This window comes from Phacochoerus africanus, chromosome 13 (assembly GCF_016906955.1).
Source record: "Phacochoerus africanus isolate WHEZ1 chromosome 13, ROS_Pafr_v1, whole genome shotgun sequence".
NCBI classification, from domain to species: Eukaryota; Metazoa; Chordata; class Mammalia; order Artiodactyla; family Suidae; genus Phacochoerus; species Phacochoerus africanus.
In genome coordinates, this window is record NC_062556.1 from 18,557,484 (window position 1) to 18,845,841 (window position 288,358).

General features: G+C 38.7%; 1 protein-coding gene across 3 annotated transcripts; it reads right to left on the reverse strand.

Moving 5' to 3' along the window:
* Positions 1 to 19,470: 19,470 nt before the first annotated feature.
* Positions 19,471 to 212,352, reverse strand: FNDC3A (fibronectin type III domain containing 3A). 3 transcript variants are annotated; one of them, XM_047756488.1, is made up of 26 exons: positions 212,230 to 212,352; positions 171,092 to 171,229; positions 119,419 to 119,494; positions 82,534 to 82,610; positions 68,433 to 68,670; positions 64,024 to 64,293; positions 62,814 to 62,872; positions 59,228 to 59,388; positions 56,571 to 56,630; positions 55,377 to 55,515; positions 53,667 to 53,720; positions 50,775 to 50,899; positions 49,744 to 49,918; positions 47,281 to 47,367; positions 40,057 to 40,195; positions 39,451 to 39,519; positions 38,491 to 38,609; positions 36,079 to 36,184; positions 35,815 to 35,990; positions 34,047 to 34,160; positions 33,183 to 33,332; positions 32,797 to 33,080; positions 32,475 to 32,687; positions 28,643 to 28,809; positions 27,062 to 27,189; positions 19,471 to 21,999 (listed from the first exon to the last, which is right to left on the reverse strand). In XM_047756488.1, exons 2-26 carry the CDS (start codon positions 171,188 to 171,190, stop codon positions 21,685 to 21,687), a joined length of 3,600 nt encoding a protein of 1,199 aa, XP_047612444.1. In that variant the 5' UTR covers positions 171,191 to 171,229; positions 212,230 to 212,352; the 3' UTR covers positions 19,471 to 21,684. The 3 variants fall into 3 exon arrangements, with proteins under 3 accessions (XP_047612444.1, XP_047612445.1, XP_047612446.1); XM_047756489.1 differs by lacking the exon at positions 212,230 to 212,352 and adding an exon at positions 211,512 to 211,613; XM_047756490.1 differs by lacking the exons at positions 119,419 to 119,494; positions 171,092 to 171,229; positions 212,230 to 212,352 and adding an exon at positions 87,011 to 87,122.
* Between the last annotated feature and the right edge of the window lie 76,006 nt (positions 212,353 to 288,358).

Below are 288,358 nucleotides of genomic sequence, written 5' to 3' on the forward strand. Positions count from 1 at the left end.
TCATGTTAAAGAACAAGGCCTAAGTATTTGAGTTTACATCCGAGTACTTGAACATCTGCTCTATTGTTCGTTATGTACAAAATATGCTATAAACTTAATAAAGCAGAGTATTGGCCAACACCAGAAAGAGCTAAAATTCTGGGAAAAAGACGAAAACCGATTTATGAGTCAGTTCGTTATAGTCCTAATGACAACAGCGGATGCCGAGTGCCCGGGCTGTGTGTGATGTTTGCTTTCCCTTTAATCCTCATGTCCTTGGAACTGAGTTCCTTCTCTCTTTGCGAAGGTTTTCCCATCCCTTCTACAGAGGTTTAAATCCTCTACTTCTTTTTCCAAGTTTCCCTTCCTCCTTCTGGAACTGAAACCGGGCTTTGCCCTGGAGACTCGCTTTACTGCGGTCCTCTCTCAAAGGCGGAGCCGCGGGCTTGGAGTGGGGCTGCCTGTCACCTTCCTGTCATTGCTGTTCCCAGCCATACTAACCCCTCGCTGAGAATCCAACTTCCTCGCATTCTGCCCTCTCCAGCCTCTTCCCAGTCCCTCCTCCTCGTTCTTGACACTCTTGGTGCCTGACCCCCACTCTCTCAAGCACTCCTCCTGAAAACATTCACATCCCGGCACAATTCCTTTGACTCTCTATCAGTGAGCTTGTCCTCCACCCACCTCAGGCAGCAGCTCCTGGGGACATCCCTTAGGCCATGTCATTACCAGGACCTGGAAGCCCTCCTTCATCTCAGTTGCAGCCATCCCAACTTCTGCCCTTCCAACCCCTGTCTTCCTTCCTTCCTTCCTTCCTTCCTTCCTTCCTTCCTTCCTTCCTTTTTCTTTTTCGTTTTCGGGCTGTATCCCTGGCATATGGAGGTTCCCAGTCTAGGGGTCCAATCAGAGCTGCAGCTGCCACCTATACCACAGCTCACAGCCACGCCAGATCCCCCACCCACTGAGCGAGGCCAGCAATCAACCCCGTGTCCTCATGGATACTAGTCAGATTTGTTTCTGCTGCACCAAGACAGGAATTCCAGGCCCCTATCTTTTTTTTTTTTTTTTTTTTTAATGATTTTTATTTTTCCCATTAGAGTTGGTTTTCACTGGGCCACCTTTCTAGCTCTCTTTCTCTAATACCTCAACCCCTGGCAACTCCAATTGGCTTCTCTTCCTACTTTGCCCCTCACCTGCTTCAAATGCTCATTTCCTTACTTTAACCAACTGAAGCTCCCCGGAGCCATCCTAATTGCTCCCAGGAAAGTGCCCTCAACCCTCGTGCTCTTTTCTCTCTTGTCTTACTTGTCTCCTTGACCAGAGCACAAGCACAACCCTGGTTGAGTTGAACCCTCTGCTGGCTCTGTTCAGGCTTCCAAGTAGCTTGAGTTGAGTTGTTTCACTTGAAATTCACACACTCTCACTGGGTGCTTCCTTGTCCCCCCCCCCAACCCTCACAGTGACCCTGTTGAATTCACTCTCCCGCCCCCCAGCCCACCATGTACATCCATCCCTCTCCTTGATCCCCATCCCCTCCTCCCCATCCTCACTCTCAGCTGGTGACCTTGCCACTTCTGTTATTTTCTGGAAAGAACAGGAACAGTTGGAAGGCAACTGCAATAGCATCGCACCCCCTCTTCAACGGGAGAGGAGAGGGTGTGATCCAAGAGACTGAGCGCTGCCTGACAGATGAATGAGTGGCCAGTGCTTGTACCTGAAGTCAGCTCTGCCTCTCAGCTCTTCGGTCACTTCTTCAAGGATGACATGGCTCTAGAAACCCCCCCCCCCATCATCAGCATCTCATTGTCTCCCTCTTCTGCCTCATTTTCACAGTGTCAGCAAAACTCAAGACTCTGCATTCATCATCTCCACTTTTCTGGCCATCCTTTTTCTCTGAAGTAGCAGAAATGTCGTTTCCCCACCTCTAGTGGATCGAATCTTCCCTTGGACTCTCACCTCCTGCGTAGCCAGAGACAGTTATCCAGCCAGCGTAAAGCCTTGGCCACTTGGCTGAATGAAACAGCCCCTCTGGTTAGCGGTCTGTCCCTGGGGTAACATCCTCTCCTCTCTGATGGCTTCCTTTCCCCGCCCTATCTTTCCTTAAAGGGGCCCAGGTGGATGGGGAGGGAAGGTCAGGTGGCTTATGGGCCCTTAGGAAACTAGGAGGGAGAGGGTTACCTAGCTTTGTGCTGGTTCTGGGAGGTGGCGGGCGGAGGCTGGCCTGGCATTTGCTGGACTCCAGTTCAGTGTCCCCTTCCTGCTTGGCCATCAGGTGCTCTGCTGACCTGAATGCAGAGGTCTGTCGTTAGTGAATTTGTGGTCTCTTTCTTTGACTCAAGTCATGCTCCCAGAAGCACTTTGTACCTTCCTATGGGCTCTCAGGGCTGCAGCCTCCCAAGTGTCTTTCCTTTCGTCCATTGTGCCCCATGGCGTGGTGGTCTGCCCACCCTGGCTGAAGGCCCCCTCGCCCTCTCCACCACCTTGGCAGCTCTGAGAAGGGCTAACTGGAGCTCAGACAGGGTCTGCACCATCAGGCTCACAAACGCCACCTGTACCCTCTGTGGCCACTCTGTCCCACACACCCTCCATTTAGACGCTCCCCCGCACTGCTGTGTTTTCTCTGTAGAGCTCATTACCAACTGACCTACCGTTTTCTTAGCTATTTACTTGTTATCTTCCCCGCTCCATCTCCCGACATCATGTGCTCCAGAAGGCAAGCTTTCATCTTTCCCTAGTGCCTGGTACAAAGTGAGAATTTAATAAATATTTGTTAACTCGGGGAAAAGAATAAGCTTCTGCAGAACCAGATACCGTTATTTTCTTTACAATTCCCAGCAGTTGAGAACAGTACTCTATTTATAGTGGGTGCTTAGCAAGTGTTCCTTGATCATCTGGTTGCAGATAGAATACTGATATGGAGACAGATTCCCGGCCAGCTTTGTGTGACATGTTGGCCCGTAGGGCAGATCTGAGCCCTCCACAGCTTGGCCTTCCGTGTTTTTGTTTTTCATTTAAATTTTTTTTTCTTTTTTCGTTTTTGGCCACCCTGAGGCATATGGAGTTCCCGGGCTCCGAGCTGCAGTTGAGACCTAAGCTGCAGCTGTGACCTAAGCTGCAGCTGCAATAGCAGCAGATCCTTAACCCACTGTTCCAGGGCAGGGATCAAACCTGCATCCCAGAGATCCCAAAACAATGAGGATCCCATTGTGCCACAGCAGAAGCGCCTGGCCTTCCATGTTCTAGGATGAAATGGGACCAGATATCTGAAGAATGACTAAATCCTGTTTCTACTTGGTATTTCTAAGTCATCCACCAGCTCATGACTTTATACGTCATCCGAGGAGAGCAAGAGGGAATGCCCAGGAGCCCAGGTGTGTGGAGAGCTTTCTCCTCTACCTTACCAGTAGCCCCCTCCCCACTTGGTGCCTGGGCGGGTCAAAATCGAGTCTGGATCTGGCCCCACTGTCCCTCTGTTCCCCTGGAAGCAAAGGCTTTTTGTCCTCCCTAGGCCCTTGGCCCCTGACTAGAAGCCTCACAGGTTGGAATGGAGAAGAATACATTTAGCATATGCTGTGTGCCAGGCACTGTTTCCAGTACCTCACATGCTAACTCAGTGAATCTTTAACAGCAGCCTTTTGAGTGGCTGCTCTCCGTGTGTCTGGGCCTCTTGCTGTGTACGCCTCGGCATGACCAGCCTTAGGAGTGGTTGCTCTGATGAGCTTCTGCTAGGAAGTGTCTTTCCGCTCTTATTCCAGAAACTAGATTTTGTGGATAAATGGAAGGTTTGGTTTTTTTTTTTTTTTTATTTGAAGTATAGCTGACTTACCATGTTGTGTTAGTTTCAGGTATACAGCAAAGCGATTCAGCCATATGTATATAATATATATATATTATATATATACACACATATATATTCTTTTTCAGATTCTTTTCCTTTATAGGTTATTACAAAATACTGAGTATAGTACCCTGTGCTGTGCACTAGGTCCTTATTGGTTACCTATTTATATCTCTATTAGCGTGTTTATATTCATCCCAAACTCCTCATTAATCCCAAGCTTTTCCCCTTTGGTAACCATAAGTTTGTTTTCTATGTCTGTGGGTCTACTTGTGTTTTGTATATACATTCATTTGCATCATTTTTTTAGATTTAACATATAAAAATATCATGACATTTATCTTTGTCTAGCTCACTTCATTTAGTGTGATAATCTGTAGGTCCATTCGTGTTTCTGCAAATGGCATTATTTCATTCTTCTTTATGGCTGAGTAACATTCCATTGTGTATATAAACCACACCTTCTTTATCCATTCACCTGTGGATGGACATTTAGGTTGCTTCCAAGTCTTGGCTATTGTAAATAGTGCTGCAGAAAACACTGGAACGCGTGTATCTTTTCAAGTTATGGTTTTCTCCAGATATATGCCCAGGCATAGGATGGGAAGAAAAAGGAACCCACCTACACTGTTGGTGGGAATGTAAATTTGTGCAGCCACCATAGAGAAGCGTTTGGAGTTTTCTCAAAAAGCTAAAACTAGAACGACCAGGTGATTCTTCAACCCTACTCCTGGGCATGTATCCAGAGACAATATAATTCAAAAAGATACCGAAGGTTTTAAAGGGCATTAGGATACATTCATGACTTGCAATGTACCTGTTGAAACTTGCAAAAACCCCATTGATTTTACATTCTTTTCTCCATGGAAGAGCAGGACAGGAGGCACAGGCTGAAAAGTGTGTTTGCACGGCAATTGCACTTTGAGCCAACTTTATAAAGTTGGGAAATATGGCGTGAAGTCCAGATTTCCAGCTTGTTTTGCAAAAGGGGAAGGCCTGGCAGCTCTGCCACACTGCCCACAGGCCGTGGAATCCAGGCTGAGTAGTGGTGGCCCCCTCGCGTGCTCCCCTCAGCCCTCCTCACTTGCACGGTGGTTGCGTGGGCTTCGCGCCCAGCCCCTCCTTCCTTGGCTGGATCTGCTGGCGCCTCTAGACTCCAGGTGCCAGAAATAGCATCTTATTTAATCCAATGTACCGACGGCAAAGCTGGCCCTGGCGGGGACCCTCTGGCAGAAAAAACCTGGGCCAGCTTTTGCCAAACCTCACCTCCAGGGCCCGATGGCTGTGTGGACCTGGGGCCTCAGGCTTTCCTAGGTTTCCCTTTGCACAGCAGGGACATGGCAGGGCAAATTCAGGCAAGACTTTGGGGGCCTACTAGTCTGTGCTTGTCACTTTAGTGATTTTCTGTTGGCCCCTGTTTCTCCTAAGAGACAGGCTCACCATGGCCATGAAAGCTGGTGGTGGAGAGGGAGCAGGTCCCTGTGAGGGGGTGCTGGGAAGAGGGTAGAGGACCTGCCAAAACCCTCCTGGAGATTCTAGTACCCTCTTCTGGGCCCTCGTCGACAGCCCGTGGTCAAGAATGACCACCCTCCTACCACGATCCAGCAGCTCAGCTGGGCCCAGTTTAAGCTTCCTCCCACAGCCTCTCTGCCACAGACAGGCTCTGTGGCCTCTTCTGCAGCCATCAGGCACAGGGACACTTAGCTGTCTCAATGCCACCACATCTAGGTTTAGAGAACTAAGCCACCACTGCTTGAAGTGTGGCACCCGCTCAAAGTTAGGGAGATGGGGGGGGTGTAAGCCACACATCTGTCTGCTCAGAAATCTCAACCTGGGGGTTCCTGTTGTGGCTCAGTGGAAATGAATTTGACTAGAGCATCCATGAGGATGCAGGTTTGATCCCTGGCCTCGCTCAGTGGGTGGTGGATCCGTGAGCTGTGGTGTAGGTTGCAGATGCGGCTCAGATCTGGCATTGCTGTGGCTGTGGTGTAGGCCAGCAGCTGTAGCACCGATTCGACCCCTAGCCTGTGAACCTCCATATGCCTCGGTGTGGCCCTGAAAAAGACAAAAAGAAAAAAAAAAGAAAACGCCCAAAACTAGAGATATGAGCATTCTCAGTCCACTTCTGGGGAGCAAGTGGGGATAGAAGGGTGTTTGTCCTCGGGGAGTCCCTCCATTTTCCGTGCAGGGGCCAGTGTGGGAATTTCCTCCAGGAAACCTGAACAGAGGGACCAAGACTGTAGATGCTAGAGTTCCCTCTGTGGCGCAGTGTGTTACTGATCAGCTTGTCCCTGTGGCTTTGCAGGTTCAATTCCTGGCCCAGTGCGGTGAGTTAAAGACCGCGTTGCCACAGCTGTGGGGTAGGCGGCAGATGTAGCTCAGATTCGATTCCTAGCCTGGGGATTTCCATGTGCCGTGGGCACAGCCAAAAACAGGGGCACAAAGGTGTGTCGATGCTGAAGTCCTCCCGGGGGCAGGGAGTACCACTCAGTGTGTGAACTCGGGCGGTTACTTAATGTCTCTGAGCCTCCTACTCCTCACCTGGAAGTGGGCGTGCTAAGACCAGGACTCCCTTCACTGGATCGTTTCAACGAGAAAACATGAAATCCTTAGCCTGGTGCCTGGCATATCGTGAGCCCTCTATGACTATTTGTTCTTATTACTCAGTGATAACAATGAAAGGGGCTGGCCTTGGGTCCAAACTAGCTCCCATCTAGTTCTTTGGCCAAATCTTATGCTTTCTGGCCCCTATGCTTTCACCCGTGCCGTTGGCTCTCCTTCCATCTCTTTCTGTCAAGAATGCAACCCAGCCCTTCAAGAGCATCCAAAAATGTCACCCTTTTCAGGTCAAGTTTCCCAAGCCCCTCAGCTGCAGCTCCTGGAGCCCTTGTTACCTGCTGACACCACTGATGTGTAGGGTTGAGGCATCATTGAGCAGATTCTTGCCGCTCGCCTTTACATCCCTAGGGAGCGGCCTCAGGCTACAGCCTCTCACACCTGCACAGGTGTGGGGGGGGGTGCAGAGTAACCCAACCAGGTCTGCAGGTGGATCATATGGTCAGCACGGACAAGAGAAGCGGTTCTGTGGCATAAGGGCGATAGGGAAGAACCTTCCTATGCTATTAAACGTTAATGACGAAAGGGATTTGCTGATAAGCTTAAATGAATTGTAATGGCCCATCTCTGGGAACCCTGCCTCCCAGGTAATGGGACTTAAGATAAAACACCTTTGTTAGCTCTCAGGAAGCATCCTGACCAGGCCCACCTGGGAATGACTCCAAGGAGGAAGGAATGAACCCATCCTCTCTGGGGGCTGACCGGAAGCAGGAAATGTTTGACGGCCCCCTCCCCTTCTAGGATAGAAGCCTGACTTCTAACTCAGGCAAGATGGTTCTCTGGGACAGGAGTCCACCGTCTTCTCAGTTTGCTGGCTTTCTGAATAAAGTCACCGTTCGTGCCCCAGCAAGTCATCTCTTGATTTGTTGGCCTGTCTCTTGGGGAGCACAACCACTTGGCCTGAGGATCTTCCCTTCAAAATGCCCCAGAGTGGCATCGGCTGCCCCAGTGCTTGGCAGTTAGAGCAAGGAATTGACATTTGGGAGCAGATGGGGATCCGTGCAAGTGGGTAAGTCAGTCCAGTGTGTAAAGCTGGAAACTATTTCTTTTGCTTTTGGAGCTTTCTCTCTGGAATAAAGCTTTTTTTTTTTTCGGATTTGAGTGGAGTTACTCTGTTGGATAGAGAAAAGAATGATTGGATTTTATTGGATTTGTGAACTGGTTCATTTGCTTCTTGGGAGGGTAGCATTTTTGTGTGCAGTTGGTTTCCTTTGTCCTGAAATTGTCTTTTAAAATGGACTATGTGGGAGTTCCTGTTGTGGCTCAGCAGAAACGAATCTGACTAGCATCCCTGAGGACGCAGGTTCCATACCTGGCCTTGCTCAGTGGGTTAAGGATCTGGCATGGCTGTGGCTGTGGTGTAGGCCGGCAGCTACAGCTCCAATTCGCCCCCTAGCCTGGGAACCTCCATATGCTGGGGTGGGGCCCTAAAAATAAAAAAAATAAAAACAATGTTTCAACCGTCCCTAAAGAAAGTCCTCGGAGGCGCAGTTTGCATGAGTGATGTGATCACAGCTGTGAACCCGAGAGAGGAGCACGACTGTGACAATGGGAGGCCCCAGGACCCGGTGGAACCTCCACGGGGGCTTTGGGCAGGGCTGTCCTGGGACCTTGTGCCCCAGGTATTGCTCCGCTTGCTGTTAATTAAGGTCATTTCTGGTCTTCTGTGTGCCACGGGTACATGTAAAACCCCGAGACCAAACTCGAAGTTTTATTGAGGCGCTTCTGTTTGTCCTTTGGGCTTTTCAGTTCATTTTGCTTGGTACTGTTTCTTCATTTATAGACAAATCGGCTTTGTGATGTTTAAAATTGTACTGATGTCTACTGGAGGAAAGGAACAGAAAAACAAACAAACGAACCAACCCAAACTGGGACATTCCCAGGAGGAAGAGTCCCACTCAGTTCCTAAAATCACCAGAAGCTATGAGGAGAAATAGAAGCATCTAAACCACTGCCGGTAGCAGGTTGAAGATCTGGCATTGCCAACGCTGTGGCTTAGGTTACAGATGAGACCTTGATTTGTCCAAATCTGCCAGAAACCCCATTTGAATCCAACCTGTTTTGTAGATGAAGTGTTTTTCATTGCTTGTCCTTGATTCATGGCTGAAACGTGGGAATGGGAATCATGAGCTCCCTGTGTGTGTGGTAGATCTCGTGTGGCATTGCCAGAATTAATTTGTAAAAGAGCATTATTTAATTGGCTTAAAGGAAATTAAGTGCTTATGTGAATATGCAAATATAAAAGAAACTGACTAGAAACTGACTAAGAAATATTCAGTATCGAATTAATATCTGGTATTCAAGCTAGCTGAGGCTTGTTGATTTGATTGATACAAACATGTCTTTAGAGCCGTCGACATTAAGTAAAATACTTTTATTGTGCCTAGCTTGACTAGAAATCAAATAAGACCTTATTATTCCTGTTACAAAATTTGTCAGCCAAAAAAAAAAAATGAACAACATGACAAAACTTTTAAAATGAGATAGGAATTTTAGGTAAAGGCTATAAGGAATAATTATGTTTTGAGAATGTCTGTCTAAAATAGTTTCATTGCAAGTTACGATCATCTGGAGAGACTAAGTTAAATGAGAATTCACTGGCTATCTGGGTCATTTCAAATAGGATAAAATATTAGAACATTAATTGCTGAACAAATCTAAGTTTACCTACGTTTGCCCGCTTAAGAGAGGATATGCTGGTATGACAAAAGAGTTTATTTGCTTCTTGGTTTTTCAGAAGAGATTAAGGTTTTACAATTGAGAACATTTATAAGGGATTAAGGAATGATACGGGACATATGCGTATGCAAAGATGTGGGATGTGGGTTTTCAGCAAAGACGCTATGAGGAATGGAAATGCGTTTCCTTAAAGGGGAAAAGGTGGTTTTTGTCCTGGAGCTGGTTCTTTGAGAATGGAAAAAAAAGGGGGGGACAGATTAATACAGAAACAAAATCGTGGAAAGTTTGTGGAGGAGGGGTACCGAAAAGAGTTTCGTGCCTGGTCGAGATTGGCGAAGATCAGATTGAACTCAATTAAGAAAATGCATTTTAAAGGTAAAATGGTACAAAACGGGCACTCGGTTCTCAAAGAGGACAAAGTGTGCTTAAAACAGTGAACTGCTTTGGTCATTGTGAGTATCTTGGGGTCACCTGCATTGGCCAGGGAGCTGTTTTAGTATCGCTGGTAAAACTTATTGCTATTTTTGACAAGTGTCCTAAAAATCAAAGTCTAAACGAAGTTCACTTGCCCTCTGGCTAACTTTGAGGTTTTCCAAAGGGTCCCTGGAATACGTCAAATTATTTATTTTCTCTCTTAAAGGGATAGTAAGCTCACTAGGTTTATTTGGTATGTTAACTACATGGGAAGCATTATCAAATAAGAAGTGATAAAACTTCTTAGATTTGGGAGTTCCTGTCGAGGCGCAGCAGAACCATGAGGATACAGGTTTGATCCCTGGCCTCGCTCAGTGGGTTAAGGAACCGGCGTTGCTGTGAGCTGTGGGGTAGGTCGCAGACGCGGCTTGGATCTGGCATTGCTGTGGCTGTGGTGTAGGCCAGCACCTGTAGCTCCAGTTTGACTCCTAGCCTGGGAACTTCCACTATTTTAGGGCAGCCGTGACCCTAAAAAGACCAAAAAAAAAAAAAGAACTTAGATTGTATCACATGAGTAAACATTAGTAATACACACTCCAGAAGTGACCTGCAACTCCTAAAATTCTGGTTTATCCTGGTAAACAGTATCTGTCATCATTTTGGTGATTGTCTTAAATCGTTTGTCACAGCAGTAACCAAGTGTCTTTTCAATTACATTGTCATCCCGGTTCATTGATGCCAAAGCAAAAAGGCCTCCTTTCAATGGTTAGAGATGATCAGTTCCCGCTCGTGATTTGAGAGTGGCCTTTGAGCGACTGAAGTCATTCATGTGGAGCAGAAGCAGGGAGGAATGACCCATAAATCCTTGACGTGCAAGTGTTTGTGCTGTTAGCAGGGAAAGTAAGACTGAAGGGAGTGAGTGTGAAGATACATTGTTTCAAATCCTAACTCCTCCCCCGGAGCTGGGCTGTCCCAGCTCCTCCGACCTTAGGTCAATGTATCCACCTCTTCCCACCACCGTCTGATCCTTTCCAGCCCCAATTCCTGACACTGGGGCTCAGGTCTTCCCCTTCTTCTAGGGATCGGGTAGAAAACCCTGGGTTACTTTCTGGGACACAGGGACTTGGTCCACTTTCACCATCTAAGACCTGACAGGGCACCCAGTTTGGGCCGGGAGCCACTTCAGGGCAGGGCAGTGTCTACTGCTGTCCTTGTATATAGGGGCTAAATGCAAATGACCAGCCGGCTGGGTTTCTCAGACTTGTTCAGTTGGGAAGATGGCAACCCCCTTTGTAGGGAGGGTGCTCTACACCCGAAGCCCCCCTGGCAGCACCCACAGCTGAATGAGACTGGGATCCCAGTGAGGGAGGAAGGCCCTTACTGGAGCACTCATCACTAGTGCATCTTGGCAGGGCTTTGAAAAGGGAACCAAAGCAAGTTTGAACAGAATTCAAGAAATTCAGGAAAAAAAAAAAGACCCTCTGAATTTTTGGAAAGGATTTATCAGGTCTATAGACGTCATACTAATGCTGATCCCAAGGCCCCTGAAATATCAGAATGGTCATTTAGACCTTTTCTGGGGGGCAAAGTGCCTCAGATATCGGGAGAAAGTTGTAAAAATTAGGTGATGCATTTGGAATGACCCCTTCTCAGTCAGTAGATGTTGCTTTGAAAGTGGGGGGCCCAAGGGCACCCTTAAATTCTTTCCCTTGTATTCCCATCTTAGGATCTAAAGATCATTGTCTTGCTGGACTCAACAGGCAGGATGCAGGCCTCATTGTTCCTTTAATGGCCTGGGGCATATCCTGTGTTTCTATTGATGCCTTTATCGTTAAGGCTGCTTCATTTCACCTGTTCTGAAAACTTTCTTGAGTGATCATTAGCTTACAGCGGGTGCCCCAAAGTTCCCTCTCTATCCATGGTCCCCTATTGGGCTTTCTAAAACTACCTGTGTAACTATTCTGCTCTATCCCTGTCATTCTTCCTTCAAGGGGTTTTACCCTTTTATGCTTGGGTAGGGGTGGGGGGGTTGCTGGGTACAGGACAGTGACCTTCATTAACTACTTCCTGCTGAGACAGCCAATGTCGTTCTTGTTAATGTCACTTGCCCAGCCGTCACAGAGGTTAAACAGTGTAAAATGAGTCTAAAAAACACGGGCCAAGAGAAATGGAACAATGAATGATCATCAAAAGGGTTATTAAGAGGGGTGACAGCCATGATCCTGGGGACCCAAGCCGTTTTCCCAGAATAGTTCCTACATCTGGAAGAGAGTCACTTAGGCCTCTCTTTGTGCCTGTGACTCAGTAATTGGGGTACCTTAGCAGATTCACCTGGAATAAAAGCACAACATCCTGTCTTAGTGATGGCACAGGTTTCCCGCCGTGAGGCTGTGGTCATGTCTGAGGCCATTCTGTTTGTAAGACAGCCTCCTTCGTTAGAGTTGCTTCACTGTCGAGGAGGAACGTGGCGTGATTATTGTCATTCAGGGCATCCTGCGTAAATTTGGTCAAAGCCTCAATGTGAACCACATGTTCAAGACCTAACCCTGGTATAAAAACATTTAACAGGTGATCATGCCAATGAAAGGTGGACTGAGTCCATCTAGTTCTTACCATAGGAAGGTTGGTGGGGAGGGGGCATGGTTCCAAGAAGGCAGGCGGCACCTGCCGCCAAGAGTACATCGGCCCCGCCATCCTGGTGGAAGGCGTGGCCAGAGATTTGTGCCCCATTTCCACTGGGTACCATTAGGGGCTCTCCAGTATATTCCTCGTCTCCTTTTCCAGTCCATCCCAATCCAGTGAGTTAGCTGTGGGGACCATAAGGTGGTGACAAGTGTTCCTAGATAACCACCCCATGTCTCTAGCCCCATTTTCCTAGGGCATCCAGGAATGGGTCTTCTGTTCCCAGCACAAGGGAGTTGTGTCTTTTAGGCTACGATCCTGGAGGGAGCCAAATGAATCCATCGCAGACTTGAACCATATTCCCTGCCCACAGTCTTGAGTTCTTACGCTTGACTGTGGGATGTGCTGTCTGTTGAGCCTGAGAGACTGTTTTATTATATAAAAATTTCAAAGACTGCCCAGGATTTTGTGAGGTAGAGGCTATAGGCCAATTGGCGGGGGGGCAGGGGGGGTGTCCACATAGTAATGGACCCCCCCTTTAAAGCCATGCTTGCCCTCCTCTCTTTTATAACCAAACCCCTTAATGCCAGCCAGTCGGCCCCCTGGAAGGGGGAGACCCGCCATGGTAATCCGGAAGTGCTGGAGAGGGGACGCTGACCCCATAGCCAACAAGTAGAAGTACTGGTAGAATCTGTGTAAGACCTGGCCCCAGTTAGGAAAGCACTGGAACTTGCCTCAGCTGTTGCCAGAGGAACATTGTGGAACCAGATGATCATCAAGCACTATAGTAGAATTTTGGTATGGGAATTCTTGCCAACACTTAGCCTCTTCTTAAGGTGGTCGTGTGTTCTCTTCTGGTGCCTGTCCAGCAGTTGTCTTGGATCGGCATCCGGGTGAGGGATCCGAGCAAGGAGCAGGAGAAGCACCCCCATCCACACTGGTGCCCCAGAGGTAGTCTGCACGTCTTGTCTAAGGCTGTGTCTTGAACGGAAGTTTGAGATCGTCAGCAGGTTCACAAGAGTCGTCAGGTTCATTTTGTTTCATAGAGTTACGTGGCTTAACCCTTGAGATACGGATCAAAAGGGGATGCCTGTCTATTTTATTGCAGTGGGAGTGGCTAAGATCACCTTGGAAGGACCCTTCCATCTCGGTTCTAATTGATCATCCGGTGACCCCTCTTTCCAGCTTTTGGTTAAAATCTAGTCTTCAGGGTTGACGCTAACAGTATTTTGTTGAGTCTCTTGACTGTCTGGTAGTATTTTATCCCCATAATCTCTTTACCGTATTTAATTGAGGAATTTTTTGAGGTCAGCATACCTTTTTCCTTCCAGACAGAGGCATGAGCATGGAGGATCAAGGAAACATAGTTGGGAGTTCCCGCTGTGGTGCAGCGGAATCTGTGGCATCTTGGGGACGCAGGTTCGAACCCCTTCTCGGATTCTGCAAACTGCTTTTTGCCCATCGTTAGGCTTGTCAGTGGGGCTGCTGGAGGGTGGAGGGTGGAGGCCGAGGGGAAGCATGTGCTCCTTCTGTCTGCCGTCTCTGTTCAGCGATGTTGGCTTCAGCCTCCAGCTCCTTGAGGCACAAACGACACCCCACCAGCAGCAGCCAGGAAGCAGCCCCTTCTCAGGCAGTCTCAGCCCCAGTGTTCAGGGCTCTTCCAGCCTTTTCGGCTTGAAACCCTTAACGTTGTCCCTTTGCTCCCAACCCCCAAAGCGGCAGCTTCTCACTGTGGTTATTGGTTCTCTGTCACCTCAGTGCCCCCTGCTTGTTTTTCTTCTCACACTTGGAACTGATGCCCAGTGTTCAATGATCCACATTAACTACCTACGGTTCAGTCAGGAAAACAGCCCACGAAGGACTCCCCGGCGGCCTTTTCTGCTCACGTTTCATCGGCTGGAAGCCGTCACTCGGCCACTTCCTGCCTGGTGTGATGGGGGTGGGGTGGGTGGGGAGTGCCCTGGAGGAGAACCAGGATTTGGTCAAGGACTCTGTATTTTAGAATTTGAATTATGTGTTCCAGTAACTAGCACTGCATAACAGCATTTGTGACTACTTTGTGGCTTGAAACAACCATTTTATCCACTTGTGCTGAGGGATGGCGCCTTTTGGCTCCGTGATGTCTGAGAACTCAGCTACAAACACCCAAAGGCTGGAAGACAGCTGGGCCGGGTATCATCCGAAAACTCATTCACCCACCCATCGGGCCTAGACCCAGGCGATTTGAATACCAGGGCATCTGACCAGAGTGCCTGCATTCTTCTCCACTTTTGTTTTTTAACTTACTCATCTATCCTGTTCTTTCCAAATGAGCAAGTAGAAAGAAGGCTACTCTAATCTTTTTGCTACAGCTGCATAGTATTCTACTGCCTTGGGTATACGGGTTGTTCACCTAGTTTCCCGCTGTTGCTCATTTAGGTAATTGCCATTCTTTTGCTGTTACAATAGGTCTGCAATGAACAGTGTTGCCCAACATGTCACAGTGGGTGGTGATTAGATCTGTAGATAAATGTGTTTCACTGGATTTGCCCCACCTGAGTACAAGCAATGTGTAATTTTCCTTCATCAGGACAGCACAGCTTAGGCTCCACCAGTAATGTGTCTTGTTTTTCTACAGTGTTACCAATATAGCCTGTAATCAAAGGTTTGCATTTTTGCCAGTGAGAATGAAAAACGGTTTTTCTGTTTTGTTTTGCATCTCTTCTGTGTGAGATTGAACATCTTATCATAGGTTCTAATTCTTTGTATTTCATTTTCTATGTACTGCCTGTTTGTATTTTATTTTCTGTGAACTGCCTGTATCTTTTGCCTGTTTTTATATTGGGTTATTAGTCATTTCATCTCCATATTTCAGATGTTTCTCTGTATTAGATTAGATTGTGTCTCTTCTGAGATGTGAATGCAATTTTTTTTTTTTGTCTTTTTGTCATTTCTTGGGCTGCTCCCTTGGCAGGTGGAGGTTCCCAGGCTAGGGGTCGAATCGGAGCTATAGCCGCCGGCCTACACCAGAGCCACAGCAACGCTGGATCCGAGCCGCGTCTGCAACCTACACCACAGCTCATGGCAACGCCGGATCATTAACCCACTGAGCAAGGGCAGGGACCGAACCCGCAACCTCGTGGTTCCTAGTCGGATTCATTAACCACTGCGCCATGATGGGAACTCCTGAATGCAAATTTTTTTTCCTGGTTTGCTATTTGCTTTAACTTTTTTTTTTTTTTACTGTTATGTGGAAGTTTTTTGTCTTTTTAGGACCGGACTGGTGGTATATAGAGGTTCCTAGGCTAGGGGTCCAACTGGAGCTGTAGCCACCAGCCTACGCCACAGCCACGGCAACGTGGGATTTGAGCTGCGTCTGTGACCTGCACCACAGCTCATGGCAACTCCAGATCCTTAACCCACTGAGCAAGGCCAGGGATCAAACCTGTGTCCTCATGGATGCTAGTCGGGTTCCTTAACCACTGAGCCAAGACAGAAACTCCTAGACTTTTGGTTTTGTTTTATTTATTTTTTTTATGGCATTAAAATGATCAATCTACCCTTTTGTGGCTTCTGTATTTTGAGCCATGATTAGAATGGCCATCACCATGCCAGTATTAGGAAGAAACTTCTCCACATCTTCTAGTTTATTTAGTTTCATTGTTCATATGTAAATGTTTGATTCGTTTGCAATTCATCCTGGTGTAAGGTGTGTGAGATATGGATCCAACTTTAATTTCTAGGTGGTTATCCAGTTGTACCAATATCGTTAATTGAACTATTTTTATTCCACTGACTTGAGGTGCCTGCTTCATCAAGTACTGAATTCCTCTATGTACTTGGGATTACGAGCTTTCTCTTCTGTTCTTTTAATTTTTTTGTGCTAGCATTATGTTATTGAGGCTTTATAAATTAGTGCAGCTAAGTTTTCTCTCATTTTTGTTTTTCAGGGACTTTCTATTTTTCCCAAATAAATGGCAGTATTATACTTATTTACTTACAATGGATTTGTAGTATCAAAATTTGGTGCCTTGTATTTTTTTTAAATTGGACATATTGACATAAACTGTGTACTTTCTGGAAACATGCATAGGTCCCTGAACCCTCTGCAGTATTATACTCGTCACCCCTCTGAAGTCATTTTGAGCTGGATTGACTTTTTTTTTTTTTTTTTTCGGTCTTTTTTGTAGGGCTGCACCCAAGGCATATGGAGGTTTCCAGGCTAGGGGTTGAATCGGAGCCATAGCTGCTGGCCTACACCACAGCCACAGCAACTCGGGATCTGAGCCACATCTATGACCTACACCACAGCTCACGGCAATGCTGGATCCTTAACCCACTGAGAGAGGCCAGGGATCGAACCTGGATCCTATGGATATTAGTTGGGTTTGTTACCGCTGAGCCATGATAGGAACTCCTGAACTGGATTTATAATGAATAGGCGCCAAGTTTGTCATAGCATGACTGGATACTGGACTTGATGCTGGTTTCAGTCATCTGAATCAAATCCAGAGAATCATAAATTAATTCTATTCGTATTAGTACTTGAAACCTAATACATGAATCTTCAAGTGTTTTTTTAGGATGCTTCTCAGAATATAGGCTAGAATAGGTTATGAGGAAAAAAGTCCTATGCTATCGTACATGAACATTCTTACTGCATAGCTGCTGTCACTGGTAAACTGTGAAATTATAAAACATAATTTCTGCTCCAAGACCATTGGGTTGTCCTAGAAATAGCGTCAAAGAGGGCTGACAGCTTTGGCTGGGGCAGGCCACATCACTACACGTCTACCAGGGGCTTCCATGAGATTCAGCTGTAAACCAGGCACAACCCACGAACTCAAAGGAGTGGGGGCACCCAGGGAGGTCCAGGAAGTTTGGAAAGGAAGGGAGAAGTTGGTCTGTGTCCTTAGAAACATGGACTTAATGACTAGATCAATTTATTTTATTGACTTCATGATGTTTAGGATTCTCTAGTCTTGTGCTATCTGTATATCGGTCTTTAGGTAGTGCCTTTCAGAAACAAAGGTGAAATTCACATAAAATTAACCATTTTAAAGTGAGCATTTCAGTGGCTTTTAGTACATTCAGTGTTGTGCATCCACCACCTACCTCTATCAAAGGGACCTATCAAGGTCCCAAACGTTTCCCAAGTAAAACCCCAGACACATTAGGCAATTACTCCCCATTTCCTCCTCCCTCCAGCTCCTGGCAACCATTCATCTTTTCTGTCTTTAGAGATTTACCTAGTCTAGGTATTTCCCGTGACTAGAATAGCACAATACCTGACCTGCTATGCCTGCATTCTTTCACCTAGCATATTTCTGAGCTTCATCTACATTGTAGCTATTTTGCTTTTTGAACACCGTTAGCTTTGTCTCTTTTGCAGGTGAGTGAATATATTTAAGGGAGTGGGTTATGCCTAGGGCAGGGAATCAAAATGGGAACTCATTGGAGTTCCCGTTGTGGCTCAAGTGTTTAACGAATTTGACTAGGAACCATGAGGTTTCGGGTTCGGTCCCTGCCCTTGCTCAGTGGGTTAACGATCCGGCGTTGCCGTGAGCTGTGGTGTAGGTTGCAGACACGGCTCAGACTCCGCATTGCTGTGACTCTGGTGTAGGCCGGTGGCTACAGCTCCGATTAAACCCCTAGCCTGGGAACCTCCATGTGCCGCGGGAGTGGCCCTAGAAAAGGCAAAAAGACAAAAAAAAAAAAAGGGAATCCATCATAGGATGAAATTTTAGAGGAAGGAAACTAGAGCTTCAGGTTTGGTCTGCTATCTGATAAGGTTCTACCAGATCCTCTGACTTCTTTCTGTTCAATCTTTAGGGGGCTATGGGGTGTTCTGGAAGTGGGGAAATGTTTAGCACAATGCCTGCCATTCAGGAAGTACTTAAACAATGCTGTCATAAATGCAATATTAAAGTCAATTATCACTTCGATTTCCTCCTTAGAATTCAGGACTTGTCCGGGAGACAGGAGAGGATAGTGGTTAATGTGGGGGCATTAGACCAATCGCATAGACTCAAATCTCAGCTCCTTCTTTTACTAGCCATGTGATCTTTGGCAGAAGCTTGTTCTGCTTCAGTTTATACTTAATAGAGCAACTAAGATTATATGAGATAAATAAGGAAAAGCCCTGAGCACAGTACCTAGAACATACTGACTCGTCAACAGATGCTATTATGATTTGAATGAATCACGTGGATTTAAAATCTATCCAGTTTTGAAACTTTTCTCTTGGCAAATTTCCCATAGCATCTTGGTTATTATGTAAAATGGGAAACAGTCCTTATATAGCATCTAAATATTTGAAGGCACCACTTTGGGCACTGAAGGTTTGATGACCACAACTATTAAAATCTTAGTTTTTCTGTCAACTTCCCCTTTAAGAGTATTAGGAAGAAAGTAAGGCACGAATGAATGTATACTCTCAAGAGCATATAGGTAATCCTAAAGCTGTATATGAAAATGGAGTATTTTAAAAACTTTTAAATATGAGGCATGATTATCACCTGTGTTGATGGTAGGTGGTTAGATTGTAGGATGACAGGTTTTAGATTTTGTGGCCCAGTTTCCTTTTACAGTCTGCCTATAAGTGAGCCACCATACTCAGGGGACCCTCCTGCAAAGCATCTGTTCAGGATGGTGAGAAGGTACTTGTGTTAGAAACCAAGCCACACAATGCTCAAGCACAATGTGTGACATTTCCTATTTCCAATCTATAATGAAAAAAATGAGGTGACCTGTAACACTGCAAATCAGTATCATATTCTTCTCAGGGATGGCCTCCAACTCAGCTGCTTCCATGGAGTGATGCTTCTACATCTGAAATATCTCCTCTTGCTCAGCCTAACATTATAAGATTGATTGTGGTGCCTGCCCGTGTGGCAATTAGAGGTCAACTTGGATTTTACGAAGCGCTGCACCCCTGGATGAGGTCTTAACTGATAGGGGATAAGCAAGGGGGAATGTTGAACTTTCTGGCGGAGAGTAGACCTCCTGGGGGCAGATCTCGGGGCCAGTAACAGGAAGGTTCTGGGCCCCTGTAGGTGGGAGAAAGAGGGTACTTAGGTGAAGAATGCAGGCCAGGTGAGGTCAGTGGGAAGTTTCTCTCAGACCCAGCCTTATTCATTAGATAGCTTGTTTCCTTTATACATTGGTGAACTGCACAAATTCAGGTCAGTAGGATGAAACTTGACCTTCTTGAATATGGATCCTCTCTTAATGTTGAAGATTTAAATATTTTGGGAAAATTGTGGTAAGCCACTTCCAAGAGGGGAGACGTTAAAATTTCATTTCCCAAAAGAGGCAGCAAATAATGTTTATGAATACAATAAACATCTCAAAAAAGAATGATACAACTTTTATTTTCCATGGATTTTAAAGATACTTTGCTACACAGTTTATGTACTTTTATGAGATTATATATTTTTTCATCTGTATGAAGTTCAACCTTATACAATTTTTAAAGTGATATGTTTGGTAGTGTATCTATAATCTTTAAAAAGTTTAGAGTTTTTGGAATGTACAGTATATGAGGTAAAATCAAGATTACATTAAAAATTGTTTTCTCTGCTGCACTAATTTTGCAGTGAGGCTCAAATGGCAAGTACACTATTAAATGACATTTACTATCAAAAATAGGAGTTCATTTGATTTACTATGAAAAACATAAGCCACTGTAACTGCCACAGTGACACATTTTACCATTTTAGACATTCAACTATATAGAAATCTCTGGGCTATTACACTCAAACTCATTTGTACTGCCAAATGTGGCGCTTTTAAGAAGTTTCTAGAAAACAATCTCAATCACTGTTGTTTTGGGGGAAATTATCAGCCTATACATAAGAGATTAAATTTAAATAAAAATGTAAACATACAGTATTTTATAGTGACAGATCATTCTTAACACTTGGGAAGGCCAAGTTTATCCATTTCTTTTTTTGAACAAAGGTTAATGTTTTTCTACAGCACAGATCAACTGATGTAAAACAATTACAATATATGTCCATTCTAATATAAGAGAAAGTCTTCAGAGATCTTCAAAGCACAAAACATGTCCTTTTCTCAAAGACTGACAGAAGTGCTTAGTAATCACTAAAATGCTAGCCTCAGCAACTAAAAATTAGTGATTCACTATCCTAAAATTCAAATAATAAATTAAAAAGGCTAGTTACAAGTGTTTTACAGATAACAGATGTGATAGAACAAGAATTTTAGATAGTTTCACTACAAACTGTATTATTACTGGCAGTCATGGACATCTATGCAAGATGTACAATGTGATACTCGACAAAATTCAGTCTGATCATCCAGTAACTCACAAATGCAAGCTCACAAAACATTAATGAATTATGCAATTGCAAAGTGCTCTAATGCAACATTAACCACATGCAATCAACAACTGGAACAGTATCCAAAGAGACATTACATTAAACATTAGTTTTTCAAGAAAGAAAGCAGCTTGAAGTTTACTGGTGCAAATTAATTTTGTCTTCAGATTTGGTGCCCCAAACAAAAAGGTTAGGTTTGATTATGAATTCTGATGGTGATGGCAGTAGTTATGGAAGAAGCAGCAAAACTTACAGGAGTTCTTCAAAATTAGCCTATACTAGATAGAAGGAATGAGAGAGAGTGTGTGTATCTATTTCTACACTTGGTATATATAAAGCCGTGTATGTATGTGCATGCCCATATACACATACATAGAGTTCAAAGGCTCACAAAACCAAATTAAATAGATTTGAAATTCAGAATTGATATGATTACTTTAAAAAAGTAACTATCTAAAAGCCCTCTTTACTTTTCCATGTTCTCAAGACCTGAACATGTGTTTTTTGAGTAAACATTAAAATGTTTTTAGGCCAAGTAAACTGTCTGTGCTTTCTTTAAGTGACTTATCTGTGAATTCATGAATTATACTTGTAATGAAGAACTCCACATTTATCAAACAAGAAGCTTCTTTTTTCCATGCATATTCTTTCATCCAGTTTTCATTTGCTAAGCCCCTCCAGTTATTCATCATAATCCTGCTTACCAAATAATTAAGACAAATGAGGAGGTAGAAATATAGCACTAGATTGCTTTCACAGCATCATACTTTAACATTTTTATATAGCATGTTAGTGTAAATTTTAATCATTCTGAATTTTTCACTAGGTAATAATCTTTAAAACAAACAGGTCAGGTTGTCATTGTTACACTCATGCTGACTGGTCAAAATATCAATTATATATTCTTGCCTCTTAGAAAGTTTCACAAGAAGGCATAAAAAAAAAAAAGAAAAAAAAAAGAAAAAACGAAAAGAAAAAAAAGAAAAAGAAAAAAAGAGAGCCCCAACCAAAAACCCCAAAATTGCTAATTCTGTGGCTTGCATTCTAATAAGGTGCCAGCCTCTACCTAACAATATAAGCATTGAAAATGGCAAAAATGATGAACTATAGTCTCAATGCCAGTGCTAAATGTCACTGTTTTTGTAAAAGCAATACAGAAATAATTTTAGTACATGACAAAATAAAATGTAATACAGTATTAAAAATAAAGTTGTATTTTCACTTGATTACAAAGTACTGAATGATAAAGGCAATTAAAATGGAAAAGAAAGCAAACAGCACAAGGATGACGGCTGCACACTGCTCGTCACTGAGTGCCCGCCGGGTCCTCGTGCTTTCCACAGTGTCTCTGCTGGTGCTGGCTGGTGGCTCAGTCCTCTGAGAGATGAAGAGCACTGTCGTGCTGTAGGGACCTACAAGGTCCTGATGCCCCACAGGGTCTTGGCACTGGCGAATGGCACACACACGGAAACGATATTCACAGTTCAGCTGAAGGCTTGAATACCGGAATGCAGAGTCGGGACCTTTGTAAATCTGACAGACATTAGAAAAAAAAAAATCACATATGAAGGCTGAGCAGAAAAGCTATATGAAATCATTCCATGAAAGGAGCAATAGCACCTAATCTAGCTTTCCCATTATATATGATTTTGTATAATTGGTTTCTGTAAAACTTCAAACAGATCTGTTCAATGAATGAACAAGGGGAACTCTCTAGGTGTCTATGGTAAACCATTTTTATAACCTTTAAAAGAAGAGGGCTGAGTGTAAAGTGAAATGCAGGAATTCCCATTATGGCTCAATGGGTTAGGAACCCGACTAGTATCCACGAGGATGTGGGTTTGATCCCTGGTCTTGCTCAGTGGGTTAAGGATCTGGCGTTGCCATGAGCTGAAAGGAAGAAGCTGTAGTGAATCCAAGAGGCCACGGTCCTGGCACCTATTCTCCTGTGTAGCCCATAGTACCGTGATTTTGGATGGGGGGTCAAGTTCTCTTTCATGTGGTGTAGGTGGCAGATGTGGCTCGGATCCCTTGTTGCTGTGGCTGTGGTGTAGGGAACCCTTAGTCTGGGAACTTCCATATGATGCAACCGCAGCCCTAAAAGGCAAAAAAAAAAAAAGTTCTTTGCAATTTTTCTACTGCGCTGGGGGTCAGGGCCCCTGACCCTTGCGGTGTTCAAAGGTCAACTGTATTCGTTATGGCAAATGACAAGGCATATGATGTCATATAATTTAGTACATATGATCACACAATGTGATCCTTAACTTATGAAATAATTACTTTAATATATTTCTAGTGATCAATACATGAACAGGAAAAACCCTTAAAAATGAAATGAATGTAGACAAATAACCGCATACTTTTGTTTTTACCATTCTTTCCCTTTTTGCTGAGGGAGTTGTTTGTGAACTTGGAGCTCTTGGAGCAGTTCTCACATTTATTGCGCTTAAGCAGAACTTAAAAAGATAACGACCAGAATTGTGGGCCCACTCTCAGACATTCAGGTTCACTACGTCTGCAGGGTACTCTAAGGAACAACTGTTTTTGAGAATCTTAAGTTCAGAAGTTTAAGAAAGGAAGAAGTTGTAGTGAATCCAAGAGGCCATGGTCCTAGCACCCATTCTCCTGTGTAGCCCATAGTACCGTGATTTTGGATGGGGGGTCAAGTTTTCTTTCATGCAGTCTGTGTACTAGAGGCTGGCCTCACTCTTAACTCCATGGGTGGGTCCTGGTTGGCTTAGGTTCTGGCACAGAAATTGTTTCAGGGATGCTTTTGTAACCCAAGTGCTGTCTTTTCTCCGAATGTGAATGAGGAAGAGTTAGTTCCCCATGGCAGGCACTGAACACGGAGAGAAATCATACCCCAGATGACTTCTTAAGCTCCTGGATCCACCTGCCTACCTACAGACTTCTTTCTCCCTAAGAGGATTTATTCTTAATTGTTTATAAGGCAGTTTGAATTAGTTTTCTTGGTACTTGTACCATTAATGAGCTCGGACACAAAAGTTGTCTTAGGCACAGATTTCGAGATGGGCTTGATCTGCTTTGAAGGTGGTTCTACTGTCCCCCAATACTTTCACGTCACCTTGTTACACCATATGAAATGCTGTTTCAGTTAAAACACTTGCTTTTAAAAATGTACATACTTCTGGGAGAGTTAAAAAGGCAGCAGACACGACTTTTGACAGGAATTTTCCCAAGTAAACAGTCAATAAGGTCAGTTAGACTATGCATCTGGGAATTATGATGTATGTGGGAGAAGGGGGCAAGAGTCAGAGGAAGAGTGTAATTTTTAGAGAACAGAGCCGAGCCTTGGTTAGGTGCTATAGAGTGGGGCACAGAGCAGCAAGAAGGCAGCAAGGGCTTGGTCAAAGCTACTGACTGATTAAAGAGGAGAAAATAAAGGGAAGAATGTAAAGAAATCCATGTTTCTAAGTTTGGCCCAGGGTCGTAAGCACTGGTTGCTGCCAGGTTAATTTGCTTCCAGTTCCCCAAATCAGCAACACTATAGGTTAAAGAGGTCTTTATAGGATATCTTATAAAACTCAACCACCAAAGTACAGATGGGGAAAAAAAAGCATTTCTTTTTATCAAGTAGGTTTCATCTTTATTATGACATTTTATTTGGTTACATAAAATGTCATGATTATTATTAGACTTAAGCGAGCAGAAATTTTATAAACAACTTTTTTTTTTCTCTTAAGGAAGAAGGCATTCAATCTTTTGCCATTAAGTACAATGTTAATTGTAGGTTGTTTTTTTTCCCCTCCTCTCTCCAACACACTTGTCATTTCTTTTTTTTTTTTTTTTTGCTTTTTAGGACCGAACCCACGGCACATGGAAGTTCCCAGACTAGGGGTTGAATCGGAGCCACAATTGCTGTCTGATGCCACAGCCACAACAAAATGGGATCTGACCTGCATCTGCAACCTACACCACAGCTCCCAGCAACTCTGGATCCCCGATCCACCAAGTGAGCCAGGGATCGAACCCGTGTCCTCATGGATACTAGTCAGATTCATTTCCACTGCACCACAACGGGAACTCCTTAAACTTTTTTGAAATCAGAATAACTTACTAATAATGTAGCCCCTCTCAAATCTTTGTATGTAGTATTTAATACACGTGTGTTGAATATCAAGTAAACTTCAAGTAAAATATTAAATATCATGAATGAGATTGCACTTAAAAAAAAAAAAAATAACCATCATGGAGTGCCTGCTGGGGCACAATGGGACCAGGGCGTCTCTGGAGTGCTGGGACGCAGGTTCCATGCCCAGCCGGCATGGTGGGACAAGGATGTGGTGTTGCCACAGTGTGGCTCAGATCTGATTCCTGGCCCAGGATCTCCATATGCCACAGGGCCAGCTAAGTACAGAAAAAAAAAAAGACCACTGAAACTTTGGGGATATAACTTGCTAATAAACTGCTAAAATTTTATCAACATTTAAGAGGTCTAGATGAGATGAAGTTCTAAGGGAAGCAGTATTTTAAGTTTTATAATATGCTTACAATCAAAAGAATGATAAATAGGGTTAATTTAGTTTTTAAGTTAGAATTAGCACTGCTGTTTCACATACTGATATGTTTATTAAAATTCATATACTATTTAAATCCGGGGTCCCTATTTCCTTTAAACATGTAATACAATTACATTTTCTTTAATATTAATTTTGCTTCTTCCTTGGAAGGAAACCTGCTTATCTGTAAATTATATTCGAATCTAATTATTATGTCAATGTGCAGATGGCTTAATAAAGAAAAATAATCACATGCCAAATTTAATCTGACTCGTTGGGGCTTTCTGGAATTTTGATTAAGAAATTATACTTCCATATTTAGCAAAACTGAAAGAAAAAAATTATACCTGTATTAAAAAGTATTCTATTATTAATAGTTATAACAGCACAAGAGTGAAATAAAATAGGTGAATTATTTTTCTAGTGGGAAAAGAAAATACAAGATACTAAAATGAAAACAACATGCTTTAAAGCCCTCAAAATCAAGATGGGTGACAGCAAAAAGGGAGAAAGAGATGAAATGCATAGAGAAATAAGGCTTCTGAGTGGCATTAAAAACTTTTTTTAGGGCTGCACCTGTGGCATATGGATGTTCTCAGGCCAGGGTTGAATTGGAGCTGGAGCTGCTGGCCTACACCACAGCCACAGCAAGGCCAGATCCGAGCCACATCTGCAACCTATACCACAACTCACAGCAATGCCGGATCCTTAACCCCCTGAGTGAGTCCAGGGATCGTCGAACCTGTGTCCTCAAGGATGCTAGTCAGATTTGTTTCTGCTGAGCCATGACGGGAATTCCTAAAAACTTTATCAAAGCTAAAATGAACATTGTCAGTTTGCTACTTCAACAGCTATTCACCCTCTACCGGGAACCTATCTTAGAAATTTCTCAGCCAGGAAGGTGATACTTGCTCTAGGCTTCCATAATAATTTTGTCTGTTGTCATATTTACAACACTGCAATATAACTATGACTCCTACTACTATAAAAGCCTCTCCAATGGTCTCTCTGCTTCTGTCCTAGTCTCACTCTAGTTATAATGACCTTGTGTCTCATTGTGTGACTATTCAGGTTAAAATCCTTCACTGATTTCTCACTTTATTTTTGTCTTTTTGCCTTTTCGCCTTTTCTAGGGCCACTTCCCGCGGCATATGGAGGTTCCCAGGCTAGGGGTCGAATCCGAGCTGTAGACGCCAGCCTATGCCAGAGCCACAGCAACGCCAGATCTGAGCCGCATCTGCCACCTACACCATAGCTCACGGCAATGCTGGATTCTTAACCCACTGAGCAAGGCCAGGGATCGAACCCGAAACCTCAAGGTTCCTAGTTGGATTCATTAACCACTGCGCCATGATGGGAACTCCAACTTCTCACTTTAAATGGAGTGAAAATTCAGAGTATGGCCTATAATGCCCTATGCGATCTCTGCCACTCAGAGACCCTCTTTCATTAATTCCCTGGCTTCATCTATGATTCCTCCCCTTGCTCACACTGCCCCAGCCATACTGGCCTTTTTGTTGTCCATTAAATTTAACAAGTGTGCTCTTGCCTCAGGGCCTTTGCACCTCCTGTTCTCTTTCTGGAACACGCTTCTCCCCAGATTCACTTCCTCTGGGTCTTGTTCCAGTGTCACCTGCTGCACTGTATGAAACAGCAATAGCTGTCCCTCACCCTAGTACTCCCAATCTTTTTATTCAGTTTCTTCTCCATTGTGCTTATCACTATCAACATGTGATATGTTTATTTGCTTTTAGTATTTCTTTTTCTGAAAGAATGCAAGCTGCACAGAGGCAAGGACTTTCTGTTCAGTGTTGTATCCTGAGTGCCTGGCACAGAGCTCAATAAATACTTGTCAAATGAATGAATACTCTAAGTGCAGTTCACACCCAAAAGATTTTTGAATCCCAATATACTGACTGTGTAGTTACTTATCTTTGGAACATAGTAAGCACTGAACAAATGCTTCTGAATTAGGAAGATAAGGGTAGTCAAATTTTGCATTGAAAATACTTTTTTTTAAAATGAAAAAGGTAAAAAAAAACTATGTATCTACAGAATTATATCTTGGTACATACCTGTTTGAATTCTGAATCTTTTCCCACCATAACTTGAAGACTGTAAATAACTGGATCACCTTTCATAGGCTGTAAACACTCCCATGTAATTTCACAAGTATGATCATTTACTTTCTCTATTTTGGGGGCTGAAGAGAATAAATATAAATCAAATCTGTTCTACTTGATTTTTAACTTGGCATATCATACAGACACTGTTTAATCAAAATCAACAGACTTTAAAACACAGTTGTAAACTTGAAATAAATATCAGTGAATCTTTGAAATTTGCAGAGAAGTGATCAATGCCTCATTCTTACTATCTCCAGGCCATTTAACCTATAAGTGCTACAATGGGCAGACTGATTAAAAGATCAGTCAAAATAAGCACTCTTTTCCACTAAGCTAGAAAGCCAATAATAGTTCTAAAAAGTCTTTTTATGATAGTTCAAACAGCATAACTAGAACATGAAATTTATAGCTGAAGAAATCTAAGAAAATGAATTTAAAAATACCCTGAGCTGCCTGACCACACATGACTGCCTCACTAAGTAGTGGGGTACAAAGATGTTAACATTAGCAATCTTGTTAAGGCTAAGAGACAGGAAACCAGAGTTAGAGAACAGGAAGTAACTTAATGAAATCCATCAACATTATCAGAAAGACTATTTAAGAAAAGTCTTGCTAGTGATGGATCCGCTTGAGAAATGATACATTCAGGTATATGATCCAGGACACTGTATTAGAAGTCTTTGTGATTTGTCCTCCGAGGGTAAGGAATTTTAGTTTGTTTGGCTAAATGCAAAAAATGCAATACTTGCCAAGGTCATTTTAAAATAAGAACCCTACTGAAATGAATTTTAAGATATATGTATGTACAAGTAAGTGTATGTGTGTGTATGTAAATTTGATTTAAAAATTCAAGTTAACTAAGTACTCATGTTTTGCTAAACAAATGACCTAGCTCTCTTCCTGAAATCCAAATGAATGAAACTCAAAACAACCAGAAATGTGATTTTTTTTCTTTAAGTAACAAGAATGGAAATGGCAATGGCAAATAAATCTTTTAGAAAACCAGCATTCTTTTTTTTTTTGTCTTTTTGTCTTGTTGTTGTTGCTATTTCTTGGGCCGCTCCCGCGGCATATGGAGGTTCCCAGGCTAGGGGTCTAATCGGAGCTGCAGCCACCGGCCTACGCCAGAGCCACAGCAACTCGGGATCTGAGCTGCGTCTGCAACCTACACCACAGCTCACGGCAACGCCGGATCGTTAACCCACTGAGCAAGGGCAGGGACCGAACCCGCAACCTCATGGTTCCTAGTCGGATTCGTTAACCACTGCGCCACGACAGGAACTCCAGAAAACCAGCATTCTTAAAAAGATCAGTGACAAAAACAGCACTTATCTGATTATCAATGTGTCAGATAAAACAGCTTTTAATGAAACTCCCAGTAGGTAGGCTTGTCTTTATAATTTCCTTCTTTTAATTTAAATGTTGGACACATATTGGGTGATACATTTTAATAATACAAGAAGTATTTTATGAAAGTATTTTAAAATTAATTTATTATTAAAGAAAATAACTTGAGAACGTGTAACTTACCTTTCAAGGCAGCGGGGACAGATTTTGGAGTAGTGAAAATATATTCTTGGGAGAGAGGACCTTCCCCTGCTTCATTACAAGCTTGAATACAGAATTTATAGGATGTTGACTCATTAAGTCTTTGTACTTTGTATGTATGACATGGACCTCTGTACAAGGACACAAACCTAAAATGGAAATGGCTCTTATGAAAAATAAACCTTGACTACCTTATGAAAAATGTTAAAAAACTACTAAAAAAGTACAGTTTAGACAACATTATTTACGAGTAATAGTTACTTCTAGAACTTCATGCCAGGAATGGTTTGTCACTCAATAAATTTGTATTTTTTCATCAGATGATGAAAATCCAAGAATTAGTAAATTTTCCAATTTGTCATAGTTTCCTGAAAATGTATAATCAGGCTAAATTTTATATCCAACCATAGCAACTGTTTCTTTTCAGAAACAATAGCATTGTTTCTGATTATTGTCTTTTAATGTTTACATTTTATAAGGTACTCAGAACATCACAATTTTCATTATAAATTATTTCTAATTAGAGTCAGAGGCATACAACTCATCACATAAAAAAGAGAATTCCCTTTGCCAGACACAATTTTAATTTATTTGAAGTTTTCTTAAGATTTATATAACAGTATAATATATAATTTCCCATAAATTATCCACTTGAACTATTTGATGGAAAGTTTAACATTATATATATTATCCAAAAGCTGAATGTTCTCTAATACTGTGACTGGCTGTTTGAAAAGCTTTTGGAAATTGAGGAATGAATACTCATATAGTCCTAATAGTCTGAAAACTATAGATATATCAAAAATGAAGAAAAGAGCTCCTGTCGTGGCACAGTGGAAAGGAATTTAACTAGTATCCATGAGGATGTGAGTTTGATCTCTGGCCTCGCTCAGTGGGTTGGGGACCTGGCGTTGCTGTGAGCTGCGGTGTAGGCCGCAGACTCAGCTCACATCTGGCATGGCTGTGGCTGTGGTGTAGACTCCAGCTGCAGCTCTGATTTGACCCCTAGCCTGGGAACTTCAATATGTCGCAGGTGTAGCCTTAAAAGACAAAAGAAAAAAAAAAAATTTCTGGCTGACATATTTAAAATGACCAATAAATGAATAAATGAAAAAAAAAAGATAGGTGTTGAATCAATGCTGCAGCTACCGGCTTATGCCACAGCCACATGGGATCTGAGCCGTGTCTGCGACCTACACCACAGTTCACGGCAATGCTACATACTTAACCTACTAAGTGAGTCGGGATCAAACCCGCATCCTCATGGATACTAGTCAGGTTTGTTTCCACTGAGCCACAATGGAAACTCTGAAAAAAAGAAGAAATATTTCATCTCTCAGAGAAACAGTATTTCCAAGAAGCAGTAACTGGATAAGCCTCGCCTTTTGAATCTCCTATAAGTATTTATATTTCAATGACAGGAGAAAAAAAAAAAACAAAAAACCAGTGGTAAAACAACTGTTGAATAAAGTTGAACAATGACAAAACCTGTGGTCAGGAATAGCTCAAGTAGCATTCTGACACTATCCCACAGCAAGTGTAAAGAGCTGTGAAAAGTCAAAGGGAAGAAACTAAAGATATTAAATTATTAAATTAATACAGTAAATTTACAGTATCATAAAGGGTTTTTTGTCTTTTCTAAGGCCACACCCGTGGCATATGGAGGATCCCGGGCTAGGGGTCTAATTGGAGCTGTAGCCGCCGGCCTACACCAGAGCCACAGCAATGCCAGATCCAAGCTGCACCTTCAACCTGCATTACAGCTCATGGCAACACCAGATCCTTAACCCACTGATCGAGGCCAGGGATCAAACCTGCAACCTCGTGTTTCCTAGTCGGATTCGTTATCATAAAAGGTTTTAATTTGCTTTCCACAAAGGCCACTAGCCATATCCCATGCCCCACAACAATTCTCTAGACGCTAAGTATTAATTATACTTGAAGTTCTATAATAGAATATAGACTATAATATACTATATTTAGTGAATCTTTCTTATAATTATCATACTAAATTATAATTTATTCTATTATTATAATCTATATTTAATAGTATCTTGTTCTATTATCTTTCAACCAGACACCTATTAAACCTGTTTCCAGTAAGCCTTCTTGTACTACCCCAAATGTAAATGCTAGAAAGGGATTAAAAAACTTAAAATAATTCACCTAACAATAACCACTTATATTAAAGATAAATGGCTATACCAAAAACCTGTGGCAAGGCAAAGAACTTCCTTCTAGAGATAGGGCTACAAATAATACATAAGATTATGCTAAGAACAGAGGCTAACACTTGTAAGAGGCTCAGGTTTCAGGAAATGATCAATACTGTTGACTTTGTGTAGTGCTCTTACTGTAGATAGAGTATATTTATTCCGTACGCTATTTTAAATGTAAGTACTTCTGATACGGAGTACTTACATACAAGCACCTTGGATATTCCATTATTGAATAGTTGGCTAAAATACAAACCAACACAAAAAACAAAGCAACTTTGGAAAAAACTGTCACTAGTACTCTGAATCTATCAGATATACAAATTATTAAACTGAGTGCAAAGTAAAAAAAGGATATATGGCATTATCTATTTTGGATATAATATCAATAAACTGCCCCAGGTTGGAACTTGTATAATTTATACTACAATTTTATTGAGTAACACTGTAATTCAAATGAATGATTTGGTGGGATACAATATGGCATGGATGCAATGGAACTGTAAAGGATGGCAGCACAGATAAGACCTGGAGAAGCAAGGAGATTTGACTAGTTATTCTGAGAGTCTACCTACGATCTGATGGTAAGGAAGTGAACTACTGGATTTACCTAGTGTGTAGGCCTGCAAGCGTGTGGAGGAGGGTGAGACATAATCTCTGCCCTCAGGTATAGCAAAGGCCTCAGGCCCGTCAATCACTTATGGTAAAAACTGCCTCTTGCTGGAAATAAGCACTGAAAAGTTTATTTTGTAGCAAAGATTTTTTTTTTTTAAGCTTGAATGTAAATGGGTTAAAGATGAGAGCCAAAAAATAGCTCACCTGTTTTTCTTTCTTGCATTCTCCTCATAAATATAGATAGGAAGTCTTTTTGTTTTTAATTTTTATTAAATTTTTAAAAATTCAAGTATAGCTGATTGACAGTGTTGTGCCAATTTCTGCTGTACAGCAGAGTGACCCAATTTTATATATATACACACACATTCTTTTTTTGCTTTTTAGGGCTGCACCTGTGGCATATCAAGGTTCCCAGGTAGGGGTTGAATCAGAGCTGCAGATGCTGGCCTACACCACAGCCACAGCAATGCAGGATCCAAGCCATGCCTACAACTTGTACCACAGCTCACGGCAATGCCAGATCCTTAAACCACTGAGCAAGGTCAGGGATCAAACCCACTTCCTCATGGACACTACTTGGGTTCATAACCCACTAAGCCACAATAGGAACTCTTTTTTTTTTTTTTTTGGTCTTTTTGCCTTTTCTAGCACCACACCTGCGGCATATGGAGGTTCCCAGGCTAGGGGTCTAATTGGAGCTGTAGCCACTGACCTATACCACAGCCACAGCAATGCAGGATCTGAGCCGTGTCTGCAACCCACACCACAGCTCACGGCAACGCCGGATCCTTAACCCACTGAGCAAGGCCAGGGATCAAACCTGCAATCTCATGGTTCCTAGTCAGATTCGTTAACCATTGCACCACGACAGGAACTCTCTAACTCTACTTTTGAAAACTTAATTAACTTCTACTGTTAAAAAATTTCTATACTTAATTTCGACACCTAAGAAACTATATAAAGAAGCCATGAGAAACACCTACCTTCCGTTCTTATCTTCCATCTGAAGGTGGTACTGAATAGAATCTGTAGACAATGTCTTTGGGGATCCCTCTCCCCATTTCAGTTTAAGGTTCTGGTGGCTGAAGGCAACACATTCCAGACGAGGAGGATCAGGAGGAAGGGGTTTAGTTTTTAATTTTATCATGTGGCTAAAAGGACCAGCTCCAAGGCCATTCAAGGCTTGAATTCGTATTCTAAGTGCCACATTTAAAAAAAAAAGAACAAAGAAGTTTAGTTTGTGATTATTCTGCTTAAAGTGTGTCTCTGGTCTAGGCAAAAGTCAGCATTTTTATTTCTGCATACCTGTATGTTGTATCTGGTTGCAAATTGTCTATAATATAGCTTGTAACCTTTCCCACTGTCAAGGGCTGTTTATCTCCAAAGTCTATGCTGTAGGCAAGGATTTCTGAACCATGATCACAAGGCTTTCCCCAGCTTATTGCAAGGCATGTTGAAGGTGAAAAACTGGGATTTTCTATATCATCATCACTTATTTCTTGAAGACAAGTCACAATAGCAGGAACTGATGGTGGAGTCACACAGGCTACTACTTCACTGAAAGGGCCTGCACCCACAGTACTCAGAGCCTACGAAAGAACAGGACCCGTAAGTTAAAGATATGACCGTGAAACGCTCACAAAACACACGACTCCAGAGAGAGTAAGTGATAAGGCCCTGAGGGCCTTTACCTGGACTCTGCAATAATAGGTAGTTGCTGGTGAAAGTCCTTTTAATTCACAACTGAGACCAGGCCCACAGTAACATATCTGCATACTTCCTTCGACTCCTCCCCATTCCAATCGATATTCAGTGACATCAGTTCCATTACTCAAAGGGACCTTTCAATTAAGAGAAGGATAAAAAGGCTGTAAGTCTTGACACCAATTAAAGGGCTTTGGGGCAAGAATGCTCCTTACTTGAGCATATGAAAAACTGGACTGTTTTGGATTTTAAAAAATGTTCAAAATTAACTTTTCCATATTACATTTTTATTCATTAAGGCCACCTGGATTTAGGATTTGTCAAAAAATAGAACTATTTACAATTAGAGGTAAATATATGACTGAAACACTTTGAGAAAGAGTATTTTACGGTAAATATACTTCAAAATAATTCTATTAAGTGATATAAAATGTTAAAATCATACAAGGACATTTTCTTTGTTAAATTTCAAAGGAAAGGGAAAATGTAATTAGCATTATTATTACTATATGCAATAAATACACTGGAGATAATAAACATAAGAGAAATAGTATTATACTTACTCTTATGAATGTTTTTTTTCTGAACATTAAGCTCACCAGTGGCTAAATATCTCAGTACTGAGACAAAGCCTTTGATAAAATACAAAGCACATCATGAACAAGAATCTAAATACTTGTAAATATTATTTAGATGCTTTAAAGAGAAAAAAGAATTCACTTTTTACCAAGTGGATTTAACTAGGACTTACTCTTTATGTAATTTATGGAGACAAAATGAATAGTATCTTTTTATTTTATATAAACTATTCTAATCGCTTAAAGTAAATATAAGTCAAGGAATCACAATACCTCCCAATTCACTTGTGCACAAGTTGCAGATCTGCATGTCACTTGTGGGGGCTTGCACTGATCTGGTGGTCCAGGGGCTGTAGTAATATCACATTTTTCTGAAAACGGCCCAAACTAGAAAGACAAATATTAACCAGTGTTTGCATTTTTTACCTACCAATTACATAGCTCTCTATAAATATTCACAAATAATTAAATGCATCATCCTCCTTTAAGACTAAATTAGTCATACTAAAGTTCTAAAAGAAATCACGAAGTAAAGATTTACTAATGATCATGGAAGTAAACATGTGGGGTATTTTAAAGTTTTGTTTATTGTACTTTATTTTCCTGTCTCTTGTTCCTTCGTGAATTAGTTTTTTAAGATTGGCAGAGCATTCAGGAATTAGGTAGGTGGAATAAATCAGAGGGAATTACCTGAGGAGTGAAGAAATGGATACCAATTAAAGGCATGAATGATGTGGGCATAAATTGTATCTTAAAATTTAGAGTAACTCTATAAGGGTCTAAGATGTATATTCTTGAAATACAGACAACAAATATTTACTTAGGATTATTATTATTATTATTATTTTTGTCTTTTAGGGCCACACCCACGACATATGGAGGTTTCCAGGCTAGGGGTCCAAAAAGAACTATAGCTGCCAGCCTACACCACAGCCATAGCAATGTGGGATCTGAGCCGCGTCTGTGACCTACACCACAGCTCATGGCAACACTGGACCCTTAACCCACTGAGCAAGCCCAGGGATCGAACTTGAGTCCTCATGGATACTAGTCGGGTTCACTAACCACTGAGCCACGATGGGAACTCCTACTTAGGATTATTTTGACAAATTATCACAAACCTAAAAATATGAAGACACTAGTATTAAAGATGCTGTAGCAGTGTACTGCAGGCTTGTGGGGCTGATAAGATGAGGACTCCAGACAGGAGGAATGACTTATGTAAGGACTACCAACAAAGTATAAAATGAGACGAATGAAAAATTTAAAAATAAGTTTACAGATATAAATACTGAACTCAGTTGGAGAATGGGACATAAAACAGCCCAGTTTGCTAAAATCTGAAGTAATGGGGAGAAGAGAGACTTGTCAGTTTAATTTTATGAAATTTTAATATAGAGCAGTTGAAAGAAACACAGTGCTACTCAAAGTAAGAAATTAATGCTTTGTCCTTAGAGACCTTTTAATTCAGAGAAATGAGTGGAAAGGACTTTGGCTCTGGAGTCTGACAAAATGCTTTATTCCCCACTATGTCTTAGTTTGTGTGACTGCTGGGGTACCTCAAGGTATTTAGCTTTTCTGAGCCCCAGCTTCCTTAGCTATAAAATGGAGATATCACCTATTTTTGTCCATTTTATGGAGTTACACAAACCCACACAAAACCAGAAATGCTTAGAATAAGTTTTTCCTTAGGCAAAAAATGAATCACAGCTAGTTGCCAAATCAAAGTATATAACTAGCTTCAAAACACTTCAAGTATTTCATCTTATGATCATGTTCTATTCTTAAATTTACTAGTAAACCTTATTAGTACTGCCTGAAAGGCAAACTTCAGCTCAGCTGAAGGCCAAAAATGTCATATAAGTGGGTTTGAAAATACTGAGAGTCTATGGTATACACTGACTTGACTCTTATTTACCAACATAGGTTTATTAAAAACTACAAAACTTAATACAGCAAAATGGTCAAATAATGGGTGCAATGATGTACGTTACATGCAATACCACTGTGATTATAATTCAGTCAAGCTCAGTCTTCCTACCCCCATCTTGTTAGCTGCGCGCAGTCTGAAGCTGTATGTCTTTCCAGGAAGAAGGCTGCTCACTGTACATTCTACTTCAGAACCCTGGTAAACTTCCCTGGGTTCATCTCTTTCTACAGGAGACATTTCCACACCATAGCAAGAAATGGGTGATCCACCATCGACAAGAGGGGGTCCTAAAGGTGGAAGAGATTCATGCAATTTAACAAGAGGAATATATTTAGTACTGACTTAATTATAATTTATTACCAAAATGAAAATTACCCCATCGTAACTGTATTTCTTTTGCTTTGGGTCTACCCTGTAATCTGGGAGGGAGGCATGGGCCCGGAGGCACAGCTGGAGTCTGCACAAGCAAAGATTCAGATACCTGCCAAAACAAAAGCAAAAACAACAAAAATGCCCCAAGCCAAATAATCAGACTGCTTTTATTAAGGAAAATAAGACAAACCAAAGATTGCATCAATAATTTAAAAGTGTGTTTGATCATCAACAGAAAAGGAATAAAGTTTGGAATAAAATCAAACCACAATTAAATTAAAACTCAAATTTTATATAGACAAAGACATGTATTCTACTATATACAAAGAAAGTTATTACCAGAATAAAAATTCTTTCCTTCCTTTTGTAATTAAAAAAAAAAAAAGACCCCCTCCAACATAACCTAGTCAACATTATTTTAAATCACATCCAAGTGGATCTACAAATTTCTTCAAAGGATGTTTTAACATTTTGTAAATGCTGTTTGCTGTTTTTAGGAGGTTAGGACTATTTTGTCTACTTGCTATTTTTAACCAAAACACCAATTTATTTATTTATTTAAAAAAAACTTTCCTTCTTCCTTTCACCCTAAAAATAATTTAAAAATCAGGTAAGTTTTTCCAAGTATTTGGTACCTTGCCAGGTATTTGGCATTACTTTTAGTTTCTATGCTATTAAAAACAATCTTTTAGTTTTATTTTAAAAGACATTCTCTTAAAAACAATGACAAACTCAAGGCCATATTCATTATCTGCACTGTATTAAGACTTTATACTTAACATTTTTCCCAAGCAAATAAAATATTTGGTCATCGTCTTATTCAGAAAGGTATTCACATAAAAATGCTATATGAGAGAAACAGGACTTTTTAAAAATTTTAATTTGATTTTTTAATTTTTTTTTTGTCTTTTTGCCTTTTCTAGGGCTGCACCTGCGGCATGTGGCTGTTTCCAGGCTAGGGGTCTAGTTGGAGCTGTAGCCACCAGCCTATGCCAGAGCCACAGCAGCTCGGGATCTGAGCCACGTCTGCGACCTACACCACAGCTCACGACAATGCCAGATCCTTAACCCACTGAGCAAGGCCAGGGATCGAACCCGCAACCTCATGATTACTAGTTGGATTCCTTAACCACTGTGCCACAATGAGAACTCCTAATTTTTATTTTTTTGGTGATGGGGGAGGGAAGCAGGGGCTTGTTGTTTTAAAAATCTAGTAAGTTTTTTTTGGTCTTTTTAGGGCCACACCCAGGGCATATGGAGGTTCCCAGGCTAGGGGTCGAATTAGAGCTGTAGCCACTGACCTATGCCACAGCAATGTGGGTTCCACACCTCATCTGAGAACTACACCACAGCTCACGGCAATGCCGGATCCTTAATCCATTGAGTGAGGTCAGGGATCGAATCTGTGTCCTCAGGGATACTAATCAGATTCGTTTCCGCTGAGCCACGATGGGAAACTCCTAGGAAGATTTTCTTTTTAGAGAAAATGAAGCAACTGGATCCAAAGCCTTTTGGACAGGACTTGCAGGTCAAGTCAATACTCTAATTTTCAAGAAAATGCTTTTAATTCATTAAAACAGAAAACTTTTGCAGTTCCCGTCATGGCTCAGTGGAAACAAATCTGACTAGTATCCATGAGGATGCAGGTTTGATCCCTGACCTCGATCAGTGGGTTAAGGATCTGGTATTGCCGTGAGCTTCGGTGTAGGTCACAGATGCAGCTTGGATACTGTGTTGCTGTGGCTGTGGCATAGGCCAGCAGCTACAGCTCCAATTCGACCCTAGCCTGGGAACCTCCATATGCCACTGGTGCAGCCCTAAAAAAGCAAAATAACCCTTTCATTGTGTTAAATCCCATTTGAAAAATATTAACAATTACTAATGCTTCAAGAAATACTGTTGAATTCATTAAAAAAAGTCACTCCTATTAAAAAAAATACTTTTCCAGAACATTACAAATGTCTCATATATAAGCAATGGCTCTATATATGGGTCTCTAATAAGTGAAATGATTGCCAAACTTTTCTGAAATAAGTAGCTATTAGAATTTGTGCTTAAATAATAAAGGATATCTATGGTTTGTCCCGATACACATAATTTATGGTGCAGCAAATTAAGTCTACAATTTTTTTTTTTATGTGTTAAGTAGGGTTAGAGCACCACCCTAAAATTTACCTTTATAAAATTTGCTGCAATGTTTTCATATATTTGTTTTTCCAAAGCTAAATAGCAAGCAGACAATAAATATTCACTGAATTCTAACTAAAAGCTAAGTACTATTTTAGAATAATCTGGTTACTATAAATTTAACCACCTGGGTTAAACCTTTATGGATACATTTCAATATCTGAGGTGGCATCTAGTGATCTCATCTCATTTGACAAAACTTGGAAAAAAAAAATCTGTAAGTATTACCGCACTCTGTCCTCCATCACTAATGCAGTAAACTCGAAAACGATAGAAAGAGCCTGGATTCAGTCGATCGCAAAGATGTTCCCTAGTAGCTCCACTGTATATCATATCCCATTTGTTTCCTGTAAGGTGGAGAATTATGTTCAATCAGCTACAAGGTAATGTTTAACATTTTGGTATCATGGACACGGCAGGTATCCTAGCTTCACTAAATAAGTGTTTATGTAATTTGTCAGAAACAACTGAAGCTCATTTTGAGTTTCCTGGAAATGATTTAATTTTCTTTATGTGTGCAGCTTCCTGGACAAATTTGCATGGCTTTGTTGAAAGTGAAATAGCTCTGTAACTGTACAGATTTTTGCTTAGATTGATAATACGCTTTTAATTAAGCATCTTAAAATGTGTTTACTGGTCCAGTAATAACATTATAATATGCAAAGAATAGACAGAACCAATACCATGGGAAGTTTAGTCTTAATTAAAAGACATCCTTATTTTTTGCAAGGAAACAGGCTATTTGATAGAAATACTGTTAAATGTGTGTTTCCAGAATAAAATTCACTCGGCATAGAATTTATTACTAAAATTAATGTAACAGTAAGTTAACTTACTATAATGTAAGTTAAATTTTAGAAGATGACTTTTCTCTGATGCTTCTGGGTATATATCTAATTGAGAAAACTAAGCTTTAAAAGACTTCAGGTATAACAGAATTGAGCAATACAAACAAATGAGGAAAAAAATTAGAAAATGCAAATGTAATAATTAGGTAAACAGCACTCAAATTTCAATCAGTGTATTTCTGGAGATAACAAAGGAGATCATAATAGGTCAAATATTAACTGCTACAAACAAAGGAAAAAATCAAAAGGTAAGAAAAGAGATCATATCAAATTTAAAAATGTGAAGAGTAGAGGTGGACTGACTGGTATATATCTATCAATTTTTAATAGTTATTCTTACCATTAGAACCTTCTGCCATCTCTACCACATATTTAGTGATGGCTGCCCCTCCATTGTCTTTTGGTGGGTCTATCCAAAGAAGCAAAAGTGCTATTAGGCAGAGTATATACAATTAAAAAACGATGTGAACTCATAAATAAAAAGAATACCAAACCCAGGCTTGCTTTAAAAGAAAAAAGAATTACCTACAATGGCTTTTTAAAAATTAATTTCAGCATCTCATTTAGTCTTTTGGTTTTGCTTACGGTAGTATATAAGCAGGTGCTCAACAAATGTTTTAAATGAACAAGTGATTTTAATTTCTCTTGAAAGCTAGGATGAACTGGGAGACTTGAGCTATAAGTTCAATAACCTTTCATTTTACACAGTGCTGCCTCTGCTCAAAGGTCTATGGTGGATCCCAATTCTTCCTGCATCAAATCTGAACTTGTGTGTGAGTACAAAGCTTTCTACAAAAAAACCCTCTCAAACAATGAATGAGTCTCACATTTCTTATTGAACTTAAAGTTAACAAACTTCTTCAAGTATCTTAAAAAATTATCTAAATATTCAAATCACTTTAATGAAATATAAAAGTAATGATTACAAATATGTATATCATCTTACCCCAAGTTATTTTAAAACTATGTGAATGTATTTTTCCTTTAACCGAGGGCTTTACAGGTACTCCTGGCTTATCAGGGCATGTAGTAAATTCTACTACTTCACTTGGATTACTTTTACCTTCTGAGTTGTAAGCAATAACCTATGGTGAGAACATAAAGACATAAAAATAATTAACATTTGGTACCTAATGATACTGGCTTAATGAACAAACTCAGTTAAATGATTCATGTGAGAATTGTTTGTCTTCAAAAGAGACTCAGCATAAAAAAAAGGTGGGGGGAGTTCCCGTCGTGGCTCAGCAGTAATGAACCTGACTAGAATCCATGAGGATCTGTGGGTTAAAGATATGGTGCTGTTGTGAGCTGTGGTGTAGGTTGCAGACGTGGCTCAGATCCCACATTGCTGTGGCTGGGGTGTAGGCAGGCAGCTGCAGCTCCAATATGACCCCTAGCCTGGGAACTTCCATACGCCTCAGGTGTGGCCCTAAAAAGACAAACAAATAAATATAAAAAAGGGACCTGACATATATCAACAAAATTCAGGTATAATCTTCTTTATATAGTCAATCTTAGGAATACAAGTGTAAGTCTAACATTCTGATACTAAACAAGAGTCATCACAGAACAAGCTATAATTTGGTGATACCTGATAGGCTCTTAGGCTTGCTTTAACTTGTTCTTTCTTTTTTTGTCTTTTGTCTTTTGTCTTTGTTGTTGTTGTTGCTATTTCTTGGGCCGCTCCGCGGCATATGGAGGTTCCCAGGCTAGGGGTCTAATCGGAGCTGTAGCCACCGGCCTACGCCAGAGCCACAGCAACGCGGGATCCGAGCCACGTCTGCAACCTACACCACAGCTCACGGCAACGCTGGATCGTTAACCCACTGAGCAAGGGCAGGGACCGAACCCGCAACCTCATGGTTCCTAGTCGGATTTGTTAACCACTGTGCCACGACGGGAACTCCTAACTTGTTCTTTTAATATTCTTCACCGGTTTAAAAAAATGTCCAAAAGATCTCCGAATTTCCTTTCTTCAAAAGATAAAGGTTAGGAAGAGTTCCCTGGTGGCTTAGTGGGTTAAGGATCTGGTGTCACTGCTGTGGCCCAGAAACTTCTGCATACCATGGGTGGTGCCAAAGGTTAATTCCTTTTCTTTTTTTTGGACTGCTCCTATAGCGTACAGAAGTTCCTGGGGCAGCACAGGAGCCACAACCCGAGCCACAGCAGTGACAGTGTTGAGTTCTTAACTGCTAGGCCACCAGGGAACTCCAGTTCTTCTTCCTTTTGAATGTACTTAATGACTTGCTTCTAACAAACAGAATGTAACAAAAGTGATGGTGTGTGTAGCTTCTGTATGGAGAAGCCCATGTAATGAGGAACTGAAACCTCTCACCAAGAGACAGCAAGGAACTGAGGGCTCCTGGCAATAACCACTTGAATGAACTTGGAAGCACATCCTCTAGCCACCACCTTTGGACGATTGTGGTCCCAGCTGACATCTTGATTACAACTTCCTAGAAACCCTATCAGAACCATCCACCCAAGCTGGTCCTGAATTCCTGACCCACAGAAAATGTGAGATAATGTTCATTTTTTTAAAGCTACTAAAGTTGTACAGCAATAGATTAATATAATTCACAGCTAGGTATTATATCTGACTTTAGAAGTTTAATTATATTTATATTTTAACCTATCTCTTCTACTGAACTCAAAGGTCCTCAAATCCAGTATCATAGGTGATATGATTTTCTCTTCTCCAAACTTGTTTCATCTCTGTTCTTCCCCATCAGTAAAAAGTACCACTACCATCCACCCAGTTACTAAAATCAAAACAGTAGGAAGATCTTTGGTCCTTTCTCTAAACCTATACATCAAATCTATTAGTAAATCCTAGCAACTCTACCTCTATGTCTCTGTTATCTACGACCACCACCTTAGTCAAAGCTTCCTTTATCCTATATTTGCTGAAAATGACTATAACATACTACTAATCAGTTTCCCAGATGCCATTCCTTTCAACCAGATCTATTCTCTACATGGCAGCCAGAGAGACTTATCACTTCTCAGCTTAGAACCTCCAATGGCTTCTCATCTTACCCAGAATAAAACCTAAATTCTTACAATGGATAAGAATGGATTCTACCTCTAACTACCTCCAGTTGAAAGGTTTAGGCCTTTTCTATTACCAGGTAGCTCCCCTGCCTGGAATGTTCTTTTTGATTTTTTTTTTTTGGTCTTTTCTAGGGCTGCACCCGAGGCATATAGAGGTTCCCAGGCTAGGGGTCTGATTGGAGCTGTAGCTGCCGGCCTATGCCAGAGCCACAGCAACGCCAGGTCAGAGCCGAGTCTGCGACCACACCATAGCTCACGGCAATGCCAGATCCTTAACCCACTGAGTGAGACCAGATATCAAACCCGAAACCTCATTGTCCCTAGTCAGATTCGTTAATCACTGAGCCGTGACAGGAACTCCCGTCTTCTTCTTCTTTTTTTTTTAGGGCCATACCCGAGACATGTGGAGGTTCCTAGGCTAGGGGTCTAATCAGAGCTGTAGCTGCCGGTCTACACCACACCCAGAGGCATGCCAGATCCGAGCCATGTCTGTGACCTACACCACAGCTCACAGCAATGCCAGATCCTTAACCCACTGAGCGAGGCCAGGGATTGAACCTGCAACCTCATGGTTCCTAGTCGGATTTGTTTCCGCTGCGCCATGACAGGAACGCCCTTTTTGATCTTGACATGCTACCTCCTTACTGATATTCAGATCTGTTTAGATGTCTTTTCCAAGAAGACTTCCTTGAATACCCATTCTGTCAACTCATTCTATTTTAGTTAACTTGCATAACACTTATCACTTTATAGTATTTGCTTGTTTATTGTCTATTCCTTCCACTAGAATAGCTGTTCTGATCACTACTGAATCCTTATTGTTTAGAACAATGCTTATCATAGAATAGGTACTCAATAATTGGTTGAATGAAGGAGCCATAGATGGGGACCACTATGACATGACACTATAGATGAGAATCTAAATAAATCTATTACCCCAAATACGTCATGCAATCCATGAGAACTAAGTAAAATTTAGTCCAATTGTTGAATTTTGCTCAGGCTACGTCAGTCCTCCCATATATTCAGATTTTCATGCTTTCTCACTCTGCTGCTTTATAAATTAGACTACAAAGGGGATCAAAACACTTCTCAACATGGTGCACAGTGTTTACTTAAACCTCATAACTAGAGGAACTTTTTTAAAAAACTGCGGTATTGTTGATATGTAAGTTACAGGTATACAATATAATGGTTCACAGTTTTCTTTTCTTTTTTTCTTTATAGGGCCACATCCACGGCATAGGAAGTTCCCTGGCTAGGGGTTGAATCAGAGCTGCAGCTGCCAGTGTACACCAAAGCAACAGCCAAGCCAGATTGGAGCCGCATCTGCGAACTACACCACAGCTCACAGCAATGCCGGATCTTTAACCCACTGAGTGAGGCCAGGGATTGAACCTGTATCCTCATGGAGCCACTTAGTCACAACAGGAACTCCTGAGTAACAATTTTTAAAGGTTCTACTCCATTTATAGTTATGACAAAATATTTGCTATATTCCCCATATTATACAATATATATCTGTAGCTTATTTTATACCTATTAGCTTGTACCTGTTAGTCTCCTATATTGCCCCTGCCCCCTTCCCTCTCCCCTAGAGGAAGCTATTATTATTATTTTTGGCCATGCCTGTGGAACGTGGAAGTTCCCAGGCCAGGGATCAAACCCAAGCCACAGCAGTGACCCAAGCTGCTGCAGTGACAACACTGGATCCTTAGCCAGGGAGTTCCCATTATGGCTCAGTGGAAACAAATCTGACTAGTATCCATGAGGATGTGGGTTTGATCCCTGGCCTTGCTCAGTGATCAAGGATCTGATGTTGCTATGAGCTGTGGTGTAGGTCACAGATGTGGCTGAGATCCTGCATTGCTGTGGCTGCAGCTTCGATACAACCCCTAGCCTGAGAACCTCCCTATGTTGCTGGTTCAGCCCTAAAAAAAGCTAAAAAAAAAAAGCCAAAAAAAAAAAGGTAATCCAATAACATAAAAGGAAAACTGGAATAAATGTACACAATTCTTAAGGTATTTAAAAAATCCCGCAACATAAAAACTGTATTTTACAATTACAATGGGAGTCCCTGTTGTGGCTCAGCAGGTTAAGAACCAGACACAGTGTCCCTGAGGAGGTGTGTAAGATCTGGCATTGCCACAAGCTGCAGCATATGGTGTTGCTATGTCTGTGGCTGTGGTGTAGGCTGGCAGCTGCAGCTCCAATTTGACTCCTTCGGGGGAACTTCCATATGCCATGGGTGTGGCCAGAAAAATAAAAAGGAAATTAAAATGACCCAGTGTTATCAGAAGTTTTTAAAAAATGAAGCTAATATATAAAACAAAGCATAATATAATTATGTACTACATAATCAAATTTCCTATTACCATTAAAATTTTCTTTCTTAGGTTATTGAAGAGTAATACAATTTATCTTGGCTTTTTTTTGGGTGGGGGAGGCTGTACCTGTGGCATGTGGAAGTTCCCAGCTCAGGAACTGAACCTGTGCCACAGCAGCCACCCAAGTTGCTGCAGTGACAATGCCAGATTCTTAACCTGTTGTCCCACAAGAGACCTATCTTTGCTTTTTAATTGTGAAAACAATTTACAATGGCTTCTATGATTTATTTATAATTATTTGATTAAACAATACTGGTAGGAAAATTCAACTGCTAAAATTTATCAACTAATAAGCATCCTGTTACATTTTTGGGAAAACTTTGGTACAAAAATGTAGGCTGGCTTATATTAACTGTATATTAGCTAATTCAAGTACTGTCTGCCGAGAAATAGCAATGTTTATCACTGGCCAAGTCAGAGCTAAAATATATCCTAGAATGGATGCTATACTAGGAAAGATACAGACTTTCAGAGTTCTCCATAGGAGAAGAATTTTCAGAGCTTGCTACTGCTTCAAGTGAGCAAGAATTTTATGTATTAGTTTCATATATTAGCCTCAAGCAAGCAAAAATGATATGTAGAGTATCTCCACTTTTCCTGAAATATTTCCGTTCAAAGGCCAACAAGTGGGCTAAGAGGCAGGTATGTGTGCTGGGGGATGAAGGTGGCTTGGGTGGAGGCAGCAGCATTTGCCTAGCAGAAACTCAAGCACCCTGAATAGGACTTTAACGAAGGAGGGAAAGAGGAGGAGTTTCATCCAATAAATAACTATTTTGAACATAAAGGGGGCAAAGTTTCTCACTGACGATAAAGGGATTTAAAAATAAAGGGAGAAAATTAGAATTAACCTGTGGAAATGGATTAAATGGAAGTATTTGGTACAAACTCGTGATTTAAAATTATATACAAAGGAGTTCCCACAGTGGCTCAGTGGTAAGGAACCTGAGTAGTATCCATGAGGACTCAGGTTTGTGGGTTAAGGATCCGGTGTTGCTGTTGAGCCATAGTATAGGTCCCAAACGCCCTTGGTTTGGATCTGGCCTTGCTGTTGCTGTGGTGTCGGCTGGCAGCTACTGCTCTGATTCGACTCCTAGCCCGGGAACTTCTATATGTCACAGGTGCAGCCTAAAAAAAAAAAAAAAAGCCATAAAATTATATATGGATATAAAAGTGTTTGTGCATGTAAATTGTGTGTGTCTATACATACAAAACATACACACATCCCCATCCATCCCTCCATCTAGTTCTTTGCTTTGTCCACTGAGAGCATGCCCGGGAATAGCAAAACCTTTATAGTATTAAGTATACTTACTACCTAGATCCTGACTTCTAAATACCATTGTCTACTTAAAGTATCCAGGTGCTTTAAGAAATGGCCAATTCCAAGGTTGAAGAAGAGAAAGTATAAGATGAGAAAAGAATATCATACGCCAGAAAGGGCGGGCTCTAATATCATATGATACGGCGTGGGGTGGGGTGGGGGCAATGTTAATAGCAAGAAGCCAGCTTAACTGAGGCTCCCAAAACTGAGACAATTTGAACCTCGTAACTGATAACCATAGCAACAAAATATAGCCCATTCAGTGAAAAGGAATCCATGAGTTCATACTGGTATAAATAAATGAGAAGAGAAAGCTTTCCTTATAGTATAATGTCATCTAATAAATGTAGAAAAAATAATAAAATTTAATGGTTGCCCAAGTGGTGATTTTTTTCTTTTCTTTTTTGGCTCCCTGCAGATATGGAGTTCCTGGGCCAGGGATCCTATCTGAGCCAAAATTGCAACCTCTGCTGCAGCTGTGTCAACATCAGATCCTTTAACCCACTGTGCTGGGTCAGGGGATCGAACCTGCATGCTAGTGCTACAGAGACATCGCTTATTCTGTTGTGCCACAGCGGGAACTCCAAGTATTGATTTTTTTTTTTTAATCCTACTAATAATTGACTCAGGCAAGAATTAACTGTAGGTGTTAAAACTAGTGGGTGAAAGTTTGATGAGGAACAAGATGTTTACATAGCATTTGTAAGATTATTACAAAAGGAATAAGAACAGCTTTACAGTGAAGAAACATGGTAGGTATCACCATCAAGTTGACTACTAGTATCTGGACAAGAGAAACTTCACCACTTGATAGAGGATTAAAATATCATTACTTATTTCTGATATACCTGCCAAAAAAGCATATTGTATGTTCAATGACATGCACATTTTAAAAGATTTTAAAAGTTCACGTTTTGCAAATGAGAGTCCTATAAAACATTAAGGCTGTTTTGAATTTAAATACATAGAGTTTGAGAAACATTATTATAGTAAGAAAGTAAAATAATAAAGCTCATTAGCAAAAGCCAAATATTGGGAGCTCCCATTGTGGCTAAGCAGAAACGAATCTGACTAGTGTCCATGAGGATATGGGTTCGATCCATGGCTTTGCTTAGTGGGTTAAGGATCCAGCATTGCCCTGAACTGTGGTGTAGGTCGCAGACATGGCTCATATCCCGTGTTGCTGTGGCTCTGGTGTAGGCCGGCAGCTGTAGCTCTGATTAGACCCCTAGCCTGAGAACCTCCATGTACAACAGGTATGGCCCTAAAAAGCAAAAAAAAAAAAAAAAAAAAAAAAGAGCAAAAGCCAAATATTTAAGATTTAAAACCAACGGAGTTAGGCATGTACTTGGCTTTAAAACAGGAACAATAAGAACAAACAAATCTTTCCAGGACTTTCAAAGCTTACCTTAAATTTATACTTTGTACTACGTCGGAGATTTTTCACTGTGTAAGCAAGGTCTTCTCCATCATATTTAGGCTTGAAACCATATCCCTGGAAAGGGAAAAATAAATCTTCATTAGATGTCTAATAGAAATATGGGGAACAAGGAATATGTGAAAAAACGCAGGTCGTCTTCATCTTCTTCTATGTGCAATGTGATTAATGTCTGGTTGAGTGTAATCTTCACCTTGATGCTTCTATCTTGAGTAGATGGATTCAGATATGCTACTGGACACTTTGTATAAGGATGAAGAAGACCACTAATTCTCAGTCAATGCAGTATCCAAGGGAGTTCCCATTGTGGCTCAGTGGTCACGAACCTGACTAGTATCCATGAGGATGCCGGTTCGATTCCTGGCCTTGCTCAGTGGGTTAAGGATCTGGTGTTGCTGTGAGCTGTGGTGTAGGTAGCAGATGTGGCTGAGATCCCACATTGCTATAATTGTGGCGTAGGCCAGCAGCTGTAGCTCTGATTTTGACTTCTAGCCTGGGAACTTCCATATGCTGTGGGTGTGGCCCTAAAAAGACCAACAACAACAAAAAACCCACACACAAAAACCCACATTAGCCAAGAGATCTTTGTGTTGAGGGAAAGTCAGAGACAGTGGTAACTTCACCATCAGTAAGCTTATCCCTATAACTAATAGGAATTTCCCAGACAGATGTTGCAAGATCTAAACAGAACCATAATTATTTAACATATTCAACTTCCCTTGAACACATAGTTATGTCTAGGTGAAGAGATGAATGGCTGGTTGTACTGGTAGGCTGGGATGTCACTTAGGTTTGACACTGTTATTTATAGCCCCAGGGATAATGCTTCACTACTTTCCCAATATTACTTTTAAAATTAAAAAAACCCTGAGATATGTAATTCACAAACCATAAAATTCTCATTTTAAAGTATAAAATTCAATGATTTATAGTATATTTACAAGCTTGTGCAACCATCATTTAATTCCTAATTTCAGAATAAAGCCTGTATTTTACTTTTTGGTCAGCAGTCACTTCCTCTTTTCTCATACACTAATATACTTTCTGTCTCTATGGATTTGCCTATATCCATATAAGTGGAATCACATAATATGTAGTCTTTTGTGACTACATATTTTCTTCTTCTTCTTCTGTTTCATGGCTGCACTCATGGCACATGGAAGTACCTGGGCAAGGGACTGAATCTGAGCTGCAGCTGAGACCTACGCCACAGCTGAGGCAACGATGGATCCTTGAACCCACTGTGTCAGGCTGGGGATCCAACCCGCACCTCTGCAGTGACTCAAGGTGCTGCAATCAGGTTCTTAACCCACTGTGCCATGGTGGGAACTCCTGTGACTGGATTCTTTTATTTAGCATAATGTTTTCAAGGCTCATGTTGTGACATGTATCAGTGCTCCATTCCTTTATGTGGCTGAATGATATTCTAACTGCATGAATTAATTATATTTTGTTTATTCATTCATCAGTTGATGGGTATTTCAGTTCTTACTTTTTGACTATCATGATTAATAATGCAATGAACATTTATATACAGGTTTTTGTACAAAGCATGCCTTTTCAGTTCTTCTGGGCACACAGTTAGGATGGACCAATGCTATTTTTGATTCATTGCTTCAAAGTAACTCTGAAAAGCTATGGAACTATACATAATGGACAGAAGACAGCCTAATGCTTGTTCAGCTCAGTTCTAGCTCACAAGAGATCAGCCACTGGTAACTAGATTGATGCTGCACTGTAGTCTCATGTGAGGCTCCTCCCATTTTCTGTGGCACTTGAGGAAGCAGGGTATGAACATAGTTGAAGAAGGCAGACATACTATTTTGTTATTTCTTGGAGCTGCTTAGTCTAAGGCTGTGGTGAGCCCTCCCTTTCTTTATTTTCCCAAAAAAGGCCAAATTTAAAATATAGTCTATGTTGTCCTCAGGCACAAAATGCCTACAAAACACATAAAAACCAAAACCCCCTCCTACACATCGAGAAGACAGAAGACCAAGTTCTCCCTCGCTTCTAATCTCTCCCAAACAGTAACCAAAGGACCTGGGGAAGGAATTAATTATTGTGGCAGTATATACTGTATCAAGATTAATGTCATAGTGAAATATGTTTTAAATACCCTATTTAGGAGTTCCCGTCGTGGCGCAGTGGTTAACGAATCCGACTAGGAACCATGAGGTTGTGGGTTCGGTCCCTGCCCTTGCTCAGTGGGTTAACGATCCGGCGTTGCCGTGAGCTGTGGTGTAGGTTGCAGACGTGGCTCGGATCCCGCGTTGCTGTGGCTCTGGCGTAGGCCGGTGGCTACAGCTCTGATTAGACCCCTAGCCTGGGAACCTTCATATGCCGAGGGAGCGGCCCAAGAAATAGCAACAACAACAACAACAACAACAACAACAAAAAATAAATACCCTATTTAAAATACATGTTCATACTCACTGAAGTTTCTTCCTCCATCTCTAAAATGTAAGAAATTCCTTCATCTGATGGTGTTCCTGAGGGTTTACTCCATTGTAAGGATAACCAAGTAACTCCAGCTTTAGTTAAGACAGGACTTGCTGGCATAGAAGGGGCACAGCCTGAAGTGTAATATAAGACTTCTTCACTAAAACCACTGTTGAAACAAATGGTTTTTAAGAAGGAATGAAAAAAAGTTATTTTTTTAATAGCCAATGAACTCATTTTTGATAAGTGACATTTTTGGGGAAAATGACAATTTTTGATAACTAATTATAATCCAAATAATGTATCTTGGATTTATTACTATCTTTATGGTAACCAGGTCAGATACCTGGAAATGAATTAGAATTCTTTTAAAACTGCAGTTTATGTAATTAACAAATTCTCTTGCTGCTTTTGCTGGGCTAGTAACACATCTTATTTTTTTTCCCTCCCCTTTTTTGGATGCACTTGAGGCGTTCCTGAGCCAGGGACAGAATCTGAGCTGGAGCTGAGACCTATGCTACAGCTGCAGCAATGCCAGAGCCTCAACCCACTGTGTCAGGCCAGGAATTGAACTGGTGTCTGCACAGAGACAAGCCGGGTCATTAATCCACTGTGCCACAGCTGGAACTCCAACATATCTTAACTATATTAACAAAGTAATAAACTAAAGTAGAATTTTCAGTGGATAATTCGGACTGTGAATAATTTATACAAATGGGTAGTGTAAAATATCTACATTAAAAGGCATCTTGGAGTTCTCGTCGTGGTTCAGTGGTTAACAAATCTGACTAGGAACCATGATGTTGTGTGTTCGATCCCTGGCCTTGCTCAGTGGGTTAAGGATCCAGCATTGCTGGGAGCTGTGGTGTAGGTCGAAGATGCGGCTTGGATCCCACGTTGCTGTGGCCCTGGTGTAGGCCAGCAGCTACAGCTCCGATAAGACCCTTAGCCTGGGAACCTCCATATGCCGCAGGAGCAGCCCAAAAAAATGGCAAAAAGACAAAAAAAAAAAAAAGGTATCTTACCTTGTACCATAGTCATTTTTGGCTGATAGTCTAAATTTACAACCCATTGCTGGCGACAGTTTAGTAATTTTAAATTGCTTCTGTAAGCCCATGTAACACTGGCAAAATTCTCCATTTCCTTTCCCCTAAAAGAAATAGCTGATTATTTTACCATGTATATCACTGTAAAAAGAGAAATCCACATTAATTCCCACTTGACAGAAACATATAAGCTAGTGTACATTAAAAGTCATCTTTGTTACATGCATGTCACGAATCTCAAGAGAAAGTTAACGCACATCTTTTATGTGGTACTCACTGTCCATTAAAGCAGAATTAAAAAACGGAAGAGTAAGTACTTCTGTATGGCTTCTTGAACTAAGCACCCCGTTTTGTAGCTGATGCTAAACCTGTGGCTTTGAGTAAAAAAAGCTTTTTCCCAGAATGGACTCTACAGTCTCTGTGGGGGGACTGGTAGTGGTGGAAATAAGGCATATCAAACAACACCCTAACTGGCAGCTTTCAACCTATTAAAAGTTTCATGCAAACAGTTGTAAGAAAAGGTCCCTACTCATCCCCAAACCACTTAGACAGCTGCTAAGCTTCTTCTTTTTTTCTTTCTTTTTCGGCTGTACCTGCGGCAAATGAAAGTTCCTGTGCCAGGGATCAAATCCAAACTGGAGCTGTGACCTATGCCACAGCTGCAGTAATGGTGGGTCCTTAACCTGCTGTGCCAGGCTGTGGAGTGAACCAGCACCTTCACAGAGACAAGCCAGATCCTTATGCCCCTGAACCACAGCATGAATTCCCTAAGCTTCCTTAAAAATAAAGACTTTGGAGCCACTGCTGCTTAGATTTAACACTGCAAGAGTATAAACAGAGAAAAACCTAATTATAGGCATTAAGACAGAAAAATCTGCAGTTTAGGATAACTAAAGAGTTAGAAATTTAAAGTGCTACATAAAATTGACAAGTTTTTCACTTTCTACCCATTTTTCTTTATTGTGTTGGTAGAAGTAAAGGGCAGTTAGGATGACCTCTGTTTCAAAGAAAATCTTTATCCTGTAACTGGTTGTTTTATTGAACTCTCTTGTCAGTTTTAATAATGTTTATAGTTGATTCTATTGAGTAATCTAAATAGAAAACCCCTGGAGTTCCTGTCGTGGTGCAGTGGCCAACGAATGCAACTAGGAACCATGAGGTTGAGGGTTTGATCCCTGGCCTTGCTCAGTGGGTTAAGGATCCCGCATTGCCGGGAGCTGTGGTGTAGGTCACAGACGAGGCTCAGATCCCACGTTGCCGTAGCTCAGGTGAAGGCTGGTGGCTATAGCTCAGATTCAACCCCTAGCCTGGGAACCTCCATATGCTGTGGGTGTGGCCCTAGAAAAGGCAAAAAGACAAAAAGAAAAAAAGAAAATCCTATCATCTCTAAACAATGATTATTTTTCCCTCTAGCCCAGCCACCACAGCTCTGTTTCTTGTTTTGATTTCAAATCAAACTGTTTTAGTTATAACTTCCTGAATTTGACAAAAACAAGTCAAAGTTGATAGGTGAGGATAACTGCCAACTTTGACTTGCTTTTGCTTTGGCTAGAAATGCTTTTATTGTTTAGTGGTGGTACTTCATTTAATAAAAACAATCAAATAAGGAATTGCCTTTCTATTACTAATTTGTTTTGAGTTTTAAATGAGATGGATGATAAATTTTATCAAATACCTTTCATAATTTATCGAGATAATATTTTTCCTCTCAATTACTATGCTATATAGCAATAGATTTCCAAATCTGAATTTTCTTAGAACTTCTGGAATAAAACCTACTTGGGTTGTCTCATTACTTTTTTTTTTTAAACAGCCACACCCACAGACAAATCTGTGACCTACACTGCAGCTTGCAGCAACCTCAGATCCTTAATCCATTGAACGAGGCCAGGGAGCAAATCCGAATCCTCATAGGCTTATGCTGGATTCTTAACCCACTGAGCCCCAAAGGCAACTCCCTCATTACTCTTTTAATATAATGCTAAATTCCCAAATTACCAATGAAATTTCTCCTACTCCACCTAGCTCCTCCTTTTAGCTGCAGTGTAAGCAGCAGGGCAAAAGAGAACATGATAAATGACAGTAAAACAAAGTACTAAACAATAAAGCCCAGTATGCTTGCTGTGGTGGGCTAAATAACTAATAGCCCCCAAAGAAATCCATATCTTAATCCCTGGAAGCTGTGAATATTATCTTTTATTGGTAGCAGGGATTGTACAAATGTGGTTAAACTAAGATTCTTGAGATGGAGAGATTATTCTTGATTATCTGGGTAGGCCCTAAATGGAGGTATGAATGTCCTGCTTAGAGGGGCAGAGAAGGACCTGAAGACAGAAGAGGAAAAAGGTGATGTGGTAATGGCAAGCAGGGGAAGAAAAGGCAACCTGATGTGGCCATGAACCAAGTAATGAGGACAGCTGGAAAAGGCAAGGAAAGGGATTCTTCTCTAGAGTCCCTGGAGAAAGCATGGCCCTGGTGACACCTTGCTTTTGCCCCAAAGAAAGCCATTTTGGATTTCTGCTTTCATAACTGTAAGAGAATAAAAATGTTGTTTTAAGCTACTCATTTGTAGTAATTTGTTAAAGCAGTTACAGTAAATGAATAGCCTTGCCTTAAGACTGATGTAAAAGAAAATACTCCTTCATCAAGTTAATTAATGAACTGATAGCTTTGAAGGTGGTTTAGTTGAAAAAAACTAAAACATAGGGAGGTGTAGTCAGTCAGTAATGTTTTCTAAGAACACCATCAACTGACTCATATACCACATGAAATCATTCATATTGTTTTTAAAGAGGAAAAATCTATTAAGTTATTTGTGCCCAAGGATATGCATACATTTTAGCCTAATTTACAAACTTGGAATTTACTTACCTCATCCCATTCTAAAATAAAGCTTTGGATTTTAGAACCATTGTCACTAGGTGCCTAAAAAAAAAATACCAAAAAGAAAAAAAAAAAAAGAAAAGATTTTTAAAAAACAACAAATGAGTACAAATTAGTACTTTTATAAAAGATATTGGGATGATCTAATCTAAGGCATCTACTCTGTTGCAGATGTTCTCTGGGATTTAGCTCTGGAAAAATCTGCGCAGAGAATACAGAAATATATGTTATCATATATCCCAAAATCCTTTTACATGCAAGAAAAGAGAACAAAGCAAGAAGTTACTCAAATTTTTATGAATATTCAACAATCTCTTTTATCAAGAACTATCTTAACTTTTACAGTCCTTTAAAAAGAAGTCACTTCTTTTTCTATCAGTAGATTTTATCAGCTTTAAGCTCCTAGGATAAATCCTGTCATTTTCATTAAAACTCAATTTATAATCTGAAAGTAATATTGCATAATGTACCAAAAAATGAAAGAACTAGAGTGCTGAAAGGAACTCCAAGAGGACATACTGTCTGGATCTCTGCTTCTAGATTCCATGTGTCAACTGCCTAAGACTGCTAATGCATTAATATGTTAATTTTCAGTGGTGAAAATTTCAGCCTTCTTTGTCATTTTACTTTAGTATTTAATCACTCTAGAATTAAAGAATTTCACCTTTATTTCAGTACAATGAAGACCTGTTCTTTTCCTCTAGGACTTTTGAGTGCTCCTAGACACCCATGTAGGTGAAAATATCTATTAATAATTATTACAGCCTAGAACTTAATTCCATTTTACAGGGTATTTTTGGTATAGTTTTAATAGTTACTGTATTCCCCTAAATGCAACTACCGTGTCATCTGGGAAAGACTGTACTTAACTTTTTTTCTCTCTTTTTAGGGACTTAGCTGAGGCATATGGAAGTTCCCAGGCTAGGGGTCGAATTGGACCTGTAGCTGCTGGCCATAGCCACAGCCATGCAGACCCAAGCCATGTCTTTGATCTACTCCACAGCTATGGCAATGCTGGATCCTTAACCCACTGAGTGAGGCCAGGAATCAGACCCATGTCCTCATGGATGCTAGTCGGGTTCGTTAACCACTGATCCACAACGGGAACTCCATGATTGTACTTAATTTTGTTCAGAATTTGCCAAGACCTATGTATCATTTCAGAAAATCATGTCACCAATGACAATGATGTCTGGGATATTTGATTACCAATTCTATCTAGTGTCTATCTGCTTCATTACATCTTCTTATGTAGATGGGTTCAAATATTTATATATTAAAAATATATCATTCTAATAAAAATAATTTTATTCCTCCTTTAAGGCATTATATTGATATTTTTAAAACTATGAGTCTAGTTAAGCTATTATGAATCTCATTTTAGGATAAATTCAGGATATAAAGGCATCGTTACAAAATATGAGTAGTAATGAACTTGAGACTCACACACTGCAGTGTCATCACACATTCAGTGTAAGGACTACTAATCAATCTTTTCTGCTACATTTACATACAGTAAGAAAAACTGATAGGAGTGTTATACATAAGAAACAAATGTCTAATTAATATATGCGAAGATCAAGAGCAAGTTAGCTTAAACCTCTTTTTGTGTCCAAAAACAACTGAAGTTTAATATTACATGAAAAAAAAAAAAAGGAAAAAATGTCCAGTTGGAAATAATCTAGAGAATAGTCTTACCTTCCACTGCAAAGTAAGTGAATTTTTGGTCCGATTGGCTATTCTTGGTGGATTAGGTATGTCAGGTTCACAGCTCAAGGTGGTAAAGGTTTCAGCTTCTGAAGGAGTTCCCTTTATAGAATTGTATCCTGCCTGGACTCTACAGTGATAAAATAAGCAGTTTTATCCTGCAGAATCATTGTATCTATCCCGCCATTCTATAGCATCACCTTTAAGTGCCTGCAAGTCAGTGAGGTGCCCTCTAAATAGATGTTCTATTGAGAAAATATGCGTATTAGAAATAAAGGATGACTTAAAAAAAGGAAAAACAGAAAAGACCAGTGGCTTTCATCTTTTTCTGACTGAAAAAGTAAGCAATACAGTTAAACTGTGACTGAGTTTCTATGATATGAATTTGTACACACACAGGCAGACACACACACGCAGGCACGCACAGAGTATCCTGAAACAATATCCTTAACTAGGTATACTGATACTTTCTATTTCATTCAATTATATTTAATTTAAAAATTCTGAATATAACCCACAAAATTAATTTCATGATTCAATAATGGTTGCAATCCACAGTCTGAAAGATAATAGGATGGATAATATTTTGGGTTCATCCAGAGACGTATAGTTGAAGACTTAATTTAATAGTTTAATAGGAATATTCCCAACTACAAGTGTTCTTTTCAAAAACAGAGGTGACTGCCTAAATCATACTGAGTCCTAGCTGGGAAGGCCCTAGAGTCTACAAAATAAATACATTATAATAGAAGATCTGTGCAGAGTAAAACAGCAGTATCTAAGTTACCCCAATTAAATGTTATGAAATTCTAAGAGTTTTAAAACTACATATAAGTAGCAAATATTATGATTCTGGTCTGTGAAAATTTCAAAAGCTGGGATAATTTTACAGTACTAAATTGGATATTAGAGACAAATTATACATATTATCTGTATATCTGTTCTAATTCCTATGTCCTACAAATAGGGTGAGATTAAGTCTTCAATATAACATTTGAGTTACATGCCTTTTTTTTTTGGAAAAATTTTTATAATTATACCAAAAGAAAAAAAATCAAGGTCTACAAAGTCCATGTTTTTAATCCAAAATTAATACTTAACTTATATTCTAGACTTAAGGAAATCATTAAAAACAAACAAACCCTATGCTATATCATATAAAAGCAACATAAAGGAATTCCTTACTTTGCATGGTAATCTGTAGCTGGTTTGAGATCATTTAAAGTGACACTTGTTTCTTCTCCCCTGGGGAAAAAAGGGTAACATTTCATTATCTGATAAATAAAGCATTTTCTGAGGATATGTATTATGTACACTATATTTTGTGGCACTTTATGAAATTGTATTGCTTTTTACTTTTCCAACTGGTAACCACATTCAGATTGCACTAGTATGGACTTTGTGTAATTAGGATACATGCCCAAACTTAAGTATGTAGCTGAATAACCACTTGAAAACAAAAAGGCGTGCTGGGCAAAGCAACTGTGGAAGACAGATTTGTGTGTGTGTGTGTGAAGTTAGGGAAGATATTTACCTTACTGAAGAAATAGAGCCATTTTCAATTATTTAAAAATCCATTTGCATATAGTTAAAATGCTAAATAAAACATGTGTACTACTAGAATCACAATTACCAAGTTTTGACAAGGAGTCTGCATTACTGGATTTTATTTAAAATATAACATGGAAGTTTATTTAAAATTTTACAGTTTAATGAGTAGATAAGGGGAAAAAAAAGTGAATCATAAAGTAAAGCATTTCTCGATCACTATGACATTTTCAAATATAACAGCATATAATTTCTTAAATAATCACTTAATACAACTCTTATTTGGGTATGAAGCAAAAAAAAAAAAAAAGCCTGTTTTTTCTCTCTTTTTTGAATCACTGTTCTCTGTTCCATTTTCTTCAGCCAAGTTTCTCTCCTTTCCACTTTATAGACTTCTTCATCCCACCTGCTTTCCAGCTATCCTGTTTCTTACATCAAAGCTAGTGAATAGTGTGGGAAAGGAAACAGTCTCATTGATGGAAGTACAACTTAATGAACTGGGCAGTTGTACAGCAGCCTCAGAGAGAGACCTTCATTGGTGTAGGGTATACAAGGTGTCTGAGGTTGACTATAATTTCCCTGTTGTGGTCTCTGGTCAGGCTGCAAATGGAGATAAATCTGTCCTCTTATTTAGCAAGGTGCCATATCAAACTAGAACACCCATTAACTCAAAAAGAAACCTTTATTTGATGGTACTTTATCCCCTTCTTACTCCTTATGTCTCTTTTAAGAAAAAGAAATAGAATAAACACAACGAAGTCTCAACAGAGAGGAGACAGGACATTTTATAATCTTATGTTACTGGATGACAGTCATTGGAGCAGTTTCACTTTCCTTTCTTCCCCATACTAGCTATTTTTCTGAAAAAAGATACCAAGAAGGCTGATGTATCCAGTGTTCTGTTTTAATTATGATCATTCAAATGGCTAACCACCTCCTTTACAATCTTCCTGAAGCTGAAATTATAATAGTAATTGACTTTATACTTTTTCATCAGAATAAGAAATTTCAGAGTTCCTGTCGTGGCTTGGCAGAAATGAATCTGACTAGCATCCATGAGGACGCAGGTTTGATCCCTGGCCTCGCTCAGTGGGTTAAGGATCTGACATTGCCGTGAGCTGTGGTGTAGGTTGAAGGTGTGGCTTGGATCTTGTGATGCTGTGGCTGTGGCTGTGGTGTAGGCCAGCAGCTACAGCTCTGATTTGATCCCTAGCCTGGGAACCTCCATATGCTGCAGTTGTGGCACTAAAAAGACAAAAAAAAAAAAAAAAAGAATAAGAAATTTCTACATGAATGAGCACAAAAATAATTTGTTTTACAACTGTCAATCATAAATGTCACAGTTTTAGCCAGTGACATTTTCTAAGGCTTCTTGGTGTAAAATACACATTTGAACCAAGAAAAGAGAACTATGTGATGTTTTCAAAATATGATTATTAACATACTAACACACAAATGAGGAACAACAGTATTAAATTCATTTTACAATAGGACATGAGCTTATACAAGTAAGAATCAAACCCAACTCCTTAGGGGAGGAATATCACATTGCGTGAGTTCACAATATAAGAGTTTTCCATTCCTGGTCCTAGCTTCTATACACTACAATTTATACATATATTAAAAATATAAATATACATAAATATAAAATATATTAATATATATAATATAAATATAAAAATATATTAATATATAAATATATAAAATATAAATATATATATAAAAATATATATTTTTTATATATATGTGAAAAGTAAAATACCTATTAGGGAGCCTATTGAAAAATAAAAAGGCTGAATGTGGCCAATGAAAGTGATTATTCCAAAGGAGCTGCAGATGGAAATGTGAACCTGTAAGTATCTGGACTCTTTATTATTTATTTATTTATTATTATTTTTAAGAGCCACACCTGTGGCATATGGAAGTTCCTAGGCTAGGGGTTGAATCAGAGTTGTAGCCGCTGGTCTACAACCACAGCCACAGCTACGCCAGATCTGAGCAGCCACTGTAACCTACACCACAGCTCATGGCAATGCTGGATCCTTAACCACTGAAATTATGGTTTAAAACCAGGGATCAAATCCACATCCTTATGGATCCTAGTCAGGTTTGTTACTGCTGAGCTACAACAGGAAGTCCTTGGACTCTTTACATTGAAATTACTCTCATTAGTCAACTTAGAGATTCAAAATAAGAGCACAAAAAGGGAAAACATCACAAGAGTAGTAAGAAGCTCTTTATGATAAACCACGAACATATATGATGGGAGGGAGTAAAACAAAACAAATACTTACGCATAGACACTTTTATATTTCCCATCTTTTCCAGTACTTGAGATCAGAATTTCATAGCCATAGAGCTCTGGTACAGTAGTTCTCTCATCTGTTTCGCCATTAAGGAGGCTGGAAGGAGGTGACCAGGTAAGTACCACCGTCCTTGCCTGGATGTCTGAGGCCTGCAAAGACATAATATTCAAAAACTCTTTGAAACAACTATTAAGTGTACAACAAAAAGTGAAAAATCTAATGAGGTTTCAAGATTGAATAAATCTGTAACTACTTACATAAAATGCCTCACAAATAAAAACTGTCTATTTGTAGATGAGATACAATTTGCTGGAAAGAGTTGATGGATTTGACAAAAGTTTAAAGACCATTTTGGGCCATTTAAAACTACCAGTGTTGTGGTTCCCACTGTGCCTCAGCAGGTTAAGAACCTGACTTGCATCCATGAGGGTGCAGGTTCAATCCCTGGCCTCGCTCAGAGGATCAATGATCTTATACTGCTGCAAGCTGTGGTGTAGGTCGCAGATAAGGCTTAGATCTAGGGTTGCTGTGGCTGTGGAGTAGGCTGGCAGCTGCAGCTCAGTTGCAACCCCTAGCGTGGGAACTTATATATGCTGTAGGTGCTGCCCTAAAAAGAAAAAAAAAAAAAAAACTATTAGTGTAGACGTCATATACAGTCAAAAGGAAGAACCACAGAAAAAACCCACTTGTAACATATTTGAAAGAGTTCACTTCCTCACTTTAGAAAGTGTCTAACAATAAAAAAAAATGCCAAAAACTCAAGAGAAAAATGAACAAAGGACATGGTAACTGCTATCTAGTGTGTTGAGGTTTTGGAGAAATGGGTGATCTGGCATTGCTGCAAGGTGTGGCATAGGTTGAAGATGTGGCTTGGACCCAGAGTTGCCTTGGTTGAGGCGTAGGCCTATAGCTGTAGCTCCAATTCAAGCTCTAGCCCAAGAACTTCCATATGCTACAGGTGAAGCCCTAAAAAGAAAGAAAAGGAAAAAAATGGCTTCCCTGATAAAGTTCTAGTTGTTGGCAAAATTTAGAAACTTGGGTATTATTATTATATTGGCTGTACCCCTGGCATGTGGAAGTTCCTGGGAGAGATAGAACCCACGCCACAGCTGAGGCAACGCCAAATCCTTAACGCACTGTGCCACAAGGGAACCTCCTAGACTTGTGCATTCCTTTTTTTTTTTTTTTTTTTTGGTCTTCTCAGGGCTGCACCCATGGCATATGGAGGTTTCTAAGCTAGGGGTCAAATTGGAGCTGTAGCTGCTGGCCTAGGCCAGAGCCACAGCAACCCGAGATCCGAGCTGCATCTGCGACCTACACCACAGCTCATGGCAATGCCAGATCCTTAACCCACTGAGAGAGGCCAGGGATGGAACCTGGGTCCTCATGGATGCTAGTCAGATTCGTTTCCGCTGAGTCACGATGGGAACTCCCTAAACTTGTGTATTCTTTAGGATGTCTTGGGAAATATGGTTCCAGAGGAAGCAGTGAATAAATAAGGGTTAAAAAATACAGATGTGAAAATTATCTGAAATGTCATCTATTTTATACGCTTTTTTAGAAGTAAAATATGCTTTTATATCCATCTCACTTGATACTTACACTCAAAGGAGGCAAAACAGACATAACTATCTTCAATTGTAAAAACAAACTAAGACAATACAAAGCAAAACAAAACCATCAGCATTACTTAAGTTTTATGACACAGGGCGTATTATCTAAGTTATATTTTCCTCATAATACTGAGCAAGAAATTCTTTAAAATAACTCTTTCATGTTTTATGTGTCTGAAAATTTATACTCTTTATTTTTTTGGCTGTGCCTGTGGCATAAAGAAATTCCTGGGCTGGGAATCAAACCTGTGCCACAACAGTGACAATGCTAGATCCTTAACTGTGAGGCTGCCAAGGAATTCCTAAAAAATTATACTTTTAATGTTATTTTCCCTAACAAGTACATGCTACTAGCATTAGCTATTAAGTCATTCAAATATCAATTAAGATTACCAAATTACTTTTCCAGCAAATCTAGTGATATTCATTTGGATATACATAGATATTGGAAGAATACTGCCTGAGTTTCAATCCCAGCTTCAACACTACTTATTGAACCTACTCTTGTTTCAGTTTCCTCATCTGTAAAACAGAGGAAATAGTATACAGAGGCGGTTGTAGGAATTAAAGAAAATAATGTATATAGGTATTCAAAGCACTTTGAACAGAGTCTGACACTAGTAAACTTATGTTACCTATTTCTGTGAAATAATTCTATATGTTTACATTAATTTACATGTATACTCCCAATGCCTAAGAGAAAACAAATTGGATTGAAAATAACTAGAGCATTCAAATCTATTATTTAGAATTGTCAGAAAAAGTAGAACCACTGTAGCATATTATGGGGGACTAGCTTATTAAAACTTCCTAAAATGGGATAAAATTAAAAGGTAAGCCTTTGTGGAAAAGGTATTAAGAGTAATAACCACTTTTCTAATCTGTCTTCATACAAATAATCCAAAAGTATTTTTGGGGTAACTTGAAAATACAAATACTAACTATTTTAGCATGAACTTTTTTTTGGGGGGAGTCATTTTCATACATTAAAACCTTATTTAAAAAAATGAATTCAATGAATAACCTATCTCTCTCCTTATGGCAGATCTGTATTGATCCTTTACTGATCTCACATTTCTTATTAAGTTCTAAGTAAGGCTTGAATATTCCAAAATCCCATATGAATATACTAAATATAAATGTCAAGAAAATATATGAAACTACTATGAGATACCACCTCACACTAGTCAGAATGGCCATCATTAATAAGTCCACAAATAACAAATGCTGGAGGGGGTGTGGAGAAAAGGGAACCCTCCTGCACTGTTGGTGGAAATGTAAACTGGTACAACCACTATGGAGAACAGTATGGAGGTATCTTAGAAAACTATACACAGAACTACCATATGACGCAGCAATCCCACTCTTGGGCATGTATCCGGACAAAACTCTATTTAAAAAAGACACATGCACCTGCATGTTCATTGCAGCACTATTCACAATAGCCAAGACATGGAATCAACCCACATGTCCACTGATACGTGATTGGATTAGGAAGATGTGGTATACATACACAATGGAATACTACTCAGCCATAAAAAAGAATGACATAATGCCATTTGCAGCAACATGGATGGAACTAGAGACTCTCATCCTGAGTGAAGTAAATAAGTCAGAAAGAGAAAGACAAACACCATATGCTATCACTTATAACTGGAATCTAATATACGGCACAAAGGAACCTTTCCAAAGAAAAGAAAATCATGGACTTGGAGAACAGACATGTGGTTGCCAAGGGGGAAGGAGAGGGAGTGAGAAGGACTGGGAGCTTGGGGTAAACAGATGCAGAATGTAGCCTTCAGGATCGATTAGCAATAGAATCCTACTGTGTAGCCCTGGGAACTCTGTGATGGAACACAATGTGAGAAAAAAGAATGTATACATGTATGTGTAACTGGGTCACCATGCTATACAGCAGAAAAAAAAAAATGATAAAAAAAGAAAATATATGAAATACTTACCACTGGTTTTAGAATGGTGGAAAGATGTACTTCAAAAGCTTTAGTTTCTTCATCTTTTTCTTAAAAAAAAATTTTTTTTAAATATTAAAAAGATGAACTTAAATACAGTAATCCTGCTTACAATATGTCTGCTAAATATGTATCAATAGGCTGGTTTTACTCCTTAGTTCATATTCAGCAGTTTGTGGCTCTTTAGAGTTCTTCTGCCTCAATTTCTACTTCCAGTATAATCATGATTACTAATTATAATACCATTATATATTTCTAAAGCAGTCAATAAATTTTACTTACAGAAAGTGTATTTTTTTCATAGCTGTAAAAAATACTCTGGAATATTCTTACATGTGAATCTCCTACCTCTTAATGACAAGTTAACTATCATTTGTTTCAATGACATGCCTTAATTGTGGTTCCCAAAATAGGAATATAATTGACTTGACCATAACTTATAGTCACCACTGACGTATCTGAAACTTTAGCTTAACTCTAATGGAACATTAGTGCTGAAACAGAATGATCAGGAGGTCTCAAAAATATGGGAGAACATTTTTATAAATGTTAATATAAATGTTAATATAAATGTTTATATAAATGTTAAAGCATTAAACTTGATGGCGATTGGAAATTTTAAAGAAAAGGAAACAGTGCTCAGAATACATGTGGTGAAAGACAGATTAGGGGAAGGATTCAAGGGAAACATGGGGGTTTTAAAACAAAAAGAACTTTTGAAGAAAGGAATGGACAATACTCTATCCTAACTTTAGAGTATTATAAATAGATTGGTGAATGACATAATCAGTTGCTATCAGGGACTTGGATATAAAGGAGTTGAGAGAAATAAAGAGTTTTTATTAAAAACCAGCATAGCCTTATTTAGGTCCAGAAAGAGAAGAAAAGGGTTTAGATCCAGAAAGAGAAGAAAAGGGATCTGGATGAACTCTGAGTCTTCCTATTAAACAGAAATTTCTCTTGGTTAGTAAAATTTATGATATAGGTGAATTTATTAATTGAGCTTTCCCAAAACATAAAAGAAGTATCCTAGTAACAATTTAGGTTCTAAAACTTTCCCCTCACATTTAGGAAGTGTTAGGCCATTAATCTACATTTTATGTGAAGCATGATGAAATGTCTAAAACGTTAGAATACATTTTTTGTAGGTTAAATGATGATGAAAAGTACAATTGGAATAAATTTTATTTTAAAAAGTTACCTTCTATTTCTGCATCAATTTGTGCAACACCTTTCCCTTTTCCTGACTTGTTCTTTGCTGATCCTGTGTTCACACCACTAGCACTCTGCCCTTTTATAAGTCCATTATGTTCATTTATGGGAGAAGGGCATTTCTGGGGTGATGACGGTGGACTGCTCATTTTATCCTTCTGTGTCCCTTGGCGATCTTTTAATTTTTTCTGCAAACGTTCATATGTTTTACTAGATCTTTCATCTCTAAAGTTGGACCTTCCATGTGTAGAATGAGCATCTAGGAAATAAAAAATAAGAAACATTTTAGGAGTTCCCGTCGTGGCGCAGTGGTTAACGAATCCGACTAGGAACCATGAGGTTGCGGGTTCAGTCCCTGGCCTTGCTCAGTGGGTTAACGATCCGGCGTTGCCGTGAGCTGTGGTGTAGGTTGCAGACGCGGCTCGGATCCTGCGTTGCTGTGGCTCTGGCGTGGGCCGGTGGCTGCAGCTCCGATTGGACCCCTAGCCTGGGAATCTCCATATGCCGCCGGAGCGGCCCAAGAAATAGCAACAACAACAACAAAGACAAAAAAAAGAAACATTTTAAAAGGTCACTTTCTCCAAACACATTTATGGCATGAGAAAAGCAAAGGAAATAAATCTATCATTATATTATATAAAACTTATAAAATATTTCGAAGAATAATTTTACACAACAAAGCTATTTCTGCATCTTCACCAACTGAGAGAACCAAGCTTTGTAACTGAATTATAATTATAATCTTACAGATGTTTCTTTCCTTCATCTTTTCTCAGCACTAATAATCTCCCTAGCAGCAGCCTGGTGGCATGTTATGACTGTTACAGGTGGGGAATGAGATCTGAACTGAGTTGTGCATAGTTCTTTCTTTTATTCTTTTTCAACTTCAAACGTAAAACATAGTAAACATCACCTATCTAAATTCCCTTATAATTCAAAAAGCAAATCATTGCTAAAAAAAAAAAAAAAAGGTTTAAAGAGTTAGCAAAAATAAATGTGTGGGACTATTTCTAGTAACAGAATCTATGTACAAATTATTACACATCTTCAGATATTGTAAACTCAAGACTGTGACTCAGAAGAATGAATTCACACTAATAAAAATCACACAGCAATCTAAGAGCAATACATTCATAAATATTATTAAATAAATTGTCCTCAGAGTTTATTTTCATTTTAAATTTAAAGTCTGTAGTGAGGAAAATATTTTTTTAAAGAAAAAATTCAAAATCTCAATAAAAAATTTAAATTAGTGCTTTAAGAAAATTAGTATAATATTCTTGAGTATTATAAGGATATGTACAATATTAAAATATTAAAAAAGTGAGTTTAGAGCCTTACCTCACATTATACGTAAGAATTAAATCAAAATGAATCAATGACCTAAATGAAGGAGCTAAAACCATAAAACTTATAGAAATCTGCATGACTTTGGATTAGATAATAGTTTTAGACATAACACCAAAAGCATAGGCAATCAAAGAAAATATAAGGTGGATTTCATCAAAATTCAAAACTTTTCTGCATCAAAAGGATACCGTCAAGGAAGTACGGAGTTCCTTTTGTGGCTCAGTGGGTTAAGAACCCAACTAGAACCCATGAGGATGTGGGTTTGATCCCGGCCTTGCTCACTGGGTTAAGGATCTGGCGTAGGTCAGAGATGCAGCTCAGATCCCAAGTTGCTGTGGCTGTGGCAAAGGCCACAGCTGCCGCTCCAATGTGACTGCTGGCAGGGGAATTTCCATATGCCAGAGGTGTGGTCGTAAAAAGAAAACAAAAAACAAAAAACAAAAAAACCCCCAAAAAACTGCCAATAAGCAAATGAAAAGATGCTCAAAAGATGCTTGCTAGTGCAAGCATATCAAAACTATAATGAGGTAATACTTCACGCTCACTGGAATGGTTAGAATCAAAAGACAGACAATAACAAGCTTTGGCAAGGATAGGGAAAAATTAGAACTCTTGTATATTGCTGATAAAAATTTAAAATAGTAGAGTCATTATGGAAAACAATTTCACAGTTCCTGAAAAAGTTAAACATAGAATTATCATGAATTGGTAATTCCACTCTTAGCTATATACCCAGGGAAAATGAAACCCTACGTCCACACAAAAACTTGTACACAAGTGTCACAGCATCGTTATTCCTAACAGATAAAAAGTAGAAACAACCTACCTAAATGTCTATCAACTAATGAATGGATAAACAAAATTACATCCACATAATGGAATATTTTTCAGCCATAAAAAGGAATGGAGCACTGATCATGCTACAAGCTTGAAGTAAACCATGAAAATAATATGCTAAGTGGAAAATGCTAGATACAAAGGCCATATATTATATGAACATTTACATGACATGTCTAGAGTAGACAAATCCACAGAGATACAAAGTAGATTAGGAGATGGGGGAAAAGACAGAATTGGGACCGACTTTTAATAGACATAGAGTTTGTTTTTGGGATGACAGAAATGTTCTGGAATTAGATAGCAGTAAGGGAATGTAGTATCCAGGGAATGCACTAAAAAATCATTGACCTGTACACTTTAAAATGGTACATTCTGTTATGTGAATTATCTCAATAAAAAACATAGGAACTGTAGTTAATCAGCATATACTTTTAAAATGTAGTTATCCAAATATTTTTATATTTCATTTATGACTGAAATAGGACGATAAATTAACCATGGGGGGAAAATAAAAAATACGTTGCACTAAAAAAGATCAGGAAATTTAGTATCAAACAGACTGAGAGGGTTAAAATCCTTGGCAATGAACTAAGTGTGATTTGCAGAAATTATTTAACATTCCTGACCCTCAGTTTCTTCATCTGTATTTTGTAGGATTTTACTGAGGAATAAGTGAGATAATACATGTATGAGCATAGTGTCTACCAAAGTTAAGCCTTAATAACTGTAGCTGTTGAGAGTGAAATATTGGATTAGGTTCCACTTTGGCAACCCGAACAAAATATACATAGAAAAGGGGTAATGGAGGCAGCTACTGATTATAAAATTACTGTAACTTATTACGATCCAGTGGTAAGTTCTTTGGTTTAAAACTTCAAATACAGTATGACTCTTGTCTTCCACTGTTGGGTATCTAGTTTTTAGATTCATGCTCTTTGTAGATTTACATGCTTTACTTTCCTTTGCATCACTGTGAATCATATTCATTATTTTAATGCTTATTCCCTGTGAGTAACAACAGGTTTTAAAAATGCAAAATAGTACCAATTGTAATATTTAGCCTTTTCTTACAATTTTCTCAAACACATTTTTAAAAACAAAATCATAATTAGTAGTTATAAAATGGAATAGGCCGATTTGAGTACAAACTCTTGCTACAAGTATGTCTACTGGCTCACTGTATGACCCTTACCTGGGAATCTCTCAGAAATGCAGAAAACCAAACCACACTCAGACCTGCAGAATTAATAACGTATTCCTTGGGCAACAGAAAAAGTTTGAAAAAAATATATGACATATATATCTATTGCATACAGGCTGTGACACATAATTTTAATTTTTTATTTAGAGTTATTTCTTCTAGAGATTTACTAAAGATAAATGATAGGTACTGATTAAGTGCCAGGAAAATAGTGAGAATAAAACAGATTCAGTTCTCAGGGGAGGTTAGAGTCAAATAAGGGCAAAAGACATATAAATAAACACAAAAAAAATCAAATTGTACTAAGATCTGGGGAGAAAAAACACATTTCATTGCTAGAGCCACACAGGATCCAAGCCGTGTCTGCGACCTACAACACAGCTCACGGCAACGGTGGATCCCTGACCCACTGAGTGAGGCCAAGAACTGATCCCTAGTCGGATTCATTTCCGCTGAGCCACAATGCGAACTCCCAAGATAACAAATTTGAGAACTGTCAGTATATAGGTGGTATTTAAAGTCATAGGAAAGAATAAAGTGATTATTTTGTGTGTATGTAGTTGCCTATTTTTCCCAACAATTTATTAACTCCCTGAGGGCAAGGGTTATGTCTTACTCTTTTTTTCCAGTCTCTCATAGCAACTTTAGTTACTGGCATCAGAGCCCTCAGGATTCAACAGCAGCACGATTATTCCGGGCCAAAATATTTCCTCAGAGCGAGACAGCAGCAGGACAGAGGAAAAGATCTCTTGTTGGAATGTGTCCCCACTAAATACCACTGTATAAGTTACTTCATCTCTTTGGTTTTCTGTTTATCTGCTTTGAAGGGTGATCATGAGGATGAAACATTTAACACAGCATATGAGTAACAGAAATTGTGATAGTGTAACAGACTGTGATATTGTTACCATTTTTTGTTTCTTTTGTATAACATGATAATAGCATCTATTATATTTAAGCAAAGAATAGCCAACGCCATCAAACAGGAATATTTTTAGATGTCTTACCTACATCTCCATATACTTGGGAAGACTGATACTGTGGCATATACTGTGTTGCCATGTCTCCAGCTCCGGTTACTGGTGAGTACATATGGCGTGGTGGAGGGGGCATCATGGTCGGGACAGGAATGAAACCAGGCAGAGGAGGATGTGGAGAACGGTGGATGACTGTATGACCACCAGGATGAAACTCTGGTGCCTGAGGAACCACAACAACTCTTCTAACACCATTGTCTTCAATAACCTACAAAATGAAAAACAGATTAAAAGTTTCTTCTGTAGAATATAAGCAATTTTTACACTATTAGAAGTTAAAACATTTTACAGAACTGACAGGAAAAAATTTATTAAATGCATTACATGTATGAATTAGCACTGAAAACATGAAGCAGTTTTTAATCATACAATGCAATATAAATATTAACTGATAAGACTAGCTAAATAATATAAACAATGAGCTCTGAAATAGTTGGCATTTATCTTAGGTGTTACATGCATCTAGTGATACAGCAAAAATGAAGGGAGTCTCAAGGGAACTTTTGGTTTGTACATAGTAGGGTCAGGAATTACTTTCCTTTTCCAGATATGGACAATTTTAACAGTTGAAGATTGTTTTAAGGAGGCAAAAATCAAATATATTAACTCTCAGTTAAGAAAAATATCTGTGGTCCTAAGTCTTAGAAATTATACTTTTTTTTTGTTTTTTGGTTGCATCCGAGGCATATGAAGTTCCCAGGCCAGGGATGGTATCTGAGCTGCAACTGCAACCTATGCCATGGCTGCGGCAATGCTAGATCCTTAACGCACTGCACTACAGCAGGAACCCCTACACATTTTTAGAACAGGGGTCACACTGTGGAGAAGGAAGTTTTAAAATAATAGTTTTACTCCCTTTGAACCTCACTGGAACAACAAGGGTATATAGGAAGGTCTAAAAAATATAAGATTTTGTTTCAAAATTAGAAATCCTTTTACTAAAACAGGGCCCTTAACCTTTAATTTTTTAGAGCCGTACCCGCTGCATGTGGAAGTTCCCAGGCAAGGGGTCTAATTGGAGCTACAGCTGCCAGCCTACAGCACAGCCACAGCAATGCAGGATCCCAGCTGTGCCTGAGACCTATACCACAGCTCAGGGCAACATTGGATCCTTAACCCACTGAGCGAGGCCATGGATTAAACCCACATCCTCATGGTTCCTAGTTGGATTTGTTAACCACTGAGCCACAAAGGGAACGCCCCGCCTTTTTTTTTAAATTTTGTCTTCTTCTTTTTTCTTTCTCTGAGTGGCTGCACCTGCAGCATGTGGAAGCTCCCAAACCAGGGGTCAAGCCACAGCCACTGTAGAAGCAACACCGAAGAGTTATGTTGTGAGGGAGTTCCCATCGAGGCGCAGTGGTTAACGAATCTGACTAGGAACCATGAGGTTGTGGGTTCGATCCCTGGCCTTGCTCAGTGGGTTAAGGATCCAATGTTGCCCTGAGCTGTGGTGTAGGTTGCAGACGCGGCTTGGATCCCGAGTTGCTGTGGTTCTGGCAGAGGCCGGTGGCTATAGCTCTGATTGGACCCCTAGCCTGGGAACCTACATATGCCGCAGGAGTGGCCCTAGAAAAGGCAAAAAGACAAAAAAGAGTTATGCTGTGAGCCACACGGGAAGTCCCAGGGTCCTTACCATTTTAGACTTAAATGATTACTACTGAGGTGTAACAAATGGCTAATGATGCTTTTTCTATGGAAACAGAAAATGACTAAAATGTGAAGTGCTAACTTTCAGGCAAATCCTGGTTTTAGGAAGGACACATTTAAAAGAATAGCAAATCTTGTATGTAAGCATATGTGCTTGGTAGCAATATTAGAAAACACACTTATTTGGGTATAGAGAAGCCCAAATTACAAACAAATTACTGCTTTAGAAAGAATGTAGTTTCTACTAAATAGCTTATTAAACTAACTTTCCTGTTGGAGTGTGAGATGAATTACTTCTAAACTGGGACCAGAAGAGCAAATGAATCGCTGCTTTTATACACTGGCTCTAGGACTATAAAGTTTTGCTTCCAGCAAAATGGATGCCTCATATCCCACCTCTCTCCTTATTTAACTCAGTTCTTGATTCAAGCCTCAGACAAGTGTAAATGATTGGTGAAAATTAAATCATATCTGGAATCCTAGCTGAAGATAATCTGGAAACTATTTATAGCTTTTTAGCCTCTTGCCTATGGGAAAAGGACATTAGAAGGAGTTTGGAACGGATTTTGAGTGAGCCAAACCAGTGTGTGTCAGAACATATGACTTTCACTTTTATCAACTCTCTGACTCACAAATCCCAAATGAACCCCCATTTCTGATAGGATTATATAGCCCATACTCTTCACCCTCATACCATGTGGTTCCAACCTATCTAAAGGCCTCACCTACAGCACATGGAGGTTCCCAGGCTAGGGGATGAATGAGAGCCGCAGCTGCTGGCCTATGTCACAGCCATAGCAATGCCAGATTCTAAGCACATTTGTGACCTACACTACAGCTTGCGGCAATGCCAGACCCTTAACCCACTGAATGAGCCCAGGGATCGAACCCTAATCCTCATGGATACTAGTCGGAGGGTTCTTAACCCACTGAGCCACAACAGGAACTCCTCAACCTATCTTTATAGTTTTCTTCCAAACCAAATCCTGAACCTTTAATTCCAGCTAGGCTGGTATACTAAAAAAACTATCTTCAGACTTAACTATACATTTTTTATCTTGTACTTTTGTTTATGCCATTTTTCTCTCTTTGCTTCCTCTTAATTTATAACCATGCAAATCACATCTATTCTTCTAAATAGAGCTCTACTCTCCTCCATTCATTAAAACATTTTTTTTGTTTGTTTGTTTTTGAACAAAACAAAGACACTGGTAATTTAGGAGAGGAAAAAACAGTGATGTATTTGCACAGACACACACACTAACTGGGGCAGACAAACATAAAATAACAAAAGTAGATTATTTAGCATGTTGCACAGTGATAAATACTATGCCGGGGGGGGGGGGGGGGATAAACCAGGTAAGGGGGATTAGAAGTATTGTGGGAGGGTGACAGGATGTAGCATAAGAGTCATCAGGATAAACTTTATTGGCAAAATGAAATTTGAGCAGAGACTTGAAGGAACTGAGGGATGAGCCATGAAAAAATCTGAAAGTGTTCTGGATAGAAGGAAGAGTTAGAATGAAGCCTCTAGAATTGGCTAGAAGGAAGCCAGTGTGACTGGATCAGCATAAAGGATGAGCAAGTACAGAAGCAGGTGAGGTCAAACAGATACAAAATGGAAGGGGAGGTGGCCAGGTCAGGAAAGGCAGTATAGACTATTAAGGACTTGCATTTACTCAGTGAAATGGGGAACCACCACAGAGTTTTAGGCAGAAAAAGTAACACAAACCAGTGGTTCTCATCCAGGGGTGATCCTCTCCTGCCATCCTCCTAAAGTACATTGGACAGCATTGGTTGTAAGACCTGGAGTTGGAGTACTAGTAGCATTTAGTGAGTAGAGGTCAGGGATGCTGCTAAATACCCTTTAACACAGACAACAACCCCCTAAAACAAAAAATGATTGGGCCTAAAATGTCTATAGTGCCGAGGTTGAGAAATCCTGATACACCCTTCCATTTAACAGGATTACTCCGGCTCTGTAGGCAAGGGCAAAGACAGGGAAGCTGTTTAGGAAGTTACTGCAGAGATCTAGGCAAGAGATGGTGGTGGCTTCCATCATGGTGATAGCAGTGGTAAGTGGGTCCATATTCTACATTAAAAAAAATTCTTTTTAAAAAAACTTTTTGCTTTTTAGGGCCACAAACCATAGCATATGGAAGTTCCCAGGCTAGGGGCTGAATCGGCGCTACGGCTGCCAGCCTCTATCACAGCCACAGCAACGCCAGATCTGAGCTGCATCTGCGACCTACACCACAGCTCTCCCCTGACCCACTGAACGAGGCCAGGGATTGAACCCACATTCTCATGGATACTAGCTGGATTCGTTTCTGCTGTGCCACAAAGGGAATTCCGCCCCCCCCCCCCCAGGCGTCTTTAAAGGTAGAACAACAAGATTAGCTAATAGTTCCACCAGAAAAGTGTGAAAAAGACACTGAGGAAGGAAGGTACTTCATTAATAATAAAAGGGAAAGCTGTAGGTTAGGACAAGTTATTTGGGGTGGAGGGTAGACTTGGAGTTTAAGTTGTACACATTTGAGTTTGGTAAGTCTATAATACATAGTGTGGCTAAGTGTATCAGGGAGGAAGGATTAAATTTTTTTTTTTTTTCTTTTGGCTGTACACATGGCATATGTAAGTTCCAGGGTCAGGGATTGAATCTGAGCTGCTGCAGGCTATACCACAGCTATGGCATTGCTGGATCCTTAACCCATTGCACCACAGCGGGAACTCCTTTTTTTGTTTGTTTGTTTTAAGGAAGGATCAACTTTGTTAAATGCTGCTGACAGGTAAATAAGATGAAGACTAAGGACTGACCACTGGATACAGCAACGTAGAAGTCACTGGGACCTCAATAAGAGTAGTTTTACACTTTGCCCCTAGTGTAATTATAGGGGCAAAGCCTGGATTTAAGAGAGTGGATTTAGGAGAGAAGAAGGAAGGAAAATTAGAGAGCTAATAGCATAATTGTGGAGTTTTCCTGCAGAGGGGAGTACAGGAATAGGGTGGTGGCCAACAGTAGTGGAATTAAGAAATTTAAAAAATTCGTCATTTTTAGTGAGTGATTACAACATGCTGATAAACTAATGAACATGATCCATCAGAGAGTAAGAAACTGATGTAGTAGGAGAGAGAAGAAAAATGCTAGAGTAATGTCCTTACTCAGGCAAAAGAGATGAGAGTCAGGACCCCAGTGAGGGCACATGATCTAGATAGGAGCAAGAAAGTTTGTCTTTGTTCTAGATGAAAAAGAAATCTGAATGATGAGCTGAGAAGGTAGAAGGTAGAACATGTAACTCAAGATGCTGGAAAAGATGTGAGCCTAGGAGTCTGTGGAGTGTTTCTCTTAATTGCTCTCTGTGAGCACTTTCCTGGACACCACAATCACAGTGATCTCTGTCAATTCTACTGCATTTATCCTCTATTACTTGCTTTGTATCCCTAACACTGGATTTTATTTGTTAATTTTCCAAATGCATATATCTTACTCCTATTACTTTAAGTTTCTCAAGGGAGAAACAATGCTACAAATAGGTAGTATTATTAGCTCCAGTTTTTTTTTTTTTGGTCTTTTTTGCCTTTTCTAGGGCCACTCCCGTGGCATATGGAGGTTCCCAGGCTAGGGGTCTAATCGGAGCTATAGCCGCCAGCCTAGGTCAGAGCCACAGCAATGCCAGATCTGAGCCACGTCTGCAACCTACATCACAGCTCACAGCAATGCCGGATCCTTAACCCACTGAGCAAGGCCAGGGATCGAATCTGCAACCTCACGGTTCCTAGTCAGATTTGTTAACCACTGCGCCATGATGGGAACTCCAATTAGCTCCATTTTTTAGATGGGGAAACTGAGGCATAGAGATGTTAAATAACTTCTAGGTCATATAAGTAGTAAGTGGAGGCACTAGTAATTGAACTCAGGTAATCTGCTTTAATTCTATCTTACTTTGTGGGCAGAGAATCCATAAAAAACCTGCCTTCTAGTGCCTTTTTAAATTTCACAAACACAAGTGAGATCATCACTGGTTAAAAAAGAAATAGCTAAATTACTAACAGAATAAAAACCACTTTTCCGAAAGAACATTTCAAATATAAAAATAAGCTGAGGGAGCTACTATTTAATAATAGGTTGTGAAAATTAATAAAAGAAATCTAATTTAAAATAGAGTCAAGAAGCCCTGAAGGGGGAGCACTCACATGCTATGGCTTGCTAGCCATTGTGGACACTAGCAAGAAGCACATCTTACATTCCCCAAAGCTAAGAAGTGTCCTTTACCTACCCTAGCAAGGGGAGAAGGAAGATTTTTCTCCTCGCCTAGCAACAGCCCATCGAATGAGAAATCACCACAACTAGCCTAAAGAGAAGCAGCCATAACCCTGAACTCTCTTCCAACGGACTTTGCTCAAAAACCACCCTTTCCTAACTCCAACCCCATCCCCCTTTTCTCTATAAAAGAATGATCCTTTTATTTCCTTTGAGAACCTACCTGTGGTTGCTGTAGTTTGCATGCCTGGAACTGCAATTCATCTGCTATTCCTGGATAGCATTTTGCTGGTAAAATAACTATTTTTTTTCATTTTTAAGGTTGACAAGGTACAGGGTTCAATTGTGCAAGATGAAAAGAGTTCTGTGAATGTATGGCAGTGCAACAGTGTCAATGTACTTATTGCCACTGAACTGTACATTTAAAAGTTAAAATGGTAAATTTTCAATGTGTATTTTTCCACAATTAAAAACAACAACAACCCTAAAATGCAGATTATAAAAAGAAAAAGAGAGAGCCAGACCAGGACCAAGACAGCAGGGGAACTCCATCACTACATGTAACCATGTGAGCAGCCAGTAACTTCAGAGTGAAGCCAGAGACCTCAAAACTATCTATGTCTCCAGCTGCCGAGAAATAGCCAAAACACTGAATCTTACAGCAAGAGGGGATACCAAAGGCGACGATTAAAACAAAATCAAAAAGTTGTAAAAAGAAAAAAAAAGATAAATATAAACCAAATTAGTTTATGTTTATAAAAATTAAAGACAATGAGAAAAAATTAAATGGAACCATCTAACTAAGTGGTTAGTTAGACCACCTAACCCCATATGCCACACAATTTCTAATTAGACAAAGCCCCATCTTCTATTCCTTATTGAGTACAGATATAACTGAGAGTGGCTGCAGAGAAAGGAGGCTGCATTTGCTGTCTGATATTTTATACTGTGCACCAGAATATACACTCCATGATAAATCTATTCTGTATACTGTTTTCTCCCCAGTACGCCTAGCATATGACGGATGCTCAAAAAAATATTTGTTCAGTGAATGATATGACCAGAAATAAATTCTATTGTTCTGTTAGAATGCCCCATTTCCTTCCTCCCTCTTAACAACACTGAACTACTAGGGTTTTTTTGACTTCTTCAATTCCTACAACCTTTGCTTCCCAGCTACTTTTACCAACCTACTTCTACTGCCTTACCCTGAACCCTGAACTACTTCAACTTTAAGCTATTAGACAATAATATAGATATTCCTGGCCATTCATCTAACAGATATTTACTTTACATATCTAATCAAATACATACAACAATGTCGGTAAGCAACTAAACCTTTCTCTTCAGCTCTTATTGTGACTCTTGATCCTCAGCTAAATCTCTTAAGTTCCTCTACCTTGCAGTGTCTTACACTGCTGCCCATCTTTTTTGGCTGTCCTCTCTGGGAGAGACAGAGAAGACTGAGATCAGACTGGTCTGTGAAATCTTTGAAAATTTTACTGACCTTATTGCTGCATGCTGACATAAAGGCACAAAGAAATAACCAGGCCTAGCTCAAAGGAGTAATCTGAAACTTTTCATGAAGTTGTCCCTATATTATGAGATCTACAATCCCCTCCCTGTTAGGTACCCTCTCATCACCAAAACAACCCACATTCCATAAAAAACAAGGAAGCTTAGCATTGAGAACTATGTCTAGATACTCACATTGCATCAGAACAAAGGGTGGGAGAAAAAAAATGTATACATGTAAGGATAACTTGATCCCCTTGCTGTACAGTGGGAAAAAAATAAATAAAAAACAAAACAAAACAAAAAACAAAACAAGGAAGCCATTGCAAGTAAGGCAGAAGGAGGGAACTACCTTTCAGTCGTCCCATTCACACAGTTGATAATATTTTCTTGGTAATTAACATCATCACTAAAATATCAAGAGTTATTCTGTGCTATAATATCCTTAGGGACTATTATTATTATTTGTCAGGAAATAAATTCCATCTACACCTGTCACCTTTTGCTTTGTGTCATTTGCCTTGTGTTTGAGTTTTACATGTAAAGTTTCTGTTTATTTCTCCATTTGATATCTCAGTTTAGCTGGCACATATTTTTGCCTCTATGCAGTATGTCAATCTCTCACAAAACTCTTTTTCTTATTTGTTAACTGCAATACAAAGTTTATTCAGGTTATATTTAAAACCATGTTTATAATTGTGTAATTAGAAAAAAGGCTAAAGGAAAAAAATACTACATGTTTACTGAGAGTATCTCTGTAACATTCAATGCAATTTGTTCCCTAGCCTTTTACATATTTTCCAATTTTGTATATAATAATGATCAGAAAAATAGTTTAAAATATACAGCGATATTTATTCTTTATCACTAGACGTATTTCTCACTGGTATTTTTGCAAAATTAATACTCATATTTAAGCTTATGGTGAACAATTTCATTTTGCTCTATGCATATCATTTTAATTAGCTTTAGGTTTCTCTATCATATTGGAGAGTATCTTTTTTTTTTTTATCTTTTTGCCATTTCTTGGGCTGCTCCCGCGGCCTATGGGAGGTTCCCAGGCTAGGGGTCTAATCGGAGCTGCAGCTGCCAGCCTACGCCAGAGCCACAGCAACTATAAGAGTATCTTATATAGTGTCATGGTTAATAAATTTTTTAAAACATTTATACATGTTTCGAGTAGGTTTGCAAATATTTAAGATGCACAATCCTAAGTGAGGTAACTGTTAATGTCTTCTCATCTACAGTCTGTGTTTGTTTTCTGTATCAAAGTTATAACAGTCATAAAACTGAGAAGACTTCCTTATTTTTCTAAATTCTGTAAAAGTTTATGCAAGATTTGGAAGTGATTATTCCTTAAATATTAATAAAACATGTTTATAAATACTCAAAAGAAATTTAAATAAAGATCCATTTTTCTGATCCAACAATAAAAGTTATATATGTAATTAAAAAATTAAGTCTGACCATTCTCATTACTGCTCAGTAGAATACTTAAGTATCAGAGTAATAAGGTACAAATGTTATAAAATAAACTATACTACAGAACTCTTGAATAAAAATGTAAAGCAAGTATGATGTACTGGCAATTTTAATGGCAAGTTTGGGCTTTGCAAATTGCAAATGAGAAAACAGAACCAATTAATCTTCAAATTACTCAATGTATGATACCCTAGCTGTTATTCTCAAAAATGAAGTTAAAATATGTGAGTTAATGATGAATTCACATTTGAAGTGCTTCTAAACTTAACAGGGGCATGCCTTTGGAACAAACAAAAAATGTGGTTGATTTATCCTGGGTAAATCATGACTTTTTCATGTTTTAATAATAATAAGTACTTTTGTCAAATCTTGATCTTCAGCTTAATATTAAGATATAGCTACTCTTTTGAACCTTTCATTTTTTGGCCTCAATATGCTCTTAGGCATGTAGCATTATTACTTCCTCAGTGGTAGAGCTACATGCACCCAACAATGGATTTTAATTTCTGCAGTCCTTGCTTGCTTGACCAAACTTTTTAGGATACATACATCTGCTGAATCCTAGTAGTATATACAGAATTACATGATAATATAGCAAAAACATGACTTGACTTGGATCACTGGCTTTCAACAATAGCTACATATAAGGCAGGGATGGAGGTGATTAAGCCTGTTGCCATGAGGGGAGACTAGTGTACAAAGGTCTAAAAGGAGCCTAGAGATGATAGCTATTCATAAATTTAGTGTGCATGCTACTTGGTTCCTGCACTTGCACTTTATTATAGCTGTCTGTGTGTCTTAACATTTGGTTCAACTTGCAGCATCTATATTTGCTAATATGTTTGCTTATGTGCTAGGTTTTGGATTATGAAGCTGTTAGCTGTGCCTAGAACTTAGAGTTTTCTGTCATCAGAAATTATGTATGTCAGGCAATGGGGGATGTAGTGCAAAATGTTAGAACCTGTGTGAAGTCAGCCATACAATGAGACACCAACATCAAATGCTTTCACGGACATGTGGAATCTGAAGAAAGGACAGACTGAACTTCTTTTTTTTTTTGGTCTTTTTGCCTTTTTCTAGTGCCGTTCCCGCAGCATATAGAGATTCGCAGGCTAGGGGTCTAATCAGAGCTGTAGCCACTGGTCTATGCCAGAGCCACAGCAACGCAAGATCCAAGCCGCATCTACAACCTACACCACAGCTCACGGCAATGCCGGATCATCGACCCACTGAGCAAGGACATGGATCAAACCCGCAACCTCATGGTTCCTAATTGGATTCGTTAACCACTGCGCCACGATGGGAACTCCATCGTTGTGAGTTGCTGACTCACAGACATTGAAAAACTTATGGTCTCCGGAGGAGACATTTTTGGGGGTGGGGGGATGTGCTTGGGCTGTGAGATGGAAATCCTGTGAAATCAGATTGTTATGGTCATTACACAACTACAGATGTGATAAATTCATTTGAGCAATAAAAAAAAAAAAAAGTTAGAACCCGTTCGTACACAGTGGGTACTTTAAGAACAATGAAACTAAATTTTTGTCTTTGGATTACCTCTGTATGCTTGAAAAGGATATATTTCCTAGAGATAATCTTAAATTAATGTTGATTAACAGTTAATAATTAACCTCACATAATCCTTCCAGTAAGATTATTGTTAAAGTTCATTCACTTATTTGACAAAATTTATGAAACAACTATGATATCTGAGTTACCACATAACAAAGATAATTATTAAAAGGTACCTCTTTATGTTCAAGAAACTTAAAATATCATATGAAAAAGAATATATATATACACACACTTATAATACTAGGTGGTATGTAACACATAGCCAAAGAATGGTACAAAGAACTTGACCTAGGTTCTCAAGGATCAGCAGAATTTCAAAAGGCAGAAATGAGGCAATGAATAATCTTCCTCAGAAAACAGCATTAAGAAAACCATGAAGAAATGGGAGTTTCCTTCATGGCTCAGCAGGTCATGAACCTGACTAGGATCCATGTGGATGCGGGCTCGATCCCTGGCCTTGTTCAGTAGGTTATGGATCTGGCGTTGTCGTGAGCTGTGGTATAGGTCGCAGATGCAGCTCAGATCCCTTGTTGCTGTGGCTGTGGGGTAGGCCAGCAACTATAGCTCCGATTCGACCCCTAGCCTGGGAACTTCTATATGCCGTGGGTGCAGCCTTAAAAAGCAAAGAAAGAGAGAAAGCCATGGAGAAAGGAAAACATCAAGTGACCATGTGTCAAGAGAAAGGTACAAAGACAAACTAGAACAGAACTGTATAAGGCCTTATATGTCAAGAAATCTAGACTTCATTAAGTGGACAAGCCAGCTCAAGGCTCTTTATGAGAACAGAAGTGAAAAACCAAAGTAATAAGAAAGATCAGTGGCCCTTGGCCTAAAGATATAAAACCTCAACTTAGATGACTATTTGATTGGTTTACTAATATTTACTGAGCCTTAGTATATGGCAAGCTCTGTACTCAGCTTTTTTTTTTTTTTTTTTGCCATTTCTTGGGCCACTCCCGCAGCATATGGAGGTTCCCAGGCTAGGGGTCCAATCGGAGCTGTGGCCATCAGCCTACACCAGAGCCACAACGACACGGGATCTGAGCCGCGTCTGTAACCTACACCACAGCTCACAGCAACACGGGATCCTTAACCCACTAAGCAAGGCCAGGGATAGAACCCGTAACCTCATGGTTCCTAGTCGGATTCATTAACAACTGAGCCATGACGGGAACTCCTGTACTCAGCTTTGAGGAAATAAAGATGGCTAAGGATCCTAGTCCCATTATCTCTCCAACCTTCTTACTTACTATTATTCTGCCTTAAGGACTCAATCCAGACAAGATGGCCTCCTTGTTGTTCCCAAGCATGCTTTCATCCTAAGGCATTTTCATTGGCTGTTTCTGTTCCTGAATCTTCTTTCCCTAAATAAATGCATGGCCCATTCCTAATTGTCCTTTAAGACTTGGTTCAAAGGTACCTTTCCAACGAGGCCTGGTCTGGTCACCCTAGTTTTAAAATGTAACCAGCTCTATAACCTTTCTTTCCCCCCCCCCATATTACTCATATGTAATGTATATAATACATTATATACTTTATCCACTTATTACGTTTATTGTTTGCTTTTCCTCATAACAGTATAAACTACAGAAGTTTACAGAGGTCTTTGCCTCTTTTTATTCAAGCACTTAGAAAAGTGCCTGATATATATGAACACTCAACACATATCTGTTGAACACTGTTAAATACAGGAACTATACATAATCTTCTCAGGAAAGTGAATCAATTAAGCAGTGTGGTAAATTCATTAAAAGAGGGATAGACATAACGTGCCATGAGAACCCAAAAGTAGAGGCACCTGAAAATGTTCAAGGAAAGCTAATTCCAGAAGGTGATTCTAGAAGCTAATTCTAGACTGAGTGAAATGAGAAGTGTAGAAATATGCCATTAAAAACAAAATTAAGGGAGTTCCTGTTGTGGCTCACTGGAAATGAATCCAATTAGGATCCACGCGGATGCGGGTGTGATCCCTGGTCTTGCTCACCGGGTTAAAGATCTGGCATTGCTGTGGCTGTAGAGTAGGTCACAGGTGCAGTTTGGATCCAGTGTGGCTGTGGCCGGCAACTGCAGCTCTGATTCACCCCTAGCCTGGGAACTTCCATATGTTGTACCTGTAAGACCTAAAAAGCAAAAAAACAAAAAACAAAAAAAAAGCAAAAACAAAAATAAAAGGTACAGTTAGCTGAGAGAACAATAAGATACCCATAACTGCATAGAAAGATTTTGTCTTAATTATCTTTATGTCACTAGCACCCAATATAGAGTTTAGCACGTGGTGTCATTCAAAATGTTTGGTAAAGGAAGGTAGAGGAAGAGACGAGGTATCAGCTGTATGTAAGTGGAGAGAGGTTGGAGAAGGAACGACCAGAGAAGTAGAAAGGATTAGGACAGTATTACTTCAAGGAAATCTGGGGGAATCTGGGGTGAATCACATGAGCAGGGTCAATTGTTTAGAGGTCAAAGAGGATCGGGATGGGAAAAAGGCCTTTGGTTTGGCATATAACAGGGAACAGATTTAGTAGCATAATAAAGGCAGAATGCAGGCTAAGGAGTCAGTGTGCTAAACAAAAGCAGAAATAGCTGATTATTCTCTTTTGAAAAGTTTACAAAGTACTTTCAAATGTGTCATTTCATATATGTTACGATCTTATTTTACAGTGAAGACAATGAGGCTCAAGCAAGCTGATCTGTCCAAGGCCAATGCAGCCAGTAGAGTTTTAAACAGTACATGGATCTGGCTTTTCTGATTCTAATCCTCATACTACTTCCATTCTCCCCCCAGCATCGTGGTCTTTTTTTGCTGTCATTCATACAGTGGTAGGCTTCACAGAATAGGCAGTGAATCCAGCATGGTTTCCCACCGTATTCTGGCATAATCAGGGAGGAAGGAAGAGAGAGCCTGAAGGAAATTTCAAGCATAAATTCAGTTCGAGGATTAGCAACCGTTAGTATTTCCAAAATGGTTGTGAAGCAATGAGTGCTGACCAAACAGAATCTTAGTAGCAGAAGATATTGAACCCCTACGGGTCTTACAGTTTCATTCTGTTTACCTGTGCAAATAAATTAGCTATACTCTTTAAGTGAGAGCTTTCCAACTGCTTTGCAGGAAAGGGCTACAGGTGTGTAGTAATATAGATCCCCTTAGCCCTTGGGGTTGCAGGTTTACAGGTCGAAATTCTCTTCTACTGACCACAAAGTGCCATACAATTATGGGTATTCGAGAACCACTGTAAGAATAAAGTTGGAAGACCACCTTGGATTACTTTTAAGCAAATGATTAATTTAAAAGAATTAGTGTAGGTATCTTTAAACCTTGAGGTATTACTTACATTATTCACATCTTCAAGAAGATAAAACTCCAAAATTATTTCTTTATTATAATTCAACATTCAAAGACAAGGCCAAATGATGATGAGTGCTAATTTAATTTTTTCCCCTTTCCCAATACACTAAATGTACTAAAGTACCTGAAACAGATTTACCAAGATATACTGTATACTGGGTAAGCTTCAGCACTTAAGTGGTACTTTTTGTCTGAATTAAACAGACAATCACTATTACATAGTTATAAAAAGAAAAATAACAACATACCTGTGGGGCATATCCAGGAGGCACGTAAATAGGAGGCACAGAACCATTTGGGGACATCATTGGAACCTGAGCAGGACCTGAATGGGCCACAAAAATGATGTATTAACCCAGGATTACTTAGCAAGCTAAAACTGAAAACAATCTGAATTACACTTTGAATTCTTCATCTAAACACTCAAACTAATAGTGACTGTGTTATCATGAAATTTTTACATGATTCACCTGTTAGAAAAGTTTATCTTGTAAAGTGCACTGATTGCTCTTTACCTATTGTTGTGTTCCTCAAATTTCCCTGGTTATCGTAACAGCCACTTAGGGAGGTTTTTAAAACACAGAGATTTCTAGGTTCTCCTAAAAATTCTTCTTTAGTATGCTCAGAGGAAAGAGGGGTCTTCAATCAGCACATTTACTTTATAAATATCCCAAGTGATTCTTACAATCTTGCAAGTTAAGAAACACTGACCTAGAGGAAAATCAAACTAACCGTTGCACATAAAATCAATGAAAAATACAAAAGGCAAAAGTACGAAAAACAAAAGGAATAAAAATCAAGAAAAAGTCAAGGAAGAATAGTTGATTTGGAACTTGCTTTGTTAGCATTAAAAACCTCCTGTGTAACGTGTACGTCATATCTGTGGGGGTTTGAGAAACAAGTTAAAGAAATGCTATATGCATGTATATTTACCCAAAGGAAGTTGTTTTTGTTTCTTATAATGAAAATTTCTTTAAAAACCCCCACCTGTTTGTCTTATTCTACATTTCCTGTCATTTTTATAGTGATATACTTTCCAAACAACTTAAAAAAAATATGATCTCTTGTTTACCTTCTCTTAATCAGACACTTTGGAAAGTGTGTTTTATTCTTTCCAGGAACTAAAAAATCTTACTTGCTTTATGTAACTTTAAAAGAGTACCTTACCTTCAGGTCCTTTTTTACCGCTCTAACTTTAGACTGCATTATCCCTTTACCCACTAGTTTTTAACAACTTGAAATAAAACCTCCTTAGAGAGTTTTACTCATTTCTAGAGAAATAAAGGTACTCAAGAATCTGATGAAGAAAGTAATGGAGGAAGAATTCCTTTTACATGCAGATTTCAGCCTGCAGAGTACATATAATGGATCCCAGTCAAAAAAGAAACCAAGGAGGAAAATCTAAGTCATAGGACAGAACAGAAACATATTTCATGGGCAACATAAATACTTCAGAAAAACAGCATGAAAAGCAGGGTGGTTACAGCAAATCCAGATTATAGCCTCTTTCCTCTTTCTAGGGAAGGAGGAGGTTGAGGACCAAACAACAAAGCAGTGGTGAATGTAGGAGAAGGAAGGTGAGAGGTAGGGAAGGAAAGAAAAAGGAAGGTACAGGAGGGGAAATACTAAACATTGGTGAGGAAAGGGGGAGGAGAGAAGGGGGAGGAGAGGAGAGGGAGAGGGGAGAAGGAAGAGAGGATGAAGGCAAGAGGGGAGGTAATAAGAAAAAGGGGAGGATGAGAGAAGACAGGAGGAGAGAGAAGAAGGCTGGAAGGGGGAAGAAAGCAGGGAGGGGAGTGAGGAAAAGGGGTGGAAGACTAGGGGGAGGAGAAGAGAAAAGAAGAGGCAGATGGGGAAGGAAGAAAGTAAGGAAAAAACTCAAGTGGTTAAGTGAAAGTAGGGAGAGATGTGCATATGGGCAGACTGCCCAATTATACTCTATGTGACCGTAACAAAAGTAACTTTTCAACAATACTTTTCCCACTCAAAACAAGCCCACCTAATACATGAAGTTGTTCAGAATATTGTCTTAAAACAGCTAATACTAACTTACTATGTACCAAGGCTTTTATGTACTTTTTTCTCTCCATACTCATTCTATTAGGTCAATGTTAAGATTATTACTCCCATTTTCCAGATGTGGAAATTGAGGCAGAGAGGTTAATACACCCCAAGTGGTAGAACTAGATTCAAACCTAAAAAGTTTTGGAGTTCCCATTGTGGCTCAGTGGAAGGAAATCCGACTAGGAACCATGAGGTTGTGGGTTTGATCCCTGGCCTTGCTCAGTGGGTTATGGATCCAGCATTGCTGTGGGCTGTGGTATAGGTCACAGACGTGGCTTGGATCCCACATTGCTGTGGCTGTGGTGTAGGCCGACAGCTGCAGCTCTGATTCGACCCCTAGCCTGGGAATCTCCATATACCATGAATGTGGCCCTAAAAAGCAAAAACAAACAAAAAACAAACCCAGAAAGTTTCATTTCTAAGGATATCTCTCTATTATGTATTTAGTAAACATTAAAATACTATGCATTTTTGGAAACTGATATAATTTGAACTTTAAGAACTATGCTCTATGCTTCTAGGGAAAATTAAGGCCTTCTTTATCTTCATTCCTTGAAAACCAACAGAGAAAGGAAGTTTCCTATATTTAAGACAACGTTACCAATAAATTTATTAAAATAAAACTTATGAGGTACTTTATGCCTCTAGGCAATAAAGGTTTCACCCAAAACTCATCTTTTAACTTCTATATGCTGGACTCAAAAGAAAATGACAATGGTTTTTTTCAAATTTTTTTTTTTTTTAAGACCAGACCTGTGGTATATGGAAATTCCCAGGCTAGGGGTCGAACTGGAGCTGCAGCTGCCAGCCTACACCACAGCCACAACAACATGGGATCCAAGATGCATGTGTGACCTACACCATAGCTCCTGGCAGCACAAGATCCTTAACCCACTGAGCACGGCCAGGGATCAAACTATATCCTTATGGATACTAGTCAGGTTTGTAACCTGCTTAGCCACAGTAGGAACTCCCATGACAATAGCTTTAAACTAATGCTGGTTTACTTCTATTAGCTATTTTATATAAAACTATAGTAAAGCAGCTTTCTGAATTTTGAGAGCTGGCTTAGATATTATTCCGAACATGTGAAATTTAGCTGAGAACCAGAAAGAATTCACTGAAAGTCATATTTGTAATCTTAATAAAGGCAATTATTTTGTTGAGCTTGTACAGAGATTGTGGCTCCTTGCACATATTGTCAAATTTAATCCTTATTTCAAGTCATCAGAATAAGCTTTTTTTTCTTTTTGTTTTTTAGCCATCAGAGTAAAAAATAAGTTTTTGCTGATTACATTTATTTAAACTTTTAAAATGATATGATTGCTTTGGGTTGCCCTTCTTTTACTAAGAATATGAATATATAAATACTATGTAGTTATGATTCAAACCATATTATACTTTGAAAGCTACTAAAATCGTTTATAAATTTAGTAGTACAAAATTCTACTTTATCTGTTAATTATATTTAAGTGTGATACTGAAGAGAGAATACAACAAACTCTAAATATACCAGCAGTAAATCCATTACTAGTTGCAGTCCAGGAATAATGATTAACTCATATCCCTATGAAGTAATCATTTCACTCTAGCAAGTGAATTTTTTTACCCTGAGGCAGAAATGGTACAAGGTTAGATTAAAAAACAGTGTATGTATATCATTATTTAATATCTAAAATACTGATGTGAAGTAACATTCAACACTGGACACATAAAATTTCTACTGTATAAACATAAATACAAGTATTCACGTTTAGAACTACAATATTTACAGCAACCTTTCTGTTGCTATTCCTGTCTGGAGTATCAAAACTCTAAAACCCTGTATACTTAATGATGTAAATGTTCACTTACCTCCTTAGTTCTAACAATACTTTTAATTTAGGAAGTCCTAAATGATTTAACTACAAACCCTAATTTAAGGCAATGAGGGGGATTTTACTCTGATGAAGAAGCTAAATCTGTTACAGATTGTACCATTAAATGCACATCTGGCAAGACAGTAGCTTTATCTAAATAACTGTAGATACATACATCTAATAGCTCCTTAATAATCTGCATGATTTGAGCGAATCTATGTACACATATTTCCTTTTCCAAAATCTTGCAGACGAGTAAACAATTCTATTCAGCAATTATCTAAAGACATTTGAGAAGCCACTCACCTCAATTTCTTAAAAAGTGTCATCAATGACTTAATATAAAAGACAATATTTCATCCAGTATAATTTAAACTCTGTTTTTTATTAGCGTGCATTCACATTTGCAGTTTTCTTTTTTAAATGAAACTAGAAATTTGTCTGAGCTTAAAATTCTTAAAATGCAACGGGCTGCTGACGTGCCACATATTCTCTTTTTTATAAGCAAGCTTTCACAATGGCTTCCAAATAATCGGACGCCAATTTTCAGATTTTAGTTATAGAAAGAAAAGCCTAATAAAGTAAAGGCACTGGAAAGGAATATTCCGAGGAATATAAAATCAGCTCAACTCTATATACAGTCTAAGCTTTTTTCTATAACTACATGGCGACCATTTAAAATATGTTTACAGCGATAGACCTGGCATCTACTGAGAAAACACAAAGCATGACTTTAGATTAGCAATACTTTCTATGTTTTAAAATAAAAGCAAAATGTTCAAAATCAGTCGGTAAATCTTACCACTCATTTTGTTTTTACGGTAGCAGCAGAGAACAAGAAGATCCAACAAGGAAACAGCCTAGTACACGTTAACAGCTTTAATTGGAGAACGGCGGCTCCGGATTTTTTTTTTTTTTTTTTTGCAAAGCTGAGAGGAAAAGCTCCTCTGACCGAGTCACGTGACACACATCACATGACCTGCAGTGAGCCTCGGAAAGGGGGGAGAAAAAGATGTTCTTGCTGGCAGTGTTTCAGATAAATGATTTCTACTGATTTTGCCTATTTTTTTGACCATTTTTCAGACTTCCTTATGAACCAACTCAAAAGCTCATCAAACTATACATGGAGAAATATGCATCTGATGTAAAACAATTGTTTTCCCTTTCCTCTGATAACATCACAGGCACTATTTACTAATTTAAATTTTATTACCCAGTCGACTGCTTTTTATTTATAAAGTTTACGATAGATATAACACTTATCTACAAGAGTCACTTTGAAATGTCCTTGTGTACCTTGATCCACTTTCCATCCTCAACCTTTAGGGAATGCCCACAGACAGAAGAGAATTGTCTGTGGAATACAGGCTTGGTCAATGTGTTCCTCAAACACAGGATTTCTATTTCAGGCTGGCATTTAACCTCTCAAGCTAATAAAGGCTACTACTACTTTTATTGCTGGTTTTACTTTCCCTTTTTCTAATTTTTTTTTTTTTAAGATTTAACCTAGACATTAATACACATACTTGGTGGATGGCATTCTCATGCATATCTATGAAATCTGAAAAGATAGCTCATGACTGGGGCTTAAAGCACTATACTCAAGCATGTATAGAAACCAGGAAGGAGACTAAAGGTGTTCAGTTACGAGAGAGGGAATAAGACTCTAAGAACTTTGGGGGCAGGGCCTTTTCATTACTTTATGGTGTAGTTAAGGAAATTTATTAATACCTAATACAAATATACAGGTAATGATAATGACTGATTTGTACAAGTTGCACAGTGGAAGTAAAATGGATTTTGGTTATCAAAAGATGTTAGTTTTAGTAAGTTTCAATAGTTATTAGCAAGGCAATATACTGCTCTTCTGAGTCTGTTTCCTTCAGTAAAAAGGTTAAATTAGCCAACCTCACAGCATTGTTGTGAGAATCAAATTAGAATAAATTTAAAATACTGAGTACACTGGTTGGCACCACTCAATAAATGATAGTTATTATTATAAGTGAACACTATATGTTTTCAAAAGTAGTAATTATATAGTGCAGAGTATGTACAGGCCACCAATTAGTGTCTTAACATATGTTAACTCTTCTAATCTTTACAATAACTGAAGTAGGTATTATTTATAGGTAAGGAAACTGAAGCAGAATCCAAATACATGACTTGCCAAGGGCAATGTGGCAAAGCCAGGATTATCTAACAAGAAGAGAATATTTTTAAAATATGTAAACCATGTTCAAAGACCCAGTCTTCCAACAAAAAGGTGGAAGAGAACTGGCAAGAGATATCCTAGAGCAATAGCTTTCAACGAATACATGCCGGACACTCCAGAAAAGGTGAGACACTGAAGGATCATTCTTTTAAGTGGAAAGAATAACTGCTACCTTCTAAGTTTCTACTAAAAGGCAAGGATGCCCTAAAGAGCCTGGCTTAACAGCAAAGAGTTTCCTAGTCTCACAAGAATCTCCTCATAAATGTTGGACTTAGCCTCACAGTAAATTCAATCATACCTCCGACCTTCAGCCCCTAAACAAAAAGCAAGCCCCTGCAATCCACCCCCTTCCTCATTTTGGCTCACCTTCTCACACAGCTGTGTGTCCATTTCTTGACTATTTAACTCATTATCTCAATTCTTTCCACTGTGTTCACTAGAACTCTTTCTGTTATAAATTCCCCTAGATCCTTAACCTTTTTACAGAACACCTGTTCACGTGCTTTCTTTAAATGCAACCCGTCTCTTCTCCAGCACAGTTTTTCCAGCACACACTGGGAGCAGAGGCTTTACATTCTCTCCTGAGGCAGTTTCCAGATATCCTAAGGCTGTTCCCATTACTACTGCGGTTCCTGTTTCATGCTTAAGTTTGTTCTTCCTTGAGATCATGCCATAGGAGTATATCACTCTCTACCCCTTCTCAGTGCTGTCATGCTCAGCTATTTATTGAGAACTTCGGTGCAATGTTCAGTGTTTTTCCTGTATCCCAGCTCTTGCCTTTCAGCATGATAACTTTTATGTCTAAAAACCCTCAACCTCAGCCTTTCTTGAACTCTCCTCTTTCATTCTGTTTCTAGTAACCCATGTTCAAAGACATATCTTGGAACTTATCACTTAAATTCCACTATCTCATCTTTGAAATCTTAAACTTTCATGTTTCGGTCTATGGCACCATATCTATCTTTCATCTCTCCAGTTCTCTTTCTTTTACAACATTTGGTCTCCCTCATAATGATCTACCTTTTCTCCTGATCCAAAATTGCTTGCATGACCTGACTTCCTTCCCCATTCACGTCTTTTACTTCTCCTTCACTAAAAATCTCCATAGACCTGAACTGTATAAATGAACGGTACAAAGACTTGCATGTTTTAAAATTCTGCCATCAGCACTGCTCAGGAATTCTTTCAGGAATTTATCTGTGGTTAATAACCTATACTGTTCTCTAACACCCAGGATTAATGACAGGGTCCATACTTTCAAGAACCTTTCCATTTAATAAGAAAAAAATAAACTAAATGTACTTTATGTTTCCTAAAGACCTTGTTAATTCAAGAATGCATCAAGAGTTCCCGTCGTGGTTCAGTAGTTAACAAATCTGACTAGGAACCATGAGGTTGTGGGTTCGATCCCTGGCCTTGCTCAGTGGGTTAAGGATCCAGCGTTGCCGGGAGCTGTGGTGTAGGTCAAAGATGCGGCTTGGATCCCGTGTTGCTGTGGCCCTGGTGTAGGCCAGCAGCTACAGCTCCGATTAGATCCCTAGCCTGGGAACCTCCATATGCTGAAGGAGCGGCCCTAGAAAAGGCAAAAAGACCCCCCCCACAAAGAAAAGAATGCATCAGTTGGAGTTCCTATTGTGGCTCAGTGGAAACGAATCTGACTAGCATCCACGAGGATGCAAGTTTGATCCCTGGCCTTGCTCAGTAGGTTAAGGATCTGGCGTTGCCATGAGGTGTGGTGTAGGTTGCAGACACGGCTTGGATCTTGCAGCTACAGCTCTGATTTGACCCCTAGCCTAGGAACCTCCATGTGCCACAGGTGTGGCCCTAAAAAGACAAAAAAAAAAAAAAAGAATGTGCATCGATTTTCCAATAGAAATAAAAGGTACACGGAGAACATCACAATTACAGGAATGCATTGTGCAATGATGAGCAAACCATTTTCCCTTTTGTACCTGATTATATGGCAACTTTAACAAACATAAAATGTTTCTGCTTTTTATTTTCACAACACTGTCTCAAATATTTTTGCAGAGGGCCCTCTTAAATCAGAAGCATGAAACATCATAGCAATTGTATAGGTTTCTTGATAACATTTTAATGCATTAACTATTAGCATCACTGAAATATTGGTTCAACTGCTTTATATATATTAACTCATTAATCTGTATAATATCCCTATAAAATAAAATATTATTTCTATTTCATAAGTGAGGAAACTAAGATACAAAGAGGTTAAGTAACTTGCAAAATCTCACAGCTGGTAAAGCCATCAAGAGAATTAGGTGGTCTAGTTCTGAAATCCATGCTTTTCACCATGACATTACGTGGCCTCTGTTGTTTCGGATATAATAAACATTGAACATCTGGATGCAAGATATCACACAATACACCCCAAATATCTGTTAGTTACACATAATGGTAACAAGGCAAAGTTTTGTTACCTAAACGTATCTCACTGAAATTGCCCAAAAGAAAGATTCTAAAATTTTCTAGTGATGGATATTATATGGAAAACTGTGAGTTACCTAATAGCCAAATCTGTTTCAAAAAATAATTTAAGGAGATTTAAAAGATTATAATAGCACCAAAAAGCTAAAAACAAACAAACAAAAAAACCAACCTAAAAAAACCATTCAACCAACCAACCAAACAGAAAGACCTCAGAACAGATGACAAACTCAAGAAAAGGGAAAATTACTATAGGTAAAATTAAGATAGAAAAAAATAATATAAATAAGGAGGCTAGTATTATGCCCTTTCTAGTTGAGCCATAAACCCTGGTTTGTACAGCTGAAATGTGATTAAGGTATCAAGGACAACACTGTCAAGCTAGTCTTCATTTTCTGCAGATTAAGTATGTCTCAAACTGCTATAGAGCATGGCCTAATGATTTGGCCTGAAAAAAGCCAAAGCTGGTATAAGATAATGCTGAGTTTGTCATACATGAAATTTAATAAAGCGTCAATAAATGTTTAACTTGAGGGCAATGTATCTTCAAAAAATTACTAGTTGCTGGAGTTCCCGTTGTGGCGCAGTGGTTAACGAGTCTGACTAGGAACCATGAGGTTGTGGGTTCGATCCCTGGCCTTGCTCAGTGGGTTAAGGATCTGGCATTGCCGTGAGCTGTGGTGCAGGTCACAACTCGGCTCGGATCCTGAGTTGCTGTGGCTCTGGCATAGGCCAGCATCTACAGCTCAGATTAGACCCCTAGCCTGGGAACCTCCATATGCCATCGGTGTGGCCCCAAAAAGACAAAAAAAAAAAAAAAAAGAAAAGAAAAAAAATTACTAGTTACCAAATGAACAGCTAAGACAGCAAGACAGCTAAATCAGTTGATCAGCAGAAAGAGATTATTAGCTATGAGGCAAATTAAAAGTTGGAAGAGTTGACTTTGATTTTATAAAATTCTTTCTGGCAACAAATAAATAAGATCAGACATTTATTACGGCTGCTCTTAGACTGTAATAAGTCTTGGTCATTTGCATGCCAGGAAATTTAAGATGCAGATTCACCTCAGCAAAAAGTGGTTTCAAATCACATAAGATGTAAATTTAAGAGTGGGGTGAAATATGTCCTTCTTCTACTCCTCTAAAAATACATAATTAATCCTCCAAATACTTACTCTGACTATGACAGTGACTCTGATTAAGGTACAGTTCTGAATAAGCATCTGGAGAACGTGTGTTATGCTCCTGCAGCTTAGACCATAACTGATGCCTGTCCATAGAGTCAAGGGACCAAGGAAAGGTTAATGCAATCTGCAATTAATCAAGTATTCTATGGATAGGGGTCTATTACAGGTGAGTGGCTGACAATGATATATGTAAATAATCTCAGGAAAATAAGGGGAATAAAGGACAAGAACCTGTAACTTTATTCTTCGGTACAAATCAAACCTTCTTTATATTAAGTCTCTCTTATTTGCTTGCCTGTATTTTTCCCCTTCTGCCTTTCAGGAGCCATAGTCACCTTGTAGATCTGGCCACACAGTAGCACTTTCTTTTCTTAAAATTTCCCTCTTTTCTTATATTAAACTAAGGTATCAATTTAACAAAAGTTTTACTCTAAACAATGCATGCCAATGGGAAGCAAATGTGAGGATCATCCTAAGACCAGACATTTCAGATTGACTGGGATATGAGGGGGACTGGAAGTCAGAAGCCTAGATACTAGCTGGGGAAATTCAGACTTCTGTGTTCTAAGATAGTAATTTTCCAAGTACTTGGATTTATGTGCCAATGAAATTTCAAAGCAAATTCTGGGGACCTATCAAGGTAACCAACTTTTTAATTCAACCAAGTAATGATATTAAAAGGAAAGAAGGGCAAGATGAAAGAAAATCTATCCTATGTTATCACATAATTTCATAAAGAAAAAAACCACTCAAAACAATAGAAGGGATTTAACTTCAGAATTTAAAAAAGTCTAAATAAATTTAGCTTAATGAATAATGACTGCGTCATCCTTTTTTCTGCATTTCCCAGACTGGTGAAACTTCCCCAAATCTATGAACAAGGATTTGAGATAACTCTTAGTAGTAAGGAGGAAAGGAATTTGTCCTCAAGGCTGACTGGCTCTGGTGATGGGAGAGGGAGAAAACAGAGCAGAGTCAGGGTAATCATGTTATCATCATCCAATCGAAGGCACTTCTGAAAGTGAAAGAGGTAACTTAAAAAATCAGTAAAAACATGTAATTTGGAATTCTTCTTTATTGGCTGAAAAACTGCTTTATTATATTGGGGAACATAAAAGGGAATTCTATGAAAACTATTAAAGACAGAATTTTTTTTACATAATAAAACATGTGAGAACACTAAATAGCATTTTATGCATTTCTTTAAATTGAATACCTGAATATTTCAGGGTAGTAAAAGAAGAACAGTTATTCTTAGTATATATCCACATATTTTCATCAATTTGTTAGCTTTATCAGTCTCTTAATTCCATTATCACTGGTATTTAACTAAAAATTACTATTGATAACTTTCAATTCACTCTTTTCTATAATATCTAATTTAAGACTATAATGTTTACATTAAAAATACTATGATCCTAAGGTGCTGTTTGGTAAGCTGGGGGCAAATTTCTACTAAGAAGAGGACAGTCTCAGTTCCATTTTTTTTCCTTTGCTTTTTTTAGGGCTGCACCTGTGGCACATGGAAGTTCCCAGGCTAGGGGTCAAATTAGAGCTGCAGGTGCCAGTCCATTCCACAACCACACAGGCTCTGAGCCCCATCTGTGACCTACACCATAGCTCATAGCAACACTGGATCCTTAATCCACTGAGTGAGGCCAGGGATCGAAATAGCATCCTCATGAATACTAGGTGGATTTGTAACCTGCTGAGCCACAATGGGAACTATTTTTTTTCTTATTGAAATGTGTAAATATTTCAGTCCAAATATCTTCACTGAACTATAATATCTTTAAATATTTTTACAAACAAAATTCATTCTTAGAAAGTTCATAAACAGAGTTCAGAATTCTATTTATGTTTTTGAACATTTCATCAAATTTAGGATTTTTTAAAAGATCATTTTTGCTGAAAGGGTTTATTGGAAAATAAAGAAAGACTGCCAATAAAAAAGTTGTGGGCTTAACAATAAATGACAAAACCATTCAGACTATTTTTTTTATATAGTCTGAGACAGGGATATTTAGATTTTATTTTTTGTATATTATTTCAGATTCATCTAACCTATATGCTTCCCAATGATCCTGCCACCCTGTGGCCTGGTGACACTAAGTGGCCACCGGAGGCATCAGCATCACATCCTTCTTCCCAGTCACCACCACCAGGAGACTGGAAGGAGTCAGCAGTCCCTGGTTCTCCTCATCTAAAAAGAGTACTTTGCTCTACTACTAAGTGCCTTAACCCTATCCTTGACTTGCTTTTTACAAGGGTCAGGGAAAGAGAAACGGTTATTATGGTTTTCTTTAAGTTTAATCACACGTTAAAGTAAAAATAAGAGATGGACAAACTGCTTGCTTGGAGATCATGGCAGAAACTGGAAAAACAAAATGATGGTTGATAATCACGAGAGGTTATTTTAATGGAACTACTAATCATGTTCTGCTAAAAAATGAAAAGTCTGGGGAGCTCCCACTGTAACGCAGTGGGATAGATGTCTTGGGAGCACTGGGATGCAGGTTTGATCTATAGGTTTAGTCCAACGTTGGTGCAGCTTGGGTTGCCACTGTGGCTTGGATCTGATCCCTGGCCTGAGAGCTCTATATGCCACAGTGAGGCCAAAAATGAAGGAAAAAGAAAAAGGCTGGGACAAATGTTCAACTGGTTAGGTATTAAGATGAGAGGAATAAACTGGGGCTGTCCTAGACAAAATGGGACATAAGGTCACCCTATTAATAAGAGATGCTTATTTGTTAAGGCTACAAAACTTCTGGCAACATTTATTCACAGGAAGTTGGCAATTAGCACAGGTCTTGAGTCTGGGAATTTAAGGAGACGGTGATCAAAATTTGGGAACAGAATGAGGCAGGGGCTTACAGAAGAAAAAGATGAAGATAATTATTATTCACTGATTTAGAGGCCTTTCTTTTCCTTGAAAATTGTTCATTTTTAAGGCTAGATAAAATAGTTTAAAAAGGGGGCTTAAGTATTTTCAGAATGATGGGTTATTTCATTTATCTGTATACAACAAAATTTCTATAATTAGATTTGCTGAGCATTTAGATATATCACTGATAAACACACTAAACAGAAAAAGGTTGAAGAATGACTAACATGGTTAGAATCTACCTTTAGCACTAAATCAGACTGTATATAGATAGAAAATTTAAGTAGGAGATGTGTTCACCAAGCACTTGCTTCTAAACAAGAGTTTTTCTTGTTATTTTTAGTGCTCTTGTTTAGAAAGCTACAAAGGCTCGTGTATTAATGTGCATGGATGCAGCAGGTTGTGAACTATTTTTAGTATCAGTCTAATGTGAACAATGATGAATCATTCCTTGTTATTCTAGTAGGAAATAGTGCTTGGGATTTACCGCAGCACATTAGGTTAACTATGTCTCAATAACTGTACACCCACACACTGACATCACTCCGGCAGTGATATGGTTCAATGACGCAAATCCTGTCAGGATCAAACATGGGCTGAAAAAAGGTGGCCACATGACAGGGCAGACCAGTCATCCAACATGAACCAACTAATATATTAAATCAGTACTACTGATGTTGAAAAAGGTTGTGTTAGGTTCTTTTTATACAATAGCTAAGCCTTCTTTTACTTTAATTATAGATTTCCTACATACAGACTCTATATTTTAAGTTTCTCACAGCTTCTGTGGTTTAAGGTCTGGATCTTTTAAAATATATCTTAAGGCTCCACCAACTACATGAATTATCTTTAAAATGGCCTCTGTAACCCAAGATCTTTAGACAAATCTTTTTTTTTTTTTTTTTGGTCTTTTTTAGGGCTGCACCTGTGGCATATGGAGATTCCCAGGCTAGGGGCTGAGCTGCAACTGCCAGCCTACATCACAGCCACAGCAATGTGAGATCTGAGCCGCGTCTTTGACCTACACCACAGCTCTCGCCAATGCTGGATCCTTAACCCACTGAGGGAGGCCAGGGATGGAACCAGTCTCCTCATGGATCCTAGTCAGAATTGTTTCCACTGAGCCTTGATGGGGACTCCTAGACAAATCTTTTGAAGAAGATGCTACTGCCATTTAAGCAAAATAAACACGTTGTGCTTGACAAAAGATCGCATTCGAATTTAGATTTGGAGCACTACACTGTGGCCTCACAATTCACTGCCTCTGAGTCTTCTTTCCACTGTCACCCACTTCCTTGGGCTTTTACTGTTTTTAGTTTTACTGACATCAAAACATCCATTTTTTATGGTTACAAATAGATTGGAAAGGATGGCTTATTACAAGCAATCATTTTATAAGGTTTAAAAATATCTTCTCCTTGGATTACATGTACCTATCTGGAATTAGAGACTTCCTCTCCCGTAACAGGAACAGAACCCCTCCTTGGAAGCTTGCCACAGAAGGTTTACATTCTGCTATAGGTTCTTCTGGAAAGAAACTGGGTCTTTACACTTAAAGCACTGCTCTTCTTTCTAGTTTATTATGTTTTCCTCAAAGACTATCACTTCCTAGAACTGGAAAGCTGAAAGGAGCGGTTTCATTCTACTTATTCTGACATAATCAGACTAACATGAAACATGCCTTTCCCATGCTCTCAAGCACCTGCTTCATGTTATGTCCTCAAATAGTGTTTCTTAGGAGAACGTGGGGGAAAAAAAAAAAAAGGAAAAGCAGGGGTTCTCCCTCATCCTAGTGGTGGTGTCTTTTAAAATTTTAAACAGTTAATTATCTGTAAGAAATATCTGGAAAACATAAAAATTATGGAGACAGTTGTCTGCATAGTTCTTTTGAGGGGCAATCTTTAAATCTAGATTTTTCCGTTCAAGCAACCAAATGTTATTTCACAGCTGAAAATATTTCTATACTTTTAAACTGCACATCAAGTCTCATCAGGAGAAGACTGAACTGTAAGGGTCTTATTTTTCTCTCTCATGATTTATATATTTTGATCATCTGCTATTCGCTTCTATTTGACCCTACTCCTTTCATGTCAACCATCTCAGAGTAAGCCCTTATCAGATAACACAGTCTTAAATGGAAAAAAGAATGTTAAAAACTCACTGCTAAAGGCTTTGAAGAGTTACAGAAAAACTCCACAAAGTCAAAGATAGGAACAGAGGCCTTTTCTCCCTCACATTCTCTTCAATGGTCCAAATACTGTAAGACTGGGAAGCAGAGTCTTACTTATGTAGATCATTTATGAGGAGATTAAGCACAAGAAGGTAGGAGACACGGCTTTCCCCAGGCTTTTGGCTTGTGGATATGATTCATTCTGGAATTATTTAGATGGCAGGTTCAAGGCTTTCATTTTCAACCCTGTCCCCAGCTATAATTTCATCTCCTCAAAGCAACCATTCTTCATTTCTTTTTTTTTTTTGTTATTTCCCCAATACATTTTTTTTCTGCTGTACAGCATAGGGACCCAGATATACATACATGTACACATTCTATTTTCTCACATTATCATGCTCCATCATAAGTGACCAGATATAGTTCCCAGTGCTACACAGTAGGATCTCATTGTTAATCCATTCCAAAGGCAATAGTTTGCATCTATTAACCCCAAGCTCCCAATCCATCCCACTCCCTCCCCTTCATTTCTTATAACTCTTTTCAGAGGTATTCTATGCATGCAAAAGCAATTTTGTGTATATTCTTTCACAAATACAAATGACAGTATACTATCTACACACCTTAATAGTATAATAGCTTAGAGGTCTTTCCATATTGGCACATGCAAAGGCTGCTTCAATCTCTCTGTCGCTCTTTTTTTTTTTCTCCTTTTTTTGGCCGCCCCATTGTGGCAATATGGAGTTCCTAGGCCACGAATCAGATCCAAGGAGCCTGCATCCTGGCACTTTAGAGATAGTGCCGATCCCACTGCACCACAGCAGGAACTCCTGCTTCAATCTCTCTCTCTCTCTTTTTTTTAAGTAACTTTATTTCTTTTTTGTCTTTTCCAGGGCCGCACCCATGGCATATGGAGATTCCCAGGCTAGGGGTCTAATTGGAGCTGTAGCTGCAGGCCTACGCCAGAGTCACAGCAACTCGGGATGCGAGCCGCATCTGTGACCTACACCACACTCACGGCAATGCCGGAACCTTAACCCACTGAGCTAGGCCAGGTATCGAACTCACAACCTCATGGTTCCTAGTCAGATTGGTTTCCACTGCACCACGAGGGGAACTCCTCCTGCTTCAATCTCTTAATGGCTGAATGGTACTCCAGTGTAACAATGTACCATAATTTATTTAATTGTTCCTTTGTTGACAAATACTCAAGTTATTTTCAACCTTTTGCTATTATAAAAAAATGCTGCATGAACCTCTTTGTACAAACATCATTTCATACGTATGTCAATATGTAGGCAGGATAAATTACTATAAGTGAAACTGCTCTATCAAAGAGAATTTATACTTCTGAAATTACCAAATCTCAGCATTTGTACTAATATAAATTTTCATCAATATACCCTCACCAGCAGTTATCAAATTTTTTGATATTTGCCAATCTGAAAGGTGAAAATAGTGTCTTAATGTAGTTCAGTTTGCATTTTCTTATGAATAAGGTTGAATATTCATATTAACATTTAAGGGCCATTTATTTTTCCTTTTTGGTGATGTGTCTGTTCCTAGCCTTTGCCTATTTTGCTACTACATTTGCAAAGACTCTTCATACATTTAAAAAGTTGGCTCTTTTTGATAAGCTGCAAATATTTCTCCTATTTCTTTGTCTTTTACCTTCCTTTGCATTATTCTTATACTCTCTGCTCCTTTCTCAAGATTGTAATATATACATATTCTTGGATGCTAAGAGGATATGTTACGGTGGCTGAGTATCAAAACGGGGATGAGTATCAAAATGTTAAGAGGCTGAAAGCTAAAACTCAAGAGTTTGCTCAAGGACAGTGTTTTTGGAAATGGGCTTTCTAAAATCTGGCTTCCTAAGATGTTTCTAAAAAAGGATTCTATGTTTAAAAACATGATGCAAACAACAAACACTTTCTTTAAAACTCATGATGAATACCAGCATGTTAAAGGCACTGGTAAGGTCTACAGCAAACAAATTTCTTTTGTTTTCTTTGTAACATCTCAAACTTATTGGCCTTTCTTCCTCTAATACATATCAACACTTCTACAGTACCTATTATACTGCTCTAGCCTTAAAAGGAACAGAAAAAAGAGACCTGTTTCTCTATATGTTGTCTCATAAATTCTTTTTTATGAGTCCCTTAAATGTTACATGTCTCTCATACCTCCAACTTCTATCTCTTTTTCTTATTACTTTGCATACTTTTCTTGAAGAACACATTCAAACTCATGGCTTCAAATTACATATTGACAATTTCACTATTTCTATTCTGTGATGGTTAATTTTATGTGTCAACTTGACTAGGTTAAGAGATGCCCAGATAGCTGGTAAAACATTTCTGGGTGTGTCTGTGAGGGTGTTTCCAGAAGAGATAAGCATTTAAATTGGTGAACTGAGTAAAGCAGAGGGCCCTGCCCAGGGTGGGTGGGCATCATCCAAACCTCTGAAGACCTGAATAGAACAAAAAAGAAGAGGAGGGTAAATCTGCCCTCTCTGCTTGAGCTGAGACATCTGTTTTCGCTTGCTCTTGCATATCAGGATTCCTAGTCTGTGGACTTTGAGACTCAGATCAGGACTACATTAGCCTGCTGATTCTCAGGCTTTTGGATTCGAACTGAATCACACCAGCTTTCCAGGTTCTCCAGCTTGAAGTCAACAGATTGTGGGATTTGGCCTCCAGAACCCATAAGCCACTTTCTATAATAAAGCTCATATTCATCTCTCTCTCTATTCTATTGGTTCTGTCTCTCTGGAGAACTCCAATACACATTCCAAGCCTTTTTATGAGAAAGAGCTATAAAACGAAAAAGTATTTTGAACTTAACATGCTCAGAAATAAGTTTAATCATTTCCATCCTTCTACTCACACCAATTTTTTTCTTTCTATATTTCGATATTATTTTAGCATAGTGAAAAACACTGTGCTTTATCTTCATGCTCAACTGATTGTGAAATCTATACATCATACTTGTCTCTTCTTAACCTCCACAGTGAGCTCCAAGGTCTTATTCTTTTTTTGTTGTTGTTGTTGTTGCTAAATTTCTTGGGCCGCTCCCACGGCATATGGAGGTTCCCAGGCTAGGGGTTGAATCGGAGCTGTAGCCACCGGCCTACGCCAGAGCCACAGCAACGCGGGATCCGAGCCGCGTCTGCAACCTACACCACAGCTCACGGCAACGCCGGATCGTTAACCCACTGAGCAAGGGCAGGGACCGAACCCGCCACCTCATGGTTTCTAGTCGGATTCGTTAACCACTGCGCCACGACGGGAACTCCGGTCTTATCCTTATTACTGTTTGTTGTTGCTATTTCCCTGCTTAAAATCAATCCTTCAGTGGCTCCCCCGTTCCTTTTCGGATAACACCTGAAATCTTTAGCATGCAAATAAAAACGTATTTGTAACACAGCCTGTTTCCATCTTTTAGTTTCACTTTCAGAGACTCCTCCATGTATTCTGTTCTCCAATCTACTTCTTTAATCATACCTTTTCAGTCTCCTCTAATTTCTCTGTGCTACACCTTTGTACAACCTATTCCTTCTGCTTCTGAGATATTTCTTTTTTCCCCCTCCCAGCTAACTTCTACTTCTTTAAGCATCATCTTTTCCTGCAAGTACTCAACAACTATTCCAAGTTGGGTTAGATATGTCTCCTCTGGCCGCCTACCTATATCTGGGCGTAACTAATTCCATCACAGCACCTATTTATTACCTTCTCTGTTTTCCCTGTGGATTACTTGCCTGTCTGCCCCACTAGGCAGTGAGAGGATCTAAGTTTTCCAAATGGATGTCAAGAATGAGTTGTCCTTCCGAACACGAAGAGATCTGGGCAAATTCTCTTTCCAGGAAAAGAGCATGCACTTTAGTTATTGTGTTTTCTGTGTTCTGGCAACACCAGAGCATGGGAGACTGAGTAAAGAGGAAGAGGAATTCCAACATGTTAAGACTAAAAATAATGTAAGAATATTGAAATATGATCTTTCACTGTAATGATAAAGGGATTTTCCAAAAAATGTTGAAGGATTATGATAAAATAAAGCAGAAGAGGATGTCAAAGACAAGAGAATTCTGCTGATCCATACAAAATGGAAACAAAATTTGATTATAAAGTTTATCCTATAAAAGTGAATCAACATCCTCTAATAATGTTACTGCACAGATTTGGAGATCAGAGTTCTATATTAAAAGTCTGACTCTCGAAGAGGGTAACTTAACCTCTGGAGCCTTAGAGAAATTAATACATGCTGTAAGGAAATCTTCCCACCACCATTATTATGTTGTTGCCTGACTTTTACGTTTAATGGCAGCAAGTTTGGATATGCCTTAAAATAATACCATAACCACAGTCAGGGGCAAAGTAATATTTTTGTAAATATAAAAAGGGTCTTTATGAGAAATGAAATTATGCCTAATGTTAGATGTTGTGATAGAGGAAATTGAGAATTGTGAAAGAATTATTATTCCATCCCTTTATATCTAGGCAGGTACTAAAAATCATTCAGTATGTTGCCATGTAGAGAAAGGAACAAGAAAATACCTTTTATTTCTCCTGGGACAATCTCTGCAGGTAGGTACAAGGGTATGTAAATCAGACTGTATTATTAAGTCACAGTAGTCTCTTTATAACTTTATATAAATGTTCACTGAAGATCCTAGCCTTGCTTTAGGGGAAAAAATAGAAAGGTTTATGTCTAGGTTAGTCTGCTTAATTAGTGCTTCCTTGAGTCCAAAACTGTGGTTGCAGTTACTGTAAGGCTGAAATAAGGTAAATTTCTGTATTAGTAATTCAGTTGCTCTTCTCACCAGTAGGTTCACCTACTGAGGCTAACTTTAGAGTCTGGTTTTTATTTTTAAACCAGGATTGACAAAAATCTCAACATCTAAGGTTTTGTTTTGTTTTGTTTCCCCTCCTCTGGATTTCTTATCTGCCCTTCTGAATGTCAAAATTCTTTGAGCTAGCTCTAAATTACAGTATCAAATTTACACATTTTTTTCCACCCCCTTGATTTGAAAAATTGTCAGACTGCTATTATGTACTTAGAAGCTTGGTATGTCCCATTTTTAAAGTTTTTACTAGTTAAAAAAAATCCACTTATCTGCACCAAAATACACTGTATGGTCCACCACTTCCCTAATGAGCTTAGGGTCTCAGCCTAAGGAAAAAAATCTATAAATTTTACAAAATTTAATTGGGGCTAAATTTTAAAAGGCTTAAAATAACATTTATATGATTATTTAAGCAACTGATATTTGCCAAAATTATTAAAATTATACAGAAAATAAAGAAAGAAAAAGACTCCTGTAATCCTACCATATAGGGGCAGGCACTTGAAAGAGATGTGCTCGAATTATTTTTGATGCATATATATTCATGAAAAGAAATATCTTTCCTTACAAAAAGAGCTAATTCTGTTGATATCCTTAATAAAGTATCATCAAATAAAAAGCCTTCAAGATTCAAATCCTGATTAAATCAAGCTACCAATTAATAAAACCTGTTTTTTTTGGGTGTGTGTGTGTGTGTGCTGTGCCTGGAGCATATGGTAGTTCCCAGGCCAGGGACTGAACCTGTGTTATAGCAGTGACCCAAGCCACTGTAGTGACAATGCTGGATCCTTAAACTGCTGTTCCTCACAAGGGGACTCCAATAAAACTTTTTAATCTTCCATTTTGGGAGGTAAAAAGTAAAAAACAGAAGCGGGATCAAGATTGTGGAGGAGTAGGATGTGGAGTATACCTTCTCCCACATCAAAAAAGGGAAAAAAAAAAACCCAAAACCATCTGCAGGAAGAACAATTCTCATAGAACATCAACTGAACGCTGGCAGAAGACCTCAGACCTCCAAAAAGGTTAAGAAACCCTTTTGGGTAGAACAAAAGGGAAAAAAGAGAGAGGGGAGGGGAAGGGGAGGAAAAGGGAGGGGAGGGGAGGAATGGAGAGGGGAAGGGAGGGAAGAAAGGGGAGGGGAGGGGAGGAATGGGGACGGGAAGGAAGCGAAGGAAGGGGAGGGGAGGGGTGGGGAGGGAAAGGAAAAAAAGGAATCAGGATAGAATAGCACTCCTGCGAGGGAGCTGTGAAAGAAGAAAGGAATCCGCACACTGGGGAACGACCTAACTGATTGGGAGATCAGCCAGGACTGAGAGGAAGCCTCGAAGCCTAGGAATACATCTAACCAAGGAGGCAAAAGATCATATGCCGAGAACTATAAAGAATTAATCAAGGAAATTAAAGAGGATTCAAAGAAATGGAAAGACATCTCATGCTCCTGAATTGGAAGAATTAATATTGTTAAAGTGGCCATACTAATCAAAGCAATCTATAGACTTAATGCTATCACTATCAAATTATCCAGGACATTTTTCAGAGAAGTAGAACAAACAGTACGAAAATTTGTATGGAACCATAAGAGACCCAGAATTGCCAAAGCAATCCTGGGGTGTGTGTGGAGGAACAAAGTAGGAGGCACAACTCTCCCAGGCTTCAGACAATATTACCAAGGTACAGTAATTAAGACGGCGTGGTACTTTGACAAAAACAGACATAGGGACCAATGGAACAGAATACGGAGCCCAGAAATGAACCCAGACGCCTACAGCCAATTAATCTTTGACAAAGGAGGCAAGAATATAAAATGGGAAAAAGTTTCTTCAGAAAGTGGTGCTGGCAAAACTGGACAGCTGCATGGACATCAGTGAAACTAGAACACACACTCACACCACACAAAAAAGAAACTCAAAATGGCTTAAAGACTTAAACCCAAGACAACATAAAACTCCTAGAAGAGAATATAGGCAAAATATTCTGACATAAACCATACAAATGTTACCTAGCTCAGTCTCCCAAGGCAATAGAAATAAAAACAAAAACAAACCAATGGGACCTAATAAAACCTGCAAGCTTTTGCACAGCAAAGGAAATCATTAAAAAACTAAAATGACAACCTATGAATTAGTAGAAAATAGTTGCAAATGATGCAACTGACAAGGGCTTAATCTCCAAGATATACAAACAATTCATACAACTCAATAGCAAAAAACCCCAAACAACGCAATTTTTTTTTTTTTTTTTTGCTTTTTAGGGCTGCACCCATGGCATGTGGAGGTTCCCAGGCTAGGGGTCGAATCAGAGCTACAGCTGCTGGCCTACCCGACAGCCACAGCAATACCAGATCTGAGCTGCATCTGTGACCTATATACCACAGCTCACAGCAATGCTGGATCCTTAACCCACTGAGCGAGGCCAGGGATCGAACCTACAACCTCATGGTTCCTAGTTGGATTCGTTTCCGCTGTATCACGACGGGAACTCCACAACCCAACTGAAAAATGGGCAGAAGACCTAAAGAGATATTTCTCCAAAGAAGACATAGAGATGACCAGAGGCATATGAAAAGATGCTCAACATCACTAATTAGTAGAGAAATGCAAATTGAAACTACAATGAGGTAGTACCTCACATCAGTCAGAAGGGCCATCATTAATAAGTCTACAAATAACAAATACTGGAGAGGGCATGGAGAAAAGGGAACCTTCCTACACTGCTGGTAGGGATGTAAATTGGTACAACCACTATGGAAAACAGTATGGAGGTTTCCTCAGAAAACTAAATACAGAACTAACCATATGCTCCAGCAGTTCCACTCCTAGGCATATATTCAGATAAAATTACAATTCAAAAAGCTATATGAACCCACTATTTACAACAGGCAAGAAATGGAAGTGACCTAAATGTCCATCGACAATGGAATACTACTCAGCCATAAAGAGAACAAAATAATGCCATTTGCAGCAACATGGATGCAAATAGAGATTTTCATACTAAGTGAAATAAGTCAGAAAGAGAAAGACAAAAAATACCGTATGGTATCACTTACACGTGCAATCTAAATTATGGCACGAAAGCACCTATCTACAAAAAAGAAACAGTCTCACAGACATGGAGAGCAGACTTGTGGCTGCCACAGCAGTGGGGAGGGAGTGGGATGGACTGGGAGTTTGGGGTGAGTAGATGCAAACTATTCAATTTGGAATGGATAAGCAATGAGATCCTGCTGTATAGCACAGGGAACTATGTCCACTTGCTTGGCACAGATGGTGATAGAAGATAATATAAGAAAGGGAATGTATACATTTGTATGACTAGGTCTCTTTGCTAAACAGCAGAAATTGGAACAACACTGTAAATCAACTACACTTAAAACAAAACAAAACAAAACACCTGAAAAGTAGCCTGGGTCCCTTTATTAACTATGGGGCAAAGAACTCCACTGCTGTGTAACATTTGCACAAACTTAATGGTTTTAAAAAATACCCATTTATTAACTCACAGTTCTAAAGTTCATAAGTCCAGGCATAGTATGGACTGAGTTCTTAACTCAGAGTCTCGAAAAGTGAAAATCAGAGTATTGGCTAGGGTGTGTTCTCATTTGGAGGCTGGAGTCCTCTTCTAAGCTCACATGGTTGTGGCAGAATTCAGATTCTTGTAGTTGTGTAGCTGTAGGACTAAGATCCTCATTTCCTTGCTGGCTGTCTTTCAAGTCCTAGAGGCCACCCACATTCCTTGCCATGTGGCCCCTTCCTGAATCTCTTACCTCCAGAAGAGTGCAGTCCCTTTTTAAGGGCTCACTTGGTTAGGTGAGCTTCACTCCAGACCATCTTTCTTTCTTAATATTCAACTGCATCATACAATGTAACCCAATCATGGAAGTAAAATTCATTATAATCATAGTCCCAGGAAATATGTACAGTGTGTGCAATAGGGGGCAAGGATCTTAATGGTCATCTTAGAATTCTGCCTACCACATCATTTACGCTCTGGCTTCAGGTCTGTCCTTCACTATTTTTTTTAGTTAAAAACAAAAATAAATTTTTAAAATTTATTTTTTAAGATTGTGGTTAAATAATCACATTGTTGTGTAACCATCGCCACCTTCCAACTTTTATCATCTTTCAAAACTGAAACTATACTCATTAAACAACTCCTCATTTTCCTGTGATCCCTAGCAATCATTATTCTTTCTATCTCTATGAATTTGACTACTTTAAAAGGAATCATATGGTATTTGTCTTTTTGTGACTGGTTGTTTTCTTTTCTTTTTGACTTATCTGCTACAAACTTTTTTTTTTTTCTTTTTAGGGCCACATCTGCTGCATATGGAAGTTCCCAGGCTAGGGGTCGAATCGGAGCTGCAGTTGTTGGTCTACACCACAGCCACAGCAACACCAGATCCAAGACATGTCTGCAGCCTACACTACAGCTCACAGCAACGCCAGATCCTTAACCCACTGAGCCAGGCTAGAGATCAAACCCACATCCTCATGGATACCAGTCAGGTTCCTTATTGCTGAGCCACAATGGGAACTCCCATATGCTATATACTTTTGAACTTAAATCTTAATACATACTGAAAAAGACCAAGGAGAAGTTGCCAGTGAAACAGGAGAAAAACCAAGAGAATATATAAACTACAGAAGTAAGACAGCAGTGTTCAGAGAAGGAATGATACTCTATGTCAAATGCTGCTTGAGAGGTTAAGTAGGATGAGAAACAAGATCAGTCATTTCGGCAATGCAGAGGTTACTAGTGACCTTGACAAGAATGTGACAGAGTAATTTTCCAGAAATAGTAGTAGTATATGATCACCATAGTTACTATTGTTATGAATTATTTTCCCACACTATGAGAATTCTAGAGTCAAGATGAATGGTATAAAGCCAAAACACAATCCTTTTGGCCTCCATTTCTAGGTCATTTCATGATTAAATGGAATTTTAAAAGAAGTATTTCAGGGACAGACATGGGTAGTAGAAAAATAGAGTTTAGTTATGTTTCATGTAAATATTTACTGAGATCATTTATTCAATTAACAAATACTATTTATTGAATGCCTATATAGTTCCAGGAATAAACTTCATTATATCTGCACATTTCCTTAATTGTTTCAGATATAAAAGATAAAAAATTCAAAACCTTAAAGATATCTGAATGGTATAGCCTATATACCAATCAAAGGCCTTCAGAAAATTTGATTCTAATAAAAATCCAATGTTAACAATCTAGGAAGATCCAAATATCTGAGATTAAGAACAGAGAGCAAATTATTCTTAGAAAATAATTATTTCTAATTTTCTATCCCTTACCTAGAAATATAACCACCACTTAAAAAAAATAAATAAAACCTGACCATGTGAATGGTCATTTATTTTTGAAAATGAATGAAACTCCCCCTCACAAAAACATGTTACTCTTTTCTTTTACTGAGACATACTTATTGTAGAACTGTTTAGTATTATGCATTCAAAAGGGAGCTTTAACAACCAAATTAAACAGTAACTGTACTAGATATGTAATTTTAAGCGTTATTAGTTTAATATCTGCTTAAAATAAAGATCCTTTAGCTCTTCTTTTACTTCTGACTCTAATTATTTAAAGCAGCTACAACATTTTTCTTTCTTGCCTTTAAAATTATTTAATCTTTCCATTTTAAATCAATCTATTTTCTACCTTCCTCATTTTCCAGCTCTTACCTACCTTTGATAGACAGCTTCTTTCCCAAAAGGGAAAAAAGGATCAATTGAAAGGCAGAGAGAATTACACTTCAAACAAACATTTCATATTCATAAAATGTTAGTTAATATTTGCCTAGTTAATAAAATACCATGTCGTGAGGCCAGTTCAAAGTATAGATCCTGATAGGTCCATTTTAGTTTCTAATCAATATAAAAAGTATGCAACAGGTTTATAAATATTTACTGAAAAGTTAATACAAGCTAGCATACACAATTTTATTTCTGGGTCTTAATTTCCTTTTGCCATCACCACTCATTAAATTTTTTTTTAAACTGAGGAGTTCCCGTCGTGGCGCAGTGGTTAACGAATCCGACTAGGAACCATGAGGTGGCGGGTTCGGTCCCTGCCCTTGCTCAGTGGGTTAACGATCCGGCGTTGCCGTGAGCTGTGGTGTAGGTTGCAGACGCGGCTCGGATCCCGCGTTGCTGTGGCTCTGGCGTAGGCCGGTGGCTACAGCTCCGATTCAACCCCTAGCCTGGGAACCTCCATATGCCGCAGGAGCGGCCCAAGAAATAGCAACAACAACAACAACAACAACAAAAGACAAAAAAAAAATTTTTAAATTGAGATTTTTATCACTTATTTTAACAAAACTCACTAAATTGGTTTGTATTTCCTATTTCTAAGAGAATAACTTTAACAGTGATACATCATTCATTAGGAACACAAAGAACTGATGACAATTTGCCTGTATTTGCCTTTTTAATATAAATGTTGCAATTTTCTCTTAACTAAGTCATATATAACATGGTTTCTCTTGAAAAGTAACATTTAATAGTGTTTAGGGACTACTACACAATGTACTTAGGATGAGTCCTAGTCATTCACTTAATATACAATGGGCTGAATTTATGAATGGATAACCTATTACGATTCATTTTCACAAATAAGACTCATTACTGTTTCAAAATAAGTATTTTGAGCCTCTCCATAGGTAGAAATGATATTTCTACCTGAGAAGGAGAAAACGTAAAGGGTAAACTTTTTCATATCATAATGTGATTTCTACCAGTATGAAAAAGTTACCTATGCTTTTATAGGATTTTCTAAGAGTGGTTAAGACTTCCTAAGTAATGAATAAAGGATATAACTTCTCCACGTTTATTTTGCTAAATTATGAAAAAAGTAAATAATGGCTACTCATACGGAGAATGAAAATCTACTACATACAATCTTATTTTTTTTTTTTTTAATTTTGCTTTTTAGGGCTGTACCACGGCATATAGAAGTTCCCAGGCTAGGGGTCTAATCTGAGCTACAGTTGCCAGTCTACACCAGAGCCAGAGCAACACAGGATCCGAGCCATGTATACAACCTATACCACAGCTCACGGCAATGACGGATCCATAACCCACTGAGTGAAGCCAGGGATTGAACCCGCATCCTCATGGATACAAGTCAGGTTCGTTTCCACTGAGCCACGAGGGGAACTCCTACATATAATCTTGACTTAAGTTACTTATAATTCCTGTAGTCCCTAAAGAAATTCATTAAGTTCAGTCAGACTTGTAGTAATAAGCTGTTTTGTCCAAAGATAATCAGTGGTCTTATAAAAATTCTTAGACTACTGATCTACTTGTTAAAATATATGTAAGATATGTCATAAGATATTAGCATATTATGAATACCTAAAAACTTGAGAGCTGGTGGAAAATTCTTGACTCTAATTCACACTAGCCCATGTGAATTTCATATATATGTATATATCCATGCAAAATAATGACATTTAAGTAAGCTACCCAAGGATACAGAATCATAAAATTTTAGATTTGTGAAGAACCTCAAAAGGCATCAACTCTAGGAGTTCCCTTTGTGGCTCAGTGGTAAGGAATTCAACTAGTATCCATGAGGACACAGGTTCAACCCCTGGCCCCACTCAATGGGTTAAAGAATCCAGCACTGCTGTGGCATAGGCCAGCAGCTGTAGCTCTGATTCGACCCCTAGCCTGGGAACCTCCGTATGCCACAGGTATGGCCTTATTGGAAAAAAAAAAAAAAAAAAGGCATCAACTCCAACCATCCACTGAAAAGAAATTAGACCTCCTAATGGCACCATCAAGTGAGGAGTCCACATAGGCATTACCACCTGCAAAGGCAGATGGGAAACTGATTGTTCTTGAGCCTCCTTGAACAGTTCTGTTTATTACAAAGTTATTCCTTATATTGAGCTAAATCTGTTTTCTTCTAACTCCCACCCACTGGTCCTAGAATCCAGGTTGACTTATTCCCAAACTTGTACTTTGAAAACACACCATTAATTAATTCACATATTTTGTTATTTCTTTAAAGTTTTATTGTGAATTTAGGAAGAAAAGATCTATTTCATACTGCTAGTTACAGTAACTATAGCAAAAAAATGCAGTGATCTTGATATATAAAACAACAGACATTTAACCTCTAATAAATTGCAAAGGTATTTTTAATATCAAAGAGCTGACATATCTAACAAGATTCATGGGGCCTGAGTTGTAGTTTGCATACGTGTCTCAGGGATTCCAGAATATCAGAACAGGTCACTAGGAGTCCTACTTGCATGAAAACTCTACCTTCCTCTCTCATCCCCAACAAAGACATTCTGGGAGAAAAGGGATTTGATTAGATCTGATGAGCATAAGGATTCAGACTAGAATACAGAGAAGAGCAAGATCAGGGGCTCAAACTTTTGGAGTGCAGAGAACTCACTCTCAGTAACAGAGTATACATATTTATGTATACACATAAGTATGTAACAAAATATTGTTTTATTAAGGACCCAAAAGTCATCTGGCTCAGTCTAGGAGGAGACTTGCTAATAAAATGTTCTGTAGAGAAGATGGTAAATGTGAAAGAGTAGACCAATTACAGGAGGGAGGACAGGCATGTGGGGTTATACTCACCATCTTCCCAAAACACACAGAGAAGGACAGAGTGGTACTTACTGGTGGAGAAAAACTTCCTTTAACTTCACAAACCACTATAACATCAGGAAGAGTCAGACTCAGGTGCATGAGGAGACAGAGCAGAAAAGTAGTGACAAACAGTAGCAGTGGTGAGGAGAAGAAAAACAGCAACAGAGGTGCTGATAATAACTGCCCCACAAGCAATAGTGCCAGTCATGCCTTGAATGAGGTGACAGTAGAAGCAACAAGGACCCAACAACCTCCCACTGGCAGACGGAAAAGAGATGTGAGATGCCAATGGCGAAAAATCAGTAACTGCTAAGAAGCTGGTCAAAGACATTTGGAAGCAAAAGGGAAAGCAAGGAAGATTTCGAGGTCATACAAACTCTAGTGGGTGAGGGGGCTCAGAATCAATCAGCATACTCTGGGATAGCCAGTTGGGTTACTGACTTCCCTAACTAAGGTGAGATATGAAAAAACAAAGGTTAATACTTTTCAACAAACCTGAATTCACAACAACAACTCTTCTACACATGAAAGTCAAATCATAAGAAAACAGGCAAAGGAGTTCCCGTTGTGGCTCAGTAGCAATGAACCCAGCTAGCATCCATGAGGATGCAGGTTGGATGCCTGGCTTCACTCAGTGGGTTAAGGATCTGGCGTTGCCATGAGGTGTGGTGTAGGTCACAGAGGCAGCTCAAATCCTGCGTGGCTGTGGCTGTGGCTGGCAGCTGCAGCTTGTATTAGACCCCTAGCCTGAGAATTTCCATATGCCACTGGTGTGGCCCTAAAAAGACCGGAAAAAAAAAAAAAGAAAAAAAGAAAAAAGAAAAGAAAAAAAGAAAAGAATAGAAAATAGGCAGAAATCCAGGATCTGGCCAAATGATTAACTAGGCTTTTTTTTTTTTAACATTTTAAAATTAAAATTTTCATATTACTCTACAATCTTACCTGGTGCTCACATTGACTACTCTGAAGCACTAAAATATCCCTAAGTTTAAAAGTATATTTTCAGTATGTTGTAGTTACCAAGGCAAACAAGTATGCCAATATACTTTAAAATATTTAAGCAATTATTTTAATAAATATCAACAGCATGCCTACTAAACAAAGGCATTGTTTTAGCACAGAGAACCAACAATGAAAAAGAAACATTTTTTGCAGTTAAGGAAACAAAACAGAAGGAAGCTAATATTCCCTAAACGCTCTTGTTAAGTAAGGTTTTATATATCAAAATAAAGACAGCATCACTATTTCTACCCTTACAAGATTTAGAAGTTTTAGTGGAAGTTTATCTCACAAGTGTTTATTTTATTAGGAATGTGGATTAGTAAATCAGCTATTTGGCATACTGTTTATAGGTCTATTAAGAGCAATAACTATTCACTAGCTTGATTACTCTATGAAATGTGCCTGTGCCTGTACACAGATATACTTGTTAAATTTAAGACTCTCATTCAAAGCACTCATTTCCAAAAGTAATTATGGATATCTCAGTTTAATTAACAGGTTATTTTGGAATCAAAGAATCTTTAGTTAGAATGAATGTTGGAACTTGCATTCAAAATTCTTTTACTATGCAAGAATTACTTTTATAATATCATTCAATCAGTAACTGAGAACACATAATGATGGGACTCAGGTATAAGAAAGCAATGTCTTCACTCTTACACAGTCATAATTGTTAGACAGTTCTTCCCTGTGACTCAAAATTTGCTTCCCTGTAACTCTCATCTGTTAGTCTAAGTTCTACCCGCCAGAAAGGTGGCTCTGATCCATACCAGGCCAGTCCTCTGTGAGGATATCTTCCTCTTCTCACTGAGACTCTTGTTTCCTATGCTATGCTGAGATGCCCCTCAAGTGTGGATGGGGGCTTCTTTGGGCTCTGGTACCACCTGGCCTGCCATGAGGATTCCCTCCTCACATGCTCAGGATCTGATTCTCCTTGCTGGACTCCATTCTCTATCTCCCATGTAGACAACATCCTTGTGACCTCATTTGGGCTCTGACTCTTCAAGCCAAATCACCGCTCTCATAGCTCCAGGACTCAGACTTGATGACTGCCTCCACCAAATGGACACTTTCATCGCCCGGCTGGGGCTGCAACAGCCCATGCCAGGCTGCTCTCTTGTCAGATGCCCTCCCCACTAAACAGTAGGCTCTTTTCTGTGTGGATAGCCTTTTACGTAACTCAAGCTCTAACCTTCCACTCCAGACCACCCTCAGCATGGGAGTGATGTGACCCTCCCTGGGGCTCCAACCACCCATCATCATGTCAGGCTACGCCTCCACACAGATGGCTCCTCCCTGTCTGAGCTCTGACTCCCTACATCAGGTTGCTCTCTCATGTGCATGTCCTTACCTTAAACAGGCACGGATTCCACATGCTGGGCCACCCCAAATGAGGATCTCCTCATCCTGCTTAGAGTCTTACACCCCACACCAGGCCACTCCTTCTTCAGGATGCCTTCCGCCGCCTGTTTAGGCTCTGAATCCACATAACAGGCCACGTCGCTGTGTGCGTCCCTTCCTTACTGTCTGACTTTACTAGGCGGATGTGACGGAACGCCTCCCCGAATTTAGCTCTGATATCCCGCTCTGCAGCACTGCAGCTCCTCCAGTGCAATGCTGCCACAGATTGAATGTCTGCATCCCCCCCCCCGCCCAACTCATATACTGAAACCCTAACACCAATGTGCTGGTATTAAGTGGTAAAGTCTTTGGGAGGTGATAAGGACACGAGGGTAGAGCCCTCAGAGTGGGATTAGTGCTCTTAGAAGAGACCTCAGAGAGCTCCCTTATCCCTACTACCATGTGAGGTTAGAGTGAGAGTCAGCAGTTTGCAAGTGGCAAAAGGGCTCTCACCAGAACCTGAACATGCTGTTACCATGATCTTGGACCTGAGCCTTTAGAACTGTGAGAAATATGTTTACATTGTTTATAAGCCACCCAGTCCAGGGTATTGTTATGGCAGCCCTAAGGGATTAAGACAAGCGTCTACAGAGTTCTGCCCCACCTAATGGCTTTAGGACTTAAGCGCTAGGAAGGAAAGGGAAGAAGAGAGGGCGTCTCAATATCACTGCAATAAACTTTTGTGATTGAGTCAGTTTTCTTTTTTCTTTTTAGGGCCGCACCAGCAGCATATGGAAACGCACAAGCTAGGTAGGGGTTGAATCGGACCTCCAGCTGCCAGCCTATGCCATAGCTACAGCAACATGCAAGATGTATCTGCGACCTACACCACAGCTCACGGCAGCGCTGGATCCTTAACCTACTGAGCAAGGCCAGGGATCAAACCCATATCCTCATGGATATGGGTTCTTAACCCACTGAGCCACGATGGGAAATTCTTGAGTCAGTTTTTAAGAGGAACTTTAATACACATCTAATACAGTAGAAGGGGCCAGGGCATATAAAAATCATTTGAAGGGGCCAGGGCATATAAAAAGTATAAGCATAAGCTGGTCTTTTTTTTTTTTTGCCATGGCATGCGGCAGCTTGATGTCAGATCTCAGTTCCAGATCCTGGACTGAACCCAGGCCACAGTGGTGAAAGTGCCAAATCCTAACCACTAGATCACCAAAGAACTCCTAGGTCTTTTTTTTTTAATATAACTTTCCATCTTGCATGCAATCTCACCACAGAAGTGCTGTAACAATGCAAAACCATTAGATTCTTATTCTTAACCACAAATTCTTATTCTTTAGTCCTATTTATTCATTTTGAGATGTCTTGGAAGAAAAGAAGGGGGAAAAAAAAAGAAATCTGCCTCTCAATAAGTAGGATTTTTAGATAAAATTGTCTATACAGACTCTATTTGCTTGGCATATACAAATGCTCAAGAAAGGTGAGTTTTTTTTTTCTCAGTCAACTTAACTAAACATTTATTAAGCATTCTCTATGTGCTGGATGCTATGCAAGGTACCAGGACTACAAACTATATGTAAAACTTTATTTCTTTCCTCAATGACCTGTATGTGGGTCCCATGCGTAGAAGAAGAGAGAAAACGAAGAAAGATCTTGTCTACAAACACTTCATGGAACAGATGACATATGAAGGATGGATACCAATTTAATGCCAGGAAGGCAGCTCTGTACCAGGAATCTTAAGATCCACCACATATTCTCTATAAAATATGCTTCTAGGACCTTACCAGTAATCCAAATTCAGAAATTTTGGCTAATTCTCTATTCTGTATACCTCTCCACAAAACAAAACTAGGAAGGGCAGTCTTTAGCACCTGTTACAAAGATATATTAATAATAAGCCTTAAGATTTTTCAGTTAATAAATTTTTACATTTCTGTATACAACTACCAGGCAAAATGAATTTTTATAATACTTATTATATAAGAAAATATCTGGACAAGCTATCATTGCACTTCGCTAAAAAAAAAACATCAAGTTGTTAGATGTTTCAAAATAACTTAGTGGAAAAAAACCCACAGAGATTCAAAACAGTACTCCAATTTCAAAAGTAATAATATATTTGTGCTAAAACCAATTAACAATGGTGTTAAGAGCGCAAAAACGAGGTATATATTAGAATTAGGTAGTAAAAATAAACCTAACCAAAGAGCAGAATGGCAAACGAAGAGTGATAAAAGGCAGGGAACTATACTTTTAGATATTTAAGAGTTGGGCACTGTCTAAAAGGACATGAGATAAGGCAAAGGTTAAGGACAGACAGACATAGGATCTTTTATTAGACTTGGAAAGAATGGTATGGAACAATAAAAAACAAATAAACAAAGTACATTATTCTCATTATAAATGTAAAACATATTTTAAAAAACAAATATTGAAAAGTCCTCCTTTCTGACCCATAACAATTTATTTCATTTTTTCTTCTTTTTTTAGGGGTGGAGAGAAGAGAGAGAAACTATGCAGTGCATTTAAAAGAATACTTGTTAACATCTGATTTGAATATTTGTTACATTAGATTTGAAGTAGGAAGAGTTGCAGGTTAACAGGTGACTATATATTAAAAGAACTGGAAAACATCACTGATCTTTCCCAAAACTATAAACTGGATGTCACTTCTTTTGCATAATCTCCTTCAAGAGTTCTTCCTCCCTTTTATAACAAAGTTCTTGGTCTGGCAGTCAGGGCATTTCAAGAGCTGACTATATTTTCAGATTCCTCTCTGTCTACACCCCTTTTACACAACTTTCTAGCAATTCCAATCTCTCCGCAGTTATCCAAATACGTTGTTCTTTCCTTCTGTTGCTTTTGTATGCTGTTCCCTCTGCCTAAAATGCTTTCTTGAGACCCCTCTGTCCATTTGGCCAACTACTATGTTCCTTAAAAACAGGACATGTGTCACATTTTCTTTGAAGAGTCCCCTTCCTCCACATAATTACTCTGTGATTAAGCTCTCCTATGTACCCATAACACCCCATGCATATCTCTAATGGTTCTTTTTATATTGTGATACAATTGTTAATTTCCCCCCTTTTCTCCTACTACACTGCGTTCTTGAATGGCAGGAACTGTGTCATGGTTTTCTTTGACTCCCTTGCAGCTGGCACAGTATACCTCAGCAGAGGCTTAGTACATTCATGAAAAAAATATTAGCTATTTGTCTATTCCAGCAGTATGCTATTGGGGGGGGGGGGGAGTATGTATGTTGAGCTTTGCCCATAACTGACTGTAACACACAAATTCTGAACCTCCAATAAAATGAGGATTATTTATATCTGTAATGTTCTCTGTGATTCTTTAACTTAGTTTTTGTTAGTATAAATTCTTGATAGGTAGTAAAACTACTTTAAAAAGAACAGTCTTTAATTCAAATGCTTATTAATTTATATTAGATTTATCTCAATTCTTTAGGCTTTATGATAGAGGTTTTCTTTTACCAGTATAGTGGCTGTGAAGAGAAAAGTTTTCCTAACTTGATGGCCTTAGGGACCCTATTTTTCTGTTTCACTGGCATGTGATTTTCCTCCTTAAGACTGTCTCTTTCTCATATGCTGCTTATACATTTCTCCACTTCTACTTACACTCTTCCTTTTTACCGAGCTCTAGACCTAGATCAAGATGATTGTCACGTGAAGGCAAAGAGCAAGAAAAAGGAGGAGAGGATGAGTTCCAGCAGTCCTAGTCTTTTCTTGCACTGTCTTCTGCTTGGAGGGCACACTGATCTTTACAAAGACTTCAACTAGTCTCTAGTTCACTACCATACATATACCATCTTTTAATTTTGGATAAACAAAAACATAAAGAGGGGAGAGCTTTGTACTTTCTACATGGTTCCCCTAACCTTTCCTGTGTTTTTGAAACTCTGCCCAGTAGTAATTTTAAAACAAATCTCCACTCTTATAATCTAATGTATGGAGAAAAGTGTCTTCCTTTTCTACTGAAGCAAAGAAATATGTCCCTGCTTAAAAATATCTTTACATGGTAGTCAATTCCTACTATTAGGACACTTTTAGTACTACAGGCACATTATAAACTAGACAGGCTTTTTTTTGGTCTTGATTGAAGGGGTAATTGCCACAAAAAATTAATTTAACTGATTTTATGAGAGAGAGCATTTACAAATTACAATTACAAATTGACTTTTTATGGTTTTTTTTTCTTTTTTTTTCTTTTTGGAGCATATGGAGGTTCCCAGGCTGCATCAGAGCTGTAGCCACCGGCCTACACCACAGCCACAGCGACGCCAGATCTGAGCCACATCTGCGACCCTACACCACAGCTCACGGCAAAGCCGGATCCTTAACCCACTGAGTGAGGCCAGAGATCGAATCTGCAACCTCATGGTTCCTAGTCGGATTCATTTCCACTGCGCCATGATGGCAACTCCACAAACTGACTTTTAAAATATAAGTTACTTAAAATTCAAAGTCTGGTTATCCAATTGCAATGATGAGTGTTTGCATTTTAAGTCACACTAAAATAGTAATGAATATTCTCATTTGCAGATGTGTTTGAAAAACACCAATGTTATATTATTTAAAATATTGCCATCATAAACATTTATTGAAAACAATTTGAAAAGAGATGTACATATAACCGAAGGTGTGTGCTCTACTTAAAACTTACATTCTAAGAAGTAGCTAGTATAAAAATGAAAAAAAAATTTTTGGGTCACACCTGCAGCATGTAGAAGTTCCCAGGCCAGTGACTGAATCTGTGCCACAATAGCAACAATGCTGGATGGAACCATAACCTCCTGAGCCACCAGGGAACTCCAAAAAAAAGGAATTACTTTTATGGAAACTTAACTGACAAGACAGGCAAAGTTTATTACAGTGCTTATAAATTCAACTATCTTATTTCTTTTAAGCTTTTATGTGGACTCTTCTATTTGTGAAGTTATCTATTAACTGGTGCTCAAAAGATTTAAATTAACTTAGAGAAAGTGCCAACTCCAAGACATGTAAGGTTTGGATGGCAGGCTAAAAGTTTTCATTGTAATTATTGAGCTAACTGCTTCTCTAGAAAGAAGTCTATTTCTTCTTTGATTAAATTGATTTGATAGCCCAGGTTAAACTGGGGGTGGGTGGGTACCATAAGTCCTGGTGTGTCTGAAACAATCTGGCTAACACCAATTATCTTGGAGCAATTGCAAGGGTCCACTTTCACTCTTAGAGTATCCCAGTTTGGATGATAAAGCATATCGTCACCCTACTTCTTTTTTTTTTTTTTGTCTTTTCTAGGGCCTCACCCTCGGAACATGGAGGTTCCCAGGCTAGGGGTCCAATCGGAGCAGTAGCCGCCAGCCTATGCCACAGCCACAGCAATGCGGGATCCGAGCCGCATCTGCAACCTACACCACAGCTCACGGCAATGCCAGATCCATAACCCACTGAGCGAGGCCAGGGATTGAACCTACAACCTCATGGTTCCTTGTTGGATTTGTTAACCACTGAGCCACAATGGGAACTCCATGGTCATCCTACTTCTAATGTGCTCTTTTCATATGAAAGTAGTAACTATTAGGTACCCAAGACGTGGAAGGCCAAGAACTGAAGGGAATACAAAGAAATGGTAGCTGCCCATAAAAATGCTTAAAACTTAGAGAGACCAAATAAACATTTCAAGTTAAACATACGAAATTTAAGTGGCTTTAAATAATATTAACTAGAAGAAATGTCATAAGTACATTCTTCCTAACTGAATGGCACGATTGGTCTTCTGAGGTCTCACAGGAGATGGGGGTCACTTTCTATTAAATGCCATTACAGTACCCATCATCACCACTTACTGAGTGCTTTATAGGTGCCAGGTCTGGTTTAAAGTGCTTTATATGCATATTAGTTAACCCTCACAATCGTCCTAAGAGGTATGCTCTTATTATTCACAGGGATAGGAATTTTACTGCTGAGAAATGTACCTGACAGAGGTTAAATTACATGAAGAAGTTCATACAGCTAGTAAGTGGCAGAGTCGGGATTTAAATCCACGTTCTCTCTAATTCCAAAGTTGGTGACCTTTTTGTTGCTCTCATCTTCACATGGGTGGTAGTTTTCAACAGGGGGTGATTTTGCCTTCCAGGGGACATTTGATAATATCTGGAGACATTTCTGTTTGGCACAAACATTGTCTGTGTGTGGTGGCTAGTGAGCATTGTGGAAGTGATGCTTACTAAGATTTTATAAAAAACCTTTTAAAGATCAGATCTCAGCTCAGTCTGGAAGCATTTGGATAGACTAGTGGTGGTGGTGATATGGGTAAATTCTCATAAGAAGAACAGTACAAAAAGTACACGAAAGTATTCAGTTTGTGCCCTGGTGTGGTAATTAGTGAGAAGGAAAGGAAGAAATCCCAAGCATATACACTTTTATGTGTTACAAATTTTAGTCTTGTCTCAAATAATAAATTACCATTCTTACCTGTAATGCACTGAAACTGTCCATCTTCTCTTCTTATTGTAAATGCTTCCCCTGGATTAACTTGTACCAGAATAACCTTAAAATGAGGTGAAGATGTATTAGTCCAAACAATAGACTAAATCAGTATATCAAGATATTAAATGTTGCTAGTAAGAGAGTAGATGTGAGCTATTTAATTATGATTTAAATTATGAAACTGAGAAGGGAAACAGAGATTACACCTTTGTTTAAAAAGTATTACTTTACTTTTCTGGAAGTCAGTCTTAAGACAAAAATAAGGGGAAAAAAGATAGTGGCACAATTTTACTGGAAAGTCAATAAACTTCATTCTGAAACAAAGATGCAGTTAAATCACAGAATACTTGGATAATCTATGCTTACACTTCATCAGTTGTATAAATTTTTAGGTAAACGTTGGGATGAACACACCTGAATTAGTGTGACATCTCAAATTATATTTGATATGTTAAATTAACCTCATAATTTTATGTAGTTTTCATTTTTTAGGTAATACAAACTAATTTTATGACATTTGAAAAAAACAGAAAAACAAAAAACAAAAAAAACTCGAAGTCCTTCTATCCCGATAAACATTTGTTATCAATATCTCAATAAATCCCAATATCTCAATAAATCTCTTAGTCTTGTTCTCTATGCATAGGCTTAATTTCCCCCTTAAATGTAAAAGGCAAAAATAAGACCTCCAATTCTATATTTTTTTGGTTTAATATTATAACAAAGATTTTTCCAAGCTATTACTCAAAGTATATCATCAAATGTCTATACCATAAACTAATTTACCATTCTCTTAATTAAGGAATTTAGGTAATTTTCAATTTTTCCAGGATTATAAATAATGCCAAAGGGAGCATTTTGGTAGGGTAGTTTTCCCTTCTCTGTAATTAGTTACCTTATTACATATTCCCTGAAATATAATTCTTGTGTCTGTTGCTAAACTGCTTCTTAAAGGGTTTTACAAATTCACATTTCCCCTCATGGTTTATGAGAATACCCTTTTATCACATTCCCTGTAACCCTAGAAAATAGTTTTAAAATCTCCTCTACCTTGATAGATGAAAACAGTGTATTATTATTGTTTTAATTTGTACTTTATTAATGAGGTTAAATGCTATCTTTACACTTGTTAATATCTCTTTTGTAAATTGGCTATCATCTTACCTTGTTATCTTCGGCCATCTTACATGTTCTTAGTAATTCATATGAACTCTTTGCATAATAATAATAATAATAATAATAATAATAATAATAGTAATAATGTACTAAATTATGCAGAAAATATTTTCCCATTTTGTCTTCTCAATTTTTTAACACAAGTGCTTATTTTCCTTTAGCTAATGTTACCTATTTTTCCCTTTGTGACATCTTCCATTGTTTCTAAATTTAACTTGTTGCTATTTGTCAAGCACTTAAAATGTGGCTTGTCTTTCACTATATGGTGGTGTGCTGTAAGTGCAAAATACACACCAGATTTCAAAGACTTAGTACAAAAGAACCCAACAATGTGAAATAATTAGTTCTAATTTTAATATTGATTACATATTGAAATAATATCCTGACATACTGGGTTAAATAAAACATCATTACGATTAATTTCTCCTCTATTTTTACTTTTTTAACATGGCTACTAAAATTTTTTAAATTACTTATGTGACTGGCATCATATTTCCACTGGATAATGCTGACCTAGAGGTTTGATAAAAATGCTAGTTTCTCTTTTATTCTAGTTTTATATAATTTGATTGCTTATACTTAGTTTTTTAATGTACCTAAACTTTATTTGGAGATGATCCAAAAATATATTTTTCCCTAGAAAGCAAACCAATACTATTTGCTAAATTTAAGATAGCTCCTTTAGCACACAATATACTCTGCTGGTGTATCTCATTGATAATGCTATCTACTTTGGCAAAAGTAGCTTTGGAAATTTTTATTTTAATCCTTCTAAAAACATTGTAACTTTAGAAATATGTTTTCTTTTCTTTTCTTTCTTTCTTTCTTTCTTTCTTTCTTTCTTTCTTTTTTTTTTTTGCTTTTTTTAAGGGCTGCACTTGTGGCATATGGAAGTTTCCAGGCTAAGGGTCGAATTGGAGCTACACCTGCCGGCCTATGCTACAGTCACAGCAATGTGGATCCAAACTGTGTCTGAAACCTATAATACTGCTCATGGCAACACCAGATCCCTGACCCACTAAGCAATGGCAGGGATCCAACACGCGTCCTCATGGATACTGTCGGATTCTTTTCTGCTGTGCCACAATGGGAACTCCCAAGAAATATGTTTTTGGGAGTTCCCATTGTGGCTTAGCGATAACACATCTTATCCATGAGGACACAGGTTCGATCCCTGGTCTCGCTTAGTGGGTTAAGGATCCGGCATTGCCTTGAGCTATGGTGTAGTCACTGACGGCTCAGATTTGGCGTGGCTGTGGCCAGTAGCTCCAGTGCCAGTTCCAATTGGACCCCTAGCCGGGGAACTTCCATATACTGCGAGTGCGGCCCTAAAAAGACAAAAGAAAAAAAGAGGAAAAAGACAAAAGAAATGTTTTCTGATAAAGTGCCCCAGTGAAACTCTTTTTCAAACATTTCCTTGATATTTACTGGTGATAAGTGCTATGACAGGAGAAGTTAAGTGTTACAAGAGCACATAGGACCAAGTATCTAAAATAGTCTGTTAACTGAAAATGTGTGTACATGTGTATGCACATGTGTATGTTTGTGTATATAATGGCTTTGCAGAGAATACAATTTAAACTGAGTCCTGAAGACTGAGCAGGAACTAGTTAGACAAGAGTGGGGAGGCCTTTAAGGTACAGAGCAAATGCAAAGCTCCAGGAAAGGAAATGTTATCAACATTCAGTGAGCCAAAAGAAGTTCTGTGTTCTATATGGCTGGAGAAGAGGGCGGGAGGAGATAAGGGTTGGCGACATGGGATACAGGAAAAAGGTGAGAAATGTGGGGAAAAGTAGACAGGAGTTGGGTTTTTAAGATCCTGTGAGCCGGAATTCCCATCATGGCTCAGTGGTTAACAAATCTGAGTAGCATACACGAGAACGTAGGTTCGATCCCTGGCCTTGCTCAGTGGGTTAAGGATCTGGCTTTGCTGTTGCAGATGCGGCTGGGATCCTGCATTGCCATGGCGTAGGCGGGCCGCTACAGATCCGATTGGACCCTTAGCCTGGGAAGCTCCATATGCCGTGGGTGTGGCCCTAAAAGACAAAAAGACGAAACAGGAAAAAAAAGAGTCCTGCGAGCCATTCTAAACATAAGGAAAAGTTACTCAAGCAGGTAGTGCTATGAAGGATCGCTCTGGCTACACTGTAGCAACCAGATAACAGAAGATCTGTCAGAAGGTTATGGTAGCCATCTAAGCAGATTTCTTTCCAAAGAATTAATTTCTTTTTAGGGCCACGCCTATGGAATATGTACGTTCCCACGCTAGGGGTGGAATCAGAGCTGCAGCTGGCAGCCTACAACAGAGCCACAGAAACGCCAGATCCCAATCGAATCTGCGACCTATTCCACAGTTTGAAGCAATGCTGGATCCTTAACCCACTAAGCCAGGAATTGAACCCACATCCTCCTGGATACTATGTCAGGTGCTTAACCCACTGAGCTAAAAGAGGAACTCCACAATGCATTTATTTATTTTCAACTTTCTTTTGCTTTTCTTAGGCTTACCACATTGATTTTCTAACTTTTTCAGTTGAATACTCTATTTTAAAAGCAAACTATATAACAATATTCCTGATGAATATAGATGTAAAAATTATCAATAAAATACAAGCAAACAAAACTCAGCAGCACATTAAAAGGATCATTCATCACAATCAAGTGAGATTTATTTCTGGGAAACAAGGATGGCTCACCACAAACAAATCAATAGATGTGATCCATCACAGTAATAGAATGAAATTTAAAAGATCATCTCAATACATACAGAAAAACAACTGACAAAATTAAGTATTTGTTCATGATAAAAATGTAAAAAACTAGGTATAGAAGGAATGTATGTCAACATAATAAATGCTATATATGAAATCCACTTAATGATGAAAGGTTGAAAGATTTTCCTCCAGGATTACAAATAAGACAAGTGTGCCCATATTCACCACTCCTTTTCAACACAGTATAGGAAATACGGGGCAGAGCAATCAGGCAAGAAAAAGAAATAAAAGACATCAAAATTGGAAAAAAAGTAAAACTGTCTCAGACTTCCTGTTGTGGTGCAGCAGAAACAAATCCAACTAGGAACCACGAGGTTGCGGGTTCAATCCCTGGCCTTGATCAGTGGGTTAAGGATCCGGCGTTGCCATGAGCTGTGGTGTAGGTCCCAGCTTGGATCTGGTGTTGCTGTGGCTGTGGATAGGCCAGCAGCTACAGCTCCGATTGGACCCCTAGCCTGGGATCCTCCATACGCCATGGGTGCGGCCCTAGAAAGACAAAAGACTAAAAAAAAAAAAAAAAAAAACCCACAAAAACCAAAAAACCCTGAAAAACTGTATTTATGTGCAGAGAGCATACATTTATTTATTTATTTATTGCCATGCTCATGGCGTGTGGAAGTTCCCCGGCCAGGGACTGAACCTGTGCCACAGTAGCAACCCAAGTGCTGCAGTGACAACACTGGAGCCTTAACCTGTTGCAGCACAGGAATAAGAGAATTCCTAACATAATTCTATTTATTTTATGCTTGAGGTCCACTTTATTTTTTAATTAATAATTTTTTAAAAAGTATAGTTTGATTTACAATGTTGTTAATTTCTGCTGTACAGCAAAGTGACCCAGTCATACATATATATTCATTCTTTTTCTTATATTATCTTCTATCATGTTCTATCACAAGTGATTGGATATAGTTCCCTGTGGTATACGTAGGACCTCACTGCTTATCCATTCCAAATGTAATAGTTTGCACCTACTAACCCCAAACTCCCCGTCTATCCCACTCCTTCCCCACTCCCTTAGCAACCACAAGTCTGTTCTCCATGTTTGTGAGTCTGGTTGTCTTATATATATATTCATTTGTGCCATATTTTAGATTCCACATGTAAGTGATATCATATAGTATTTCTTTCTCTTTCTTACTTCACTGAGTACGAGAATCTCTAGTTGCATCTCCATTGCTGCAAATGGCATTATTTTATTCTTTTTTGTGGCTGAGTAATATTCCATTGTATATATTCCATTGTGGTAGATGTACATTACCACATCTTAATCCATTCATCTGTCAATGGACATTTAGGTTGCTTCCAGGTCTTGACAACTGTAAATAGTGTTGCTATGAACATACGAGTGAAAGCTTTGTCTGGATATATGCCCCACAGTGGGATTGCTGGATCATATGGTAGTTCTATATTTAGTTTTCTGAGGAACCTCCATAACGTTTTCCATAGTGGTTGCACCAATTTACATTCCCAACAGTGTAGGAGGATTCTCTTTTCTCTACACCCCCTCCAGAATTTGTTATTTGTAGACATATTAATGCTGGCCCTTCTGACCAATATGAGGTGGTACTTCAACGCAGTTTTTGATTTGCATTTCTCTACTAGTGATGTTGAGCATTTTTTCATGTGCCTACTGGCCATCAGTATGTCTTCTTTGGAGAAATGTCTCTTTAGGTCTTCTGCCCATTTTTCAATTGAGTTTGTTTGTTTGTTTTATTGTCTTTTTGTTTTTTTAGGGCCGTACCTGTAGCATATGGAGATTCCCAGGCTAGGGGTCTAATCGGAGCTATAGCTGGCAGCCTACACCAGAGCCACAGCAACGCTAGATCTGAGTTGCATCTGTGACCTACACCACAGCTCAAAGCAACACCAGATCCTTAACCCACGGAGCAAGGCCAGGGATCGAACCTGAAACCTCATGGTTCCTAGTCAGATTCACTTCTGCTGCGCCATGATGGGAACTCCATGAGATTCATTCTGTATCATATGGAAATGGTTTTTTGTTTTTTGCTGTTGAGTTGCCTGTGTTGTTTGTATATTTTGGAGATTAAGCCCTAGTTGACTGCATTGTTTACAACTATTGTCTATCATTCTGAATGTTGTCTTTTTAATTTTTAATTGTTTCCTTTGCTGTGCAAAAGCCTGTAAGTTTGAATTGGTCCCACTGGTTTATTTTTGATTTTATTTCTATTGTCTTGGGAGACTGACCTAAGAAAAGATCTGTACAGTTGATGTCGGAGAATGTTTTGCCTATCCTCTTCTAGTTTTTTGTTGTCTTATGTTTAACTTTTGAAGCCATTTTGAGTTTCTTTTTGTACATAGTGTAAGACTGTGTTCTAGTTTCATTGATTTACCTGCAGATGTCCAGTTTTCCCAGCACCACATGCTGAAGAGACTATCTTTTTTTTTTTTTTTTTTTGGTCTTTTTGCTATTTCTTGGTCTTGGGCCGCTCCCGTGGCATATGGAGGTTCCCAGGCTAGAGGTCGAATCGGAGCTGTAGCCACCGGCCTATGCCAGAGCCACAGCAACGCGGGATCCGAGCCACGTCTGCAACCTACACCACAGCTCACGGCAACGCCGGATCGTCAACCCACTGAGCAAGGGCAGGGATCGAACCCGCAACCTCATGGTTCCTAGTCGGATTCGTTAACCACTGCGCCACGACGGGAACTCCTAAAGAGACTATCTTTTTACCTTTTTTTTTTTTTTGGTCTTTTTAGGGCTGCACCTGTGGCATATGGAAATTCCCAGACTAGGGGTCAAATCTGAGCTACAGCTGCCAGCCTAAGCCACAGCCACAGCCACGGCAGATTTGAGCAGCGTCTGTGACCTACATCATTGCTTGTAGCAATGCTGGATCATTAACCCACTGAGGGAGGTCAGGGATTGAACCTGCGTCCTCATGGATAGTAGTCGAGTTCATTACCACTGAGCCATGATGGGAACTCCCTTTTTACCACTTTATATTCTTGCCTCCTTTGTCAAAGATTAATTGACCATAGATGTCTGGGTTCATTTCTGGGTTCTCTATTCTGTTCCCTTCGTCCATATGTCTGTTTTCATCCAAGTACTACACTGTCTTAATTACTGTACCTTGGTAATATTGTCTGAAGCCTGGGAGAGTTGTGCCTCCTACTTTGTTCCCACCCCCCCTTCCCTGCTGCCCAGGACTGCTTTGGCAATTGTGGGTCTCTTATGGTTCCATACAAATTCTTGTACTGTTTGTTCTAGTTCTGTGGAAAATGTCATGGGTAATTTGATAGGGATCACATTAAATCTGTAGATTGCTTTGGATAGCATGGCCACTTTAACAATATTGATTCTTCCAATTCAGGAGTATGGGATATCTTTCCATTTCTTTGAATCCTCTTTAATTTCCTTGATTAATGTTCTATAGTTCTCAGCATATGATCTTTTACCTCCTTGGTAAGGTTTATTCCTAGGTATTTAATTTTTGGGGTGTGATTTTAAAAGGTATTTTTTATATTCCTTTTCTAATATTTCATTGTTAGTATACAGAAATACAACCAATTTCTGAATGTTAATCTTTTATTCTGCTACTTTGCTGAATTTGTTGATCAGTTTGAATAGTTTTTGTGTCGTGTCCTTAGGGTTTTCTATATACAGTATCATCTCATCTGCATATAGTGACAATTTTACCTCTTCTCTTGCAATCTGGACATCTTTTCTTTCTTTTGTTTGTCTGACTGCTGTGGCTAGGACTTCCAGTACTAAGTTGAATAAAAGTGGTGAGAGTGGGCATACTTATTTTCTTGCAGATTTTAGCAGGAAGGCTTTCAGTTTTCTCTGTTGGGTATTATACCGGCTGTAGGTTTGTCATAAACGGCTTTTGTTATGTTATGTTCCCTCTATAGCTACTTGGCTAAGAGTTTTTAACAAGAAAGGATGTTGGATTTTGTCAAATGCTTTTTCTGCATCTATTGAGATGATCATGTGGTTTTTGTTAATGTGGTGTATGATGCTGACTGATTTGCATATATTGAGCCATCCTTGTGAACCTGGGATGGATCCTCCTAGATTGTGGTGTATGATCTTTTTTATGTGTTGCTGGATTCGGTTGGCTAAAATTTTGTTTAAAATTTTTGAGTCTCAACAACAACAACAACAACAACCAAAAGGAGTTCCCATCGTGGCGCAGTGGTTAACGAATCCGACTAGGAACCATGAGGTTGTGGGTTCGGTCCCTGGCCTTGCTCAGTGGGTTAACGATCCGGCGTTGCCGTGAGCTGTGGTGTAGGTTGCAGACGCGGCTCGGATCCTGCGTTGCTGTGGCTCTGGCGTAGGCCAGTGGCTACAGCTCCGATTCGACCCCTAGCCTGGGAACATCCATATGCCGTGGGAGCGGCCCAAGAAATAGCAAAAAAGACAAAAAAAAAAATTTTCTATGCTGGTAGTGTCTTTGTCTGGTTTTGGTATTAGAGTAATGGTGGCTTCATGGGATATCTTTAGGAGTGTTCCTGCTTCAGTCATTTGGAAAAGTTTAAGAAAGGATAGGTATAAGTTCTTGGTATGTTTGGTAAAATTTGCCTGTGCAGCCATCTGGTCCTGAACTTTTGTTTGTAGGAAATTTTATTTTTTATTATTACATATTCAATTTCATTTCTAGTGATTGGTCTGTTTAAATGGTCTATTTCTTCTTAATTCAGTTTTGGTGGGCTGTATATCTCTAGAAAGGTGTCCTCTTCTAGGCTGTCAAATGTGTTGGCATATAATTGTTCATAGTATTCTCTTATTTTTTTGGTATTTTTGCAGTATCTATTGAGATTTCTCTTTTTTCATCTTTTTTTTTTATTTTTTTATTTGGGTTCTCTCTCTCTTCTTGGTGAGTATGGCCAGAGGTTTGTCAATTTTGTTTACCCTTTCAAAGAAGCATCTCTTGGTTTGATTTTTTTCTATTGTTTTTTTGGAATTCTACTTCATTGATTCCCTCTCTGATCTTTATGATATCCTTCCTTCTACTGACTTTAGGTTTTGTTTGTCCTTCTTTTTCTAATACTTTTTGGTGGTAGGTCAGGCTGTTGATTTGAGATTTTTCTTCTTTTTTGAGGAAGGTTTGTATTGCTATGAACTTACTGCTAAGAACTGCTTTTGTAGGATCATGTAGATTTTGAATGGTTGTACTTTCATTGTCAATTGTCTTGAAGTTTATTTTAAATTTCCTTTTTGATTTCCTCCTTGACCCACTGGTTTTTTAGTAGCATGTTTTTTAGTTTCCATGTACTTTTTTTTTCCCCCCACATTTTCACCCCTGTGGTTGATTTCTAGTTTCACGCCACTGTGGTCAGAGACGATGCTTGAAATAATTTCTATATTCTTAAATTGGTTCAGGTTAGTTTTGTGCCCCCCCAGCATGTGGTCAATCCTAGACAATGTTTCATGTGCACCTGAAATGAATGTATATTCTCGTTTTCTTGGATGTAACATCCTGAAAATATCAATTAAGTTTAACTGTTCTTTTGTGTCATTTATGATCTCTAGGGTGTTAAAATTTCTTATTATTGTATTCCCATTAACTTCTCCTTTTATGTCTGTTAGTATTTATTGCATGTATTTGGGTGCTCCTATATGAGGGGCATACATATCAATGAGTGTAATATCCTCTTCTTGAATTGATCCTTTTATCATTAAATAGTATCCTTTTTTATCTTTCCTTATGGACTATTTTTTTTTGGCTTTCAAAGGCTGCAATGGTGGCACATGGAGGGTCCCAGGCTAGGGGTCGAATCCGAGCTACAGCTGCTGGCCTACGCCACAGCCACAGCAACACAGGATTCAAGCCACATCTGCAACCTACACCATTGCTCAAGGCAACACCAGATCCCTAATCCACTGAATGAAGCCAGGGATCGAACCTGTGTCCTCACGGATGCTAGTCAGATTCATTTCGGCTGAGCCATGATGGGAACTCCAAATTTTATTTTAAAGACTGTTTTGTCTGATAAGAGTATTGCAACTTATGCTTTCCTGTCATTTCTATTCAAATGAAGTATCTTTTTCCATCCCCTCACTTTCAATTTATATGTGTCCTTTGCCCTAAAGCGAATCTCTTTTAGGCAGCATATTGTAGGCTCTTGTTTTTTTAATCCAGTCTGCCACTCTATGTCTTTTGACTGGAGCATTCAGTCCACTGACATTTAAGGTAATTATTGATAGATACGTATTCATTGCCATTTTAAACTTTGTTTTCCAGTTGATTCTACGTTTCTCCTTTGTTCTTTTCTTTTTTTGGTTGGATGACTTCCTTTTATTTTATGCTTGTGTCTTCTTTTCAGTTTTTGTGCATATCTAGTTTTACTTTGTGGTTGCCCTGTATATTAACCCCTTCCTATACCTGCTTGCTTTAGCCTGATAGTCATATTGGTTCAAACACACTCTTAAAAAAAAAAGTCTAGATTGTCTTACTCTCCTTCCCCAAATTTTAAGATTTTGATGTCCTTTTTTACACCTTCATGTTTATCCTTTTGCTGTTCCTGGTGTTCATCATTGTTTTCACAAATAGGTGGTTTTTCCCCCCCTTTTAGATCTGTATACTGGCTTATTTAAGCAATTACTTTCCAATTGTGATTTCCTCTATCCCCTATCTTCTTTCTTCTTTCCTACTTAGAGGAGACTTTTCAATATTTCTTTTAGAATGGGTTTAGTATTGCCATATACTTTTAGTCTTTGTTTGGGAAATTTTTTATTTCCCCTTCTATTTTAAATGGTAAGCTTGGAGTTCCTGTCGTGGCGCAGTGGTTAACGAATCCGACTAGGAACCATGAGGTTGCGGGTCCGGTCCCTGCCCTTGCTCAGTGGGTTAACGATCCGGCGTTGCCGTGAGCTGTGGTGTAGGTTGCAGACGCGGCTCGGATCCCGCGTTGCTGTGGCTCTGGTGTAGGCCGGTGGCTACAGCTCCGATTGGACCCCTAGCCTGGGAATCTCCATATGCCATGAGAGCGGCCCAAGAAATAGCAAAAAGACCAAAAAATAAAATAAAATAAATGGTAAGCTTGGCTGGGTAGAGTATTCTAGGCTGCAAATTATTTCCCTTTTAGAACTTTGAACATATCTTGCCACTCTCTTCTGGCCTATAGTGCTTCTGTGGAGAAATCACCTGATAGCTGTATGGGGGAGGGTCCTTTTAAATTAACTCTTTAGGAGTTCCTGTTGTGGTGCAGTGGTTAATGAATCTGACCAGGAACCAAGAGGTTGTGGGTTTGATCCCTGGCCTCACTCAGTGGGTTAAGGATCTGGCGCTGCTGTGAGCTGTGGTATAGGTCACAGACGTGGCTTGGATCCCGTGCTGCTGTGGCTGTGGTATAGGCTGGCAGCTACAACTCCAATTTGACCCCTAGCCTGGGAACATCCATAAGCCACGAGTGCAGCCCTGAAAAAAAAAAAAAAAAGGGCAAAAAATAAAAATAAAAAATAAATTAACTCTTTAGCTGTATGCAGAGCTCCCTTTTAACTAACTCTTTGCGTTTGCTGCCTTTAGAATCATTTACCTTATCTATAACTTTTGTCATTTTTATTATAATATGTCTTGGTGTAGGTCTGTTTGGGTTCAACATGACTGGGGCCCTCTGAAGATCTTGATGTCTGTTTCCTTCAGATTTGGAAAGTTTTTAGCTATAATTTCTTCAAATATATTTTCCATCCCCTTTTCTTTTTCTTCTCCTTCTGGAATCCCCATTACGTGTAGATTGGCATGCTTTATGTTATCTCATAGATCTCTTATATTGCTTTCATGATTTTTCATTTGGTTTTCTGTCTGCTGTCCTATTGGGTGATTTCCATTTTTCTATCTTCCAAGTCACTATTCGTTCCTCTGCATTACTCATTCTGCTCTTCAATGCCTTTAACTCAGCACGTGTCTCTGCACATGAATTTTATAATTTTTTTGGCTCTTCCTTATAGTTTCTAGTTCCTTTCTAAAGTAGTCTGCATTACTGTTCATATCCGCTCTTAATTCCTTCAGTATTTTCATTACCTCCTTTTTGAACTCAGTGTCTGTTAGACTGCAGAGGTCTGTTTTGTTGTTTGCTCCTTCAGTGGAATTCTGTTCTTTTAACTGGGAATGGTTTCTGTGCTTCTTCATTTTGTTTATATTTTTCTTGTTCTGTGGGTTTAAGGAAAACAATTATCTACTGTAATCGTGAAGGGCTATTTATATTACCGGAGTGCTCCTGGGTAGCTTGTGTGGGCTTACTATTTTTTTTCTTTGGCGTGAGGGCTGCTTTTGGTTTGGATGCTTGCTGTCTCTTTCCTCAGTGTATGCAGGCTGTTATTCCTTTGATAGTGGGTGTGCCAGTGTACAGCCTGTGAATGCTTCCAAGGAAATAGAGGCAATGGGCAGGGTTTGTAGCCAGTGCCTAGTTGCCAGGCACTTGAAAGAGGACCCATGAGGAAGTAGGGGTACAGGCTGCTCCTGGTTGCAGGGCCCTGGGCAGTGGCAGTAACCCTCAGGGAGGTGGAGGTGGTGCCCAGAGCCTTTCTGACATAATTTTATATGCAGAAAATCTTAAAAGACTCCACCAAACAACTATTAGGTCTAACTAATATATTCAGTAACGTTGCAGCCTACAAAATTAAGATACAAAAACAGGATCATTTCTATACATTAACAATGAACTATTTGAAAAAGAAAATTTTAAAAACTATTTCATTTATAAAAGCATCAAAAACAATAAAATAATTAGGAATAAATTTAACCATGGAGGTGAAAGATCTCTACCCTGAAAACTATAAAACACTGATGAAAATCAAATAAGACACAAATAAATGTGAAGGTATCTTGTGTTCATGGATTAGAATTATTACTATTGTTAAAATGTACATAATACCCAAAGCTATCTACAGATTCAATGCAATCTCTATGAAGATTCCAATGGCATTTTTTTCAATTTGCAGACCATTTTTACTTTCATTCACTTATCTCTAATGTGAATACTAATGGAAAGGTTTAGAAATACTGGCATATGCGTCACAAATGCGATTTCATCTCTGAACTCTTAGGCAAGATATTATAGTATAATAAGCATGAATATTAAATATTCTAGTTTTATATCTCATGCATATTTTGCTAAAATGTTAATGTGAACAAAACCTCATTAATGAGAAAAGAACTTCCAGTACTGTAAAATAATATAATGCCACACTAGTCTGTAATTTGAAAAGTGCTGTTGATGAGGTTCCATTTTCTACTAGCTAGAAGATTGGTCCAGATTATGCCAGGAAGGGTTTGAACTAGCCCAACTGGTATCTAGATACTAGGTGTTAGCATATTGGCCAGAGGTATTCTTTTGTAGAGAGGAATGTCAGAATATTAGCTTTTTTGTGCGTCCTTTTTACTTTTCATGATTTTTAAATACAGTATTCTGCCTCAAGTATATTTTTTTAAAGGTTTTAATTTTTTTCATTATAGTTGACATAGCATTTTTTAATAGTAGAAAAAATAATCCTAAGATGTACATGGAACCACAAAAAATCTTGACTAACCACAACAATTCTGAGAACGAGGAACAAAGTAGGATGTATCATATTTCCTGATTTCAACCTGTAGTATAAAGATATAGTAACCAGAACAGTATGGTACTGGCATTAAGATAGAAACATAGACCAGTGAAAGAGAATCAAGAACCCTGAAACAAACCTATGTATATATATAGACAACTAATGTTTGACAAGGGAGCCAAAAATACTCAATGCAGAACTCACAGTCTCTTCAATAAATGGGGCTAGGAAAATTGGATATTCACATGTAAAAGAATGAAACTATCTTACACTACTCACAAAAATTAACTCAAAATGTATTAAGGACTTAAATGCAACATGTGAAGCCACAAAACTCCTAGATGAATACAAAGGAAAAAAACTCCCTGACATGGGTTTTTGGATATGACACTTAAATTGCAAACAACAAAATCAAAAGTAAACAAGTGGGACTAAACTAAAAAGTTTTTGCACACCAAGAGAAATGATCCACAAAATGAAAAGACAATTGATAGAATGGAAAAAAAGATTTGTAAATCATATATTTGACAAGGAGTTAATATTCAAAATATATAAATAACTCCTATAACTGAAGAGCAAAAAAAAAAACCAAATAATACAACTGAAAATGGGCAAAGGACCAGAGCAAACATTTTTCCAAAGATACTCAAGTGGCTAAGGGGTACAAAGAAAAGTGCTCAACATCACTGATCATTAGAAAAATGATAAACAAAACCATAATGATATTACCTCACAACTGTCAGAATGGCTATTATCAAAAAGACAAAAGATGACAAAGCAGTGAAGGATGTGGAGTACCCCTGTACATTGTACATGGAAATATAAATTGGTACAGCTACTATAGAAAACATTATGGAGGTTCCTCAAAAAATTAAAAATAGAACTACCACATGATCATGGCCAAGACACCGAGACAACCTATGAGTCCACTGACAAATGAGAATGGATGAAGTTGTGCTATATACTAACAAATACACACACATACTGGAATATTATTAAGTCATAAAAAGAAGAAAATCCTGCCATTTGCCACAATGTGGAGGTAATTTGCCAGCACAGGCTAAGTGAAATAAGTCAGATAGAGAAAAGACAAAAACTGACCTCATTTATATGGGAAATCTTAAAAACAAACAAACAAACAAACGGATCAGATCTATGGTTAGCAGAAGTGAGGCTGGGGTAGGGTTAGAATGTTTCTCCTTATAAGGTAACTGTATTGGGGATGTGATGTACAATATGGTGACCATAGATAACACTGCTATATAATGTATTTGAAAGTTGCTAATAGAATAAATCTGAGAAGTTCTCATCAAAAAGAAAAGCATTCTTTTTTTCTGTATCTATAACGAGATGACATGTTAACTAAACTTTTTATGGTAACTGCTTCATAATATATAAGTCAAGTCATTATGCTGCAGAACTTAAACTTATACAGTGCTGTAGGTCAATAATATCTCAGTAAAGGTGGAAAAAAAATCTACGCCTAAAAACTCTGTAGTACAGGTGTACAACATCAAAAACAAAGATCTTAAAAGCATCCAAGGAATGAGGAAAAGATTTATTATTTATAAAACAATTAGAACAGCAAATTTCTCAACTACAGCACTAAAAGAATACAGTGTACTAATATTTTCAAAATCTTAAGAAAATAATTATCCACCTAGAAATTTATACTCAGATTTTAAGCCATCATTCAATCAGAAAGTGAAATAAAAATATTTCAGGTGAGATTGAAAGACCTCATTTCAAAGAAAGTAGAAAAGAGAGAAATCCAGCACAGAAAGTAACGTGAATGGAAAACACAAAATAAACTGTTAGAAAAAAATCCAAATATATTAATAAAATACAAAGGGACTAAATTAGCTTATTTAAAGAGAAAAATAAAATTGAATTAAAAAATACTACAGAGAGAAATCCAAACTCACTAATATGGTAGGCTGTTTTATTTATTTTTATTTAATGATTTTTATTTTTTCCATTATACCTGGTTTACAGTGTTCTGTCAATTTTCTACTGTACAACAAAGTGTCCCAGTCACACATACACATAAACATTCCTTTTTCTCATATTATCGTGCTCCATCCTAAGTGACTATAAATAGTTCCCAGTGCTTATCCATTGCTTATCCATTCCAAAGGCAATAGCTTGCATCTATTAATCCCAGATTTCCAGTCCATCCCCCTCCCCCTCCCCCTGGCAACCACAAGTCTGTTCTCTAAGTCCATGATTTTCTTTTCTGTGGAAAGGTTCATTTGTGTCATATATTAGATTCGAGGTAAGTGCTCCTTTCTCTTTCTGACTTACTTCACTCAGGATGACAGTCTCTAGTTCCATCCATGTTGCTGCAAATGGCAGTACATCATTTTTTTTAATGGCTGAGTAGTATTCCTTTGTGTATATACACCACATTTTCTTTTTTTTTTCGTTTTATTATTTTCCGCTGTACAGCATGGGGACCAAGTTCCTCTTACAGGTATACATTTTCACCCCACCATTTGTCCTGCTGCAGTGTAAGTATCAAGACATAGTTCTCGATGCTACTCGGCAGGATCTTCTTGTAAATCCATTCTAAGTTTTACCCAATAACCCCAAGCGCCTGATCCCTCCCACTCCCTCCCTCTCCCCTGGGGCAGACACAAGTCTATTCTCCAAGTCCATGATTTTCTTTTCTGTACAAAGGTTCCTTTGTGCTGTATATTAGATTCCAGTTATAAGTGATATCATATGGTATTTGTCTTTCTGACTCGTTTCACTCAGGATGAGAGTCTCTAGTTCCACCATGTTGCTGCAAATGGCATTATTTTGTTCTTTTTTATGGCTGAGTAGTATTCCATTGTGTATATAGACCACATCTTCCGAATCCAATCATCTGTTGACGGACATTTGGGTTGTTTCCATGTCTTGGCTACTGTGAATAGTGCTGCAATGAACATACGGGTGCATGTGTCTCTTTTAAGTAGAGTTTCATCCAGATATATGCCCAAGAGTGGGATTGTGGGGTCATATGGAAGTTCTATGTATAGATTTCTAAGGTATCTCCAAACTGTTCTCCATAGTGGCTGTACCAGTTTACATTCCCACCAACAGTGCAGGAGGGTTCCCTTTTCTCCACAAGCCCTCCAGCACCTGTTATTTGTGGACTTATTAAGGATGGCCATTCTGACTGGTGTGAGGTGGTATCTCATGGTAGTTTTCATTTGCATTTCTCTTATAATCAGCAATGTTGAACATTTTTTCATGTGCTTGTTGGCCACCTGTATATCTTCTTTGGAGAAATGTCTATTCAGGTCTTTTGCCCATTTTTCAATTGGGTTGTTCAATTTTTTGCTGTTGAGTTGTCTAAGTTGTTTGTATATTTTAGAGATTAAGCTCCTGTCAGTTGCATTGTTTGAAACTTTTCTCCCATTCTGTAAACTGTTTTTTTTAAAATGGTTTCCTTTGGTGTGCAAAAGCTTGTCAGTTTGACTATGTCCCATTGGTTTATCTTTGCTTTTATTTCTGTTGCCTTGGAGAACTGACCTGAGAAAACATTTGTAAGGCTGATGGCAGAGAATGTTTTGCCTATGTTCACTTTTAGGAGTTTGATGGTGTCTTGTCTTACATTTAAGTCTTTAAGCCATTTTGAGTTTATTTTTGTTCATGGTGTGAGGGTGTGTTCCAGTTTCACTGATTTACATGCAGCTGTCCAGTTTTCCCAGCAAAACTTGCTGAAAAGACTGTCTTTTTCCCATTTTATATTTTTGCCTCCTTTGTCAATGATTAATTGACTCGAAGTGTCTGGGTTTATTTCTGAGTTCTCTATTTTGTTCCATTGGTCAGTGTATCTGTTTTGGTACCATTACCGCACTGTCTTAATGACAGTGGCTTTGTAATATTGCCTGAGGTCTGGGAGAGTTATGCTCCTGCTTGGTTTTTGTTCATCAGGATTGCTTTGCCAATTCTGGGTCTTTTGTGGTTCCATGAAAATTTTTGGATGGTTTATTGTAGTTCTGTGAAAAATGTCATGGGTAATTTGATAGGGACTGTACTGAATCTGTAGATTGCTTTGGGTCGTATGGCCATTTTTACAATATTAATTTTTCCAACCCAGGAGTATGAAAAATCTTTCCATTTCTTTGAATCTTCTTTAATTTCCTTGGTTAATGTTTTATAGTTCTCACCATATAAGTCTTTCACCTCCCTGGTCAGGTTTATTCCCAGGTATCTAATTTTTTTGGATGTAATTTTAAAAGGCATTGTATTTTTGTATTCCTTTTCTAATATTTCATTGTTAGTATATGGAAATGTGAGATTTCTGAATGTTACTCTTATATCCTGCTACTGTGCTGAATTTGTTGGTCAGTTCAAGCAGTTTTTGGGTTGAGTCCTTAGGGTTTTCTATATATAGTATCATGTCATCTGCACATAGTGACAATTTTACCTCTTCTCTTCCAATTTGGATACCTTTTATCTCTTATTTGTCTGACTGATGTGGCTAGTACTTCCAATACTATGTTGAATAATGGAAGGCTACTTAAATATCTTTCTTGGTAATAACAGAACAGACAAGAGTTATGAAGGAAGATAATTTGCAATTTTTCTTGCAATGTTGTTCTTTATTACATCATTAATAGTCTGACACAATGGCCACATAAAGTATATTGCATCAAACAATTAGAAAACATACATTCAAGAAATCAGAACTGAAATGAAAATTACAATAAACCATATAGGACACTATAGACCAAGTCTTAAAAATTTCAAAGAATCAGTACTGTATGTCCTTTATGTACAATTAAGTTAGAAACCATCAATTTTTAAAAAGCTTTAAAATGTTTACAAATTTAAAAAGGTTTCAATTGGTGGATTAAGAAAGAATTATAATGAAAAATAAAAATGAACAGAAGTGAACTGTAGCCAAGATAATTTAAAACCTTGGAATACAGGCAAAATTACACTGATAAAAAAAAACCCAGAACTTTAAAAACTTACAACAGAAAAGATTGAAAAGTAACATAGTTAAGTGTCCAACTGAGTGAGAAAAGGTGGCACTAACTCAAAGAAAATAAAAAGAAGGAAACAAAAGAACAGAAATAATGAATCAGAAAACCAAGAAATGCTGGAGGAAGAAAAAGGAGCTCTAACAGGAATCATAGTGAAAAGATAACTGAGAGAAAAATTGCAAAGTAAAGAACAGTCACCTTTTCCAGCTGGGTTCCACCCTGCTCCAGCCCCCCACCCGCCAAGGAGATTCTCAAATCTTGGGAGATGCAGGTAGATAACTATAAAATGCATTTTATAATTTCTAAGAACTTATCTCTCTATACAGGTTTCATTTAGGGGCACAGAAAAATTATGGATCTTTCCCCAAGATCTTTATAATCCTGGCTCCTTATTACTCAGGTATCTCAAATGTCATTTCCTCAGAGAGACCCTCCTTGACCACCAAATTCTAGGGTATACATATCTTCAAACATTTTCTATCAAATCAATCTATTTTATTCTTTAATCTAGCACTTATCACTATCTGAAATTATTTTGTGTAGTTCTCTGGTTACTTGTTTACTGAGCCACTTCCACTCTACTAGAACAAGAGCTCCCCTAAAGCAAATACCTTAACTTGCCCTACTTATAAGATGTTATACCCTAGAGCCTGGCTCATAATAGATTTTCTTTCTTTTTTGGCTGTGCCTGTGGCATATGAAAGTTCTGGGCCAGGGATCAAACCCATGCCACAGAGTGACCTTAACCACAGCAGTGACAATGCCAGATTCTTCACCCACTAAGCTACCAGGGAACTCCCACAGTAGGTTTTCAGAAAATTTCTGTTCAATGAATAAACAGATGAACAGTGAGGACTGGAAGGTATGTGGAATTCACTCATTCCACGAATATTTATTGAGGTCTTATTACAACGTGAGGCTGTTCTTTGTAATGGAGCTGGAGGAGTAAACAAAATTGACATAAATATCTGCCTTTATGTTATGGCAGAAGAAGACAGTTAAAGGATTCAAGTTATGCCACTGAGTAATATCAATTTGGAAAATTATTTTTAAAGGTCTAAGTGAAAATGAACTTCCATATGCAGTGGGTGGTGTGGTCCTAAAAAGACAAAAAAAAAAAAAAGCAAAAAAGAAAGAAAGAAAAGAAAATGTAGACAGGTAGGTAGGCAGATAAGACATATGTGTGTCTGAGAATCATTTCACTGTTGCCAACATCACAGATCAAGCCAGGGCTACTTTGCAATAAATGTGCCTGCCTGAATTCTGAGATCACTAATCTGGTTTCTGGCAAGTAATCAAGAGATTTTTGTCCAGATTCAAAATCAAGAATTCACCTATTCTCAAATTATCTGGATTCCTAAGACATTTTACATTCACTTGCACAAGTGCAGTAGAATTTCCCATAATCTCATCATAAACAATAGTACAATGTGATAAGGAGAAAGACAACAACTACATATGATAGACCAGCTATTTTACCTAAAATAAAATGTTCCCAAACTGTCTCCAGCACTATCATAAATGAATTAGTACAATTTGACATACACTATCTAATCTGGTGAACACAGAACTCTCAGAAGCCGGCCAGGTGAGGAATCCTGGTAAATTATCCATCACTTTGTGATTCATATCGCTGATGTCTCTATTAGGATAGGAGAATGTTATAGGGCATATTTTATAAATACAGTGTTATAAAGTGATTATGAAGTACTTTGGACTTTCAATAATGAGATTCTTCAGGGAGTTCCTACTGTGGCTCAGTGGTAATGAACCCAACTAGTATCCATGAGGATGCGGGTTCAATCCCTGGTCTCTCTGTGGGTTAAGAATCTGGTGTTGCCGTGAAAAAGTAAAAAAAAAAAAAGAGAGAGAGAGAGATTCTTCGAAATCATCAAATTTCACAAAAACAAATGATCATGCTTGCATATATCTCAAATGCACCATTGCTCTTCCAATTCCTAACCCCTTTAAAGAAACCAGAGTTCAAACTTGACAGTTTTATTACACTCTTTGTAAAACTACTCAAATATATTCCTCTTCTCCACTTAGTTTCTTCCACTTTTTACATCTCTATATCCATAAATGGTGCCATGCTTAAGACCTCACTCTACTCACAGGATACATCAGCCAGGCAGTTTTCTTTTGTCATTCTTTAGTGAAAACACTTTTAATGCCTGGCTTGAGTTAATGGTGTCAACAGGGGGGTGAGTGGACAACTGATAAAAGTAAGTGCCTGAAATGTGCCAAGAGTGCACCTTCTGGCATTCTGAATAGAGATATGTAGAGCTACTCAACGTTTTAAGTGTATTCTGAACTTAAACACTCAGTGCTATTAATATTTACATTACTTCTTGAATAATAGATAAACATATGCTTGACACATATGTTTTCAATAAGATGGCTACTATCAAAGGGCAGATTAACAGTGACTGTAACTAATGCCAAACCATGTAGACTTTTATATGATTCTTACAAGTAGGCTACAAAATGATTCATGGAGATATTTATAAAAATGTTACACTGAACAGTAACACAAAGAAGTACTATAATGAAAATGTCACTGATTAAAGCTATAACTATGCCCCGTATATACATTAATGAAGACTAGAAAAATCTAGAAAAATGTAATTAAAATTTAATGCTCTCTAAATTCCACAATATGTAATAAAAATATACATATTGGCATGGAGGAATTATGGAAGAAGACATAAAATTTAAGATGGGCAAACATAAAATCATTTCCTCAGAGAAGGAAATAATTTTCAAAAAAAAAAAAAAAAAGCAGGATAGCAGAAAAAGCTATCTCTGGAGTGAGGAAGCAAAGAGAAGGATCGAAGTACACAGAAAGACATAAGAGACTGTGAGCCTTGCATGAATACCTCTAAACAAACAGAGCATACAACCTGGGAGAAGTTAGAGCTAAGGAAACCTGAGATATAATTTAGTCCAAAGCAGATTCATTTCTTAAAAAGCAACCTAAGATATGATTATTGGTGTCATTGAAAAAGTTACTTCATTTTACAAAACCATTTAAACAACTGTTCTCTTACACAGTGAAGTCCCAGTGCATCAGACTTAAAACTTAATTTATATAAACTAACCACTTAAAGTGAGGCAAATTCAAATGAACATTTACAATAAAAAATACAGGACTTAGGTATCACCTTGGAATCTGATCTGTGAAACAGAAGTGCCAGAATTCATTTATTTATCTATGCTTTATTATATAAGAAATTGACTTTATTCAAATGTCAAGGCATAATTATTAAAAATATTTGCAGATATTTTAAAGGAAACATAATAATGAGTGAACAATTTTTAAAAAACATAATAAACACCTACATATAAATTGTATCTTACTATCAAATTTTCAATTGCTACTAATCATTGCTAAATATAACTGTGAAAATATTCTTTTGCATTTCAAAAATAAAAAATTCTTTGACCATATACTTCACTTTTACTTACTTAATTGTTGCCAGTCTAAGTTCTTTACATGTAAAATGAGAATAAGAAAAATAGTGGAGGTCCAGTTGTAGCTCAGTGGGTTAAGAACCTGCCATAGTGTCCATGAGGATGTGGGTTTGATCCCTGGCCTCGCTCAGTGGGTTAAGAATCTGGCATTGCCACAAGCTGTGGCATAGCTCGAAGATGTGACTCAGATCTGGCGTTGCTGTGGCTGTGGCATAGGTCGGCAGCTGCAGCTCCAATGTGACCCCTAGCCTGGGAACTTCCATATGCCACAGGTGCAGCCGTGAAAAGAAAAAAAAAAATAGCAATCTTTCACGTGACCCACAGCACCAATAAAGTGTATTAGATAAGAAGATGTATGCTAGATGAAAGGGAATACTTCTTAGAATCACTATGGAATTTTTCAAAATACTATATAGATATTTAGGTCCATCTCCAGGGGGTGAGGAGTCTGGTATTTTCCCCCCTAACCTGAATCTCAGGAAAATAAAGAGTTTTCTAATATAATTACTCATAAGTTGCTAAGATGGCCGCCATAAAAACCTTAATATTATTGTTTCATAAATTATCACTAGTTCAATAAAGGATTTAGTAAAAGATATGAAGTTAGTGCTGATATTCTACGTGAAATCTTTAAACAACAGAAAAAAAGACCAAATTATTATAAGCAACTTTTTGGTGCAGTTAACAAAAATTTAACCTCCTGAATTTACAAAATAATTTTAAAGTTTGTTTTGACAAAACTCTAACAGTATAAATTGTTTATTTTGAGGGGTGTTTACCTAGGAAATATTTAAGGCTGTATTAATTTCTAAAAATGTTCACCTATATTTTTATAAAAATAATCTATAAAACCAAAATAATCACTGAAAAAATTAAAGAGGAAAATGTTTATGGGCAGCATCTATCTTACATATGTAGTTTAATTTTTTCCTTTCTACCTCAAAGGACACACAACTTGCATTCTCCACTGCACATTAGGTCTGAAGAGAACAAAGCGAGCACCTCCCAGATCTATTTCTCAGTAGAAGGTATAGCGGACAGAGAAAGAAAATCAGTCTGGAAATCAAAAACATATTCATGCGTTCCAGTATTCACAGATGCATTATCTTGGCTACTGTATTAATTTGCTAGGCTACCATAACAAAGCACCAAGTCTGGAGAGATTAAACAAAAATTTGTTTTCTCAGAGTTCTGGAGGTTAGAAGTTCCAGATCAAGGGGTGTTGACAGGATTGGTTTCTTCTGAGCCCCCTCTCCTTAGCTAATAAATGGCTATATTCTTCTTGTGTTTTCACAGTCTTCTCTCCATGTGTGCCTATGTCCTAATATCCTCTTATTCTAAGGACAGCTGAACAAAATTGTCTGGAATGCCTAGTGCTTTTCCCTCTTCCTTATCAAACTGCTTCTCCATGTTTGCTCTAGGGTACCAACTTAAAGAGGTTGAGAGTGAAAAAGAGGTTAGGGTACCAACTTAAAGAGGTTGAGAGTAAAAGTTTTGGGAAGATCCTATGGGCCTTGTACCCTGAATAACAGTTAACATACTGTTAGCAACCTAGTTTCCCAACCTGTGGTAGAAAGCCTTCAAATTAAGTCAATACTCATTAAGGTTGTTGTGATGACTAAATGAATTAACATGTCATTAGGACAGCAACTGGCATGTTGTAAGCACTATTTATGCATGTTAGCCATTGTTATTATAAGCACTGTCTGTGTAGCTCTTAGTATTGTTACTTTCATCAGTGTAGACTTGTTGCCTTAAAGATTTGCCCTCTAGCTTAGGAGAAATGGACCTATTTACGCAAAAGAGAGAACACACACAGGACACAATGTCTATGAGATTTTTTCTGAACTAATGAGGGAGACCTTCCTGCTTCTTCCTTTCCACATTTTCCTGTACTTGACTGCCCTATAGCTTTCCAGTTATCTATCTGCTTTATTCCTTTCAATCTCATGTTCCATAGTCAGTAGTTTCATCTTCATTTCTTGGCCTGTGATTTATTTACTATTCTCTAGCATGACATTTGATTCACACCTGACTTCTGCTGACATTTTCCTATAAGGAACCATTTCTTTCTTCAGGAAATACTACTCATCTTTCAAGATGCTAACACGCTAAGGCAGAATTAGACTATTCCTGTATTAGTGCCCAGAGCACACTGTACTTCCTTCTGTTGTAATTAGCACATGACTGTGTTCACTTGTTTGCAAGTTGTCAACTCTACTACAACATGAGCCCTTATTTAACTTCAGTCTATTTATTTTTATACATAGCTACAGAAACTAAAGAAGTTGAACAAACATTTGCTAAATTACCGACTGTTCAATTTCTAAATAGCTCCTAAATCTTTTCCTATGGCTTTGAGACCATGGATAGCTGAAAGAACTTTCTATGATGATGGAGGTGCTCTGTATTGGTGCTATAGGAGAACAGTCTCTAGCTGTATTTGGCTATACATGGTCTGAGTATGTACATATGTGCTACTGAACATTTGGAATGTGACTAGTGAGAATGAGGAACTAAATCTGTAATCTTATTTAATTTTAATTAGTTTAAATAGCCACATGCAGTTAATGGCTACCATATTAGCATAGTTCTAGATTTCCCAAGCTCTGAAACTATGTTTCCAACTAATTTCTGGATTTATTTACCTTGATAAATTGCAGGCATTCCAATTTTACTATGTCTGAATTTGAAGCCATTATCTGATTTTCCTGAGAAATCAAGTTGGGAAATTCATTTCATTTGAATATACTATCAATTCACAAACAAGTCTGAATTATTTACACATCAAAGTGTTATTAAACTGACTTCACTATAAGAACTTTGAATCACTCTTTGTGCTCCACTAGGTGCTGTCAATCTGTAGATGGGTTGGCTTATGTAACACATTTCAGGTAAAGTCTAAATAGAGATTAATGATTGTAGATAAAAGGAAAATAATCAACCTAATTAATCTGAGTTTAGTTTTTAATCCTACGAAGGAAAATAATTTTCAAACTTAGGTAAGAATATATACTTGATATAAGCATATAGACAAACAACTGAGATCTGTCAACTACCCACTCATTTAATTTACTTATTTGACAAATAATGAACAAATACTATATTGTAGACATTTTTTGAAGTTGAGGATACAAGGATGAACTGGTAAGGGAGATAGTTAAAGCCGATTACAACATTAAGATAGAAGAATACAAGGTATAATATGGGATAATTAGAAAATACTTAAACATTTTCTTTTCTATTAGGCTCATTTGTCTTCACAATTGCTTTTTAGAAATAAAAACACTGTAACAGAAAAAATATGTATTTGGAAGCAGGCAATTCAATGTTTAAATCCTACACTATTGCTTAATAAATGTGTGATTTTTAGGCAAATTATTTAAACTCTACGAACTTTAGTGTCTTCTTTTCTAAAATTTATTGTTTTGAAGGATTAAGGGAAACACTATGTATAAAACACAAGCACAGTGCCTGATATATAGGAGACCCTCAAAAATAATTAATATTTCTTCTAAATCCAGTACAAAGAGAATCCTAATTAATCATCTAGACTCTGGAATACTTCATTTACTGACAATGATAGAAAAATGATACAACAATCCTCCAAAAATATATAGACAATGTATGTACATGTGTGTATATTCAGGTATATGTGCACATACATACCATGTTTTCATGTGTACTTATACAACTCAGGATTTTTTTCTTCAACTACTTCTATATATACTTCTTCATTCTCCTACTAATCCTACTAAAAAGGGTCATATGGGCACAAGGCTCCTTCTATCCCAATGATAATACATGTGAGGCTTGGCAACAATTAATCTTTAATTTCTAAAGCCAGTTCTGCTAAACGGTCATATTTAAATTTTTTCCATTTTAAATAAAATAAAATTATTTTTAAAGAAGATTATATGGGAGCTCCCATCATGGCTCAGCAGTAATGAACATGACTAGTATCCATGAGGATGTGGGTTGGATCCCAGGCCTTGCTTAGCAGATTAAGAATCTGGTGTTGCCATAAGTGCGGTGTAGGTCGCAGACGCGGCTCGGATCCCGCGTTGCTGTGGCTGTGGTGTAGGCCGGAGACTGGAGCTTCGAGTCCACCCCTAGCCTGGGAACTTTCACATGCTACATGTGTGGCCCTAAAAAAAAAGAAAAAAAAAGAAAAAAAAAAGAAAGAAAATTATAAGGACTTCACAATAACTAAAACATCACTTCACTTCAAATATCCAGATGTCATACATTTGGGTTTGAAACATCCATATATTTTTAATCATTCCACTATTCATTAAAGACTGGCATTTAAATAAGTTCAAAGGGAGTTCCCGTCATGGTACAGTGGAAACAAATCTGATAGGAATCATGACGTTGCGGGTTCGATTCCTGGCCTTGTGCAGTGGGTAAAGGATCCAGTGTTGCCTTGAGCTGTGAAGTATAGTTCACACACCTGACCTGAATCTGACGTTGCTATGGCTGTGGTGTAGGCCAGCAGCTGTAGCTCGGATTTGACCCCTAGCCTGGAACCTCCATATGCCATGGGTGCGGCCCTAAAAAGCAAATAAATAAATAAATAAATAAATAAATAATAAAATAAGTTCAAGGTGTCAAGAGGATGATTACAACATCACCAGCTAAAAGTTAAATGTTTTACTTTATTTTTAACAAAGCACCTGCCCACTTATTTGTTCATTTTAAGATTGAGTTTAGAAAATGAATTCATTGTTCACACAAATTATACTTCAATGACACCATATACCACCTTAACATGAAAACTACCAGTATAAACTGCCTACATTTGAAAATGAACTTGTCTCTAGTAACACTTTTTTGCTACTAGCAACCATATACTAGTTTATTAATAGAGCCACTTCACCTGTCTTTTGGTTAGTTTGCATGATATATCTCTTTCCACCTTTTCCATTTCAACCTATTTGTGTTTTTTTTTTTTTTTTTCCTAGTTGCATCCCTAGTATGCAGAAATTCCAGAGCCGAGGATTGAACCCATGCCACAGCAGCAACCTGAGCCACATGCCAGATCCTTAACCCACTGCACCACCGGGGAACTCCAACTTATTTGTATCTTTGATTTAAAGAGTGTTCCTTGGAGATACAGCACATAGATCACAGGTTTTTATCCATTCTGCCAATCTCTCTTTTCACTGTCATGTTTAAGTCATTTATATTTAATGAAATTACTGACAGGATGTCATTTATAACTGCTATTCTGCAATCTGTTTTCTCTATGTAATTTATGTCCTTTTTTGTTTCTCAACCTCATTACTGCTCCTTTTTGTGCCTGTGTTTAACATTTTCCAGTGTTTCATTTTAATTCTATTGTTTTTTTCACTACATCTTTTGGAAGTTATTTTTTTAGTACAGGACCTGGGGATTATAATTAACCTCTTAATTAATAACAATCTAAATCATATTAATTCCAACTTATTTTCAGTTGTATATAGAAACTCTGCTCCTCTGTAGCTCAGTTCCTTGTCCCTTCCTTTGTGCAATTATTTTAATACTAATTATATCTTTATATTTAATAAGGAACAGTATATAATTAATGCTTTTTGCAAATGTCTTTTGACTCAGACAGAAGAAAAAAATAATTAAAAACAAAAAATATATTTATACTGTCTTTAAAATTTACCTACGTGGTTACTTTTGCTGGTATTATTTCTTCATGTGGATTCAGTGAACAGTCCTATTGAATGCAAGGAAACAGTGTTGAAAAGCATTCACCAACCATCCCTACAAGCCAAGTGCTGGCATTTATAAACTGCCTTATTAGTATCAACTGAATCACCATTCATCTAGAATCAAGTGTTTTCAAATTCTGAATTTAAATTCCACTTCCCTTTCTCACTCCAATGTGACTCTGTGTGGGATCAGAAGACCCAGATTCTAGGATCAACTCTGCCACTCTGCATGTAACCTTAGATAAGCTAGTTATCTCTGAGCTTTATTTAGTTTTTCCATGTTAAGAAATTGGACTTTTTTTTCTGTACACTTTTCAGTCTGCAAATTCCATAATCTCATCACACTCATTCTTCTTTTTTTTTTAAATGGCCATACACACAGCATATTGAAGTTCCTGGGCCAAGGACTGGACCTACACTGAAGCTGCAGCAAACACTGGATTCTTTAACTCACTGTGCTAGGCCAGGGATCGAATCCACACCTCTGCAGCGACCTGAGCTGCTGTAGTCAGATTCTTAACCCACTGTGCTATATAGCAGGAAGTCCTTCATCATACTCATTCTTTTTTTTTGGTCTTTTTTTGTCTTTTTTGTTGTTGTAGTTGTTGTTGTTGTTGCTGTTGCTATTTCTTGGGCCGCTCCCGCAGCATATGGAGGTTCCCAGGCTAGGGGTCGAATTGGAGCTGTAGCCGCCGGCCTACGCCAGAGCCACAGCAATGCAGGATCCGAGCCGTGTCTGCAACCTACACCACAGCTCACGGCAACGCCGGATAGTTAACCCACTGAGCAAGGGCAGGGACCGAACCCGCAACCTCATGGTTCCTAGTCGGATTCGTTAACCACTGCGCCACGACGGGAACTCCTCATTCTTTTTTTAAAAAAAATTACCAAATTTCCCCCTTTGTTTCCGTTTTCAAAGTTGGTATTTTCTATACTATCATTATTTATGCCTGATGGGTGGATCAACCCCTTTTTTTGATATCTCCCTACTGCATCTCACTGAATTATGAAAACAATAATTTTCCTCAAAGGTTATTTTCATCATTTAATTTGATCTATTTGGGAATCTTACTGACTACCCATTACTAATTATCTTAAATCTAAAACTTAGCACTTCAAAACTTTTTATCAATTACCCTATCTGTAACTGTTTTAAGTTTTTGTCTTTCACAGCAAAACATACAGAAAAGTAGAGACTTGTACCCATTACTTTCCAGAATCTACCAGATTTATAATGTTCCATCAGACGCTCTTTTGAAAAAGTGTTTATACCTCATTTTTTCCTTAAACTTTGACTGTATCTTTTTCATTCCTGTTTTAATATTCTTAATACCCATGCTTGTATACATCCAGTAGTATATACTTTTGATTTGTGAGGCTTATTTTTTTTCAGTTTAGGTCAGTGGCATCATATATGTCCCTTTCTAATTTGCTGTTTTACCCAATATTGTACTTTTAAGATTTATCCACAGTATAGATTCATACAATGGAATACTGGCATATAGTATTCTAGCATTCCATTGTATGAATCCTCCAAATTCCATTCATTTTTCTACTATTGGATATTTATATTGTTTCCAGTTCTTTCATTATTACAAAACAGTGCAATAAGAAGGCATTCACCTATACCTTTCTATATATGTATAAGATTTTCTGTAGGATAAACACCTAGAAGTATATTATGTTAGATTTTAGGTATGCACATTTTTAGCATTATTAAATATTGTCAGATCACTCCCCCAAATGGTTGTGCCCGTGTATGGGGGATTCGACTGCTCCAGAGACTCACTGTATTTCAGATTTTTTAATACTTACATCCTCATTGAGGTTTTAACTTACATTTTTCTACATCAAAATATAGTTCCAATATTACTCAGCCATTAAAAGGAAAGAAATAACGGCATTTGCAGCAACATGGATGGACCAAGAAATTATCATGCTAAGTGAAGTCAGTCAGACAAGGTCATATGCTATCACTTACATGTGGAATCTAAAAAAAGGACACAATGAACTTCTTTGCAGAACAGATACTGACTCACAGAATTTGAAAAACTTATGGTTTCCAAATGAGACAGGTTGGGGGCTGGGGGGATAAACAGAGGGTTTGGGATGGACATGCTGTAAAATTTGATTGTGATGACTGTTATACACCTATAAATGTAATAAAATTCATTGAGCAATTTAAAAAAATATAGTTCCAATCTCCTTTATTCCCCTAAACTTTTAATTAGTCCCATGAATCATCCCCAAGAAGACAGGGTACTTTGTTGTATACAGGCACTTTGTTGCCAACTTTGCAGCTAACACAATATTTCTTCTTTATAAAAGAAGCACTCATTAATGTGCCAGTTAAGTTTACCAGCTGTTTTAGTTTTAAAATGCCAGATTCTGTAGTTTATAGGTATATAGACCATTAAGTAGTCAATAATATGTTTACAAACATATATAAGAGACTAGAATTGATACTTACTAATCAAATAATAGATATTTTATTCAGATATTCACCAAAAGGAAGGCATATTTACTTTTGCTCACATGGGAGGTATGTGGATAATTCCTCTAAAATTCAAACAGTACATGCAGGCACCATGATAATAGATAAAATGAAAAAGATAATTCCAAATGCTGATTTGACTGTAGAGCAACTGCCAACAATATACTGCATGTGGAAATGTAAACTGCTACAGCCTCTTTGGAAACCTTTTTTGCCATCAGGGGCATAGGAAAAAATAATCTTACTTTACAGGAGGGCAGCAGCGATTTGGGGAAAATAATACTCCTCTACAATCAGACAGAGGTAGTAATAAAAGCTTGGTGTTTGAGGGAATACAGGAAGAGTTCAACTGATTTGAGGTGTTTTGGGATGTATAAGTAGAGATAATTTTTTTTTAAAAGCTGTTGTTATTTGAATACGTATATATATATATTCCTTATAACCCATATACTTCGGGATATATAATTCCCCAAAAATGCATGCAAGAAAAGCAGTGTACAAGAACGTTCTTGAAGAGTTACTTGTGATAACAAAGAACTAGAAACCACCCAAGTGTTCATCAATGGTAAACTGAAGCAACTGAGGGCACAGAATGGAATGTTATGCGGCAAATGCTATGCTACGGGTGATAACATGGATCTTATATACATGATGTGGAGCAAAAGAAACCAGAGACAAAATGAGACATACTGTATAATTCTATTTATATAAAATTCAAAACCAGGCAAAACTAATCTTTGGTTTAGGGAGGAAAAAGGGGATACTGCTTGGGGGGGGTGCTCCTTGGGGGTACTGGTAAAATTCTATTTCTTGATCTGAGGGTGGTTATGGGGGCTATGTTCATTTTATTTTTTTTAATTGGGCCATACAGAAATGATTTGTGTACTTTTTTGACATGTTTGTTTTAATGTAAATAAAGACATTCTTAAAATTTTAAATAGTTTGGATAAAGCAGAATTTCTACATCTTGCTAATAAATCCCTCTTTCCTGAGAAGAACCACAGTTAACAAATGGGTATGTAGGAGTTCCCGTTGTGGCTCAGTGGTTAATGAATCCGACTAGGAACCATGAGGTTCCAGGTTCGATCCCTGGCCTTGCTCAGTGGGTTAAGGATCCAGCGTTGCCACAAGCTGTGGTGTAGGTCACAGAGGTGGCTCGGATGCCGCACTGCTGTGGCTCTGGCATAGGCCAGCAGCTACAGTTCCAATTGGATTCCTAGCCTGGGAACCTCCATGTGCTGAGGGAGCGGCTCAAGAAATGGCAAAAGACAAAACAAAACAAAACAAAAAAACCCAAATGGGTATGTAACTGTCCTGAGCTTTTTTTTTTTTTTTTTGGTGATGTAAGTGTGTGTACACTTGGAACTGCACTTTTTTTTTTTTTTTTTTTTTGCTTTTTAGGGGCACACCCGCGGCATATGGAAGTTCAGGCTAAGGGTTAAATCAGAGCTGCAGCTACAGGTCTATGCCACAGACACAGACACAGCAATGTGGGAGCTGAGCCGCATGTATATACACTGCAGGTCATGGCAACACTGGATCCTTAACCCACTGAGTGGGGTCAAGGATTGAACCTGCATCCTCATGGATACTTAATTGAGGTTGTTATCACTGAGCCTCAATGGGAACTCCTAAATTTGAGTATTTTTAATCTTGTGAATTTATTACTTTTTCAAGTAGTATAAAAGGTTGTATAGTGAAACATAAACTCTTTTTCTGGGATCTGACCCTGTTTATAATTTTTTGTGTAATTTTCTGTCATGTGTTTATATGTGTGTGCATATTTGTCCTATTTTCAAAATGTTCTTTGTTGAAAAAAAATCACACAAATATATTGCAGAAATCTGAACCCTGAGCATTCTATCTGGTGGCAAGAAGATACACACCAGCACTTTGAATATATAACCATAAAATTTATTACTGAAAGGAAAATGCTATGAGAACTGAAAAGCAGGAGTTCCTGCTGTGGCACAATGAATTAAGAATCTGACTGCAGGAGTTCCCATTGTGGCTCAGTAGGTTAAGAACCCAACATAGTGTCTGTGAGGATGTAGATGCAAGTTCGATCCTGGTCTTGCTCTGTGGGTTAAGGATCTGTGACCGCTGCAAGCTGCAGCATAGGTCACAGATGCAGTTCATATCTGGTGCTGCTATGGCTGTGGCAGAGGCCTCAGCTGCAGCTCCAATTCAACCCCTAGATTGGGAACTTCCATATGCCACAGGTACAGCGAAAGAAAGAAAGAAAGGAAAGAAAGAAAAGAAAGGAAAGAAAGAAAAGAAAGAAAGAAAAAAGAATCCAACTGCAGCAGTTCAGGTCATTATGGAGGTGTGGGTTCGATCCCTGGCCTAGAGCAGTGGGTTAAAGGATCTGGTGATGCCACAGCTGCAGCTAGGATTCAACCCCTGGCCCAGGGTGGGGTGGGAGTGGGGGCAGAGGAGCATTAAAAAAAAAAAAAAAACTGAAAAAGCAGAATTCAATTTCTATTTCTACAAACATCTGTATAATTTTTGACAAAAAAAAAATTTTGCTTTGTATTAAGCTAATGTAAGAACCTACAAAAAAATCATTTAAAAATTAAGTTTTAAGAGGTCTCCTTTTCATTTAATATCTCATATTACACAAGTTTATAATCAGATTCACTTCAGAGAATTTTCAGTATTCTGTTGATAATTTCCATTTGGAAGCGTTTTCTTTTTTTTTTGCTTTTTAGGGCTATACCCTTGGCATATGGAAGTTCCCAGGCTAGGGGGCGAATCAGAGCTACAGCTGCCGGCCTGTATCACAGCCACAGCAACGCCAGATCTGAACTGCATCTGCGACCTACGCCACAGCCCACGTCAACGCTGGATCCCACTGAGTGAGACCAGGGATCAAACCCGCATCTCATGGATACTAGTTGGATTTGCCCCCACTGCGCAACAACGGGAACTCCTGGAAACATTTTCTTATTAATTATGAAGTCACTTAACTAGAGAATTAGAAATTATTTTAACTGTAGAATACCTAGGAGCTAATTTAATAGAATATCAATTATTTTTGGATGAGTACTCATTAAAATTCCATGATCATTATGTTCCCTTTAAGATGTTGTTCTCTTTAAAGTTTAATGATCCTATCTTTTACAACAGATTTAAGTGTGTATGTGTGTGTATACACACACATTTTATTAAAATGCTATAAAATATTTAATATTTTAATTTATAATTTAGTCACAATAGCTTGAATTACATGAAATATTTTGCTATTCACTTTTAAGATGGAATAATTTGTCAAAAAATTATAAGATAATTTGCCAATTTTATTTTCTTGGAAATACAAAGAAAGATATACTTTAAAAATGAAAAAATTACATAAAATTGGTCCCAGTTATTCCATAAGAACACTTACGGTATCATCTGTAAGGGGGATTTTAAAAAATGATACAAATGAACTTATTTACAAAACAGATGTAACGGAACGGCAGAAAATAACTGCCAACCATGTAACCTACAAAGGCTTAATCTCCAAAATACAGAAACAACTCACAAAACTCAATAGCAAAAACCAAACAACCCAATCGAAAAATGGGCAGAAGACCTAAAGAGGCATTTCTCCAAAGAAGACATAGAGATGGCCAGAGGCATATGAAAAGATGCTCAACATCACTAATTAGCAGAGACATGCAAATTAAAACTACAATGAGGTACTATCTCACACCAGTCAGAAGGGCCACCATTAATAAGTCTACGAATAACAAATATTGGAGAGGGTGTGGAAAAAAGGGAATCCTCCTGCATTGTTGGCAGGATGTAAACTGGCACAACCACTATGGAAAACAGTATGGAAGTTCCTCAGAAAACTCAATACAGAAGTAACCATATGCTCCAGCAGTTCCACTCCTAGGCATATATTCAGATAAAACTATAATTCCGTAAGCTATATGAACTCCTATGTTCACTGCAGCATTATTCACAATAGTCAAGACTTGGAAACAACCTAAATGTTCATCATCAGATGAATGGATTAAGATGATGTGATATATACACACTATGGAATACTCCTCAGCCATAAAGAACAAAAATAATGTCATTTACAGCAACATGGATGCAACCAGAGATTCTCATACTAAGTGAAGTTAAGTCAGAAAAAGAAAGACAAATACCATATGGTATCATTTACATGTGGAATCTAAATTATGGCACAAGTGGAGTTCCTGTCGTGGCGCAGAGGCTAACGAATCTGACTAGGAACCACAAGGTTGCAGGTTCGATCCCTGGCCTTGCTCAGTGGGTTAAGGATCCAGCATTGCCGTGAGCTGTGGTGTAGGTCACAGCGGCGGCTCGGATCCTGTGTTGCTGTGGCTCTGGCGTAGGCTGGCGGCTACAGCTCTGATTGGACCCCTAGCCTGGGAACCTCCATATGCCGCAGGAGCCCTAGAAAAGACAAAAAGACAAAAAATTTAAAAAATAAAAAATAATAAATTATGGCACAAATGAACTTATCTACAAAACAGTATGTAGAGAACAGATGTAGAGAACAGACTTGTGGTTGCCAAGGGAGTGGGGGAGGGAGTGGGGTATACTGGGAATTTGGGGTTAGTAGATGCAAACTACCACATTTGGAATGGATAAGCAATAGATCCTGCTATATATAGCACAGGGAACTATGTCCAGTTTCTTGGCGTAGACCATGATGGAAAATAATATAAAAAAGGGAATTTATATATATATATATATATATATATATATATATATATATATGTAAAAAAGGTATATGTGTACATACACAAATTCTAAATTTATATCTCTAAGGAAAAATTAATGGTTAATACTGGAATTTTAAAAAAGTATTTGATTTTCTCATGAAATGCCACTGAAAGTGGCATAGTGCAAACATGTAGGAGAAACCAACTCTAATGGGAAAGAGAAGACAAGCTTAATGCTTAAATTCTAGTCTTCCCAAAAGTCCCTAAGAATAATCATCTACCAAATAGCTATATTAATTTGCCAGAAAAAGCTACAGAGCAGTTAAGAGAATAATTTGGGCTGTAGTTAAAAGCATAATTTGAACTGTGAAATTTTTATGAGCAAGGGTTTGGATTAGAATTCTGAGGCACAGAGTTCCCGTCATGGCGCAGTGGTTAACGAATCCGACTAGGAACCATGAGCTTGCGAGTTCGATACCCGGCCTTGCTCAGTGGGTTAAGGATCTGGCGTTGCCGTGAGCTGTGGTATAGGTTGCAGACACAGCTTGGATCCCGTGTTGCTGTGGCTCTGGCGTAGGCTGGTGGCTACAGCTCCGATTCGACCCCTATCCTGGGAACCTCCATATGCCGCGGTAGCGGCTCAAGAAAAGGCAAAAAGAAAAAAAAAAAAAAGAATTCTGAGGCACAAAACTACTGCCACAGAGTTGTGAGCTGTTATTTTAAAGTCTTAGTAATCTCACCTCTAAGATTTACTAAGTGTTTATAGAGTGGTATTTAAGCTATAAGAAGTTTTAATTCATATATTCAACCTTAAAAATAAAATCACTAAAGTACTGTATATCTGATTTTTATTTATTAGTGAAAAATTTTATTTATTTACCTATCTTTTTAGGGCCACACCCTCAGCACATGTAGGGTAAGGGTCAAATCAGAGCTGCAGGCGCTGACCTGCATCACAGCCACAGCAAAGCCAGATCCAAGCTACATCTGATACCACAGCTCACAGCAAAGGTGGATTCTTAACCCAACTGAGAGAGGCCAGGGATCAAACCTGTGTCCTCATGGATATTAGTCAGATTCAACTGGAATTCCCTTATTTCCATTTAAACCAGACATAATTACCAAGGAGAAAAATTTTAATCAAAGCAGCATCAGATAAATGCTAATCTCAGAAACTAACATTTTAGGATTTGTGTTAGATGGTACAGAAAGGGAGGAGCATCTTTACTTTCACTTGCTCTGCTTTTCGGTTTGTCCCTAATTTCCATAAATGCTTTTGAAACATTCTCAATCAAGAATGCAACCAAAGTGCCTGACGAATGAGATCTTATTACATATCAACAAAAAAGAAGCCCCTAAGAAAATTAGTGACCTACAGTTTATTCTGAATTTCGAATTAAGTTGAGTCATGAAAAAAACGCTTTCTTTTTACAATCATTCATCCAGCAAACTTTAAACAAAGTTTTATTCTCTTTATACAGTTATACTGATTATTTCATACATATTGGCTAATAATAAAACACTTTGGTTTCCAAAGTAAGTTTAGATGTCAATTGAAAAAATTTAAATGACATCTGTTATAGTCCACACAAACAAGAACCTGTTCTGTTTCTTCATGTTTTATTTCATTAAAACCCTATTTTTGAATGATACCACCCGAAAATCCATTCTTCCATAAAAACAATGAGAATATAGGCAAAAATTGTCAAAATCAACTTTTTCAGAACTCTGGAAATTAATCAAAGGCTTCCAACAATTCATTCAAGTAAAACAGCTGAAGTGAGCTTCGTGTCATGCTAATTTGCCCTATTCCCTCTCTCTCTCCCCAGCTTCATGGGCAGTAGCCTTGAAATGAAGAGCCTCGAAATCACAGAAGCAATGAAAAGCAGACTAGCAGCCCCTGAAGTCGATAAAATGAGTTTAGAGCTCCACAAAGGTCCCATCACCAGGGAACTACCAATATCTGACTTGTCTGGCAGTTTCCTGGGAACACCTATTCCAGGGCTTGCATTTGACCAGTCACCAGTCACAGAGCTCTCTCACAGGAAACAGCTTTCACTTGATGGGAGTATGTCTCAAATCATCAGTGGCAGCTGGCTAACATCACAGATGCTTGAGGTGATGCCAACAATTGGGGAAAAGAAGAGGCTGACGGAAAACCTTGACAAGAAAAGCTGGGGGATTATGATGTCCATTGGGAGCTTTGAAAAGCTCCAACAAGCACAAATCAAGGTAAACTAATTTCATTTTGGTATAATAAGCCTACTCACTATGTTGTTCAATCAGAAACTACTAACATTTTCTGCCACACCAAAGCAAAATTCCCTCAGTACAAATAATCTCATTCACCTCAATATTCAAAAAGCCTGGGTGGCTTAGCAGTAACGAACTCAACAAGTATCCATGAGGATGTAGGTTCCAGCCCTGGCCTCAGTGGGTTAAGGATCCAGCACTGCCGTGAGCTGTGGTGTAGGCTGCAGACACGGCTTGGATCCCGCCTTGCTGTGGCTTTGGGGTAGGCTGGCAGCTGCAGCTCCAATTAGACCCCTAGCCTGGAAACTTCCATATGCCATGGGTATGGCACTAAAAAGACAGACAGACACAGACAGACACACACACACACACACAGCCTGGGGAAATTTTTTATTCCCTCTATGTTTGGTTCTATGATCAGTTCCATCAATTCTACCTCCCTAATATTTCTCAAATTGGGGATCATTACTATGACCATAACTCATGTTTTTTTCATCCATAACTACAATATTTTCTTTCTTCAGCTTTCCTTCAAGCATTTAAATCTGCATTAACAAGATTAATATATTTATTTTCTTTTAAATGCTTCAAATACCTGATCACAATCATAAAAAGTAATTAAGTAGTTCTTATTAAACTTATAAATGTAATAAATCTCAAATTTAACATTTTAATATTTCTTAAATAATACAGATTATCTCAGTAACATCAACATTTCCAAACTTAACACAAAAATATTAATAGCAAAAGTTTGATTTACTTCATCATTTCTATAGTTAAGTCAAGGAATATTCTAGGCCCAGGAGACTGTTTCATAAATTATACCAAATATTCAAGAAAGAACTGATTTTGAACTTACACAAATTTACCCAGAGAACAAGGAAAAAAGAGTATACTCTCCAATTTATTTTATAAGACTAGCAGATCTTTGCTACCAAACACAGGATATTAAAGAAAAAAATCAAATTATAGGTCAATCACATTCAGGCACACAGACAAACATAAAAGCCTAGAAAAAATACTAGCATACCCAAATCAGCAATATATGAAAAAGAAGACATCACAACAAAGTTAGGTTTATCCTAGGAATATAACACAAGTTAAGCATTAGAAAATCAATGCAGGAGTTCCTCTTGTGGCTCAGCAGAAACAAATCCCACTGGTATCCACGAGGATGCAGGTTCTATCCCTGGCCTCCCTCAGCGGGTTATGGATATGCCTTTGTTGGGAGCTGTGGTGTAGGTCACAGATGTGGCTCAGATCTGGTGGTGTTGTGGCTCTGGCATAGGCTAGCAGGTGTAGCATCGATTAGACCCCTAGCCTGGGACCCTCCATGTGCCATGAGTGTGGCCCTAAAAAGCAAAAAATATCAATGCAATTATCACATCAAAGTTTACAGGAGAAACAGAATATGATCATCTCAAAAAATGTTGAAAAAGAAACTGAAAATATTCAACACCAACCTGTGGCAAAAAAAAAATTCTTAAGACTTGGAGTTCCCATCATGGCTCAGTGGATAACAAATCCGACTGGGAACCATGAGGTTGCAGTTTTGATCCCTGGCCTTGCTCAGTGGGTTAAGGATCCGGCATTGCCATGAGCTATGGTGTAGGTCGCAGATGCGGCTCGGAACTGGCACTGCTGTGGCTCTGGTGTAGGCTGGTGGCTTACAGCTCGAATTAGACCCCTAGCTTGGGAACCTCCATATGCTATGGGAGCAGCCCTAGAAAAAGGCAAAAAGACAAAAAAAAAAAATCTTAAGACTCAAGAAACAGAATGGAACTTTTTTTAATCTTGTAAAGAATATCTGTAGGAGTTCCCGTCGTGGCACAGTGGTTAATGAATCCGACTAGGAACCATGAGGTTGCGGGTTCGGTCCCTGCCTTTGCTCAGTGGGTTAACGATCCGGCGTTGCCGTGAGCTGTGGTGTAGGTTGCAGACACGGCTCGGATCCCGCGTTGCTGTGGTTCTGGTGTAGGCCGGCTGGTGTAGGCCGGCGGCTACAGCTCCGATTGGACCCCTAGCCTGGGAACCTCCATATGCCACGGGTGCGGCCCAAAGAAATAGCAAAAAAAAAGACAAAAAAAAATCTGTAAAAAATATCATGGTTCTACATGGAGACTAAACAACATGCTACTAAAAAACTAATGGGTCAATGAGGAAATCAAGAAGGAAATTAAAAACTACCTTGAAACGAATGATAATGAAGACACAACCGCTCAAAATCTATGGGATGCTGTGAAAGCAGTGCTCAGAGGGAAGTTTATAGCAATACAGGCCTTTCTCAAAAAAGAAGAAAGATCCCAAATTGACAACTTAACCCTCCACCTAAATGAATTAGAAAAAGAACAAAAAAGTCCTAAAGTCAGCAGAAGGAAGGAAATTATAAAGATCAAAGAAGAAATCAATAAAATAGAGACTCAAAAACAATAGAGAAAATTAATAAAACCAAGAGCTGGTTCTTTGAAAAGGTAAACAAAATTGACAAACCCCTGGCCAGACTCACTAAAAAGAGGAGAGAAAGAACTCAAATAACCAAAATTATAAATAAAAAAGGAGAAATCACAACGGATACAGCAGAAATACAAAAAACCATAAGAGAATACTATGAATAACTATACGGCAACAAGTTTGACAATCTGGAAGAAATGGACAATTTTCTAGAATCTTACACCCTGCCATAACTGAATCAAGTAGAAACAGACCAACTGAACAGACCGATCACTAGAAATGAAATTGAAGAGGTCATAAAATCACTCCCTACAAATAAAAGTCCAGGACCAGATGGCTTCACAGGTGAATTCTATCAAACATATAAAGAGGAATTGGTGCCCATCCTCCTTAAACTCTTTCAAAAGGTTGAAGAAGGAATACTCCCAAAGACATTCTATGATGCCACCATCACCCTCATTCCAAAACCAGACAGAGATACCACCAAAAAAGAAAACTATTGCCCAATATCATTGATGAATATAGATGCAAAAATTCTCAACAAAAGTTTAGCCAACCGAATCCAACAACATATCAAAAAAATTATACCCCATGACCAGGTTGGGTTCATCCCAGGTTCACAAGGATGGTTCAACATACGCAAATCAATCAGCATCATACACCACATTAACAAAAGAAAAGTCAAAAATCATATGATCATCTCAATAGACGCAGAAAAAGCATTTGACAAAGTCCAACAGCCATTCATGATCAAGACCCTCGCCAAAGTGGGTATAGAGGGAACATTCCTGAATATAATCAAAGCCATTTATGATAAACCCACAGCAAATATAATACTCAATGGGGAAAAACTGAAAGCCTTCTCACTCAAATCTGGAAGAAGACAGGGATGCCCACTCTCACCACTGCTCTTCAACATAGTTTTGGAAGTCCTAGCCACAGCAATTAGGCAAACAAAAGAAATAAAAGGTATCCATATAGGAAGAGAAGAGATCAAACTGCCACTGTATGCAGATGACATGATACTATACATAGAAAGCCCTAAGGACTCAACCCCAAAAGTACTTGAACTGATTCATAAATTCAGCAAAGTAGCAGGATATAAGATTAACATTCAGAAGTCAGTCGCTGGGAGTTCCCGTCGTGGCGCAGTGGTTAACGAATCCGACTAGGAACCATGAGGTTGTGGGTTTGATCCCTGCCCTTGCTCAGTGGGTTAACGATCCGGCGTTGCCGTGAGCTGTGGTGTAGGTTGCAGACACGGCTCGGATCCCGCGTTGCTGTGGCTCTGGCGTAGGCTGGTGGCCACAGCTCTGATTGGACCCCTAGCCTGGGAACCTCCATATGCCACGGGAGCGGCCCAAAGAAATAGCAAAAAGACAAAAAAAAAAAAAAAGTCAGTCGCATTTCTGTATACCAGCAATGAAATATTAGAAAAGGAATACAAGAATACAATACCTTTTAAAATTGCACCTCACAAAATCAAATACCTCGGAATACACCTGACCAAGGAGGTAAAGGACTTATATGCTGAGATCTATAAAACTTTAATCAAAGAAATCAAAGAAGATGTAAAGAAATGGAAAGATATTCCATGTTCCTGGATTGGGAAAATCAATGTTGTAAAAATGGCCATACTACCCAAAGCAATCTACAGATTCAATGCAATCCCTATCAAATTACCCAGGACATTTTTCACAGAACTGGAACAAACAATCCAAAAATTTATATGGAACAACAAAAGACCCAGAATCGCCAAAGCAATCCTGAGAAACAAAAACCAAGCAGGAGGCATAACTCTCCCAGACTTCAAGAAATACTACAAAGCCACAGTCATCAAAACAGTGTGGTACTGGTATCAAAACACACAGACAGACAGACCAATGGAACAGAATAGAGAACCCGGAAATAAACCCTGACACCTATGGTCAATTAATCTTTGACATGGGGGGGCAAGAACACAAAATGGGAAAAAGAAAGTCTATTCAGCAAGCATTGCTGGGAAACCTGGACAGCTGCAAGCAAATCAGTGAAACTGGAACACACCCTCACACCATGCACAAAAATACACTCCAAATGGCTGAAAGACTTAAATATACAACAGGACACCATCAAACTCCTGGAAGAGAACATAGGCAAAACACTCTCTGATATCAACATCATGAATATTTTCTCAAGTCAGTCTCCCAAAGCAATAGAAATTAGAGCAAAAAGAAACCCATGGGACCTCATCAAACTGAAAAGCTTTTGCACAGCAAAGGAAACCAAAAAGAAAACAAAAAGACAACTTACAGAATGGGAGAAAATAGTTTCAAGTGATGCAACCGAAAAGGGCTTAATCTCTAGAATATGTAAACAACTTATACAACCCAACAGCAAAAAAGCCAATCAATCAATGGAAAAATGGGCAAAAGACCTGAATAGACATTTCTCCAAAGAAGATATACAGAAGGCCAGCAAACACATGAAAAAATGCTCAACATTGCTGATTATAAGAGAAATGCAAATCAAAACTACCATGAGATACCACCTCACACCAGTCAGAATGGCCATCCTTAATAAGTCCACAAATAACAGGTGTTGGAGGGGTTGTGGAGAAAAGGGAACCCTCCTGCACTGTTGGTGGGAATGTAAACTGGTACAGCCACTACGGAGAACAGTTTGGAGATACCTTAGAAATCTATACATAGAACTTCCATATGACCCCACAATCCTACTCTTGGGCATCTATCCAGACAAAACTCTACTTCAAAGAGACACATGCACCCGCATGTTCATTGCAGCACTATTCACAATAGCCAGGACATGGAAACAACCCAAATGTCCATCAACAGATGATTGGATTAGGAAGATGTGGTGTATATATACACAATGGAACACTACTCACCCATAAGAAAGAATGGCATAATGCCATTTGCAGCAACATGGATGGAACTAGAGAATCTCATACTGAGTGAAATGAGCCAGAAAGACAAAGACAAATACCATATGATATCACTTATAACTGGAATCTAATATCCAGCACAAATGAACATCTCCTCAGAAAAGAAAATCATGGACTTGGAGAAGAGACTTGTGGCTGCCTGATGGGAGAGGGAGGGAGTGGGAGGGATCGGGAGCTTGGGCTTACCAGACACAACTTAGAATAGATTTACAAGGAGATCCTGCTGAATAGCATTGAGAACTTTGTCTAGATACTCATGTTGCAACAGAAGAAAGGCTGGGGGAAAAATGTAATTGTAATGTATACATGTAAGGATAACCTGACCCCCTTGCTGTACAGTGGGAAAATAAAAAAATTATAAGAAAAAATATCATGGTTAATGACAAAATGCTAAAAACATCCTCTTTAAGACATGGATGAGGATGCCTGCCATTATTACTATTTTAGTCAGCATTACACAGAATGCCTGAGCATAGTAATGGTAAAAAGAGGTGTATGGAGTTCCCGTCGTGGCGCAGTGGTTAACGAATCCAACTAGGAACCATGAGGTTGCGGGTTCGGTCCCTGCCCTTGCTCAGTGGGTTAACGATCCAGCGTTGCCGTGAGCTGTGGTGTAGGTTGCAGACACGGCTCGGATCCCGCGTTGCTGTGGCTCTGGCGTAGACTGGTGGCTACGGTTCCGATTGGACCCCTAGCCTGGGAACCTCCATATGCCGCGAGAGCAGCCCAAGAAATGACCAAAAAAAAAAAAAAAAAGAGGTGTATGATTACCAAGGAAGAAAAAAACAATGAGTTATTATATGCATATGATATTTTATACACAGAAAATTCAAAAAATCTACAGATTATTAAAAAAATAAAAATATAATATTATCCTACAATCTTACTAGATATTAAAGCAATATACAAAAATAAACTGTATTTTTATTTGTGAATAACCGAACATGAAATTTCACACACACACACACACACACACACACACACACAATTTATAACTGCATAGATATACTAACTTCAACTTCAAGGGTTGAAAGACTCAATATTGTAAAGATGTCAATTCTCTCCCAAATTGATCTACAGATTCAAAGTAATCCAAATCCAAATCTCAGTAGGTTGTGTACGTATGTACTGGCAAGCTAATTCTAAAATTTCTATGTTAAATACAAAGGCCAAGGAGTTCCCGTTGTGGCACAGTGATTAACGAATCCGACTAGGAACCATGAGGTTGCGGGTTCGGTCCCTGCCCTTGCTCAGTGGGTTAACGATCCGGCGTTGCCGTGAGCTGTGGTGTAGGTTGCAGACGCGGCTCGGATCCCGCGTTGCTGTGGCTCTGGCGTAGGCCGGTGGCTACAGCTCCGATTCGACGCCTAGCCTGGGAACCTCAATATGCCACGGGTGCGGCCCAAGAAATAGCAACAACAACAACAACGACAACAAAAGACAAAAAAAAAATGCAAAGGCCAAGAATGTCAAGAAAATTTCAAAGAACAACAAAATATGGTTTGCCCTACCAGATACCAAGACTTCATTTAAAGGCTTGGTGTATTCTTGGCACAGGGATAATTAAACAGATCAATGGAATACAATTAATAATCTAGAAACAATTCTACAAATATAGGGTTACTTAATTTATGACAAATTCCACTGTAGAGTAATAAGAAAATGGCATTCATTTCAATAAATGGCAGGAGATAATTTGGTATACATATGGAATAATAATCAAATTGAACCCATGCTTGATACAATTCACAAAAATGAACTCTAATGGATTTTACAATAAAATGTTCAAGACAAAACTATACTTTTTAGAAGATAATGCAGGAAAACATTTTCATCGCCTCAGTATAGCAAAGAATTTCTTAAACAAAAAAAAGCATACTAATTCTGGATGAAAAGAACTGATAAATTTGGCCAGATTAAAATTAAGAACTGTTCATCAAAAGACATTAAAGAGTATGGTTACAAGGATAAGAAAAAACATTTGATGATGGACAAGAGGTTTATATCCAGAATATATATCAAGACTTTTGACACATCAAAAAGAAAAAGAGCATCAAACTAGAAATTGCCCAGATGTTAATCAAGAATAGAAGAAATAGCTGGTACAGCCACTGTGGAGAACAGCTTGGAGATACCTTAGAAATCTATACATAGAACTTCCACATGACCCCGCAATCCCACTCTTGGGCATATATCCAGACAAAAGTTTCCTTAACAAAGACACATGCACCTGCATGTTCACTGAAGCACTATTCACAATAGCCAAGACATGGAAAAAACCCTAATGTCCATTGACAGACGACTGGATTAGGAAGATGTGGTATATATACACAATGGAATACTACTCAGCCATTAAAAAGAATGACATAATGCCATTTGCAGCAACATGGATGGAACTAGAGACTCTCATACTGAGTGAAATGAGTCAGGAAGACAAAGACAAATACCATATGATATCACTTATAACTGGAATCTAATATACGGCACAAATGAACATTTCCACAGAGAAGAAAATCAAGGGCTTGGAGAATAGACTTGTAGCTGCCTGGGGGGAGAGGGAGGGAGTGAGAGGGATGGGAGCGTGGGGTTACTGGATGCAAACTATTGCTCTTGGAATGGATTTACAATGAGTTCCTGCTGTGTAGCATTGATAACTATGTCTTGATACTTATATCGCAACAGAACAAAGGGAGCAAACAAATGTATACATGTAAGTGTAACTTGGTCCCCATGCTATACAGCGGAAAAAAATAAATAAAATTTAAAAAAGAACAGAAGAGATAAATGAATATACTATGGTATATTCATATATACTATGGTATATTCATATATGGAATCCTGTACAAATTCAATGAAAAGACAAACTTCAACAACATAAAACAATAAGAACGAATCCTAAAAACAATGCTGGACAAAACCAGCAAGACACAAAAAGAACAGATATTATAAAGATTAATTTAGGTGAAGATCAAGAATAGGCAAATCTAAACTGTTACTGCTTAGTGATACAAAACTATAAGTATAAAGAGAAGTTAAGAAGCAATTTCCATAAAAGTAAGGATAGTGGTAACTTCCTACTAGATAGGGTACTGTGATGCAGAAAGAGCACATGTGACTTCTAGAATGTCAGCAGTATTCTATCTTTTAGTCTGCCTGGACAATTATAAGACTTATACTTTATACATATGCTAATCATGTATTTGTCTTACGTACTCATATATACAGACACAGATATACATAGATTACAGTTTAAACAGGTTTTGAAAAGAGTAAGCTGAGAGTATGTTCTGTGTTTTCTTAGATTCTGTATCTGTCCGTTTGGCATCTGTTCATCACAGGGTTAATTATATTAACTATATTTTCTTATTTTCTATGTTCTTAATGCTCTGGTATTTGTGGCTGAGATGGCCGGGAGAAACTGCCCCCCCACCCCGCCCCAGCCAATTCTTTGAGATAGCAAAGGGCACAGCCAGGAGCACACCTCTCAAATGCAAAGCAACCAATTACAGGTCTACAGCTCCAACTAAACCCTTTACTGAAATCTTGTATACCAAGCTAATAGTTCACCTGCCCTAAACCATCCCAGGGCCAAGGAACAGGCAACTAAAGACCATCTGTAAAGCCCAGTCTGCCAGAATTATTTTTTTATTTTTTATTTTTTAATGGAGATATAATTGACATGACATTGTATTAAGTGTATAATGATTTGATATATATATATATAACAAAATAATTACCACAGTAAGATGAGTTAATATCTACCACCACACATAGTTACAAATTTTTTCTTGTGATAAAAACTTTTAAGATCTACTTTCTTAGCAACTTCCAAATATACAATACAGTGTTGTTAACTATAGCCACCATAGTGTACATTATATTTCCAGGACTTATTTATCTTGTAACCGGAGTTTGCACCTCTTGGCCATCTTCACTCATTTTGCCCACCCCCTTAGTCCCCCCACCTCTGGTAATCATCAATCTGTTCTCATTTTAAAAAAAAATTCCATATATAAGTGAGACCATACAGTATTTATCTTTCTCTGTCTTATTTTCACTCAGCATAATGCCCTCAAGATACATCCATGTTGCAGCAAATTACAAGATTTTCTTTTTTGTGACTGAATAATACTCCACTGTATACATATACCACAACTTCTGAATCTTATTTTTTTACCCACTGATGGATACATAGGTTGTTTCTATGTCTTCACTACCGTAAATAATGCTGCAGCAAATGTGGAGAATACATATATCTTTCTGAGATAGTGATTTCACTTACTTTAGAAAATACCAGGAAATGGAAATGCTGGATCATGTGGTAGTTTATTTTTAATTTTTGAGGAGCCTCATACTGTTTTCCATAGTTCCTGTACCAATTTACATTCCTACTAAGAATGTTCAAGGGTTCCCTTTCCTCCATATCCTTGTCAACACTTGTTATTTCTTGTCTACCACAAGTATTAAACAGCCAACCTAACCTATTTACTCTGCCCTACTGCGCCTTTTCTGAGGAAATACCAACTAATGGTTTTGGCCTAGGCTTTCCTCTTGCTCATGCTTCTGCCTCCTGACCAAAACCTGATGGTTTTCCTGTGGCCCAGAATGGCATGGCATGCTCCCTTCTTTTAGGAAACATAAAATAATAAAAATTTGCATTCAACAGCATTAGCTTTTTCATGTCATTACTCAGTCACTTCCACGTATTAAAATCCTGCAGATAGGAGTTCCTGTCGTGGCACAGTGGTTAATGAATCCAACTAGGAACCATGAGGTTGCGGGTTCGGTCCCTGCCCTTGCTCAGTGGGTTAAGGATCCAGCATTGCCGTGAGCTGTGGTGTAGGTTGCAAATGTGGCTCGGATCCCGCATTGCTGTGGCTCTGGCGTAGGCCAGCAGCTACAGCTCTGATTTGACCCCTAGCCTGGGAACCTCCATATGCTGCAGGAGTGGCCCAAGAAATGGCAAAAAGACAAAAAGACAAAAAAAAAAGGAACCAAGTATCTGAACTTTTATTTTGATGGCAGCAATAGTAAATAAAGCTGAAAGCATTCCACTTGTGCTTAAAGCTCAAATTCTCTAAAGCATATTTGGGGGTTCTAAGAGGGCAGTACAAGCACTTAAGGCTTTACCTGCTCTATCATGAAAAGCTACAGTCTCAAATCAAGCACATGCTTGAGAATGTAAAACAGTATAGCCACTTTGGAAAACAGTTTGGTAGTTTCTTATAAAGCTAACCATAGTCTCAGAATATGATCCAGCAAAGACATTCCTAGATATTTATCCAAATGAGTTGAAAACTCATGTCTATCCAAAAACTACACATGAATGTTTAAAGCATCTTTATTTATAATCGCCAAAAACTAGAAAAATAAACAAGCTGTCCTTCAAAAGGTGAGTGAATAAACCAGTACATACATGCAATGAAGTATTATACAATGATAAAAAGAAATGAGATATTGAAAGAGCCACAAAAAATTTCTAGATCATACTGCTAAGTGTAAGAAGTTGGTATGAAGAGGCTACATACTGAATCAAACTATAAGATATTCTGGAAAAAGATAAAAATTACAGGGACAGTAAAAAATATCAGTGGTTGCCAAAGTTTCGGGGGGGGGGAGGTAGGGATAATAGAGCACAAAGAAGTTATAAAGCAGTTAAACTACTATACAATACTGTAATGGTGATATATGATACTACACATTTCTTGAAACCTACAGAACTGTACAATACCAAGAATGAACCCTAATGTAAACAACTATGGAACTTAGTAATAATGTATCGATATTGGTTTATTAATTGTAAAAAATGTGCCATACCAATTTAAGATGTTAATGATAAGGGAAACTCTAGAAGAGTTATATGAGAGAACCCCTCTGCTCAATTTTTCTGTAAACCTAAAAAGCTCTAAAAATAAAGTATATTAATGGAAAAAAAAGAGGAAATGAAATATTTCAAACACAAAATATAGTTCAGGCGCCATCAGTCAAAATGAATGATGTATATCTATTACAGCTTCCCTAAAAGCAACACAGGAACAGTAATGATGGCAGGAGAGATTCCATCTAGTATAACTCATAACCCAAAAGACTAAGTATAATGTGATACAGTTTAGAATATGTTTGGTATAAAACGTTAGAAAATATTGATGAGGAGATGGATAATATGGATGGTCAACCATAAGAAAGTTAATTTGATCTCAAGAGATGGAACAGAAATCATCTCATAGTCCCAAGAAATAGTATAATAGTCCCAAGAGAGTAAAGACAAGGGACAACCCATCTTTTATCCTGTATTTTTAACATTATGCACGTACACGAGTCTTTCTTCTCTCAGGAACTGTATGGCTTACTTCTTTACTCTGGGCACCAACCAGGTGGTGTCTTATCATCACAGGCAAGTTCTAACTTGGTCATGCTTGGCATACCAGTAAGTTCCTGAGTTAGGACAAAGAAACGACTGTTTTTCTACTGTTATCTATTTTTGTTATCTACCATCTCTAATTGTCACCTACTTTTGTTCAGTTCCTTACATTCTACCACAGCTACTGGTCTGCTCTCTTACATTTACACTTTAGTTTGTATCCTTCATAATTACCTCAATGTTTTTGATCCAGTGTTTACTATAACTATCTCTGTTGACTTAAGTCTTGACTGCCGGACCTATAGCTTCTTCAGTCTTTTAAACATTTACTGTGTGTTTCAATTCAAATTCAATAAATATTTACTGAGCTCCTTCAGACTCATTTTACCCTCACAGCTACAGCTACTTTAAGAAGCTATTATTATCTCCATGTTAAAGAGAAGCAAACATAGATAGAGAGGTTAAATAATCTGTCTTAAGTCATCCAAATCAAAGTCTATCAATCAAATCCCATGCTCTTTCCACTCATTTTTATTTATCTCCCTATCAAACAATAAGGCACTCTGCTAGCTAGAATTTAAGGCTTTATTCTACCTCTTGAAATCTATTTTTCAAAATCTATCTAAAAATCTGTCCTCTAGAGCTACTGACCGACCCCACCTGATCCTTTAAATCTTGCTCTAATGTGCTTTTTTAAAAAAACATATATAACACTTTTTATTCCTTTTCATTATAGCTGGTTTACTAATGTGGTTTACTCCTTTCCACCTGTACCACTATTGCTACATGCCAGCCATGATGCCCTCAAGATTTCAAGAAAGATCCTGCCAACAGAATCCAGGGAAAAGAGAGAAATAAGTATTGAGAGGGCATCACCATCTTGTTTTAGCCTATTGCCTTCCCTTTGACAGACTGTACATTTAGCAACTACATCAGTGTACTGTAACAAACTGCTTAATAGAGTCTTTCATGTACTAATGCTATAAACAACTTGAAGCTTGTTTTTTTTTTTATTTTTTATTTTTTTTGTCTTTTTGCTATTTCTTTGGGCCACTCCCATGGCATATGGAGGTTCCCAGGCTAGGGGTCTAATCGGAGCTGTAGCCAGTGGCCCATGCCAGAGCCACAGCAACACAGGATCCGAGCCGTGTCTGCAACCTACACCACAGCTCCCGGCAATGCCGGATAGTTAACCCACTGAGCAAGGGCAGGGACCGAACCCGCAACCTCATGGTTCCTAGTCGGATTCATTAACCACTGCGCCATGACGGGAACTCCACAACTTGAAGCTTGTGATCTGCCTGAGGCAACAATGATAACTGAAGATACTCCCAGAGGCTTGAAGTAAATGAATATTTGCTACATCGATTATTAAGAGAAAGAAATATCTTAAGACTTAAAATTTGGCCATAAAAAGCAACTTTAGTGAAATGAAGTTGCTGCTAAAACTCTCAGAATACATGTGAGGAGTTCCCCTTGTGGTGTAGCAGAAATGAATCCAACTGAGAACCATGGGGTTGAGGGTTTGATCCCTGGCCTCACTAGCATCCATGAGGATGAGGGTTCAATCCCTAGCCTTGCTCAGTGGGTTAAGGATCTGGCATTGCTGTGAGCTGTGGTATAGGTCACAGACATGGCTTGGATCTGGCGTTGCTGTGGTTGTGGTGTAGGCCAGCAGCTGTAGCTCCGATTAGACCTTATTAGACCCCTAGCCTGGGAACCTCCATATGTCTCAGGTGTGGCATTAAAAAAAAGAGGAAAAAATAAATTAAAAAAAAAAGAGAACACATGTGAAAAACAAAACCAGTATATACTTTTCATACCATGTTTATTCACAACAGAAAAATTTAGAACTCAAGCTAATCACTCCTGATTTTTCAATAGCAAAGTTAAAGGAGTTGCTTTTCTTATAAGCAAATAATTGCCCACTATGATACTAAGTTTGTAAAGTAATAAAATATGACTATTTTTTTCTTAGTTTCCTAAGGAAGCAGTATGAGTAATGGAGCAAAAAGTTTTGTGTGATCTTGAGCCTTTCTGAAACTCATTTTGTTTCATCTGCAATAGGGACAGGATTGCTGAAAGAATTAAATAAGATCATAAAGGTCTTAGCTTAGTTCTTATGTCTTTAACACAGTGAGAACTCAAATTGTTTCTTCTCTTTATTATTACTTATCATGCCCTTAATCTTTGTTTCTCACTTACAATATTAAAATCCCTGCCATCCAGGGTAGCTGTAAGAATTAAGCCCAGTGCTTGGCGCATTACTGGTACTCATGAAAGTCCACCATTCCGATTCCTTTGGTATTACTTGGGGAATGAGGTATCAATGAAATAAGAGAACTGTATTTATAAAGCTCTGGGTTGGAAGAAAAACACACCAAGAATTGTGTATTTGCTTTTGGGAGAGATTCTGGTGAGGAGAATAGGAAGAAAAAGAAGATAAAGTTTTACTGTAACATAATACAGAAGTCATTTAATCACATAATTAAGTCATGATTTCATAACGCTTTGAAGTAATGATAGATAATAATCATTAAAATACAAGGTTAAACTTAGTTAAAAAACAGGGAATAACACAGTCTAAAGTAAAACAAAACCAACTTTTGTGGCAACTAAATATACACAAGAGAAATTTAATTAATTAGTGAGATATATTACAAGCAACCTCAAAAATAGTTTTATTATTTCATTGTCCTATGAAACCAAAACATTTTGAATTGGAGCTTAAAACATGAATTAACAGAAATCCACTATTGTGATGCCTCATTCTGTTCTAGATTGAGCATTCTTCTGAAAGAAATACATGTATACTAGACATAAGAAAATAAATATTCAGTTTCCTTACCTGTTGTGTTCCATCTGCACTTACAATAGGGGCAGAGAGAAGAGAAATATCACTACTTAAAATCTGAGTTGTATCCAGTAGTGGTGGATGTTCTGCCATTATCAATAAGACATTAATATACTGGATAACCCTCCAACTCTGAAAAACAAAAATATATTGCCATTTGTGTGTATGTCCTTGAAAATATATAAAAATATAACATACTCAAGATAAAGAGATATTCTCATCAAAGGAAATTTTATAATACTCTGTTAACTACTTTTTTTGGTTAACAGATCATTCAAGGAAATTTATTTTTCATTAACCAACTGTCTGTAGAGAGCAAACCAAGATAGATAAAAGTCAATGTATCAAAAGTCAGCTTCTATTTAAATTCCATGTTTGTCTGTCTCTCTATCCCTTCCATCTCTACATAATATTTACTTAACTACCACTACGTTAACTAAACACTGAGATAGGAACTAGAATCCAGACTGCGTGAGGCAACTCTACTACTGATTTCTGAATTTGAGCTGAGAAGGTGTGTATGAACACCCAATTCCCCCTTATCATCATATTACTCTCTAGGAACTACACAAGAATTAGAAGTTTTTTCACTGATTCCTCAGACTGAGCAAAATAGTAGAAAAATCTGCTCAGTATTAGAATAAGAACCTCCAAGATTTAAGTGTTAACTCTGGCTTTTGTTTTCTGTCATTCTAGTTTTATTATTTTTGAAAGTACTTTACAATAAACCAAATTATTTCAGTGATAAAAGTAACTACATTTAGAAATCTCTAACTGCACACACAGTATCACTATATAAAAATGCAAGCAATATTAGTTTATATATCAATCAATAAAACATCAACAAATTATATGCCAAAATGAGTACAACTGAGCTCAATCGTAAATTTTATCAAATCTATACTGAAAGGCAAAATAACAAACATTTTGGATGTTTACAGCATTCTACAGCCCAGTAGTGTCAAAATGTTTAACTTTTACAAGACATTAAATTCATGTAATTTATTTAAAAATCTTGAATCTTTGCAGAAAGCTCTCATACACAGACTTAACCGAAAAACAATTTTTTATTTAGATATATAAAAACTGCTTTAAGATTTAAAAAAATATTCAATACAGGTATCGACATCAAGATTTTATGAACATTTAACTATCTCATAAAAACGTATGCCGCTTAAACTTAACATATATAAACTTTATGTAATACATGATATAAACATGTACGTATGTAACATATACATAAATATTTTACATACATATGTAAATGATAGAACAAATCTAAATTCTGGCTTAATCTGTATTGCTATATTTCTTAAAGTCCAAAAAAAAAAAAAAATCACAGTACTTTAAATCATGTCAAGTAATTTCACTCAGTAGAATTTATAAAGAATTATAAGATAGGGAGTTCCCTTTGTGGCTCAGTGATTAATGAACCCAACTAAGATCCATGAAGATGTGGGTTTGATCCCTGGCCTTGTTCAGTGGGTTAAGGATCTGGTGTTGCCATGAGCTGTGGAGTAGGTTGCAGACACGGCTCGGATCCCATGTTGCTTTGGCTGTGGTACAGGCTGGCAGCTGTAGCTCTAATTCGACCCCTAGCCAGGGAAGCTCCATATGTCACCGGCATAGCCCTAAAAAAAAAAAAAAAAAAGAACTACCGTTCATTAAAGAAAATATATCTTTAAGAGAATGAAAAAGCAAGCCACAGGCTGAAAGATATTTACAACGCATATAACTGGAAAAGAGCACACATTTACCATATAAACAGGCCTCCTACAAATTGATTTTTTTAAATGGAAAAATGAGAAGAAACTTGAATATGCTCTTCATAAAAGTGGAAATTCAAGAGACCAATAAACACAAGAAAAGATTCTCAAGTTCATGAATTATTAGGAAAAAGCTTATTAAAAATTCAGTGAAATACCGATTCATACTAGAATAATAAAAACAGAAAAGACTGACAATATCAAGTATTAGTGAGGAAACAGAGCGACTGGCACTTCAAATGGAATGTGAATGAAACTCACACAATCACTTTGGAAACCAGTTTGATATTACCTACCACAAATTAAACATAAATATTCCTTGACATTATTTAGTTATTAGACTTCTAATATATATCAAAAGGAAATGCATGTATATGGGCACCAAAAGAAAGTATACAGCAGCATTATTCTTTAATAGCTCCAAACTGTAAATAACCTGAATGTCCCTTCACATTAAATTGTAAGTTGTATGATTCACCCAATGGATTACTATACAGGAATGAAAATTAATGAACTAGTGATCAGGGAAAAACACAAATAAATTTCACAAATACAATGTAGGTAAAAAAACAGAAGAGTACATACATACTGCACAATTTTGTTTATAGAAAGTTTAAAAACCAACAAAACTGTCTATAGTATTAAAAATCAGGATAATGACTGACTCTGGAAAAGAAAGAATGGGGACTGGGTGGGCATGAAGGCAGTTTTTGGGGTGCTGGTACTGTTCTGTGTCTTGACCTGGGAGGCTGTTATATGGTAATTACCACTGTATTATAAATTGAGCTGTATTCCATGTATCTATACCTCTGCATACACTTCAAAAAATTACTGTTAAAAGGTAAAATGAACACATGATCATCTTGATTGATACAGGAAAAAACAGTTGACAAAATTCAACACCCTTTCGTGATAAAAACACTTAACAAACTAGGAAAAGAAGGAAACTACTTCTATATAATAAAGGCCACATAGGAAAAGCCCACAGCTAACATATTCAGTGGTGAAAGACTGAAAGCTTTCCCTCTAACAGGGAACGAGGCTGGAATGCCCACTCTCACCACATCTATTCACAGTACTGGAAGTCCTAGGCAGGGCAATTAGGCATGAAAAAAATATATAAGGGTATACAAATCATGAAGAAATAAGTAAAACTATCTTTGTTCACAGACGACAGGACCTACATTTAGAAAGATTTTTTTAAAAACCTATTAGAACTGAGAAATAAATTCAGTAAAAATTTGTGTTGATAAAAAAATCAACACAAAGATCAGTTACATTTCTATACATGAACTGAACGATGTGAAAACTATTCAATTTACAATAGCATTAAAAAGAATGCTAGGGACAAATACCTAGGGACAAATCTAACCAGGAAAATCAAAGATCTGTATACTGGAAATCACAAAATATTGCTAAAAGAAATTTGAAAAGACATAAATAAATGGAAAAACATCCTGTGTTCACAGATTAGAAGGCTTAATATTGTTAAGATGTCCATACTACCCAAAGCAATCTACAGATTCAATACGATTCCTATCAAAAATCTCAATGGCATTTTAGAAATAGAAAAATTCATTCTAAAACTCATATAGAATCTCAAAGAATTCGAAGCAGCCAAACAATTGGGAAAAAGAACAAAGTTGGAGGACAGAAACTTCTTGATTTCAAATCACATTACAAAGCCACAGTGATCAAACGCTGTGATAGTGGTGAAAAGAACACACACATACACCAATGGAATAAAACAGAGAACCCAGAAATAAACTATCATATACAGCCAAATGATCTTTGTAAGGGGTGCCAAGACCATTCATTGGGGAAAAAGACAGTCTCTTCAAAAAATGATGATGGGAAAACTGCATATCCACATGCAAAAAGTTTAAAAATTAAAAAAAAAAATGAAGTTAGACCCTTATCTTGCACCACATTCAAAAATTAATTTAAGGGGAGTTCCTGCTGTTGCTCAGCAGAAACAAATCTGACTAGCATCCAGGAAGATGCAGGTTCGATCCCTGGCCTTGCTCAGTGGGTTAAGGATCCGGAGCTGCCATGAGCTGTGGTGTAGGTCACAGACACGGCTCGGATCCAGTGTTGCTGTTGCTGCGGCTGGCAACTACAGCTCCAGATGGAGCCCCATGTCTGGTCCCCACACCTGGGGATCTGGCATTGGGAGAAAGAGCCCCCAGAGCATCTGGCATTGAAGGCCAGGGGGGCTTGTGTTCAGGAGCTCCATAGGACTGGGGGAAACGGAGACCCCTTTCTTGAAAGGTACAAACAGGCTTTCATGTACACTGGGATCCCTCCCTACCCCCCGGGGGCTTGGCTGCCCCCATACACAGCCACCTCTAATCTCATCCAGAGACAAAGCCCCACCTACCAGAGGAGCAGGAATCAGCCCCACCTACCAGTGGGCACTCCCTCCCATCAGGAAGACTACAGCAAACCCCGTACCAACTTCAGCCACAAGGGTGGCATACATCAGAAGTAAGAGAGTACAACTCTATCATCTGCAAAAAAGAGACGACAACAAAAACCTATAAAAATGAAAAGGCAGAGAACTGTAACTCAGATAAAGGAGCAAGAAAAAAACCCAGAAAAACAGCTAAGTGATCTGAGATTCTCAGCCTCCAGGAAAAAGACTTTAGACTAATGATGGTGACAATGATGCAAGACATTAGGAATAAACTGGAGGCAAAGACTGATAATTTGTAGCAAACACTGAGCAAAGAAATACAAAATTTAAAACTTAAGCAAGCAGAGATGCAAAATACAATAACTGAAATAAAAAATTCATTAAAAGCAACCAACAGCAGAATACCAAAGGCAGAAAGACGAATAAGTGAGGTGGAGAACAGACTAGTGGAAATCACTGAAGTGGAACAGAAAAGAGAAAAAAGACTGAAAAGAAATGAAGAGAGTCTCAGAGAACTCTGGGACAACGTTAAATGCACCAACATCCGTATTACAGGGGTGCCAGAAGAAGAGAGAAAGGGACAGAAAAAATATTCAAAGAGATAATAGCTGAAAACTTCCCTAACATGGGAAAGGAACAACTCATTCAAATCCAGGAAGCACAACAACTACCATATAAGATAAACAAAGGAGGACACATATTAATCAAACTGACCAAAATTAAAGACAAAGAGAAAATAGTGAAAGCAGTTAGGGAAAAGAAACAAGGGAACCCAGATAAGGTTATCAGGAGATTTTCCAGCAGAAACTCTGTAGGCCAGAAGGGAGTGGCATAATATACTTACTGTGATGAAAGGAAAAAACCTCCAACCAAGATTACTTTATCCAGCAAGGCTCTGATTCAGATTTGAAGGAGATAGCAAAAGCTTTACAGATAAGCAAAAGCTAAGAGATTTCAGCAACACTAAACCAGGTTTACAACAAATACTAACTAAAAGAACTTCTCTAGACAGAAAAGGCCACAACTAGAAACAAAAACACCGCAAATGACAAATCTCACCAGTAAAGGCATATATACAGTAAAGGTAGGAAATCATCCATGAACAATAATGCTACCAAAATCAGAAATCATGAGGAGGGTACAAATGCAGGACACTGGAGATGCACCTCCAATTAAGAGACCAACAATGTAAAATGATCTCATATATATATACATACTCCTACATCAAAACTTCAGGGTAACTGCAATCCAAAAATCTACACACACAAATAAGAAAAATCAACTCAAATACAATACTAAAGATAGTCATCAAGCCATAAGAGGAGAGAAGAAGTGAAGAAGGGAAGAAAAAAGAGCAATGAAAACAAATCCAAAACAGTTAATGAAACTGCAATAAGAACATACATATCGATAATTACCTTAAGTGTAAATGGACTAAATGACCCAACCAAAAGACACAGAAAAGCTGAATGAACCAAGGTCTACATATACACTGCCTTCAAGAGACCTCTTCACTTCTAGGGACACATACAAATTGAAAGTGAGAGGATGGAAGAAAATATTCCATGCAAATGGAATAAAAGAAAGCTGTAGTAGCAATACTCACATCAGACAAAATAGACCTTAAAATAAAGAATATTATAAGAGACAAGAAGGGCATTACATAATAATCAAAGGATCAATCCAAGAAGAAGATACAACAATTGTAAACATATATGCACACAACATAGGATCACCTCAATATATAAGGCAACTGCTAACAACAGTAAAAGGAGAAATTGACAACAACACACAGATAGCAGGGACTTTAACACCCCACTTACAGCAACGGACAGATCATCCAGACAGAAAATCAACAAGGAAACACAGGCCTTAAAAGACACATTAGACCAGAGGACTTAATAGATATTTATAGAATACTCCATCCAAAAGCAGCAGAAGACCCATTCTTCTCAAGTGCACACGGAACATTCTCTAGGACTGATCACACTTTGGGCCACAAATCAAGCCTTGGTAAATTTAAGAAAATTGAAAACATATCAAGATCTTTTCCAACCACAATGCTGTATGACTGGAAATCAACAACAACAACAACAACAACAACAACTGTCAAAAACACAAACACGTAGAGACTAAACAACAATGGATCACTGAAGAAATTAAAGAGGAAATTTAAAAATACCTAGAAGCAAAATACAACACTCCAAAACCTATGGGATGCAGCAAAAGCAGTTCTAAGAGGGAAGTTTATAGCAATACAAGTCTACCTCAGGAAACAAGAAAAAGCTCAAATAAACAACTTAATTTTACATCTAAAGCAGCTCGAGAGAGAAGAACAGACAAGACCTAAAGTTAGCAGAAGGAAAGAAATCATAAAAATCAGACCAGAAATAAATGAAACAGAAACAAACAAAAGCATAGAAAAGATCAATGAAACTAAAAGCTGGTTCTTTGCAAAGATCATCAAAATTGATAAACCCTTAGCCAGACTTATCTAGAAAAAGAGAGGGCTCAAATCAATAAAATTAGAAATGAAAAAGGAGAAGTTACAATGGACATCACAGAAATACAAAGGATCATAAGACACTGCTATATGCAACTATATGCCAATAAAATGTAAAACCTAGAAGAAATAGATAGATTTTTAGAAAAGCGCAATCTTCCAAGACTAAACCAAGATGAAATAGAAAAGATGAATGGACCAATCACAAGTACTGAAATTGAAACTGTGATTAAAAAACAAAAGTCCAGGATCAGATGGCTTCACAGAATTCTACCAAACATTTGGAGAAGAGCTAACACCTACCCTTCTGAAACTACTCCAAAAACTGGTGGAGGAAGGGACACTCCCAAACTCATTCTATGAGGACACCATGACCCTGATACCAAAACCAGACAAAGACACCACAAAAAAAAAAAATTACATGCCAATTTCACTGATGAACATAGATGCAAAAATCCTCAACAAAATACTAGCAAACTGAATCCAACAATGCATTAAAAGGAACATCATGATCAAGTGGGATTTATCCCAGGGATGCAAGGATTATATCCACAAATCAATCGGTGTGATACACCACATTAACAAACTGAAGAATAAAAACCATATGATCCTCTCAATAGACACAGAAACAGCCTTTGACAAAATCCAACACCCATTTCTGATAAACACCCTTCAGAAAGTGGGTACAGAGGGAAACTACCTCAACATAGCAAAGGCCATATATGACAAACCCAGAGCTAACATCATTCTCAAAGGTGAAAAGCTGAAAGAATTCTGCTGAGATCAGGAACAAGACAAGAATGTCCTCTCTTGCCACTACTATTCAACACAGTTTTGGAAAGTCCTAGCCATGGCAGTCAGAGAAGAAAAGGAAATAAAAGGAATTCAAATTGGAAAAGAATAAGTAAAACTATCACTAGGTGTTTTTGCAGATGAGACAGTACTATACCTAGAAAATCCTAAAGATGCTACCAGAAAGCTGTTAAGAGTTCATCAATGAATTTGGCAAAGTCACAGGATACAAAATCAATACACAGAGATCAACTGCATTTCTATATACTAACAATGAAACATCAGAAAGAGAAATTAGGGAAACGATCCCATTTACCATCGCATCAAAAAGAATAAAGTACTTAGAAATAAACCTACCTAAAAAGACATAAAGACCTGTACTGTGAAAACTATAAGATGCTGATGAAAGAAATCAAAGATGACACAAATAAATGGAAAGACATATAGAGTTTCTGCCCTAGCACAGCAGAAACGAATCCAACTAGAAACCATGAGGTTGCAGGTTCAATCCCTGGCCTCACTCAGTGGGTTAAGGATCCGGTGTTGTGGTGAGCTGTGGTGTAGGTTGCAGATGCAGCTCTGATCTGGCATTGCTCTGGTTCTGGTGTAGGCCAGCAGCAACAGCTCCAAATGGACCCCTAGCCTGGGAACCTCGACATGCCATGGGTGCGGCCCTAAAAAGACAAAAAAAAAAAAAAAAGATATACCATGCTCTTGGATTGGAAGAATCAATATTATCAAAATGACTATACTACCCAAGGCACTCAACAGATTCAATGCAATCCCTATCAAATTACCAAGGACATTTTTCACAGAACTCAAAACATTTTAAAGTTTGTCTGGAAGCACAAAAGACGCAGAATAGCCAAAGCCATCTTGAAAAAGAAAAATGGAGCTGGAGGAATCAGGCTCCCTGACTTCAGACTATACTATGAAGCTACAGTCATCAAAACCATGTGGTACTGGCACGAAGATAGAAATATACATTAGTGGAACAGGACAGAAAGCCCAGAATTAAACCCACACACCTACAGTCAACTAACCTATGACAAAGGAAGCAGGAATATACAGTGGAGAAAAGAAAGCCCTTTCAATAAGTGGTGCTGGGAAAAATGGACAGCCACAAGTAAAAGAACGAAATTAGAACACTCCCTAACACCATACACAAAAATAAACTCCAAATGGATTCAAGACCAGATACTATAAAACTCTGAGAGGAAAAACATAGGCCAAACACTCTCCAACATAAACAACAGCAACATCTTCTCAGATCCACCTCTTAGAGTAATGACAGTAAAAACAAAAATAAACAAATGAGACTTAATTAAACTTAAAAGTTTCTGCACAGCAAAGGAAACCCTAAACAAAATGAAAAGACAACCCACAGAACAGGAGAAAATCTTCCCAAGTGATGCGACTGACAAGGGATTAATCTCCAAAATTTATAAACACCTTCTGCAGCTCAATACAAAAAAAAAAAACAAAACAAAACAAAACAAAACAAAAAACCAACAAAAAAACCAACCCCATCAAAAAATGGGCAGAAGATCTAAACAGACAATTCTCTAAAGAAGTCATGGCCCCAAAACGCATGAAAAGATGTTCAACATCACTCATTATTAGAGAAATGCAAATCAAAACCACTATGAGGTACCACCTTACACCAGCCAGAATCATCCAAAAGTCTACAAACAATAAGTGCTGGAGAGGGTGTGGAGACAAAGGAACACTAGTACACTGTTGGTGGGAATGTAAATTGGTGCAAGCACTGTGGAAAACAGTATGGAGATTCCTTAGAAAACTAAAAATAGAACTACCATTTGACCCAGCAATCCCACTCCTGGGCATCTATCCAGAGAAAACCACGACTCGGAAAGACACGTGTACTCCAATGTTCATTGCAGCACTATTTGCAATAGCCAAGACATGGAAACAACCTAAATGTCCACTGACAGAGGAGTGGATCCAGAAGATGTGGTACATATACACAACAGAATATTACTCAGCCATTAAAAGGAAAGAAATAACGGCATTTGCAGCAACATGGATGGACCTAGAAATTATCATGCTAAGTGAAGTCAGTCAGACAATGAGACTACAACGTCATATGTTATCACTTACATGTGGAATCTAAAAAAAGGTCACAATGAACTTCTTTGCAGAACAGAAACTGACTCACACAGACTTTGAAAAACTTGGTTTCCAAATGAGACAGGTTGGGGGCTGGGGGGATGCAGTGGGGGTTTGGAATGGAAATGCTATAAAACTGGCTTGTGATGATCATTGTACAATGATAAATGTAACTGAGTAATAAAAAAAGAAAAAGAAAAAAACAAAAACCAGACATTTACTTCTCACAATCCTGGAAGGTCTAAGATCTGGATCTTGATCTAAATCTAAGATCTGGATGCCAGCAGGGTCAGGTTCTTAGGAAGGGTTTTTTCCCTGGTTTGCAAAGGGCTACCTTCTTTCTGTGTCCTTACCTGGCTGAGAAAGCTCTGGTCTCTCTCCCTCTTCTTAGATTAAAAAGGGCAAGAATCTCATCAAGGGGGCTCTATCCTCAAGACCTCATCTAAACCTAATTACCACCCAAAGGTCCCACTTTTGTTGTTGCTGTTATTCATGCCTGCAGCAGGTGGAATTTCCCAGGCCAGGGAACCAACCTGAACCACAGCAAAGACAACAGAGTCCTCAACTACTAGGCTACCAGGGAACTCCCAAAGGCCTTACTTATTTTTTTTAAAGCTTTATTGAAGCATAAATGACTTATAAGGTTGTAATAATTTCTGCTGTACAAAAAAGTGATTCAGTTACACATATACATTCATTAATTACATCCATCCATTCAGATCCATACATATATCCATTCAGTCTTCCTTCTTAATACCAACACACTTGAGTATATGTCTTTGACATATGAATTTTGGAAGAAGACATTCAGTTCATATATTCGGTTCCTGGCCCCCCAAAATTTATGTCCTTTTTGCATGTAAAATTTAAAAAAATACATTCATTCCATCCCAAAAGCCACAAAGTCTTAACCCATTTCAACATTTTTTTTTTTTTTTGTCTTTGTGAGGCTGTACCTGCAGCAAACAGAAGTTCCCAGGCTAGGGGTCGAAACAAAGCTCCAGCTGCCAGCCTTCCCACAGCCACATCCACGCCAGATGCAAGCTGCGTCTGTGACCTAGACCACAGCTCACTGCAACATCAGATCCTTAACCCACTGAGCAAGGCCAGGGATAGAACCCGAATCCTTATAGATACTAGGTGGATTTGTTTCCACTGTGCCACAATGGGAACTCCCTCAACGTAAACTCTAAAGTTACATCTAGAGAGTTCCCATTGTTGCTCAGTGCTTATTAAACCCGACTAGTAGGCAGGGTCGATCCCTGGCCTTACTCAGTGGGCTAAGGACCCGGTGTTGCCATGAGCTGTGGTGTAGCTCATAGCCACAGCTCAGATCCTGAGTTGCTGTGCCTGTGGTAGGCTGGCAGCTGCAGCTCTGATTCAACCCTTAGCCTGGGAACTTCCATGTGCCACCAGTACAACCCTAAAAAGCAAAAAAATAAAATAAAATAAAAAGTTGCATCGAATTCAGATTTGGGTGATACGTGGGGTATAACTCATCCTATGAGAAATTCCTCTCCGTTGTCCACCTGTGAAACTAGTTAAGCTTCATGCTTCCAAATACAATGGCAGAACAGGCATAGGATAGATATTCTCATTAAAAAAGGGAGAAGTCAGAATAAAGAAAAGGGTGACAGGTCCCAAGCAAGTTAAAAACCTAGTAAGGCAAATATCATTAGATTTTTCAGGCTTTGGTTCCATGTTCTGCCAATGGGGTGTGCCATACCTCTACAGACATTTCTTTGGCTTTGTGGAGCCCTGGCCATGTGACTCTGCTGGGGAGAAGTCCCATCCTTCGAAATCAAGGTTGAGATACTCTGCTCCTCAGACCTGTGCACTCCGAACCTGTGGGAGTAGCAGCCCTGATGGCCTCCAGGAGGCCTTTGAGATTCCTTCCTTCACTGCATTCTACTTTCTCTGTATCTTTTGTTCCGCTTGGCAGTGTTTCTACTGGTTTAATTCCATCGCTCTTCCTGGCTTCTGTTGAAATGCAGATTAGGTCCACGTCTCATACCCTCACTAACATCCTTATCAAATGCTGGTTAGCCACACTCTTGGTGTTCTCTTCCAAAGGTGCTTTCTCATTTTTGCAACCTGGTGAAGCTGAGAATTTCCCAAATCTTTAAGTTTTGGTTCCCTTTTGCTTAACAAATCCTTCATTTCTTTCCTTTCACAATTTACTATAAACAGTCAGAAGGAATCAAGCCACTCCTCCAACACTTTGCTTAGAAACCTCCTCAGTGAAATATCCAATTTTATCACTCACAAGTTTTACTTTCCCCAAAATGCCAGAACATGAACACAATTCATCCAAGTTCTTTGCCCTTTAATAGTAAGGATCACCTTTTTTTTTCACTGTCCAATAACAAGTTCCTTATCTGAGACTTCATCAGAATGGTCTTTACTGTCCTTATTTCTACTAAAATTTTGTTCATGATTATTCACATATTCTCTAGAAGACAGAGGTCTTTTTTCCTTCCAGCTCTCCTCTTTTCTTGAGGTCTCACTAGTTGCTATCAGCAGTCCCTTAACAGCAATCTTGGCTGTTTCTAGCATGTATTTCAAAGCTTTTCCAGCCTCTACCCATTACCCAGTTCTAAAGCCACTTGCACATGTTTATATATGTGTTATTGCAGCAGTCTACTTATCAATACCAATTTGCTGTCTTAGTCCGCCCACACTCCCGGGACAAAATCTTGGGTGGCTTAAATATCACATATTTATTTGTTACAGTTCTGGAGGCTGGGAATCTGAGATCAGGTGCCAGCATAGTCAGGTTCATGGAGATGGCCCCCTTGGCCTGCAAATGATTGCCCTTTTGTATCTTAATACAGTCAAGAGAGAGAAAGTTCTGGTATCTTCCTTTTCTTTTTTTTTTTTTTTTTAGGGCCGAATCTGCAGCATATGGAGGTTCCCAGGCTAGGGGTTGAATCAGAGCTACAGCTGCCAGCCTTCACCACAGCCACAGCAACGCCAAATCCTTAACCCAAGAAGCGAGGCCAGGGATCGAACCCGCAACCTCATGGTTCCTAGTCGGATTCGTTTCCGCTGCGCAATGATAGGAACTCCGGTCTCTTCCTTTTCTTAGAAGGGCACTAATTCATCATGGGAGCTACAGTCTCATGACCTCATTTAAACCTAATAATTTCCCAAAGACTCCACCTTCAAAACCAGTCACACTGGGGGTGGGTGGGTGTGTTTGAGTTTCAGGATGTGAATTTGGGAGGGGGTATTCAGTCTACATACAATACGATTAGTTTTCTCACTCAGTCTCTGCCATAAGTGAATCTGTGTCAGCTTCCTTATGCATATGTTTTGGCAGTTTTTCTTCCTTAATCTCATCCATCACCATCCATTCTACCTGAATTTGTTCTGTTTTAAGGATACTGCTGTTATAATGCCAACAGTCTACCTAGAATCTAAGGTAGCTAGCTCATGACAATAAGCGTGACTTGGGGTTTGAAATTTCAACTTTATTTGTTTAAAAAGAAAATGCAAAGAAGGATTCTACTTGGATTACAGCCATAGCATAGTTGAGAGACTCATAGGAAAAATATGTACATTTAGACTGAGAAATCCAGTATTTCAGATCTTTTGATTTGTCTAAATCAATGAAACTAAAAATTTCAGGACTCCAAGGCCATATCAGAAATCACAAGATTATACATTCCAAAGAGTTTTAGTACCAAACTTAAATCTAGACTTCAGTATTACTTGAAAATATACATATGAAAAGCCACTGGTAAAGATATTACAATCACAGTAGCAATTGTATTAAGATGGTGGAGTTATAGCAACCCCCCTCTATTTCCCCAACTGTTCTGTAACGTGGATATGGTTACACCACTTTCATCAAAATTTTGATTTAAAAATGAACTGTTTTGAAGAGCCCTAGGCATTACAGAGTCATATTTAGATAGTCAACTATCTAAATATCCTTTCAGGGAAATTTCTAGAAATTTTGCTTGAATTTGGATTTTACCCAAATAACTATTTTATCTTACAAACTGATATCCTAAAATGTGTTTTTCCAATTTAAATCTCTATTTCTTTTTTTTTCCCCACTTTTGGATTTTTTAACTTTCTAAACTTGACGGCTTTAAAAAAAAGGGGGGGAGACATGTTAAAATCACCTGTAGTGGGATTTCTTAAGATGAATTTCCTAAGAATCATTCTAGAAAAATCCCTTAACATTTACCAGAAACCTAAATCAAATATTTCATAAATTTTATTTACTAATAAGTACATGGTATTAGATTATTTTATATTTTTCCTAAGACTAATTAATTCTTTCATTACAGTTTGATGTTAACTGCACTCCCAGAAAACGACTCTTAAAAATATATGTAATTAATTCAATGCATTATTTTGTTTCACCTAAATTTTCATATCTTAATGTGAACTTTCATTATGACATAAAGGATAGTTGTTTTCTCTTTTCGTTTTTTGGCTGCATCCATGGTATATGGGAGTTCCTGGGCCAGGGATCAAATCCGAGCCTCACTTGCAACCTCTGTGGCAGCTGCAGCAACGTGGGATCCTTAACTTGCTGTGCTACAGTAATAACTCCTTTTTGTAATTTATAAAAGAAACTTCTACTTGTGCAAGGACAAAGAATCCTATCAATGATTGATATTAAGTAAGGAAGAGTATTACATTGAAAAAATAGAGGCAATCCTCAACTTAGAAACAGGCTGCCTTTTCACACTGCACTGAGAAGTCAGAAATACTTAGAAAATATCTCCCTAGAGGAACATGTATTAAATGGTCATCAGGTTCTCAGATCAGGCTGAAAAGGTTCAACTGAATCTCTAGTATATCCTTCTTAAATATTTTTATTTGTGGAAAATTTCAAACATATGCCAAAGTAAATATGATGGTATAACTCCCAAGTCCTTATCACCCAGCTTTAACAATTTCAATTCATGGTCAGTCCTAGTTTCATATCTACCACTAACCACTTCCTCCCATCTTGTATAATTTGAGGTACTTTCATCTGCAAATATTTCAGTATGTACCACTGAAAGATAAGGACTCCTTAAAAAAAAACAAAAAAAAACCTACAGCAAAATACATAACCACAAGATCATTACCATACATACGAATCATCAAATACAATATTCAGACTTCAAATAGTCTAATATTTATTAAAAACTGCTTGAATCAGGATTCATTCTATATGCACTCAATACTATTCATCTTCATGGTTTTGAAAAATCTCTTTTAATGTAAATATATATTTTTTGTGCTTTTTTTAGAGCCACACCCATGGCATATGGCAGTTCCCAGGGTAGGAGTCGAATGGGAGCTATAGCTGCTGGCCTACACCACAGCCACAGCAATTCGGGATCTGAGACAAGTTTGTGATTATGGTGACGCCAGATCCTTAAGCCACTAAGTGAGGCCAGGGATCGAACCCGCATCTTCACGAGTCCTAGTCAGGTTTGTTAACTGCTGAGCCACAAAGGAAACTCCCTAATGTAAATACCTTCTATTTGATGTTTCTATAATAAAACGTTTTTAAAACCAGTAATTTTTATGTCTTTAAGAGTAACAATAATTAGATCATGTAGGTATAACCAACAAACATTTTCATCTTGATATTATCAAGAGTCATCAATGGGAGTTCCCATCGTGGCTCAGTGGTTAACGAATCCAACTAGGAACCACGAGGTTGCGGGTTTGATCCCTGGCCTTGCTCAGTGGGTTAAAGATCTGGCGTTGCTGTGAGCTGTGCTGTAGGTCACAGATGAGGCTCAGATCCTGAGTTGCTGTGGCTCTGGCGTAGGCCGGCAGCTACAGCTCTGATTAGACCCCTAAACTGGGAAGCTCCATATGCCATGGGAGTGGCTCTAGAAAAGGCAAAAAGACAAAAAAAAAAAAGTCATCAATGGAGATTATTTAGAGAACATTAGTGAGATCACATTTTAATATCCCTTTTAATTTGACTACAAAAATCTCAAATAGCCAATTTCTAGGATAAATAAATGCAGTATCAATGTATGAAACACAGCCTTCTGTATCTGCCTCTAATTACTGTTAAGATACTAAATTTTCATTATTACCAACCATTATTTTGTCTAAGAGTGATCTGGGCACATTTCATTATTTTGCACAAAAGTTTAAAAAGGAGTCATATGAGGCTTTTATATGTTATCATGAAAAAATTGAAAACTAAGAAGTGAATACCATTTACTTGCCATCCAGATACTAAAGTTAACACTTTTCCTTGATCACATGCACTCCTCCATCTTTTTTGACAATGGAGACATCAGTATAATTTCCTTCTAAATACTTCAGGCATGTTTTGGTAACTACTATTCAGTAAATATTAACTCCTTTCTGACAGTAAAATTTACAATGATGAAATACACAAAATCTTAAGTATGCCATCCTGTGAGATTTCTTGAGTTCTACCAATACCAGTATTTAAGTATCTAAAGTCTCACTGCCACTCTAGGACCAAGGTTTCAAACTTCAGCATGTGTCAGAATCACAAGCAGGACTTATTAAAATAGACTGTTGGGCTCTACATCTAGTTTCTGTTTCAGTAGGTGTGGGGTAGGGCCCAATAACTCACACTTCCAATAAGCTCCCAGGTTAAGCTGATACTACTAGTCCCATGATCATACAGATTAGCTATAGATACAAAACTAATTTTTATGTATTAATCGATAATAAAGACATTGATAATGTAAAAAATACTTAATTCTTGAAAGACCCATCCCAGATATGAACCCACACTTTCTCTTCTATTAGAAACAGATAAAAATAGTTTCCTTAAGGAGAAGTATTTGTAGGGAGTTCCTGGTGTGGCTCAATAGGCTAAGAACTCAACATAGTGTCTGTGAGGATTTGGGTTCAATCCCTGGCCTCACTCAGTAGGTTAAGGATCTCTCATTGCTACAGGCTGCAGTGGAGGTCACAGGTGAGGCTCAGATCTCACACTGTTATGGCTGTGGCATTGGTGAACAGCTGCAGCTCTGATTCAACTGCTAGCCCAGGAACTTACACATGCTGCAGGTGCAGGCTTAGAAAGAAAAGAAGAAAGAGAAGTATTTGTAAGTAATCAAGTCTAATGAGGCCTTTGAGGTTGCCTTTGGATATTTCAGCCACGTCAATGTCCTATGAGCCAAACCAATTTTTCTCTCAGATTTAAACTGCTATTTCCTATAGGTTTAAAAAAAAAAAAAAGTTCAAATGTTCTCAGGAAATGGCAGAGTAATGAGTTAAATGTATTGAATAAACATGTGTCAAGCACATATAACGTCCTAACTACTCTAGATTTATTTATTTTCTTTTTAGGATTGTACCTGCAGGATATGGAAGTTCCCAGGCTACGGGTCAAATTGGAGCTGTAGTTGCTGGCCTACACCACAGCAACAGCATGACAGATACGCACCTTGTCTGCAACCTATACCACAGCTCACAACAATGCCAGATCCTTAAACCACTAAGAACCTGCATCCTCATGGATACTAGTCGGGTTGGTTACTGCCGAACCACAAGAGGACATCTATCCATCTATCTATCTGTCTGTCTATCTATCGATTTTTTGTCCTTTTGTCTTTTCCAGGGCCACACTCCAGGCATATGGAGGTTCCCAGGAGCTGTAGCCGCCGGCCCACGCCAGAGCTACAGCAACACAGGATCCAAGCATGTCTGCGAACTACACCACAGGTCAAGGCAACGCCAGATTCTTAACCCACTGAGTGAGACCAGAGATCGAACCCGCAACATCATGGTTCCTAGTCTGATTCGTTAACCACTGCGCCACAACAGGAACTCCGAGGTTTTTTTAAAAATAGCTTCACTGAGGTGTAACATACATTAAATGACACACAAAGAGTACAACTTGATAAATTTTGGTATATGAATACATCCATAAAACCATTACTACAACCAAGATAATTAACCTACCATCACCTCCCAAACTTTCCTACTATTCGTAAACCTGGGCTTTGTATTTCCATAATGACTAATGATTTTCAGCTTTTTCATGTGCTTATTTGCCATCTGTATCTTCTTGGCTAGTATTTGGTCAACACTTTTGCCCATTTTGTTATTAAGTTGTTTTGTCTTATTATTCAGTTTTGATAGTGCTTTATATATTCTGGATACCAGTCCTTTATCAAGTTAAGTGATTTGCAAAGATCTCCTCCCAGTCTGTGGCTTGTCTCTGCATTTTCCTACCACTGTCTTTTGAAAAGCCTACGTTTTAATTATAATGAATCCAACTGATCATTCTGTTACTTTATGGATGGTGCTTTTGGAGTTGTTTCTATGAGAGCTTTGTCTAATCTAAGGTCACCAAGATTTTCTATATTTTCTCCATGAAATTTTATAGTTTCAGGTTTTACATTCTATTTGTTTTATCAATTGTTGAGAGAGGAGTACTGGAACCTCTGCTAAAATTGCTTATTTATATGTTTCTCTTTGCAGTTCTATCACATATAAAAAGTTAGGAGTGTGTCCTCTTGATGAATTAATCCCTCTATTATTATCAAATGACCCTTCTGTCCTTGGTAACAGTCTCTGCTCTGAAATCTAACTTCTGATCTAATATAGTCACTCCAGCTTTCTTTTGAATAGTATGAGCATAGTCTATCTTCCAACCTTTTACTTTTATGTGTCTTTATATTTAAAGTGAGTTTCCTGTGTTTGTGATATACTTGGGTACTGATTTTTAAAAAAACAAATCCAATGATCTTTGCCTTTTAATTACAGTATTTACAGCATCTATGAGTAATGCAATTATTGATACAGTTGGGTTTAAATCTATCACCTTGCTATTTGCTTTCCATTTGTCTGATGTGTTCTTCATGACCCCTTTCCTCTTTATCTGGTTTATCTTGGGTTATTTCTTACCGTATCATTTTATATTCCTTGTTGGTTTTACAAACTATAATTCTTTGTTACTTTAGTGATTGCTTTAGGGTTACAATATGCTTCCTTAACTTACCACAGTCTAATTTATCAGTTTAACTTAATATTTCAGGTGTAGGTATCAGAACCTTAACAACAACTTATCTCCCTTTTCTCCCCTTCCCTGTGCTATTGTTATATTTTACTTTTATATGTTATAAACCCCACAGTCATTACCATCATGTTAAACAGTCGACTGTCTTTTGAAGATACTTAAAAAATAATTTAAAGATCCTACATATTTACCCATGTCATTTTCTTATTCCTTTCCTTAGGTCCAGGTATCCATGTAGTTTAATTTTCCTGGTTGAAGGACTCCATTTAATATGTCATTTAGTACAAGACTGTTTTAGCTGTTACATGTTGGAAAAGTCTTTACTCTGCCTTTGTTTTTGCTGGGTAAAGAATCTTAGGTTGACAATTTTTTTTCTTTTAGTGTTTTAAAGATAATGCTTCATTATCTTCCAGCTTACACTCTTTCTGATGAGAAATCTACTATTACCCTTATCTTTGTTTTGTACTAATGCTGTTTTTTTTTGTTTTTTGCTTTTTAAGGCTGCACACACAGCAAACGGAAGTTCCCAGGATAGGGGCTGTATCAGAGCTGCAGCTGACGGCCACAGCCACAGCTACAGCAATTCGGGATCCGAGCTGCATCTGCAATCTGCATCAAAGCTCACGGCAACACTGCATGCCTGACCCACTGAGCAAGGCCAGGGACTGAACCTGCATCCTCATCAGTACTAGTTGGGATTTGTTTCTACTGAGCCACAATGGGAACTCCTAATGTTGGCTGCTTTTATGATTTTTTTTGCTCTCTGTTACTTGTTTTAATTGATTTAATTATGACGTTCCTTGGAGACATTTAATTCATCTTCCTTGTGCATACTGTGTTTATTGTTTTTATCAAATTCAGAAAATATGATCATTGCTAAGTATTAGAGAAATGAAAGAAAAAACTATAACGAGGTACCACCTCACACTAGTCAGAATGGCTATCATTAAAAAGTCTATAAATAATGAATGCTGGGGGTTCCCATCATGGCTCAATGGAAACGAATCTGACTAGCATCCATGAGGACACAGGTTGGATCCCTGACCTTGCTCAGTAGGATCCAGCATTGCTGTGAGCTGTGGTGTAGGTTGCAGATGCAGCTGGGATCTTGTGCGGCTGTGGCTGTGGTCTAGGCCAGCAGCTACATCTCAAATTCAACCCTAGCCTGGGAAACTCCATATGCCTCAGGTGCGGCCCTAAAAAGATAAAATAATAATAATAATAATAATAATAATGCTGGAGAGGGTGTGGAGAAGAGGGAATCCTCTTACACTGCTGGTGGCTGGTGGGAATGTAAATTGGTGCCACCACTATGGAAACATTATTGAGGTTCCTCAAAAAACTAAAAATAGAGTTGCCATGTGATGCAGCAATCCAACTCCTGGGCATACCCACACAAAACTGTAATTCAAAAAGATTCATGCACCCCTATGTTCACATCAGCACTATTTGCGATACCCAAGACATGGAAACAACCTGAATGTCCATCAACAGATGAATGGATAGAGAAGATATGGTGTATACGTGCATATGTGCATGCACACGCTCGTGCACACACACAGCAGACTATTACTCAGCCACAAAAAAGGAAATGTCATTTTTGGCAACATGGATGGGCCTAGAGATTATTATACTGAGCAAAGTAAGTCAGGAAGAGAGAGACAAATACTATATCACTTATATGTGGATTCTAAAATATGATACAAATGAACATAATTACCAAACAAAAACAGACTCACAGGTACACAGAATAGACTTGCGGTTGCAGGGGGTGGGGGAGGGTTGGGAGATTGGGATTAGCAGAGGCAAAATATTATATATAGGATGGAGAAACAGCAAGGTGCTACTATATAGCACAAGGAACTATAATCGATATCCTGTGACAAAACCATAATGGAAAAGAACATAAAAAAGAAGATATGTATGTATAATTGAGTCCCTCTGATCTACAATCAAAATTAACAAAATGCTATAAATCAACTACACTTCAATAAAATTAAACAAAATATTAAGAGGTTAAGTTACACAATACATTGTTAAATAAAAAGAACAAGCTACAAATTCTTTCCTCTTTTTCATTTCTTTTAAGTGATTTAATTATGATGTTCCTTGGAGACATTTTACTCTTCTTTCTTGTGCTTATTCTGTTTCTCTTATCGTTAAAAAATTTAGCTACTATTTCTTCAAATATTCTTTCAGTTCATCTTTTTAAACAATTCTTTTTTCTGTCTTTTACTTTTGATAATCTCTACTGCTATGGTTTTCACATCCACTAATCTTTTCTTTGGCAATGTCTAACATGCCATTAAGCCTACCCAATGTGTCTTATCTTTGACACTGTAATTTTAATCTACAAGATATTTCTAGATAACATGTTCGATCTTTCCTCTAGCTTCTCCAACAAAATGAATATAGTCATAACTGTTTTAATGTTCTTGACTATTAATTCATCATCAGTGTCATTTGGGAGCCAGTTTCAAGCAGTTGATTTTTCTCCTCATTGTGGTTTATATTCTCCTGCTTCTCTGCAAACTTCGTAGTTTTGACTGAATGTCAGATATTGCAAATTTTACCTTGCTGGATGCTGGATATTTTTGTAGTCTTCTGAGTAATCTTGAGCTCTGCTGTAAGTGTGGCTAAGTGACTTGGAAACAGTTTGATCCTTCTGGGAAGGAGTTATGTTCTTGCATTAGGCAGGAACAGAGGCTGCATTTAGTCCAGGGTTAATTTTTCCTCACCCTAACATCCTCCAGAATACTCTACCAAATGCCCTGGGAATTATGAGGCTTTCTACTCTGACTGGTAGGAACAGGCACTATTTCCGGCATGAGCTTGGATAATGTTTTACATAATTCTTTTAGGTGGCTTTCTCCAGCCCTGGGTAGTTTCCTTGTATGTATTCACTTATCAGTAAACTACTGAAAACTGAAATGGGACCTTCTCCAGATCACTGAAGTCCTTTGTCCTTTTTATTTACAGCTCTCTTCTCTGGTACTTGCACCTGCACACTTTCTTCCTTTTGCACTGCTAGCTTTATCTCAACTTGGAGAACTGGAACTTACTTGGGACCCCCCATTCCTGTGAAGGTGGTGATATCTAACACCTTGAGTGCTACTGTTTTGTATATTTTTTATAGTTTTTTTTTTCCAGTTGTTTCAGACAGAAGAGTATGTTTAGTCCCTTTTACTCCCTCTTGACAAGGAACCAAATTCATTACTCTTAATTTTTAATGTACACAATGGACAGTACAAAGGTAAACAAATTTATAACAAGAAGAACACAAATGGCAATGCTTTAAAAGAATGGTTTTTTTTAAAAAAGTATGGTTTTGGTTCACCAATGAAAGCCAATGCGCTCTTGATATAACCCTGAACTAAAAGAAAAATCAATATTGTTTTTACAGATATTTTGGAAAAATGACACACACTTTCCTAGATTTCTGTATAAGACTAATTGTACCAGCAACTTATAAAGTGAGTTAAAATGTATTATCTGTAAACTAAAATTAATATATTTCTGGAGATTACTTGGGTCTCTTATTTCAGGATTCTACTAAGACATTTGGCTGACATGCAACACAGAGAGTCAGGATTACCAAAAGAAACTCTATTATCTGTTTATCATCAGTGCTCTCTTCAATTAGTTCTGACTTTTGCGGTGTCTTTAGCTGGTCATAGTTTTAAATCTAATAGCTTTTGTTTATCAACTACTACATGTTTACCTTTATTATTTTCCAATTTAATTTTTGCAGAAGGTTGATTAATTAACCCTATAGTGTCCAATGATGTATACGTGCATTAAAAATAGTTTTGGCTTATCACATTACCCCTGTTGCTAAAGTAGGTGTATCCATAAACTTTCTAATTTGGCTAATATGATGACGTATCATAAGCAATGTGCTGCTTACAAATTTATATTAAACAACTTATAACATATTTTCCTGGTAAGTGCAGTAACAGTTTCATAGAAAGAGAGCAATGTTTATATGGCATAGTATAGTCCCGTAATACAATAGGTTGAACCATATGAAATTGGTACTTAACATCAAAAATATTACAATAACACTTTTACATGGTTTAATCTAATAAAAGCAAATAAATATATTCATTTTCTTATAAGGTAAATAGCAATTTATATAGATTGTCAGCAATGAATTTATTATAACTTATTTATCTTACTCTTCCCCAGTTCCTTGTCCACTGGAAAGGTGAAAGTGGGTAGGATGGGTGGGTCTCAGTCTTTTAAGGTGAGCAGAGGTTTAAAATAGAGGTTGAGAGTTTGAGAGTCACTGACATTATTCTCCATAGTCAGGTAAACTAAATATAGCTTAATTTAATAAGCAGTCAGGATACTCAGCTCCAGCTCCTCCACTAAGAAATCACACCCTAATACTAACATGAAAATCTGGTTAAGATAGACTTGAAAAGCAGTCAATGAAAAAGACATGACAAAGATAATTCCATTCAAGGAAACTACTGGAACAGAGACCAAGAATTGCTTCTAAGAAATCAATCTCAATCAGTTAAAGGACAGTTAATGTGCACATGAATAAAAACCAATAGTTTTTTTTTAAAAAATAGAGTTGGCCCTCCGTATCTGGAGATGTGTGGAACCCACGGATATTTGACGCTATTGTACCGCATCATTTTATATAAGGGACTTGAACATTTGCTGGGGTCCTGGAACCAATCCTCTATGGATGCTGAGTGACAACTACCATCTTAAATCCCATTTTACAGTTCTTGCTGTCTAGTGCTATTTTCAAAGCACTTGAATTGCCTCTAGAGCACAATGTAATTACACCTGGGAAAATTCTATTCTCATCTACAAATATTTTATTGTCCTTTTGTAAAGTACTAGCTTATATATTTAATTATTTACTCTGCTTTTTCAGAATTTCAGATTCTTGATTATGTCTATCAGAGTGACTTTGGGTTGAAGAATAAAAAACAGCAGTTTCCTAGTATTTTTTTGAACAAACCAACAACTTAGCATCTAGGTTCACAACTAAAAGGTCTGAATTCCTCCATAAAAGCTGTTTTACTGTAATTTCACCTATTTAAGATTTCCCTCATTAATTTCTTCCAGGGAATTTTATAATAAGGTATCATAAGAAAATCAAGAAACATTTCTATATTTTTCATGAGATTTATCATTAGAACCCAGTATTTTAATGTTGTCCTTCCTGAGATAACCACATTCTTTATTTATACATCTACAACTATGCTTGAGGTAAAAATTTTTTCCTAAATATGTTCATCTTCCCTCATCTTATTTTTTTAAAAAAATCTTCCTTTTCTTTACTCTGTCTTCAGTTTAAGCTGACATCTCTCCTGGAATTTAGCACCAACTTTCCTAAAATATTAGGTTCTAACATTAAAAGGGGAGAGCAAAATATCCAGGCATATGAGACTTGAAAACAGTTATATTTTAAAATATAGTTTTACATTTGAAAAAGAAAATTGCTTGTATAATAGAAACTCAGAAAATAAAATACACTAAAATTGTCCCAGTTGGCAGATATGGTTATATAAAGGTTGAGAATCACTAGGCTACAATTCTTACTTCTTTAAAACCTGCTGTACCACAGCTTTAGATCCAATACTACAGCAAAATTACTCTTTTTACAAGCACCAATGACTTCAGACATCAATTGGGAAGCTTTTGTGAGTGAAAGGAGGTGCTGTTAAAAATTACTCAGTGACAGACATAAATCAAGGTTGTCCAATTAGAAGATATAGTTCTAATAAGGACTAATCATAATCATCAAATCCAAACCATCTTATATTTTATCATTGTTACAATTACAAAAGTTGTATGTTTAAATCTTAAAAACATACATACAAACATTTTTAACTATTCCTCCTGTCCCATCCCAACTCCCATTTCCACAGCTACCCACTGTGGAATACAACCCTTTCAGATTTTTTTTTCCCTCTGGATTTATGTGTGTATGAGGTTTTAGGGGAGTGGTTTAAATGGAATTGCAAAGGCTGACCAATGTTTTGCTTCTTCATGCAAAGTATCTTAAATTTTCCCTAAAGAAGTACCTCTATATCTACACTTCATTCTTTTTCATGGCTAATCTAATATTATTCTCTTATAAGGGCATACCAAAATTTATTCTAGTAATGAACACAGACTGCTTTCATTTGTCTTTATACATTTCCTTCTCTGCAAGGAAAAATCATGTAACGGTCTCTATGAACCTATGATAATATTTCTGTATTATAGGTACATAGAAATGAAACTTCTGGTTCAGAAGAATGCACTTTCAAAATTGATAAGATACAGCCAAACCTTTACCCTAAAAAGATGAAGCTGTTTATACTCTGCTCAATAGTTTAAAAGTGACTACTTTCCAACTTGACACTTACTAAAGTTTTCCAATTTTTGTCAATTTTATTAGCAAATTTTAAAAAAAATCATATTTCATTGATGTTTTGAATTTCTCTTATTACTGGTATGGTTAAGTATCTCCTCAAAATTTTACAGGCTGTATTTCTTTTTTGTTTTGTTTTGTTTTTTTGTCTTTTTTTTTTTTAGGGCTGCACCCACGGCATATGGAGGTTCCCAGGCTAGGAGCTGAATCGGAGCTGTAGCCACTGGCCTACACCAGAGTCAGAGCAACATGGGATCCAAGCTGGGTCTGCCACCTACATCATAGCTCCCGGCAATGCTGGATCCTTAACCCACTGAGCAAAGCCAGGGATCAAACCTGCATCCTCATGGACACTAGGTGGATTTGTTTCTGCTGAGCCACAATGGGAATTCCTATATTTCTACTTCTATCAATTTCCTACTTACATTCTTTCCCATACTAGGCTGTCCTTTTTTTTTTTTTTTTTTTAAATTATGGCCACATCTGTGGCATATGGATTTCCTGGGCCAGGGATCAAAATGAAACTGCAGCTGGGGTCTACATTATGGCCACGGTAAGAACAAAACCAAAACGCATCTGCAAAATACACTGCAGCTGGCAGCAATGCTGGTTCCTTAATCCACGGAGCAAGGCCAGAGATTAAATCCACATCCTCGCGGAGACAATGTCAGGTCCTTAATCTGCTGAGCCACAAGGGGAACTCCTAGTTGTCTTTTATGTATATTTTGAATGGTAACTTGTCTACTACATGTCAAATATTTTATCCTGGTCTATTGCTTGCCTTTTTAAATGGCATCTAAGTTTGATGTCTCCTTTGAAAAGGCTTTCACTACCCTGACTTTCCAAAAAATCCAATTCTTCCAAAACTTTTGCCATTTATTTTTTTTACATATATTTAGCCCAACTGGAACTTACTTTTGAGAGTGCCAGCAAGTGGGTACATAATTCTCTTTACTTCAACTGGATAGCCAATTGTCCTACACCATTTATAGACTAGCTCTTACATTACTTGTTTATCATGTAGGAAATTCTGCTGTATCCATGGAGCTCTTCCTGAATTCCTTATTCTGTTCCTCTGATCAACATGCTCAATCTATATCCAAGTTCTTATTATTTTAATAACTGTAATTCTACAGTATGTTTTAACCTCTTTTTTTTCTTTTGACTATCCCCACGGCATGTGGAAGTTCATAGACCAGGGGTTGAATCCATGCCACAGCAGTGGCCCAAGCCACTGCATTGACAATATCAGATCCTTAACCTGCTGTCCCACAAAAGAACTCCTGTTTTAAATCTGTGATGGGTATGTTTCCCTTTGTTATGCTTATTTTTGAAATTTACCTGGCCATTCTATGTGTTTTTCCTTCTCAAAACTTAAAACATTTCTTTGTCATATTGCATTTTAAAAATTCTATTGTATTCCTAATTGGGATTACACTGATTTTATTGACGAATTTGGTGTGAACTGCCAATTTTAGAATATTAAGTTCTCACATTCAGGAATATACTATTTTTCCATCTATTCAGATCTTTTCGTACTTTTCTTAGGATAGCACTACATATGTTTTAAGTATTTTATAATTTAGGCTTCTACTTTCCTTATTGCTTTTCATAGTTGGTTACTGCTGGTGTATAAAAAAGCTAAGGAGCCTTTTTATCTCATAGCATGTTGCTTTACTGAAATCTTTTTTTGACTCAAACCATTTTCTGTTACCTGTCTTATATTTTCCAAGTAGATAATCATATCAACTGCAAATAATAACAGAGATATATATTCCACCCATTCCCATCCCTTATTATTTAGAGGTTAATTATTTTTCTTCTTTCCTAAAGCACTGGCCAAGACCTGAACTAATGTTATGTTCCTATCGTTTAATGAAAGTACTTAAAAAATTTCACTGTGACATTTAATACAGGTTTCTGGTAGAGATCTTTTATAAGGTTATTTCTTGTTGAGGAAGAATTCAGGGACAACTGGATTTTAGAAAATCATTTTTTTGCACTAAAAAGATAAACATATAGTTTCCCCCTTCAATCTAGTATACAGTGATTTATGTTAATATGTTTCCTAATACTCAACCAATATTATACTCCTGGGACTCAACATTTTAGAACCAGTATGATTTAATGATTCAAAGCCCAGACTCTAGATTCAGAATGCCCGGGTTCAACTGCCAAATCTTTCACTAACTAGTTGCATTATTTTCGGCACGTTATTATTTAACTTCTCTGTGCTTCAGTTTCATTTTTAAAATGATGACAATATCTACCTCAGAAACTTGTTTTAAGAATTAAGTAAAATAATAAAGTTGTTTAGAATAGTATACAGAACATAAAAAGTATTTAATATGTGTTAAGTATTGTCATTTACTGATTTGCCAGGCATAGGATATACAGCATTGCAAGGGTCAGCAAACTAAGACCTGTGTGCTGAATCTGGCCTCTCACCTGTTTTTATAAATAAAGTTTTATTGGAACACAGTTATACCCAATGTTTATAATTCATCTATGGCTATTTTTACGCTCCTACACCACAGTTAAGTAGTTCCAACAGAGTCCATATGGCCACAAAGCCTAAAATACTTGCTCCTTTACAAAAAAAATTAAAAAAAATTTTAAAAAATTACCAGCACAAGAAGTACTGTTCAAACTCAAGTAGTTCATAGTCTAATAGTTCAGAAAGATAAGTAAAGAAATAGATACACTATGATATATACAAAATCATGATATTTTGAGGGTATTATGGAAACATGACAGCTCACTACTAAACTATAGGAAGGATTCACACAAGTGAAAAGAGGCAAGAGAAGAGGTATTTTATTTATTTTTAATGATATTGTCAAAGCAGCACTCCTACCACCTCGATGTGGCTTCTTCTTTCTCTTTGGATGCAGGATATCTTTTTTGGTAGCTTCCAGTCTATTTGGTTGTTGGTTGTTCACCAGTTAGTTGTAATTTTGGTTTTCTCATGAGAGGAGATGAGCTCAAGTCCTTCTACTCTGCCATCCTATCTCTAGGAAGTTTCTAATAGACATTTCTAATCACTGTCATCCAGGTATCCAAACTCATGTCTTTACCATTCATTTATTTATTCATCTATCATTTCTTTAAAACCTTAAATTTCCTAGAACTAAATGTCACTTAGAATATCAGTGTCACAAAAGTGAATGTCATATTCTTTTTCCTTAGCAGTTCACACACAAGGATGATAAATAAAAACATATAATAAATCTACAACCAAGAATACTCTACCTAGGAAGGCTCTCATCCAGATGAGAAGAAATCAAAAGCTTTACAGACAAACAGAAGGTAAGAGAATTCCACTTCACCAAACCAGCTTTATAACAAATACTAAAGGAACTTCCCTAGGCAGAAAAGGCCACAAATAGAAACAAGAAAATTACACATAAGAAGGCTCACTGATAAAGGCAAAAACATATAGAAAGGTAGGAAATCATCCACACGCAAATATCATATCAAAACCAGCAACTGTGAGGAGAGGAGAGTACAAATGCAAGATACTGGAGATGCATTTGCAATTAAGAGACCAGCAACTTAAACAATCATATACATAAGACTTCTATATCAAAACCTCATGGTAACTGCAGACCAAAAATCTACAATAGATTTATACACAAGTAAAAAGAGCAATCCAAACACAACATTTAAACAGTCATCAAACCTCAAAAGAACAAAAGGGGGAAAGAAAAAAAAAATCCAAAACAATTAACAAAATCGCAGTAAAAAAGAATGGAACTACCAATAATTACCTTAAATGTAAGTGGACTAAATGCTCCAACCAAATGACATAGACTGGCTAAATGAATACAAAAACAAGACCCATATATATGTTGTCTACGACGAGACCCACTTTAGTTCTAGGGACACATACAAACTGAAAGTAAGAGGAAGGAAGAAGATACTCCATGCAAATGAAAATCAAAAGAAAGCTGTAGTAGTAATACTCATATCAGACAAAGTAGACTATAATACAGAAGGTTACAAGTGACAAAGAAGGTCATTATATCATGACCAAAGAATCAATCCAAGAAGAAGACATAATGATTGTAAATATATATGTACCCAACATAGGAGCACCCTAATATATAAGGCAACTGCTAATAGCCATAAAAGGAAAAACTGATAATAACACAGTAATAGTGGGGGACTTTAACACTTATAGCAATGGACAGTTCATGCAGACAGAAAATCAACAAGGAAATACAGGCTTTAAATGATGCATTAGGCTAGAGGGACTTAACAGATATTTAAAGAACATTCCATTCAAAAGCAGCAGAATACACATTCTTCTTAAATGCATATGGAACATTCTCTAGGACTGATCACACTCTAAGCCACAAATCAAGCCTCAGTGAATTTAAGAAACTGAAATCAGGAGTTCCTGCTGTAGTGCAGTGGATTAAGAATCTGACTGCAGTGGCTTGGGTGGCTGTAGAGGCACAGTTTGATCCTCAGCCTGGCACAGTGGGTTAAAGGATCCTGCATTGCTACAGCTGCATTGCAGCTGAGGCTTGAATTCAATCCTTAGACCGGGAACTTCCACATGCTGCAGGTGCAGCCGTAAAGAAAATAAGAAAAAAGAAAAAGAAAGAAAAAGAAAATTGAAACCATATCAAGCATCTTTTCTAAACACAATGTGTTATCAACTAACTAGAAATCAACTAAAAGAAAAAACTGTGAAAAACAGACATGTGGTTACTAAAAAATATGCTACTAAATAATCAATAGATCATTAAAGAAATCAAAAGAGAAATCAAACAATATCCAAAGACAAATGAAAATGAAAACACAATGATCCAAAACCTATGGGATATAGCAAAAGCAGTTCTAAGAGTGGATTTTATAGCAATTCAAGTATACCTCAGGAAACAAGAAAAATCTCAAATAAACAACCTAACCTTACCCCTCAAGCAACTAGAAAAAGGGCAAAAAAAAAAAAACCTAAAGTGAGGAGAAGGAAAGAAATCATAAAGCTTAGAGTAGAAATAAATGAAATAGAAATGAAAAAAACGATAGAAAAGATAAATGAAACTAAAAGCGGGTTCTTTGAAAAGATCAACAAAATTGATAAACCCTTAGCCAAACTCATCAAGAAAAAAAGGGAGAGGGCTCAAATCAATAACATAATAAGTTAAAAAGGAGAAATTACAACAGATATCACAGAAATACAAAGGATCGTTAAAAGACGACTACAAGCAACTATATGCCAATAAAACTGACCACGTAGAAGAAATGGACAAATTCTTAGAAAGGGACAATCTTCCAAGATTGAACAAGGAAGAAATACAAAATATGAAGAGACCAACTGCAAGTACTGAAATTGAAAATGGAATTTTAAAACTTTCAACAAACAAAATTCCAGATAGCTTCAGAGGCGAATGCTATCAAACATTTAAATGAGTTAACATCTGTCCTTCTGAAACTATACCAAAGAACTGCAGAGGAAAGAACACTCCAAAACTCACTCTATTAGCCTGATACCAAAACCAAAGATACCACACACACAAACACAAAAAGAAAATTACAGGCCAATATCGCTGATCAACACAGATGCAAAAATCCCCAACTAAATACTAGAAACCAAATCCAAGAACACATTAAGGATCCTACACCATGATCAGGTAGGATTTATTCCAGTGATGCAGGATTTTTAAATATCTGCAAATCCATCAGTGTGATATAGCACGTTAACAAACTGAAGAAAAACCATATGGTCATTTCAATAGATGCAAAAAAACTTTAGACAAAACCCAACACCCTTTAGACAAAACCCAACACCCATTTATGATTAAAACGTTCCAGAAATTGGACATAGGGAACTCACCTCAACATAATAAAGGTCATATATGACAAGTCTACAGCTAACATCATTCTCAATGGTGAAAAGCTAAAAAGAATTTCTGTTAATATCAGAATCAAGTCAAGGATGTCCATCCACTCTTGCCATTGTTATCCAAAATAGTTTTAAAAGTCCTAACCACAGCAATCAGAGGGAAAGAAAGAAACAAACAGGATTCAAATTGGAAAAGAAGTAAAACTATCACTGCCTGCATATAACATGATATATAGAAAATCCAAACTACATTACCAGCAAACTGTTAGAGCTCGTCAATGAATTCACTAAAGTTGCAGGATAACATTAATACATAGAAATTTATGGCATTTTTAATATACTAACAATGAAAGATCAGAAAGAGAAATTAGGGAAACAATCTCACTTACCATCACATCTAAAAGAATAAGATATCTAGGAATAAACCTACCTGAAGAGACAAAAGACCTGTGCTCTGAAAACTGTAAGACCCTGATGAAAGAAATCAAAGATGACACAACAAAATGGAAAAATAAATGATGTTCTTGGATTGAAAGAATAAGTATCATCAAAATGACTCTACTATCCAAGGAAATCTACAAATTCAATGTAATCCCTATCAAATTACCAAGGCCATTTTTCAAAGAATTTTTTTTTAAATTTTTTTAAATTTGTACATAAAGAGAAAAGACCACAAATAGCCAAAGCAATCCTGAGAAAGAAAAATGGTGCTGGAGGAATCAAGCTCCCTGCCTTTAGACTACACTACAGAGGTGTAGTCATCAAAACAGTATGGTACTGGCACAAAAACAGAAATACAGATCAATGGAACAGGAGAGAAAGCCCATAAATAAATCCATGCACCAAATCTACAACAAAGGAGGCAAGGATGAACAATGGAGAAATAAAGTCTCTTCAATAAGTGGTGTGTGAAAACTGGACAGCTGCATGTAAAAGAATGAAATTAGAACACTCTCTAACACCATACACACAAATAAACTCAAAATGGATTAAAGACAAACATTAAAGACTGGATGCTATAAAACTTTTAGAGGACAACATAGGCAGAACGCTAAACAGCAGTACTATCTTTGAGATCCACCTCCTAGAGTAATGAATGTAAAAACAAACAACTGGGACCTAATTAAACTTAAAAGTTTTTGCATAGCAAAGAAAACCATAAACAAAACAAAAAGCCAACCCACAGAAGAGAAGAAAATATATGCAAATGATGTGATAAGGGATTAATCTCCAAATTATACAAACAACTCATGTAGCTCAATTGAAAAAAAAAAAAAAACCCAAAAAAAAACCAATCCCATCAAAAAACACGCAGAAGGTCTAAATAGACATTTCTCCAAAGAAGACACACAGATGCTCCCCCCAAAATACACATAAAAAGATGTTTAACACCACTAATTATTAGAGAATTACAAATCAAAACTACTATGAGGTACCATCTTACACCAGCTAGAAAGGCCATCATGAAAAAATCTATAAACAATAAACGCTAGAGAGGGTGAGGAGAAAAGGGAACCCTCCTACACTACAGGTAGTATGTAAACTGGTGCAGCATTATGAAAAATAGTACAGAGTTCCTCGAAAAATTAAAAATAGAACTACCATATGATCCAGCAATCCCACTCCTGGCCATCTATCTGAAGAAAACCATAATTTGAAAAGATACATGCACCCCAATGTATCTATTTACAATAGCCAAGACATGAAAGCAACTTAAATGTCTGTCAACAGAGGAATAGATAAAGAAGATGTGGTACATACATACAATGGAATATTACTCAACCATAGAAAAGAATGAAATAATGCATCTGCAGCAACATGGATGGACCCAGAGATTATCATATACTAAGTGAAGTTAGCGAGTGAAGGACAAACATCATATTTTGTCACATATGTAAAATCTACAAAAAGGATACAAACGAACTTATTTACAGAACAGAAACAGACTCACAGACTTAGAAAACAAATTTATGGTTATCAAAGGGACAGGTTGAGAGGTTGGGGGAGTAGGAAAGGACAGACTGGGGGTTTAGGACTGGCGTATGCACACTATGGTCTATGGAATGACTGGCCAGTGGGGACTTGCTGTATAGCACACGGAACTCTACCAATATTCTGTGACAATGTATATGGGAAAACAATCTGAAAAAGAATAGATGTGTGTGTATATGTGTAACTGAATCACTTTATTGTACAGCAAAATTACCACATTATAAATCAATGATACTTCAATAAAACTTTAAAAATGAAAAAAAAAGAAAAAAGAAATGTGTATCAAAGCTCTAGGTATAAATATCCTATGGCAAGTAAGTTACCTGCCATGTTAAATGGGCTCTTTCTTTTAATCCTTATAACAGCCAATTCTTTAAACTCTTTAATTCTTTAAACTCTTTAAAGTGAAGAAACTGAGATGTAATACTTTACATGCTCATGTATATAAATAGACAGCGAAGAAGCCAAAAAACAAATCTACATCTACCTAACGTAAAACATATGCTTATTTTATTTATTATTATTATTATTTTATGGCCACACCCTCAGCAAATGGAAGTTCCTGGGTCAGGGACTGAATCTGAGATGTAGATGCATCCTACATTGCAGCTGTGGCAATGCCAGGTCCTTTAACCCACTGTGCTGGGCCAGGGATTGAACCCACACCTCCACAGTGACCCAAACACAGTGACAATAGTCAGATTCTTAACCCATTGTGCCATCATGGGAACTCCCAAACATATGCTTTTTATACTACAAAGTTGGGAAATGGTGGAAAGCAGATATAGTCACAGGATACAAACAGAGTATAAATTCTAAAACAGAGATAGGAGTTCCCGTCGTGGCGCAGTGGTTAACGAACCCGACTAGGAACCATGAGGTTGCGGGTTCAATCCCTGCCCTTGCTCAGTGGGTTAAGGATCTGGCGTTGCCGTGAGCTGTGGTGTAGGTCGCAGATGCAGCTCGGATCCTGAGTTGCTGTGGCTCTGGTGTAGGCCAGTGGCTGCAGCTCCGATTGGACCCCTAGCCTGGGAACCTCCATATGCCGAGGGAGCAGCCCAAGAAAAGGCGAAAAAAAAAAAAGACAAAAAAAAAATAAAATAAAATAGAGATAGAAGACATTATAAGTGATGTGGCAGGAATTGTATGTGATTTGAATTTCTAAAATTGAGCAATGATTTGAATAAATTCATATTTTTGAAATATTAGTATGGGAGCATCCTGAAAGATGAACTAGAGGGACAGTTGCCCCTGCATTTTAATCCTAAGATTACTGTCTTACAACATTAGGTCAGTTTTAGTTAATGCTCAAGTAATAGAAGTAATAGATATAAAAAAATAAAATTTCTAGCATACTATGACATTTAAGAATAATGATTTACTCTCTAATCTGAAGTACTGAAAATAGCTAGTCCTAACACAGAAATAAAAAGGCATTTCATAAATCATTAACTACAATGTAAGAAAAAAGTACATATTGCAAATGAAAATATCACATGGACGGAGTTCCCTCTGTGGCTCAGCAGTTAACAAACCTGACTAGGATCCATGAGGATGCAGGTTCGATCCCTGGCCTCACTCAGTCGGTTAAGGATCATAGCATTGCTGTGGTCACAGATGCAGCTCTGATCCCATGTTGCGGTGGCTGTGGTGTAGGCCAGCAGCTGTAGCTCCAAGTCAACCCTTAGCCTGGGAATCTCCATAGGCTGCAGGTGTGGCCCTAAAAAGAGAAAAAAAAAAAAAAAAAGAGGAGGAAATTACATGGAAAAGATCAAGTTTTAAGAACAGAACTGTAACTGAGAATGGCTGTCACAAGCAAGCCAAAAAAAAATCTAGAAAATGTAAACAATGAAATCACAAATTATAAATTATGTTTTCACTTTTATTTTTATTAATAAGCCAATGTTAAGAGAAACTGATTTTTAAAATAAATGCAATGACTACTCCTTCAAGCTAGATCTCAACAGAATTACATAGTTGTAGATGACCTCTATTTCTACAAAAGAAAGCATATAATTACTTTTTGAATAAAAGTGTTAACTGTGCTTTTAAATGTACTTAAACATCAGTTTAGAACTCCCAGAGAAGTAGGAAGATTTTTTTCTCCTCATTGGGCAACTGAATTTCACTAAGAAATCACTTAAATTCTTTAAATTACTCTGTTCAAATATATATTACAATGTAGATTCTGAAGAAGGAAAAAATAGTAATTTTCAATCATTTCTGATAGAGGCTGATTAACACAATCTAATTTATCAAATTTAGATAACCTTTCAACCAAGGTTTATTTCAAAGTATTTCTAACTAGCACATAAGAGATCTCAAAAAGTGAGGGAGGAAGAGAGATATGGAAGTCAATAAGAGGTAATAGTTTCCTCTGTAAAATAAGAGTACCATCACATATCTGGCAAGTCTATATAGGATTTTTAAAAAACAATCAACTATCCAGTGAGAGTTCAAGTGGACCTTATTATTATAGATACAGAAATAGTCTTCTACTTGAAAAAAAGAAAACCATAAGGAATTCACTTCTGCATATTTTTATCCCGCTGTGGAAAGAATAGCTGAATTTCCTTGGAATAGAAGATTAGTATTTTCTTGCAAAGAGGAACAAGGCATAGGATATGGATTGCACTGAAAAATTAATAAGAATGGAAAGAAAGCTTTTAAAATGTGCCTTCTCTTTGCCAAGAAGGCAGTTAAAACTTTTGAGTACACTAAACGCTTATCAGAAGTACTACATTTACAGAACTTTGGAGGATAAAGCTTGAACTTGAGATTTCTGGTCTTACTAAAAAAAGGCTACACTACTTCTAATGCAGTAGTATTTATGTAAGCACTTATATGGTATTTGAATATTTTCATTATTTCCAACATCTTTTTGGGTGCTCACAGCATTTCTGTGTAGAAAATAACGATAGATATTATTCTCCATTTTAAAAACTGGGAACCTAAGGTTGAAAAAAACTAATCTGAGTTCATAAGGCTAATATGGGTGAAGTTGGAACGAAGATCCAAGGTACTTTATCTCCTATCTAGGAAACGGAAACAGCTGGAATAATGAAGCTGTTTCAAGTCCTGACAAAAAAGGGGTGGGAAAGTTAATTGTTAATTTCTTCTTAAAGCAACATTTAAAAAGCCAATTTAATTAGGTAACAATTTAGGAAAGCTGAAATTTAGTTTAAAACATTTATACTGCCTTAAAACTAGAGACAGTATATACATTCACAAAGTATGGAAAGTACTAGTATAAATAAAAGAACAAAAGTTAACTTAAGTTTTGGGGTTTGTTTTTAACGTTTTTAGGAGGAAAAAGGAAACATCAGACAGCTCTCCATCTTACACACCTTAACTTTTCCCAGTAGCTAGTAATATCCCTGATAAAAACAATGTATTTACTAATGCCTGTCCAACGTAGGGATGCTCTTATGCTATCCTTACTTTCTTGATGATACAAAATATAGAGTAACCCTAGCCAATTTATTCATGCAGCCATAACCTGAGGCACCACTAATTACCTTGTAATGGTAAATGAAACACAATGTGCTGAAGGAAATAGAACTGCCTTAGAAATAGACACTAAAGGAGTTCCCCCAGTGGCCTCACAGTTAGGATCTGATATTGTCACTGCTCTAGCACAGATCTGATCCTTGGCTCAGGAATTTCTACATGCTGCGGGCAAGGCCAAAAAAAAAAAAGAACAAACACAAAACCCCTAGCCCTATAAATTTAGAGACTTCAGAGATATTTCATGTAAACAAATCTTCAAAATAACTGATACTTCCCCTTTAAATCACAACTTATCTTTAAACAATCATAATGAAAATATTTTATATTTATTTATTTATTTGGCCATGGCATGCAATGGCTTCATGTGGGATCTCAGTTCCCAACCAGGGACTGAAACATGGCTGCAGCAGTGGAAGTGCTGAATCCCAACCAATAGACCAATAGGGAACTCCTGAAAATATTTTAAAAGAGATTTCTAGGTCTTTTACCTCTGCCTTAATCTACACATGATATAATCTTTTCTTGATGACTCAAACTCATTAATGTAAATATCAATTATTAGACTATTCTATTACACAGTGACTCTTGGAGTTATTGAGGGATGTCCAACTATTTGTCTCTTCACTAACTCAGCCTACACTACCTTTAAAAACAAGGTTCCTACTGCTTGCTTCACAGCTGTCTCTTATAGGCCACCAACACCTTAGCCAAGGTTTCTAAAATGCCAGTTGTAGTTCAAAATATGTACAATCTGAATAAGTAGCTGATATACTTTACCTTATACAGATTCTAAATCAAGCCACAGTGTAGCTATTTTCACTGTTCTAAGGTCTAGCTCAAAGGCTTTTCTTCTTTCACTTCCTAGTACTGAGACCTAGTCTAGGCAGTTGCTAGAAGTCTGGCCACAAAATAACATTTATAATAGTAGTTATTTTTGCATGTTCCCTTTATTTTTTACTGTAACATAGGGAAAAAAATAAATGACAGTCATAACAAAACACAAAAAACAACCATGTAGGCAAATGATGTAAGGCAGTCACATTATGTGTTATATGGACAATTACCTAGCTAATTATTAGCCAAGAGTCAGCAAACTAGGCCTGTTGTCCAAATTCTGCAATTGTAAAAGATAAGCAAAAAAGGATACTCAACATAAACTGTAAGTGGTTCAAAAGGCCTAAAATATTAACTACCTGGGACTCTACAGAAAAAGTGTCCTGACCCCTGATCTCAGTGGTAATCAACTCACACATATAAAACATATGCTATTCCTCATACTTAAAGCTTAAGCTATTAATATGTCAAGGTAGATGAAGCATTCTTTCAGCTATGGGTTCACAATGATACAGCCAAACTGTCTGGTCTAGCCCTTGCCTATTCCTCTTTTGACCATGCAATGGGGCTTAGCCAAAATCTCGACTTTCTTTCCTTCTTCCTCCTGGTACTTGTCCATGGATGCTCCCAGCCTGGTCTCCTTGCTATGTCTTACAGTTCTGTCCATCTTTTTTAGAATGTCTTTCCTTTTGCTATGTAAATCCTTCCTAAACTTCAAGTGTGACTTCCTCTTAAGTGCTTCCAGGGTCATTCTACCCCTCAGTGGGCTTTCCTTTAAATTACAGTCCTGGCCACACGACTTAGTAATACCATCTTATATTTTTGCTAATGATTTCCTGTGTGTTCATCTAGTATCCCCAACTAGTCTGTAAACTACCTGAAGGAAGAAAACACATCATATTGCTTTTGTATCCCTACTCTAAGAGCAGCTCATCACTCTCTGGGCACATGTCATCTCCCAACTGCATCTCTCTATCTTTGAGAAAAAACAGCCTGAGGGCTGATAAGTGATGAGAAATAGCAAAGGAAGACACCTACAAAGGAACCTGATGCAAGACCATAGGCTACACTGCAAATCTAGAAAGTATATGGAAAAACAAGCAAAACTACAATACTGGGAGAATAGAGACAAAGATCAAGGGGTAAAGAGACCACAGTATAATTCTGTGAAATAAAATGAGACCAAAATGTTAAGAAAATTATAAAAGTTCCCAATACATGTAAAAAAATTTGCCTTTCAATACTGTTGGTCATTAATTTCTTTTTAACAAGCAGCTCTCAACACTGATATACATAGGGGCCATTTTTCTATTTCTTTTTTGTGATGAGATAAACTAGAGCAGTAAAAGACTCAATGTAATAGACATGCAGAGTATTCTAAACCTTTGGATTTATAATATTGTGAATTTATTTGAAGTCTGCTAGAGATTACTAGGGGGAAAAAAAGGAGATTTATCTTTTAATTATCTGGCTAATAAAATTGGAAATGACATGCATATTCCTACATCATGCTCCAAGATACCATTTAGATTCATTTTCTTAGAAAAATGCACCGAGAACATTAAAAAAAAATCTTTAGGTTACTTCATCAAATTGTATTTTTAAAATAAAGGCAAAACAGAAGATGAACAAGCCTTGGATGTATGTATCTACATTAAAAAAAAAATACAGATTTTTTAAAACGGTCATAACTACTACCCATAAGTCTAAACTAAAACAAAATATAAATTAAATGCTCCTCACCTATGAAAAGCTACAAAAGACAAAAGAATATTAATCATGCATTCCTTCTCTTTTTTCTGGGTTTTACAGTCTCTCAATCCTGACCTCTGCCTGGTTGGTCAGAGCAGAGGGAGAAATTTTTTCCAAATTTGTAATAAAATATGCTCAATATTGCACTATAGAATTTTAAAAATTAAAATGTAATTACTAAATGCACGATAAAATAAAGCCGCTCTCAATTATTCACACAAAGGGGGGAAGTGATGACACAGATGATACCAAAAGATAATTCTACAATCTGTTTTTCTGAATGCATATCATTAATTTGCAAGAAGCAAATTACCCTTATAATTATGTTTGACTGAAGCCAGTGTTAACCAGAAGTTTATTTTTCCGGAACAGTCAATGATTTTTGACAGTTAAGACAAAAGGGAAAAAGGGAATTCATTCAGGAGTATACAGGTGGTTAAAAGCAGCCAGCCTGGGATAAAAAAATTTTCAATTAGCCTAAACAAGAAAATTGAGAGATGTTCTACATAGGGAAAGGAGTAGAATTTAGTAAAATTTACTATGACAGTGCTATAATTCTCATATATTTCATTATTCATAAAAATATTTAATAAAAATTTTTCCTGTCAAATCATTGTCCCTTCTTCCCACTAACTGGTATATAAGTAGTGATGGCAAGAATGAAGGAGCTAAAAGCTGAAAGCAAAATTTTAGTTTCTATATTATAAAAGATGTGTTAAAAATCCTTTTCATCACTGCTTTTAAGTCCACCATCTGTCTCAGGGGGCACTTTATCTCATTACTTGAGAAAAACCAATTCAAACAAGAAAATATCAAAAAGGCAGAGGACTCATTGCTCTGGACTATTTTTGGATGATTTAAACAAAACTTAGGCGATGGCAAGAACTACAGATTTAGCAAATAAACAAAAACTAAATATTTAGCCAAATACAAGATCACAGCCACAAAACTCAATTAGTTTCTTCCTAACATATGGCTCCAACTCCTGGGTGGCATATGTTTAGCACTAGTGCTGGTAATATCATGGTGATAAAATATTATAGTAACAGTTCAACTTTTGTTATTTCATTCTTATAATACAGAAAAAACAGATCAACTTTGCTTTCAAGAACTAAAAACACAGACCACAAGAAGAAGCAAAATAACTATGCTGCTCAGTTTTAAAAGTCCACAGTCTACACATACGTGAGGATAATACAGTTAAAAAAAATTCTGTCAGGCTGATATTCTTAGTTAATAGATGCTTAGACACAAAGGTGTCCAAAGGAACTTGTATGAAATTTCACAAAAGAAAATCTCGGATTTTCGATTCTCAGCACCCCAGTAACCATTATACCTCCTCCTCCCACACACACACACACACACACACACACACACACACAAATCCTCCAGGCTTCTAACGCTAACAGTTTAATAAAAGAACGATTAACGACTACATTAATTAAAACCGCCGTCGTTCTGCCCGCGATTTTATGGCTAAATTAGGTGTTCATTTTCCTTTACCTAACGCATGACGTCCTTCCACAGCCGTGTCAAAAGTTCAAAGATCCAGGTTGTTAAACAGGGCGAGGACTGCAGCCAGGAGTCCACCCCCGGCTGAACAGGTGGCTAACTCCGCCGGCTGGAGGAACAGCCAGGTACTGGCACCAGCCAAACAAGATCAAACACACAGGGGCGGGTTTCGAGGTTTTAACCCCAACGGGAGCGGGGGAAACTCTTCGGAGGAGCGTTCAAGTTCGGCGGCTGCCGCGCGGCCAAAGCCGAAGCGCGGCGGCCTCTCGGCGATCCTCCCGGGAGGGCTCCGCACTCGACCCCCGCGCCGCCCGCAGCGGCGCAGCTCGCCGCGGGCCGCGGGCCAGGGGGGCGGAGGGAGGGCCGAGGGAGGGCCGCCCGCGCCCCTGCGCCGCCTCCTCGGGCTGGTGGCCGGGCAGCAGCCGCGCCCCCGCGAGCGCCTCCCGGCGAGACTCGGACCCGGCAGGTGCCCCACGAGCGGACGAGTCTCGCCCGCGGCCCACTCCCGTCGGCCCAGCGCGCGCCCACAGGACGGGGTGGGCCGGGCCCCTCGACGGGCCCGAGCCCCGCTCGGCGTCCCGGCCGCTCAGATCCAGCCTAACGGTTTCCCAGGCGCCTGCTCCGGGGCGGGACGGAACCCGGACCCGGACCGGAGCCGGGACGGCGTGGTCTCCCCCGCCTTTCCCGAAGGGAGCGCCCGCGCTCTCACCTCCGAGTCCAGCCGCTCTGAGGCGGAGGAAGGCGGCTACCCCGGCGCCTCTTCTTCGGGTTCCTGGTCGTTCTAGCTCTACCTCAGCAGCAGAGCCAGCTCTCGGCGCCGCCGCGGCCGCCGGCGCACTGACTGTTGGGGTGGTTTCCCGGCAGTGACGGCGCCGCCTCAGCCCCGCTCTTCGCTCCCTCTCCGCGTAGCTCCCGCTTTCTGTTTCACCCGAGGGACCACGAACGCCGCCGCCGCCATGCTTACTACGGAGCCGGGAGGAGGAGCCCGGAGTCTGCGCGCCGAGTGCGGCTGCGCGAGTCCCGCCGACGGCGCCTCCAGCCGGCCGGGTCCCCCCCGGTGCCCGCCTCAGGCCGGCCGCCCCGCGGGTCTCTCCCGGGAGCGCGAGGACCCCGCGGAGCCGCGGGTGCGGGACGACCGCGTACCCCTCACTGCTGCCGCAGCGCCCACCGCGCTCCCGGGGCTCCGGGGTCTCTCCAGAGGCCCGGCAGCGCCCGGGTCGTCGTAGTCTCCGCCGCGGCCAGGCTGGGAGCGACACTGGGGAAATGAGTTAATTGATGTTCTGGGGACCACTCACACAATTCTCAGTCACAATTATAAAAAGCTCACCCTGAGGCGCGCCGGGTCAGCCTCTTTCCGAAAGCACAAAACTTAACGCCGGCAGGTGCTTTCAAAGACACTCCCCCAAGGAACAGGAAGCCAACCGAAGTGGGCTTGGATGTTTTCAATCCCAAACACTTAGAGCCCGAGATCTCCGCAGCAAGAGGAAATGTTTAGAAATTTACTTCAGTTGAAAAAGTGAGGGGTAATTTCTCGGTCTCGTCCCCAGTCAAATCGCGCGGAAACCCATTACCTTAGTTTGTACAACAGCCCGAAGATTAACAAGTGAACGCAGCCGAGATTTCCTTGCACCTCCAGCGACTGGGGGCGCTGCAATAATGTCTGAGGGCTGGTCAGGGCTGCTTCCTTTTGCGGTTCCCACTTGGAGGACTTGGGATGGGGATAGGCCTTGGGATCGAGAGTCCAACTTCAGGAACTGTCCCTTCAAAAACAATTGACCGATGTAACCAGGCTCCTTGCTCTGGCTTTATTTCAGTTCATTAATTGCGCTGCCTTTAAAAACAGCAGTGCTTTTATTTTCACCTTTTCACAGAAATCCTTTTAAAATGCGCATATTCCTTATCTTCTTAAGAAATACAATGGTTAATGAAATCCTTTGTTGATGAGTGACGGTCAAACGCGATACCTTGGCCCTACGTTTAAGTCCCAAGGGATTGCGGAGGTATAGAGATCTTTACTTAGGTAATCTCTTTTTTCTCTTTGGAATGTTCTCATCACCTTTTCTAATATCTGTCGCTGCTTCTCATCTCAATTGCCTCTTGATCCACTCATAACCTTCCTCTCATCCTTTCAACTTTACTGTTTATTTTTTATTCTTTTCTCCTTTCTTGACTGCTTTTCTCTATGGCTCTGGGTGATAATTGATCAGATGTTTATATCCACAGCCAGCCAATGAGAGATTTCTTTTCTTCCCAAGAGTAAATAGCATGGTGATTCTATATACCAAGTGGTACCTAGAGATATTTTCTTTGCTGTTCACTTTCAAAAGTTTTTTTCCTTGCAGAGGTGTTTCCTTTTCTTAACTTCCAGATTTGGCCCTCTTCCAGACAAAATTCCTGGAAAGCTGATCCCTGAGTAATTGAAGCATAACCATATACTGTTTTAAAATATGAAGATTTATCAGAATGTGGGTGAGTTGGGTGGCTTTTCCATATTGCTGCCCCAGCTCTGTTTGGTCAGAGATTAAGCTAGTGGTTTCCAAACTTGACCCTGAGCTGGTCGTTTTCAAAATTTCTGACTTGGCTGCTTTTAATAAAGATAGAATCTTGCAGTCCAGGCCTCAAGATTTTGATTCCTTTGGGGATAAGGAGGAGTAAGAAATGGCATTTTTCTAAAAAAATTATATTTTGGGCTTATACGTAAAAGCACAACAAGAAAAAAGCAGCTTTTTTGAAAGAGACTAAGACAATTCAAGAATATCATTGAAGTAGACCTAGATTAGTCAACAATGTGCAATGCTGTAAGGTTGAGTCAAGCAAGAACTGGGGAATTTATGTTCTGTGGAGAGAATGAATCACACACATAAATAACCTTCACAAGGGCACCAGTATGAATTCTCTGGGAATCCAAAGAGGGACAAGAATTTACAATGACTTTGAACAAGTCACTTCTCAGAGCTTCATTTTTCTTACCAATAAAATAAGGGTTCTTTTCAATCCTCACTTTTCTTGAGCTCTTGATAATACCCAACACTTTAACCACTTATTTCCTTGAATGATTCTTCTTCCTTTGGCACTATGCCCTCTCGGTACTGCTTCTCTAATTCCCTTGCCGATTCCTTCTCCTCTCTGGCTATTAAATATAGAACTCACAATTCAGTCTAGTTTCTTTTCTGTTTTCATTGTAATCTCTTGGCCTAAACATCATCACCCACCCCAATGGCTTTAGTTATCATCTATATTGTGATGATTTCCATGTATGTGTCTCTAGCCTAGACCCTTACCCTAAATCCCAAATCTGATACCAACAACTTCATTGACATGTTCACTTAAAGTCTCAAAGTTAGAAAGTTAAGTCCAACTTAGTTCATAAACTCTCTTTGTTTTCCTTCCCCCATCTATGCAGCTGTTAAAATCAAACAGGTAGTAGTTATCCCTGATGTCTCCTTCACCCTCATTCACCATATTCATTGCAGCACCAAGTCCTAGCGATTTTATCTTCACAAATCTCTCAAGTTGGTCCACTTCTTTCCAATAGCCATCAATTTAATTTGGTCTCACTGCATGCAATCTGAACCTTCCACGTATTCTCCATTTTGCAGCTGAAGCAATCTTTCTAAGGGCAAGTAAGACTATGCCATATCTCACACACACACACACACACACACCAAAAAATACCCTTAAATAGTGTCTCCCTGCTCTAAGTTAAGACTAGCATTCTTAAGCTGTCCTACCAAAACATGTCAGGTCTTGTGCCTTTTCCAGTCTGATCTCTCGCCACTCTCTCCTGGTGTCCTGTGTGGAAGACTTCCTGGCCTTCTTTTATTTTCTCAAATGTGCTATGATCCCAATAGCCAGTCTCTCTGCATATGATCTTCTTCTCCCTTTTAACTTGAGTAAGAAAAAACATTTCCGACTTTGTAGACAAGTTCAAGATCCCTTATTGATGTCAACTCTCCTACTGCCATGCCCCTTTCCCTCTGTGACTTACTACCTCTTGTAACATTTAGGTATGTGTAAACGCTAGGTGTGCATCTGTGGTTCCCTTCATAAAGAGAAGGACTGAGCCCATTTTTGCTTCCACAGTGCCTGACATTTAGTAGCTGCCCAATAAATATTTCTTAAATGACTGAATGTTGTTCTTTGAGGTTCCTTCCAACATTCTAGAAAGTTGTTGAATCATGCAGTTAGGAGATTACTGGTTACTTTTGAGAGAGCAATCTTCTGTATGATTAGTAGGACAAGATACAGGAATATGTTGGGAGACAATTCTTCATGGAGCTGTCATATTTCAATACATCTAGTAAGCAGAGGTACCAGCAGCCTTTGTTCTAAACCATTTGTCCTAAACATACATTAGATAAACTTAGGAGATAGAGGTAGAGTTACCCACCAGAGTAGAAGGCACATTTGTACCATCCAGTATGATAATGTCTCCTTGTGTGGAGAAGGTTGAGCAGATTTGCTTGTAGCCCATTATAGAAGAGTGGTTTCCTAACCTTGAGGTTCCTCAGCTGTGATGCAAACTAACCATTATGCAGCATCACCTGGGTTACTCCATGTTGCCACTGGTGAGACCCAGGAGACAAGGGAACTGCTATGAACATGAAGCTGGCACTGCTTACTGTGCCATATGTAATACAGTCCTTTGACCTAGAAGACTTGGGTCTTCTGCTAGCATGCAAGAAACTGTAGCAGGCTAAGTTATTTGCTTGCAAGAAGCATAAAATCTCAGACCTTTCACAGCCTTTGATAAGTTACAATGGGTTGAAGAGAAAGAGATGAAAAAATCAAACAGCGAGTGGAAACTTGTTTTTTAGACAGTTTGATGAGGAAGAGAGCTAGGGCAGCAGATTAAGATAGGAGGGTTGTGCTGGCTGAATTCTCTGAGAAACACTGGGAGTTGAAACTCAGAACAAAGCAGAGAGAACATGAATTGCTATTGCTCTTCTCTTTGGATGGGGAACTGGTGCAAGAGGAAAGGCAGGTGAAGGCAGTTGATTTCAAGGTACACCAGTTACTGCAGCCAGAAGCCAAAAGATACATTCAGGGATTCAGGGATGTGGGGGTGGCTCTGTTTTTGTTTTGGCCACACCTGTGGCATGTGGAATTTCCTGGGCCAGGGATTAAACCCACATCACAGCAGTAACAATGCTGGATCCTAAACCTAGTACATCACAAGAGAACTCTGGGATTTTTGACGAAGGGTTACCTCTGTCCTAGAGAAGTAGTACTTATACGTTGGCATGAATAAAAATCACCTGGGGTGCTTGTTTAAGTTACAGTGGTTCTACCATATGTCTCCCACACCAAGATTTAGATTGAGGAATCTGCATTTTATGAGTTTCTGATGAAGGACGTCCACGGGCCATTCTTAGAACAGCTCAAACATTAATCAACTTTCACAAATAAGATGGGTTTTTCTATGACTTGGAGTTACACTAGGATTGACTCAACCATTCAAGAAAACTGCTCATCTATGTTTCAAGTTTTTTACGCTGTTTCTTCTTCCTACAGAACCAATTAGGAAAGATTAAGGAATTCCTTAATCACAAAATGGTATCCCAATAGTCCATATTTGTCAATGTTAATGATACGGTTTCAAAGCAATGCTACTGGAGACAGTCTTACTTCCAAAGAGGGGAAAGTCTTATCTGGTTACCGGCCAGGACTTACTGAATAGGTTCCTGACCTGAAGGGGCTACACAATAATAGAGCGATTATAAGGATTTTCTCTAGGTTGAAAAAATAAGGTTTCTATATCTGTCTTTTAGACTGTCAACAGCTCTTTGATGTTTTGTACAGCTTTGGGAGGCTCTGATAGCAGCCCTGGGGTTGAACACACCACGATCATTATCCAGCATAACCAGATGACATATGAATCAATTTTAAAGACAGAAGAAGGAGATAGGCATCTATAAGGATAATGAGGCCGAGGATGACTTGGGATTTGAAAAAAACCTATCTCCAAACTACCTGCCTTTTTTTTTTCAAAAAAGCAAATTTCAAAGCCAGAGCAATACTTTATCAAAAAAAAAAATGAGATTTTAATGTGGAGAAAAATAAAAATAAAATTTACGTGAGTTAGGAAATTAAAATTCAGATAACCTAAATTCATTTGCCACCAAACTTCAAATATCTACTTCTTCTATAAATTTCAGAAGTAGATATTTAAACCAGATTGCATTTTAAAACTACCAGGCAGGGAGTTCCCATCGTGGCACAGCGGAAATGAATCCGACTAGGAATCACGAGGTTGTGGGTTTGATCTCTGGCCTCTATCAGTGGGTTAAGCATCCGTTGTTGCCATGAACAACAACGTGTGGTGTAGGTCACAGACACGGCTTGGAGTAGCAGACATGGCTTGGATCTGGCATTGCTGTGGCTCTGGCATAGGCCAACAGCAACAGCTCCAACTAGACCCCTAGCCTGGGAACCTCCATACACCGTGGGTGTGGCCATAAAAGGAAAAAAGACAAAATAAATAAATAAATAATAAAACTACCAGGCAAATCAACTACTTATGGTAAATAAATATCTTTATACAATAAAGTACCTCTAGTTTCTACATATAATGTACAAATGAAGCAAGGATCTTTTAAATAATGACATGATATATAATAATAGGGAAAACTAGGCAACTGTTTATAACTTGGATAATTTTAATGAAGTAAATAAAATGCTAATTTTATTTCTTTTTTTTGTCTTTTTTTTTGCTATTTCTTTGGGCCGCTTCCGTGGCATATGGAGGTTCCCAGGCTAGGGGTTGAATCGGAGCTGTAGCCACCGGCCTACGCCAGAGCCACAGCAACGCGGGATCCGAGCCACGTCTGCAACCTACACCACAGCTCACGGCAACGCCGGATCCTTAACCCACTGAGCAAGGGCAGGGACCGAACCCGCAACCTCATGGTTCCTAGTCGGGTTCGTTAACCACTGCGCCACGACGGGAACTCCTAATTTTATTTCTAATTTCAAATTTTTATGTATAAAATTAAAAAAAATCAAGACATCTGAACTTTGATCTTATTTTCTCTTTACACTATCCACATAAGATATAAACCCAGTACTATTCTATTGAAAAGACAAAAGCTAAAATTAATTACTAGTAGTAATTACCATACTAAAAGAAAGTGAAAAGACTCATTTTAAAAATAAAGAAGGATGACTTTACCAAGTAAACCTTCATCTTCAAGTCAGAGAAGCTAATGACTTAAAATATCAGAAATTCAAATGTAGCCCATTTTCCCAAGTTATAACAGACTAAGTAAAATTAGGGTTTAGTAGAACTCTCAGAGAATAGTCTCACACTCTTCTCCCATCTGCTTTCAGATTTCTTCCAGATGATTCTAAGAACCTCTAGAGGGATTTGCACAGGTACACTCCGAGAAATTAGTCCTCTGAGAAAGTCCATGCCATTCACCATCTTCTGTGTCTCTCCCTCTGGAAAGTGGAGGTATTTTCTCCTATTTCCAAAGCCAACAAAATTCCCTCATGGCAGTTCTGTATGTGCCAAGGCTATAAACCCCTGCCTTGAAGGGCACTCAGGTCTGTACCAAGATATGGACACCATCTCCTGCTGCTTTTGTCTTCTGCTCCAACACTCCTGTGTACGTTGTAGCAAAGCATATAATCATACAATTTATTTGTAGCTCTAGGATTCAGGCATGAGTTCATGGAATAGACAACAAGTTCCACTAAGCCTTTTCCTCTAAGGCTAAGAAACTGATCTTGAAGCAAAGTTTTTGTATTTCACTTAGGATGAGTTTTTTTTTCCTTCCTCTGTAAATAAGCCTCTCTACTGCTCTATAAATGTGCCCAAACATGCTCAGATCCTAGAGCAAAGAACAGTTTAAGCTCAAGCTGTGACCCCAGCTACAAAAACAAGTACATCTGATGAGGGACATGGATGTTAATGAAATTATTCACTATATTAATTTTCTCAATAACAGTGTCTATTGGACATTGATATTACACTAGGCATATTTCTCTTTTTTGGCTGCACCTGTGGCATATGGAAGTTCCCAGGCCAAGGATCGGAAACAAGCTACAGCTGTCACCTACGCCACAGTTGCAGCAATGCGGGAGCCATAACCTGCTCTGCCACAGTGAAAATTCCTACACTAGGCATCTTGATCAACATAGAATAAGAGAAACTCCTTTCTTATAAGAATCTAATTTAAATTGATTATCCAAATATGCTTCAGAGAGGGATCTATTGCAAAGGAGAGAATCAATCGAGCAAAATTTACAGAACACCTTTTATACTGAAGGCTCTGTACAAATGCCTTGACTTTAACAAATTTACTTTTTGTGCTGATTATTTATCTTTTGCTCTCATCTTTAAGCCCACTCTTTTGTATTTTGATCTGGGATGCTGGGGCTAGGTCTAGAAACATTTCCCAGACTCCCCTACCAGCTGCCTTCCTGTTAGGATTGGCCAATGGAGGCTGTGGAACTAGAGAGAAATTGGAAGGAGGTGAAGAAGAGACAGAACTTGTTTTATATTTCCAATTCCTGTCAAAAGACAGCTGTTACAAAATAGCGTCAGAGTTCCCTTTGTGGCTTATTGGGTTAGGAACCCAACTAGCATCCATGAGGATGTGAGTTCAATCCCTGGCCTTGCTCAGAGGGTTAAGTATCTGGTGTTTCTGCAAACCGCGGTGTAGGCTGCAGATGCAGCTCAGATCTGGCGTTGACATGGCTGTGGCATAGGCCTGTAGATGCAGCTCTGATATGACTCCTAGCCTGGGTACTTCCATATGCCACAAGTGCAGCCCTAAACAAAAAAGGAAAACAAAACCAAAATAGCTTCAATGTCTTTTGGCATATTGGGCACCGGCTGGGCCACATCCCTCCAATTCTGCCAGGACTAGCCAACGGTGCCCCCTTGCCAGGATAAATACTAGCTGTACAACACCTTCCTAGGAGACCTAGATACTAACTATATGAAAATTCTTCCTCTAAGCAATGAAGTTTTTTCATTTACTTCTCTGCCCTGCCCCAGTCCAGCCCAGCCCAGCAGGTGTTAGCTACTTCCTCCAGCATCCTCATTGCTTGTTCTTTTTCCAATATCTGTGTGACTAATTCCTAGAATTAAAGCCCTCTGTCTGTCTGAAATACCTAGCAGTTCCTGATTTCCTGCATGGACTTTTGAGTGATAGATTTTTAACCAGGTAGATTTTAAATATCTAGTTAAGGAGATAAAATTCACTCATGCAAAAAGATATTCAGAGATATAACATTTGAAATGAACAGTTCTGATAAAATCTGCTAACAGGGTACAAAGAGGCAACCAATCAGTTGCTATGGGTTGATCAAACATAGGCATCAGGGCTTTAAAATTTAACTGTTTGGAATAATCTTCAACAGTGTGATCAAAGTACTATTACTTCTCATTCTTTAGATGAGAAACAGGTTCTGAAAAGCTAAACATATGTTCACATACACACAGCTAAGAAAGTAGCAGAGATGGGATTCATACCTAGGTCTGTGTGTCTAATGCACCTTTTTTGTTATTCCATGTTAGTTCAGAAGGGGTGAAATTTCAGGTGAATCTTGAAGAACAGGCTTCTAAGAGAATGGTCAGAGGAGAGTGCTTTCACAGGAATGATCACCAGCTAAGGCAAGAGATTGGGAAAATGCCAAGTGTGCCTGGGAGTAAGAAATAAGCCTGTGCAAAAGTTAGTGATGGAAACTATCACACAGGGCAGAGGAATTATGCTGAGGCCAGATTAAGAAGGACCTTGGTTGGAGTTCCCGTTGTGGCACAGGGGAAAGGAATCTGACTAGTATCCATGAAGATGAGGGTTCAACCCCTGGCCTCGCTCAGTAGGCCAGGGATCCGGTGTTGCCGTGAGCTGTGGTGTAGGTCACAGACACGGCTCAGATCTGGCGTTGCTGTGGCTGTGGTGTAGCCCGGCAGCTGTAGCTCCTATCTGACCCCTAGCCTGGGAACTTTCATATGCCGCCATTGCGGCTCTAAAAAGAAAAAAAAAAAAAAAAAAGGAGGGAACTTGGTTGTCACATGAAGAATTTAGGAAGCACGTATTTATAATGAGGGGTCAGAGAAGTGAAATGGCAAAAGTGAAAATCTCTTCGGTATGGTTGATTAATGGACTTCATCACTGATATATGCCAAGCCACCGTTGTTGTCAAAAGCTATTTATTTATTTATTTTGCTTTTTAGGGCTGTACCCACCTCATATGGAAGTTCCCAGGTTAGGGGTCAAATCAGAGCTGCAGCTGCCAGCCTATACCACAGCCACAGCAATGAGATATCCGAGCCGCATCTGTGGCCTACACCACAGCTCACAGCAATGCCAGATCCCCGACCCACTGAGTAAGGCCAGGGGTTGAACCCTCCTTCTCATGGATACTAGTCAGAATCATTTCTGCCGTGCCACAGCAGGAACTCCCAAAGGCTTTTTAAATAACCACCCCTAACAAAAAACAACACAAGAGAAAAACCTTTATAGATTACTGCCATCAAAACAAGTGATTAGAAAAGGAATTTTAACTTTGCATAAATTTCAAGGTTAGCAAAATAACAAACATCAAGCAAAAAAAAATCTTTTAGAGAAAGAAACAAGTTTTTTATCACAGGAGGGAAAAAAGTATACTTATCCTTTGCTGCAAAATATATCAAAGTCTTAAAATAATCTACATGACTATGAGAAATGTTAAGTACTTGTCATAGAAAGGTATTATTACTTGACTAATACATTTTTAGGGGATAAAATGAAGAAATATTAAAATGACAAGTGAACAACCCTAAATTGAGAGATACCAATAAAGTGGGCCACCCATCAGCCTGTCAGTGGGCTATTATGTTCTGTTACAAACCTCTTCTTGAAGCAATTGGATTCAGACACATTATGGGTTAGATAGGCTTTTGTGGGCTAGCCTGGAAATTCAACTGTCATTTACAACTTTGTTTCCATGGCAAAATGCCTTTGCAAGTTCTAAATAGCAGACTTTCAAATTAACTTTTGGAATATAACCCATTTGCAACTTAGGGGCTACCTGTGCTTTGAATGTAGATTGTCTATTATAACAGGGCTTTAACTTTACTAAATCTCAGAGGATTTCAAATTAGTATCTTTCTTTCAAATCCAATACCTTATTTGGGAAAAGGGGATTTGAAAAAGCAACCCACCTAGTGTGAAGAAAAGGTAAATCCAAGGATTTCTTTTTTTTCCCTGTTAATGGCCTGATTATAAGGAAGCAAACTTTCTGTCTATGAGAAGAAAGTGTAAAATGATGAATTAAAAAATACCTGAGTATTTATGTAATAGAAGACAGTATTTGCTGTCTTTTTGTATACAGTTTGTCTCCACAGTGCAAAGGTAACACAAAGAACTGAGTCATTAACCTTAAAATGCCTGCTTAAACTATTCTTAATGATGACTTTTGTATACTGTGGGTGAAAATTTTCTAGACTAGAATTGTAAGGATTATTGCAGTAATTTTCCATCGAACAGTACATAAAAAGATGCTGGCAAAGTCCTGTAAGTGAAACCTGGTATTAAAAACTGTTTCTTTTCAAGAAGATGAAATATTTGTTGTTCAGGAAAAGGATATAAAACATTTGATTGGATTTCCAGATAATTTTACTCTTTCAGTTATTTTCTTTTTTCCTCTTTAGAAAGAGAATAACTGAAATACATACAGGAAAATTAGAAATATTTCTCTCTTCTATCAGCTCATACTTTACTGAAGACTTTAGTTAAGCTCATTAAATCCAGAACTAATGGGTCTGGAACTCTTATATATGACCTAAAGTTCTGATTTTCCTTCAGTTGGGTAAGCTAATGGATGCTGGTATTCTTAATGAAGGCTCTCTTGTTATTTTACATCTGGAATTTTTTTTTGTTTGCTTCTTTTATAAACCTGGCTCATTTACTGCATAGGCGGTAGGGATAATACTATTTATAGTGAGATCTTAAGAATATTTTTTTTTTCCTGTTAGATTCCCCAAGTATCTTTTGAAATCTTAGCCTGACAGGTTGAAAGTTGTTACCTTTATTTAGAGTTTACTTGGTCCTTCATTTTTATCTACTGTTTTCCAAATACTTCATTTTGTATTTTTCATAATGACAATTGAAAGCTATCAGCCTAGGAGTCAAATTTCTGGATGTTAGTTTAACTCATTCAACAAGTACTTCCTGAGGGCCTTTTGTGTAGTGCATTCAGTTCTACAAGTGTTTTAATTTCTATTATGATTTTCACTATGATCCATAGAATTATTTAGGAGTACATTTTTTTCCTTTCCAAACATTTTATATTCACATTCTATTCTTAAGTTCTAATCTTTTTTTTTTTTTTTAATCCTGGGCAGAGAACATATTTCATACAATAGCTGTTCTTTGGAGCTGTTGAACTGTCTTCGGTAATATAATATGTGGTCATTTTTAACAAATATGTGCCTTAAAAAGAATGTATAAACTCTATTTGGTACAAAAGTCTACTCATAGCTATTGGATCAAGCTTGTTAGTTTTGTTGTTCAAATCTTCAATATTTTTATTAGTCATTCTGAGTTTGAGCTCTCAGTTTAAAATCTCCCACTGAGATTGTCAGTTTGTCCTTTTCTCCTAGTAATTCAGTAGGATAATTGCTTTATATATTTGGATCCTAGGCTTTTAAGTACATACATGTTGAAGATTGCTATATTTTCTTGGTGGAGCATTCTTTCTTAGTATTATTCAATGTCTCTATATTAATACCTTTTGTCTTAAATTCTATTTTGGCTCATTTTATTTTTGCTATTATAATGTTTTTCTCTTTGATTTATCATATATCATTTTTCTACCTTTATCTTTTGTCTTCTGTGCAGCTGTATTTTACATGTGTCATGTATAAGCATCACATAAGTCTGACAGAGACTGTATTTTCTATCCATTCTGATTGATAATGTCTATCATTTTGTAGGTGAGTATAATCTATTTATATTTATTGTGATTACTCATCTATTTAGACATATTTCTACACTTTTAGTTGTATTTTCCTTTTATCATATAAAAGATGTTTCTAATGGGTTTGATAAAATTTTCCATGTGCCCCATAATTTTCTCTGCTGACTTGGGAATTATAGATTATTTTTCTGTTCTTTTAATGGATTTATTTATTTAATTTTATATCTATTTTTGTTCTCTTGCTGAGCACAATATCAGTTTGGCATACTTTACTCTTTAGTATATACAACTCATTTGTTTTCTCAATGCTCCCATTTTGTTACTGTTTTGTTATATTTAAAGTTTTAAAGTATGTAGTCTTTAAATATTAATTATTAAAATATAGATGATTTACAATATTGTGCTAGTTTCTGCTGTATGGCAAAATGATTCAGCTATATATATATTATTTTATATATGTTTTTATATCTTTTTCCATTATAAGTTATTATAAGATATTTAATATAGTTCCCTGTGCTATATAGTAGAATCTTGTTGCTTATCAATTTTATACATAGTAGTTTGTATCTGCTAATCACAAACCCATCCCCTCTTTTCCCCTGTGGTAACTATAAGTTTGCTTGCTATGTATGTGAGTCTGTTTCTGTTTTGTAGGTAAGTTCATTTGTATCATATTCTAGATTTCACATATAAGTGATAGCATATAATATTTGCCTTTGGTGTACTTCACTAAGTATGATAATTTCTAGGTCCATCCGTGTTGCTGCAAATGGCATTATTTCATTCTTTTATGTATATATACCACATCTTCTTTATCCGTTACCCTGTCGATGGACATTTAGGTTGCTTCCAGGTCTTGGCTATTGTAAATCGTGCTGCTGTGAGTATTGGGGTGCACGCATCTTTTCAAGTTAGAGTTTTGGTCTTTTCCAGATATGTGCCCAGGAGTGAAATCACTGGATCCCATGGTAACTCTATTTTTAGTTTTTTAAGGAAACTGCATACTGTTTTTGATAGTGGCTGCACCAATTTACACTCCCACCAACAGTGTGGGAGGGTTCCCTTTTCTCCACACCCTCTCCACCACTTATTTATTTATTTATTTATTTTGGTCTTTTTGCCTTTTCTAGGGCCACACTTGCAGCATATGGAAGTTCCCAGGCTAGGGGTCGAATCGGAGCTGCAGCCACTGGCCTACACCACAGCCACAGCAACGCGGGATCCGAGCCACATCTGCAATTTACACCACAGCTCACAGCAATGCTGGATCCTTAACCCACTGAGCAAGGCCAGGGATCGAACCCACAACCTCATGGTTCCTAGTCGGATTTGATAACCATCAAGCCACAACGGGAACTCCTCCAGCATTTATTAATTGTAGACTTTTATTGCTTGTATTTCTTAATTGGATGTAAAAATATTTTTATGTATTAATTTCTACTTATTCATATATTTTGCTATTTCTGTGCTCCTTGTTCCTTCTCAGATTCTTCTTTCCTTCAAGGTTCACTTTCATTCTTGTGGAATGAAGCATATACTTTAATAGCCCTTTCAGTGAAGGTATGTGAAAATTTTGGACTGGATCAAATGGTTCCTAACTGTTATCTGACCCAGGTACATCTTTTTGTAATACATTTTTTGTAATGCCTTCTTCATGAAATAAAATACATAGACAATATAACTTAACAATACATAAAATTTCTAAATGATCAATGTCATAATTGCTATGTAATATATTAGTAAAAGGATAGTAAGTTATCAAAAATAATGTACTTTTTGACATGTAAATAAATATTTGAATATGACCACCTAGAAGACATGATGAAGCAGTCACATGCTTAACATTGATGGTTTAAGTTTGGATTTAAGAGAAGGAAAATAATATTCAACTCAATATTATCAGTATTTTTACTTTACATTTTTATTTTACATTTTATCATTTATCTTATTTACTGCTTATTTTATATCTTACTGTATGTTTTACATTTAAATAAAGAGGCTGAATTCTCCAAAGAAGACATACAGATGGCCAAGAGGCACATGAAAAAATGCTCAACAACACTAATTATTAGAGAAAAGCATATCAAAACTACAATGAGGTACCACTTCAAATCAGTCAGAATAGCCATCATTAATAAGTCTACAAATAACAAATGCTGAAGAGGGTGTGAATAAAATAGTACTCTCCTTCACTGTTGGTGGGAATGTAAATTGGTACAACCACTATAGAAAATAGTATGGAGGTACCTCAGAAAACTAAGTATAGAACTACCATATGATCCAGCAATTCCTCTCCTGGGCATATATCTGGACAAAACTTTCACTGAAAAAGACACATGCACCCCTTGTTCATTGCAGCACTATTCACAATAACCAAGGCATGTAAACAACCTAAATGTCCATCAACAGATGAATGGATTAAGAAGATGTGGTAAATATACACAATAGAATACTACTGAGTCATAAAAAAGAACAAAATCATGCCATTTGCAGCAATATAGATGGAAGCAGAGACTCTCATACTAAGTTAAGTAAGTCAGAAAGATAAAGACAAATACCATATGAGACCACTTGTGTCTGGAATCTAATATATGGCACAAATGAACCTATCTACAGAAAAGAAACAAACTCATGGACATGGAGAACAGACTTGTGGTTGCCAAGTGGGAGGGAGAGGGAGTGGGATGGACTGGTACTTTGGGGTTAATAGATGCAAAGTATTGAATTTGGAATGGATAAGCAATGAGATCCTGCTGTATAGCACAGGGGACTGTATCTAGTCACTTGTGATAGAACATGATGGAGGATAATGTGAGAAAAAGAATGTATATATATACTTTGCTATACAGCATAAATTGACAGAACATTGTAAATCAACTATAATAAAAATTTTTAAAAAGAGACTGAATATGTACACACACATATGCATATATATACTTAGAATCAAATGAATAAAATGGCTGTAAGGTATGGGTGTGTTATTATCTGAGACTCAAAGTCCTTGGATAGCTTTGCTGTTGTGATGTATTTTCCAAAATGATGAACAATCCTTAGTAAACTTTTTGGCAAAACAAATTACAATTGTCCCTCCCTCAATTTGCACCATAGTTAACTGATTATCTTACTAGATAATTCAGCACATATTATTTTTGTGTTCCTATGTAAACTGGAGGTAGATTTTAGGTTCAGAAGATTATAGAGAGAATTTTCACCTACATGTATATATGGTAGGACAGTAGCGAGTCATGTAGGACAGAAGAGTATTTTATTGTATGGGACATCCTTAGTACATTGCTGCCTGCCCATCCAGCATTCCTGGCCTCCTTGTCCTCTAATGGCAAATGATATCCTCCCAATTATTGTGATAACTCAAATTGTCCCCTCACATTTCTCCCATGCACCCCAGGGGGCAGTACTGCCCCATTTGAGGCCAACTCAACTAGATAATTACCAAGACAGGGGCTCTTCATGAGGGGTCCACAGAGATACATGTGATTTCAGGAGGTCCATGAAGTTGCCAGGAAAAAAAAATACAGATGCTTTCATGGTTGATATGACATACATGTTGCCTTATGAAAGACCATCATCAAGACTCTCTTCAAGGTGAGCAACAATAACCTTCTCGTTAGTATATCTCTATATAGATAATTTACATACATTTGCTTGTTATTTACCACAGTAAGAAAAGACATAACAGTAGGGCAGATTTACTCCCTTTTTTCAATATGTTGATAACCATATATCAATATAATTAGTTTACTTTGTTTTATGTGTTTAATTTTACATATTTAAAAACATCGTTGTTACAGGCGAGATCCATAGCTTCATTAGATTACCAAAGGGGTCTTTCACATAAAAGTGGATAAAATCTCAGAGTCAGGGCTTCAACATCTTCCTACCGTTTTGCCTACATTGGCTACATGGCATGGGTTCAGAGCCAGGTCCTCAGTGAGGGGATGTCTAAGAGGAGTGTCTGAGAAGGAGTCAAGAATCAATACCACTCAGAAATATAGTTAGACTGTACAACACAGGAGCATAAGAAGGTACTGACAGGGTCTTGGATAGTCTCTTTGTTCCAGTTTCTTTTCTATCAAGCTAGACCTGGGGTTCTTAAACTTAGATGTACATCAGAATTCTGAAGAGTATGTTCAGAAACACTGATTTAGTCGAATCAGAATCACTGTGGGTAGATTATTGTACCTGTGATGCGTGGGATTCACAGACAAAGCTCTGAGCAGCCTGGGCCATGCATGCATCTCTTGCAGCGCTGGAAAGAGACTAGTCGGCACCTGGTGCTCATTGTATTTTACCACTTGATTGCTCGGAAAAGTCCTTCTCTTATTTCATCCCCTGGGTGTACTTTTACTTATCTATTAAGCTTAGAGCACAGGTAGACTCCTCTAGCTTTAGTCTTTTCCAAAGCTCTCCCGCCCTCCCGTATTCCTTTATGTAATTCTCAGTATAATAAGGATCATTATATTATTTTAAATTATTTATGTGAACATCTGTGTCTCCAGGTTGAGATCCTCGAGGGCAGGAAAATACTTCTATACATTATGGGTTTTTTTCCCCCCTCTCACATCTTAGATATTTGTTACTTACACTAAAGTGAAAAAATTCTTTCACTGAGAATTCAATAGACTTTGTTCTAAAATCAACCTCTTTTGGACTTCTCTATGTAGAAGTTCTATTCATTTTATATTTTCCTCTGTTAGATCAAGTGCCTTTTCGGAGTATATACATATATATATATATATATACACTTACATATATAAAAATGCCATGTATTAGCTATTGTGGCAGAGATAGTTGCTTTCCTAATGTGCTTTCTCCCCTTCTTACAGGCAAGTCAACAAAACAAAACAAAAACTTGTATTTCCTAGTCTTCCTTGTAGAAAAGGGCATTCATGTTCCCAGTTCTGAGATGGGAACACAAATTATTGAGTAATGACTTCCTGGAAACCCCCTAAAGGGAGGATAGGTTCAGCAGGTTTGAACATTTTTAACCTTTTCCCTTCAATCTTCACCTTCTTTCCACCTGGAACATGGACATGGCATTGGGTGGTGAGGTGGCCATCATGGGAGCCCCTGAGCTGCCACACTGAAGTCTGACTGGACCACTGTGATGGAAAGGCCACATATAGGTTTGTGTCCTCCTTGAGCCCAGCCTTCCAGTCACAAGGCACCAGGCAGTAATTGAAGCCATCTGGGACCCTGTCAATTTCACATGGAACAAAAGAATCACCTAGCCAATCCCTGGCCTATGACACCATGATATATAATAAAAAGATTTTTTGTTAGAGAAAAAAAAAAAAAAAAAAACCTTGGATTCTCACCATTCTCCTTTCTTGGGACAGTCATCTAACCTCCCCTGCTGTCCAATTTTAAGGCTGGCGTCTTACTGTCTAAGTGCGGCTTTCCTACAAGGTATCTGGGGCCTGCTTGAGCCTGAGGGCAGTGGGCCAGGGTTACTCTTGGTCCTGTCCATGTGTTTTACAAGCAGCCGTCTTAAAAATCTTTCTATTGTTAAACACAGGAAGCCATAAAATGATCAGTATGTTTCAGAATTAGAAAGAGGACACTGACTGAAGCAGACTGGATTTGGTGTAGTTCGAAAGGGAACATTACTAAAATATACAATCATCACCATGGGCATCAGCAAGGTTATTGCACGGCAGCTTCTCAGGATTTTACGTTAATAGGACCCTCTGCAGTAACACAGCAGCAGTAGTTTGGAAGGCGTTTTGGTAAAATATAATGAAATGTAAAGGTGCAGCTGTATGAGGCAGGGTTCTCCAGAGAAACAGAACCAGCAGGCTGATGTGTGTATGTATATATAAGAGGAGATTTATTATAGGAATTGGCTCCCATGATTAGGGAGGCCAAGAAGTTCCATGATGTGCATTTGCAAGCTGGAGAACCAGGAAAGTCTGTGGTGTAATGCAGGCCTAGTCTGAAGGTCTCGAACTGTGGGAGCTGATGGTATAAGTCTTGGTCTGAATCAGGAAGCTCTAGAGTCAGGAGCACTGATGTGAGAGGGCAGGAGAAAACGGATGTCCCAGTTCCAGCAAAGACAGAAAAAATTTGCCCTTCCTTTCCCTTTTATTTCTGTTCAGGCCCTCCTCGGATGGGATGATGCCCATCCACGTGGGTGAGAGTGATCTTCCCTACTTAGTCCACACACCCAGAATTTACTTGCATATATTATTAAGATTAGCCACCACAACAGCCTTCCTTCAAAGCTTTTTTTTTTTGTCTTTTGTCTTTTTAGGGCCACACCAGGGGGGGCATATGGAGGTTCCCAGGCTTGGGGTCCAATTGGAGCTACAGCTGCCAGCCTATGCCAGGGCCACAGCAACGCCAGATCCGAGCTGCGTCTGTGACCTACACCGCAGATCATGGCAACGCCAGATCCTTAACCTGCTGAGGGAGGCCAGGGGTCGAAACCGCAACCTTATGGTTCCTAGTCGGATGCGTTTCCGCTGTGCCACGACGGGGACTCCCTTCAAAGCATTGATAATCTAGCTTGGTAGGGTAAATATATTCAGATAGCAAGGATCTGAACCAATAAGATTGCTGTCTTACATGCATGCCTTATACACAACACATGTATAACACGTGCCATAGGATTTCAAAGATGACCTCGATGACCAGCATGACCTAGAAAGAGCCTGTTGGTTCTTGAAGGTAGGCAGGAAGCCTTTTAGGCACACAATAGGGAGAAAAATGCATTCCCTGTTCCAAAAGAGTTCACTGAACTAGGAATTACTTAATTAAATAAAAATTTTTTGCGCTTAAATTTTTTTTCCTACTCCATAATTTACACAGTGTTTCTCTTTGCAGTGGAGTTCATACTATAGGAAGTAATATATATGAAGCATTGTAGTTAGTTTCTCAATGTAGAAAGCAAGTCTACATAGGTTTTGTTTGTTTGTTTTATCTTTTTAGAGCTGCACCCATGGCATATGGAAGTTCCTGGGTTAGGGGGTCAGATTGGAGCTGCAGCTCTCGGTCTCTACCACAGCCACAGCAACACCAGCAACCTATGCTGTAGCTCTCAGCAATGCGGGATCCTTAACCCACTGAGCAAGGCCAGGGATCCAACCCGTGTCCTCATGGATACAAGTCGGGTTCTTAACCCGCTGATCCACAATAGGAATTCCTTAGTCTATGTAGTTTAGATAAGGCTCAAGTATGTAGTATGAAAAATAAATCCTTACATTAGCTTGATCTAGAATGCGTTGTAAAACTTTACATTTATAAACAGGAGAGATCTGAGATCTTTAAGGGTTTTTATTTTCTAAGTACTTACTCAAATCTTTCATGTACTAGTATTAGTTACTTATAATGTTAGATAAGTCCAACTCCAGAGAAACAAGGAGCCAGGTTCTCAGGCTTTTCTTGGCTGAAATACTTTCTTCAGCTCCTATCACAAAGCTGTTCATACAATATTCTTGCTGAATGAATAACTATATGAATGAAGAAGAAGGAAGATTCAGAGAGAAAAAAATTAGCAAAACCTGGTTCACACATTCTAGTAAATATTTTGGCTGCTGAAATTGAAATCAAACCATCTTGTTTAGGAACAGATGACTTAAGGAGTTCCCGTCATGGCTCAGAGGAAACAAATCTGACTAGCATCCATGACAACGCAGGTTGGATCCCTGGCCTTGCTCAGTGAGTTAAGTATCCGGTGTTGCTGTGAGCTATGGTGCGGGTCGCAGATGTGGCTTGGATCTGGCTGTGGTGTAGACCAGCAGCGGTAGCTCTGATTTGACCCCTAGCCTGGGAACCGCCATATGCCATGGGTGTGGCCCTAAAAAGACAGGGAAAAAAAAAAAAAGAGGAATAGATAACTTAAAATTACACATAAGAAAATCAAGCTGTTTGATTTAAGTGTACCTTTTTCTTTCTCATTTCTTTACAGATTCATTGTATTCTCTAGTTATGCTAGAACCATGTTCAGGCTTAAACTTTCAATATTTCATTGTGACTCATTACATTCTTTAAAAACAAAGAAATGACAAAGGTCATGAGGCCAACCATCGCAACATATAAAGTGAATTAGCAATTCACTAAACTGTTTGTTTTTTTTTTTCCTTGCTTGCATCTTATACGTTTTTTGTAATAAGGAAAAAAGAATACTAAACTTTATTGAAAAAGACCATGGATTTGAAAGACTGTAAAAGGGCTCAGGGCTTTAACCAGTCACTCTACAATTATATGGTATGGGGTGCTTGCAGATCAATTATTTTCTTCATACTTTCCACTCTCACTGCCCTTTAACATGTGTCATTCAACAATTTAGCTAGGTTGGAGGCAAGAGGCTCTCATGGCCTGCGGGGAACACATTCAAGCAGGTAGTTACTGTATTTAAAACCCTTTGAAGAAGAAAGGTATTATTTAAGTATTAAGCATTATTATGAACATCCTGCCTTTTAAAAGCTCAAAGGGAAAGACAAAAGGACCTGTCCTTATTAGTATTTCCAATTAAACTGGGAAGGATAAATTATTTCCAAACCATCTAATCTTTCCTACGTGTCCCCACCACCCCACTACTACATTTCAGTCAAATCTACACGTGGGGAGAGACAAGAATTCAACCTCTAATTTTCCTTTTAGCTCTAATAAACACATTCATTACAGGGTTTCCCTGCATGTTTGTAAGCACAATCTTAAAGGAATCAGTGTGCTTCTGCTAATGAGGTTTAACAATACTCTTACAAGCGGTACTACTTGTCCCCCTAAGTGAGTGGGTAATACCAGAGCATGTGACCGCTTAGTTTGGGAGTCTCATAAAGCATTGTGCCAAGTCCTTTAACTGTGATAGGGTGGTGTAGATTTGCCTGGGTATAATAATTACTCCTAAAAGAGTCATCAAATATACCTCTAGAGTTTAGTTCCTAGGAAGTTTTTAACCCCTTTTCAGGGAATTAGCAACAGTCTTAATACCATTGCCAAATAACTTAATTGCATTATCAGACACTCTGCATGAAGTCCATTTTTTTGACTTGTATGCTTGATGCTTACAGGTAGCCCCCATAGCTTTCAACCTTCTGAGTTATAATTCCAAAGTCATCTGTCTTTCAACTGGCCAAAGAGCTCATGATTTGATATAAATGGTATTTTGAGGGGTACAAATTGAATTTCAAAAAGAGTCCCAAATAACAACTTTAACTATCTGTCACAAGTACACTGATTCAAAAAACAGTATGTCTAAATAGATTAGAGACTCAACAGAGACCATCATAAATTTAGACCGGATAATTAGAGGATATAATTTTTGGCCCAGTGGGATGTGTTTTGAATTCGACACCAGTTATTTTTGGTGGATGGTTGAGTCTGAATATTTCCTATGAAATGGCACCATGTTAAATAACCTGTTCTAAAATGAGGAACTTCATTCTCTTCATGAGATTCCCTTTTAGAAGTACAGGGTGATAAATTAAAATTTGGACTGCGTACTAAATTGAAAGTATGAAATCCCATCTTTCATTACTTGAGAAATCAAAGGTTTGCAAAATTATGGTTCCTCAAAGGGCTGTTTTGCTTCCACGTGTGTAAATGTATAGATTCCATAAAGATCAGACTTCTTTACTCATTACAAGGGTAAAGCATTTCAGTCAAAAATATAACTTCTGGAGTCACCCTGGTGGCCTAGTGGCTGACGGTGCACTGCCGTGATGTGGGTTTGATCGCTGGCCTGGGAACCTCTGCATGCCATGGGTGTGGCCAAAAATTTTTATAATTTCTTTCTGGATGTATGAATTTAAAAACCTGAACTCACTGTATGCTAGTAGTCTGGCAGCTGTAACAGCAGCCTCAAATGTAGAGTTTGAGAAAGATAAAGAGCCTGATGACATCATTTAGATTATCTAGGGAATCCTTCGTACCATGTTACCGTCACCTGGGAGCTCTGCTGGGGTGATTGAGACAGCCATCGCGAGTCATCAAACTTAGTTTATTGACCACAGAAATATAAATGCAGGCTAGGTACGGGATATAATACCAGCATCTACTCTGTTAGTGTGGAAAGCCTAGTCTTAAAAATAACTTGGGGGAGGTTCTGTCCTGACTCAGCAGAAACAAGCCCGACTAGTATTCATGAGGACATGGGTTCCATCCCTGGCCTCGCTCAGTGGGTCAAGGATCCGGCGTTGTCGTGAGCTGTGGGGTAGGTCGAGATGCGGCTTGGATCCTGTGTTGCTGTGGCTGCAGCACAGTCTGGTAGCTGTGGCTCCAGTTCGAGTCACAGCTGGGAATTTCCATATGCTGACGAGTGTGGCTCTAAAAAAATAAAATAAAAAATAACTTGGGAGTTAAGGATGACCTAATACTAACAGACACTCCCCCAAACTTGCCCTTATACTTTGGTCACCTCTCCGATTCTCTCTTCAGGAATAACACTCCCATCCCCCAGCTGCTGGGCATATTGGCTGCTGTCGGCTCACCTCGGGCTTCTCACTGGAACTGCCTTTTCCAAGCAACTACTCCTCCCAAGCAGCAGCTTGTGCAATGACTGGATGATTTGGGCATAAAGAACCAACCCCCATGCCTCAATATGGACAATACTCAGTCCCAGAGCACCTTAAAGGACTGGCTAAGGCCTCAGTTGCAGTAACTTTGCTAGCTCCTCCGTATTCAAATTCCGTCTTGTCTTCCTCAGAAGTGTATCTCCCACGAGCACTCTCCAAATGAAATTTTTGCAATCAACACCTCATCTGTCCTTTTTAGGGAAGCCAACTTAACAAAGAGATTGTCATCACGAGCTAGCTTATTGTGTTGGCAAAACATGTGGCTGCATAGATTGATCTTCTGGTCAAAAATATTATTACAACCAACCTGCCCAGCCTAGTGTCCAAGATGACTGTGGTCAAACCATATTCTTTGTATTAGTTCTGAAAGCATACCATATGTAGGAAATTTTGGTAGCAGAAAACAAGACCTGTAGTAGAAGACAGTCTAATGTACAGGTAAGATTGGATGAGCTATGGGAAAAGGAGAGGGGAAAAGATCGTATACAGCCTGCTTGAGAGAAATTCATCAAGGGGTTCCCTGATCCAGCTGGTGGTGTATTTGTGTGCAGCTGAGGAAGGAATGAGGAACATGCGGGAGTATAGTGGATACCTGGAGTCAGGGGTGCTGAAAGGAAGGCAGTGGAAGGCAGCAACTCGATAATTTTAGCTTTAAGATGACTCTAAAGTGAAGTCAGTCTAGGTCACTATTGCCCACATAGGGAGTTTTTTCTTTGGAACTCCTCTTCCCACTCATTTCTCATTGCTAAATCTTTTGTCTTACGTCGTTTAAATATTTAATAGGAGTATGCCTTTCTTCATAGTTCTTTCAAACACTTTATGCTACCAACACCAAACCATGCACATAATAGGGGTTCAAAAATACCTTTTGGATGAATGAATGAATGAGTGAACGAGTAGATGAATGTAAGATGGAAAGATCATCAAGTTAGAAACAAACATTTGTGACCCAAAGGTCCTAAATCTACGGTTTCAGAAACTGAAAATCTGGGATTTAACATAGTATTTTTTGATAGGAAGCAATGGATAGTTTTATGTTGACTGAATCAAAATGTTATTTTTGAGATGGTACTTTTGATCACAAATTGCTAGTGACAGAAATATCTCATCATAGGAAGTAATAAATGGACTCGGGCAATTTCAGTACATAGCACAGTTCGGTGAGAGCAGAGACCCACTGAAAGGTTATGTGTGTTATGTAAACTCTGAGCCCTAAATGCCTGCCTTTTGTTCGGGTAGTTCCAGACGCCCCCTCCTCCCTCGGAACTCGAGGTTCTGGCTGTAAGAGAACAAAGGTGCAGACGGCAGAGCACTCCTGTGTCTGGAGGCTGACCCGGCTGTAAAATGACTCCATTTCCAGACGAAATGACTAGGCTCCTATTTCTCTTGGACAAAGTCTTGATACATTCCTTTCTTCCCCTTAATCCCACTGACCAAAATACTCAGGTGAAAACATTTCTAGGAACGGTCTGAAATGAGGATAATAACCGTTTCCTTCGACCACACTCCACTTTTCCAGGAAAGATAATTTCTTCTTTAATTGGTGTTTATTGAGAACGCTCCACAGTTACTTCTTCCTCCAAATCAAATATTGAACAGAAAACATTCAAATCGGTTTGGATGCACTTGTAACGTAAAAACCTATGGGCTAAATCCTCTGGCATAGGATTACTTAAAATAGATCGTACTGCGAGGCAGTGTCATGCAGAACCAAACAAGGATCTCTTTTTAAAAGGTGAGAGCATTTATGATTGCAGCGCCTTCCTTGAGTTTGTAGCCACAACCCTTGGGGTGGTCTGCAAGGACATGATTCATTTGAAATGGGACAAGCTATTTTAAAAAGACATATTTAAAATCACATTCAATACATGGAATCTATGTTGAAAAATTATTAATCATTTATAACAGTAAGAGCTTAATTACCTAGACATATCAGTCAACCCGTAATGCATTTGTCATACTCTAGTTGGGTAAGATGGAAACGTAGTAAGGAAAGCTGGTGAGGACAGTGACAATACCAAAAGCAACTTCTAGAGAAAAATAAACAGTGTGCCCCCTTTGGCCCATGAAAAATATATGACTGAATTCCCCAAAGTTTTAACCCATTGAGCATGAATGAAATAATTTTGGCCAAGAAAAATTTCATTAATGCTCCCACAGAATATTTATTTTTTCAAACAAAATAGCTTTCTGATGAACTCACTATGTAATTCAAGTTACCACATGGATTAATGTTTTGTTTGGAGTTAGGAAATGTGAGTCAGTTACATTTTGGAGGACATATTTTGAAGATTTAGTTTCAAGGACTTAGTACAAAGTTGCTGTCTTTTTTTTTTTGGCTGCAACTGTGGCACATGGAAGTTCCCAGATCAGAGCCACAGCAGTGACAACACTGGATCCCTAACCCACTGAGCCACTAAGGAACTACTAACTTTTTTTTTTGATGAAGATAATCAGGTATGAGAAACATATGAGTAAAGCAAATAAGAAAACAAGTAGAATAAAGAAAACAAAATAAAATATCATTAGCATGACTAGAGGATAGGGGTGGCCATGCATGAACTATTTTGTCTATAAGGGGGCCAGTCATATTAAAATGCAGGCTATATATGAGGATCAATAACTGAAATTGTTCATGTTGCATTGTCTGTAGCCAGTTCTTTCTCAAACCAATGCAAAGTAAAGCAACAAAAGGTTTATAGATATATGCTATTTCCTTTTCTTTCTTTCTTTTTCATTTTGCTTTTTTAGGGCTGCACAAGTGGCATATGGAAGTTCGTAAGCTAGGGGTTGAATCGGAGCTGCACAATCCAAGCTGTGTCTGCGACCTACACCATAGCTCATGGTAATGCTGGATACTTAACCCACTGAATGGGGCCAGGGATCAAACCTGCATCCTCATGGATACTAGTTGGATTTTTTGCCACTGAGTCACAATGAGAACTCCTGATATATGCTATTCTTGACTGATTTCTCCACAAAATAAATAACATGACAATAATTAGTAAACGTGTACTCATATCTGAATCTTTCTGCTCCCCGAGCAAGAACAAAATAAATGAACTGAGAAATTCTAATGTGCAGTTTGAGAAGGGAAGCTGGTCTAGGTTTCTAACAGAAAGTTCAAAAAACTGATGTATTTGAATGGGGGTGTGTGTGGAAAATTCCCCTTCGAAGAACAGAAAAACCACATTTGCATCTTCCTATACTGATCACTTCTGTGAAGGTACCCGAGGTAAACAGGTAGGCGAGTACTACAGTCCACTAATTAGAGCAGGCTTTAATGGCTCTGAGAGATAAAAGTCTTAGCTATGTGTGCCATCTAATTTGAAAAATTTTAATCAAATGAATAATTAAAATGGCTCTATTCTAAAAATCAAACTCGTTATGTGCCAAAAATTCTCAATTCTTACTTGTGTGATTGCTGAGTTCAAGTATGTTATTTTAATGATAAGTAAATGAAGTTACGTCCCTTCACTATGATCTATAAAAATGCCTTCCATTACTTATTAGTCATTACCTGGGATTAGTTTTCTTCCCTGTGTGGCTCTCTACATTTTCTATCTTGAATCTAATTGTTCTGGCTGGCTGCTGTGATCTGTTGCATCGTGGGGATGGATAGAATAATTTCTTAATTGGGGCCTGAACTGAAAACAGCTTTTCCATTAGGCAGATACAAGGGTGCCGCAGCAACTTCTGGGTCAGATTATTAAACACAATTGTGGTTACCCAGAGATATTCATGCTTAGACTCTTCCATGGCCAATGTCACTCACAAGGTTAGTGTGTTATGAACCTTTCTTTTTGAAGCCATTTCCCAAATAACAATATCTCCAAATCTCTGTCATTAATTGCTTCTAATGGCCAGAACCAGGACCTCCCACACTGACTTACTACAGATCTTTGCAGATGCTAATGAGATTCAAACTTCATTAGCATGGTCCTTGTTCAGTGTCCAGTACAAGAAACCAGGAACCCCAGGACAGAAAGGTAGGTCTTGTGTTGTCTCTTTCAATTCCCCTTTTGCATGCACCTTTGCTATCTTGATTTCCAACGGGCTTTATAAATGAAGAAATAAGTCTGCAAGGCTTATGCTTAGGGAAAAGGCAGCAAGCATCTCTCTCAAGGAAAGTAAAAGGAAACTTCAAAACAAATGACACTAAACTCATAAACTTAGAAATTTCTGATGGAATTGGAGAGCTCCTCATTTCAAGAGGGTGTTTGTATGGTATTGCAAGACAATCAATAAAGGATTCAATTATATTTCCTCTACTTTGTTTACTCAGAAAGAAAATCACATATATATAAAATCCCAAGTTATTATTTTCGCCCCAGATGGCTCTTTTTCCCCTAATGCTAACTCGGATAACGACACCAGCATCCCATAGTACACAGGTCATCACCTCCAGTGTTTGTTCTGGAGTCGTGTTGATTCTGCTGCTCTGTTTGCTGCCTTCTACCCTCACTGCCATCAAGAAGGTTTAGGTCTTCGTCATCTCTGTCTGGACTACTGCACAGACTCAGGATTTCCTAACTGGCTCCATTTACCTCCACCGCCGCCCTCCTCAGGCCGTCCTCCACTTTCCAAGACACAAGAATGATGGTGTCCCTTCCCTCTCTTTAGAACCTTCACTGGCTCCTCATTGATGATATAGCCCTTCGTTTCGATCTTCCATCTTCATTTTCCACTTCTCCACATACCCAGGTCACATATTCTGCTCTGTACTTCTCTGCCCTTCCCTGTACACCCCTCTCTGTGTGGAATGTCTTTTTCCTTATTTGCCTTGTTTTGTTTTAAGATGCTGTTCCAATATCACATCCTCTAATTCTTTTGCTGTTTTCTCCAAGCAGAGTGGGTTGTACTTTCCTCTGTGCTTCCAGGGTACTTCGTGTGTAGGTCTAATTTAACAAATCATTTTATCTTCCAATTATTTGATTATGTTTTGTTTTTCTCTACTACATACGAAGCTACTAGACAGTAGGGGCTGTCTTATTTATCACTGTATCTCCAGGCTTAGCACATTGACGGATCCAGAGTGGCCACACAATAAATGTCTGATGAATGAAGAAACAAGAGTTGATACATTCCTGAAATTCATTTATTGGCTTTGTATGGGATATGGCACCATCAGCAACGTGCTGATTATGCATGATATTGATAGCAATAACAAAACCAGAATTTTCTTACTACTTCATACTCCACAGAGGAAAGTTATGGATATACATCCAATTTGCCTGAGTTCTAAAGATGAAGTAGCATAATTCCCCAAAATACTGGATGAGAAAATTGTACTTAGCTCAGGAGAACAATATATTCTTTGACATTAGCCATGAAAGCTTTCAAAACAAAAAATTTAAACTCTCCTCGACCGCTGAGCTATTTTCCCTGGTCTCTTTCATGTAAGAGATCACATTCTTCCTTCTGTACACACAGTATTTTTAGAGCACTCTGCTCTTGTGAAGCATTCTGCAACCCCTAGTTAACCTATTGAGATCTCAGTGTTCTTATCTGTATAATGAGGCTAATGGTACTAAGCTGTTCTCTCAGGGATGTTTGATTAAATATGTTTCTTGACATTGCACAGACTCTGCATACATCAGCAAGGATTTTCAAAATAAAATGTTCTATATGCACAGAAAATTGTTTCATTTGGCATTGTCTTAAAAGCAAGCACATTTCCAAGACGAATGTTTGCACCATCAGCAAACATTTCAAAATGGATCTAAGGTAGAAATTGTTATGACTGCATTGAATGTTTTATTTGGGGTTGATAAGATAGGCAAGTATTTCAAAACATCTCCACCCATAATTTTTAATGGGAAAAGCCAGGCTTGGTGGAATGTGAGATAATTTTATTTTTGCTTGGTATACTGCCTGTTATAGGGGATTTTCTAATATTTTTTACTCCAAGAGAGGCTTACATTGGGTTGTGTCTTCTTATGGTGCCTTGACACTTTTAGTAGGAACAGAGCTCAGAATTCCTGATGGCATGTCCTGCCCTGGCGATTCTTCTGCCGCCTGGCAATTTCATGTGGCAAGAAGGCTTGCTTTGCTCTCCTACATATGCAGAGCTGGACTGGCTCAGGTAGATGGAGTCCCTTTTTCTACAGTCAATTTTCTGTCCATCTGATCTCTCCTTTACTCCTACTACTTTTTTTTTTTTTTATTTTCCCACTGTACAGCAAGGGGGTCAGGTTATCCTTACATGTATACATTACAATTACATTTTTCCCCCAGCCTTTCTTCTGTTGCAACATGAGTATCTAGACAAAGTTCTCAATGCTATTCAGCAGGATCTCCTTGTCAATCTATTCTAAGTTGTGTCTGATAAGCCCAAGCTCCCGATCCCTCCCACTCCCTCCCCCTCCCCCTCCCATCAGGCAGCCACAAGTCTCTTCTCCAAGTCCATGATTTTCTTTTCTAAGGAGATGTTCATTTGTGCTGGATATTAGATTCCAGTTATAAGTGATATCATATGGTATTTGTCTTTGTCTTTCTGGCTCATTTCACTCAGGATGAGATTCTCTAGCTCCATCCATGTTGCTGCAAATGGCATTATGTCATTCTTTTTTATGGCTGAGTAGTATTCCATTGTGTATATATACCACATCTTCCAAATCCAATCATCTGTCGATGGACATTTGGGTTGTTTCCATGTCTTGGCTATTGTGACTAGGGCTGCAATGAACATGCGGGTGCACGTGTCTCTTTGAAGTAGAGTTTTGTCCGGATAGATGCCCAAGAGTGGGATTGCGGGGTCATATGGAAGTTCTATGTATAGATTTGTAAGGTATCTCCAAACTGTTCTCCATAGTGGCTGTACCAGTTTACATTCCCACCAACAGTGTAACTCCTACTACTTTTTGTGATAACCGCCAGTTTTTCTCCTTGCTAGAGATGGACCAGACAGACAGAGAGGAGAACCCAGTAGGGAAAGGAGAAAATGAATGGAAACAAACAAACAAAAAATATAAACAAAACATATCCTAGAATGCTTCTGAGAGGCTGAAAACTGATGGCATGAATTTAGATTTTCCAAGACAAATTACAGGACAGTATTCCAACTCATACTCTTTATCAGCTGTTTCACACCTAGACTCAATTGTCAACAGGTGAATAAATGAATGTTTCCTTAAGTAAAGTTGATGTGAAAAATAATGTCAGTCCAGCCAAGGGAAAGACACGGACAAAGGGTCTGACTCCAGGAACAGATTATAGTCAAGCTGTGGTCAGGCCTCTTTTCCGTGCTTCTATAACTTGACATGCAACAGAACCACCTGGAATTATTTCTAAGCATTGAGAAAAACCCTTTTTATTGGAGCATAAATGCTTTCATTGAACATTTTAATTAAAATGCATATATTTTAAGTATCATTTGGGAGAGTTTTGGGTTTTGTTTTTAAGATGTAGCTTTCAGGAACTTTTTCTAAACCTACTGAATCAGAATCTCAAATTTTGAAGCCCAAGAATCTGTGTTTTAAATAAATTCCTCAGGTTCTTTTTAAAGCCAGCTGGTCCGTGGGTCACATTTGTGAACCATTGTCTGGATCCCCAGGTACATGAGTTGGCGGGGAGAGAGGGAGAGAGTATCAGGGTAAGTAAGTCATGGAGTCCTAGAGAAAGCAAGAGTAAGGAATCCTCTGCTTTGGGAAGAGGTCCTGCTGTTGTCCGAGGAAGGAACTATGGCAAAAACAAAACAAAACAAAGAAAAAACTTCCATTTGCCTCTCAGTATTGATTTACCTTTTATTATTTAGCGATAGAACACTAATTTTCAGTGAAGTAATTTTCAGAGTTACTTAGAATAAAGACTAAATCTTGGGCCTTTCTCACAGCTAGATGTGGTAATTCAGCCAATGTGACTCTTTGGGAAGTCTTTAGAGGGTTGAGATGCTCTTTTGAGCCTTCTTTCTAGCTTATGGCTGGAATATGGAAGTGGTGGCTGGAGCTCAAACAGCCATTTTGGTCTAGGTGGATAAAGGCCGTATGTTATGGACGACAGAGCAGAAAGCTGGAGGAACTGAGGTTCTTTAGAACTTTATGGATTTCGTACCAATTCAAAACCTTTAATAGGATGAAATATTTTATGTCTTGGCTATCATTAATTTTGGTTTTCTAATACTACAGCTGAACCTAATTCTGACGGATACAAAAGATTTTCCTGTTCTATATACATATGTCTGAAGATCCCAGTAAGAAGTGAGGATCTCTCAAGAACATGCCAAGAAACAACTGAGAGCAAGTTTGGGTTTTGATAATCAATTCTTAAATAAGATAAATGTGTTTAATTGTGTACAGTAGGAGCTGTCTTTCTAGGAGCTATGTATGTAATTGGTCTCTTTCCATAGGCTTCACAGGAACCAGGTCTTACCTAGTATTTGGAGCTCTTTGGTGGGAATCTGCAGAGAATGGCTTGTTCTTTGCAGGTCAATGTTAGCCTTATCATAGCATACTTTTAGGGCAATTTTCCAGTTCCTAAAGAGATGAAGCTGGCACAGACTTGCTGTATTGTTAGGTCTTAAGCCAAGATAAGTAGGAGTGGGCTCTCACTGTAGCTCCAGTGCCAGTGGGAGAACTGAGACGTGAACCACTTACTGGGATGGAGCTGAGACACATGTAGGGAAGAGCAGCAGGTCCCAGGGCATCTGAATGCCCAGGACTAACTGACTCTGGTCTGCAGCAAGACCCACTCCAAGGCCCTATTACCTCATGGCTGGGATTCCTAAACCATATATACTCTCTACCTTGGCTGGAAACCAGACAGGGCTGAGGTTACTAGTAAAAGACAGCACTGCCTGAGGCTGAAATGGATAAGAGAATGACCATTGTCTGACTTTTTGCAACTGACTAAACTCTCCTTAGCCTCAATTCCCTCTTCTGTAAAATTGGGACTAATAATACCTGGTTTAGAGATATTCCAACATGGATTGAAAGAAAAAAAATTATGTGTAAGGAATTTGCAAAATGTGACAAGTTACACAAAATGTAAATTACTATCACTCTCTGGGGAGAAGGATGGCAGCAAATTAACTGTACAGAGAAAGTCTCCATAGCATTTAAGATGAGATGAGTATAATTCATTCATGCGAAATGAAAGGGGGTAGATTTATAGAGTCAGGATATAATTACTAGATTTGTAACCTTGTCAGGAAAGTTACATCAGAGAGATACTGTATTCTTATTTGAGAAAAATGCAAGGCTTTTAAAGAGATCACATGACAGATTTGTTTACTTTTTAATCATTTCATAGGCAATATGGTTTATCTTAGGGAAGCCATGATTCATAAAATACAGTCTCTGATCCCTGAGAATCAAGAATGGCCATGCTGAGAGTTATTAAATGTTGTATGTTGTTCAAGACAACCATTAAGGATCAAATACAAGAGTCAAGAGTGCTCACTTTTCACCATAAAAGCAGCATTGGGGCATATAGGTTTACAATTGTATTTGTTGTAATAAACCACATTTTATAGGCAACAGGTGTAGGTGACTTGTATCCTAAATTGTGTGAGGCTGTGCTGTCAGGTTGGCTCTAAAGGGATTTGGAAAGATTTATGAGATTGAGTGACAGCCAAGGTGATTCTTGAAATTGACTTTTTAACGTGTCATTTTGGTGAATGATAGGTTATAGTTACTGAAAAAAAAAAAACCCTCATAATAATTAGGAGTTTGTCTTTAAATGGCAGTAAGGCTGTTTAGTGAAAAGAAGCTCATTATTTAACTAGAGATTGCTACATTTTGGACATTCAGCAAATCTAATTGGCTCTGAGCATGTGGCCTGACTTCCTCAGCCATTCAGAATCACTTCTTTCCCCAGCCAAAGGCCACATATTCCTTCAAACAGGGTTGTAATCTACGCACACTGCTTAAAACAGAATTTGCTCTTAATTGGTATCTTTTCTAACTGTCGCAATTAATTTTAAGACGAAGAAGTCAGCTATGCGTCAAAGGAAGAGAAGGAGGGAGGGGAAAAAGAGAAGAAAATGGATTTGGTGCTTTTGTCAGATGAGCTGCTTCTTCTCTCTCCTTTACCAGTCATCCTGCTCAGGGGCCCCCATGCTTGCTCCTCTCCCTGAGATAAATCATTTAATCTCTACCCTCCTCTCATGTTTCAGACCAGTCAGCTAGACTCACAAAGGCTGTCGGCATTTGAACTTAGCATTTTCAGGTTGAATAATAAGACTTTTTTTTTTCTTTCATGTTTTAATTTGCTGTTAAATAAAATATCATAACTGTAAAGAAAATTTTAGAGAAAAAAAAAGACCTGTAATTATTTTCCTTAACATAATTGTTTCTTTTGTGTTTATGTTGTTAATTTATTTGCTTATATGCCAAATAATTACTGAGAGGCTTCAAGAGCCCATGCTCTATTCTAGACACTGGCTATATGGCAGGGCACAAACTACCCTGTCCTTTTGGGGTTTTCATCTGAATGTGGGGAGAGAAAAAAATAAACAAACATGTTATGTCAAATGGTGCTGGGGTCTAAGGAGACAAGTAAAACATGGTAAGCGTTGTGAAGGAGGGTTGGGCGAAGAAGCTGTTACTTCCTTTCCATCTTCTTCTAACCACACACATACTCTTGCTCTGTACTCTTAAAGACCATGTATTCTTCCCCCCGAAAAATGCCAACTCCTCCCACTCCTTCCCCCAAAATACCCCGTAAATATACATTTAGTGATATGGTCTGATTTACTTTTTCATAGCATTCATACGACATTTAATGCAACTAACACAAACAAGAGGCTAGATGCTAACTCTTAAAGGAGAAAATTAGAGGAAATAGACATAGATAAGAGAGCATCAAATAAGAGAGGAAACTGGCAAGAGACAGAGGATAAAAAGTTCCAGTCATTAAAAGTTCACACTCATGTAACAAACTCTGAGAATTTGGGGCAAGACAAGATTATAGGGTAGAAAAATCCTGAGATAAACTTAGAAACAAATCAAGCAAGATTAAAAGCAGTTTATGTCAGAGTTAGCTGTCTTAGCCAACCTATGTACCATTGATTGTTTCTGTTTTGCATAAAGTTCTTGGGTTCCCTCTTTCACTCTCTTGTTCTATAAAACAGTCAAAAGATTAAAAATACCAAGTCCTATCTACCCAGAGATGTCAGGATTATTAGCAATGAGAGAGATACAGAAGCACCTTAACTGAAAAGTCTTAAACCAGAAGATAACTAAGCTCTGATTTGAGCTCTTTCAAGAGTCTTCCCCAAGCAGAAAATGAGTGGTCTGATTCTCCCTGCCTCCTTTAAAAACAAGTATAGTTGTATATAACTACTTTTCATGAAAATAATGGTTAGAATCATTATGTGTAAAAGTTGAAAACCCTATTTATTCTGGGAGCCCATGTGGACCAGCAGAAAGGGCTCAGCATTTGCAACAGGCAGATCTGGATTTGAAATCTGGCTTTACCAGGTACTCATTGATCTTAGGCAACTTAATCTCACTGGGTCTATTTTCTAGCTGGTGGGGACATCTCTGGTGTTGAAAATAACACGCATTTAAGGGCCTAGCCTTGACTTATATGGAACCATATAAAATGGACATTTTGTACTGCACAGGCAGTCAAATGCAGCGGTTCATGTGGTATATAGCTTGGTACATCATGGGTACTCAGTTAAGAATAGCCATTACTATTGCCATGCTCATTCAGTATTTTAAGGATTTATTTACTTGAAGATATTAGAACATTTATATATTGAAGAAGGCCTTTAGGTGCCCAAAGGACAGTCACATAAAGTATTTTTTTTTAACAATAGCTTTATTGAGATGTAATTCACATTTCATAAAATTGATCCTTTTAAAGTGTATGATTCAGTAATTCTTAGCGTAATCAGAGAATTATGCCACTATCACCACTATCTAATTTTAGAAATTTTCATCACTCCCCCAAAGAAACCCTATAACTTCTAGCAGTCACTCCCAGTTCCTCCCTCTCTCTAGCCATTTGTCTGTGGATTGCCTATTCTGAACACTTCATGTAAGTGGAATCAGACAATATGTGGCCTTTTGTGACTAATTTCTTTCACTAAGCATAATGTTTTTAAGGTTTATATATGTTACAGCATGTATAAGTATTTTATTCCCTTTTATGTCTGAATAATATTCCATTGTACAGTTACACCACATTTGGTCTGACCGCTCATGAGTTGATGGACATTTGGACTGTCTCCACTTAGGGGTCATCATGAACAATATCATGAATGACAACATTTATGTACAAGTTTTTACATAGACATATGTTTTCGATTCTCTTAGGAAGGAAATGGCTGTGTCAGATGATTCAGATGATAACTATATGGTTAACACTTTAGGCAACTGCCAAGCTGTTTTCTTTATGCTGGGGTAGCTAAGAAGTGGGTGACTCTAGCAGAGAAAATACAAGATGAGCTTGAGGCATCTGTAGTACAAGAAAGCAAGGAAGTGCTGAGAATATAAAAGATGGGAGCAGAGCGAAGGAATATAGGAGGCAACATAAAAGAGCTGTTAAAGACCAAACCTGGAACAATTTGAACAGCAAAAGAAACAGCATGGCATTGAACCACAGTCCACATTTAAAGTAAATGTGCATTAGTCCTTGTTGATGTAAATAAATGGTTGAATAAACAAATAAATGGGAGAGAGGAGACAAATCTTCCTTAATGAAGAATTCCAAATAATATAAGCAGATATTCCCCCTCCGGAAGGTGAAGCTTAAGTATGGACTGGACTCAGTGACTCAATGCCGAAGAATCAAGTATGAAAAGGAGAAAAATAGTAAATAGTAACTTTATAGAGAAATCGGGTAACATTATCCCAACTAAATGATCCAGGTTAACATCACCAGCCATGACGTGTGTTGAGGTCGTGTGCCCTGTGGTATGATGAGATGAGAAGGGAAGGGAATTTCACCTATGAGGTATTCTTCCTTAGGATCCATAGCCCTAACCGAACCATGAGAAAACATCATATAAATGCAAATGGAGGGAGAGTCTACAAAGTGCCTGGTCAATACTCTACAAGACTGCCAAAGTTACAAAAGATAAGGAAAGACTGGAAAAAATTTTGTCCTGGAGCAGAAAGGACTAAGCAGACATGGCGACTGACGGCAATGTTGTATCCTGCTTGGGATTCTGAAGCAGGAAGAGGACCTCAGTGGGAAAACTGCAGATATCCAAGTAAGGGCTGGGGTGTAGTTGAGAGTAATCAACCAGTGTTGGTTTCTTAGTTTTGGCAAATGTGCTGCTGTAATGTCATATGTTCATATCGGGGCAAAGTGAGTAAGGAGTATGCGGGAACTCTGTACTATCTTTGTAACTTGCTGTACATGCAAAATCATTCCAAAATAAAACGTTTACTTTAAAAATCTATTGCATATAAACATAAATAAGACATTGTAATAGAAATATAAGTATACGTGCCAAAATACACAAAAATTATTTAATGAAAAAATAATGTGGTACGTATAGGAATGGCTAGCCAGGAAATTCAGATAAAAGAATTTATTACTGAGAATGAATGTTGAGATTGATCTAAACTTGTGGTTTGCATGGATTACATTTACCCGGGAATTGCTTATCTTTCTGTCAAACTATCTAAAGTTACAAGGCTGGCTGGCTAAAGCAACAGCAACTATGGCAGCAACAAAGATTTTTAGCATTTGATCCCTGGCACTAAGTGCTGAGGGCACAGTTCTGTTGTCTTCTTCTGTGGCTTAACTTATCTCTTTTCTTAAGTGGTATCAGCATTTACCAAATTAGTGAGTTAGGGTTACACTGAAGAAGATATTCATTTCCCTTGGCCTCCTTTACCTGGGTGGCTAAAATACACTTTCTATGTGCCTGCTGGTTGATCTCATTCTTAGTTCAGGCTTCAGTTCTCATGTAAACAGTGATGACTCCCAAGTCTGTATCCTTATACTTCTCCCTCGAGTTTCAGTCTTACACATCTGACTCTTTTCTGCTCAAGGATTTTTGACTTTAATCCTGCACATGCGCAGGCTTTGCTTTTTACGTCTTCCCATTCTCCCACTGAGTGAGATGAAGTAACCAGAATTAGAATCATCAGTGCCGAAGGGATTGTTGACACCAGGGGTCAACAATTTTTTTTTTTCTGGTAGGGGCCAAGTAGTAAAAAGTTTAGGCTTTACAGACCATATGAATCTAACCACTCTGCTGCTGTAACACAAACACAGCTATAAACAATACATAAATAAATGAATGTTGCTGTGATTCAATAATACCTTATAAGAACAGGCAGTGAGTCAGACGTGGTCTGTGAGCTGTCCTTTGCTGATAGCATTGGATGAGGTTGCCTATGACAGCAGGCTGAGAAGGCCAGGGGCTCTGGAAAGAATCCAGAGGAACATCAGTGTTAAAGTACGAGGCTTGGGAGAGGCATTCAATGAAGGAGAGTGAGGAGGAGTAGTCAAGAGAGACGGAGAAGATTAGCATAGAAGTGTCTCCTAGAATTCAAAGTAACAGGGCACCTGCATCCTTATCGAATGCTTGCAGAGAGAGGAAAGTAGGATGTGTTGAACCTGAGTGAGCTTGGGCATAACCCATCCTGAAACAATAGCGCTTTGTGACAGAGATGAATAGAAATCTAGAACTAGGATAACAGAGGTTGAAGTCCAATCCTGGGGCCCAGGCCACTTAAGGAAGATTTGGGGGTAGAACTTCTTGGGTATCTAAGACCCAGGGCTTGCTCAGCATGCACAAACTATCAGTCTTGGATAGCAAATCTGTGCTTTGGAGTGGTGGGATTGTCAACCATATGGCTTTATTCATTAATCAAAAAAACGTGGATCCAGCATCCAGAAAAAAAACATATAGACATTGATGTCTCAATAATAAGTTATCACTTTAGGACATCACTTCTCAGTAAGATATCACTGTCTACTTTCTGGTGGGGAAAGTGGTGGAAATAAAAAGTTTCTAAACACCTTGACATCATGGATGAAACGAACCAAGAAAACCCAACCCCTAATCGTGCCTCTCGGTTTCCTTTTCTAGCCCTGCTCTCGTGAGGGGTGAGGAGGGCAATCGGAAAAGGTGGAAAGAAATTAATTCCATCCAACATATCTTAAAAAACTCTCTTCTGTTGTCATCATCTAAGAACATGATTGCATGTCATAATTACAGAGATGGATTACAATAACATATATCCACTGAATTTACTTTTAAATGTTTTTACTTTTTTGACTACAGAAATGCATCATTCATCCTCAATGTATAAAGACTGAAGTGACTTCACATGATTAATGGTTCTGAATATAAATCTTTCCTTCACAGGTTTTAGAAATAATTTTTAAAAGAGCTGGTAGCACTCACTAGAAATTTCATCTCAAACATTTTATTCAATATTCTTACAACCACATTTTCCAATTAAAAATACTTAGCCTGGAATTCCTTTTTTTTGCTTTCCCTTATTTTTCCATGCCCTTATACTTCGGGGATGTAGACATGAAAGATGAACAATCTCAGAAACATCCCGTGGCTCACATCAAAGTAAATGACCAAGTAAACCTCATGACCCTGCTACCTTTTTGTTCTAGGAATTCTGCTCTATAGTTCTTGGAAAACATGAGAAGTAGATTAGTGTTACAGTCCCAGGTTTACTTGAGAGTCAAAAACAGAGACACTAGAGAGGCCTGTGACTGCTCATTTTGCCTTTTGATCAGTGGGAATACAGCTGGTACTGACCATTTTACCTCATTAGTGCGGCTCAATGACCACACCCCCTCTTTAATTCTTTCCTGAGTGAATTTGTAATTTGCTTTGGTTTCTGCTTTTAAAACAACAGATTGTGAAGGATCAAAGAGGAACTAGATAATGACAAGGAGGAAGTGGCAAGTTAGTGACAACTTTGTAGAAGGAGTAGTAACTATATACGGTATGATTATTCAGAAGTAATCTTCTGAGAAGTGAGTAGAGAATGAATTCCAGCACAAAAAACCCTAGGACTAAGTATCTTATTTATTTTCTAATTCCTGTTCAGCCATTAAGCTTTTATTGAGCATCTACTATATGTTAAGACTTGGTAAAAAGAGGGAGTTCCTCTTATGGCTCAGTGGAAACGAACCCAACAGGTATCTGTGAAGATGTGGGTTCCATCCCTAGACTTGCTCAGTGGGTTAAGGATCTGGCGTTGCCATGAGCTGTGGTGTAGGTCGCAGACATGGCTGGGATCTTGCGTTGTTGTGGCTGTGGTATAGGCCAGAAGCTACAGGTCTGATTTGATCCCTAGCCTGGGAAACTTCCATATACCGCAGGTGCAGCCCTAACAAAAACAAAAACAAAACCAAAAAAAAAAAAACTTGTAAAAAGATAAGTATAAAATAATAAATAAGAGATTGAGACCTTAAAATCAAAAAGAACTGTATGTAAGACCCTGGTTCTCTTATTTAGTGGGTCGAATCATTGCCCCAAAGGAGATGTCAACCAGAAACTTCAGAAAGTGACCTTATTTGGATTAAGTCTTTGAAAATGTAGTTAAAAAAAAAAAGAAAGAAAATGTAATTAAGGTAAGGCTCTTGAGATGAGATCATCCTGGATTAGGGTGGACCTTAAATCCAGTGAAGTATCCTCACAAGGGACGGGAGAGGAGAAGACATGGTGATACTTACGTGAAGATGGAGGCAGAGTTTGCAGTGCTAGAGTGCAAGGCAAAGAAGCAAGGAGACAGGCTTGGGACAGGTTCTCCCTCAGAGCCCCCCAAGGGAGCCAACTCTGCTAACATCTTGATGTTTGGACTTTTAACCCCCAGGCTGTAAAAGAATAGATGTGTGTTGTTTTGAGCAACACAATTTTATGATAACTTGTTATGAAAGCCCTAAGAAACCCATATGCTAGCTGTGTGACTTCGGGGTTAACTAACCTTCTAGTTTCTGCCTCTGTAACATGAAGAGAATAGTATCACCGATTCACAGGGTTATTGGGATGACTCAGGGAGATGATACACCTAAAGTGCTTAGCACAAGATCTGGTGCACAGGAAGAGCTCACTGGGTTGGCAATTATTATCAAGGTACTTATGGCTCAGGCTGAATTTCTAATATATCAATATTGTGATTATGTGCATAGTTACCGCCCCAGTTTTTTATGTTTGAGTGATCTTTTTACCTTTAAAAGGGGAAGAAGAAGGAAAGACAGGTGATATCATGCAGATAAATTGCTCCTCCCAGTGCTGTTGGCTGAGGAAACCATATGGATCCTAGAACCTTATGCTCCTATGGCAAGAGCGCAATAGACTTGGGCCTACAGAACTTGGTTAGAGGGCTTCCCTCTAACCCTGAGGGGCTGCCAGAGATTTGGTGAGAACAGTAAGGACTTGCAAAGATTGTTTACAGACTACTTTTATCAAATAAGGCCTTTTCTTTTCTTTCTTTCTTTCCTTTTTCCTTTCTCTCTCTCTCTCTCTTTCTTTCTTTCTTTCTTTCTTTCTTTCTTTCTTTCTTTCTTTCTTTCTTTCTTTCTTTCTTTCTTTCTTCCTTCCTTCCTTCCTTCCTTCCTTCCTTCCTTCCTTCCTTCCTTCCTTCCTTCCTTCCTTCCTCTTTCTTTTTTTTAATGTGTGTGTCTTTTTTTGTCTTTTTAGGACCGCACCCGTGGCATACGGAGGTTCCCAGGTTAGGGGTCTAATCGGAGCTGTAGCCGCTGGCCTACACCACAGCCAGATCCGGGCCATGCCTGAGACCTATACCACAGCTCACAGCAACGCTGGATCCTTAACTCACTGAGCGGGGCCAGGGATTGAACCCGAAACCTCATGATTTCAAGTCAGATTCATTTCCACTGTGCCACAATGGGAACTCCCAAACGAGGCCATTCGTGTCTCTCCAAGTTTATGGGAATCCCAACAGTCTTCCAGGGTAAAGATGTATAGAACAACCCACCTCCCTCCAAAAAAACCCCTCAACATATTTAGTCTTACAGTTGTGCTTGGGGGAACTACTTCTTTTACTTAGGTATTTTTCTTTTTCCTTTTTTTTCTTTTTTTTTTTTTAGGGCTGCACACGCGGCACATGGAGCTTCCCAGGCTAGGGGTCCAATCAGAGCTGCAGCTGCTAGTCTACACCACAGCCACAGCAACTCCAGATCCAGGCTACATCTGCAACCTACACTACAGCTCACAGCAATGCCAGATCTTTAACCCACTGAGCAAGGCCAGGGATCGAACCTGCAACCTCATGGTTCCTAGTCGGATTCACTTCTGCTGTGCTGTGACAGGAACTCCTACTTAGCTATTTTTAAACAAAATTATCTTTAGTAATATGTTAAAATTTTCTTTATAAAATTCTTAATGATATATATTAGATTTATTCCTAAGTTTCTAGCTTGTATCTATTTTTAAAATTATGTTTTCTGGTTTGCTAAGAAGTTCTTGTTTGTTTTCTGGTTGTTTTTTTAGTGACTGAGTAATGGATTTTATCAAATGCTTTTACTGTATCTATTAAAGTGATCCTATATATGTTCTTTAATTAGTTACTGTGGTGAAATACATTAAGGTGCCTGCCATTGTTAAACAACACTTGTGTTTCTGGGATACACCTATTTTGGTGATTCATTTATTCAAAAAAAGTAATTTGGATGTCCATTTATGTTCCATGTGGTGTTCAAGTTGTTAGGACACAGTAATGGGGAAAAATAACTAGAAATTACTACTTTCATGAAGCTTACATACTAGCATTTTATACCCAGCTGGATTGACTTGGCTAAATTTTGTCTATGATTTCTGCAACTATGCTCTTGAATGAAATTCACCCATAATTCCACTTTCTTGTATTTCTGCAGTCCATGTATTTGAAAACTATTGTACATGCTTCATCATAAAACCCAACTGGAAGATTAGCCTGCACATCAACCCAGCCTTGATTTAGAGCTTCTCTTGCTAGGTTCTGCACTGATAATTGAGAGCCTTACATGTGTTCTGTCAATGAACTGAAGTAGCACACTCAAATGTGATATAAATTGCCTCCAAAATCCAGAATAAATGCCCACTGAGTGTCATGCCACTTTTTTGGTGGGTGGTGGAAGATGCAGCACTTTGTTCTCCTCAAAAGGGACAGATATCTCAGCGTGTTCTAGATTACGGGAATCCAGAAACTTTACTGAGGTGATAGGTTCCTGAATTTTCACAGGGTTTACCTTTTACCTTCTGGTTTGCATTTTCACACATTTCCTCCAGGTCAACATTCACAAAATCAGCAAAACTTGCACTTCTCTCGGTTTATAAGCTGTTTTCTCCTGAATCAGACTATGTATCTTCCCCCTCTGAACAAGATGAGATCTGAGCTTTGTATGACCTGGTGACAGCAAGGAATATTCAGGCTATTCTTCAGGAGAATGAGAGCCACTTTGCAAGACAACTGCCTCAGATGAGGCTATTACAGGGTATTCAAGCAAGGAGTAGTCTCTTTAGACACATAGGGCAGGCTCCTTCCATTGGCAAGAGAATCTCACAAGGGCAGGCTCCTTCCATTGGCAAGAGAATCTCGGAGTGCCTTGGTCGTGGTGTTGGTGGGCAAGGGAGTGATGGTTAAGATTCTCATTGTCTTCTGAACCCAAGCAGATGTCCCCATTCCAAAATTCAATTCTCATTCCTATCCAATCAGTGCCTTCACTTTTACATGAGATACGTAGGCTAGAAATTCAAATTACATCATAACTCTGCAACCTGTATTATAAATTTTACATTTAGTTTTCAATAATATTTGCCCTGTGGCTACCAGAAACAAGAGATTGTTTAGGGATGGAATAGAAATTCATGATAATCTGTGACTTAAGTTGAGTGTGCAAACACCAGAGTTTGTAATTTTCTTTCTTTCTTTCTTTTTTTTTGCTTTTTAGGGCCACACTTGTGGCATATGGAAGTTTCCTGGCTAGGGGGTCTAATCATAGCTATAGCTACTGGCCTATGTGACAGTCACAGCAATGCAGGATCCAAGCCACATCTGCAACCTACACCACAGCTCACAGCAACGTGGGATCCTTAGCCCACTGACCAAGGTCAGGGATTGAACCTGCATCCTCATGGATACTATCGGATTCGTTTCCACTGTGCCACCACTGGAATTCTCTGTAATTTTCTTTTGCACTCAAAAAAATCCATTCAATGCCACAATCCCTGTAGTCAACATTACTTCATTAGCAATCAAGTGAAGCAATCACTTGTTTCTCCAAAGTACTTAATCCATAGAGAACTTCATCATAACCAATCACAGGTATAATTTGATCAGTTGTAATGCCAATGTGTGAATCATTAGTATCCCATATTTCATTGTCAAGGCACTATGTTCAAGCCCATGGACACAAATCAGATCGTATTTTTAAATATTTTCCTCTAGAATTATTTCTAGTATTAATTCGTGCATAGTTAGTGTCTCAGGAGAGAGAAATTATACAAGTTATTTTAACACAGATAATTTAATATAAGGAATTATTAACTAGTTGTGAAACTGATAATTAGGTAACAGAAGAGTCAGAAAGAGGGCACCTACACATTGTGAAGATAGCAACTATGGGAACACTTTCCATCTTTATGGTTGGGCAATCAAAGGGAAGAAGTTGGAATTATTAAAACTTAAAAATTTGGAGGAAGGGCCCCGCCCCCAGAGCTGGAACTCAGATCTCTGGGAATAGGGCACAGCTTGACTGTCTCTGACATCTCTGAACTTGAAGGAGAAGTCGTATAAGGGTGGGGCCCAGACCTCTGAGGTGGGGACACCAGCCAGGTGTTGCTGGTGTCTCTGAGGGAGTGTAATGAGGTTCATCCTGCAAATGTTGGAAAAACTGCAAACTCAATCCAACTATTGCTAGAGGGAGGCTCTGTAGTTGCCAAGGTGGAGGGTGGTTGTCACAGGAACCGGAGGCAGACAAGAAGCAAAGAGGACGTGGAAGTCCTTTCCTCATCCTCCAGCCTTGCAGTCTCCCTCTAGTGATGTCTCATGGCAAAGTCTGATAGGCAGCCAGCTGGCAAAGTAGAAATGCGGTTTGTAGGGTACTGGCATGGACACCACAGAGCAGAGAATGGAAGGGGAGTTCGGGGTTATGGGACAACTGTACGGATCCCTGTTTGACTCTCTTTCTTTCAATTTTCTCATTACTCTGAGTGTATGAGAAAGCAATGCAATGAGAGAATTAAAGAAACAGTTATTCACAAATATTAAAAATATTTGTTACTTAAGTAAGGGTAGCTACTTACTCACAAATCCAATATGAAAAAACCAAAGCCTTTAAAGGATTGTGCCTACTGCTTACAAGAACTGGAATTTATATCCCAATGATGGAAGTACTGAAGGCTGGAAAAAGGTAGAACTGAATGGTTTAATTAGAAGGGAAAATAATAAATAAAAATACACTTAGAATTTAGTTTAGGGAGTTCCCATCGTGGCGCAGTGGTTAACGAATCCGACTAGGAACCATGAGGTTGCGGGTTCGGTCCCTGCCCTTGCTCAGTGGGTTAACGATCCGGCGTTGCCGTGAGCTGTGGTGTAGCTTGCAGACGCGGCTCGGATCCTGCGTTGCTGTGGCTCTGGCATAGGCCGGTGGCTGCAGCTCTGATTCAACCCCTAGCCTGGGAACCCCCATATGCCGCGGGAGTGGCCCAAGAAATAGCAACAACAACAACAACAAAAAAAAGACAAAAGACAAAAAAAAAGAATTTAGTTTAAACATATAGTGATTTGTGTCCTTATTCTATACTTCATAGACATCTGACTTTCTACTGATTCCTTATAAAATCTTGACCCTTATTGTGAGAAAGGCAAAATTCAAATTTAAGTGATACCACACTATTTAAAAGTGGCTCTCATTCTTTTTTAACTTAAGATACATTTGTTCCAATTCAGTGATTCATAATAGATTCATGGCTGATGAAGTTCGCCTTAAAAATAAAGAACAAAATATGGAAACATTTTAGTCAGGGATAAGTTTCCTACAGGGTCTAATTGCAAGGATTCTCTGTAATTAAACTGTTCTGAATGTTGGCTTAAGTTTTAATAAGCTGATGTCTAACTTTCCCATGATTGTCCTTATTCAAAACAAATCAGACTTAAGAAAAATATTTTCTCCCCTAAAACTGCAGTGCATTTCAAAGGCAGATATACTTAAAATGCATTCAAATCATAAAATGTAGTACCAAATGCTTCAGGCATTTAGTTTTGCCAAAGCAGACTAACAGCCTTTTTTTTTTTTAGCATTGTCATAAATCATAACACAGATGGTGTTTCTTGATATCTTTCAGTCAGACTTGAGTCCTGTGCCATGAAACATCCTCTATCAATATGGCTTTTTTGGTAAATGGCTTCATTTTGCTGTTGACAAGGCTGATAGAAACAAGTTGTATAATTTGCTCTACTAGCAAATAAATCATATGTGAATATTTAAGTTTAACCGTGCTAACCGGATAGTCTGGCAAGTGTTTTTGTCTGCATGGAGAATATTTGACATTTGAGCATAACCCAGAAAAACAAAAACAAAAGCCTCTGTTTATTCTCCTGTGTCTGAGGAGAGGATTTGTGTGAACAAAAGGTGGTTTATATGTCAAACGAGGTTAGAGTCAGCCTTCCTAAGGGTCCTTCCAGACAAGCTGTTTGTAAAGAAATCCCGAGCCTTCTCCTGATATGGTAAATGATGTCGCATGGTGATTTTGATTGTTAGCCAGAGCCTGCGACCAAAACCTAAGAATGCTTGATTCCATATTGTCAGAATGTGTACTTTCCGAACGTCTCTTGCTGGGAGGAGTTAGTTAAGCACCTCCTGAGTGTAAGAGAGACAGAGGACAGGTATGCCCAGAATCTTTCATGCTATTGAGGAGATGGTTTGTTTCTTTCATTTCTTGGATTCTAAGGATAGGGTGGGTGACAAGTGTATTGAAAAGAGGCACATGAAAAGATGCTCAACATTGTTAGTCATTAGGGAAATGCAAACCAAAACCATAATGAGGCAATGCATTACACCAACTCGATTGGCTGTACTGAAAAGGAAGGAAAAACAAGTGTTGGTGAGGATAACTGGAACCCTCACATACTGCTGGCGTGAATGCCAAATGATACAGCTGCTGTGGAAAACACTTTAGCAGTTTCTCAAAAAGTTAAATATAGAGTTACTACATGATCCTAGGTATATACCCAAGAGAACTAAAAATAAATATACACACAAAAACTTGTACATGAATGTTCATAACAGCAGTATCCAGAAGAGCCCCAAAAGAGAGACAGCTAATGTCCATTAATGGATGAATGGATGAAGGAGAAGTAAGAGGAAAGACATACTGAAACATGCTGCATCATAGATGAACCTTGAAGGGTGTATGCTAAGTCAAATAAGTTAGACACATTGATCCCATTTATAAAAAATGTCCATATCGGCAAATCCAAAGTGATGGAAAATATATTAGCATTGCCAGGAATTTGGGGATGGGTGGTGAAAGGAGAGTGACTGCTAACGGGTATGAGGTTTCTTTTGTACGTAATGAAAATGTTCTGGAGTTAGTGGTAATGGAGGCACAACTCTGTAAATATACTAAGAATTAAAGTTTACGATTTAAGAGGATGAACTTTATGGTAGTGAATTATATCTTAATAAAGTTATTACTTAAAAGAAAAGATTTAGGAGGCACTCATTCTCAAGTGTGAGCCATGCATCTGCATGAGGCTAACCATAACTGGGTACCTTCTTTGCCTCAACCTAGTCCGAGCCCTGCAGGTGCATCATGGTACTCTGCCACTGGCCTGGTCTTATACTTCATCTGAGTCGTACACTTCATTTACTTGCACTGCTTCATTTTCATAACCCCAATTCCCCACATTACTATCTACTAATTGGTCCTACTCAAAAGCTTACACCCCCCTTTCTCATCCTAACTGAAGTAGGAAGATGGGGTCTGTGATTGCCTTATTCTGAGGCAGCTACAGAGTGCCTGGTGTGTAATAGATGCTGTTGGATAGATGCCATATTCTTAGGAAATATCACCCAATGACTTCCCATTGCTTTCAGGTTAGAGTCCGAACTTCTTCCCGGGATGGCGTGTCAGGCTCTTTGGCACCGTGCCTTTATTGGCCTGTTCAGTCTCCTCCTCCCTTGCCATTTGGAGCTCTCTGCATAGCATTCCTGTTATACTGAAACTTTTGCAGGTCATACAATGTTTCAGGAACTCTCTCCTCTCTCTGGCTTTGTGTTTTTCCTCCTTTTCCTGGAATATTTCCCCCCAATAGTAGCTTGGATCTTCCCAATCCTTTTTCCTTCCCTCTGTCCTTCACAGGTGTCAGACCTGCACCTGAGTCTGAAGTTCTTTCTACTTTTTCCAACTTCGGTTCCTTTCTCCTTCACAGATGTTGTCCCCAACAAAACCTCTTGCGCTCCTAATCCTCTCTTGGCATCTGCTTCTCAGAAAACTTGGACATACATACTAGTTTGACAGTCACACCTTCATTTTTATCTTTGCAGTGTTTTTCTTCAGAAATTATGCTGTGAACACTAACTTACCTAATTCTAAACTTAATAGCTTTACCTTCTTTCCACCATACAAAGACTTTAGATTCTTAAACTGCATTTGTTCACTCTCCTCATCAATACGATATAACTGTTAAATATTCTAACCCTCACTTTGCTTTAAAAATTATACGACAATATTACTATTGTTTTATATGATGTTCATTTATATCCATGCACGTATTTACCATTTTCAATGCACTTCATTTCTTCCATTTGCAATCACTTTCTTTTGGCCTGAAGTACAACCTATAGAATTTCCTTCCATGAGGTCCCCCTGGTGACAAATTCTGTTTCTGTTTGTGTGATGTCTTCGTTTTGACTTCATTATTGATAGATAATTTCACTGGGCATAGAATTCTAGGATGGTAGTTATTTTCAGTGACTTAAGGATGGTGAGAACTGGAGATCTAGAAAATGTGCATGAGTAAATATTCTCCAAGATGTCGCTTTTCTGGACCCCTACTTTACTCAACAGACAAAGGTGCCCTCCAGATAGCACGAAGATGAGACAGGTAAATTTGTTAACTTAATAAAAGAACATGCAGGATAATATTCTTGTAACTCAAACACACCTAAAACAGGAGGCAAAATTCTGATAGATTTGATTATGTAAAAAGTTAAGATTTCTCTTTAACACAGGACACTGATAGACTTAACAGACAGGTGCCAAACCGTGGGAAGCCAATCACAATGTCAAAAACTATCAATGTATTATTACTTCCTGTTCAATAAGAAAGACAACTGAAAAAACGGACAAAGGATATGAGCAAAAGTAGAAATGCAAATAAAAGACAAGTATATGAAGAGAGGCTGAATCTCATTTGTAATCACACAAATGCAAGCAAAAACAGAAATGAAATGCTACTTCTCATTTAATGTTTTGGCAAAAATTAAAAACATGGATGATAGCAGGTGTAGACAAAGACGTGGAGAAAGGGTAACGACTAAGCACTATTGGTGAGGTGAACTGCTGCAGCCGTCTGGAGAGCCTCTTGACAGCTTATAGTGAAATGAAGTATGCATTGACCTTATGACACCGAAGTTCACCTCTTGGTATGAAGTCTAGAAGAATCTGTGCAGGAGGCTATGAGAGACAAGCAGGAGGCTATTTATGGCATTGTTGTTGTTTGAAGTAGTGAGGAGTTGGAAGCAAGCTCAGAAATGATAAGTAGATGATTGAACACTATGCAACAATTAGAAATGATGAACTAGATGTAGTATACAGCATTACTGATGGGTCTTAAAAACATAGTTGAGGGGAAAAAGAACAAAACAGAGATATATCAATAGCATAATACTATTTGTGTACATTATAAAATGTATAAATACAAAATAACACTCCAGATTTTACAAGGATGCATATATGCTGGAAGACAAATAACAAACACCTCAAAGTGAATGCTGGTGAGAGAGGATAATGTGAGAGTAATGAATGGGAATTAAGGGGAAAAAGCAAAACAGGGACGGGGTCAGAAACGGAAGAAGACAAGCAATTCATCTCCTTGTCCCTGAGGTCCATACTCACCCCTATCCACCTCCTGCCCCCCACATGCCAAATGTCATCTCCTCTGCCAGGTCTTACTTGACTCTTCCATGAAGATGGAATTCAGAACTGCTTCCTCTGGTCAGTTCCATGTTCTTCCCATCATACTGTGCTCCAAGTTCTATTTTAATACACAATCTATCATATTTCCTGTTTTACAGTTTCTCTTCCCCAACTTGGTGGTGAGAATTTTGAAGGCGGGCGCCAAGTCTTATTCATCCCTGTATCCTTGGCAACCTGCTCAGTGCCTGGCACATCGTGTTTGTTGAGTGAATAAGCTAGTGAAGCAAGGGAACTGTGATAGAGAAAAAAATTGTTGAAATCAAAGAAAATCATCAATATCAGAAATGGGGGGAAAGTAGGTTACGTGTCTGGGTTGCTGTGGGCAGATAGGAAAAAACTGATGGAGTGTGGGTAGAGGAAAGAAGAGGATCAAAGAATTTCAGTAAGAGATGTCTATTCTTAGAGTGGGAAGATAAGAGCCCAGCTGGAACTCCTAACTAGGTCAACTGATACCTGCACACAGACCTCATCCCTTCCATCCTACTCAGGGATATTTCTCCAGAAACCTCCCTGCTTTTCTCATGCATCATCTATTTTCTCCTCACCATTATTTCATTTTCATTAGTATGCAAGGAAGTTACAGTGTCTTCCATCAAAATAATCCCTCCATAGCCTCCCCATCTCGCTCCAACTACCCCTGCATTTCTCTGTAACCATTTTCAGCAAAGTTGTTCGGCAGAATCGTCTCTACTCATTGCTTCTACTTTCCTCTCTTCCATTCTCTTTCAGATTCACCTCAGACAGGTTTCTGCCCCATTATTCCACTGAAACAGTTCTTGCAAAGGCCACTAGTGACCCATAAATGACCAAATCTGAAGGCCAATTTTTAGTCCTTATTTTAATTACTCCTTCAGCAACGCTTGAAAACAATACTCCTTCCTCCTTGAAACAATGCCTTCCAACAGATCACTCTCCTAGTTCCTCTGTTCAGCACCTCCCCTTGAATGACTTAAAGAGCATTTCATACTTAGCATGTACAAAACTTAACTTCTGATTTCCCAAACATAAAGTCATCGTTGAGCCTTTCTTCATTTCACACCTCACAGCAAATTCACCAGCCAAATCCAACTGGTACCAACTGCCAAACAAATTCAGAATTTGACCACTTGTCACCTCAAATGATGTCACCCTGGATCCCAGCCACCATGATCTCTTTCCTGGGATATTGCAATTTGTCCTCTAGCTGACCTTCCTAATATTACTCTTGCCACCTCCTTTCTGACGCTTGCCTCACTATTCTCAGCATAGCAGCCTTTTAAAACCTAAAGATTGTTTTAAGATATAAGGTTATGTCTTTTCTCTTTTCAACATCTTCCATGGGCTTCCCATCTACTTTAGAATAAAAGCCTCTGCCCCCCACCCCCTATTACCTCCTTGATCTTATCTCCTACAAACTACCCCCGGTCCTTCTATTTGCACTGGTTTACTAATTGTTCCTTGTTCATACCAAGCCCAATTTTGTCTCATGGCCTTTGCATCTGCTGTTCTCTGCTTGGAAAGCTTTTTGCCCATCAAGAGCCTTACAGCTTACTCTCTCACTCCAGCTCTCTGCTGAAATGTCACATTGTTAAAGAAGTCTTGCTCCTTAACCCTTTCTAAAATAGCACCTCCTCATGTTATTCTCCTACATTGCTTCATACTTGTTTGGGGCATTACCACATGTTATATTTGTATATTATCTGACTCCCCTTCCAAAGAAAGACTTTGTCTTTCTTGCTCACTGCTCTATCTCCAAAGCCCAGAGTAGTTCAAGGTAAATATTGGATGCCTTAAAAGTGTTTGTTGAATGACAAATGATTCCCTTCAGAGAGGAAAACAACATTGCAAAGGCTGTTGAAGTCCTTCTGGATGCAGCACCCAGGTCGATATCTATGGTGCAAGTTTTTCCATCTATGGCCAAGGACTTGGAATCCAACAAAATGAACTAAGAGCATGATCCTTGAAAGTGTTGGGCTGACCAAGTGTTAGTATAATAGATTAAAACTAAACTAGCCTGGTGAAAAGCTGATAAGCCCCATGCCAGCCTATCTATTTGTGTCTTGTGTGTGCTGAGTCTGGCTTCTGAGATTCCTCCCTGCAGAACCAGTGTTGCTCCTGCTGTGACCTAGGGATATTTGATTGCCAGTATCATTTTGTGTCAGACTTGGGAGTAGAGTGCAGTAAGAAGGAGTTGAGTTGGTCCCAAACTTAAACTCTTTCTTATTCTTCTAGTTATGAGATAAAGGACCAGTGAGGAGAGTAAAAAAAAAGGAATCAAATCAATAATCTGAGCCCTCTGTCTCGGTTTTAAACATTTCAGCACTGTATCTGGGTGCCTTTTAAAATGATGAAATACTACTGGAATTTGATAGTTTAAGGCAATTAATTATCATTGAGTAATTAGTCTTCAATAGGATAATGTGGGAGTAGGAATTGAATCAATAAATATTGTCTTGAACAAGGCAATATGGTGTTTTAAAATACTTAAATAGGACCTGGATCATTGATTCATGCAGTCATTGGGTGTCCACTGTGGAGACAGGTCTCCCTAAGACTGACTTGACTTTTTGCATTCCTGGTGCACAGAGCCTTGACTATAGCAGAGTTATTTGCGAAACTGTTTTCCAGTTTTTCCTGCTGGTAGGGAGGCTGATAGACACTGAAGCAAGTATCTACAGTGGAGAATGACTATCTCTCAGGGATTTTATAATCTTGAGCAAAAAAAGCATTACTCAAAATTTTCTTCTATTTCTCTGAAATTCTTTTAGAGATCTATCAACATATTTAGTAACCACTTAGTGTATTTTTCAGACATATCAGTAGAGTTTCCAAAGATTCTACCAAGTTTTTGTTTTTCCTGAGTCTGTTGATAAATAATCAAAGTAACAACATCAACAAACCACAGGTCAGGTCTAGCTCAGTCCGCTTCCAGAGAAATGTCTAAGGAACTACAGTATAAACAAAATCTGGTCTAGTGAGGGCAAGAAAAAAATAGAAACAAGCAGGGCAGTAGCTATAAACTGAATTCAAAAAATGTGAGCCCTCTGGATGAGAATGAGAACACAAGCACCCTTCCTCCAAGGCTGACAGAGCTGTGCCTTGAGCACACAGCTTGGTGGATGGAGCCAGACCTGTGTTTTGCCACCCTTCTACCCTTTCTAGGCTCCCTTGAGGTCCCCTTGAGGAGATGAAGTCATATGGTGCTATTATTGAACTGAACTTGAGCCAGTTTACTTGCTGAGTAGCAAAGCCAATTTACTGGCACCAGGTTGTGGTGAAGGAAAGTCCAGAGTTTACTGCAGGGCCAAGCAATGAGTACAGGGAGCTCATGCTCAAAAGATCTGAACGCCTTGATGGTTTTGGGGGAAGAGTTTTTAAAGGCAAAATTTGGCGTGTGTGACTTTCTTCTGATTGGTTGGTGGTGAGGTTACAGGGTAGTGTTCTAGGAATCTTGTGTTCAGCCTGAAGTTACCGTTGTCCATATGAAAATCTATCTCTTTCTCTCTATCCACCTATCCATCTACCTACTTATGTAACTGAAACACTTTGCTGTACACCTGAAACTAACACAATATTGTGAATCAACTATACTTCAATTAAAAAAAAAAAAGAGTCAAGATTGGGGGCCAAACCAGAGACAATGTGGGAATTTAAAAAAGGAATCTGAGGAGAGCCAGAAAGGGGTTCAAAACTTCCTATGTGACTGAGTCTGAATTTCCACAGTGGAATCCTGGCCCCACGGGAAAAGGAGGAGAATGAAATCCAGAAAAATCCAAGAACGGAGACCAGCAGTTGTTGACACAAAATTGGATCCTCCCAACAGTGCCCCAAACTCTAACTTGACTTGAAGACAGGTGTCACAATTCCTGTGACCTTGTCTTCAGTAGCCTCCTAAGAGGCCTCTGTTTCACTCCACAATATAGACAGGGCTACTTACACGACTGGACTACTGTTAACCAATATGAAGATGGTATTTGCTTAAGGTAAGTGTTCCCTCATCTGCCGAGATCCTCAGTTCCAGAAGGAATCCCTATACCTGATAAAATAATCACACTGTGAAGTTCATAGGGGATAATATGCTTTTTGGTGTTTTGAGCTAGACTTCAATGCATGTTCCTATTCCTATTTGGTGTTTTGAGCTACACTGCAATGCATATTCCTATTTAAGTAACATTCTACTTAAAAGTTGGAAGTAAATGTAATATTAGCGGAAGGATCTTAAATTTAAAAATTTCAAGAACAGGATAACTCCAATATTTTGTCCCATTGTCCTTGAGATTCTAATATTTTGAATATCCCAGATTATTTTAAATCCTGGAGAGGCATTAAATTCCTTTGAAAGACACTGTGATGTGGAAAACATTGTTACTACTACTACAGTTTGAAAGGGCTCCTGAAAACATTTATTTGACAAATTAACCATTGCATAATACGGGTTCTTTGGAAAAACAATCATGACATCATGAACTAACTTTCAAAGAAGCACTGTAAAGACAATCTGTTTATTTGGGGGAGGTAAACGGTAAAGTCCCTCCCAGAGGCTACATAAATGCATCTGAGGTCAAGTCATTGAAAATGCAGCCACCTCACATTAGGAAAAAACCTCCAACCTGCATGTCTTTGTCTGTCTATAGGACAATCCCGTTCTTTATCAGCCAGTTGGACAGCTCCTGGGGACTGGCCAGGACACACAGCTTGAGTGTGTCCCAGACTGGGTTGCCCGGCCCGGGTTGTCTCTGTCCTGCTCTGTATCAAAGGGGCAGACCCCTGAAGGCTGCATCTCCCAGGCTATCTCGTCAGTTGACATCTGGCTGGATTTGGCCAGTGGGAGGCAGTGGGAAGAGCACCAAATTCTAACCACTAGACCCAGGAAGGAGGCATCGGTGGGAGACAGAGGAGTAGGAGGAAAGAGAAGCAAGACCATTTCTACCTTCTTCATTTGACAGCGTCTTCTCCTCCTCTCCCTTCACAGATATCTCCCAGCCTCCTCATGCTCGCCTTGCCCCTTAATCCTTCACAATCATCTCCTCCAAAAATTATTTGCACTGCTAATTCCATCTTAACTTCTGCTTCCTGGAAAACCCAAATGGACAATGGTATCTTCCAAGACCAGCAAAATGTCAGGGATGCATTTCTCTCTCTCTTTTTTTTTTTTGCTTTTTAGGGTTGCACTCATGGCATATGGAGGTTCCCAGGCTAGGGGGTCTAATCAGAGCTACAGCTGCCAGCCTACGCCACAGCCACAGCAATGCCAGATCCAAGCCATGTCTGCGACCCACACCACAGCTCACGGCAACGCTGGATCCTTAGCCCACTGAACAAGGCCAGGGATCGAACCCACAACCTCATGGTTCCCAGTCGGATTCGTGTCCGCTGTGCCATGGTGGGAACTCCCAACTTTTTTCTTTTTTGACCTCCCCAAAACAAATGGAGTTCCTGGGCCAGGGATCAGATCTGAGCCGTCTGTGACCTGTGCCACAGCTGTGGCAACACTGGATCCTTAACCCACTGTACCAGGAGGGGGAGTATCCCTGTGCTCCAAAGACACTGCCAATCCCATTGTCTCATAGCAGGAATTCCAGGGTTGCAATTTTTACTGAGAAAAACAAAACTTTAACATCACCATTTTGTTAACAGAAGGGCTTAAGGTTCACTTTATTTTGGTGGTTAGACCAAAACACCTGGATAAGGTGTCCCACTCTTATTTTTAACTTATCTCCACTCCCAAGTGTTTAATTTTTCCTTCGACTGTGGCCTGTGCTGTGCACACTTATGCACAAAGACATGAGAACACAGCACAGTGTCCATCAGCTCCCCCTTTACTCAAATTGCCAGAGGGCATTATGAACAGACACTGGGGAGGAAAGCCAGCCAGGTCAGTGTTATTTTTCCTGAAGGATCTTGTAGTAGGGAGAAAACACAGCCCCTCAAAGATGTCCACATCCTAATCCCTGAAGCTGTGAACATTACCCACATGGCAAAAGAGATGTAGCAGATATGATTACATCAAGGAACGTGAGATGAGGGGATTATCCTGGACTGTCCAGGTGGGCCAAAGAAATCACCAGGGTTTTATTAGAGAGAGGCAGGGGGGCTGCAGTCAGAGACAGATTTGAAAGCGCTGTGCTGCTGGTTTTGAAGGAGGAAGAGTCATAACCAAGGAAGACAGGTAGCCTCTAGAAGTGGAAAAAAGGTGAGGAGGTGGCTTCTTCCCGAGAACCTCCAGAAGGAATACAGCTCTGTCGACACCTTGATTTCAGCCCAGTGAGAGTGATTCTTGACGTCTGACCCCCCAGAACTTTTAAGATAATAAATCTGTGTGGTTTCGAGACACTAAATTTGTGGCCATGTGTGATAGCAGCAATAGGAAATGAATACAGTCTTATTTGGGCTTGTTACTTTCTCTTCTTTGGCACATTCTGGCATTTGGCATTTATCCATGGGCTCTGAAAATTTTCATACCAAAGATATCACTTGGGTCTATCTCTACGTCATCATTTCATTCATTAACTCAAAAATACGGAATTCCTGCTGTGGCACAGTGGATTAAGAATCCGACTGCAGGGACTCAGGTTGCTGCAGAGGTGTGGGCTTGATCCCTGGTCTGGTGCAGTGAGTTAAAGGATCCAGCGTTGCCACAGCTGTGGTGTAGGTTTCAGCTGTGGCTCTGTTTCGATCCTGGCCAGGTAACTTCCATATGCTGCAGGCGCAGCCATAATAAAACAAAATATATCAATGTAACATAGTGATTAAGGATCAGACTCAAGAACCAGGCTTCAATTTCCTCATCTTCAAAATAGGAAAGGGATCAGAAAATGATGGCCTTTGGGCCATACCCATCCTCCTGTCTGTTTTTACAAACACAATCTGACTGGAACACAGCCATGCAATTTGTTTACATATTGTCTACGGCTGCTTTCACACCATAACAGTAGAGATGAGCAGTTAGAACAGAGACCATATGGTTCATAGCGCCTCAAATACTCACTATCTCACCGTTTATAGAAAAAGTTTGCAGACTTCTGAAATAGAACAGTAATATTATCTACACCATGGCATTTTTATGAGCATAAACAAAGTTAACAAAGAACTCAAGAAGAGTTCTTGACACATAGTAAGACCTTAATAAATACCGGCTGTTGTTTTTAATATCGTCTTTATACAGTTTATGAGTATCATCATTATTGTTGATCAATTCAGCACCAGCTCTATCGCAGATGTTGTGGGTCACCACTACCCCTGCTGTCACTGCCAGAAGATCCCAAACGCCTCCTTGAGCCTGAGCTACAGGGCTTCTCCTAGAGCTCTCTCTGTCTGCACCTACGCCTACTTTCAGGTTTTGGACTGCTTTGAGTCTAGGCCAGGGGAAACAGCATGGAGAAAAAAGGGTGCACTCACTGTGGGTTTGATGGTACTTGAAATCTATTTTCTTCCCTAGTCTGCCTACTACTATGTACTTTACAGAATCCTCAGGTGGCTGCCCCATGTGTTCTGTAGTTGTATTCAGCGAGAGAGACAGAGTATGCTTACTTCATCTTACCTGAAACTGGAACCTCCCAATACAGTTAAGTAATGTAAAATTTAAGGCAGGATGCTAAATAATATAAGATTATTAAAAATAGTGTGACTTGGTCCCTGCCTTAAAAAAGCTTGGTGGAGGAGCTCCCACTGTGGCACAACGGGATTGGTGGTGTCCAGAGAGCCCTGGGACACAGGTTCGATCCTTGGCCCGGCACAGTGAGTTTAGGATCCAGTGTTGCCACAGTGGCTTGGATCTGATCCCTGGCCTGGGAATGCCATATGCTGTGGGGCTGCCAGAAAAAGAAAAAAAAAGTCTTGGTGGAAAGAGGTCAGGGTAATCCCCATATGTCAGAGTTTCATCTTTGGTGGGGGGGGGAAGATTGGATTGAGCTCTCAGCCAAATGGAGCTGGTGGGGAGCAGGCTGAAGCAGAGAAGGAAGGGACAGGGCAAGAGAACTGACAGGAGGTTTCCTTGTGGTGGGGCAGCGCCTGGATTGTCCAGGTACACTGAGGAAGGTGTAGGGACTCTAGTCCCAGCGCTAAAGGTAGGTCCTGGAACACTGACTTCTGAGTGTGTGTCAGGGCAGGAGAAAACCGTGAAATGGAGGACTGCTTGGGAGCCAGGCAGACTACGTGGTATGATTCTAAAAGACTTTCTACACACATGACAGTTGGGAGTAGGATCTAGTCCTCAAAAGCCTTGGGGTTCAATGTCTTGTCTCCATCCCGGAATGAGGTGGAGCAGGAGGCTGGGCAAGAAGGGGGACTACAGAGAGGAGGAATTTTGTTGAGAAGTCCAGTCTTTTAGATAAACAAATACTGGTGGTAGGGCCTAGTACCAGATGTGAGGCAACATAAAGAACATGCAATATTCTAGACTGGTTATCAAGAAGAAAGACAGATTGAGGAGACCTGATATACTCCACAGCCCTGACTAGACCACCTGTTCTTGAGAAGAGCATTTATATTTAAGCCCTACTGACAGAACTGTGATTCTCAATGTTAACATTCATAGAAGGTATCTGCTTAAAAAATGCAGATTTTTGGACTCTTACCATCCTGCCAAGTCCATCTGGGGGGAGGCCCAGAAATCTGCACTTTTAGCAGATGAATCTGATGTGGCCACAGATCACACAATGATGTTTCCCTGTCTGTTAGGACTGGCTGATGCATCTGAACCACAGGTTAAGACTTGTCAGGGGGATCATTCATGATGAGCAAGTGACAGTGGAGGGAAGAGAAACAGGGTTGCACAGGGGTGACCACCTGTCTGTTCGAGAATGTTGGGATTTGGAGTTTGATTTTTCCCGTTCATCACACTTCTTCCCCAGGAGCTTACATTTCCCAGGCAATTGGCCAAACAAAAACAAATACTGCTTGGCCAATTACCCTTAACAGACATAAGCACCCATCACTCTCCAAAGCAGGTTTCTTCCGTCAGAAGCTGTATTTTCAAGGGTGGCTTAGGCTGGGAGGCTCCAACAAGGCTCTTGATTCATTTCTGAAAACAGAAAGTCAGCATTTCTGTCCTTTTAGAGTAGAAAAGAATGGGCCTAAGAGAGGCCTTGGCTGGGCTGTTCCAGCAGCAAACCTTTTAGGCTAGTTTTCATCACAGGTTCAGCAAGGGAAAAAGTAAGTGAAAGCAAGGGAAAAGCGACTCTGTCTTTTATAATGCACAGTAGGCTGGCCCAGGGGTAAATCACAGTCCAATCAGCAGTTAGTCTTTAATCAGATTGGCAATGCTCCTTCCCTTTGGGGAGGAGCTTGTAATAAACTGGAGAGAAGGATAAGAAGTGTTTTTGGACACTCCTTCATCTATGGAAGAATTTGACTTCCCAAAAGGGATGAAAGTGATTTTGTACGTTTGAACAGAGAAACTCCAAAGGATATTAACCCATGTTAATACTTCCTGGATTTATGGCAGTAAACATAAATGAATGTCTGTCTCCAGGGCAACTTTGAACAGAGTCCAAAAACTTCATCTGTAATACCTACGCTCACTACAGAAGACTTTTTCAACAAGTAAGAGGATGACAAACACGTCCCTTGATCAGTTTTCTCAAAAGCCCTCAAGTAGCCTTAGATCTCCCCTGTAGGTCGTCTACAGATAACGGTGAAACCCTAAGTCCTTCTGGAGCTCCTCATGGCCAAATCCGTGACAATTTGAGCAACAAAATAAATAACGAGAGTAATTGATTATAATCCAGAAAATAGAATAAAATCCAAGAGTCTATATTGATATGTCATTGAATAAATAATAAATGAGAAAGCTGTTCTTCCTTACACAATACTTAATGAAAGAATGTAGATGAATGATTAAAATAGAAAAATCACTCTTTCACAAACACCATTGTAATAGTTGTTCCAGGTACCATCAGTGGATGGTAAAATTAGTGGTGAAGACATCATGAGCAACAGGTATTTATAGAGTTTTAAAATATATCCCCCTCGAGATATTCTTAGTGTAAAGGGAAAATAGTAACTTTATAGAGTAGAAATCTGGAAGGCATCTCTTTAAGCAAGTGATCGAAGTTAACATCACCATAATAAGACACATACATATTGTGTACTGCCTGGTGTGATGCACTAAGATGGTTGTACTTCTGTATTCCTACCGAAAATGCATAAACTCAACCAATCGTGAGAAAAGACCAAATTCAAACCGAGAGGAGATATTCCCTTCATAAAAATCTGAGCAACTGGGAGTTCCCGTCGTGTCGCAGTGGTTAACGAATCCGACTAGGAACCATGAGGTTGCGGGTTCGGTCCCTGCCCTCGCTCAGTGGGTTCACGATCCGGCGTTGCCGTGAGCTGTGGTGTAGGTTGCAGACGCGGCTCGGATCCTGCGTTGCTGTGGCTCTGGCGTAGGCCGGTGGCTGCAGCTCCAATTCGACCCCTAGCCTGGGAACCTCCATATGCCGCGGGAGCGGCCCAAGAAAAATGGCAAAAAGACAAAAAAAAAAAAAATCTGAGCAACTGTTCTAAATTGAGAAGACCAGGGGACATGACAACTAAATGTAATGCGGGATCCTAAACCAGAAAAAGGACATGGGTAGAACAAACGGTGAAATTCATGCAAGATCTATAGATTAGTTCATTTTACTGCAATAGTGTTAGTGCTCTGATTTTAACAATTTTACCAGGGTTATGTAAAACGATAAAATTAGGGGAAACTGAGGGAAGGGGATATGGAATTCCATGCAGTATTTTTGTAACTTTATTATAAGTCTAAAATTATTTTAAAATAAAAAGTTAGAAAGAAAGAGTGTTTCTGAATTTTAAGAAGGTATTCCTTCGCCTTCAGATTTAGACAATGCAGTAAGCCAGAAATTAGGCAGACGATAAAAGTTTGGTATGTGACATTTGATATTCTGTAGCATATATTAGGTAAACAATCATAATCAACTAAATATAGTCTTTAGGTTTATTTTAATAAAAAGGTGAATATTAAACATTTAATTAGAAATTTAATGTCTAGTATGACTTTAAATCTATGGGAAAATCATTTCCAACTTACATAATTTTGATTTACGGCACTGTTTCTAGAAAAGCAATCCTCTATAAAACTGGGAATGGTCTACAGACGAATCACATTTATCAGAGACTAAGTAGACAGACATAATCAGACTCAGGGAGGCATTCTTATCATCTTGATTTTTTTTCTGATTACAAATCATCATTGATTTCAATGGACACATTTAATTGCAGCTAACCTGTGGCCATCATACTGAAGGGCCTTGGGGCATATATCATTATTCAAGAATGCACTGATTAAAAATAAAAGAAAGACAAGGTCTAATTCAATTCTGGCTTCTGAGAATAATTTTTAATCTGAAAGTCCCAGAATCAACAGGGACATTCTTTGGACAGATTCATTATCTGAAAGGACACTTTTGTTCATTCAGAAGCCTGTATTACAGGAACCAAGGAAGACGTATGAGAACACACATGACTCTGCAAAAGGAAATGAAATTGGGTGAGGATGTGCTGCTTGTCCAGTCGGGTGATGAATGTATTCCCACCTCCTGTGCTAGAGAATACCAACCTGCTGATTTGGGGAGGCACAGAGGCCTCACTCAGTCCTGGGAATAGGAATGGAAAAGGTGTGAGAGATCCTGCAATAGTCAGTGGGGGTGGAGGTGTAAGTCGCCTGCAAAGCTTCAGGTGAATTTATGAATTTTGTAGAACTACTGATTAATTTTCCTTGGCAACATCAACAATGAGCAGAAGCTAACATTTATATAGTGCTTGCTATGTGCTTGGCTCTGTGCTATGCATTTTCCACGTTAACCCATGTAATCATCATTGAAAGAACCCTACCGGGTAGATACTGAGGGTGAGCTCCACTTGACACACGAGGAAACAGGCGCCGCGGTAACCTCACTTGCCAAGTGGGCACATCTGAGAGGTCTGGCTCTAGAAGTTAGGCTTTTATCCACTATACTATATTTAGTACAGTGTAGGGTTTTGCCACGTTTGCTTTTCTCTTCCGGCCACGTGCTATTAATTTTCTCTTGGTTCTGGATATATAATAACTACAGCCAACATTTTATAAACACTTTATAAAAATGAAGTCATTTAGTTCCCATAACTGGTGGGTGAATTTCAACGTCTTCATTTTGCAAACAAAGGTTAAGTGAGAGTCTTAGGTTCCTAGCTAATATTTGCTGAGGTGGGAGTCCCTATTAGAGAGCTATTGAGATAGGACTCCTATTAGTAATCATTGTGCTCTTTGCAGACTTTGGAGGATGTGGCTGGTTGTTCTTCTCCAACCCCCAAGTCTGTTCTCCCCTTGTCCCATATTGCAGAGTTCTGGGTGAATATAAGGCTACTCTGCAGGGATTTCATTGACCAGATGTCCCTGAAGCTAGACTTGGCCATGCAACTAAGTTCTAACCAATGGAATGTAAGCAGAGGAAAGTCTGCAGTTTCTATCAAAAAACTGCTTACCTTGGACTTCTCCTCTTCCTGTGGGGGTAAGTAGAGCTGCCAAACTGGCCTGGATCTGCTGGACTGTGACACCAAATTTCTTCTGATCCAGGATAAGTCACAGCCCTTAAACAACTACTCTCTCCCACCCCATCTGAAATCTTCTAATGACAAATGTTTCCTGTATTCTGTCAAAGATTTTTGCGGTTGCTGCTTTCTTATGGTGGCTTAATTTATACCATAATATCGAATGGTTCAAAATCATGTACCAGAATTAAATATAATTTTCCAAGAGATCACCTATGAAAGGATCTAAGCATTCTGAGAACAACTATTGCCTAGAGAAGTTCTAGGCTCATTAGTTTGTGAACAGGTATATTGCTATTCATTGGGCTGTGATTTCTCAATGACCTGGGTAACTCTCATCACACATCCACTAAAAATTACGTGGCAGAATGCTATTTAATGACACAGAAGGGAAGCTGTTCATGATTTTTTTTTTCCTTTTACAGCTGCACCTGCGGCATATGGAAGTGCCCAGACTAGGGGTGGAATCGGAGCTGCATGTGAGGCCTACACTGCAGCTCGGGGATCCTTAACCCACTGAGCAAGGCCAGGGATCGAACCCACATCCTCATGAAGACTATGTCGGGTTCTTAATCCACTGAGCTACAACAGGAACTCCATGATATATTTTGTTGTGTGTGTGTGAAAAAAGTACCTTTCAAAAGGGTAGGTAAAGTGTGATCCCTGTTTTATAACAGTTAATTTCATTTAGTTGAGTAATTACAGATTATTTTTCTTTCCTCTTTTCTTTTTTTTTTTTGGCTGTGCCAAGAGACATGTGGAAGTTCCCAGGCCAGGGACTGAACCCATGGCATGGCACTGACCTGAGCCACTGCAGTGATAATGCCGCACCCTTAACATGCTACACTACAAGAGAACTCTTATTTTCTCTTTTCATGACTTATGGGTATTACAATATTTTTCTTCAATAAATTTGCATTATTTTTATTAAAAAATTTTAAAGATGAAATAAAGGAGGAATATGTATATTATATATACACATATGCATTATATACGTGTATGAAATACAGGCTGCTCTAACAATAAAACTCCAAACTGTAGTTGCTTAGAAAACCAGAGGTTCAGTTTTTGCTCATGTAACTGAGTACAGTTTCAAGTGGGTTGGTGGTGAGAGCACTCCCTGCAGCCATTCAGGGGCTCCGGCCGACGGGGGCTCAGGCTGACAGAGGCTCTGCCATATTGAAGGAGTGGCTTCCAAGTCACCACAGTCATCTTCATCCCACCCGTGGGAATGAAGAAAGAGGACGGAGGAATGCACATGGCAGCTTTTTGGGGGGCCAGGCACCCATTCGACTCACATTCCATTGTCAAGAACCAGTCTTGCTGCATCCAACCACACACCAGTATCATTAACCTATGAGGTAGTATCATTGTTCCCAGCTATCCATTCAGGTTAAACAAATGACTGAACAGGGTGACTTTTTATTTCTAATTCTTAGACTATTTTTTGGTTCAAACTTAGTGCTGCTTAAAGATAATTTATCAATTTTCCTGTCAAAAAATTTTTTTTTCATAAAGATCAAGGAATGAGAATCTTCTCTTCCCCAAAATTCAAGACTTAGCTTGTTATTTTTTAGCTTTGTAAGAATCATATTGATTCACTTGGTATTATGCTCTAAGTTTCTTTTTGAAGGAAGTGGCACCTATTATTTATAGGTCAGGAAAATAGTTGACATTCAGTCTTGTCTCCAGGGTGAAGCTAATGAATTGTAAGATTGGTTCATGGGGAATAAATTAATTTTGAAACCATGGAATTCAGAAGTTTGATATTTTCTTTTTTAAATCCCAGATTGCTCTCTGTGACTCCCTGCTGTTTGCCTTTTGATTTTATAGATCAGGTGAAATAAGCTCTTTGCATCCTCATCTCCACCCTCTTCCTTTCTGTTCCTTCCTCAAGTAAAGGGGTAGCTTATTAAACACCAAATACAGCCCAAAGAATCAAGTGAGACGTATTACCTTGGATGATGGCCACAACAAATTATCCTTGATCGAGAATAACTCACAAGTCCTTTAGCAACTTCTCCCTCTCACCCCATCTGAAATATTTTGATGACGGAAATGGTCCTGCACTCTGGTTATGTTAATCTGATAATAAACCAGAGGAAGCAGTGAAGAGACATGAAATTCTGAGCCAGGAGAGTAGAAAAGATGGATGAACAGCCTTGAAGCTTTAAGAGTTAAGGTTAGGAAAAATGAAAGATAATGAACAATGTTTTGGAAGCTAATTCACATCTTGGAGGACAGTTAGGAAAGGGACCAGACTCTGAAATATATGGCTGTTCTGTTTGTTTAAACAGGAGGAGTGGATAATCCGATGCTCAAGAACCTACCAGATCTTGCACTCCTTCTCTGTCCTCCTTGGCATTTCCCTCTCCATCACCCCCAAATCTTCCCTCTCTTTCTCTTTTCTCCTTCTCCATCCCCTGACCTTCTTGCCTGTTTCTCTTTCACACCTGTTTGTTCCTGGTTCCACCCTCAACTTTCCATAGCTCTTTCTCATGTTTAGATGGCTGCAAAGTGGAATGAGATAATCTGAAATACATATATTTATTCACAAACAATTTTAAGCTCTACATGTAACTGTGTGCATTAGGTCCTGGGCATTCAAAGATGAATAAGATGTGCTTTTTGACCTCAGATAGCTCAGTGTCTACTTGGTCAGATATTTCCACTCTTTGGGAGTATGGCAGGAAAGATCATTTTACCAGGGAGAATTTTCCCTGGTAAAGAAGGGGACACTTGGGCTTGGGTCTTAAAGAATATAATTAAGATTCTGCCAGGTAGGGGAGGGAAGACCCTTTCAGGCAAAGGAAACAGCATGTGAAATTCTTTTTTTCTTAAAAAGAGATTTCCCAGTACTAAATGAGCAACATCAAAAATTACCAAAGAGGAGTTCTGTCGTGGTGCAGTGGTTAACGAATCCGACTAGGAACCATGAGGTTGCGGGTTCGGTCCCTGACCTTGCTCAGTGGGTTAACGATCTGGCGTTGCCGTGAGCTGTGGTGTAGGTTGCAGACGCGGCTCGGATCCTGCGTTGCTGTGGCTCTGGCGTAGGCCGGTGACTACAGCTCCGATTCGACCCCTAGCCTGGGAACCTCCATATGCCGAGGGAGCGGCCCTAGAAATAGCAAAAAGACAAAAAAAAAAAAAAAAAAAATTACCAAAGAGAAAGTATTTCCTCTCTTATCTACTACGAGATATGTTACCCTGACTAATGTTGTCAAAGTGAGCCTTTCCTATCCAGAACCCAGTTAGCCAGAATTCCGATCACTTGAGAACACAGCTGAATACCAAGTATTAAGTGAACAAGGGTTTCTTGAGTAACCAAGAGTTTTGCTGCAGTTTCTCTGCTTATTGAAGAACCACTCAGTCAGAGCATCTTTCTGAATATTATAGACATCATTCTAGCAAAGCAAATCAGAGCAGTCCACACAGGGTAGGAGCAGGGAAAGGCTTGAGAGTTAAAGGGCTATTTCAGGCAGGCTTATTAGAAGTAGTAAGATGTAATGGCTAGAATCTTGAGAATACAGAGTCTGAAAAACTATCAGTGGGCTCAAAAGCTCCAGTCACAGCTGTTCTGGAACACTGAGTGAGAAGGCAAAGAAGATGGCCTGTATTGGGCTGCTCTGCACAGTTGCTTGGTTGCATTGATGTTGGGAACGATGATAATGTGTCATTTAACAAAGGAGATTAAATTCAGTTACATGAGCTCTGTCATAGAAAGCAGTTTATGCAGTTCCTATTGTGGCGCAGCGGAAACGAATCTGACTAGGAACCATGAGGTTGTGGGTTCAATCCTTGGCCTTGCTGAGTGGGTTAAGCATCCGGCGTTGCCATGAGCTGTGGTGTATGTCACAGACGCGGCTCAGATCTGGCGTTGCTGTGGCTGTGGCATAGGCCAGCAGTGACAGCTTCGATTAGACCCCTAGCCTGGGAACCTCCATATGCCATGGGTGTGGCCCTAAAAGGACAAAAGACCAAAAAAAAAAAAAAAAAAGGAAAGAAAAAAAAAGAAAGCCGTTTCTAATTAATTCTAGAAAGATTGCCACCTAAATCAGTTAAAATTTTCTTTTGAAATGTGCTGCAGCAACCTAAAATAGCAGTATTAATTCCTTGCAAGGTTTTGTGGTTTTACTAAATATTCCTTAAAATCTTTACTACTTATATTTTGATTAAAAAAAAAAAAAACCCTCTTTTCAGGAGTTCCTGTCGTGGCTCAGTGGTTAACGAATCCGACTAGTATCCATGATGATGCAGGTTCGATCCCTGGCTTCGCTCAGTGGGTTAAGGATCCGGCGCTGCCTTGAACTGCAGTGTAGGTTGCAGATGCGGCTCAGATCCTGTGCTGCTGTTGCTGTGATCCTACACCTCCGATAGGACCCCTAGGCTGGGAACCTCCATATGCCATGAGTGCAGTCCTAAAAGCAAAAAACAAACAAACAAACAAAAAAAAACCCCATAAAAATATTTTATTTTTAAAAAAATTATTTTAACTGTCTTTACCACTCAAATCAAGCAGTTAGCTGGCAAGGTCAGGGAAAGATACAGGCTTCCTGAGCCTTGTTCCTGCCTGTCAGTGCCAATTCCAAGTCTGGAGCTGCAGTGGGCACAGAGATGAGCTGGGGCAAGCTGCCAGGTGGCGGGGGCGGGGGGGGGGTAATGTTCTAGGGGAAGGATCACATTAAACCAGACAGTTCTACATTTAATTCCAGGTGAAAAGTTAAAGCATTTTCAAAGCCCTTCTTACACTTAACTATGATTTGTTGATATAAAAGAACCACTGCTAATGTGAAAGGTGCTGGCGAGCAGCATCTTCGATGAGAATGAATCGTTGAGGCCTTGGCACGGCCACTTCTGCATGTGCTGCGGAAGACCAGCGCCTTCTTGGCCACCTCTTTCTGGACCGCTCTTCCACTGCTCAGTCTTCTGTCTTGACTAACTCGGGGCTATGCAGCCCACGTTTTTCAGTACCACGGGGAGAAACAGGCAGGGAAATTGGCGTCAGGGCACAGATGAAAGAGGCATTTTTCTTGCCCCTCAAGGAGTTCGATGGAAAGAGAAGGATGTTCACTGAAAACTCAGGTCAACGTATAATGTGAGAGTATGATAAAGGCTAGTAACAAAATGCTATCGCAAAAGTTGGTGGAGTAAAATTATTTTCAGCCAGGCAATCAGTGGCTTAAGGGGTTGAGTCAGGAAAGATGTTGTGAAGAAAGAATAGGAAGGCTTGATTTTAAGGAAAGGTATGATTTCAATGGGGAAAGATGACAAGGAAGGTTTTCTGGGTGATAGAGAGGACAGTGCCTGTGAAAACATGGGGTTAAGAAAGTACCAGGATTGAGAGGGATGTTGCTGGGAAGAATGCTGGCCAGGCAGGCTGGGGCCAGGCCCTGAGGCTCTTCACTGCTCTGTTTAGGGCATCACATGTGGGCAGTGAGGAGCAAGGGAGGACCAGGTAGTGGCTCCTGAATTACATCCAGTGTTGCAGCCCAAAGTAGCGAAGCATCTGCTGGAGTTCCTGTCGTGGCTCAGAGGAAACAAATCTGACTAGTATCCATGAGGATGCAGGTTTGATCCTTGGCCTTGCTCAGTGGGTTAAGGATCCAGAGTTGACATGAGCTGTGGTATGGGTCGCAGATGCGGCTGGATCCCACATTGCTGTGGCTGTGGTGTAGGCGAGCAGCTACTACGGGTCCAATTTGAATGAATCATTGAGGCCTTGGCACTGCCACTTCTGAATGTGCTGCCAAAGACCAGAGTCTGGGAACCTCCATATGCCTCAGGTACAGCCCTAAAAAGACGAGAAAAAAAAAAAAGCATCTGCTCCATTCACAGTTGAAGAAAGGGGGATTTGGGCGCTAGAGGCTCTGAGCAAGAAGCTCTCTCAAGGCTTCCTTGGGTACCAGGACATCACAGTGACGGAGGCCTGTGGCTGAAATCCCAGTGGCCTGGGTGATCCAGCATGACCTATGCTCAGCTCGTGTGAAGTCCTTCTTCCTACGATGTCCCATCCCACAACACAGGACACAGTCGCCTTCATTCTTCAGCCCAAGGGACACTGGGCTCCCTGACTACTCCTTTAGGGTCTTTTGCTTAATGAGTGAATTGTTTTCAGCCCCCTGAACTAGACTATAAATTTCTGCAAAGCACAGGTTGGTTCTTATGCTTCTTTTGTTAACCACTATTCAGTGACAGAAGCATAGTAGGCTTGCAAAGAAAAGGCCCTATTAATTATCTCGGTCCACTTTCTTCCCCACAAAATGGCTGAATAAAGAGTATTAATATAGCAAAACACTTAATCCTTTAAAGAGTCCTAAGAAGAAAGGCCTAATTAGTCAAGTAACTTAAGATGTTTTCTTTAAATTAGCAAAATTGGTTACATGAGTATTTTTAGATTTCTGTTCAAGGTATAGAAATCTCCAGAGTGCCAGTGGCTGCTTACACCCACCTCTTGGCCAATATTTTACCAGGCCCTGAGTCATAGCTCTGAAATCAATTCTGCCCTTTACTGCAAAATCATTACAGCGCCAAGAAAAATGATCCTTGTTGTTTAATCAGCGGGGGTGCTGGAAAATCAGGAGACATTGATACTGTGCCAGGTGATAAGGATCTGAACGAAGTATGCCAACCGGAGATGTGAGAAGGTGATCACGTGCGATCCCAAGCCTGGCTCTAAAATGAACTCAAAGGAAAGGATATTCTGACGCACTCTTTGTAATTCACAGAATCACAGTTTCTGCACATTCAATTTCTCACAGAGTCTTTTAAATCTTTCTTTCCCAAATAAAAAGAACATTCTAAAGATGAAACGTGTGATAATAAGGAACTGAACCTAGGTATAAAATGATGTCGATTTATTGCCAATTTTTTTGGTGTGCTATATATACTCTCCTTACTTTAAAAGTAAAGTCAGACTTCAAAAAAGCTGAGAGACAGAAGTGAGAAAATATTTAGTGTGCAATCAGAAAAAGTACAGGAGTTCTCGTCGTGGCGCAGCGGATGCGAATCTGACTAGCATGCATGAGGATGCAAGTTCGATCCCTGCCCTTGCTCAGTGGGTTAAGAATCTGGCGTTGCCGTGAGCTGTGGTGTAGGTTGCAGATGTGGCTTGGATCCTGCGTTGCTTTGGCTGTGGTGTAGGCTGGCAGCTACAGCTCCGATTTGACCCCTAGCCTGGGAACCTCCATATGTCACAGGTGCAACCCTAAAAAAACAAAAAAAGAAAAAAAAAGAACTGAAGAGACCCCAGAAGGAAGATGCTGTTTTTCTTGGGTACCACATGTGCCAAAGACTGTAAGACTGAGGAACATGGGAAAAAGGGAATTCAAGAGCTGTGGGGGTAAAAATGGGTCTTTTTCGTCTTATCCTGGAAACTCTGACAGTGGTGCCATTAGCGGAGGCCCTAACCAAGGGGATGCTTCCTCGCTCATTTGCACATCCTCAGGCTTGATCACCAATTCCCAGGTCCAGTATATTGGAGCCAGGATGGAAGAGCCACAAGACACAAAGCCTGATAGTTTGTGCTCCTGGCCTCTTTGTGTGGGGGTAACTGGGGGGCTGGTGGAGTCAGAACCTCTGGGCCCGTGGTCAGGTCCCTGGGATTTCCTGCTGTTTTCATTGTGAATTACTAAGACCAGAGCCTCCTTTATCAGCTACTGCTTTCTGGATTGTTCTCCATTGTTCAGTCTCTTGGCTGGACTTAGGGCCATACAACCAATATTCATTTAATATTCTTATTCTATAGGACACAAATACTAGGAACTGGGGTGGGGGAAAGGGAACAAAGGGAAGAAGGCCTTTTTTTATTTTTATTTTTTTTTGCTGCTCAGTAGGTTTGGGATTGGGAGGGTAAGGATGTTCACAGAGAATTCACACAAGTTCTTCTGCAACTAATTCTCTTACGCTATGTATCCTGTCTTACTGGCCCAATAAGGATACACTCTTTGAGGATCTTGTCCACGGAGCACATGGAGTGAAAGGCACAGCAGATGGCCTGGAAATTTGTTCATTTCCTCTACTGGCCTATGAGGTGCTAGTCTTGGTTATCTTTATTGGCTCAGCTCTGTGGGTGGTGACTGCACATAGTTGTCTCTCAGTAATTATCAATTAATAATAATAATCAATTAATAACAAAGTAATTACAAACATTTAATGAATATTCACTATGTGCCCTGAGCTTTGTATGCATTATTTTCAGCAAATCATTATGACAACTCTTCTGAGGTAGATTCCATCATTTTCATTTTTCAGATGAGCTTCTGAGAGATCAGGCACTCAAGAGAGTATCTGATGTTATGTCCTCATCAATACAGACAAGACAAGCCATATAGACAAGCATCTTTCATCCATTTATCCATGCATATCTCACAGAGTACCTGCTTTGCGCTAGGAGGTCCCAAGACAGGCAATAGAGGAAGAACAAAGTATTTTAAGACATAGTTTCTTATTTTGAGAAATTCCTTTTCATGCAAAGGAGATAGACACACAAACCAAGAATATTATTTCAAAGCACTAAAAGGACTATTGATCAGAACTATCTGCCTAATGGCAGGTTGCAAGGAGGGATGCTCTGAGGGTCTAGGACTGGCACATGCACATGGTGGTATATAGAATGACTGGCCAACGGGGACCTGCTGTATAGCACAGGGAATGGTACCCAATATTCTGTGATAATCTATGTGGGGAAAGGGTCTGAAAAAGAATGGATGTGTGTACATGTATAATTGAATCACTGTATTGTACAGCAGGAATTATCACAACATTGTAAATCAACTATACTTCAATTAAATAAAAAGAAAAAAAAGAGTTGACTAAAAAAAAATGAAGTTATGAAAACACAGTATCCTAATACATCTAAGATGCTAATTATGAGGCTGTTTACAAAAGTATCTGAAAATGGTTTCAGATGTAAGGAAATGATAAATCTCTATTTTAATAATAAATTTTTTTGTAATGTTTTCTTTTTTTTTTTTTTTTCCGGGCTGTACCCATGCACATGGAGATTCCTAGGCTAGGGGTCCAATTGGAGCTGTCGCTGCCGGCCTACACCACAGCCACAGCAACGCCGGATCCTTAACCCACTGAGCGAGGCCAAGGATCAAACCCATCCCCATGGTTCCTAGTCGGATTCGTTTCCTCTGCGCCAGGACAGGAACTCTGTAATGTTGTTTTCTAAGATGAGAGTACCACTGTTGATGTTCAGTTCCTCAGAGTGTTTTTGGTTTAGAGAAAGAACTTGATGGAAACCTAATGGTTCTATTTCAACACTTACTATTTAAATTTTCTTCCTATCATTCTTCCAAATACTTCCTCTCAGCACATTTATCCTTTCAGATATTTCACAGTTAGCGTTTTAGAGACATCTTCCTTTTTAATTTGCATCTTGGCACCTTAAAAATAGGGCTTGACCAAGGAAAGCACTAGAGTTCCTTCCCCAATCTTGAACGGCCTAAAATTGCTCTCTTAACAATACTTCACATCTATCTTAGCACTTTAAGAGTTTTCAGAGAGCTTTTCTATACATTATCCTAGTTAACCCTCTTAATTATTTGATGGGATAGGCTGGAAAGTATTCTTATTGCCATTTTTATTAGTGCTACAAAAACTATACATATGGAGGACAGAAAACTCCCCAATGATACAGTTACAAGATTAAAGAGAAAATTATTGCTTCTTTACCTCTCAACAGACCACTCCTCAGACATAACCATTTTCAACTCTTTCTCTTTTCACTTCTGGTATTTATCTCCTTAACTCCAAACAAGACACAGCTTAGAATAGATTTACAAGGAGATCCTGCTGAGCAGCATTGTGAACTACGTCTAGATACTCATGTTGCAACAGAACAAAGGGTGGGGAAAAAAAATGTATACATGTAAGGATAACTTGATCCCCTTGCTGTACAGTGGGAAAATATAAATAAATAAATAAATAAAAGTAAATAGCAAAGTTAAAAAAATAAAAATAAATAAATAAATAAATAGTATCTGGCCATTTCTTGGTTTTTCAGCCTTAGGGAGAATCTAAGAATCTAAGGTGATTCCTTTCTGTGAAAGTGAGAAATTTAGCTTTTTTATATTACCTTCCTCTTTCCTTCAAATTTTTGTTAGTTATATATTTATTTTTAGCTCTTTCATTATATATCTTTATAATATTAAATAACATAGTGCTTAAATCTGGACTTATTCATATCTCAAATTCAGAAAAAATATATATTAACTTAATTTATGGTAGATGAAGAATCTTTACTCTATACTTCCCTTCACCTCATCTCTTGTCCTTTTATTCCTAAATTCTATCAGCTTTGCCATTAGTTTTACACTGTTAAGGTTTTAAATTTTAACCTCCTGACCTGTAACTATAATTAAGTCTTACATGCTGTGTTTACAGGTTGATTTTAAAATTAAAACATGATACTTATGTTAATATGATTATGAAAATACTATATACCGTAGGTCTAATTAGCGATTAGTTCCACAAAGGAGAAAATGTAATCTTGTAACGAAACTTACATAATTCAAAGGAGATAGTTTCAAGTGTCAAAGTTAACTGAGACTTAGGTAATATTGATTGCCTGAAATTAAACTACAATGCTACAATATGCATCACATTTAGCTCCATGGCTTTTTTAATATAGCTTTTTATTTTTCCTGGAATTTTAAATTGCTTGGCTTTTCCCCTATGCTGTTGGTTTCTTTTATAGCCATGCCTTAGCTGCAACCAATATTGGCTTCTAACAGCTCATAGTTATCAACTAAATGTTTTTTCTCCCCAAAATTTATATTTTGAAGTCCTAACTGCCAACGTGATGGTAGTAGGAGGTGGGGCTTTGGGGAGGTAATTAAATTTAGATGAGGTATGAGGCTGGAGCTCTCATGACAGTATTAGTGTCCTTTTAAGAAGAGGAAAAAAGACCAGAGTCCTTCCTCTCTCCATGAAGATACACCAAGAAAAGGCCATATGAACACATAGCAAGAAGTCTTCCACTTGCAGGCTAGGAAGAGGGCTCTTAGCAGACACCAAATCTACTGGCACCCAACCTTCAGAACCATGAGGAATAAATGCCAGTTTTTTAAGTCGCCTGGTCAAGGATATCTTGTTACAGCAGCCCAAAGTGATGAAGACAGCTAGGAAACCCAACCTAAGACAGTTGTTGACAGAGGATCACCAGTTTTCACCAAATCACTAATGATTGTACAGGTTTGGTTTTTTTTGCTTGTTTGTCTTTTTAACCTTAATATTTTTTAAAAGGAATCAGTTTTCTTCTTGAGCACATTTCTCTTAGAATCCTCTGACTTAATAATGAAGCTTGGATCAAGTGTTCTGTAGGTACAGTATGCATCTAAAATATTGAAATTCCTGGAGTTCTCATTGTGGCTTAGTGGAAACAAATCTGATTAGTATCCATGAGGATGCAGGTTCAATCGCTGACCTCACTCAGTGAGCTGATTAGTATCCATGAGGATGCAGGTTCAATCCCTGACCTCACTCAGTGAGTTAAGGATCCGTTGATGCTGAGAGCTGTGGTGTAGTTCGCAGACATGGTTCAGATCTGGTGTGTTGGTGTGGCTGTGGTGTAGGTTGGCAGCTCAACTCCGATTGGATCCCTAGCCTGGGAACCTCCATATGCTGTGGGTGTGGCCCTAAAAAGACAAAAAATAAAATAAAATATTGAAATTGTTTTGGTTACCTCACTTCTGGGTTAGGACCTGTAATATTTGTCTCATGTATCTTTTTCTTTTTTGGATTCCTTTTTTTTGTGTTAAAAACATGTAATAAGATTTAAAGCAACTGTCACAAAAGTTGGACAGGGGACTAATTTTATGAGTCATAACAAGTCTGAAAATCTAACTTTCTAATCTGAAAATTACTAATTTTATGATTGACAATTTGGCCAAACATATTATTCCTGATTCAAAATAATTTCCCTTCATCCTTTCAAAAGCAATTCTGCATCTTATTCTAGTTTCTAAGTTTGCTGATGAAAAATCAAATGTCAGTCTGATTCTTTGGGGGGGGGGTGGAGTGGGGAGAGGTGAGTAGGAAATATACTCTTTTTTCCCAGAAGTTTTTAGCAATTTTTTTTTCCTTTGGATTTTCTGAAATTTCATCTATTTGGACACTCAACGGGCTTTTCCAATCTGACAACTCCAGCCTTTCTTCAGCTCTGGGAGATTTTCTTGAGATATTTCTTTAGTTGTTAACGCACCTTTGTTTTTTTTTTTTTCTACTCTCTTTCTGGGATTCCTCTCAGAAGCACAATGGCTCTCCCAGATTTATCACTCGATTTCTCTTAGTCTCCTACATAATAGTCTCTTACATAATTCAAAGGAGATAGTTTAAAAAATTATGCTCCACTTTCTGGGAGGTTTTTACAATTTTACCTTCATCTTGGATCCTCTCTTTGGGGCTTTTTTTTTCTCCCCTAAAATGTGAGGAATCCTTGGCTTTCCATTTATATCTATGAATAAAGTACTAGACTATTAGTGTGAGGATCTGATACGATGTTCCTCTGCCAGTCTCCCTGGGTCTGTGGGATGCATGAAGAAGCAGAAAATTCATCTGTTTCAACAGTGCATGCTTAGTGTCTCATGCTTATTGATATCTTCAGCTCACTTTGGCCCAGGTATCTGGGCTTGGAGCCTCTCCTGGTCTTACAGGGAGGAACAACTTTGACTCAGATCTCTGCTGCAGCCTCTTGCATGGCTCCTGGGCTGTGACTTCCTCTCTCAACATGAGTCATTTCAAAGTCTTCAATTCTCAGTGCTATTAGGGATGTGTCCCTCTCATCTTTACTGTTGATCTAAGGAATGTTGGGGAGGAGACTGAGGTCAGTGCCTGTGTGTAGTCTGCCCTCCTGAACCAAAGTGTGATCACTGCCGTTTTCTAGTTCCCAATGCTTGGGCACAGAGGTATTAAACGCTTTGTCAAATGACCAGGAAGAAGTGGAGGTGAAAACTAGAATCCCAGTCTTCTGTCGCCCAGTCTAATGTTATTTCCATTTCTCTGTACCTCTTCACCACGTCTTGTCCTCTGAGTTCTTATCAGTGGAATTCAAGATAGCTGAGCAGGAATGTTTACAAGCAGATTTTTGAGCATATACCTCATTAGAGCCAGATGTGAGGACAGATAATGCATCTGTGTTTGCTTTGCATATTTTTCCCAAGTCAATGTCGCCCTCATTCTCATCTCTGGCTTACAAAGAAATGTCAAAGGTAAAAATATTTCGAAAGTTTTTAGTTTCAAAACGCAGTGTAAGTCACTTTCGATAAAAGCTATAAAATAAATCTGTTGACTAAGGGAAAAGAGCACCTAAAAATTTTTCATTATGACCTGTGAACACCGCATTTATTAGTACCTAGTTTGGTTCCAATTTCTGAAACCTAGTGGTGTGTGGGATAAAGGGAAGACATGTAAATTACTTCTGTCTACTGTGGAATCAAAACAAGTACCTCCCTTAACCTCATTCAGACCACCTACATTTTCCCTCTCATTTCCCGTTTTTGTACACATTAACCATTAAAAAAAAAAAAGGGGGACATGGAAATATGGCCACTCTTACACACACAGGATCTGTTAAACAAAATGGATTAAAATTTCTCACCTTGGAGTTCCCGTCATGGCCCAGTGGTTAACGAATCCGACTAGGAACCATGAGGTTGCGGGTTTGATGCCTGCCCTTGCTCAGTGGGTTAACGATCCGGCGTTGCCGTGAGCTGTGGTATAGGTTGCAGACGTAGTTTGGATCCCGTGTTGCTGTGGCGTAGGCTGGTAGCTACAGCTCTGATTCAACCCCTAGCCTGGGAACCTCCATATGCTGCGGGAGCAGCCCAAGAAATGGCAAAAAGACAAAAAAAAAATTCTCATCTTCATTTTCAGAAAACCATAGTTAATACTGCCAGAGAGAAATAAGTGCAAAGCAGGAATTTTCCTTTTAATTAGGAAATATGAAGACAGAGAGTAATAATTCACTCCTTCACTGTCCAGGTGTTGCTGGGAATTTGGGAAGAAAACATAAAATGATGAGCACCTAATGGAGGAGGTGCTCACCTTACAAGGTGATAGAAATACATGGGAAAATAATGAACTGGGAAAATACCACGAAGGGAAAGTCCACACACAATACCAGTGATAACTGGGGGAAGGCAGGCAGGGAAGGCTTTCCTGAAGGAGGGACATTTGAGATGAATTCTAATTGTGAGAGAGCAGGGTCAAAAGGGAAGAGAGTTTTAGGGAGAAGGAAGAGAAGGCGGAAGGGCTGCACAGCAGGAGAGGGTATGGTAACAGATCGAAAACAGCCGGAGCAGCTGTAGATGCAGGCAGGGTCCAGAGCAGAAGGGCCTGTGGGCTTGGGCACCTGGGGATGGCACTGAAGGAGAGGTCTGCCTGGATTTGTGTTCAGAGAAACCATTCTGCACGGATTGTGAGGCACAAGCTGGAGACAGCCAACAGAGGACCTAGGAGATCAAGCTAGAAGACCGCATTCGTAGCCCAAGTGAAAAATGGTGCTGACTTTGACAAAGGTCTTATAGTGGAGATAAAGAAAAACAGATGGATCCAAGAGATACTAAGCAGTAGAATTTCTGGAGTTGGTGGTGGACTAAATATGGAGAGTGAGGAGGAGGGTAACTGGATGTCAAGGCCAATTGGTCTCTCACAGGTGGGTGCATGCTGGAGGAAACACGGTATTCTGGGAATACGGTGCTTAAGGTGGGCTTGAAAAGGGTTCTGTATCAATAGCTACAGATGAAGGTTGGGACGACATATGACCTTGTAAGGTGAGGGAAAAGATG

Coding starts and splice junctions, on each gene's coding strand:
- FNDC3A (XM_047756488.1), bottom strand. CDS start 171,190: ATGGCAGAACATCCACCACTACTGGATACAACTCAGATTTTAAGTAGT. Junction 50,900..53,666: donor TTATTTTAGAATGGGATGAG/GTAAGTAAATTC, acceptor TATTTCTTTTAG/GGGAAAGGAAATGGAGAATT. Junction 49,919..50,774: donor AAAAATGACTATGGTACAAG/GTAAGATACCTT, acceptor TTGTTTCAACAG/TGGTTTTAGTGAAGAAGTCT.